This window comes from Lynx rufus, unplaced genomic scaffold, assembly GCF_022079265.1.
Source record: "Lynx rufus isolate CCGP_SWC_20201006 ecotype Redwood Valley unplaced genomic scaffold, mLynRuf1.p SCAF_13, whole genome shotgun sequence".
Classification (NCBI taxonomy): Eukaryota; Metazoa; Chordata; class Mammalia; order Carnivora; family Felidae; genus Lynx; species Lynx rufus.
Window position 1 is genome coordinate 4,588,904 of NW_025814827.1, and position 276,525 is coordinate 4,865,428.

General features: G+C 39.0%; 3 protein-coding genes and 2 non-coding genes across 7 annotated transcripts; 3 read left to right on the plus strand and 2 right to left on the minus strand.

The window, feature by feature from the left end:
• Positions 1-263: 263 nt before the first annotated feature.
• Positions 264-408, plus strand: LOC124509061 (U4 spliceosomal RNA). Its single transcript, XR_006961404.1, has one exon. It is a non-coding gene; the product is annotated as a U4 spliceosomal RNA (small nuclear RNA).
• A 1,319-nt stretch (positions 409-1,727) lies between these two features.
• Positions 1,728-30,629, plus strand: ADPGK (ADP dependent glucokinase). 2 transcript variants are annotated; one of them, XM_047074836.1, is made up of 7 exons: positions 1,728-1,998; positions 8,805-9,030; positions 10,321-10,383; positions 21,020-21,140; positions 25,502-25,698; positions 26,307-26,405; positions 29,107-30,629. In XM_047074836.1, the coding sequence occupies exons 1-7, from the start codon at positions 1,772-1,774 to the stop codon at positions 29,659-29,661; spliced, it is 1,488 nt and encodes a 495-aa protein (XP_046930792.1). In that variant the 5' UTR covers positions 1,728-1,771; the 3' UTR covers positions 29,662-30,629. The 2 variants fall into 2 exon arrangements, with proteins under 2 accessions (XP_046930792.1, XP_046930793.1); XM_047074837.1 differs by having other exon boundaries at positions 29,110-30,629.
• A 7,123-nt stretch (positions 30,630-37,752) lies between these two features.
• On the minus strand, positions 37,753-92,954 carry BBS4 (Bardet-Biedl syndrome 4). Its single transcript, XM_047075671.1, has 16 exons — positions 92,878-92,954; positions 85,688-85,755; positions 59,095-59,174; positions 56,588-56,651; positions 55,091-55,202; positions 54,035-54,107; positions 49,094-49,147; positions 47,662-47,789; positions 44,801-44,855; positions 43,785-43,853; positions 42,664-42,816; positions 42,390-42,561; positions 40,730-40,799; positions 39,975-40,116; positions 39,251-39,452; positions 37,753-38,743 (listed from the first exon to the last, which is right to left on the minus strand). Exons 1-16 carry the CDS (start codon positions 92,952-92,954, stop codon positions 38,634-38,636), a joined length of 1,629 nt encoding a protein of 542 aa, XP_046931627.1. The 3' UTR covers positions 37,753-38,633.
• Positions 92,955-106,722: 13,768 nt separating this feature from the next.
• ARIH1 (ariadne RBR E3 ubiquitin protein ligase 1) lies at positions 106,723-226,524 on the minus strand. Of its 2 annotated transcripts, none has more exons than XM_047074839.1 (14): positions 225,854-226,524; positions 177,246-177,313; positions 151,523-151,667; positions 144,248-144,340; positions 143,708-143,763; positions 130,966-131,032; positions 129,080-129,186; positions 127,035-127,077; positions 126,445-126,516; positions 122,232-122,362; positions 118,616-118,673; positions 114,134-114,280; positions 111,670-111,782; positions 106,723-110,112 (listed from the first exon to the last, which is right to left on the minus strand). In XM_047074839.1, the coding sequence occupies exons 1-14, from the start codon at positions 226,220-226,222 to the stop codon at positions 110,028-110,030; spliced, it is 1,554 nt and encodes a 517-aa protein (XP_046930795.1). In that variant the 5' UTR covers positions 226,223-226,524; the 3' UTR covers positions 106,723-110,027. The 2 variants fall into 2 exon arrangements, with proteins under 2 accessions (XP_046930795.1, XP_046930794.1); XM_047074838.1 differs by having other exon boundaries at positions 114,020-114,280.
• On the plus strand, positions 191,676-191,779 carry LOC124508995 (U6 spliceosomal RNA). Its single transcript, XR_006961361.1, has one exon. It is a non-coding gene; the product is annotated as a U6 spliceosomal RNA (small nuclear RNA).
• Positions 226,525-276,525: the final 50,001 nt, after the last annotated feature.

Here is a 276,525-nt window from a genome sequence, read left to right on the forward strand (position 1 = left end):
AGGCCCCAGGCAGCTTTGTTTCCACATGACTCTGGTGTGGAGCATTTCCCTGTATCTCTAGGACTGTCTGCTCCATGGTCCTCCCACAGTTTCCTGAGCGCCCCCAAAACTTCATCTTGGAAATATATTTAACTAACTCTATCTGACCATCAAGCCTATGTGACCTTGCGGGTCCAGAAAAGGAAAAGAAAAACAAACAAACACACCTAGCCACGGACTCTTGACTCTTGGTCCAAATTCTCAGTAGAGAGAAGTGTTCTGTGAGCTTTGTGCAGGGGCAGTATCATAGCCAATGAGGTTTATCTGAGGCAAAATTATTGCTAATTGAGAAGTGTTCTCTGCCATTGGTGGATTCCCTGCTTTTGAGTTAGGTGCTGGTTCAGTCATCTCTGGGATGGTAGGGAAACATGACCACTGTGGGCCATGAGAGGGAATAGTTTCTCTAGGAACTGATTTGACACATCTCAGGAGAGAGAAGAGACAGGCAACTCTAGAGAAGGCAGTTTCGTGGCTCCACGCAAATCTTACTGGCTCCTTGGCTTCTTTCTTTTCCTATAGCAGCCCAAATCTTTTCCTGTGTGAACATCTCCTTTGAAAAGGCTGCTACGATCAGGGATCAGGTGGGCTGGATGGGGTGAGCTAGGAGAAGGTAGATGGCCAGGAGGGGTAAGAGCAGGTGATGTGGGGGTTGGGGAGTGTGGGAGGTGGGGGAATAAACCCTATAGCCCAAGATCAAAGCTAGGGAAATTAAGTTTCGTTGCCAAGTCCAAAGGTCAGAGGCAGAGTGGAAAGTCCAAAGCCAGTCAGGAGAAAAAATGGCAACAAGCCAGGGAAGAAGACTAGGAGGTGCATGGTAGCCACTGAGAAGGAACTGGCAACAAGCCTAGCTTCACTGGTTTCAATGTGGGCTCGTAGAAAGAGGGCCCCAACGAGGAAGACAGGGCCTACCTGGGTTGAAGCCCTACCACCAAGGGAAAAGAAGAGAAACCAGTCTTTCTTAACCCAAGTCCATAACCTCCCTAACACAAGATTGTGTGCCTGTGTGCGTTTTTCTGATATTGTTAAAGGGAACAGCGCCCCCCCCCCCCAGAGGGTTATCTTAAGGCTTGAATGTGATCATCCCTAGAGGAGGAACACTGCTGGCTCTCCTGTCTTGGAATAGGCCTCGAGTGGCCGAAGGCCTCGGCTACCCTCTAAAGGAGCAGAATCCCCTGCCAAGCGCGCCCCAGGGGCTCGCTGCGGCGCTGCTGCCCTCTGAGCTAATTCCCCCCGGGAGGAAGAGGAATTGTTAAATCAGCGGTGGAGGATGGACACACGCGGAGGGATGGCTTAAAAGACGGGGAGTGTAACTGGTGTCCTTCCCGGCAAACGCAGGCGCTGCTCAAGCGGGGACACTGACCGGCTCAAAGATTAACGTGAGGTTGGCCCGCTTCTTCATAATCCGTCTGTTCCCTCGTATTGGAAAAACAAACGTGCCCTCGCCCCTCTGGTTTGGGGTCCGGGATGGAGCTGGGAGGTGGGGAGACGCGCGGGACTTGCCTCCCGGCTCCGCGTTCGGACCTTTGTCCAACCTTCTGCAGGGCCTCGCAACCGCGCCCCCCAGCGCCAGAGTTGGCGCCTGCGGAGAGGCGCGGAGCCCCGCCCCCAGCCCTTCCCCGGGGGCCGCGGCGCACTGGCGTGACGTGGCGCGTGTGGACGTCGGCGCACGCAGAGACGGAAGAGGCGCGGGCCGGGAAAGAAGCTGTCTGGACGCTGCGGCGCCTCGGTCCCCATGGCGCTGTGGCGCGGCTCTGCGTACGCCGGCTTCCTGGCGCTGGCGGTGGGCTGTGTCCTCCTGCTGGAGCCGCAGCTGCCCGGTTCGGCGCTGCGCTCGCTGTGGAGCTCGCTACAGCTGGCGCCCGCGCCCCCGGGACCCGGCTCCCCTGAGGGCCGCTTGGCGGCCGCCTGGGACGCGCTCATTGTACGGCCGGCCCGGCGTTGGCGCCGCGTGGCCGTGGGGTGAGTGCCTGCGGGGCCTGAGTCTCAGGGTCTCTCCAAGGAGGTGCGGGCGCTCCGGGCCTCTTAGGGCCACATTGGCGGAGTTCGGGCGGCTGGGGAGCTGGGAGGTAGAGCCGCGCGGAAACAGGGGTTCCCAGATGTCCCCGGGAGGCCCCTCGGCGCTGGTGTCCACGCTGCCTCCTTGACGAGAAGCGTCAGACGTCTAGGACGAGCCCCGTTCGTCGCTGCTGCAAGGACTCACCAGACTGCTTTTTGCTCTCGGCTAGCCTCTGCATCCTTGTCTCGTCTTGGTAGGACCAGCCTAATAGCTTCTTGCAAATCCCGCGCAGCCTGACACCCTCATGTTCCAGTCTCCTTCATTCCTGTTTCGGCTCGTCTGCCTTTTTGCGGTCAAAGACACCTGGTCTTACGACGCTCATCCTCTTGCTTCTGAACTTCTTGAGTGGCGTGGTCGCTGCCTTTAACTGCTGACTTTATTTCCCTTGTTTTCGCTTCCTGAACGTCCGGGAGACCCCCACTCTACTGAAACTACTCTCTCAAAACTCACTGGTGACTTGTTGATTTTCCAGTTCAACTGCCTTTTTTTTTTTTTAAAGTCTTCACTGCCAACTGTCTGCAGTCTTGCACGCGCTAAAGAGTTTCCCTTTTTGAAACTCTTTTCTTCCCCTGACTTCAGTGACATGGCATATATAAGGTTCTCCCAGCTCACAGCGCCTCCTTTCTTTGTGTTCCTCTCCAAAAAATGTATTTGTTCTCCTCACACAAACTTTAAACCCTGTTTCAGTTCGACTTAAATATCTTGTCTTCACCTTTAAAGCACCATACAAAAGCAGGCCATCTATGAAATTTCTGCTGGTTTTTGTGAGTGCTGGGGGAAGGCTAAGGTAGAGAGCCAAGTTATCCTGAAGGTTAGACAAAATAATCGTGTAATCTAGCATGCCTTCTGCTGTAAAGAGCACTCAAACGTTAGCTAGTTTTTTCGTTTTGTTTTGTTCTTTTAATACCAGTGTATTGTTTCTTCAGATATCCCCTTTTATCTCTTCTTTCAAGTTCAGGCCCTTTCACCAACTTCCTTATCAGCTTCTTAATTGTCCTCCCTGGTTTTATGCACATTCAACAAAAATCATCAACTGCATGGTATGTGTCAGGTCTGTGCTAGGTTCTCATACAGAAATGGGTGAAGCAAGATCCCCGCCTCATTTGTTGAAAAGAGATATATTTATTATTAGTGCTCATGCTGCCATAACAGTATACCACAGACTGAGTGGCTTAAACAACAGAAATTTATTTTCTCAACAGTTCTAGATGCTGATAGTCTCAGATCAAGGTGAGGTGCTGGCAAGATTGGTTTCTAGTGAGTCCTCTCTTTCTGACTTGCAGATGCCCCCTTCTCACCGTGTACCCATGTGGCCTTTTCTCTGTGCATGCACACTCCTGGTGTCTCTTCCTCTTATATGGACTTTAGCCCTGTTAGATTAAATAGTCCCTATCTCCAAAAACAGTCACATTTGTGGTAAATGCTTCAGCATACGAATTGGTGGGGGACAGGGGCACACAGTGCTCTCTGTAACAGTTATCAGAAGTGCTTTGCAGAACTAGGGCTAAAAACCAGGTAGCCTTGTGTCTCAAAGGATTACTAATTCTTCCCAGGATGAGGCTTTGGAAAATGCTCTGAGAAGGTGACGTTACATTTACTAAATCACAAATCACCCCAAAACTTGGTAGCTTAACACATGGTCATTTTATTATCTTTTCTGATTCTCAGGTTCAGTTAGGCTCTGCTAGGCAGTTCTCACTGGAGGGGCAGCTTCAGTCAGATGGTGTCTGGGACTGGAATCCTCTTTAAAGGTTGATTGTGGTTGTCAGCTACAGCCTCAGCTACATCCTGAGCACCTACCTACAGGCGTTCTGTGCAGCTAGCTATGTAGGTTTCTCATAGCAGAGTAAATAGAATGTTCCAAGACGACCAGGCAGAAGCCTTAATGCCTTTTACGACCTAATCTTAAAAGCACAGTGTTACTTCTACCACAGTCCTAGGTCCAGCTGGTTTCAAATGGATGGGACTTAGAGCACATCTTGATGGAAGGAGTGTCAACATCACATTGTAAAAAGGATGGAACATCTTGTGACCATCTTGGACAATATAATCTGCTATAGTGACTGCATGGGATAGGCCCTGGAGAAAAAATGGGATTTCTTCACAGAAGTGGGGTGGGGTGGGGGGATAAGACCACCTAAGCAGAGAGAACCAAATGTGAAGTACACAGTTTAGGAACAGCAAGTTGGCCCTGTTTTGAGAGCAAGGACCTTATGGTAGAGAGAGGTGAGTAAATGATGCTGAGAAGGGCCTTTCATATCAGGGTAGGTGGTAGGAGAGCAGTAACGGTTTATAAGCAGGTAAATAAGACTAAGTTCTTTGCTGAGAATAACTGGTAGGAACGTAAAGGGTGGGTTTTGAGCCATGGCTGTAACCTGATTGACAGTTTCATATCACTTTTGTGGGTAACAGACATCCGTTGGTAACATTTTTCATTACCCAAAGGGATTTTAGCCCTAAAGATGGTGATGTGCAAGGAGTAGGTGAGAGAAGTTGCAGTACTTGTACTAGAATTTCATTTGGGGGAGGGGATGTTGTAGTTTGACTTCTCAGGAGAACACACACTTTCACTTGCACTCTGGATGCACAATGTAGTGTGGTTGATAAGGAGTCAAGTCTTGACATCCTGACCTTACTTAAGAGGCCGTTGTAGGGTCTGGGTGAAGGGAGAGAAGAGCCTTTTTTCATTCGCAGTGTACTAAATGTGAAATTTGTTAACAGGTTGAGTGTGGTGAAGAAAGGCAATCCAGAATGACAAGTTTTTAGCATCGGGCATTTTATAACCTTATGTACATAGATACAAATAATGTCTTCCAGTTTTCATAGATAAGTAAACCAAAGCTTTAGAAATATTGATTGGCCCAAGATTACACAGCTGTGAACTACCAGAGTCACAAGGTAAGCCGGTTTCTGGCTCCGATCTTGTTCATGCCACATTATTGCTATGAGACTAAGAAAAGAGATCGAGTTTGTGTTGAAAAGTAACAGGTTGGATTTCAGAGGAGGGGGCACTGTGCCTGCTTGTGGGATTTCAAATGAAACTGAGCCTTCAGCTGACAGTGAGGCTGAAGTTTAGGAGCATATTGAGGAGCAGGCTTGCAGGCTTTGGAGATGCCAATGGTTAAGTTGAGGTCAGAGACTGGATAGGATTGCCCCGGAAGAGAGCAAGAAAGGAAAGTAAATGGCAAGGGTGGAATTCTGGGAGGCACCAGCATGTAGGGGGCTGGTGGAAAGGACCCAGAGAAAAAACGGATAGGACATGTTTCAAGAAAGATGGTCAGCGGTGGGCACGCTACCACACCTTTCTAGAATGTGCCACCTCCTCTGCTCCAAAATCGGACTCTGGTGCCTGAGACCCATTGAGTGAATCATGAACCTAGTGTTCATTCCCCAATACCTGGCTTTTCCCTGGCCTTTGAAGCCTGTCATACTCCACTCCTCTCTTCAGCTCTCCATTCTAACTAGATCCACATTCTTACTGTATCCACACGTAAAGTTAATCTCTTCATCTGCACCTGTGCTTGTGCACACTGCATGCAAGGGCTTCAGTATCGGATAAATCTGGGTTTGAATTTAGCCTCCTCCATTTGTGGCCTTTGGAATGTCAGTCAGCCTCCAGCCTCAGCTTTTCTCAGCTGAAAGCAGTGAGAACTACTTGCCTATCTTACCGTGTTTTGCAAACTGGTGTGATCTCTCTGAAAACACCTGCCTCACATGCATTGCTTCAGAAATACCAGCCTTCTCTCTCTGACCAGAGCACCATCCAGAGTTCAGCGCAGGGACCACTGCCCCTGCACCTTTGGATCTCTCTTCTCTACAGTTCTGCATCTTCTGGTGATTATGATTACCCATTGTAAATATCTCAGGTATAGGGTTAAAGCTAGGAAGAACTTGAAACATTTTACAGATAATGAAACAGAAGGGAGGTGATTAGAACCACCATCCTTGCCTTTAAAGAATTTACAGTCTAGAAGGGGAACTGTGCCCCCTTCCCCAGCCCCCCAACAAACCTCTGGCAGTAGGGCACGGAAGCCCAGGCTTCCCTGTCCTTCTAGTCCTTCCTCTTGTTTGGACATTCAGTATCTGTTGCCTTGCTTTAGTTTCCAGTTATTGCATCTGTGTCTTCCTTTTCTCCAAACTCACATTACAATCTTTTATACCTTTTGTACTCAACTGTGAAATTCTGCCTGAAGTCAAATGAGCATAATTTTGTCTTCTGGTTCTTTTGCTCCCTCCCTCTCTCTAATTCCGCTGGTAATAAAGCAACGTAGGTAATGTGCTTGTTTACATTTTCAGATGCTGTTGAATTAAGGTAAGTGCAGAGGAAGATTCTTGCTCTGGTTAAAGGGTGACTAGAAAGCACATGGAGAAGTACTTAGTTTGGTGTCTGGCACAGAGATGTTCAATGATCCCTTTTTACTAAAAGCTACTGAATAAAATGTTTTCCTTTTATAAGATTTTTTCCCCTTTGTATTCATGGCATGATTAAGTTGGGGGGTGGAAAATGTTCCTATGGTAGTTACATTTTTTTAAATCAAAATTCTGTTGAGTTTTGTCTTGTATTGCAAAGTATGCTGAACATTGTTCCTTTTGGTTTTTTTGTAACTTTTGCAAACTTCCCCCATTCCCATCTTTAAAGAATCAAACTCTATTCAAGGTCTCAGCACACCACTGGATATGAAGGCGATGTGTTAAGAGTCTACCCTTTAGATATATAATGTTGCATCCAGTAGAAATAAAGAACACCCTGTATGAGGTGGAATTGAGACTGGTTTATAAGGTTTGCTTGGTTTATGATCATGCAGGGCTGTGAAAGGGATGTTTTTTAAACACTGTTAAGCTCCTGCCACATGAATGTCAGTGTGTTTTATGCACTGAAGGGCATAGTAACTCTTAGATTATGCCTTTCCAGTTGACCAGAGTATGTATGTATCTTTAATTTTAAAAGAATAAGTAAATTTGAATATTTAAATGCTGATTGGTAGGCAGAAATCTTTTTTATTATTTTTTTTTAATTTTTTTTTCAACGTTTATTTATTTTGGGGACAGAGAGAGACAGAGCATGAACAGGGGAGGGGCAGAGAGAGAGAGGGAGACACAGAATTGGAAACAGGCTCCAGGCTCCGAGCCATCAGCCCAGAGCCTGATGCGGGGCTCGAACTCCCGGACCGCGAGATCGTGACCTGGCTGAAGTCGGACGCTTAACCGACTGCGCCACCCAGGCGCCCTCAGAAATCTTTTTTAAAGCATGGGATCCATAGGGGAAAAATAAAGCATCCTTATGAAGAGGGTGTAGTCAGTTTGTATCACTAGGAGAGATGTGTCTCTTCTTTGCCATTGTAAACCTTATATCTAGTCTACATATGAACCTTTTAAAAATTATAGTGCTTTTCAATTATAAACATAATACATGCTTATAAAAATTAGAAATCTAATGAAAAACGAAATTCCTCTCTCTTACCCAATCTCATTCCTCTTAGGGTTTACCACCATTAATGACTTTGTTAATTTCCAGATCCAGAGATTTTTTTTTTTTTTTTTAAGAGACTAGAAGGGAAACATTATAGCTATATTCCACACTAGAATCCAGTCCTTCGGTCCTTCTTTATTGATGATTATACTTTCTGGTTTGAAGCTGCTTGGATTTCACCTGCAAGCCCAGCCCCCTTCTCACCAGGAGCTATTTATTGGCCTTCTGTGGGCCTACGTTCTCTCAGAGGCTTACAAGCTGTGTGGTCATCTAGCCCCATTGGCAAGAATGACATCCCCAATAGAAGCAAAAATAAAGGTGACTATGGGTTGAGGGGCAGAAGGTCCTCATCTAGCTACCCAAATTATTTGACCCTTCTCTTTTAAGGGGTGGCTTTTTAACATTAAAAATATAAGCCAGAACTTTTCTGTGCACACATAGGAGAGAGGCCATGCCAGACAGCCATAACTCTTTATAATTTGATTCCACAGAGCCAACCAGGTGATGCAGCATTGATTTCTTAGGAGCCCTTTAAGGTCATGGATTGGTCCAGTGAACACCTGCCAAGTGATGAGTCGTTACAAGACTGCAGGTGTGCCTGAGTCTTTAAGATACCACTTAACTCTTAAGAGTTTCAGCTGGGAGTATTTACACATTTAGGTATTTAGTGTTTTACCACCTTCCACATGTGTCTTTGGAGGTAGGCTATCAGATACTTGACTTCTAACCAACACTTACATTTTGCTTACTTTGCACCAGTGTTCCTAAGCATATATTAACTTAATCTTTGAAACAGTTCTGTAAGTTAAATACCCATATTATGCCATTTTATAAATAAGGAAACTGAGACACAGAAATTTGACTTGCCCAAGTCACAAAGCCAGTGTGAATCCAGACAGTTTGGCTCTGCCAGCATTTTCTCAGAAATGCTGTATTTGTGTTATCATGATATCTTCATTCTAAAATGCTGAGCACTTGTCTTCTCTTTGTAGCTCGCAAAGGTTTGCCAACCTATTGAAAAGAATCCTGTGTTCCAATCCTCAGAAATATTCTGGCATACGTCCAGATAAAAGACTCTTCCTTCTGCCATATGCTGTGTACTTCCCAGTTAAGGTTTCAGATCCACTTCGTCTGTTTTTCTGTTTGAATATGTTCCTGGAAACACTTCTCTGTTGTTAAATGCAGAATAGGTACTTCTGGTTTTTTCTTTCACACTGCCTCTTCCTTCCTTCCTTCCAGAGTCAATGCCTGTGTGGATGTAGTGCTCTCAGGAGTGAAGCTCTTGGAGGCGCTTGGTCTGAGTCCTGGGAATGGGAAAGATCACACCATTCTGCATTCAAGGAATGATCTGGAAGAAGCTTTCATTCATTTCATGGGGAAGGGAGTGGCAGCTGAGCGCTTCTTCAGTGATAAGGAAGCTTTCCATGACATTGCCCAAATTGCATCAGAGCTCCCAGGAGCCCAGGTCTGTTTGGTTCACCAGCAGTAAATTAAGAGAAGGTGGGGAAAGATACCTTTTTGTATGCTTTCTAGAAGCAACTGATAAACTTTGTCTTCATTCTCTCCCAAATGTGATTGTTGGGAATCCAGTTCTGCAGTGTTTTCCCTTTTTGTAGGACTGTATATCTGAACTTCCATTAACTCCACTGTTTCCAGTCAGTTAAATTCAGCCAGTATTTATGAAGCATAGTTACTAAGAGTTTGGTTCTGGTTCATCCCTTAAATTGCTCTTTTTTCATTTTACCCAACTTTAAGGTGGGAAAGATACCTACCTCTTAACTTGTTTGGGTATTGCTTGTGGCTGATAACATGGAATAATTGTAGTATGACTGAGTCCTTCCTGAGCAGAATAAGGCCAGATACACAGAGAACTAGTTGTAGCTTTTGCATGGCAAGGGAGAGCTGGATCTTCACCTCTGCTCTAGTGTTCCAGAGCCAGGCTCCTTACCTCAGCATTACTGACACTTAGGATTGGTTAATACTTTGTTGTAGGGGCTGTCCTGCCCATTGTGAGATGTTCAGCAGCATCTCTGGCATCTACTCATTGGATGACAGTAGCACTCCCTTCCCTCCCTGGGTGTGACAGTTAAAAATGTCTCCAGACATGGTCAGTTTCCAGGGTTAGGGAGAGGAGAGAAGCAGACTGGTTGAGAATTGCTGGTTTAGATTAGTGGTTCTCAGACATGAAACACAGAATCACTCGGAGGGGGTATTGAAACAGTTTCCTGGGCTCCACTCCTAGAGTTTCTGATTCAGTAGATGTATGGGACTCAAGAATTTACTTCCCTTCTGGGAAGTTTCCTGGTTACATGATGCTGTTGTTTTGAAGACATTGTTTTGAGAATCCCCAGTCTACGGGGTAGAACCTGTCAGAGATGGAGAGAGCTTAGAGGGCCCACATGGTCCAGATACTTTCTTGAGGTTCGCATGGAGTAAGAGGCAGTGGTGGGCCCAGAGACCTCAGACTATCACCCCAGCATACCAAAGGCCAGATTTGATCTACAGTTACGACAGTTATATTGATTTTCATGGTTGGCATATTTGTTTTTTTTTTTTTTCACCTTTGCTTGTAACTCATTGTTAACCTGTGAGGTTAATGATCTTATGAACCTCATCTGTGTGGCATTGTTATAAGGTAGCCTCAAAATGTTTTGGGAAAAAAATGGACTATAAATTCAATAAATTAAAAAATTATTAAGCTTGGGTAACATAGTTGTGCTAAAATATTGTCTGATAACTTTGAACTATCTTACAGCACTATGTAGGAGGAAATGCAGCTTTAATTGGACAGAAATTTGCAGCCAACTCAGATTTAAAGGTAGGTCAAATTCCCAGTTTAAAACTTCTATCTTTCACTAGTGTTTTCAATAAATTTAGGGGTAGGAATGAATATTCAATTTATGGGCCACCTAGTATGTGCCAGACCCTAGGTATCTTGTTAGGAGGCAATATAGTAATGCTAGTGTAATAGCTAATGTTTTTTCAGTGCTTACTGAGTGCCTGACAGAGCTTTACATAGGTTAGTTCAGTCCTGGTAACAGCTGAGGCCAGTTGGTACTCTTGTTGGTACTTTAATTGTCTTGCTTTCCACATAAAGCTTGAGGCATAGAGAAGACACAGCTAATCAGAAATGGAACTATTCTAACCTAGGACCCTACAGCCCACATTCTTAAATACTATATCTTGTGATGGTTAAGAGCCTGTGGGCTCTGGAATCAGGACCTACGACTGGGGAATACTCAGTGATGAGAGAAAATGTAGATGACTATATTGATAAGCCTGGATCCAGAGTGTTGGGAAATGAAGTCCTCAGGTGAAGGTCAGTAAGGAGGTGTCTTCAAGTCTTAAAACATTTGGTTTAAATAGAATTCAAAATTACTGCTCTGTTCGAAATAATGTGTCAGTGAGTTCTCTGTTATGAGTGGAATAGGTCTGGTGGGAGGGGGAGGCCAGCAAGGTTATCGCTGTTGTCCTACTGTAAAATGATTAAGGTTTGGATTAGAGCACCCAGAAGGGGAGAAACGACATACCTAAAGCTTACTGAAATGGAATCTCTTCTATGTGAGGACACAGAAGATAGACTTAACAATGATGATTCTGGAGTAAACAAACTTGAGAAGTGCAAAATAGATATGGCTACTGATGATGGGGGGACTGTAAACAGTCCTCAAGTTTGGGAGAACCAGCCTGAAAATAGAAATATGGGTCAGGGGCACAGAATCAAGACCCCAGGGATATATTCAGAAATACAGATAATCAGCTATTTGAGGGGAAAAATTTCATCTGGAGCCACACTGTACACCAAGAGATGGATGTGCAAAGATGTGGAGAGCATGTTAAAGTGTGAACATTGGCATTTAAAATTTTTTTTAACGTTTATTCATTTTTTGATAGAGATAAAGCCTGAGTGGGGGAGGGGCAGAGAGAGAAGGGGACACAGAATCCGAAGCAAGCTCCAGGCTCCGAACTGACAGCACAGAGCCCGACACGGGGCTCGAACTCACGGACCGTGAGATCATGACCCAAGCTGAAGTCGGACGCTTAACCGACTGAGCTACTCAGGTGCCCCGAACATTGGCATTTTAATAAGAATTAAAGTTCTCATGAAATATGAGGGTGAAAATACAGATTTTTTTGCAGCTACTTGTCTTTGTGGGTAGTAATTAACTCTCAAATAGAGATGACAAATTCCAAAGCTGACTTACAGAAACATCACCAGTTAATAGATAGAAGAAAAGATCAGTTATAAGCTCATTAGGGCCCAGGCTCTTCCCATCAGAATCTTGGTTCCTAAAAGGCCACCCTCCTGACCCTGAGATGTCATTCTGGCCTCTGGGAGGACAACACCCTAGAAGTCCTGGGTGAATACAAGATTGACCTTTCAACATTGACCTCTTCAGAGAAGAGCATTTACTGTTGGTTTCTGGAAAACCTGGGCCTGAGCCCAGTCCAGCTGGAAGGCATCCTGGTAAAATAAGCCTGGCCTTAGTAGGAGATTGAGGCCAGAAAAGAGACATCTACATAATCATCACAACAATCTGAAGAAATAATTTACACATGACAAAAGAGGTCCAGAGGGGTTAAGCAGTGTGCCCCAGGACACCTAGCCAGTAAATGATTGAGCCAGGATTCACATTCTAGCTCTGCCATGACCTCACCGCTCACACTGCACTCTCAGATTTACTTTAAACTGCTGAAATGCTTCTCAGCATGGACAGAGTGATCATCTGAGAACAACCAGAGATTAAGTGCTAGGTATTTTCCAAAGGTAACAATAATAGCTAACACTTACATAGTTCTTGCTAAATGCCATTCACTGTTGTGCTTTGGATATATATTAACTCATTTAATCTCATAACTCCCTATAAGGGAAGTCTTACTATTATCTTCATTTTGTGTATAGGAAAAATGAGGCATGGAGAAATTACAGCTGTTCCGGGTCACACACCTGGTAAGGGACAGAGCTGGGATTTGAACCCAAGTAGTATAGCTCCAGAGTCCACACTCTTTAATCACCATGCTATATTGTGTTTCAGAAGTAGACCCTGGTGAATTTAGCAAAGGCATATTTAGTGGAATGGTGGAATAGAAACCAGACTGCAAGGAGAAAGAGTGCGTTTAGTAAGTGTATTTATGTTATTTAGCCAAGAATTAGGAATAGATGTTGGATTTTTTCAAATGCTGCTTCTGCATTTATTGAGATGATTGTATGGTTTTCTTTTTCTAGTTTGGTATGTGGTAATTACACTGGTTTTCAAATGTTAAACTGACCTGTGTCCTTAGGATAAACTGCACCTGGTTCTGATGTATTTTCCTTTTTATATATTGCTAGATTCAGTTTACTAAAATTTTGCTTAAAAATTTTACGTCAATTTTCATGAGGGATATTGGTCTGTATTTTTCTTGTGTATCTGCCTGGTTTTGGTATTTGGGTAGTACTGAATGAGATGGGAGATACTTCAATATTTTTTAAAAAGACTTTAAGTAGATTTGGTATGATAACCTTCCTTAAGTGTTTGTAGAATTCACCAGTGAAACTCTCTGAGCCTGGAGTTTTTGATGTGGAAAGGTTTTTCACAACACATTTGATTTCTTTAATAGATACCGAGAAATTCAGAATTTGTATTTCTGGTATTGTCTTTGATAGTTTTATCTTTGAAGGAATTTATGTCATCTAAATTGTTGAATTTATTGGCATAAGATTATCTCTTATCCTTTTAAGGTCTGTAGAATCTGTAGTGATCTTATCTCTCTCATTCTCCATATTGGTAATTTATGTTGTCTTTTTTGGGGAGAAGTTCATCTTTTTTTTTTTTAATTTATTTATATATTTTGAAAGAGAGAGGAAGATAGAGCACGTGCATGAGTGGGGGAGAGGCAGAGAGAGGGAGAGAGAATCCGAAGCAGGCTCCATGCCCAACACAGCCTGACACGGGGCTCAATTCCACGACTGTGAGATCATGACATGAGCTGAAATCAAGTCACTTGCTTAACAGACTGAGCCACCCAGGCATCCCATCTCGGTTTGTTTTTTTTGTGTTTTTTGTTTTTTTTTGTTTTTTTTTTAATTTTTTTTTTCAACGTTTATTTATTTTTGGGACAGAGAGAGACAGAGCATGAACGGGGGAGGGGCAGAGAGAGAGGGAGACACAGAATCGGAAACAGGCTCCAGGCTCTGAGCCATCAGCCCAGAGCCCGATGCGGGGCTCGAACCCACAGACCGCGAGATCGTGACCTGGCTGAAGTCGGACGCCCAACCGACTGCGCCACCCAGGCGCCCTTGTTTTTTTTTTTTTAATTAAAGTATAGTTGACAGAAAATAATACTGCAGCAAACATTGAATTAGTGTTTTCATTTTCTTTGGGTCAGTACCAAGAAATAGAATTACTGGATCATGTGGTATTTCTGTTTTTAATTTTTTAAGGAATCTCTGTACTGTTTTCCACAGTAGCTGCACCTGCCTGTTTACATTCCTATCAGTGGTGCCCAAGTTCCTTTATCTCCATATCCTCGTCAGTACTTTTTATTTCTTATCTTTTTGATCCTGGCCATTCTGAGATGCATGAGATGATCTCATGTGATTTTGATTTATGTTGCATTTCCCTGATGTTTAGTGATGTAGAGCACCTTTTCATGTGTCTGTTCCAGTCCTCTGCCCATTTTTTATTTATTTATTTATTTATTTATTTATTTATTTATTTATAACGTTTATTTATTTTTGAGACAGAGAGAGACAGAACATGAACGGGGGAGGGTCAGAGAGGGAGACACAGAATCCAAAACAGGCTCCAGGCTCTGAGCTGTCAGCACACAGCCCGACGCGGGGCTCGAACTCACGAACCAGGAGATCATGACCTGAGCCGAAGTTGGCCGCTTAACTGACTGAGCCACCCAGGCGCCCCCCTCTGCCCATTTTTTAAATCAGAATTTTTTTTTTTGGTGTGTGTTGTAGGAGGTTTTTTTTTTTTCATTTTTCTTTTTTTTTTTTTTTTTTTAACATTTATTCATTTTTGAGAGAAAGAGCATGAGCAGGGAAGGGGCAGAGAGAGGGAGACACAGATTCCAAAGCAGGCTCCATGCTCTGAGCTGTCAGCACAGAGCCTGATGCGTGGCTTGAACTCACAAACTGAGATCATGACCTAAGCCGAAGTCAGAACGCTCAACCGAATGAGCCACCCAGGTGCCCCTGAGTTCTTTATATATTTTGGATATTAACCTTTTATCAGATAATCACTTGCAGATATCTTCTCCCATTCAGTAGGTTGCCTTTTCATTCTTTTGATTTCCTTTACTATGCAAAATTTTTTTTTATTTATTAGTTTTTTTTAAAAAATGGTTTTTGTTTTTGTTTTTTTTTTTTACATTTATTCATTTTTAAGAGACAGAGCTTGCACAAGTGGGGGAGGGGCAGAGAGAGAGGGAGACACAGAATCTGAAGCAGGCTCCAGGCTCTGAGCTGTCAGCACAGAGCCTGACACGGGGCTCGAACCCACAAACCAGGGGTTTGATAGTTGATCTTACTACTTTACTATTATTGTCTTTTGCATTTACACTAGCTTTATAAGTGGCTGATCGACTACCTTTACTGTATGTTTGTTTTTACCAGTGAGGTTTTTTTCTTTCATAATTTTCTTCTAGTTACGGCCTTTTCTTTTCCACTTAAAGAAGTCCTTTAACGTTTCTTGGAAGGTCAGTTTAGTGGTAGTGAACTCCTTCTGTTTGGGAAACTATCTTCTTCAGTTCTGAATGATAATTCTCCTGAGTAGAATATCCTTGGTTGTAGGTTTTTTCCTTTTAGCTCTTCAAATATATCATGTCACTCCCTTTTGGCCTGCAGTTCTGCTGAAAAAATCAGCTGATATTCTTATAGATGTTCCTTTGTGCTTAACTTGTTGCTTTTCTCCTGCTGCTTCTAAGATTCTCTCTTTATCTTTAATTTTTGGCATTTTAATTATTATGCTTCTTGGTGTGGACCTCCTTGGCTTCTTCATCTTGTCTGAGGATGTCTGTGCTTTCTGAACCTGCATGTCTGTTTCCTCTCCCAGGTTGGGGAAGTTTTCAGCTGTTATTTCTTCAAATAGGTTTTCTGCCCCTTTGTCTCTTCTGAGATTGATCAGTTTTGTGACCTCCAAGCTGCTGTTGATTCCCTCTAGTGTATGTTTCATCACAGTTGTTGTTGAGTTCTGATTAGTTCTTTTTTCTATTTTCTGTCTCTTTGTTGAAATTTGCACTGAGTTCATCTACTCTTCTCTCAAGTTCAGTGAACATCTGTATGACCATTACATTGAACTCTTTTATCAGGTAGATTGCTTGTTTCTGTTTCACTTAGTTTTTTTCTGAAGTCTTGACTTCTTTCTTCGGAACATATTTCTCTGTCTCATTTTCTGTCTCTCTGTATTTGTTCCTATATATTAGGTAGTTCAGCCACATCTTATGCTCTTGAAGGTGGTGGCCTTATGTAGAAGGTATCCTTTGGGGCCCACAAGTACAGTCACCCCTGGTCAAGCAGAGGCACTCCGGAGCGTTGCCTTGTGGGCTGCACGCATCCACCCATTGTGTCTGGGATGCAACTGCTGTAGGCACCCTGGTGGGTGGGCTTTGCCTAGCTATTTCAGAGGCCTAGCCTATGAGGGGTACTGGTGGTTGGGGTGGCCTGCCCCTACCTGGGGCAGGAGTCGCTTTGGAGGGTTGCAGATCCCAGCTGAGGCTGCCTACCAGGTGTGGTGGGCAAGAGCCACTTCAGACAGGTGCCTGCCAGGGTGGGCAGGCTGGGCAGAAGAGGTCTGCAGGAGAATGTGGGAACAGGGTGAGCAGTTGTAGTAAAGTAGATAGATAGTGTTAGAACTTTTGCTCCTTAGCGTCAGGCCAGCTAGGCTGTCCTTAGTGTCAGGCCAGCTAGGCTGAAGGAGGGCAAAAAAATGGTACCTGCTAAGCTTCTGTTCCCAGAGAAAGTTCCTGCAGATCCCTGTCCTTCCAGCACATGTCCTAAAATTAGTAAGTGTCTTCCATGGCTCAGGTGCTTCTCAAACCGCTGCCTCTGCACTGGGTCTTGGAGTGGTTGAGATTGTGTGCAGGCCCTTTAATAGTGAAGTCTCCATTTACTATAACCTTCCTGCTCCCCCAGAGTTAAGCCCCTCTGATTTTCAAAGCCAGATACTACGGAGGCTTCTCTTTCCCATGCAGATCCATAGGGCAAGGAGTGCCCAGTGTAGGGTTTGAACCCCTCACTCCTCAGGGAAGACCGCCACATCTGTGATATCCCTCCCACTTGCGGGTTAGCACATCGATGATTTGGTTCACGACCAGGCTGTGTCTCTTTCCCTTCTGCTCTTCTCAGTATGTCTTTTTCTTTATGTCTTTAATGTGGAAGAGTTGTTCCTGCTGCTCTTCAGGTCATTCTCAGGAAGAGTTGTTCTATATGCAGTTGCAGCCTCGGTGTATCTGTGGGAGGAGGTGAGCTCAGGATCTTTATACTTTGCAAGTTCCCCTCATGATCCTTTTTTTTTTTTTCCCGTTGATCAGTTTGCTTAGAGGTTTATCAGTTTTATTGATCTTTTTAATCAATAATGAGCTTTAGGTTTTATCAGTTTTTCTCTATTATTTTTTTCTTTTGTATTTCATTAGTTTTTATGTTGTTTAACTTGCTCTTCTCTTTCTACTTTAAGGTAGAAGCCCAGGTCATTGATCTGAGACTTTTCCTGTTGTCTGATATAGGGATTTAGTGCTATAAATTTCCCCTTAAATACTTCTTTAACTGCATCCTCAGATGTCCATACAGTGTGTTTTTCTTTTCATTCAGTTCATAGTGCTTTCTAATACCCCTGTGATTTCTTGAGATGGGCTGTTTGATAGCCCATCCATGAACTATTAAAAGTGTGTGATTTCATTTCTAAACATTTTGGGGTGTTTCCAGATATCTTTCTTTTATTGATTTCTATTTTCATTACATTCTGGTCAGAGAATGTGCTTCTCTGACTCCTGTTAAATTTATTGAGACTTTTGCATGGCCTAGAAAATGGTCTATCTTGGTGAAGTCTCATGTGCACTTAAAAGCATGTATATTCTGCCATTCGTTGAATGGAATGTTCTATAAATGTCAGACCAAGTTGGTTGGGAATGTTGTTCAGGTCTTCTCCATTTTTATTTATTTTGTGTCTATTTGATTTATTAATTATTGTGGGGCAGGTATTGACATCTACATGTGTACTTGTAGACTTTTTTCCTTCGCAGTTCTATACCTTTTTGCTCTGTATTTTTAAGCTCTGTTGTTAAGTGTATAACTATTTATGATTGTTATATCCTCTTCATGAATTGACCCCCTTTATCATTGCCAAGCATAAGGAAAGTCATTTTATGTTCTTTGAAATATTCTTTGAAATCCATTTTGATTAAAATTTGCTATCATAGCTTTCTTTTGATTAGTGTTAGTGTGATATATCTTTTCCCATTTTTCTCTTTTTTCCCTATTGATGTCTTTATTTCAAATGTATTGCTTGGGCAGTGAGAGGATGGGCAAAATGGGTGAAGTGGAGTGGTAGGTGCAGGCCTCCAGTTATGGAATGAAAAAGTCATGGGGATGAAAGGTATAGCATAGGGAATCTAGTTGATGGCATTGTTATAGCGTCGTCTGGATGAGGTATGGTAGCTAGCTACACTTGTGGTGAGCATAGCAAAACACATAGACTTGTTGAATCACTATATTGTACACTTGAAGCTAATGTAACATTGTATGTCAACCAAACTTCAATAAAAAATAATAGTAATAATGTAACCAGATAAAAACAACATACTGGTAGTTGCAAAGTAAATAAAATGGTGACTTAGATTTCATAGTTTAGTTAATAAATAATATATTTCTTGGGGCGCCTGGGTGGCGCAGTCGGTTAAGCGTCCGACTTCAGCCAGGTCACGATCTCACGGTCTGTGAGTTCGAACCCCGCGTCAGGCTCTGGGCTGATGGCTCGGAGCCTGGAGCCTGTTTCCGATTCTGTGTCTCCCTCTCTCTCTGCCCCTCCCCCGTTCATGCTCTGTCTCTGTCTGTCCCAAAAATAAATAAAAACGTTGAAAAAAAAATTAAAAAAAATAATAATATATTTCTTGTAGGCAACATATATTTGGGGCTTGCTTTTTAATTTTTTTTTTTAATGTTTATTTACTTTTGAGAGACTTGAGTGTGAGCAGGGGAGGGAGCAGAGAGAGAGGAAGACACAGAATCTGAAGTAGGCTCCAGGCTCTAAGCTATTAGCACAGAGCCCAACATAGGGCTTGAAACTATGGACCATGAGATCAAGACCTGAGCCAAAGTCGGCTACTTATTAACCAACTGAGCCACCCAGGCACCACATGGGGCTTGGTTTTTAATCCACTTTGACAGTCTCTCTTAATTGGACTGTTTAGGCCATTTGCATTTAATGTATTTCTTAATAGATTAGATAACTTTAAATCTGACATCTTGCTATTATTCTCTGTCCAAGCTCTTTATCTTCCCTTTTTCCTCTTTTTCTGCACTCTTTTGAATTATTTTCTAGCTTTCATATTATCTTCTTTGGCTTATTAGTTATAATTCCTTGTTATTATAGTGGTTGCCTTAAGATTTATAGTGTATGTTTTTAGCTGTCACAGTCTGTTGTCAGTGATATCATACTTCATGTATAATGTAAATACTTTATAGTAGATAGGTGCTTCCATTTCTCCCCTCCGGTCTTTATAGTGCTATTGTCATATGGTTTACTTCTGTGTATATTGTAAACCTCATTCTGTGTTGTTAGTATTGCTCTTTAAGCAGTTGATTATCTTTTGAAGAGGTTTAAATAATAAGAAAAAGGTCTTATGTGCTTATCCAGAGTCACCATTTCTGGTGCTCTTCATTCCTTTGTTTAGGTCTTTATTTCCATCTGGTATCATTTTCCTTCTGTGTGAAGGATTTCCTTTAACATTTCTTGTAGTGCAGGTCTGCTGGTAATGAATTCTTTCAGATTGTGTATATCTGGAAAATCTTTTAAGGTTATTGATGGGGCATTTGTACATTTTACTCTGTTTTGGGTTTATTTTTCTTTCCTGTTATGGCTCATTGTCCTTTGTTGCTAAATGTTTAAGTGTTTTTGAAAACCATTGTTTCCAAGTATTTTGTCTGTTTTTTGTGGTTGTTTTGGGCGGGAGGGTAAATTTGGCCCTTGTTGCCTCATCTTGGAGGCTGAAGCTCTGGCCAGGAATTAGAGAAAAGAAGTAAAGCGGTAGTTGTACCAACAGGCAGTTAATTAGCAAGTAAATGCCTTTTGAAGCTTCTGGGTGGAGCATATTAAATCTGAAGTGGTGTTGATCATCTCTGAGGGCATTCCTTTACATCCCTGTGCAAGCCCTCATTGTTTGGTGGTTTTGAGCCTGTTGGTCTGGCTGGGAGTGGGGTCCAGACCTGTCAGGGCAAGAGCAGCAGCTTATGGGAACTGAGGAAGAGCAGCAGATGTGAAATGACTTCTTGAAGGAATAGCCAGGGAGAGGCCCAGGTTAGAGTTGAAGAAAAGGTTTGGGGAATGTTGCAGAGCACCTTCCCCCCAGCTTGCTGAATTGAGGTGTGCTCTTTAATTCCCATCTCTGGAAGGCTAGCCCGCTCACATAACAGCTGAGTGCAATAAAGAGCCCGATTCCACAAATTGGGTCCTGTGATTAGGGAGGCTCTTTTCTATATTGTGTAAAAGTCAAACAATTGCTTTTATCTGGCAGCTTTGAGCAGACAACATCCCGTATCAGTTTGCTGATACAGGACGTGAGTGAGTAAAGAAAGTGGAGGTGGGATGGGTCTTAGGTTGCTTGGACAGCCATAGCAACAAAATGGCATTGACTGGGCAGCTTAAACAACAGAAATTTATTTTGTCACAGTTCTGAGGCTGGAAAGTCCAAGATCAAGGTTCCAACAGGATCCAGTTTCTGAGGGCTGCTTTCTTGGCTTGTGGCCACCTTCTTGCTGTGTCCTCACATGGCCTTTCTTCAGTGGGTATGCTGGAAAGAGAGCTCTATCTCCCCCTTCCCATTCTTAGGAGGCCACCAATCTACTGGAGTAGGACCCCACCCATATGACCTCATTTGACCTTACTTACCTCTTAAAAGCTCTGTCTCCAAGTACTATCACATTGGCATTTATGCTTCAACATAGGAATTTGGGGGAGGACACAAATATTCAGTCCCTAGCAGGGTGTAGGAGATTCAGCAGCTACATAGGTACCTAACCTGTATTACTTGGGTCTTTTTTCAGCCCCTCATTTCTGGTGGCCATTCCTTCCAGAGGCCTAAGTCCTGGTAATAGCCCCTCCAGACCAAAAACTTTGGAATTTAGATTTGGATTCTAGTTTTTTGTTGAAATGAATAGAAGTGGTCTGGATGTACCTTTTCTGTTACTGTATAGATTCCATGGGAACAGGGACAGGTCTTCTGATAGGTTTCCTATTTCTTGTCTCCAGGTTCTTCTTTGCGGTCCAGTTGGCCCAAAGCTACATGAACTTCTTGATGATAATGTATTTGTTCCACCAGAGTCATTGCAGGAAGTGGATGAGTTCCACCTTATTTTAGAGTATCAAGCAGGTAAGAGAAATGACTAAGTAATGGTGTGAGACTGGACAGGGAACCGTGTGTTGTCAGATTGGGGTGTGACTATGCTGGAAATTTATCTTTGTAAATTGGTGGGACCCTTTCTTGCTTTACCGAAAGTTTCCTGACCTCTTGCTTCTGCTGAGCTGATACTGGCCATTGTCTCAAGAATGATGGAGTATTCCAGTATTGAAGAAAATTCTCAGATCTACAAACAACTGATCTAAACCCAAGAGAAATCAGGCTATAGGAAAGCAGGCATCTTGAGCGAAAATGTGTTAAACATAAATATACAAAGTTTTTCTTTATTACTAAGGAAAGAGAAGGGCAGGTAACATCTGTTCAACACTGTGCTGGATTGTGCCCTAGGCTTTTCTGGCCAACTGTTCCAAGCTGCTTAGGATTGATTGATTCCAAGCCTCTGGCAAACATCTTTTGAAGCATTTTATTTTCCCTTGGGTGTGTAAGTGGAAGTGTTTGTATTTCACAACACTTATATTATTTCCCATTATATAATATTCCAGTGTTTTATCAGTCCAAATCCAGCTCATCTGGTGTCATTCCCAGTAGATTTTGCATATTACATAAACTACAGATCAGATTCTCAGAGAATCCTAAATACCTAAACATATTTTAACTGTATTTAATTCTGTGTATTTGCTGTTGGATCTTTTCTCTGCTCGGTATTCAGACTCTTGAATTTCTGATTCAACACATTATTAAGTTAAAGACTCAAGCATACAAACAGACTAATTGGTCCCTGAAAGCAGTACTTAATAAGCTTCAGTGAACTGCTTCCAAGTCAATTAAGAGAACCTCACCTTCTAGAGTAATTAACTTTAAGATATGAAATAGAGTGTTTCTTAAAAATTGGTTTTTTCTCCATGTATGAAAAAAGGAATTGTTTCTGGTTCTCTCTTGGGTGCTTATTGGGAGCAGGAAGCTTCCTAACTTTAGGAAGGGTAAGATCTGAACATTATGGACAAGGTGTTGCAGTGGGCAGTTCACATTTAATCATATACAAGTTTTGAGTTTCTCAGAAACTCAGAATGATCATTCTTACTGCCTGAAGATTGTGGTAAAGATTAAGAGGTTACTGTGTACTGTGAGCTCCTTCAGTGGAAGGCACGAACAGGACTGTTGACTTGGAAGGGTCTAGAAGAGCTAACAATGCCTTTGAGGTGCTGCTGCTGCTGCTGCCAGTTCCGGGGTCCTGTCACTTGCACCCTGCTGGCGCTCACATGGTGAACTGGGGACCTTTCTAGTTCCTGGTTTCTGTCATGTTCCCTGTTGACCACAGGGTGGGGAGACTGCTCTCTTCAGTATGATTTTGCTGTTGGATTTGACAGCTATGCCTCGTGTGGAGGTAAGAAGATGGCACAGCTTGTCTTGAAAGGAGACTATCTCCATCCTTGGGTTTATGAACCCCACACTTCAGTTTTTCTTTTCTGGGTCTTATTTTCTTAGAACAAAGCAGGGCTTCCCATTGAACTTCATATGAAGTTACAGTCTACTGGCCCTGGAGGGAACCTAGTCTGGTGGCAGAAGCCCTCGGGTCACTTCTCTTAAAGAAGTCCGTCCCCAGCTTCTCTCAAATTTCGATGAATAAATTCCCAGAGAGGATTTGTCACCTTTCATTTCCTCCTCCTCCTCTGCCAGACTTGCCCAGAGAAGCTTGTTTCCAGGCTTTGGCCCTGGACCCACTGAGTCACTGCACAGGTTTTGCTGACTTCGTGGCCGAAGGGCAGGATGGTAAATTGAGTGAAGGGCTCCCTTAGAGAAACACGTTCGGAGCTCTGTGAGAACAGGGGGGCATGGAGGTTCCCGGCTCACCCTGTCTGCGTTCCAGTCGTTCTGTCGCTCTCGGGCCACTCCATCAGTCCTGTGTCCTGTGGGAACAGCCAGGGAGCAGCTCTCCACTTCCCTCCTTGTCTTTGCCTTGCAGAGGCCTGTGTGTTTTGCCTCTCTCCCTTTTTCCCTGGGGAAATTACTTTGAATGCTAAGTTGCTTTTTCTCTGGGGGTAAGTTAGGCAGTGCCTCTCAGAAGCCTCACTCCTTAAGGGTCAGTTCCAGGTCTTGCCCTCTGCAGGATGCTGGCGTGGATTTCTCCCCTTGTGCAGAGTCTTGTCAGTTGGGGGATGGTGGTTGGGATTTGGAGTCATATCCATATTTTTTGTTGTCATGGGCATTGAAGTCCTCAGTCTTTCCTCTCATTCGCTTGTTCCTTTGCTCATTCATTTGTTCACAAGCTGCATGTGGGGCAGTGTGAGGCCGGAGGGGCTGGTGACAGACATGGGCCCTGTGCTCAGCTCACAGCTCATGACAGCGCATGGGCTCCTGAGCAGATGATTACAAAATCATGTGCCACATCCTGAAGCAGTTACAGCAGTGGCCGGGGCCGAAGCAGCCGAGTCTACTGGGATCGGCAGAGTTAAGACAGACTTTGCAGGGGAGGCCGCGCTTGCTCTGGGTCTTTGAAGATGAGGCAGGATGACAGTGTTGCACTCAGCTGTGTGGACCATTATTGGGTATGTTCTTTGGACAACTAGTAGGCTGGGGGCCAGGAATTGAAAGCATGTGGCATTTTAACGGACATAACCGTTGTGTTGGGGTTTAGTAAATAGGAAATGTCTTTTTCTGCTTTCGTAGATTTTTATACACCTAGAATATGTTTTTCAGAGGAATGGATTCAGTAAAGCTGTACTCAAAGCAAAGGAAGGATGGGCTCTCCCCACCTTGGCACCTGCCCCAGAGTCAGCCCTGCACACTCATGCACACTCCCCATGGAGAGGCAAGGCTTCTGTTTGGGGAGGCCTGTTGTAGAAAGGAGGAAGCAGTTTGCTGACTGGAGTCCGTTAATCAGCCTGCAGTAGGAGGAAACCCTCTGCTGGGTCTGCCTGCCTTGGGGAAGAACTTTCTAAAGGAACATCCAGGAAATATGTTAGAACCAGTATGAAACCAGGCTTCAGCGTATGGACTCTAATTTTGTAAATGGGATGAATCCTTCATTTGGAGGAAAAGCTGTATAAGCCTAGATAATAAATCCTTGCCCCTGGAGTCTCTAGAAGTACCTCCATGCTGGCAGGGGCTCATTTAGGAATTGCCCTAAGCAGTAGCAAGCCTAGTAGCAGTGGCCCTTGGCTTGACTGAGTTTCCAGATTTTCTGTCAAGTCTTGAGAGAAGAAAGAGCACTGTGCTCCAGTTGTGAGGCTTCACAGGTGAGCCTGAGGAGGGCCCCTGTCGCCTGTCCTGCTTCAGGACTCCCAGCCATAGCGCACTCCTCAAATGCTTGGCAACTGTGGAGTCCTAATAGGTAGCTCTCCACTCACCTACACGTCAGGATCTCCAGCGGTGGGCCTCACCACCTGACATTTAAAACTCAGCTCCCCAGGAGATTCTGATGTGTGGCAGGTGCTGAGAGCCACTCCCGTGGGTAGACCCAGATCCTAAGCTCCTTCCCCCCACCAGAAGACCCAGCCAACTGTGGATCTGGCCTCCCTCTGCTGGCGTCAGTTCAACAGATGCTGAGTGGCACTCTCCGCAGGGGCCTGTGACAAGTACTGCGAGAATCAGAGGCGTACAGTCTGGCATTCCATTTGGGGAGATGTGGCACAAATGTGTAAGAAGTTAAGGGATGGTATAAGTTTGAGTACTAGTTCAGAACAGTAGAAGTAGAAGAGATAGCTCAAAGCAAAATGCTATTCAAACCATGTGGAGGGAAATCTCTGTGGATACACCTCAGGCTGGAGCAGTCAGCAGCCACTTAGGGAGGAAGTAGCATTTAACCTTGGTCTGGAGCAGGCATTATTCCAAAGCAGCTCACTCACAGGAAGCTAGAGCAGCCAGATACTCTTGCCTTCTGGATCAAGTGCGGGGAAACCACCCGTGACAGCAGGGAGGAAAGGCTGCAGTCAGCCTGACTCTTGGAATTTCAGCCTCTGTAGGTCCTGGCTAACTGAAAGGTGGTCGGGGCACAGCTGCAAGTCGGCAGGTGCTTCAAGAAAGACAGCATGTCCTGTAGGCAGAGACACAGGTATCCTGTATGTGAGAGCTCAGCGGGCAGTGGAGCTTTCCCGGGACTACCTGCCAGCCCCTTGCCAAAGGCATAGAGCACCCAGGACACGTGTGTTGTTTTCTGGGGTTGGGGTTGGGGTTTGGTTTGTTTGTTTCGTTACTGGCCACGGTCCTCCTGGATGCAGCGCCGTGCTTGGCTGGGCCCTTGTAGCTGGGCTGCACTCAGCCAGCGGCCAGCATGCCCAGAGCCAGGGCTCCAGTGAGGCCTCTGCTAGCCCCCCACAGCTAGGAGACTTAAAGCCTCTTCCTTTTCTTCCCATTGTGTTGACTGGGCTTTCTAGGGGAGGAGTGGGGCCAGTTAAAAGCTCCCCATGCCAACCGCTTCATCTTCTCCCACGACCTTTCCAACGGGGCCATGAATATGCTGGAGGTGTTTGTGTCTAGCCTGGAGGAGTTTCAGCCAGACCTGGTGGTCCTCTCTGGATTGCACATGATGGAGGGACAAAGCAAGGAGCTCCAGAGGAAGAGGCTCTTGGAGGTAATAGCACTGTCACAGAATCTCACGGATCTCAGCTGGCGTTTTTCCTCAGGTTCCTGCCTCTCTCCGCCTCTGCAGCTTGCGCTGCCTGGTCCTCGGTCCTGGCCTCCACAGGACCCTTCGTGGCAGCCGGCTCTGAGGCCTGCCTCCTGGTGCTCTTTTCAGGCACACGGACGGCAGCGTGAGTAGGACAGGGCAGGACCTCTTGCCTGAGCCTCTGCACCCTGCGCTACGCTGGACGTGGCTGCCGCGGTGTTTGTGGTCTGCGTCCTCCGTGTCGTGTGTGTCATCTGTTCACATCAGCTGTGCCGCGGCTCCTGCAGGCTCTGCAGCGGTTGGAGCCAGCCGCTCCATGTAGGCCCCCAGGAATAGGCTGGCTCTGTGAGCAGACAGGGGCGGTTCTCAGTGCCCTGAGTCTGTGACCCCAGCGCCTCCCTGTTGGGAACAGTGTCCCCTGTCTGGAGGCTGTGGTGACTCCCGAGGCTTAGAGCTTTCATGATGAGGCAAAGAAGGCAGTGACCCGAGGCACTGCCTCTCGGCCTTGACCCTTTCTTCCCTCTTGCGTGACTTCTGTCTTTAATGGCACCGCTGCCCTCTTCTGTTCGCAGGTTGTGACCTCCATTTCTGACATCCCCACTGGTATTCCAGTTCACCTAGAGCTGGCCAGTATGACCAACAGGGAGCTCATGAGGAGCATTGTGCATCAGGTAACCACATGGGCAGCACGTGAGGCCCTCTGGCGCCCTCACCCTCGTGGGCCTTGCTGAGAAGTGCCGTTGTCCAGTGGGGCCAGCTCTTTGGGCTCAGGGGCCGGCTTACTGAGGTGTGGATATTCTGTCATGCAGTCCTGGGGCCATGGAGATCCAGATAAGGAGTCATGGCCATTCTGGAACAGGATCTCTTACTAGGTTAGAAGTATGGCAGCGTAACTGATGGATTTTGTGGGTCCTGTTTCTCCCGGAGTGGGGAAGTTGAAAGTGAATGGTTTTTGCGGTAGAACTCCAAGGAGAAAACCACAGGTCCAGCTCAGCTGCTTTCAGTTGAAACTCCAGAAGCTCAGAGGAAAATTTTAGGGGAGCTTCACTCCCTTACCACCAGGCACCAAGGTATTCAACTCCTGCCTCTGGACAACAGCAGTGCTTAGGTAGATCTGGGAGTGTGGTGCTTGAACACAGACTTCGGAAGCCGGGGTTGGGATGCCAGTTTGCCGCTCTCTAGCTTTATCAACTTAGGCAAGTTACTTAACCTTTCATTGTTTTAGTATTTAACCTATTTAATGGGTAATATATTCATGTGGTTCAAAACCCAAAAAATACTAAGATACAGTGAAGTCTCCCTGCCACTGTTAGTAACGTTCTTGGTTTTATCTGTATACTACCAGAGTCACTGTGTACAAGTATAAGCAAATGTGGGAATATATCCTTATTTTTTTGTCCTTTTTTTACCCCAAAAGATAGCACAGCACACCGAACACAGACCATTATGCATTTTGCTTTTTCTCACTGATGGGACTTTGGAGACCTTTTCTCCACCATCCCCTGGGAAGCATCCTGTCTTTTCACAGCCAGGCAGTGAAAGGGAGCCCAGGTTGCTTAGCCTGCACCATCTTGGGCATCTTGGTTTCTGTCCTTTGCTGGCCCATCAGGAGGTGCAGGGGAGAAACTTGTACAGGATTTTCATTTCCCCGAGAGCAAGTAGGTACATATGTTGAATTCTCAGAAGAGCTGTTAGGTGGAGCAAAGAAGGTCTTTGTAAATTTAATGCTGCCAAGACACCCTTCATGAGAGCTGTGCCCATTTCCTGCTGCTAGAAATCTTTACAAGTGTTTATTCCCTCTTTTCCTTGCCACGAGAATGTGATTAGAAACTTGTATTCTTTACCAATCTGATAGGTGAAAAATTCTTGAATATTTGTGTCTTCTTTTAATAGACTTTACTTTTTAGGGCAGTTTTAGTTCATAGCAACAGTGAGTAGCACATGGTGCATTCCCATATACCTGCCACACACAAGCCCACCACCTCCCCCGTCGGCACCTCGCTGCCCTGCAGTGTCACAGCTGTGAGTGCCTGACCCTACACTCAGGTCGCCACAGCCCACGGTTTACGTTGGGTTTCACACTTGCTATTTCTCAGTAGAGTTTTTAATTTGCATTTCTCTTTTGAGGTTATCTTTTCACTTAAAAAAAAGCCATTTTCATTTCATTTTCTGTGTGTCTGTTTAACCTTTCTGAGCCTCAGTTCCCTTATCTGTAAAACAGAGGCGATCCCTCCTTTGAGAGGGTTACAGTAAGAATGGAACGAAATAAAGCCATCCACTCAGGGCCCGGCACACAACATGCCATAAATGGAGGTGCTATTACATTGGCAAAGGTACAGACCATTGTTTTTTTGTTTCTTTTTGTTGTTTTGTGTTTTTTTTAATTTTTTTTTTTTTTAATGTTTGAGAGAGAGAAACCGACAGAGTGTGAGCAGGGGAGGGGCAGAGAGAGAGGGAAACACAGAATCCGAAACAGGCTCCAGGCTCTGAGCTGTCAGCACAGAGCCCTACATGGGGCCTGAACTCACAGACTGTGAGATCATGACCAGAGCTGAAGTCAGACGCTCAACCGACTGAACCACCCAGGCGCCCCTAGACCATTGGTTTTTAAATAATAAATATATTCACATGCACCCACACATACCCCTCCCCCTCCCGCCCTCCCTCCAGGGGCTCCTTTCTCTTGCACAACCTTATGTGCAGTTCTCTGGCTCTAAGGAGAGAAGTGCTGAGTAAGAGATAGTGAGTTAGACACAGTGGTTCCCCTTGAGACAGAAACAGGCTTAGTGGCTTCCATTCAGTACCCTTTTGCACACGGTTATTACTGAATACAGTCTTCCCTACCCCACACCTGCTTAAAAAGCTTAGCTCTAACCTGAAACGTTTCTCCTCGCTTCTTGGTGTTGTGTACACGGAACCATGTGACCCTGACTGTGTTGGTAGGGCCCTCATTTTACTGGTACAGCACCTGCTGGTGTTCAGGAACCAGGAACCCCGTCCCACCAGTAGGAAGAGGGTCTGCTGTGTATGCAGAGGCAAAAGCGAGGCCCATGGAAAGCAACACGAAATATGTGTTCCCTCTGCCCTTTGTCTTAGATGAATATAACAGAAGACTGAGTCTAAAACGGTGTGACTGCAACTTTCTGGTCAAATCCCAAGTGATAATGAGGGTGTAGTTAGAGGTGCAGTAGCCAGAGCAGCAACCTGTGGTCCGTCACTTCCCCAGCGTGTGCATCAGGGGTGGGGAGTCCTGTGGTAGGAAGAAAGATGCCATACTGCCTGCTTTCCCTGACTTCGGTCATTGGCTGTGTCCTGAGGCATCTTGGGAGTTGGATGTTCATCAGGAAGAAACCTCCGTTTTGTTTCTGTTAGCAGGTCTTCCCCGCGGTGACTTCCCTTGGGCTGAACGAACAGGAGCTGTTATTTCTCAGCCAGGCGGCATCTGGACCTCACTCGTCCCTCTCTTCCTGGAATGGTGTCCCTGATGTGGGTATGGTCAGCGACATCCTCTTTTGGATCTTGAAGGAACATGGGAGGAGTAAAAGCAGAGCTTCAGACCTCACCAGGATCCATTTCCACACGCTGGTCTACCACATCCTGGCAACCGTAGATGGACACTGGGCCAACCAGCTGGCAGCTGTGGCTGCGGGAGCTCGCGTAGCCGGGACACAGGCCTGCGCGACAGAAACCATAGATGCCAGCCGAGTGTCCCTGAGGGCGCCCCGCGAGTTCATGACTTCCCACTCAGAGGCCGGCTCCAGGATCGTGATAGACCCCAGCAGGCCGGTCGCAGAGTGGCACAGGGAGGGGGTATCCTTCCACTTCACACCAGTACTGGTGTGTAAAGATCCCGTTCGAACCGTGGGCCTCGGAGATGCCATTTCTGCCGAAGGCCTCTTCTATTCAGAGGCCCGCCCTCACTATTAGGGAGGTGGCTACGGGTCACTTCCCTGAGGAGAGCTAGCCGATGTAAGAACTACAGGCAAAATAGGATGGAGGGTGTCAGAACAGTTTCTAGATCTAATTGAAAGATAGCCAAAGAGACAACAGATTAAACTGTATCAGATACATTCCAGCCTGTTGAAGATTTCACAAAAACATTTCAGGTTTTAATCAAAATTTAGCTGTCTACTAATGAGACTGGATTTTTGGTTTTTTATGTTGCGTGTTACAGGGGTAAAACTTGATTCCCATATTCCCATTTTACGCAGCCTTGCCAAGTATCTTAGGCCAGACTTTGCCCTGGAGAGCATGTCAGCTGGAGAAAGCACTTCCCCTATTGCCCCCAAGGAAGCGCATGCTCGCTCACCCGAACTCCCGGTCTCCAGTAAAGCCCAGCGTGAGGGTCCCGTGTTTTCTGGGCTCCGCGCTCATGGGCAGGATCTTGATTTCCATTCAGTGTTACAATGAAAAAATTTAATGAGCACACCTTCTGAGTCTTCTCTCAACCTTAAGACAGAGCCACAAATGAGGACAAAACAGTCACTCCCGTGCATCACAGTCACAGCAGAGGCCGGGAGCCCTGTGCAGCCTTTGTGGGGGCCCGAGTTCGTCATTTGTTCAGAAGCCTGGCTGACCTGCAGAGCGGCCATGGGAGCTGCTGGGCCCTGTCTCCGTGCCCTGGCTCTGGAGGTTGTAGGCTGGCTGGTCAGAGGACCGAGGACCCCAGCCTGGGCCCGGTCCCCTCCCCCAGCTCTGGACACACTTTCCACAGTGGAGGACTGATCTTTGTTCGGATCCTTGAAGGAATTTGCTTTTACAACTGGAATATGCTTCTCTGTGTATAACAGATGTTTGTTTTACATCGACGCACCACATCCATTAAAAAGTTTTACCTCATAAGAGCCCCAAGATCATGAATAAATCTGTCATGTATTTATTTTTTTATAAATCAAGGAGACTTCTGTGTGCTTTTAAATATATTAAAAATAATTTACATTTCAGGAATCCTAAGTCTGTGATTTTGTTTCTTTCCCCACCACTCTGGAGCCAGGTAAAGTATGAATCATTCTGACTTTGACTAAGGTGTGAGCTGTACGTTACTCTGCTCTTCAGGTGTTTGGTTATCTTGTCTTCCTTTCACTGGGCAGGCAGCCCCACACACTGAGCCTGAGCTATATATAGGTCTGTCCTCTGTTGGTTTAAGGCAACAGAAGACAGTAGTTTCAAGCAGCAAAGCCGCTGTGAAACAGTTTGAAAGTGGTGAGTCTTCTCAGTTGTTCAAAGAACAGTATAAATATGGCAGCGGGTGGCAGGCCCACTTAGGTCAGGGGTGACCATTTCATACCTGGCTCATAGCAGCTTCTAGAACTGCAAAGCTACCTCAGATTCTTCATTTATGACCTCTCCTTTCCCGCTTTGGATAAGAAGGAAAGGCTTGATTACTCCTTCAAAGAAAATGTAAGCCTAGAGCTTGAAACTCAAAGCAAATAGCTTATTAAGGAAATCTCTGGCTGCTATTTCATCAGTCTCTGCTTCCAACTTAGGTTAAAAATAAACACCTGCTTTCTAGCCTATTTGTATTAGAAAGGCTTGAGAAGAGATTTCTGTTTTCCCAAGAATTGGAATAACTCCTTGTTTACGTTATAAACCTAAAACTTGGAGAGCACTGAGATGTTTTCCATGTGACTTTTTCTTACCATCTGTCTCTATAGAAGTTGTGTCTACTGGCCCCTGCCCTTGGTCTATGCGAGTTCTCCAGTTTGCTCTGGTGTTGTCAATAAAGTGTAATCAGCGTGTACCTTAGAGCAATATTTTTCAAAAGATGGGTCTTGAAGTATTGATAGTCACGAAATCAATTTGGTGGTTAACACAAAAGGTATCAAGATGCATCCTACTCAGGGGCAAGTACTCTTTTTGTGAATCTTTACATGTGCCTGAATGCGTGTAGTCGGGAACGTACATGCGCCCCTCTGAACGTCCATCCTTTAGAGGAGTCAGCTAATCTTTGGAAGGAAGACTGGACTCATGACCTAGGACAGGCTTTGTGGAAGTGAGCTGGCAGGGCAGGATACAGGTAGGCCTCAGGCCTCTCAACCCTTCGCTCCAAACTGTATTTTACAAAAGTTTCCACATATGACTTGATATGAAGAAGGGTGAAGATCCACCGGACTAGGAAAGGGTGCCTGGTGAGAAATGAGCCTTCCTAAAAATGTTCTAACACTCTTACGTTTGCTTGAAATTGACTTAAAGCCAGGGAATAGCGCCAGCACACAAAACACTACTGAGATCAGAATCTGGCCAAAAATCGGTAATCTCTACCTTGCAGATTGAGTTTGCATTTTATTGTCAAGTTTAGTGGGGAAAGGTGAGTCATCAGAAGAAATCCAAATTCTATGCGGGGTGTTGAGATGACGTGTGTGACGGCATGTTACCTGCGCTGAGCCTTACTTTCCTCATCTGTAAAACGGGGTGTAGTCTGTATCCTTAGGGTTCTTGATTAAAGGAGAATGCTGTGCAAAATAGCATGGTACATGGTGCATATTTAAAAGTTTAAGAATTGTCACTGTTACTAAACTGAACAGGTGATTTCCTGGGTCTCTTTAGAACTGTTTTTAAAACATTGAGAAGTTACCACAATGATTTAACATTTCACTTTGGAGTCTTGTCATAGGTAAAGATTTGCATACAGTGTAGCTACACAAATTTCAAGGGTACCATTGAGTAGGTTTGACAAATGTATGTGCCCATCTAACCTACATGCCTATCCAGGTATATAATGTTCCCATCACCCCAAAGTGGCTACACCATTTTACTCCCACTAATGATGTAGGACAGCTCTGGTGGCTTCTCAACGTCCCCAAGATTTGGAATTGTCAGTTTAATTGTAGCCATTTTGGAGGGTACAGAGTGGCATTTCATTGCAGTTTTATTTTGCATCTATAACATTCTTTGTGTTTATTGGGGGGCTGTTGATTGGGTGGTTCATTTTGAGTTGTAGGAGTTCTTTATATATCCTGGATATAAACTCTTTGTCAGATATATTTTGTGACTGTTTTCCCAGAATATACTCCCAGTCTGTAGTCGGATACTCGTTTTCTTCATGGCTTATTAGTCTGAAGCACTGGACTATTCCTGTCCTACCTGTAGTCTCATTATTTTCTTCTAGGAACTGTAAAATTTTAGGTTTTACATTTAGGTCCATCATCTATTTTGAGTTACTTTTGTGGATGGTAACAGATTAGGATCAGATCCACTTTTTTCTACACCGCTGTCCAGTCATTCTGGCACTGTTGAAAAGACCTACTGATCCATTTGCACCCTCACCTCCCCATGCCGGCACCATGTAATTGCTATTTTGGTCAAGTCTGGAAGTGAGGTAAGTCCTCCAACTTTGTTCAAGATTGCCTTGGATGTGCTGAGTCCTTTGTATTTCCCTCACATTGGAGAACCAGCTCTCAATTTCTACCCCAAAACCTGTTGGGCTTCTAGGAATCCACGAACCTATTTGGAAAGAATTTTGATCTCAACAAGAGTTAGTTTCCCAGTGTGTGAACATGGCCTATTTTGGTCTTTTTCACTACAGTGCTTTGTAGTTTTCAGGGTACAGGCCTTACATGTATTTTGTTAAATTCATCCCTAAGTATTTCATGTCAGTAGTATCTGACAGTATTGTAAACGGATTTTTTTTGAATTTCATTTTCAAACAGTTCCTTGGTGGAAAACAATCGATTTTTGAACACTGACCTTGCCAAATCCAGTTATCACTGGTGGCACCCTCATTTACTTGCTTTTAGGATTCCTTAGGTTTTTCTATATAAATAACCATGCCCTTTTCTACCTATGCCTTTTTATTTCTTGCCTTTAGAACACTGACCAGAACCTCTAAGTATAATGTTGAACAAAAGTCGTAAAAGCGGACATCCTTACCTTGGTCCTCTTCTTAGGGGCAAAGTATTCAATATTTTACTGTTAAATGTGATACTCACTTGCACCTTTTTCCACAGATGCCATTTGTCAAGTTGTTGATGCCACCTTCTAGTCCTGATTTGCTGGGGTTTTATGATGGCTTTTTAAAAGTTGCTTTTTCTGTATCTACTGAAATTGTGTGACTTTTCTATTTTGTTAACACATGAAACTACTTTTTCAAATATTAAACCAAGAGTTTAACTTCCTGGGATAACCCCAGCTCAGTCGTGATGTACGTAGTTACCTTTTTATATATTGCTGGATTTGATGCACTAGTACTGATTTGCTAATATATTAAGGACTTTTGTACCTATGTTCATGCAGAATGGCCTGCAGTTTCCTTATTCTGTAATGTCTTTGTCCAGTTTTGATATCAGGGTTATACTGGCCTCATAAACAAGTTGGGAAGTTTTTGCTCCTATTTCCTAAAAATTTTTGTCAAGTTGGATTTAATACAATTTACCAGCTAAATCATCTGGGCCAAGAGTTTGCTTCAGGTAAGTTTTGATTTATAAATTCAGTTTCTTGAATAGGACTTTAAAAAAATTTTTTTTTAATGTTTATTTTTGAGACAGAGACAGAGCATGAACGGAGGAGGGGCAGAGAGAGGGAGACACAGAATCTGAAACAGGCTCCAGGCTCTGAGCTGTCAGCACAGAGCCCGATGCGAGGCTCGAACCCATGAACCGTGAGATCATGACCTGAGCTGAAGTTGGATGCTTAACTGACAGAGCCACCCAGGTGCCCCTTGAATAGGACTTCTAAGGTTTTACATTTCCTCATTTCAATTTCGGTAAGTTATTTTTCAGATTTTGTCTGTTGCATACAAGTTGTCCGTTTTGTTCTAAAATTGTTCATATTCCTTGATCTTTCTCTCATCCATACTATCTGTAATGCTGTTCCCTCTTATTGGTGATTTGTCTTTCTTCCTTCATTAGTTTAGCTGCGGTTTTGTTGTTGTTGCTTTCTTATTTTTTGAGAGGGAGAGAGGGAGAGACAAAATCCGAAGCAGGCTCCACACTGTCATCACAGAGCCTGACATGGGCTTGATCTCACAAACCATGAGATCATGAACTGAGCAGAGATCAAGTGTCTGTCACTTAACCGACTGAGCCACCCCAAGTGCCCCTTGTCATTTTTTTTCCCCACAAACTTTCGGCTTTTTAGATTTTTAATATTTGTCTACTCTTATTTCAGGTATATTTTGCTCTTTTCCTAGCTTAAGGTAGGAACCTCTACCACTGATTTTCTACCTTTCTCTTCCGATAGAAGCATTTACAACTATAAGATTCCCTGTAAGCACTGCTTTTAGCTGAATCCCACAAATTGTGATTTGTTTTCATTGTAAAAGTATTTTCTCTTTTGATTTCTTTCTTGGCTTGTGAGTTATTAGTGTGTTTAGCTTCAAAATATTTAGGGGTTTTCTAAACATCTTGTTAATTTCTAATAGAATCTCACTGTGGTCAACATATTGTGTAAATTTCAGTCTCTCGACTCTGAGACCTGTCATGTGGCCCAGCACATGCTCTGTCCTGCTGAATGTACTATGTGCAGGGCCTAGTGTTCTCCAAATGTCAGTTAGGTCAAGGTGGTTCATGTGTACTTTTACACTTCCTAATTGTAACAACTGCAGAAAGAGGGAGTGCCAGCATATCCAACTATGGGGATTTAATTCTGTCGGTTTTTACTTCATGTATTTTGAAGCAATGCTGTTAAGTGCATATACTATATATGTTTCTTCTACTGAATTGAGCGGTTTTATGAAATGTCCCTCTTTATTTTTGGTAATGCTCCTGGTTTTGAAATCTACTTTATCTGGCATCAATATAGCACTCTGGACTCGGGCCTGTAGCTTGAGATATGACGTTCTCCATCCTTTCGCTTTCAGTGGCAGATAGCTGGGTTTATCCTTTCTTTACTCTTCAATTGGAATGTTTAGTCCAAGTACTTTTTTTAGTCTAATTACATTTTAATGTAATTGTGGACATGATTGGATTTACATTTAACATTTTGCTACTTATTTTTTTCTTTGTTCCCTTTTTTGTTCCTCTATTCTTCCTTTCCTGCCCGTTAGTGGTGAGGAGGGTGTTAATTGAATATTTTTTTAAATATTTTTTTCTCTCACCTTTTTAGCTATAATTCTTTGCATCTTTTTACCGGTTGCTCTAGGCATCCTTAACGTTTCACAAACTATTAGGAATAACTTTGTACCACATCATGGAAGATATAAAAACCTTTTTCACTCATTGAGTTCCATGTACCCGCCCTTCCTTTAGTTACATTTATTTATGTTAAACCTCACAATTTTTTGCTTAGAACAGTCACAGTATTTTTTTTTTTAATGTTTACTTATTTAAGCAAGAGAGAGGGAGAGAGAGAATCCCAAGCAGGCTCCTGGCTGTCAGTGTGGAACCCGATGTGGGGCTTGATCTCATGATCCGTGAGATCATGACCTGAGCCGAAATCAAGAGTCGGATGCTTAACTGAGCCACTCAGCTGCCCCAGTCACAGTATTTTTAAAAAAATTAAACCAAGATAGTGCTTTATATTTACCCACTTGTTTACACTTGTTATCTGTGGAGGACTGATCAACATGAGCTACTCTGCCATTATCGGATAATGATTCTTCCTTAAAAACAAAATGACTGTAATCTTATATTCCAAAGTTTTGTACTAATACTATTCAGTAAAAAGGGCACTTTTCCCATTGCTAGTTCATACCTATACTTTCAAGCCATCTAAAACCACGTCTGTATTTTGTGACCATGTACTTTGCCTCATTTTCCTAATTCTGTGAAAAATTATGACAAGAGCAACTCCCACAACTAGAGATCGGAAAAGCTCCTTTCTCACAGAGAGAGAAACTGCAAACCCACATGCACAAAAGGTTGGGCAGGTGTAACCTAGTACAGCTGAACCCTGAACAACTTGGGTTTAAACTGCACAGGTCCACTTACATGTGGATTTTTTTTTTTCAGTAAATACATTGGAAAGGGTTTTTTTTGAGGTTTGTGGCAATTTGAGAAAACTCAGATGAACCATGTAGCCTAGAAATATCAAAAAAAAATAAAAAGGTATGCCACAAAGGCATGGATACCGCTTAAAAAAGCAGGAGCTTTGCATCGGAGTTCAAATCCTGATCCTGCCACTTACCTTGGAAAATTCATTTTGCATCTCCCAACCTCACCTTCCTCCTTTATGGAGTGGGGATGACAGTATCTTGGAAGGGTTCCATGTGACCATTCCCTTCCTGAACCTTTTCTTACTTGGCCTTCCCCAAAACCACTCTCCTGGCTTTGTCTCTTCTATCACTGTCACAATACGGTTTCCCATCTTGGGTCCCCCATCCTCGCTTTCCCTGGGGCTCCTTTCAAATCTGTGCTTTCAGCTAGAGCCCAAATTAAATTACTCCTGCACCTTGATCTTCAAGCCAGATTTCACATCTGAAATCTATTCCAGTGTCTAGTGTCACCATCTGGAGGTCTCAAAGATAAACACGTCTAAAACTAGACCCCATAAGCCTCCACTGGTGTGCCCCGTATTCCTCTTCCCTGGTTTATGGAACTCTCCCAGCAGTGGATGCCCTTCTGACAGTCCTCTTAACCTGCTACATCCAGTTCCCAATAGTATTCTACTGATCTCACTTCCTAAACTCTAAGCCCCCTCACCTCTACTCCATCTCTCAGTTCATACCCTAATCATTTCTCACCAAGACCTTTTCATTCATGGGCACAAGAGACTACACACTGATATAAAAGTGAGCTTTCTCAGCTGCTCAGGGTATAAATCCTGGTTCTTCCACATACCAGCTGCGTGGGCCAGGGCATTGCTTCTGACACCTTGGTGTTTACTTCTGAGATACGAGAACTGAAGAGTTTCCCCGCTCACTTAGCCGCTGCTTCAATGTCAAAACAGACAGAGTCATAACATAAAAAACTCCATAGTTTGGTTTGGCAATAGGTGTCCTCACCTTTAAATTATGGTAATTATAGGACACTTCAAGTGCAAAATGGGGACTGGCCCTCAAGCAAATTGCTGGCGTACCATCCGTCGGGGCTGCTGCAGCAGAAGCTATGTTCGTACTACACAGGAACTTGGCCTTGAGGTTCCTTCTCTAGTTTCAAACTAGTTTTGGAAGTAAGACTGTGATCATAGGTTCTTTTAAGAAGTTTTTATTGTGATCTCTTATTTTTATACCTAAGTTAACAACTTCTCCCAAAGGGATGATGATACATAATCTTGATTCTAAAAAGGACATATAATGAATTGATAGCATCTGGCCAGTAGTATCATTGATGGTCTTAAATAAAAATTAGTTAAGAAGCTCTTCCTTTCCTTTTAATCGCTGGTGCTGATACCAGACCAGCCCTTCACTCCTACTTCTTATCACACTGACATGATCTGACTCCACACTCTGACCTCTCTCAAGAACAAGCCACAGGGCCTTGTTCTGGATTCCCCTGGACAAGCATAGCTGGAATATTCAACCTCAATATACAGAGGTTTTTTTCATCATTTCTCCCCTTAAATTTAGAGTGTTAGAGCTGGATTATTAATCCAAGATTTGTTTGCCTTGGAGGCTGCCATGCCCCCCAGTCTGAGGACCATCTCAGCTAAGCCAAGGCTTCATCATAACAGAGCTAATGAGTAGAGGTCTGTCTCAGACTTTCCTTCCGCAAAGGAAGGAGGAAGTCATCCAGGAGATGACAGTCATTTCAGAAGCAAACAGCATCACGTGCCCTGCTGGCTCTTGAAGCTACAAACACAGAGCCGTGAGCCCTGCTCTTAATTCTGAAAGGACCTGTCTGGTCCCGGCTGACGGGGCTGATGAGAGGCTGCTAGGCCTCAGGCTCCTTGGGGTCATCACAACACATCCTGCGGTCCTTGGTGCCCAGGGAACACACTGGCGTCCGTGCTGCCTGTGTTGCGTGACCTTTCCTAATCTGCTACATCCTCACCAGAGAAACCTATAGTCCGGGGTCATCCTACTCCTATTTTTCTCTTATTTGTGCATATGCTTCATTTGGATGTGCTTCCACAGTGGGCTGTGGCTCCAGAGGCAGAGATGGTGGCTTTGTGAGATGGGATGTTCCTCCAGCACCTAGCAACAAAACAAACAGCTTGAATTCTCAGTTCCACGGTTCTTGAAGAAATCACATTGTCAAATTTCAAAAAGAAACCCTGTATCTTTGAGGACCAGCGGGGACTGTGACGTATCTTTGCAGCTATGAAGTTAGACCATCGCTAAGAAAGCAACGGTCAAGTTTGCCTTCAATGACTCACTGAAAAAATCTTTAATTACCTGCGCAATGCTGACTTATGCGATCTTGCTTTAATTGTCACTGCTTTAGCAGAACAGAAGGTGCTGTCATGTATTTCTAAACTTGAATACTGTACACCTCTGACTAAGCCTGTTCCCTCCGACACAACTTGCCTTAAGGAAGCAAGTGCCAATTTGGCCAGCATATGGCTTCTTCCCCTTCTAGGAATACTACTTGGACGTGTTCTGAGTCTGAGAAGTGTCAGCCTCACTTAAAGCTGTCATCTCTCGCTGGCACATGCAGCTTGTACCCACGAGGATTCCATGGAGCTGTGCGCAGCCTCCTACCTGAGGGGAGCTTCCCGTATGCAGCTGCTGAAGACATTGCCTGTCCTAGGGCTTGATTAGAGCCCAGAGGCTGCTGGAGACTGGCAGCTTTGCTAGTTGAAGTGGTCCGGTGCTTTGACTTGGTGTCTTTAACTGGTTTCGTCCAGACCAGTGCCTCCCCGACCTGGAGGGCAGCTCCCAGCTTCTGGGCCATGTCCACCATCTTGTCCCCACATGGGAAGAAAAAAAGCGTCACAGAGAGGACCGGCAGAGTGAAGCCTACCCACCTCTTCCACCAGGGAGTGCAGGTGAAATCATGTCTAACGGTACTAGTATTTGAGAGAGAAAGTATTTATTGCAAGGAAATCATTCTCAAACAGCAGAGAATACAGACTGCCCTTAGTGGACGGCAAGGGAGCACATATAGGATCTCAAAACCTAACAATTCAAGTTTGGTGCCTTACAGAGCTCAACTCCTGCCTTTCCCACATGAGAAGAAGTGAGGAGAAGCTGCAAAGAGACAGAGACCTCACATCAGTTGTATTATCAATAACATAACTCGGTAAGCCTGAACTTCCTCTTACTATTTTCTTCTAGGGAAGTTTTTTCTCAGGATGTTCCTAATTGGAGATTTCATGCTGCCAGGAACATCAGAGCCAAAATGGCCATAAACCTATAGAATACCTGGTATCTGGATTATTTGCGCTTTATTCAGAAGCCTCCCAGGAGCTAATAAAAGACATACCTCGGCGTCAAATTCCAGAGAGCTGCTGTCCTGCAGCAGGTGGACCTTCTTCTCCATCTCCTGATACTGAGCCAGGGCACCCTGCTTCTCGCCCTGGTTGTACAGCAGCACAGCATAGTTGAGGTTTACTAACGGGTTACACCTGTGGCAAACGGATTCCGTGGGGCTCAGGCTCTGCAACCAGTGGTCATTCAGAGATCCCTCTCGTTACACAAAAAACAAAAACTGGTTACGTAGACATTTCTCTATTCCACAGCAAGGTAAGAACACACGTGCCGCGTGGACCTTTGGAGAAGCATCAAGGAAGTAACTGCCCAACCAGCAGAGCAAGAGGTATTGGGACCAAGTGTGATGTCTCAGCCCTCAACGGAGGCCACCAGGTCAGGTTTGAAAAGGGGATCCCTACCCTGCTGCCTGGCAGATGCCAGCAGAATAAATCCCAGGAGAGTTAAGTTGATCTTAAACTAAGTCCAGAGTCCTATCTGATATTCCAGCTAGCCCATGGCTATCAGCACCCGAAGCCCACTGCCAGCTCCTGGAAACATTTTCTCAGAAAGAGCCAGTGTCTGTTCCCGCTGAGCCACTGTGTGCTTAAGGACCACATCCTTCTGCAGTCAGGCCCCCCCACTGACCCCCAGAGCAGGCATCTGGGCCGCTGCTCAACCGCCCCGCACGCCCCAACTGGGCTGTGGCGCCACCTGGTGGCTTCTGAGAGTCCGACCCGCCCCAGTACCACTCCTGACGGAGCAGCTTACTTATCCAGGCGGACGGCTTCCGCGTAGGCTTTCTTGGCGTTCTCTGGGTCTTCCAGATTGGTCAGAGCCACTGCAACAAAGAAAGTGGGCACTGTGACTGGGGAGCCCCGTGTGGAAAACAAAAGGAATGTTTCAAGACCACAGTTCATTCAACCCCCAAACTGAACTCCTCCTTTGCCGCCTCGGCTCCTGGCACGACCGCCTTCGGTCACTCAGCTTAGATGCCCGGTGTCACCTGCTTCGATGGTGTCTCTCCACAGTCAGTAGCCAAGTCCTGCGAATCCTGTTTTTTGTACTTTTCTTTACTGACACTGCCCTTGTTCAGATGCAAATTGTTTCAGGCTTTCCATTTCTTCCCCACAGCAATGTCCCCACCTGCCTCCATCCACTTTGCCACCAAGCTGCCAGGAGTCTTCCTGACTTACAAACAAATCTGACTGTGTCACACCACCCTACTTAAGAATCCATTACCCACAACCATGATCTTTATAAAAGTTTGTATAGCAACAGAACACACTCTCCTTTGTAATCAGCATTTTCTGGAAACCTGATGTATAAAACAAAGAAAAACAGAGCTGTTTTGAAAGCCAGGCCCACCCGACCTCCCCACCAAGCTACACACTCAGCTCTCCTAGACACTTAAGAGAAGATCTAGGAATACGGTTGGAAAACCTTGGCCTCTAGGATAAAAGGCCAGAGTCCCAGCATTCTTCTCCTGCCCGCCCCCCACTTCATGTGGCCCTAGACCAGCTTTCCTGACTCCTCCCCCACTACACCACACAACACGACCGCCCACTCGCCGCAGGACACATGGTGCGGCCATGGCTGCACGCCTTTGTTCCCATGACAGCCGAGCCAGTGAGTTCCAGCTTAGCCTTCAAACTGCAGTGTGAAGGCCAGCTCTAGTTTGGGAGTTAGAAGTGTGGCTCATGCCTTACAGTAGGGCTGTCTGTTCACAGAACTGAGCTTGCTTTGTATTCAGGCAACCCCCAATTAACCACCATTCAATTTGCTTTTGCAACCGTTCTCAAATAAGTTCCCCGCAATAATAATAACAACCACCACCACCTGTCAACGGGAATAAGGAAACTGCTTTTGGGCTTACACTTAGTAAGTCCAGTGGAGAAATACCCCCAGAAAGAATATTATCAGTACTTCAACGTTATAGTAACACTCACATTAATAATAGGCCAATGATATAGTGACAACAAAACCAATAGCTACTAGTCACTGGTTATTTATTACATAATCTTCCCTCTCTACTAGAAATAATCCAGTAAGTAGTGGAAACGGGACCCTTCCTAAAGCCCAAGCTCTTAACACTAGATGGTATCTGGAATTTATAGCTAGACTCTCACTCTTTTTCTCCACCCCTCCTCTTTATATAAATGAATTGTCAGCCAAGGGAAAACCACTGGTAACAGATGAACTAGGGATGATCTTGATTTAACCTGTTGGTCTCTGAGTGAAATTCCTGCAGGCTAGAAGCAACTAGCTATTCTGTCATCTTTTTCAGGCTTTAGGACACTAATCTAAATTCCTGTGGGATCTGTGAGGCAGTGGCTTCTATGGGACATTTAACCACTGGCCTCTTATGATTCTAAGTCATTTTCCCTCCTCACAAACCACGGAGGGGGTTTTCCACCTAAGTGTCTCTTACCAGCCAAAAGCATGTAGAGCTCCCCCATCTTTGGCTGGAAGTTGATGGCCGCACTGAGGAAATGGAAAGCTGACGCATACTGCTGCATTGTCAAGTGGACAAGGCCCAAGTTATACAGAATCTTCCAATCAAAGGGTGCCAAGTAGTTGGCTCGTTTCAGGCAGCTGATAGCCTGCAGGAGAGATGGGACACGAGATGAGAGGCCAGGGTAGGCCCGGCAGACCCAGTAACTTGCGTGTATGAACATGAACAAGGAAGGTGGGGAGACACTCACTGCCACATATTTCTTCTTGCCAAAGAAACACATTCCGATGTTGTTCCAGAGTGGAGGACTTTCTGGAACGGCACAAGCTACAACTCTGTACTTGGTGAGGGCAACATCAAAGTCCCCGTGGGTCTGCATCATGCTGCCTGCTGCCAAAATGGCCTGCAAACACAGGACATGGACAACTTGTAATTCAGCCGTTCCCAAAAGGCTATAGTGGTGAAGCAGACATTCTGGGTGTAGGTACTCAACAGGGTACTTCTTCCAGGGACACAAAAGGTATATTTAAGCTACTGGGATAAATGCTGATGAGGAATGTCCCTGCACCTCACCGTGGCTTTCTCCAGCACAGTCCAGAAAAAGAAAAGAGAAAATGTCAGTGACCCTACTTGGCTCATTTGTTTCCTACTTCCGGTCAAGGAAGTCAACATTTCAGAGTCAAGGCCCTTTGAGGAAAAACAGCCTTTAATCTGCCCCCTGAACTCCCTACGTGGTACCCCAAGTGCTCTAGACAATTCAGAAACTCCCGTCTTTGACCACTGAAGGTACAGCTCCTTTGGCCACCGGACAGGGTGAGCAAGCTTCAGGCGTCATCAGGCTGGCCCTTGCATTTGTCCAAGGAAAGGTGTCAAGGTGGGGAGCTGACGGAGTTAACACGCCTTCTATGACTTCTCAGACAGGACGAGTCTGTGTCTGACATCAAACCCATTCGGCTGCATCTCCCTCCATCATGTTCATCTTCTACACGATCTTCTCAGCTCCAGAGTCGTACCTGGACGAGAGTTGTCATCGCCAGTCCATTAAGAATCCAGAAGTTATGTCACCAGAATGACCTCTGACGGCAGTCGTGGAGGCTTTGCTCACTCCCTAAGCAGCACACAAACCTCACCAGCACTACGACCTCATTCTCTGCAGAAGTTACAGGCCTGTTATAACACGTGCTCTTTTAGAAAACAAAAGCAGAGCGCTAACGTTTTACATCTTCCGATAAGAAGGGCCATGTCTATTTAAAACTTTTCTAAGAAAAAGGTAATTTCTCAGGTATCCAAAATGCTCTCTAGGGCCAGATCGCCCCTGGCAGCAGTGGGAGCATCTGAGTAAAGGCTCTGGGGTTTGACGGCCTGCAATACCTTGTAGTTGGTAGGGTCATAGGTCAGTGCATTTCCAAGATGTTCGAATGCCTTCTGGTAAATGCCGAGCTTGGAGAAAAAGCAAACCAGAGAATTACATCAGGGGGAGATGGCAGTTAAGGAGTCTGGCCAACCACACCCTGAACAGAAACACACTGACGTTCTGAGTTCTCATGATTAAAAAAAAAAAAAAAAGCAGCTACAGATACCAGATAAAAAAAGAAAACTAAAAATCCCCTTATTTGTTGATTTGTCTCCTGATAAGGTCAAAGTATCTATCTGCCAGGAACCACCTCTGCCACGCTTTGCACACTAATGCCTCTTGGCAGGAAAGGGGCTTGTTAGCCTCATTCCCCTGGGGCCAACCTCCCAAGCCAAAGCCAGGAAGGCCTAGGATTAAGCTCCTGATTCCTTTTAAAGAAAAACAAAACAGCCAGAAAGGCCACCACAGAGGCATAGCTGGAGGAGCAGCTGAGCAGGGAACTTGGGGAGTTCATGGGGGCAGGACAGGGACAGACTCTCAGGGATCCCTGGGCCTCGGATCCGCAGGCTGATACAGAGAAGTGGAGGTGCTAAAAAGATGCCATTTGTGCTCAGGAAAACACGGAGGGGACAGGAGACTTCTTATTCGAGACAGTGTTTTGCCTTCTCGTTCCTGTAAGATCTGGCTGGGAAGGAGGGGTGGAAACGAACTCTGCCCCAAAGCCCGTTGGCCAGCGCCAACCTGCATCAGGCTTTCTCCCCCCAGCAACACCATGCCGGCCCCACTGACCGGTCATTTCTCATAAATGCTCTTTCCTTAAATGGGTAAGTAGCCTCAAGCAGGCTTATTTGCTTCTGATTTGAATGCAGAAAATTACTTCCTTTAGCAGATAAAAAATATCAGATGCAGAGAGTAAGGTTCACATGACCGTTAGGAAGATGCATTAAAGTAAAATCAAAATTCAGGGAAACCACAATCCACACACATCCAAAAGCATTTCTAACACTAGTGCACGAATGAGGGTTCTCATTACCTGTAAGTAGAGTAATCCCAAAGTCGTAAGAAGTTCTGTATTCTCTGGTGAGAACCTGCAACACAGATCGGTGCTCAGAGGGAAACTAGATGCGTACAAGACACACCAGGACACCTGCACAGTGACGTGCCCTCACGAGCAGTGGCGGACACTTTTTGCCTCCTCCTCCCCATGACCATTCCCAAAGTCCTTTGGGAATTTCCTTCTAAAGTAGGTTATCTCAACCCTGGCTACAGGGTGGACTGCTCAGCAAGAAAGAAATGGGACTTAGCATCCAGACTCCTTTCAGGATCTTTCTCCTTAGGGCCATAGTCCTAAGAAGAACTTATAGAATATTCTCTGTGACGGTCCTGATTATACCGATATAATTAAAGACCGATTCTCGATAAATCAAGTCAGTCTAGAAAACAACACAGCAACACCCAATTCCCTCTTGTAAGATTTTTTTTCTTTTTTTTCTGGTCTCACTGTACTGACAATGCCAGCCAGCAGGGTTCTCTGTGTAATTTAGGATCCCAACGGCCCTAATGCTCTGCTCTCCATATTAAACAAAAACACATACTAAAGAGCCAAACTAAACAGAAGAAGGAAGATACTCACCAGCCCTAGGAAAGAATTAGCCATTGGCTTTGGGGACTAAACACTGACTTAAGTAAAAGATTATTTGCTTTCCCAATCCCTCACTGACACTTGCCTTTATCGCAAAAGTTAAGCAACACTGAGCTGAGATGTTCTGTCTATAGGACCATCAGCAGCTTCAACAGTGAAAATGGCAAAAGGCAAGGAACTGTCTCCAGCACTGGTCCCATGGAGAGACCAGAACAAGAGGGGCCAAATCCCCAACTAGAGGAAGGTTGAGCTGAACAGAGCTTACTCAGTTCAAATGGATATTTGCCCTTCACTTTCTGCCATAATAAATATCCATTTTGATCACCTCCCTCCCACAAACCAACTATGTAACTTTCATGATTCTGGTGGCATCTCCCCCTGAACTCCCCACCAAAACATGACTACCATCTCCAAAGCTATGAGTCACAGACAATGGTCTCCATTCTCAGGTTCCAAATTCTCAAGCTATCCCCTTATTCCCTTGGGAATTTTGGTGACTTCAGTCCTTGACGAGCCACTGGAAGAATATCACCCTTAAGATTTATGTGAGCTAATCTCAAAGAGCCAACTTTAAAAGGCAGAAGTCAGCGGGGCACCTTGGTGGTTCAGTTAAGCATCAACTTTTGTTCAGATCATGATCTCGTAGTTTTTGAGTTCGAGTCCCGAGTCGGGCTCTCTGCTAAAAGCTCAGAGCCTGGAGCCTGCTTTAGATTCTGTGTCTCCCTTTCTCTCTGCCCCTCCTCAACTCTCTCTCTTGAAAATAAATAAATATTTAAACAAAAAAAAATTTTTTTAAGGCAGAAGTCAGGGATCAAGGCTTCCACCCTGCCCCACAGAAGCTTAAAATATGCTACATGGATTAGGGGGAGGGGTGCCTGGCTGGCTTAGTTGAATGTTGACTCTTGATTTTGGTCTAGGTCATGATCCTAAGGGTCATGGGATTGAGACCTGCAACGTGCTCTGCGCGGAGCATGGAGCCTGCTTGAGATTTTCTCTCTCCCACTCTGCCCCTCTCCCCTGCTGGCGCTCTCTCTTAAAAATAAAAAATAAAAAAAGCTACGTGGGCTCCTTCCTCTAATCCCTGTAAACTTAGCTTCTTGGTGACAAAAGTCTTTTGTAGCTTAAAAAACCAAGGGACTTTTATGTCTTTGTAGATATAAAATGTGGTTGAAGACAATTCAGAGAGTGTTTAACTGATACAACCAGAAAAGTGACTATCATGGTAGAAGGCAAAGGTAATTAATAGAAATCTAAGTTCAGAGACTAATTATCAGGAATAATAGACTTTGTGGCCATGCTTCCTGTTAAGTGACGAAACAAATATGACATTTTGCTACATTTATCCTACTTAAAACAAACAAGACCCTATACAAAAAAGACAAGATAGTACATGTCCCTAGAGAAGAAATATGGAACAGCATCCTGAGAAAGCCAGTCAGTTCCATTATCAACAGGGGTTTGGCCTACCCTACTCATGTTTTAAGAACACAAGATATTGGGGAAGGGGTAGGGAGAACGCCTGGGTGGCTCAGTTGGTTAAGCGTCTGACTCCTGGTTTTGGCTCAGGTCATGATCTCGGTTTATGGGGCCAAACCCCGTGTTGGGAGAACAGAGCCTGCTTGGGATTCTCTCCTTTTCCCTCTCCCCTATTCACTCTCTCTCTTTAACAAACTTAAAAAAAAAAAAAACCACAAGAAACACCACAAAACATATTGGTTTCATGCTAATAAAGGCCAGATATTTATTAGTGAGTCAGATTTCTGACCCCAATGTCCCCGGAAAAAGATCTGCTATAGAAGTGAAAACCACAATGGCAGAATAGCAGCTGACTCCAAAATCTATGTGCTCCTTCCTCCTGAGCACATGTGTACCCACTTCCCTTGCAGCTAGTGGCCACCTCACCCTCACAAACCACCACCCCTCACCATAGCCTGAAACATGGATGCTACATTAAGTCAGCTTCACCACGCAGGTGAAGACAACAATGTAAGAAATGGTGGGTTAATAAAGAACCTGGATCCCTGACTGACCTTGGGGAGCAGAGCTGTCCATCTAGGCTAGGCTGGCCATACTGACGGGGGAGAAGCACAAGTCTTTTTATGTAAGCAAGCCACAGGGAGCTTTTAACCTTGGCCTGAACTGTACTCTAACTCACACAACTAATAGTCACAGGAATCCATCTTAGGCTTGGGGGTTCATATGTCTGCTCCCATTTGTCTTCTCATTGCCTTAAAGAAAACAAACATACTTACTCCACTGCTTTCTTGTAGATTTCAATGGCCTTGTCCAAGTCTCCCTCCAGCAGGTGGATCTTCCCCAGCATTATGTAAGTCAAATCATGCCTGTTAAGATGTAGGGCATTGTGCAGCTGCTCTTGTGCCTAACAAGATTGATGGAGTAAAAAGAACCAAATCACTATAGGAAAGGACAATGTCTTCGTATGGCTAATGTAAAGACAGAGCTCCCCCTTTCTAACGCAGACACATCACATCTCAGCAAACAGCCCCCACTACCCAAAAAACTAAAACATACCAAAACTGCTTGCTGACAGGACAGCTGGCAACATGAGGTGTCTACCTCTGGAGCCACTTGGGAGAGTTTATACAAGATGATTAACCTTTTTGAGTGTTTTCTCCATCTTGGTATTCATACCCATGACTCATGCCTTCATAAGTCAAAGGGATGTCTTAGTACAGAAGACAGCACTGCCCTGAACTCAGTCCCAGCTGCACCACTGACCAATTGCATTACCTTCCCCAGGGTGGACTGCATTTTCCTCACCAATATTTTGATAAATGAATGAATGGACTGTTCTCATTTATTCACTCAACATGTATCCACCAAGTATCTATTGTTCTAAGTACTAGGGATACCAGAGCTAACAAAACAAACCCCTTGCTCTGGAAGAGTTTATATCCTAACAGATATAAAGGGCTTCATTTAAGACATTCATTGATTCAACAAGTATTTATAGAAATGTCAAGTATTATGTTTGCTCTGTTAGCTTTATAGTAAAATCTAAATATAATTCTCCTTCTCCTAAGTACAGGTCTGACCCAAGAACAATCTTATCTCTCCCTTGGCTCAGAATAATCTGATGAATAGAAATGTACTTGCTTGGAATATTCTCTGAGGAGAAAGCTCTCCTAACCAAGCATATAACACTGTAGCTCTGCCCAGGAAACCTGAAGAAACCCACTAAAAATAAAAGTTCTCACACGGAAAATAACATTAAAGACAGAAACTCAAAATCAGATCCACTTGAAACTAAAATTCATTTCCAATGACCTCAAAAACTAAAATCAGTTGCTGTCAGAGCATAAGACTTTTAACACTTTTAACACTTCCAGACTTAAGGGTTCACTTTTTGATATCTAAGTTTTATTGAACATTTGTTTCTATACTAGTAAATTAAACTGGGGTGGAGAAGAAGAGAGAAAAGCAATTAGATTGCCATTCCCTCGTAACAGTTCTAGAGTTTGTCATTTTGTTGCTAAAATATGGGGGAAAAACAGATGGATGAAAAATAAGAATAAATATGGGGATAAATGTACATGGCACTTTGGATTTTTACTTCTCCAAATCTCTACAAGCACTTCCTAGAAATAATACAAAACCCTCAGCGAACCCTCAGTGAAGCCCCCAGCCGAGAACTCAACTACCACCACCATTTCCATCAATTACCTTTTTGAACTGTTTCAGATAAATGTAGCAAACTCCTAGGTTATGACAGATCTCCTACACATGAAAGAAAGTAAAATAGCATAGGTGTAAATTCCACAGTTACCAGCAGAATGAAACATCAGGCATCTGGGGATTGTACTGTTCAGCAAAACTTACATTTTAAATGACACAACAGGTATTTCATACCTAAATACATTTAAAAACCATTTTTTACATTTATGAGAAAGAGAGTGTGTGCATGAGCAGGGGAGGGACAGAGACAGGGAGAGAGAGAATCTCAAGCAGGCTCCATGCTGTCAGCACAGAGCCTGACATGGCGCTCAATCTCACAAACCTTGAGATCATGACCTGAGCTGAAATCTAGAGTCAGACACTTAACCGACTGAGCCACCCAGGCATCCCCATACTTAAATACACTTAAATACACAAAATGGACTCTTTAAAAACTCAGATTATAGGAGATAAAAGCAGAATAAACAGGTGATCTTCCTGGGTGTTTGACATACATACCCAGGCCACTCACCCCAAGCTTTTCTTCTCAGAAGAGACTTGCCACAGCCCCTGCTCCACCCGAAGGAAATTTGTGTGTATGTATACATAAATAAATATATGCGTGTGTCAGAGTCCCTTTCCTCGTAATCCAGAATTGACTACATGATGTGGACTTGAGGACCAACAGCACCATCTGGAGGCCACTAAGACGGAATATATGTAATTGGAGCCTGACAGCTGTAGTCTACAAACCCTGGCCCACAGACCAAATGCATCCTCTGCCTTTTCTTATAGATAAAGTTTGATTAGAACACAGCCACAATCACTTGTTACACATTGTCTACAGAACTTTCACACTACAACTTCAGAGTTAAGTAGTTCAAAAGAGACTATATGAAGCCACAAAGCTTAAAATATTCACTAGGCCTTTTACAGAAACAGTCTGCCAACTGCTGATCTACAGAAAGAGAAAATGAAGCAGAAATGCAGAGTAGCCACCTTGGTCACTAAAAGTTTTCCAGTTCTAGTTCACTGTAAGACAAGCCTGTGTTTCCCTGACCTTGAGTTTCATAAAATCGCTGAAGTTCCCTTATGCTGAATCCCCCTTTATTTACAGTAGCTTGAGAGAAAGGAGAAAGCAAAGGTGAGGACCTTCCTGTTAGTAGTGGAGAGATGCGGAAGCACATCCAGGCCCAGAAGCATCCCTGTCTGAAGAACCATGGACCCCAGAGCTCAGAGACAAATGGTTTAATAGGTTCCAAGTCTCTTAAAATAACAACAAGTTAGGGAAAACTGATTGAGTACCTACTTCACATCAGGCTCTATGCCAGATGGTTTTCATATATGCATTACTATAATTTTCCCAGCAAATCTGAAATACAGGTGTAACGATTCTGATTTGAGAGATAAGAAAATTGAAGCTCAGAGAGGTTAAATAGTTTGCCTAACTTAAGCCAGGAGGTGTCAGCACTAGGATTTTTCTTTCTTTTTTTAGGTCTCTCTCTCAAAAATAAAATAAAACATTAAAAAAAATTAAAAAACAAAACAAAACATAGAATCACCATGGACTCCTCATTCTGTCCCAACAACCATCCAACCCATTCTCCCATCTACCCCACTAGTTTATAAAATATCAGATAGCATAACATTTCATCTACAACCTTTCAGTATGTATTTCTTTTTTTTCTTTTTAATTTTATTTCTTTTGAGAGAGAGAAAGTGAGCGAGCAAGCAGGGAAGGAGCAGAGAGGAAGAGAGAGGGAGAAACAGAATACCAAGCAGGCTCTGCACTATCAGCACAGAGCCTGACACAGGGCTCGAACTCATGAACTGTGAGATCATGACCTGTGCTGAAACCAAGAGTCAGATGCTTAACTGACAGAGCCACCTAGGAGCCCCTCAATATGTATCTCTAAAGGATAAGGTTGTGGTTTTTTTTTGACTACCCACAATACCACTATCATACTTGGAAAATAATAACTGCTCATATCAGATACTGATTTATGTTTAATAAACATAAAACCCATAAATGTCTCACAAACACACAATTTTTTCCCTTAAATCACAATCCAAATAACGTCCACACACGGCAAAGCACTGGGAACCGAACTCAGGCTTGCCTACAAAACTTGCGTACTTTCCCCTTTATCACGTAACAGTGTACACACAGAGCTAGAAAAAGAAGAAATGCAACTGTGCTTGTCTTTTAAATGTCCTGAAAGCTAACTAACCCCCAACTCTTTAAAATAATTTTCAGGGTGCCTGGGTGCTCAGTTGGTTAAGCATCTGACTCTTGATTTTGGCTCAGATCATTATCTTGTGGTTCAAGAGTTCGAGCCCCCCACCGGGGCTGTACAGAGCCTGCTGGGATTCTCTCTCTCTCCCTCTCTCTCTCTGTCCCTCCCATGCTCTCTCTCAAAATAAGTAAAATGAACTTAAACGAAAGTAGAAAATCATTTGCCATAGATATTACTTGAGAAGGCAGCAGCAAAAGGCCTTAAACTGACAACAAAGGAAATTTGAGAAGGAAAACAGAACAAATAAGAGTTAAATCATGTGTTTCACAGAATGAGGGAATCCAGCAGACATCCTGCAAAAGGCACCTGGTACAGTGGAAAAATGATAGGCCTAAAGCGAGGAATCTCAGAGTCCAGGCCTGAATTCTAGCTCTGGTTCTGCCACCACCTCACTGTGCCCCCTTGAACAAGTCACTCCATCTAGCCAAAGCCTCAGCTTCTCACCTCCCTCAGCCCAATTGGGTAAATTCTCCCTACTTAACAAAGCTGTTCCAGAAGTCAAAGGAGGTAACAGCAGGAGGAACTATTATCCCCCTGTTGCAGCTGGACTGTGGTATAAAGTAGGGCCACAGGAACTCACATAGCAAGTAGGACACAGAGGAGCAGCTCGGGGCATGACTACCTCTACTGGTGCCAATGGAATGGTCATCCCAAGTGGTCAGTAATACCAAATGAGCTCTTTCAACCAACTGGAAGGATTCGCAGATACTCTCCATTCCTCCTGTGTGACTCTGAGCTCTCGTTTCACTTCGTCCCGATCTTCCTCTATCGGTTCTTTTCCTCTTCAGCTCAGCCCTTCAACACTTTTCCCTGGGTTCCGCCCTCAGCTCTCCGAAGAGTGATCTCATCCAATTTCATGCTTGTAGTCATTACCTTTACACTCTTGACTCTAAAATGTACATCTCTAGCCCAGAACACTGGAGCTTCAGACTTCTATATCCAGCCATGCACTGGACATGTCTCCATTTAGATGCCCTACCGGAAGCAAAAACTCATCAAGTCTACAATGTTAAAGACAGGATTTAGCTCTGTTTGGTTATCATCCTCCTCTCTTCCTTCCTGTATTTCCTATTCTAGCTGATTGTTCCATAACCCACCAATCTACCTTTGCGTCTCTGAGACCCAGCCCAGTGCCTGGCACGTAGCAAACATTCGTGTGTTGAAAGAATGACTAAATGAAGGAGTAAATGAATTATCCTTCATCTGCAGCTTCACTTTGGCGTTTAGCTATAAAATACTTGGTGGCATTTGTCTTCAGACCTATGGAAGTGACCAAGAAACTGGAATTTTTTGAAAATAATGGTGTCATAAGAACTGCAGAGGAAATCTATGCTAACTCTCCGTACGAATCAATCTAATCCTTCACACATACATATTTCTTTCCAAGAATCATCACTATTGGGGAAAAAACCAACAGCACAAGAAAGAAGAACCAAAATAAGGAGAGGAAGCAAAAGGTAATTCTGGAAAGCAGAACAAAACTTCAAGAGTCAGAGACATGGAGAGGCTATTGCAAGAAGACAAAAGACAAAGTTCTTAGAAATTAAAAATATAATTACTGACATAAAAAATAACTGAATGGATAAGATAATAACAGAATGTGAATAGCTAACAACAAAAATGATCTGGAGAACAGGATTCAGGAAATATCTCTGAATGTACAGCAAAATGACAAAAAGCGGGACTATGTGAGATGCAAGTGAAGAGACACAGAGAACAAGTACAGAACACCTTTAATACAGTGGAAAACAGTGTGGCAGATGCCACTCGTTAATACCCACTCTCCTCATTTTCGTTACTAACAGACCCTAATTTTGTTCAGAGTGTCAATGTGTCCAACGAAAAACTACATTTCCCAGTCTTCCTTAAAAGGGGGATAGTTGATATGACACAAGTGGCAGTCTTTTGGGGATTTTTGGGAAAGCTGTGCTTTCCTAATACAGGCTATATCTTTTTCTCTTCGTTGCTTGTTTTTTCTCTCTGCCTGGAATGATGACGTGATGTTGGAGCTGCAGTAGACGTCTTATGACCATGAAGAAAAAACCTCAGCTTTGACGTCCTTGGACCACCCAGTCAATGTTGGCAACTACTTACCTGGTATATGTTTCATGACAAAAAATAAACCCCTAATTGGCAAAGCCAATGTTCAATCAAAATTTCTGTTGCAGTTACAATCCCTAACAAAGAGACAATGGAGGAGAAGAAAATCAAAGAACTACTCAAAGAAAATGTCCCTGACCCAAAACAGGGCAAGGATCTTCAGAGTGAAAGCCAACTTAGTGTCCACAGATGGGGATGGGGGCGGGGGGGGGGGGGGGGGTGTAACACTTCTACACAAGTATTATTGCTATTTCAGAACTCCAATGATAAAGAGAAAATCCTCGAAGCTTCTAGAGAGGAAAGTGGAGTTAATCAACAAGTAGCAGACTGGTAACAGACTGCCAGAAAACCATGCAGCAATGTCTGCTAAGTTATGAGGAAACATGGTTTGGTTTTTGATCTTATACTTAGCTAAATCATCAATCAAGTGTGAGGATAAAATAAAGACATTTGGGGCATGTAGGAATTCACTAACAGTAACAAGACAGCCATATGACAAATGGAACCATCAGCAGGTCACTAATAACAAAGAACTTTAAAGTTCTCTACTTACCCAATCTGTCTGGTTAAGTTTAGCTGCTTCATTATATACTTCAATGGCAGCTTTATGTTTTCCCAAAAGAAATCTATGGGAGAAATACATTTTCTGTAATTGTTAACTAAAAGTTTTACAGGACTAACTCCACTAGTCCCCCATTTGACTCATATTCCATCCAGCAGAGAAATCTGGAAGCCCCTGCCTTATTAGCTGGCTGTGCTGTTTTGGCCGGTGAGGCTGGTCTCTATCAGTCACAGAAGCTCTTTTGGTAGGGACTGCACTGATAGCTATTCCAGGGTCTTGGCCTCATTCTACACCACTTTTAGTGAAAGTCTTCTGTAATTTATTTTCCACAATGTACCACACATGTAGAACAAAAAAGAAACAAACTGGTATATATACCAGTTAAACAGGAGCTGCCATCATTTATTATCACCGTCTATTATAGGGACATGCCCTTCCCTTCCAAGACTAAATCTCTTTCCTCAACCTTGATTCTGGAGGGAGGCAAAGGCAAACCGGGCTCTATACAAAGGAAGTGCAAGTATGAATGACAATGTAGGTAAGAAAGTGGGGGTAGAAACCCCATGGGACACTTTACAGCTCCAGAGTAGAAAAACAGTGTACCCATCAGCTTAGAAAAACTTTGGAGGTTGCCTGCATGGAGGCACCATTAGGGCATTCACTCAACAAACACTTACTGAAACTTACTATGTCAAGTATTATACCAAGTGTTGGAACAGTACATGAAAAACATTCCATGGGTTGCCAATAAGATTAGGGGACTGAGGGCACAAGATGTCCCTATTTATATGATAAACAGTATCAGTGTTCCCCCCATCAAACTAGACTATACAATGTTTAAAATACTCAACTCCTTTATACTTGTTGACTTATTTTCTCAAGTTTCAAAATTAATCCACTCTTCAAAGGGGATCCCCATATATCTACTAAGGCACTCTCCCTCTACGTATCAGGTTGATCAGGCTGTCAGAAGCAGGCTCGGACTGAGAACGCATTTTACATCGTTCTCTGTGAGTGCCCAGGACTTCTGAGGCAACAAATACTCACAAAGATCTGGCCACCTGCTTGAGGTTATCAGCACACTGAGGGCTGAGAACAGCGCACGTCTGAAAGAGTTCTAGGGATTCTTGGATATTTCCTTCTAGGCGAAATATTAATGCTGCCAAGGATAGAAAACACAGAAAAAACTCATCACATTCTAGGAAGAACAGAGTCTGGTATCAGAAAAACTGAAGAAGGAGGAGTAAGAAATCATACCAAAGAAATCCTTTGGATAATTGTATCTTTAATACAATCAGCTCAGACCTCAGGTAGGCTGAAACAAGTAGCAGAGTTGCTGACAATCTAAAACCTTTTTAAATAAGGTATCTCAGGGGTGCCTGGGTGGCTCAGTTGGTTGAGCGGCCGACTTCGGCTCAGGTCATGATCTCGCAGTCCGTGAGTTCGAGCCCCGCGTCGGGCTCTGTGCTGACAGCTCAGAGCCTGGAGCCTGTTTCGGATTCTGTGTCTCCCTCTCTCTGACCCTCCCCCATTCATGCTCTGTCTCTCTCTGTCTCAAAAAATAAATAAACATTAAAAAAAAAAAATTTTTTTTAAAGTAAAAAAAAAAAATAAGGTATCTCAAACCTACCTGCCCCTCTACCCAGTACCCACCATGCAGATAGTCAGGTGCCTTGAAAGTTATCCCACAAATTCTTCATAATAAGAACATTCCTGGTCTTCCCTGTCAAACACTCTATTTATCATAATTCAGACTTCCATCTAGTAGTTTCCAGAGTACACCCAAACAGGACAAGTGAAATCAAAAAGATTCTGGCCAAGAATGCACTAATATTTCAGACTTGATTTTCAGTAACGCAACCTATTGGAATCAGTAATTTTTCCCAGGCCTGAGTTTTCAGAAGAGTTTTCGTGTTTAAGTATTATGAGGCACTGCGAGTCTGGCACCTGTAATACTGGGAATAAAAGAGCACTTTTCTTGCCATGATGTCCTAGATGTGTCAAGTATCCTGCAAATGTCATAAAATTACATATTAATCTGAAGACTACCAATCCACTGAGTGGTAAACAAAACTGTTCATTTATACCAAAGAGTCAGTGGTTCCTGTATTTGGTTTCTGATGAATTTCATCTACTTTCCACCTCATCCTGTATACCTCTAGGCTTCTTCTCTTCATCCTAACGCCCTTATAAAAAATCCTCAAGGCTTCCGTCATCTTCTGTAGCCTGACTACAAAGGACAGTTCCAAAAGCCCTTCTGGGCTTGAAGCTGCTGCCTGAGGCAGGGGCCCTAACATCCATTCTGAAAACATTAGCCAGACACTGGAAAAGGGGGAAAGAACGGCAGCAAATTTTTTCTAACAGAACTAGTCATTTCTGAGGTCAAATCCAGCATAAGAATTATGTTCTGATTTCAAAAAACATAATACTGAATAAGATCTTTGTAGAACATTTGAATTTAAAGTGTTTCATAAGTTGTTTGCTCTTCTTTTGAAACCTAGGCCAAGAATGCATTTTTCTAGCAAGAAGAGAACTATGTCTTACCTTGGACATAGATAGCATATTCACATAACCCCTGAGTCTCCTGAAGCTGCTCTTTGATAACAGCCTGGAAGAGGAAGAAAAATACTTGTAAGTCATGGTTAGGTGTCCTGAAGTGGATTTTTTGTTTTAATTTTTTTTTAATGTTTATTTATTTTTGAGAGAGAAAGAGTGCAAGTTGGGGACGGGCAGAGAGAGAGGGAGACACAGAATGAATCCAAAGCAGGCTCCAGGCTCTGAGCTAATAGCACAGAGCCTGACGCGGGGCTCAAACCCACAAACTGTGAGATCATGACCTGAGCTGAAGTCAGACGCTTAACCAACAGAGCCACCCAGGCGCCCCAGTGTCCTAAAGTGTTTTTAAGAAAAGTAGAGGTGGACAAGGAGCATATATAAGAAATCTAGTATATAAATAATTACTAATAATGTTCACTTGGAATTTTTTTAAATCTCAACTCTTTTATGGTTACTTACTATAGAACAGGGGTCAGCAAACTATGGCCCACAGGCCAAATCTGAGCCAAACGGGCTATTTTTGTACAGCTCTCAAGCTAAGAGTATTTTCCTATTTTAAAGGGTTATAAAAAAAAAGAGAGAGAGAGAGAGAGAAGATGAAGAATATGAAAGAGACTGTGGCCGACAAAGTCCAAAATATTTACTATCTGGCCCCTACAGAAAAAGTCTGTCAACCCCTGTCTAGAATCTTACTAGGCAAGCTAAGGGGAATAGGAAGATTTCCAGGCACCATTAGAGATGCTAGGGGCTCTCTGATGAGCAAAACACAGGTTCTTCCTTGCTCCCGTGACAGGCTAAGCTTGGGATGCTATAGGAGCACCTGAGTCTAACTTAGAGAATCAAAGAAGGCTTTCTGGAGTAAACAGTTTCAAATCCTGTGTTGGCAGCGGGTGGAGGAGAAGCCAAGATGACTAAGAGAGTCCGAGAGAGAAGGGCCTCAAACACCAGGCTAAAAATGTTGAGAGCAATGAGAGAATCTTGGTAAGTTTTAAACAGGAGGTAACCTGATTCAATTTGCTCTATAGAAAAGTCATTTTGGAAGCACTGATGAAAACAGATGGAAAGGAGGCAAGATCGGTATAAGAATTCCTGTGATAATTTAAACAAAAATTATGGGAATTAACTAAGGCATGGAGAGGGAATGAAGTGGACAATTTCAAGAGATAGTAAACAAGGATCACCAAAACTTAATGATTATCTATATTATATTAGGAAAAATGGGTCAGGGGAGCCTGACAGACAGATGAGTGAATGATGGTACCTAGCCCCGAGACAGGGTACAAGAGAAGGAATAGGTTTGGAGGAAAGCAGATAAATTCAGCTACAGAAGAGTTGAATTTGAAATACTTGTGAAGCATTAGTAGGTATCAGATTAGTTTGAAGATCAGGAAGAGGTGTGTGAAATGAGCTGAGAAAGGGGCCAAGGATAGGACCTAGGAACATCTCCAATGCTTAAGAAATAAACAAGGAAGAGATGCCAAAAACAGGAAACAGAGAAAGTTGTCAAAAAAGGAAAAGGGGCAGTGCCTAGGTAGCTCAGTGGATTAAGCATCTGACTCTTGATTTCAGCTCAGGTCAGGATATCACAGTTCATGAGATTGAGCCCCAGGTCAGGCTCTGCACTGTAATCTACAAGGGATTGTCCTTCCCTCTCTCTCTCCCCCTCCTCTCCTGTCTCTCTCAAAATGGTTTCTCCTCTCTCTCTCAAAATAAATAAATAAACTTAAAAAAAAAAACAACAGGAAAAGGGAAAAAAGAAAAGGATAGTAGTATCACAAAAGGAAAGAAAGAACCCTTTTAAGATTCATACTGGTACTAACCATTTCTAGTTCTGTACATTGCCATAGGTACAAATCCCACGGGTAAAACTTTGAAACTATAACCTTAGAAGCATGACAAAGTTCCAAATGCCATAAGACAGTTTCAAGGATATATTTTGCATGTTAATACTATTGTCTGCCAGCAAGTATATAACATGTATAGTATGTTTCCAAAGATATAGTTTAGAGAAAAAGGAAATACAAATCGTTTTTAAATACACAAATGATGATCAAGTTCATCAAAATAAGAGAATTATAAAACTCAATGAAATACCATTTTTCACCTATCCAGAGATGAGAAAGTTAAATACTACGCTGTGTTGAACACTGGCCATTCACCATGAGACCAACAAGTCCCAGAGAGCGGCTGCTCCTTTACCCTGGTCTTGAAATGAGAAGACACATGGAGCACACATGAATCTGACCCCCAGCCTGTAGTCAGACCCAACCAACCCACAGCCAATCTGGAGGCCCATGAGCAATAATTAAATGTCTGCTGTTAGAAGCCACTGAAATTTTGAGGTTGTTAACAGCATTATCCTAGCAAAAGCTAACCAATATACACAGTGTGGGGAAACAGGAATTCATACGTTATTAGTGGGATTTAAGAGCCACAATTGTTAGCTATCTAACCAAAGCCTGCCTCTCATGGTCTCTGTCATTACAATCTCTCACCTTGCACGCTTCATAATCCTTCCGTATATAGTGAAGATGTATCAACCAGTTCTGCTTCTCCAAAATAGGAAACTCTTGAGCTGGTGAGCATATTTTGACAAAACAAACATAATAGCCATTGTTAGATTTTCTCCTTTAGCATCGTGCTCACATTTAACCATAAGCCTATGGCAGTATTGCATTAAATTCTTCATGCTGTTGACCACAAGAATGTACAGGTTTTTAAACTAATAGATATTTGTCCTACTATTACACATTGAATATAGGCTTCTCAGTTTTTTGTGGCTCATAGTGTCAGTTTCTCAAATGGTAACTTGGCCTGAAAAAAATAAAATAATTCTTTTGTTACTTCTCTCTCTCTCCCTGGTTACTGAAGGTGAATACAAAGAATTTCTAAGAAATATTTCAGGAATGTTACCAACAAAAAAATACATAACACAGTTAACATCCCATCTGACAGATCAGAGGACCAAAAAGAGTTAAATATGGTCCTAGCAATAACAAGGTAAAACATTATACTGTTGTCCAGGAATGAGAAGGCAACTATGACCAAAAAAATCTATTTGAGCCACTGAAAATGATTCATGATAAACCATAAAATGAGTTACTATCCTTCGAATTCAAAGGATTAAAAATATGGGTAAAAATTCATTAAGAAATTATTTTTCTATGAAAGAAAGAGAAGAGTTCACACCAACCTCAGAATAGTTGTGAGGAAGGGGGTGGGAGGGAAGTTAAAAAGGAGGGACTTCAGCTCATTAATGCTTTCATTTCTCAAAAAAGAATAAAAATCTCTAAAGTATACATAACTACATTTTTTTAATTTGTTAAATCTGGCCAGTGAGTACACAGATGTTTGTATTTTTTAATGCACTTTAATATATACTTGAGATATGCCCTTTTAAAAACATAAAAGAAAGGGAATAGCAGGAAACAAGATGGAAATGATTTCTAATTATTTGTAATCATTCTGTTCCAGAATCTTAGGAGATACATCAAGGCAAAAGCTAACACTTATAGGTCCATAATATAACAGGAAGGAAAAGAAGTTTCCTGTGACCCCGAGTTAATGGTGTCAGAACACAATAACAAACTATTGCTGCTTAGTCCTTCCCAAGAACAGGGATTGTCAATGGAATTTATAAGGTAAAATTGTGACAGAAAGAATGGGTATGGTTTCATATGCCAAAAGGAAAAGAAGGTAAAGTGTTCAACAGCACTATACTCTTCACCTTCCAAAAACCCACACTCTGAGTGGGACTGCCCTTCTTCCTAGTTGAGATTCTGATGACTTCTGTTTCCTTCCTCCTTTCCTTAAGCTCCCTCAACTGTCAGATCTTAGCCTTTCATGTTCTGCCTAACCACTTCCAGAATTAAATTTCCTACAAAAGGCCATACTGATCACCAAGTTTAGAGATGGGTGTGGGTGCTCGTGCACACATGTCAAGTGGGTAAAGAAATACACCATGATGAATAGTTCTGGGGCAAGTGGATTACTGAGTAATCTTGGGCCAAGTCTCATTTGTATGGCCTATTCCTCTGTCACATGCCCCCTGAAGGGAAAGAGTGAAAGGAGACACTGAACCCTTTGAGTTTAAAATATGACTAAGAATCATTGCTTCTACAGCTTCAGGCTATAGACAAAATTCATAAAATGTAAATCAGAGTTTTGCTATTTTTAAAATTTCACAATAAAAGATGAGTAATTTTTTGTTTTTCCTGGATAAAGAATGGAGGAAAAAAATATTCAATCTGTAAGATAATTTAAGAGCCCAGAGGCCCATGAAATGCAAACCTAGGGATTAAAAGAAGGGAAGCCATCGCCAAATCTGGCTTAAAGGTCATTTCACACTCCTGGAGATATAATTTGTCTAAAAGCTAAGAGAATTCTAGCTTCATCAAAGACTGGAATTTCACTGTCCTATTTCTAACTGTGTGATCTTGGGAAATATAGTTTCCTCATCTATAAAATAGAGACTCATTCATTCATTCATTCAACAAATATTCACTGAGCACCTACCATGTGCCAGGTCCTATTCTAGGCATTGACAATACAAAAGTGAACCAAACTGACCTCCTGCCTTAAATCAGTGCGGACAGGATTGGGGGTAAGTCAGAGAGTGCTAACAGAAGGGGCAGATGATAATAAAGGAAGTTTTATAGGAGTGATATTTTTCTACAAAAGCAGAGAAGGACAAGGAGTACAGGTAAGGGGTTACACATTTAAATAGGAAGGTCAAGGAATAAAATATCCTCAGAGTTGTGAGGACTGAATAACAATATATATAAAGAGGTTCAAATTCTGGCATATAGTTAAGCTCTACAGAAGTGTTAGCTGTCGCTGCTATTATTTTTATTATCTGCATTATTATTTATTTTCTAAGATGAGGGAATTCTGGATGCCTTAGAAATCCCTAGAGTCTGTAAGTCTTAAGTCTATGTTAGAATTTTACCTGTAAATGTGTAAGTTGAATTTCTTGTATCCCAAATCATTGCTCACTCCAATTCCCGCTACAAACAGGGGTACTCGTTCTTACATGCTTTCACCAAGTATTATGACAATTACCTATGTGAAAGATCCTCTAAAAAAAGATAGACATGTAAAGGCAAAGCACAGCCTCCTCTATTTTACAGCAGAGCAGGGCAGTCATCTCTGATGCTACACTTCAGGAGCCTCTATTATCACAGAGGTCAGGTGGCCGGCTGATGAGATGAAGACAAGGTAATGCCTTTCAGCCGCTGCACCTCATTCCTATCTCCAGTTCCCACCCTGCCCCTCCACCATCACTGAGGCAGTAGGGGTGGAAAGCTGGCAACCTGGCAACCATACTCCCTTGGCCCTTCTATTCTCCTGACCCCATTCTACTCTTTTGTGACATCTCTCCTCTTTCTTTCCCCTCTAAGGATACACCAGACTTCTATCTTAAACAATTACACAACCAAATAAACATAACAGTACAAGAATTCTTCTCCCTTATAATTTGTCCTGGGGGCCAAAGTCTCTTAGTAATGGCCCTAACTCAAATTTTTATCTTAAACTTTGATCAGTGCTAAGGAATAACATACCAGAAAAATGAAAGTTGAGCAGAAAATTATTGTGCCTTGAATTCTTAGCTGAAAAATCTTCTAAAATAACTAAGACTTTTAGAAGTACATTATAAATGAACACTTCTTTGGTAAAGGATCTCTTCCCCGATAAGCAGACACATCACGCATGGTTTTTATATGTAGAATTCCCATCCTGATTCAATACCAGCCTTCTCTGTGACCTACAGCAAGTTATTTAACTTCTCTGGGCCTCCATTTTTCCCTCTATAATTTTCACTGGAAAACTACGAAAAATCTGAAAGTGGCCATTCAATAAATGTTAATTTCTTCATGTTATAACAGGACTTCTAACACTTTACTATCTCAATTTGGGACATGAAAAGATACAACAAGTCTTCTCCTGAGATAAAGAAAACAAAAGTAAAAAAGAAACTACTGGGACTACATCAAAATAAAAAAGCTTCTGGACAGCAAAGGAAATTAACAAAACTAAAAGACAATCTACTGAAATGGAGACGATATTTGCAAATGATATATCCAATAAGGGGTTAGTATCCAAAATACATAAAGAACTTATACAACTCAACACCAAAGAAATAATCCAATTTAAAAAATGGGCAAAAGACATGAACAGTCATTTCTCCAAGAAAGACATACATGTGGCCAACCAACACATGAAAAAATGTTTAACTTCACTCATCATCAGGGAGATGCAAATCAAAACCACAATGAGATATCACCTCACACCTGTCAGAATCAACAACACAAAAAACAACAAAACAAGTGCTGATGAGGATGTAGAGAAAATGGAACCCTCATGCACTGTTCATGGGAATAAAAACTGGTGCAGCCACTGTAGGAGACACTACGGAGGTTCCTCCAAAAATTAAAAATAGAACTACCATATGATTCAGTAACTGTACTACTGGGTATTTACCCAAAGAATACAAAAAAGACTAATTTGAAGAGATATGCATCCCTATGTTTATGGCAGCATTATTTACAATAGCCAAGATATGGAAGCAGCCCAAGTGTCCATCAATGGATAAAGAAGATGTGGTACATATATGCAATGAAATATTACTCAGCCATAAAAAAGATGAAATTTTACCATTTGTAACAACACGGATGGATATAGAAAGTATAATGCTAAGTGAAATAAGTCAGTCAGAAAAAGACAAACATCATATGATTTCACTCATATGTGGAATTTAAGAAACAAAACAAAGGGAAGAAAAGAGAAACCAAAAAACAGCCTCTTAACAGAGAGCAAATGGATAGACCAAAGGGGAGGGGGTGGGGGAATAGGGAAATAGGTAAAGAGTATTAAGAGTACATTTATCTTGGGATGCCTGGGTGACCTAGCTGGTTAAGCATCTGACTCCTGATTTTGGCTCAGGTTATGATCTTTTGTGAAACAGAGCCCCACGTCAGGCTCTGAGCCCACTTGGGATTCTCTCTCTCCCTCTCTCTGACCCTCCCTGCTGACACTAACGCTCTCTCTCTAAATAAATAAATACTTTTAATTTTTGAAATGTCTATTTTTGAGAGCCAGGCAGTGAGAGTGGGAGAGGGGCAGAGAGAAAATGGGACAGAGGATCCAAAGCAGGCTCCACGCTGACAGCAGAGAGCCCAATGCCAGGCTCAAACCCACAAACTGCAAGATCATGACCTGAGCCAAAGTCAGACACAAGCGACTGAGCCACCCTGGTACACCAAGACTACACTTGTTTTGTTGAGCACTGAGTAATATATGGAATTGTCCAATCGCTATATTGTACACCTGAAATTAACATTAACACTGTACATGTACACTGGAATTAAAAGAAAAGAAAGATGACACATCTTGAAACAAATGTAAATGTAAGATATTTTTTTTACTATCAACTTGAGCTCTGTGATTATCAGTCAGGGTCTAACAAGGGACCATAAAAACCACCTGAGAATTTACAACAGAGGGACTTCAATGCAGTGAACAGGTTAAGGGGCACCTGGGTGGATCAGTCAGTTAAGCGTCCAACTTCAGCTCAGGTCATGATTTTGCGGTCCATGAGTTCAAGCCCCACGTAAGGCTCTACGCTATCATAACAGCTCAGAGCCTGGAGCCTGCTTCAGATTCTGTGTCTCCCTCTCTCTCTGCCCCATGCTCGCTCAGGCTCTCTCTCTCTCAAAAAATACAGAACCATTAAAATACAAATTTTAAAAAAATTAAAAATTGGGGCGCCTGGGTGGCTCAGTCGGTTGAGCGGCCAACTTCGGCTCAGGTCATGATCTCGCGGTCCGTGAGTTCGAGCCCTGCGTCGGGCTCTGTGCTGACAGCTCAGAGCCTGGAGCCTGTTTCAGATTCTGTGTCTCCCTCTCTCTGACCCTCCCCCGTTCATGCTCTGTCTCTCTCCGTCTCAAAAATAAGTAAACGTTAAAAAAAATTTTTTTTAATTAAAAATAAAAACAAGCAAAAACCTTAATATTTCTTTCACAAAAGAAATGACAAGTATATGAAAAAGCATTCAACTCACTTAGTCATAGGGACAATGCAAATTAAAGTCATAATAAGATACTACAACATATCTACCAGCATGTCTAATATGAAAAAGACTGAGAGTAACAAATATTAGTAAAAATTCAGGGCAATCAGAAATCTCATAATTGCTGGTGGGACAGTACAATTACACAACCACTTTGGCAGTCTCTCATAAAATTAAAATATACACTTTATATATGGCCCAGCAATTCCATTCCCTAGGTACTTACTGTAGAGAAATGAAAACACCGACCACACACACACACACACACACACACACACACAAAGATGTGTAAATGAATGTTCATAGAAGCTTTTACATGATAGTCAAAATCTGGAAACAACACAAATGTTCACCAGTAGGAGAATGGATAAAATGGTATATTCATTTATACAATGACACATTATACAGTACTTTAAAAAAATAAACTACTGATACATTATTGCAACATGGATGAATCTCAAAAACACTATGTTGAGGAAAAGATACCAAAAGCTACACAGTACATATCATATGATTCCCTCTGTATGAAGTTCAAGCACACACAAAATTAATTTACAGGGACAGAAATCAGAATAGCCCCCTCTAGAGAACTGAAGGGAGGACTAACTGTAAAGGGGCACGAGGAAACTTTCTGGGTGATGAAAATGATCTGAGTGATGATTACATGAGTATATGTATGTGTCAAAATTCAATGGGATGCCTGGCTGGCTCAGTTGGTTAAGCATCCAATTCTTGATTTCGGCTCAGGTCATTATCTCACAGGTTTGTTGAGTTTGAGCCCCATATCAGGCTCTGTGCACTGATAGTGCAGAGCCTGCTTGGGATTCTCTCTCTCCCTCTCTCTCTCTCAAAATAAATAAATAAACTTTCAAAAAAAATTCAAAATCTGGGCACTTAAGATTGGTAGATCTTATTAGCACTTCCATTTAAAACTTAGCATTGTTCCTCAAAAAAATCAAACAATAGGGGTGCCTGGGTGGCGCAGTCCGTTAAGCGTCTGACTTCAGCCAGGTCACGATCTCGCGGTCCGTGAGTTCGAGCCCCACGTCAGGCTCTGGGCTGATGGCTCAGAGCCTGGAGCCTGTTTCCGATTCTGTGTCTCCCTCTCTCTCTGCCCCTCCCCCGTTCATGCTCTGTCTCTCTCTGTCCCAAAAATAAATAAACGTTGAAAAAAAAAATTAAAAAAAAAAATCAAACAATAGTATATGGTCCAGCACCTCCACTCTGAGTAGATACCCAAAAGAAATGAAAGAAGGGAGCCTGTTTCTGCATTTGCTGCTAGGGTGCTTGGTCCTTCCAAGGAAGCTAAGGCCATGTTGGGGTAAAGCCCTCACTTCATCCTGTGAATAGCCTGGCCGCCAGCTGCCAGCCCAACACTTTCACCTGCATCTACTGGCCCCTCATCCTGCATAATGATGAGGTAACAGTTACAGAGATAAGATGAATGTTCTCAATGCAGCCAAAGTAAGTGCTGGACCTTTCTGACCAGGCTTGTGTGCAGAGGCTCTCGCCATCGTCAACATGGAAGCCTCATCTGCAGTGAAAGGGTGGTGGACCTGCCCCAGCAGGAAACCCTGCCCCCTCCACTACTGCTGCCTCAGCTGAGGAGTAGTGAAGGAGGAGGGAAGAACCTGAGGAGTCTGATAACATGGGCTTTGGTCTATTTGACTAAACCTTTTTGTAACATATTCAATAAAAAGCTGGACTAAGGAAGGAAGGAAGAGAAGGAAGGAAGGAAGGAAGGAAGAGAAAGAAGCAAGGAAGGAAAAGAAAGAAAGAGAAAGAAAGAAAGAAAGAAAGAAAGAAAGAAAGAAAGAAAGAAAGAAAGAAAAGGAAGGAAAAGAGAAAGAAAAGAAAGAAAGAAAGAAAGAAAGAAAGAAAGAAAGAAAGAAAGAAAAAAATAATTAAGAAAGATGAAATTAAAACAGGGATTCAGACAGACACTTGTACACCATGTTCATAGCAGTGTTACTGACAATAGCCAGAAAGTGGAAGCAACTCAAATATCAACAGCTGAATGGATAAACCAAATGTGGTATATACATACAATGGAATATTATTCAGCCTTAAAAAGGAATACAATTCCAACACCTGCTACAACATGGATGAACCTTGAAGGTATACATTGCTAAATATAATAAGCCAGACACAAAGGACAAATATTACATGATTCCACTTATATGAGGTATACCTAAGCAAATTCATAGAGACAGTAAATAGAATGGTGTTGAATAAAGAAAATGTGATACACACACACAAACACACACACACACACACACCAGGAATATTATTCAGCCATAAAAAAGAAGGAAAGTTCTTCCATTTGTGAAATAGATTGACCTTGTGCGCGTTAAGTCAAATAAAGTCATTGAGAAAGATAAACACTGCATGATCACATTGATATGTGGAATCTAAAAAAAAAAAAAAAAAATTGAACTCATAGAGTACAGATTGGTGGTTACCAGAGGTAGGAGTGGAGGGTGGGCAAAACGCATAAAGAGAGTCAAAAGGTGTAAATGTTCAGTTATATGACAAATAAGTTCTGGGATGTAATGTACAGCATAGTGACTCAAGTAACTGAACTGAAAGTTGGTAAGAGATGAGATCTTAAAAGCTCTCATCACACACAAATATACACAAAAATTCTGCAATTATACGAGGTGACAGATTTTAACTAAACACTGAGGTATCATTTTGCAATATACGTATCTATCAAATCATCATATTGTATACCTAAAATCAATACAATGTTGTATGTCAATTATAAGTCAATAAAACTGGAAGGGGTACCTTGGTGGCTCAATCAGTTAAACATCTGACTTGCTTTTTTTTTTTTTTAATGTTTATTTTTGAGAGAGAGAGAGAGACAGAGCTGGGGAGGGGCAGAGAGAGAGGGAGACACAGACTCTGAAGCAGGCTCCAGGCTCTGAGCTGTCAGCACAGAGTCTGATGTGGGGCTTGAACTCACGAACTGTGAGATCATGACCTGAGCTGAAGTCAGCCGCTTAATCAAATAAGCCACCCAGGCGCCCCGAGCATCTGACTCTTAATTTTGGCTCGGGTTGTGATCCCAGGGTCGTGGGATAGAGCACTGTGCCAGGCTCCGCGCTGAGCATGGAGCCTGTTTGAGATATCCTTTCTCTCTCTCCCTCTGCCCCTCTCCCCTACTAGTGCTCTTGCTCTCTCTAAAATAAAAGAAAAAATTAAAAATTAAAAATAAAATAAAATAAAATAAAATAAAATAAAACTGGAAAAAAAGAAAAAGAAAGTAGAATGGTGGTTACCAGGTGTTGAGGGAAGGGAGTAATGGAGAGTTATTGTTTAATGGGTACAAAGTTCCAGTTGGAGAAGATGGAAAAGTTTGGAGATGGATGGTGGTGACAGTTGCAGAACAATGTGAACGTACTTAATGCCACAGAACTGTATATTTAAAAATGGTTAAAATGATAAATTTTATGTTCTATATATTTTACCACAATAATAAAAGATGCCAATGCTCAGCTCAATTTAATCAGTGCAGTGGTAGCGCAAAAGCCAGATTACAATAGACTAGGAAAACAGGGTTGAATACATGGAGACAAGAGAACTATCCCTTCAAAAAGCAAAAAGCAAATCAATAAAAGTCATTCACTGTTACACTAGAAACAGTAAAGTGAGAGAACTGTCAATGAAAGATGCTGTGAGAGCAATTTCATGCGGATTGTAAACTAAATTAGACAACATCGAAATAACCTTCTAACTCTACAACTCTCTATACACAAGAACTAAAACACAGAAAAAGGGAAATGTATTAATGAAGTCAAAAGCATGTATCTATATGGAGCACTTGGGTGGCTCAGTCGGTGTCCAACTTTGGCTCAGGTCATGATCTCATGGTTTGTGGGTTCAAGCCTTGCATTGGCCTCTGTGCTGACAATTCAGAGCCTGGAGCCTGCTTCAGATTCTGTGTCTCCCTCTCTCTCTACCTCTCCCCCACTTGCACTCTGACTCTCTCTCTCAAAAAAATAAATATTAATAAAAAAAATTTTTTAAGCATGTCCATAAAATCATTACTGAGAACCAAATATACAGATAGTAATTAGTCCGTAAAAGAAATTGTTACACATAGTATAGGAAATGACCTATTTCCAGAATATCTGTAACATTCCCAACCTCCACAACCTTTAAATTCCTTAAGGTTTTAAGAATTACTGACAACTTAAAAATACTCTATGGAAGCAACCCAAATATCCATCAACAAATAAACTGATAAACAAAATGTGGTATATACACACAATGGAATATTATTCAGCCTTAAAAGGGAATGAAATTCTGTACAACATGGATGAACCCTGAGAACATAAAAAAGACACAAATAGACAAATATTGTATGATTTTGCTTATATGAAACATCTAGAAGGGGCAAATTCAGAGACAGAAAGTAGAACAGAGGTTAGCAGGGGTTAGAGGTAAGGGGGAAATGGAAAGTTATTATTTAACGGGTACATAGTTTCTGTTTGGGGTGATGAAAAAGGTTTTGAAATAGAAGGTGATGGTTGTACAACATAGTGAATATAATTAATGCCACCAAACTGTACACTTAAAAATGGTTACATATATCTTTTGCCACAATAAAAAATTTTTTTTCTTCTATTAAAAAAATACTCTGAAAGCAAACCTCAAGCTGAGTTAAGTTTCTCACAAGTAAATATATTGCCTCAGGTTGTAGACAAAACTCATCCTGGGCTATAGCCACCCCAAAATGGAAAAGGTCTCCAATGGAGATTCCTCTAAGAAAGGAAATATACCCATGAAGGAAATCAATTCACTGACCTCAATGATGGATAAGGTCCTCAACTGAAAGCCAGAAGAAAGTCACCTGAGGTCATTCATAAGGAGAAATGAAGAGGACTTAAGTAGCCCCATGTAGGATATTATTTTCTCAGAACCATCAAGTAATTCTGATAAACAATTCCAAATAAGAAGTTGCTTGTTCTTGAAAAAGTCCAGATATATTTGGACAAAAATCCCAAATAGGAAGTTGTTTACCCTTTCCACAGTTGGCACTCACTACCCTCAAGACTAGAGTCAAACCAGGATATGAGCCTCTCAGGCTGAGGGGTGTGGTTGGGGGACAACATCCAAATCCAGACACAGAGCTTCTCAGTCAAAATGCCTTCAATTGGGGCGCCTGGGTGGCGCAGTCGGTTAAGCGTCCGACTTCAGCCAGGTCACGATCTCGCGGTCCGTGGGTTCGAGCCCCGCGTCGGGCTCTGGGCTGATGGCTCAGAGCCTGGAGCCTGTTTCCGATGCTGTGTCTCCCTCTCTCTCTGCCCCTCCCCCGTTCATGCTCTGTCTCTCTCTGTCCCAAAAATAAATAAACGTTGAAAAAAAAAAATTAAAAAAAAAAATGCCTTCAATTACTGCTTGGTCAGATGAAGTCTTTCTGCCTGTTAATCCAACTTCTGTGTGAATTCCTTATGTTAAAGCTATTAACTTCCTACCTTCTATTTTCAAGTGTCATACTATTTATTTAACCAGAGCAATGGTTTTCAACTAGGAACAATTTTGCACCCTAGAGACATACGGCAATACCTGGAGATGTTCAGTTGTCACAACTGGGCACTGCTAACCTGCATTAGGTAGAGGACACGGATGCTGTTAACATCCTACAATATATAGGACCTCTCCCACAGGAAAGAACTCATCATGTCCAAAATGTCAATACTGCCAAGGTTGAGAATATCTGAACTACAGGTTAATAAGACATCTAAAGACTTCACAGTGAAATGTGAAAGCTTTTTGTTCAAAGTACTACTTTAATTTTTAATTTGCCAACTAAAGTTCATTAAATCTTAAGGTTGACATTTTTCCTGTTTTCTTTATACCTCCTTATATTTCCCAAATTTCTATGATGAAGTTATACTGATTTTCTCATCAGAAAACCATAAACTTATATTTTAAAATAAAAATCAGGGTCCTTTCCTTTTTCTTTCATAGTCTATTTGCCTAAAAATAATTTTCCTTCAGGTGGGCTTTGTATATTCTTGCTACTTACATTTTATTCTTTATTGCTCTGTATCTGGAGTAGGAGTGAACAAAACTTGAGTTTACTGTACCATCCTTACTGGCAGCCCAATCTGACATCAGAATTCAAGAGAAATTACTGAGTAATATTAAACCAAGTTTTATACAAAACAATTTTCTGATATCCTATTCTTCACAATCATTTCTCAAACCTGTACAATGTAAAATGTGTGATTCAGATATTTACACTATATAAAATGTTATCATAAAAGGCAAAGGAAAGTAAAAGAGAAGTAATCAGTAGCAGCACTACAAGCAGAGAGTCAGAACAGACCCAAAGAGAAAAACAGAGACAGAGCAGATGATGACAGAAACAGAAGCAAGAAATCATAGCAGCTGATTTCTAAAAACACTGTGTTGGAGGGAGGAGTCTGACGGCTTCCTGTGCATTCGTATTTGCTCCTGTATCCATACACCACTTATCTGAGTGTCTGTGCTCTGCAACCAGCATTGATTACCCCTGGACTCCTCAAAATTCACTCCCTATCAGCTGATTAGATTAAACTAATCAATGGTAATCCTATCTCCCTTGTCCAAGACTGGCGGGCCTATCAATCTGATCCAATGAAAAGAGTATTCCTAAGAGGTTCTGGGGAAAGAAGGCCTTTCTTATTTTTAAAAGAGAACAATGGGAAGCCAGACCATATCTCTGGCATTGGGAAAATGGATCCGGAATGCCACTGGCAGCTTTAACTTCAGGAAAATACAGGCACGAGAGGCAGAAAGAACTCAGGGCTTCATATGTCACTGAACTGCTTGACCAGCCCTAGAGCCCATTCTAATTCTGGACTTACTCTTATGTTAACCGAAAAAATTCCTTATTGTTTAAGCCACTGAGTTGGATTTTCTCTTATTTACTGCTAAAAGCAACTCAGGTAAAACAAGGTCTGAAAAAGATGAGCACATCCCTCTTACAATCCTGTATTACATATTTCTTACTGCTATTATTTTGTAGACATCATAAAAATAATATGGAGAGATATGCTGTAGATACTCATGTTAATAGTAAAAATAGAAATGGTAATTTTGTACAGCAACTTGGCGGAATTATTAAAATTTTAAGTGTGCATACTTTTCCCAGATGGCCATTATACCAAATAGTGAAAAATTAAAAACAATTTAACTTTTTAATTTTTTTTAATGTTTATTTGTTCTTGAGAGAGAGACAGAGCACGAGTGGGAGAGGGGCACAGAAAGAGACTGAGAGATACAGAATCTGAAGCAGGCTCCAGGCTCTGAGCAGTCAGCACAAAGCCCGACGTGGGGCTCGAACTCACAAACTGCGAGATCATGACCTGAGCTGAAGCCGGATGCTCAACCGACTGAGCCACCCAGGCGCCCCAGAAACAATTTAAGTGCTATGAAAAGGAAAAGAAACTGTAATATATCTGTACTATGAACCAGTATAGTTAAGAATAATGAAGTGATCTTGACCTACTGACATGGAAAGCCCTCCAAGATATATCAACCTAGAAAAATACATGATAGTTACCATTTATATAAAACACTTACACAACAGTAAACTGTATACTTATATTGCTATACACATATACACATACACTGTATAAAAGTCTAAATAAAGCACATTAACTGAAAATAATGATTACCACTGGACTGGATGGTGATTTAAGGAGTATTTAGCTTTCTTGAAGTTGTTCAAACTTTTTACATTAAGAATAGATTCGGGGCACCTGGGTGGTTCAGTCACACATCCAACTCTTGATTTTGGCTCAAGTCATGATCTCACGGTTCATGAGTTTGAGTACCATATCAGAATCTGGCTTGAGATTCTCTCTCTCGTTCTCTCTCTGCCCCTCCCCCAATCACACATGCTATCTCTCTCTCAAAATAATAAACCTTAAAAAATAAAAAAAAACCTTAAATAAAATCTTGGGGGTACATGGCTGGCTCAGTTGGCAGAGACGCAACTGCTGATTTGGGGGCCATGAGTTGAAGCCCCATGTTGAGTGTAGAGCTTCTTAAAAAAAAAAATCAAAATACTGAAACTTAGAAAAATTACATGCTCACTACAGAAGTTTTGAAAATACAGAAAGGAACAACAACAAAAAACCTCACATGTTCACATACTTACAGATAATCATGGTTATTAATTTACCATATTTCTTCCTAATCTTTTTATATGTGCATTTTAAGAGAGATATTTATCTACAGACAATTTTAAATCTTTTTTTTAATGTTTTTTTATTTTTGATAGATAGGGGGAGGGGGAGAGATCTGAAGCAGGCTCTGGACTGACAGCAGAGATCCCAATGCGGGGCTCTTAGTTAAGTCAGACACTTAACTAACTGAGCCACTTAGGAGCCCCTCAATGCTGCTTTTTAAAAATAAACATTAATTTAAATAGCTGGTTCGTATTTATTTGCATGAATAAATAATTACTTAGCTTTGTTTTATTGCTGAATGTGTAAGTTGTTTACAATAAATCACTGCTATAGTGTAATGAATACTTCTGTAATGAATATCTTTGCTTTATAAAAATCAAAAAATGTTGAGAATACTTTATTTGAACAGATTCTTACAATACAAAGTACTAAGTTAAATAATATAAACTTTTATTTTTAAGTGTATGCATTTTGAGAGACAGAGAATGAGAGAGAGCTTGCAAAGCAGGGCAGGAGCAGAGAGAGAGGGAGAGACAGAATCCCAGGCAAGTTCTGCTCAGCACGAAGCCTAACAAGGAGCTCAGTCTCACAAAGGCAAGATCATGACCTGAGCTGATATCAACAGACATTCAACTGACTGAGCCACCCAGGCGCCCCTGAGCTTTTAAAGCTCCTGATATTTACTGACAAACTTTTACTCAAAAGCATTTGTGTCAATTCATACTTGCATATTTCTCTGCATACAAGAGTGCCCAGATGATTTTTAAGTATAAATAACTTACTCATCACTCTAGTTCTCTAAACCCTACAGAGGAAAAAGAGGATGATACCTAGCTAAAACTTTACCTCCAAAATTAAATCAATACCAGATTCTTGATTCCTTTAAATCTGTCTTCCTTTTCAGACTAAAGACAGAGAAAAGAATGTTGAAAAAGTCTTGACTTTTTTTAAACTAAGTGCTGCTGAATAAGGTTCTCTGAATCAAATTTTTGAATAAAATCCTGAAATAACTGAAGCAAACATCTCTTAAAGGAAAAAAAAAAAAAGATAAGAATCAATCACTATTAAAACAGGCTTAACCTCAGGGTACCTGGGGGGCTCAGTTGGTTGAGAGTCCAACCTGATTATGCTCAAGTCATAATCTCACAGTTCATGAGTTCAAGCCCCACAGAAGCCCTGCTGCTGTCAGCCTGTCAGCACAGACCCCACATAGGATCGTCTGTCCCCCTCTCTCTCTGCCCCTCCTCTGCTTATGCGCTCGTGTTCTCTCTCTCTCTCAAAAAATAAACAAAACATTTAAAAAATATTTATAGGGGCACTTGAGTGGCTCAGTTGGTTAAACAGTGTACTCTTGATTTCAGCTCAGGTCATGATCTTGCAATTCATGAGATCAAGCCCTGCGTTGGGCTCTGTGCTGACAGTGCAAGAAGCCTACCTCTGATTCTCGCTCTCTGCCCCTCCCCGCTCACACTTGCTCTCTCTCAAACTTAAAAAAAAGTTCTTAAAAAAAAATAACACAAAATTTATAAAATAGGCCTAACCTCAACAAAGAAAGACAATCCAATGTAGAAATGGGCAGAGCATTTGAATAGACAGTTCTACAAAGAACATGTACAAATGACTAGTAAGAACATGAAAAGAGATGGCCAACAGCCCTCATCATTACAGAAATAGAAATCACAACTACAATGAGATACTACTTCATACCCACTAGGATAGCTATTTTTAAAAGAATAAAAAAGCAACAGCAGAAAATAACGGTGTTAGCAACGATGTGGAGAAACCGGAGCCCTGCATATGCAGCTGCTATAGAAGACAGTGTGGCATTTCCTCAAAAAACTAAACATAGAATTACCATATGATGCAGTAATTCCATTCCTAGATATATATGCAAAAGGAACGAAAGCAGGGACTCAAACAGGAATTTGTGCCCAATGTTCATTACGGCATTATTCACAAAGGCCAAAAGTTGGAAATGACCTGTGTCCATTAACAGAAAGAATGGATAAACAAAACGTGAGATACACATACAATGGCATGTTATTCAGTCTTAAAAAAATAATGAAATTCTGGGGGTGCCTGGGTAGCTCAGTCGGTTGAGCATCTGACTTCGGCTCAGGTCATGATCTCACATCTCGTGAGTTCGAGCCCCACATCAGACTCTGTGCTGACAGCTCAGAGCCTGGAGCCCGCTTCAGATTCTGTGTCTCCCTCTCTCTCTACCCCTCCCCCACTCAGTCCCTCTCTCAAAATAAACATTAAAAAAATGTTTTTTAATAATAATGAAATTCTGTATAACATGTTATAGCATAGATGAACCTTTAAAACATTAGGCTAAATGTAGTAAGCTAGACACAAAAGGACAAATATTGTATGATTCTGAGCATATAAAATATCTAGAATACACAAATTACATTGGGATAGAAAGTAGAAGAGAAGGTACTAGGGACTGGTAGGGGAAAGGAGCAATTATCGCTTAATGGGTACAGAGTTTCTGTTTGGGGTGACGAAAGTTTTGGAGATAGTCGTGATGGTTGCACATTGTAAATGTAATTAACGCCACTGGATTGTACATTTAAAAATAGACCTGGCCAGCCAGATGCCCCTGAATTGTATACTTTAACTGGGTGAACTGTATAGTTAAAAAAATAAAAGAGGCCAATTATATGTGAATGAAAATAAACAATCTGTTATATGCTTGTGGAGTTTTTTTGGAAATGTCATCTCCCATGAGAACTCCTTCCCCCCCCCACCCGCCACCACATCCCGAATTCATTTATTCTTTCAGTAAAGATATGTCAGATATTATAATGGATGCCAGAGATTAAACAAACAAGATTTAATCCCTGCCCTCAAGATGTTCTCAGTCTTGGTGGCTCAGTCAGTTAAGCGTCCGACTTCAGCTCAGGTCACAATCTCATGGTTTGTGGGTTCCAGCCCCCCATTGGGCTCTGTGCTGACAAGTCAGAGCCTGGAGCCTGTGTCAGATTCTGTGTCTCCCTCTCTCTCTGCCCCTCTCCTGCTCATACTTTCTCTCTCAAAAAAAAAAAAAAAAAAAAAAAAAAAAAAAAAAAAAAAAGTTCTGTCTTGTAAGGAAAACAAAGAAGCAACCAGAAGAGAGAGCATCTGGATGGCTCAGTTGGTTAAGAGTCTGAATTCGGCTCAGGTCACAATCTCATAGTTTATGAGTTCAAGCCCTGTGCTGGGCTCTGCGCGAGCCTGGAGCTTGCTTCAGAGTCTGTGTCTCCCTCTCTCTCTTCCCCCTCCCCCACTTGTGCTCTTTCAAAAATAAATAAGCAAACAAACAAAAAAGAAGCAACCAAAAGAGTCATAAGGAAGGGTCTGCACAGCCAGAAACCCAGGACACACCTTTGACTCCCCATGTAATCAAAACACCCTATCAATAAGTTATCTCCCAGCCACTCTTCCTCTGTGCCTGGCGGACACTGAACATCCACTATCCAGGACTCATTCAAAGCCCCCCCATCCTCTGAGTGCCATCCTTGACTCTCCTGACCCAATGAAAGTCTGTGATAGTATCCTGGGTTTCCTTTTTTAATTCCAGTTGGTTAACATACAGTGTTATGTTAGTTTCAGGTGAACAATATAGTGATTCAACAATGCCATACATCACCTGGGTACTCATCACAACACAGGCATTCCTAATCCCCATCACCTATTTAACCCATCCCCCAACCACCTCCCCTTAGGTAACCATCTGTTTGTTCTGTGTACTTAAGAGTTTGTTTCTTGGTTTGTCTCTTTCTCTTTTTGCTTTCTTCATTTGTTTTGTTTCTTAAATTCCACGAGTGAAATCATATGGTATTTTTCTTTCTCTGACTTATTTCACTTAGCGTTATACCCTCTGGCTCCATCCATGTTGTTGTAAATGGCAGGATTTCATTCTTTTCTGTAGCTGAATAATATTCCATTGCATATACATATCACATCTTTATCCATTCATAAATCGATGGATACTTGGGCTGCTTCCATATCATGGTTATTATAAATATTGCTGCTATAAACATAGGGGTACATGCATCCCTTTGAATTCGTGTTTTTGTATTCCTTGGGTAAATACTAGGTTTCTCTTTTATAACAACTCTCAATGCTTGAGATTTACTTGTCCAACATCTACCTTCCTACTGGATGGTAACTACCTTGTCTCTTGTTTACTGCTATGTCCCTAGCACCCTCGTTCTGTGCCTGATATAAAGCACACAGAGGGGCTCTCTCATGTTCTTTTTTCAGCTGATCTGGGGCAGGCTGGGGGTGAGGTGACAACTGACATTCTGCAGTGACAAGGTATGGATGGCTGACGGGCTGATGATATGAGGAATCTGCTCATCTGCTGGGGGACATCTGCCACATGTGATATTCGGTGATACTCTGTTCTTTCTCCCAGTGCTGGTCACAGCCTTCTGTGTTCAGTGACCTGACAGTGAGTTGCTACCCACAATTTGAAAAAATATAATTAGGAGGATTCATGATGAGAAGAAAAGAGGGTCCAAAATAGAGCCCTGTGAGATTAAGGTTCAAGTAGAGGAGGTGGTGCCTACAAAGATAGAAAGGATCCAGTGGAGAAAGGAAAGGTGGAGAGGACCTAGAGGCCAGGGAGAGCTCTTGTTAACATTTGTGAGATGAACACAGCAGCTCTAAGAATCACATCCTGACCAGGTAATGTTCAGATCCAGGAAGTGGCAGGTCTCTACCTTGGGCTGCTTCATCAGAGTGAGAAAGCTCTTTCTCCATGGGAACTCCTTTTAAAAAACTTAGTTTAAATATGTTCAAGGCTGGAGAAAAGCTGAAAAAAAAACCTGGAAAGAATTCCTACAAAACCTTCACCCAGAGTCCCCAAATATGAAGATTTTACCCCAGTTTATCATTCTTTCTATATATTTGTTCTGAAATATTTTTCAGAAAGTTTCAGACATGAGGGACACCTGGGTGGCTCAGTTGATTAAGCATTCAACTCTTGATTTTGGCTCAGGTCATGGGATCGAGCCCCGTGTCACACTCCACGCTCAATGCAGAGATTTTCTTTCCCTTTTTCTCCCTTTGCCCTCTCCCCCACTCACACACACTCTCTCTCTTTCTCTAAAATTAAAAAAAAGCAAAAAGCAAAAAAAATCTAAAAAAAGAAAGTTGCAGGCATGATACCCCTTTACTCCTCAGTAAAATGATCAAAACTAACATCGATACAATACTATTATCTACCTTACCATCCTATTCAAATTTTAACAAATGTCTTAATAACTTCCTTCATAGCAAGGGTCTTTCATTTTAAAACATATAAAATTTTTTATTTAAAAGAATTTTTTTAATGTTTATTCATTTTTGAGAGACAGAGAGAGACAAAGCATGAGCGGGCAGAAAGAGAGGGAGACAAAGAATCCAAAGCAGGCTCCAGGCTCTGAGCTGTCAGCACAGAGCCTGACGTGGGGCTCCAACCCACGGACTGCAAGATCATGACCTGAGCTGAAGTCAGACACTCAACCGACTAAGCCACCCACGTGCCCCAGGGTTTATCACATTTTTAATATGCCCAAAGGTCGGGGTGCCTGGGTGGCTCGGTTGGTTAAGCATCCGACTTCAGCTCAGGTCATAATCTCACATTCCATGAGTTCGAACCCTGCGTCAGGCTCTGTGCTGACAGCTCAGAGCCTGGAGCCTGCTTCGGATTCTGTGTCTCCCCCACTCTCTGCCCTGCTCATGCTCTGTCTCTCTCTGTCTCAAACATAAATAAAAACATTAAAAAAAATATGCCCAAAGGTCATCCTTATATTGTGTGTGTGTTTTGTGTGTGTGTGTATAAACTGTGATTATGTTTTATCAATTTTTCTATTAAGTGTTTGGTCTTTTATCCCCCACACTAAGTTTTAAGAGTTCTTGGGGCACCTGGATGGCTCAGTTGGTTAAGCGTCTGACTTCGGCTCAGGTCATGATCTCACAGTTCGTGGGTTCAAGCCCCGCATCAGGCTCTGTGCTGACCGCTTGCTCAGAGCCCTTCAAATTCTGTGTCACCTTCTCTCTCTGCCCCTCCCCCGCTCACACTTTGTCTGTTTCTCAAAAATAAATAAACATAAAAAAAATTTTTTAAAAAGAGTTCTTTATATATTAGGGATATTAGCCATCTCTGTGATATATGTTGCAAATATATTCACCCGGTATATTATTTCTCTTTGTCTTTCTTTATTGTGCCTTTTGCCATGCAAAAAAAAAAATTTGTGAGTTAATATTTTTATGAGATAATATTTTTTTTTTTTTTTTTTTTAAATTTTTTTTTTCAATGTTTATTTATTTTTGGGACAGAGAGAGATAGAGCATGAACGGGGGAGGGGCAGAGAGAGAGGGAGACACAGAATCGGAAACAGGCTCCAGGCTCCGAGCCATCAGCCCAGAGCCTGATGCGGGGCTCGAACTCACGGACCGCGAGATCGTGACCTGGCTGAAGTCGGACGCTTAACCGACTGCGCCACCCAGGCGCCCCTATGAGATAATATTTATCAATTTTTATTGCCTCTGGCAATATCTTCTTTTAGCACTTACATGGTTATGTATTTTACATTTAGATTAGATCTCTGACCCATTCGAAGTTTATTCTTGTGTATGATGTGAAGTATAAATCTAATTTTTTTCTTTATCAAAATGGTTATCCAGTTGTCCCAGAACCGTTTATTTAAAAAGTACATCTTTGGGGCGCCTGGGTGGCGCAGTCGGTTGAGCGTCCGACTTCAGCCAGGTCACGATCTCGCGGTCCGTGAGTTCGAGCCCCGCGTCGGGCTCTGGGCTGATGGCTCGGAGCCTGGAGCCTGTTTCCGATTCTGTGTCTCCCTCTCTCTCTGCCCCTCCCCCGTTCATGCTCTGTCTCTCTCTGTCCCAAAAATAAATAAACGTTGAAAAAAATTAATTAAAAAAAAAAAAAAAGTACATCTTTACTCCAGTAATTTGAGACACCATATATTTTATCATATACTAAATTGACAAATGTATTTGAGTCTCTTTCTGGACTTTCTCTGTTCTTTCCATTGGTTTCGCTTCTAATCGTGTACAAGTACTGTACTGTTTTAATTATAGAGGTTTCACAGTATTTTTAATATTTCTTTTCTTTTCTTTTTTAAAATTTACATCCAAAGTAGTTACCATATAGTGCAACAATGATTTCAGGAGTAGATTCCTTAGTGCCCCTTACCCATTTAGCCCATCCCCCCTCCTACAACCACTCTAGTAACCCTCTGTTTGTTCTCCATATTCATGAGTCTCTTCTGTTTTGTCCCCCTCCCTGTTTTTAGATTATTTTTGTTTCCCTTTCCTTATGTTCATCTGTTTTGTCTCTTAAAGTCCTCATATGAGTGAAGTCATATGATTTTTGTCTTTCTCTGACTAATTTCACTTAGCATAATACCCTCCAGTTCCATCCACGTAGTTGCAAATGGCAAAATTTCATTCTTTTTGATAGCCGAGTAATACTCCATTGTATATATATATACCACATTTTCTTTATCCATTCATCCATCGATGGACATTTGGGCTCTTTCCATACTTTGGATATTGTTGATAGTGCTGCTATAAACATGGGGGTGCATGTGTCCCTTCGAAACAGCACACCTGTATCCCGTGGATAAATACCTAGTAGTGCAATTGCTGGGTCGTAGGGTAGTTCTATTTTAGTTTTTTGAGGAACCTCCATACTGTTTTCCAGAGTGGCTGCACCAGCTCGCATTCCCAGTATTTTTAATATTTCTTAGGATAAATAGTGAACTTCAAAATTTGACAATTTAGATGAAGTGAAACAAATTCCTTGAAAGACATAACCAGCAAAGCTCAATTAAGAACTAGGTAACCTATTTAGCTTTATCTCTATTGAAGAAATTGAATTTGTTGTTGAAAAAATTTCTACAAAGAAAACTCCAGACCCAGGTGGCTTCACAGAAACATTCCAACAAACGTTTAAGGATGAAATTAGTCCATTCTCCAGAAACCCTTCCAGAAAATAAAAAAGGAGAGACTATTTCCCCAAATCATTTATGATGTATAAGAAACACTCATACTTTGTAGAAGGAAATACAAAATGGTTCAACTACTTTGGAAAACAGTTTGGCAATTTCTAATAAAACTAAACATATACTTATTAATACTACCCAGAAATGCCACTCCAAAGCACTTGATAAGTGAAATAAAAACATGTTTACACAAAACCCTCTAGGAAAATGTTTATAGCAGCTGTATTTGTTTTTTTGATTTTGGGGTTGTTTTTTTGTCCCCCCGCCCCACTCCTCACAGCTGTATCTGTATTAGCCAAAAACTCATAAGTCCTTCAATTGGTAAATGGATGAATAAACTACAGTATAAACATACAATTGAATACTACTCAATAAAAGAAATTCAGACACACGACAACATGGATAAATCTTAAAAACATTATACTAGGTGAAAAAAGCCATTCAAAAGGTTACATAATGTATGATTAATTTAAATGACATTCTGGAAGAGACAGAACTATAAGAAGAAAACAATCAATGACTGCTAGCAATTGGAAGTAGAAGTTGGAATATTCACCAACATAGACCACATTCTTTACTACAAAGTCAAGGTGAATTTTTGAGGGTGATTAAGCTGTTCTACACCTTTTTTCCCCTTTTCTTTCTTCAAATGTTTATTAATTTAGAGAGAGCACAAGCAGGGGAGGACAAAGAGAGAATCCCAAGCAGGCTCTGCACCATCAGCGCAGAACCCCATGTGGGGCTTGATCCCACAAAATATGAGATCATGACCTGAGCTGAAATCAAGAGTAGGATGTTAAACTGACTGAGCCACTCAGACACCCCTAGCTGTTCTATATCTTGATTGTGATGGTGGTGGTGGCTAATTTGACTAATTTCATTTTATCAAAAGTCCCAGAACTTTATACTTAAATACAAGCTCTATTATCCTCAAAAACATTAGTCAAAGTTGACGTCAAAGAAAGAATATTATCAGGAATAAAAGAGGGACATTACATACTGATAAAAGAGTCACTTCACTCTTCTGAATTGAGTGAATTTTTAATAAATCCTAAATGTATACACATCCAACAACAGACCTTCAACAAAATATACAAAGTAAAGGTCTTGGACTAGAAAGAGACAAACCCATAATTACAGGTGCATAATTCAATATTTTTCTTCCATTACGAATATCAGTATCTTCTTTGTAAGGATATTAATATTTATATCAATAAGTACACAGAAGAACAATATTATCAAACTTGACCTGACATTTCTAGACTATTCCATCCAATAAGAGAATACACATTCTTTTCAAGGCACATGGAATATTCATCAACATAGACCACATTCTGGGCCTTAAACCAAACCATATAAAGTATGGTCTCTAACCATAATTAGAATTAAACTAGAAACCAGTAAGAAAAAAAAAATCTGGAAAAATCCTCAAATATATGGAAATTAATCAATACCTTTCTTAATTGTGCATGGGAAAGGAGAACACAAAGAAAATCTGAAAATATTTAGAATTGTATAAAAGTTAAAATATAACATTTGAAATGTGTATGAACCAGTTAAACACTGCTTAGAGGGAAATGTAAAGTACTAAATGCTTCTAACAGAAAAGGAGAAAAATCTCAAATGGATGATCTAAGTTTCTACCTTAAGAAACTGCAAAAAGAAACAAGAAACTTCAAATTAAACACAGTATTAGATAAGAGCAGAAATCAACAAAATTGAAACAGAAAAGTAATAGAGAAGAGAAAATACAATCAAAATCTGGTTTTTTGAAAAGATAATAAAATGGATAAGTTTCTAGTCAACCTGATCAAGAAAAAAAGATATTGAAAAAATCAATAAAATAGATAAATTTCTAGCCAAACTGAACAAGAAAAAAATGATAGACATGAATCAGCAAAATCAGGAACAGAGGGAATATCACTACATACTCTACAGACATTAAAAGGAAACTATAGAAGTATTATGACTTTTATGCCAATAAATTTGATAACTGAGATGAAATGGATACATTTCTTTGAAAGAAAAACAATACCTAAAACTCTCCCTAAAGAAGTATGTATAGCCTGAATAGCCCAGATCTGTTAAAGAAATTGAGTTTGTAGTTAAAAATCTTCCAACAAAGAAAAACCCAGACCTAGATTACTTCACTGTCACAATCTAGCAAACATTTAAGAAAGACATAACACCAATTCTATACAAAATCTCCAGGAAATAGAAGAGGGAAGAGCCCCAACTTGTTTTGAGACCAGCACAACCCTGATACCAAAAAACAAAACAAAACAAAAACCTATAGATCAACATCCTCATGAACAAAAGTAAAAATTCTTTTATTTTTTTTTTTGTAAAATTTTTTAAAATATTTATTTGCTTTTGAGAGAGACAGACAGAGTGCAAGTGGAGGAGGGGTAGAGAGAGGGAGGCACAGAATCCAAAGCAGGCTCCAGGCTCCGAGCTGTCAACACAAAGCCTGACGCAGAGCTTGAACTCAAAAACTGAGATCATGACCTGAGCTGAAGTCGGACACTTAACTGACTGAGCCACCCAGGCACCCCTAAATGTAAAACCTCGTAACAAAAACTAGCAAGTTGAATCCAGCAACATAAAAAGGTTAATACATCATAACCATGTGGGGTCTATCCCAGGAATTCAAAGGTTGGTAACAACATTCCAAAATTCATCGATGGAATTCACCGTATTGACAAAATAAAATTTGGGGTTGTGGAAGCTGGAAATTAAGGGCAGGTTAAGAATTATACCCTTAATATTATTTTAGGTCCCTGTGTCACCACTTTGCACAACTCCAAAGGTATCATTTATATTGTAGTCATTGTATTCTACATGAATGATACTCCTGAAATTGTAAAATATAGTAGTATTGCAAACGTGTAAAATAGTTGCCCAAAAGGCAATGCGACTTTGAGCTGGACTAAAAGAAATAAAAGATCTAGGTGAACAGATTTTTATTTTCCAGATGTTTCACTTGGCCCTGTTCACACCTGATATATTCTATTTAGTCCTGAACTTCATATTTCCAAGGGGCCAATGAATTTCACCAGAGAACAAAAGCAATAATGGAAAAGGAATTCTAGATATTTCACATAAAAAGAGTTGAAGAAACTGGAATGCATATACTATATTTCAATAATTTGCTTATATTCAGGGCGCCTGGGTGGCTCAGTTGGTTAAGCGTCCGACGTTGGCTCAGGTCATGATCTTGCAGTTCATGGGTTCAAGCCCCACATCGGGCTCGGTGCTGACAGCAGGTGGAGCCTGCTTCGGATTCTGTGTCTCCCTGTCTCTTTCAGTCCCTCCCTGCTCGTGTTTTGAGTCTCTCAAAAAAAAAATAAACATTAAAAAAAATTTTTTTAATAATTTGCTTATATTCTATATGCCCTGAAGACTGTCAATTCCTAAGGGCAGAATCTATGCCCTGTCTATCTTTGTATCCCAGATACCTATCACTGGTCCTGGAACTGAGTAAGTACTCACCTATGAGGCGTTCAAGAACAGGAAAAACTAAACTTTAGTAATAGGAACCAGAAAATGGGGAGAAAGGATTGCAAGGGACCCTATAGCACTGTCAAATGTGACACTCTGCCCCACAGTTATCAACTCATTAGCCTGAATTGGTTATGTGCCAATTTTTGATTGGTATATACTAATTACAGCTCTCCTGGACTGGAAGTCAGTCAAACCATGGAATTTGACTCTGGAGGAAGCATGGAAAGAACACTGGAGAGACCATCACAATACGTACTAGCCCCACCTAACCAGCCAAATCACCCCTGCGATTAATCAAAGTGACAGACATCACAGCAATATGATTCTCATGTCCAGAAATGATGTAAAAAAATTAGCAACTATGTTAGAAATTAGAATAAACACCTAAATTTCACAAATAATCTAAATTACAGATGTACTGCCCTTTCAATGAAAGATGTATCCCTGAAAAACTCTTTGAAAACCAATTCTGAAGGCAATCACATTTTCCAACAATTTATATTATAATTTCAAAGAGGAACAGAAATGCCCCAAGTAAACTAAACAATATTGTGGTAAAATGAACTTTAAAATTCTTAGCAGACAAAAGGAAAACACTTTTTGCAAAAGGATGTATTGCCTGGTAACCATAACTCATAATGCAGATAAGAACTATACCCATGACCCTGGGAAAGTCATGTCCCTTCCACTCAGCCTTGGTTTCCTCATCTAGAAAATAATAAATAAATGAGTAAATAATAAAATAGATGGTCTCTTCCGCTAAAAAAAAAGATTGGGTATTTTCTAATGCCTGATGAGTTTGTTAGGCATTAGATATGTTTATTAAACATGAGAGAATATCCAATATAGTTAACTACAATCTGATGCAAACCTTCCTAAGACTGTAAGTTAATATATAAAGGAATTCTGTTCCTCTAAATAACATATAACATATCTCTATCAGATTTTTAAATGCAGCTCTTTACAGTATATATACCCTTACTTCATCTTCATAGACTCAATTTTTATAAAACCTCATACTTATTTAACATATACATGAGATTATGTGAGGCCTGATAGGTACTCTGGGAACTTGAGAATGGTTTTTCCACAAGCAGAAAATTAATACACACTTACATAATAATAAGGCACCATTTAACACATTTTACAGGCAAAATCAATCCCATAATATCTAACAACTCCATAAAATAAAAGCTATATATGGCAGAATAGTTAAGACTATTACTGCTTTCCCCCAAAACTCATTTTTAAAAGCTCTAAGCACATAGAAGAATCAATAGAAAATCTGTGCAAATATACACACACAGTGAAACTGCACACCAACCTTTTTTCAGTCGAGGTTTCTGAGATTCAGCAGATGCAGGAAACTGAGTTCTCTGAAAAGAAAGAAATCTATGTTAAAGCACCACCATAAATCTTGCTAACTTAAAAAAGCATTCAAATAACCATAATCAGTAGCTCTCCAATCATGCAATTAATCCATTAACTACATACAGGTACAAAGAATTTTTAACGCAGTTTAAAAAACAAATGTCAAGTCATAACTTTTGCTATCCAAACTATAAATAACACATATGGATATTTATAATGCATATTTAATGTGTAATGTATAATTATAATGCATAAAATGTGCACAAATAAATGTACTAAGCTCTGGACACTACACATTAGGATTATACTTAATGTCATATAGCTTAGCAACCAAAACAAAATAGTAGTAACTTTGACAAAAGGAAGTTTATGCAGTTATCTATACAGAAATTGCCTAGCACCCGATTCTAGGAGGAAGATTTTTTTTTCTTTTTAAGCGACATTATTGAACATAATAAATACCGTCTTATACCATAACTTTGCAGAAAATATTCAGATGGATTTTTCTTCTATCTACCTCCTATATTATATATGATATAGTAAGATATAAGCAAAAACAATGGCTGAGAAAATTTCCAGAAGTAATGTTAGATACTAATCTTTAGATTCAGAATGCTCAACCAATCTTGACCAGGTTGAATGAAAATAAATCCACGCTTGTATACATCACAAGGACCTGCACTAGAGATAATAAGAAGTTTTTAAAAGCAACCAAAGGAAAAAAGTATCATGAGCTAACCTACACAGAAAGGACAATTAGATTGACAGCTGATGTCTCAACAATTAAAAATGGGAAATAATATCACATAAAGACATTATAAGAAAAATCACTCCCATGCTAAGTAAAATGAATGTTAATCTAAATACAAGGTCAGCAAACTATGGCCCACAGGGCAAACAAATCCAGCCCATTTTTATATGGCCCACAAACTAAGAATTTTTTTTACATTTTTAATAGTTTTTAAATTTTAAAATATTTTGTAACACCTGAAAATTACATAAAATTCAAATTCAAGTGTCTATAAGCAAAATTTTATCAGAATACAGCCACACACACATGTTTATATATGGTCTATGGTTGCTTCCACACTATAAATGCATAACTGAGTTAACTTGTGACAGAACCTCGCCCACAAGCCCAAAATATTTATTACTGGCCCTTTACAAAAACAGTTTGCCAACTCAGATCTAAACTCTTACACCTCAAAACTAATTTTGGGGGTTCCTGTTTGGCTCAGTCGGAAGAGCATGTGGCTCTGGATCTCGGGGTCATGAGTTTGAGCCCCATGTTGGGTGTAGAGATTACTACATAAATAAACTTAAAAAAAAAAAAACTCTCAAGAACAATGGCAAATAAAGACTTACAGACAAATAAAATTTGAGAGTTTTAGACTCATTAAATAAACTTTAAGGGGTGCCTGGCTGGCTCAGTCGGTACAGCATGAGACTCTTGATCTTGGGGTTGTAAGTTTGAGCCCCATACTGGGTGTAGAGATTACTTAAAAAAAAAACAAAATTTAAAAAAACTTTATAATTTTAGGAAAAAGGGAAATAACCCCATAATGAAAAGGTGGAAGGAGCAAAGGAATTGGTAAAATACATAAGTATTCTAAACATCTACTGACTGAATAAAGCAAACAAAAGTATAATCTGTGAACAACAATATCATGAACTGGCAGAAGGCAATGGGTAATAACGCATTTGATAATCCCTACATATTCAGTTTTGAGTTTGAACTTTCAGTTAAATATGTATTAAAAAATGGGTACTCACTAAAGGAAGACTAAAGAATAGAGTATGTAACCTACAAGTAATGAAATGAGAGAGACAAAAAGAAACTCAGCCAAAAAAAAAACAAACAAAAGAAAATGAAGGGAAAAAAATGAAATTCTCCAATTAAATGATCAGGATGGATGTTTTCTAAAATCTTGATGAATGCTACTTCTATAAAGACACATCTAAAACATAAAGGCAAAGAAGGGGCGTGTGTGTGTCTCAGTCGGTTAGGCATCCAACTCACAGTTCGTGACTTCAAGCCCTCTGTTGGGCTCTACATTGACAGTGCGGAGCCTCTCTCTCTGCCCCTCCCCTGATCTCTCTCAAAATAAATAAACTTTAAAAAAAAATTAAAAAATAAAACATAAAGGCAAAGAAAAAGCAAAAAGATACATTAGGAAAATAGAAACGAAAATAAAGCTTAAGTAGCAATATTAACATTAAACAAAACAGACTTCAAGAGAAAAAGTTGTAGGGGTGCTTGGATGGTTCAGTTAGTTAAGTGTCCGACTCTTGACTTTGGCTCAGGTCATGATCTCGTGGTTGTGAGACCACACTGGGTCCACACTGGGTGTGGAGCCTGCTTGGGATTCTCTGTCTTCCTCTGTTCATCCCCCCCCCCCACCCAGAAAAGAGGAAAAGAATTCGCAGGAAAATGAAAATGAATTAAAATAGATAGAAGAATGGACAAGGCAAGGGGTGCCTAGGTATTGCAGTGTTGGTTAAGCATTTGACTCTTGATCTCGGCTCAGTTCATGATCTCACGATTTGTGAGATCAATCCCCACATCGGGCTCTGCACTGATGGTGTGGAGCCTACTTGAGATTCTGTCTCTTCTTCTCTCTGCCCCTCTCCGGCTTGTGCTCTCTCTCAAAATAAATTAAAACAAACAAACATAAAATGGACAAGGCAAATTTAAAAACCTTTAGGAAAAAACCTCTAGAAAAAATTATAGGATAGGGAAGGATTATTTCAATAAGATATAAAAGCACAACCCAATTGAAAAAAGATCTAAATATTCACTACATTAAAATTAAGAAATCCTGTTTCAAAAAGGAAGTGATAATAGAAAACTAAGAGAAGGGGCGCCTGGGTGGCGCAGTCGGTTAAGCGTCCGACTTCAGCCAGGTCACGATCTCGCGGTCCGTGGGTTCGAGCCCCGCGTCAGGCTCTGGGCTGATGGCTCAGAGCCTGGAGCCTGTTTCCGATTCTGTGTCTCCCTCTCTCTCTCTGCCCCTTCCCCGTTCATGCTCTGTCTCTCTCTGTCCCAAAAATAAATAAACGTTGAAAAAAAAAAAAAAAAAAAAAGAAAAGAAAACTAAGAGAAGATATATGCAATACAAAACCAAAAAAAAAAAAAAATGACAAAGGATTAACAGCCAGAAACTACAAAAACTACCAAAAATAAATACATAAATAAAAGAGTAAAAAAAAAAAATGAGAAAAACAGTGAAGTAGAAAAACAAGTAAAATATTTGAAAGAGGCACTGCAGAGAAAAGGAAAAGAGACAACCAATGATGTTCCACCTCATTAACAATCAGGTAAATGTCAGTTAAAATCACATTACGAGGCACCTGTGTAGCTCAGTCAGCTAAGCATCTGACTTTGGCTCAGGTCATGATCTTACAATTTGTGAATTTGAGCCCCACATTGGGCTCTCTGCTGTCATGCAGGGCCTACTTCGGATTCTCTCTCTCTCTGCCACTCTCCCACTCATGCTCTCCCTCTCTCTCAAAAATAAACAAACATTAAAATAAATAAACAGGGGCGCCTGGGTGGCTCAGTCGGTTAAGCAGCTGACTTCGGCTCAGATCATGATGTCGCGGCTCGTGAGTTCAAGCCCCACGTCGGGCTCTGTGCTGACAGCTCAGAGCGTGGAGCCTGCTTCGGATTCTGTGTCTCCCTCTCTCTGACCCTCCCCCGTTCATGCTCTGTCTCCCTCTGTCTCAAAAATAAATAAACGTTAAAAATTTTTTTAAATAAATAAATAAATCCTTTAAATAAAATAAAAAATAAAATAAAATCACATTAAGATTTAATTTCATATCCACTATACTGACAGAATTTAAAGCTATAACAATATCAAGGATGTAAGCAACAGGAACTAATGGTAGAAGCATAAATTGTTATAACCACCTGCGAGTTTCCCACAAGTAATGAAGTTGAAGATGTCCAATATACAATGTACAATTGCAACATACAATATAAATGAGCCTCAAAAGCACGCTAAGTGGGGGCGTCCTAAGTGGTTCAGTCAGTTAAGCATCCGACTTCAGCTCAGGTCATGATCTCACAACTCATGGGTTGAAGCCCCACATCAGGCTCTGGACAGACAGCTCAGAGCCTGGAGCCTGCTTCAAATTCTGTGTCTCCCTCTCTCTCTCTCTGCCCCTCCCCTGCTTGTGTTCTCTTCCAAAAATAAATAAACTCAAAAAAAAAAAACATGCTAAGTGAAACTCAGATACATTAAGACTACATAGTGTGTGATTACATGAAATTGCAGAAAAGGCAAAACGTTGGAGACAGAAAGCAGATCAGCGGTCAGCTGGGGTGAAGAGTAGAAAGTGGTTGCAAATGGACACAAGGGAATTTTTTGGAGTGATGGAGGTCAGTGAATTGTGGTGACAGTTGTACAAGTATATCAATTTACCAAAATTGATCAAACTGTACACTTAAAATGGGTAGATTTTATGGTATGTGTACTATACCTCAACAAAGCTTTTTTTTTTTTTTCAACAAAGCTATGTTTACTTTTTGTTTTATTTTAAAGTTTATTTCTTTTGAGAGAGTGCTCGCTTCGGCAGCACATATACTAAAATTGGAACGATATTTCTTTTGAGAGAGAACATGCACGTGCAAGTAGGGGAGGGACAGAGAGAGGGAGAGAATCCCAAGCAGGCTCTGTGCTGTCCGTGCTCAATCCCACTAACAGTGAGATCATGACCTGAGCAGAAATCAAGAGTTGGAGGCTCAACTGACTGAGCCACCGAGGCACCCCTGATCTTAAATAAAATACAAATGCCAGTCCCCAGTTTTCCTAAGGAACTAGTAATAATCTTTGGTAGTTTAGGTAGCATATTCGAAATTCTGTGTGTCCCACACTGGCCTAGTTTTACTCCATTTTAGTGGGATGTCTCCTGGCCTCAAGGCCTTTACAACAGCATTCTTAGATTTTTACTTATGCATTTGTTCAAACTTCTGTTAAGTCTTTCAGTCTTCTCTCCCTCACATCTATATATCTGTGTCTACAGATCTATGTAGTTTTTCTTTGTGTCACAAAATTAAGATCACACACTATACACCTGTTAAAAAAAAAAAAAGGCCCCAAATGGAGTTGTTTACATTAAGTCCCATGTCAACAAACCAAGACTTAATTATTCTTTCTGCCTCTCCCAGGAACAGAATCCTAAACCAGTCAATCAGAAATCGCCCAATCAGTACTGGTGAGGTAATATGCCTGATAGACAACCCCCCCCCCCACCGCCCCTGCCATCACCTAAAGGAAAGTGATCTTGCAATAACCAACCTTCTTGTCTAGTATAACCTCCTTATTCCCACTCCTTTCTACCTATGAAAACCTTTCATTTTGTACAGCTCTTCGGAGTTCCTGTCTGCTAGAATGAATGCCGCCTGATTCATGAATCATTGAATAAAGCCAATAGGAGGACCTTTGAAGTCTACTCAGTTAAATTTTGTTAACACTGCACTCTGCATCTAGCTTTTGAAAAATGTATAGCATCCATGTCAACATATATAGTTCTTTTTTTAAGTTTTATTTATTTAAGTAATCTCTACACCCAACATGGGACTCAAACTTGGGACCCTGAGATCAAGATCTCATGGTTTGTGAGATTGAGCCCTTAATCAGGCTCCAAGCTGACAGCACAGAGCCTGCTTGGGATTCTCTCTCTCCCTCTTTCTCTCCGTCCCTCCCCCACTCACACTCTCTCTCAAAAATAAATAAATAAACTTAAAAAAAAAAAAAGAGCTGCACTCTCCTTTGAGTCAGCCAGGCACCCTTATGGTTCTGACACTTTTTAATGCCTGCATAATATTCCTCAGGGGGCTGGGTGGCTCAGTCTGTTAAGCCTTGGACTCCTGGTTTCAACTTAGGTCATTATCTCACTGTTCCTGAGATGGAGTCCCACGTTGGGCTCCTCGCTGATGGTGCAGAGCCTGCTTGGGATTCTCTCTCTGCCCTCCCCCACTTGCACACTCACGCTCTGTCTCTCAAAATAAATAAACTTTAAAAACGTATATTCCTCAGAATGGAAGTATCAGAAGTCATCTATTACCCTATTAATGGGCATTCACCTTGTTTTCAGTATTTTGCCACTGTAAACAATACTGCAATGAATACCCTTATAGTTTATACTTATGTTTTGCTTTTATTTCAATGGGTTGACTGAGTGAATGAGACTGTTGGGCCCTTTTAATTTTATTACAACATATCAGATCACTTCCAAAAAGGCCAGGAATTCAAATTTCCATGCAGTGGTAACATGAAAAGATGAAATTAGTACAAATATAACACTGCTAGCAATAAACTTGACAATAATGAAAATAATCAGTTAACTTCAGGCTCAAGTGCTACAGTCATGTTGAAACAGCCATTCTCTTTAAAACACTAATAGACTCTAAAATTCTAAATTCTAAAATCACAGAAATCAAGTTCATATTCTGTTTATGAACACCAATCTCTCTGCCTGCAACAAACACTGGAGAATAAACTCTATTTGTAGCAGTGTCGTGTTACCATTACACCTTACATTTAAGATTATGTAGGTGAAGTATTTCCTTTGATGTTTCTAATATCTAAAACCTAGTAACACTAATCATGCTATTGAATTTTTTTTCTTTTTAACTTGAGGCTTAACAAAAGTCTTTGCCTTGGGCCTCCTTCTCTGTACTGAGTTGTACGATTACACTAAAAATAATTTGACTTCTCTAGAAATGAGAACAGAAAACAAGTCCCCCTGACAGACAACATTGGTCTTGCTCTTCAAAAGCCAAAACCAAATCGTAAAACATTCAGCCAAAACCTGCTATGTTTGTCTCCCACGTTTTGTCTCCCATGTCTCCCAGGGCGTTCTTCAAAGGGCAGTAAATTCCAAAATAAATAAATAAAGTCATTCTAACAAATGCGAGGACCATGCTTTGAAACCCAACGCTAAAACAAAGTAGACAAAGTTTCACGCTAACTTTACAGAAATCAGATCCAATTATAAATATATACACCTCACAAACAACTACCACTGGGTGATCCCGCATTCATCTGGGTTACTTTGTAAGAGCAGCTCTGCGGAGTTTAATCAATGCCTTAACTCAAGCCTCAGCTGAATCCCCAAACAGCACTATTCCTAAACTTAATCACAACAGAGAAAACATGGTCCCGACCCACCGGCAGAAGGCAGTGACGCCGAAAGCTTCGAAGCTTGGTCATATTCAATCCCTAATCCAAAGGATTAACAAAATTGTCTCTGCACAAATGGTAGTGCTTCCTTTCCAAACCTCGTGAGACAGAGAAGATGGGACTAGCAAAAGAGCCATTTCTGATGAATATCTCCCTTCTCCATCCGGCGCACCCCAAGGACTACAATCCTAGCCCAGGCCCAGCACTGCAAAGAATTCAGCCTTGCCCCAGGCGGACCAGCTCCCTTGAGGGAGTCGGTATCGCCCCGCGCACCCCGAGCAGCTCCAGAGCCGGCTCCGCAATTCCCCAGGGGCAGCTGCGTGGGACACGGGTCGCCCGCAAACCTAACTCGCCACTCTGCTCCGCCCGTCCCGGCCCTGCCCCGCCTAGCGGCCGGGACCCTAAGGAGAATCTCTACGCTCACCGTCGCGAGTCTCTCCTCAGCCATCTTGGCTCCGCCCACCACTTCCCGGCCGGAAATTGGCCATCTCCCAGACAACCAGGCAAACGGAAATGGTAGGAGGGGCCTGAGCGGGGAAGGAAATAGATCGGGGGGCTGAACGTCTCGTTTGAGAGGGTTTTCGGGGAACCTGGAAAGGGTTGGGTCCCGCTCCACTGAAGTGGCGGTGATGGACCCGGTGAAGGAATGCCTAGGCAGTTCTCTTCATCCGGGGCAACCTCATCACCACTCCCACGCCGTTGTCTTGGAAACTGCTGGAGAAACCCGGGGCAACCCCATCACCACTCCCACGCCGTTGTCTTGGAAACTGCTGGAGAAACCCGGGGCCTCGCTGGCTGGAACTGCCGGACACAGCTGGGAAGGCCGCGCAGTCCTCCCGGCGCCTAGCCCTGCCCAGTACCGACGCCACTTTGCGTTTATTTCAAGCCTTCCGGGAATTCCGGTCCCCAAACACTAGGGCAGAGAGCCCCATTCTAGACATTCATAAAAATCTCCTTTCTTAGCTGTCACTGTCCAACTGAGGTATTCGCCTCATCAGGCTCCCCCTCTTGTTTACGCCAGAATTTGCAAACCCGCTGCCGGTAGGCTGTGATGGAGCAAGTCTTGTTTTGACGGGAAATAATTTTTTTAAAAAGGAGATTTCGCAGGAAAGCCAGAAACCCGGCCTCGGGGGCATATAAACATCCGACAATGGGCTTCCATTCCTAAATGGCAATAAAACGGATCTGAAAAACGATGCAACTGAAGATAGGTTCGCCATGTTGCCACAGTCCATGTCCTGGCACACTTCAGCCGTTTGACATTACCCATCTGGCCCCTGGTATGGTGAACTAAATGATTAGCCTTTCTTGTGAGTGATCGTGGAAATAGATGTGGGCTTTAGAGTCAAACATAGCTGTGAACTTGACTACTGCCTGACATGAGCCAATCATTTTGGGTTTCATTCATCCTAGTACCGGGAACTATGTAATGAACACAACTATAACAGGATCCCGGCACCCACAGCACCAACCTTAAAGTAGAGAGAGGAAGTCAGACACTAATAATACAAGCAAAATTTATGAACAAACAGTTCACTAAATAAGAAATACAAATGGCTGTTAAACATGAAAATACAACTTTGCAAGGAAGAAAGAACATGCGAATTAAAGTTTCCAAGAGATACTTTACACCTCTTACATTGGCAAAGAAAAAAATTTCACTAACATAGTTGTGAGGAAACATGCATTCTTCATCTGTGGCTAGTGAGAATGTGAATTGATACAACCTCCACTGAGAGCAGTTTGGAAATAACTACCAAAATTTAAAATGCACATAAACTTTAATTCCCTTATTTCAATTCTAGGATTTTATTCTATAGGTATATTTGTGGGAAATGACTTTACATACAAAATTATTCAATGCAGCATTGTTTGTAGTAACCAAAGCCTGAAAACAACCTCAATGCCTAATGATTGAGGTTAAAAATTTATGGTAAGTCCATATTATCTAGCACATGAAAAAGAGGCAACTATTTACATATTGTCATAAAAGAATTGCCAAGATACATTATTAACAGATAAAACCAAAGTGCAAAAAATGTATATAATATCTGTTAAATGAGGAGAAGGAAAAAATCAAGAGGAATATTATGTATATAATTGCTTGTGTACTCAGAAAATATCTCTGGAAGTATATTCAAAATGCTAAACTTGTAAGGAGAACAACTGGATAGCAAAGGGACAGGGAAGAGAAGAGACTTATTGTTCTTTACCTTGTGTACAATTTGAATTTTGTATCAAATGGATGTATTACCTATTCCAATTAGAGAAAAATAAAATTAAATGAAAAGAACTACATAACTATGTAATTAGAATCATGGTAAGTGCTAATAAGAAATATAGAATAGAAAAAGTGAATAACAGGGAGATCCAATATAGACTTGCTTGGACAGAGAAGTTTCCCTGGGTAAGAGATTTTAAAATGAAATCTAGGAGATAAGGCATTAGCTTGGGGAGGGGGCTGAGGAAGTGGGCAGGCCTGGGAAGAATCCTAAGGCAAAAGAAGAGTTTGTGCAAAGGCCCTGAGGATGGAAGAAGTTTGGCCAATTTGTAGCACAAAAAGACCAGTGTGGCTAGAAAGAAGAAAGGGGAAGGGAGTTGTTTACAAGAGGTGGAGAGGTAGGAGAGACTAGTGGTGTAGATCCACAGAGCTCACATGAGGGATTTTATTCTAAGGGGATTGGGAAGGCACTAGAGAGTTCTGAGCAAAGAGTGACATGGTCAGAATTAACATTTAAAGAGTTCCTGTTAGGGGCGCCTGGGTAGCTCAGTCTGTGGAGAATGTGACTCTTGATCTCGGGGTTGTGAGTTTGAGCCCCATGTTAGATGCAGAGATACTAGAAATAATAATAAAGTTTAAAAAAATAAAGAGTTCATGTTAGCTAATGAGTGGAAAATGAATCAAGAGGAGGGACAAGAATTGATCATCTAGGAGAGACAAAAGGATATTGCAAACAAGGTTTGATAAAATCATTCACTTGGACTAGAGTGATGACAAAAGAAAAGGAGAAAAAGTAAGTGGATGGTAGGAGGTAAAACAAATTTCCCATGGTGTAGAATTGGATATGGGAGAATGAGAGAAACGGGGATAGATATCACAGGAAAATCACTAGGTTTCTAAATTTAAAAGCAACTAGATGAATAGTACTACCAATTACTGAGATGGAGAGTCTTTGGGAAGCAGATGTTTTTGAGAAGCTCATGAACACACTTCCCAGTATATAAAATCTCCCTGAAAGGGGTCCTGTCAGGACTACCTGACATTCTTTATGCCTGTGTTACTAAGTAAACAGACGTTGTTATTGTCGTACGTTTTTATCTCTCTCCTTTGATCCCTTTCTCATAGGAGAAAGATGGAGCACTTTCTGTCCAATGGCCTTTTTCATAAGAAAGCATGTTGGTTTCTCAAATTGCAATAACTAAGCATAATGTGCTTTATTACATAGGTAATTAGAAACAAATTCCTCAAAAAACATAACATCTTCCCAGGAAGATCCCAGAATCACATAGACACTGTTTCTTGTATAACAAATCATGCTTCATTTCCCTTAGAAACCCTCCTTGGATGTAATTTTGCTTATCAGGATCATTTCAGTCATATAGCTGGTTAAAGCATTCCAAACAAAATGACATTCATCTTTTTCTCCCCCATGGTGGGGCCTGGGGAGGCAGGACAGGAATCCCCAATATATGTATAAGGAGTTATACCCCCCCCCAAAAAAAAAGGAAAAGGAAAAGAGGAGGGAAGAAAGGACGGAAGAGAGGGAGGGAAGAAGGAAGACTGATAGGGTCTAACAGCAAGCTTTGTTCTGATGCCACCTACTAGGCAACCCTCTAGCACCTTATGCCTCTTGTATGATACTGGTCCTCCCAAAACTCATACCACCAACTCGTAAGGGCCCAGCCAACACCTGGGGAAACGCTATAAAATAATATGAAGTTCCAGGAGCCTTCATGAAGCACTTTTTTAAATGTTTATTTTTGAGAGAGAGAGAGAGAGAGAGAGAGGGAGAGAGAGAGAAACAAAGGAGGGGGCAGAGACAGCGGGGGAGGCAGAGAATCCAACCTGTCAGCACAGAGCCCAACACGGGGCTTGAACCCACCAACTGTAAAACCACGACCTGAGCCAAAGTCCAACACTTAACCAACTGAGCCACCCAGGCACTCCATGAAGCACTTTAAATATACCCATTCCTATACATATACTCAACATCAAAAGAATATATACTGCATTGTGAGAAAAAATACTGGCAACAACTCAAATGTCCATCACCAGGGATTGTTTAAATAAACCAAAGTACATCCATGCTAACACATATTATAGCCTGTAGAAGGCTTTAAGATGGTGAAATAGTTATATGGAAAACAAAAAGTGTAAAAAATATAGTATGCTTCTATTTCTTCAAAATAAGGTGGCAAGTGAATAGAATTTTGAGAAGAAATCACAAGAAACTGGTAATGATGTTTGTCTCTGTAACATCTGTAACAGAGAGGGTGGAGGGGGAAATAGAATGGGAAGATGACTGTTTTTCATTGTTTACCATTCTATAAAATTCGAGTTTTTATTATCCATTTATTTTTAATTTTAGAAACCAGTTAATGAAATATGTAAATGAAACCATTTTGAAAACTCTCATTCCTGGAATTCACTTCTGATTTGGATGTTGAAAAACACAAGAGGATATAGCTCCCATCCTAGCAAACAAAAGGACAGTTTAGCTAGAAGACCAAAAAACTTTTAAACTCATCAGAAAGATAAGGACATAAACATAAATGAACCAACCTCCAGAAAGTGCTAAGTCCTTCAGAAGAGAGAAGAGCCTTATAGCAGCTCATATTCCTGGCTGAACTATGCTGGGAAGAGGAATCCACAATAGGGGAATAAAGAGAAACCAGTTGATATTTAACAAAATTTGAACAGACCCATAGAGACTAGCATGACATAAGCATATAGAGGACCCAAATCTACAGAGAAAGCCTACATCTATTCACCAATCTTAGCTTTTGGATCTTAACCAACTACAGGGAGGTAAGAGACTGAAAAGTGGGAGTAGGGTAGATAATAGGAATTGAGACAGATCAGTCCTGTGTTTGAGGTGAGTAGAGCCTCTCACAAGTGCAAGATACCCTTTTCAAAATGAATGAGCAAGGCAGGAGCACTGAGAAACCCTTCAGAGGCACTCTTGAAGGCTAAGAGTGGGGCAGGGATGCTGAGAGACCCATCCCTGAAGCACTGTGGACATTATTCTTCAAAAGACTAAGGGTAGGGCATGTATAGGAACTGACAGAAATACCTTCCCATGACCCATCCCAGTGACCAAAAAAACCTGGCAGCTACGTCAGTTTGTCCACAGTTTCCACGGGAAAGGGGAGATCTCTCACATTTCCAAAGATTGATAACTTGGCTGTGAAGCAAAGTTAGATCTCTGCAATTTTGCCAATGCCCCAAACTCAGAGCTTATTGAAGGGAAATTTCTGACTCTGTCTTTAAAATATTTGAAGCTAGTGGTGAACCAAATCAAACTAAAGCCACAATAAAGCCCAGATCTAGGTCAGATATACATTAGATTTACTGAGCCACTACTCAAGTAGGCTGAAAGAAAAATAGGCATGCCTCATCTTGAAGGTAAGAATATTTTCTTCAGTTTCTTCTGTTTTTTACACAAAATGTCCAGTATACAATCAAATCAAAGACATGTGCAAAAGCAAGAAAATGAGATCTACCATAACAGAAGAAAGGTTCAATAGAAGCAGCACTAGAGACAACCTAGATATTGAATTATCAGGATCTTTAAAAATAACTGTGATTAGGGGCACCTGGTGGCTCAGTCAGTTAGGTGTCCAACTTCGGCTCAGGTCATGATCTCACAGTTTGTGGGTTCAAGCACCACGTCAGGCTCTGTGCTGACAGCTCGAAGCCTGGAGCTTGCTTCGGATTCTGTGTCTCCTTCTCTCTCTCCCCCTCCCCTGCTCATGCTCTGTCTCCCCCTATCTCAAAACTAAATAAACACTAAAACAAAACAAAACAAACAAAAAAAGACCTGTGATTAAAACGCTAAAAAAAAATCTGGTGGGAGCCAAATACTGGAATTAATAGAGTTTTTTAAATAGTTGTGATGAAAATTCTAAAAAAAAAAAAATCTAGTGGGAATGTGGGCAACATCCATGAAGAAATGGGGGAAATTTTAACAGAAACATGTAACTGTACAAACATAATGAAATGCCAGAAACGAAAAATACAACATCAGGGGTGCCTGGCTGGCTCATGGAGTATGCAACTCTTGATCTGAGGGTCATGAGTTCAAGCCCCACACTGGGGGTAGAGTTTACTTAAAAAAAAAAAAGTTTATTAAAGAAAGAAAAGTATATCAGAAATAAAGAATTCCTTAGATGGAGTTAGCCAGAAAGCATTAGGGAATTTGCTAATGGAAAAGCTAAATGGAAAGTATCCAAACTGAGAACAAAAAGAGAAAAAAATGGGAGGATTATCATCTGAGATCTGTAGGATAATATGAAATCATCTAGTATATATATATATATATATATATATATATATATATATATATATATATGGAGTTCGAGTCCCAGAAGGAGAAAAGAGGCAAGAGAGTATGGAACAAAAGAAATATTTGAAGATAATGGCCAAGAAATATCCAATATTAGTAAAAAACATCAACACAGACCCAAGAGATTCAGTAAACTCCATACAAGGATAAACATACCTACTCAATCTGCTAATGACCAAAGATAAAGAACAGATATAATCATTGAGGGAGGGCAAACCACATTATGCAAAGGTAAAGAAATAAAAATGATGACTTCTGACCAGAAACAAATGAGACCTGAGGACAAATAAATGACTTCTTTAAAGTACTGAAAGAAGAAAGAAAAGGTAAACATAAAATACTATATCCAACTAAAATACCCCTCAAAAATAAAAGTAAAATAAAAATATCCTCTGACAGATAAGTGTTGAGATAATTGATCTCTAGAGAAACTACAATATAAGAAATGCTGAAAGAAGTTCCTCAGACTAAAGAATAGTCTAGAATAAACACACACACACACACACACACACACACACACACACACACACAGTCCATTGATTTTGAACCAAGATGCCAAGTCAACCTAATGGGTGAAGAAAAACCTTTTTAAAAAATGTTGCTGGAACTGGATATCCATGTTGAAATAAACCTCATTTTGAACACAAAAATTAATTTGAGATGGATCATATACCTAAATGTAAAACTCCAAACCATAGATGTAAAGCTTAAAACTACTGAGATGGATCATTGACAATCTGTGATCCATTGCAGACATAAAACCCCAAATGATAAAACTTTTAGAAGAAAATATGTTCTTTGTGACCTGGAGATCATAAAACCATAAAAGAAAAAAAATGATAGACTTTATCAAAATAAAAATTCCTGCTCATCAGAATATCCCAATAAGAAAGTGGATAACCTTTGTCTACAAACCAAACAAAAAAATCACAGCACATATATCTGTTAAAGGACTTGTATCCAGAATTCACAGAATAAGAATCACAATAAAAAGACAATCCAATTTTAAAATGGGAAAAGACATGATTTTGCGAAAGATATACAAATGTAAGATAAGCATATGAAAGTGCTCAACATCATTAATTACCAGGGAAATGTAATGCAAATTAAAATCACAGAATTATTTCATACCCACTAAATTGGCTAATAAAAAACACTAACAGCAGCAAATGCTGACAAAGGTATGGAGCAACTAGAACTCTCATACATCATTGATGGGAGTACAAAATGGTAAATCACTTTGGAAAACAGGAAGGCAGTTTCTTAAAAAGTTAAATACACACTTACCATATGACTCAGTAAGTTTCTACTCTTAGGCATTTATCCAAGAGAAATGAAAACATGTATCCACAAAACAAAATTTTAAAATTTACATAAGAATATACATAGCAGCCTTATTCATAATTGCCCCAAACTGGAAACAACCTAAAAGTCCATCAATAGGAGAATGAATAAACAAATTGTGGTATATTTATAGAATGAAATACTACTTAGCAATAAAGAATGATTTACCAATACATACAACAATGTTGTTGAATCTTTAAAGCACTGTTAAGTGAAAGAAGAAGCCGGATGCAAAAGAATACGTATTATATGATTCCATTTATATAAACTCCAAAAGCAAGCAATATAAATCTTTAATGATAAAAATCAGCAAAAAGTTATTAGAGATGGGAATGGAGATTATTTGAAAGATGCACAAGAGAACCTTCTGGGTTGATGGTAATGTTTTATATCTTCTTTTGGGTTATCACACAGGTGTATACAACTGTCAAAACATCAAACTTAACATGTGTGCATTTTATGATATATTGATTTCTACATATCAATTTAAAACAAAGGTAGTGGAGGATTCCTATTCCAAGATCACCTGTCTCCAAACCTTTACTGACCTATCTGATCTGTTCTCCTCAGTGTCTTTTCAGGGCTAGGCCCTTGATTATAGAATTTATCTTAAAGGACACACAATTGAGTGTCCCAAAGAAATAGCATTTAGAATCTGTGACACAATTTTGTTGAAACAGTAGTTTATTTCCATTGGTTAGTGAGCAACCATTTGACCATCGTAAGGCACTGACTTGTACTAATGTGATTTTAACATGAATAGATGGTACAAGAATTAACCTATTCTATTACAAGCTAGTAAAAAAAAAAAAGTAAAAATCAATTCTTCAAAGGCATGTAGAACACTATCACTCTTCATTATGCCCATTCCCTGATATTTGCAGCCATGACTTTTACAATGCTCCAAACCAGTTGCAGGATTTTTAGATACAAACTCATTTCCTATCCAAAGTAGACATCTTTGTTGGACACTCAGGTCATGCCTCCTTCTTTATTAGAAAACTTTAGTATTTGCTCTAGTAATGTAGAAATGAACCACAAGGCAGGGTCATATGGTAGGAATTTATTAATGAGCAAACAACTTTGTTCATACCAGTAAGACTAGCAAACAGGTTTTAAATGACTTGAGAGCATGTGCAAGAGCTTACAATTTTAGAGCATTCCATCAGAATGTCCACTGCCCCAGTAGGCCCACAAAAGGTGCTCCATGTATGCCATCATTTTATGCTGGACTCCCTCTGAACAAATGATGTGATCTGCAGAAGGAGAGTACACATAGGAGTCTCCCTTGCAAGGACAAGCTGGGAAATTCAATAGGTGGTGTTTTTAGGTTGGTTCCCTCAGGTAATTTAGGATGAAACCCTATCCTGTGTGTTCGCTCACTCCTCAGGAATCCTACCATGGCCTATTGATTCCAGAGAGCCAACTCCTCACTGCACGATCCCTAGATTCACAATTCTAAGAAATAGCCGTTTAACGTGCACTGAAGTGGCTTCCAGAAAACAGCTTTATTATTATACACACAGAAACCAACTTCAGCTATCAGAAGGCAATCTAAAATCTACAAAGCAAGTTTTCAGCCTACAGAGCTCTCTGGAGAATTAACTGTCTACTGTACAGAATTAGTTTTATATTCCTATGATCACCTTCAGAATTCCTACCCTGAAAGAAACTTAAATACTCCATGGCAAAAAGCAGGCAGCTTGAAAAGCAAATATTGCTGTTACACAGGTGTCAAATAAGACCCCAAGCCAAGAAATGTTACTTTGTGCACAGGAAACCAAATCATCAGCTCAGAATAGATAACATTGGCCTTCCAAAGAGGGTTTGAAAATATGGTGCTTGCTTTGCAACTCTCAATAAAACACTAGGTTGGCTCTCAAAAGTGAGGGAGAAAAGGCATACTTTGGGTCCTTCTCAGAGTATGAGGTTAATAACAAAATAAACATGTTTTGAATAGATAATAGCCCAAAATAGCAACTGGTCATTGAGTCTCCAGGGCAATCTAAGACTTGAAATCCCTTAACCAGTCTATGTAATTTTAGCAGGTACTTTTGGCAAGGCTCAGAAGCGACTAGTGTGATGAAATTACAGTGTAGTGGTCAAAATATGCTTCCAGCTCTGCCACCATCTTGGTGATGGTCGGCAATCCATCGAGTCTTTATGTAGAATCAGGATTAAGAGTTTAGGACCAACCAGCAGACCCTTTGTTCACTGCTGGGCCTCCAGTGCCTGGAACAGTGCTTGACACTGTGGGTGTTGACTGAAGGATCCTAGGTTAGAATTTTCTTTCTGCCATATACAAAAGGATTACTTTAGGAAAGTTCCCTGCCTTTTTTGAGCTTCTGTTTTCTTATTTAAAAAATGGGGATGGTAACTATTTCATAGGGTTGTATTTTATTTTTAAAGTACTTTCTACACCTAGCATGGGGCTTGCACTCATGACCCTCAGACCAAGAGTCACATGCTCTACGAACTGAGTCAGCCAGGCTTGTGAGTTTAAAAAGATGGACCTGAAGCAATTAGTAAACACTAAAAAAGTTAGCCATAATGGTCTATTATATACTACTTCCTTACATTTATTTGCAAAAGAAAAAATTCAGGGCATTTTGGTTGTGTTGAAGATGCCTTTTGTGATGTGCAGCTAGCAACCCATCATCTCCCAAGATCTGCCTCCTAATCCACAGGGGTAAGCTCTCAAGAGCCACATTTGTACCAATGATCCTGTTCCATGGTTGTTTGGTTCTGTTGCATGTGTCTGGCACAGTTAATATGTAACACCTGGGGTTACCGGGGAACTGCCTGGAAAAGCAGGAGCTGTTCGAATGACGTGGAGGTACAGGGGATAAACAATGCCAGTTTAGTTCCTGCATCCAATCTCATCCTGCCTTTGGGTGTCTAGGAGATAGCTGATTTTTTTTTTCCTAAATTAGTACTAGTATCCTTATTATTTATAACTAGGCTTTGTTTTCCAACTAATTTTCTTTGATCCTCATAATATCCCTGTACAACAGACAAAAGAACATGATAGAATGAACACATGGAATTAGACAAGCATGACCCTGCCATAAACTCTCTAATTTTGGGGTTAATTATGTATGAACCTATTTTCTCATTTATAAGATAGGAATGCCTACTCTGTTTTAGGGCTGCTTATAAGATACAGATAACATAAGGCATCCGGCAAGAAGCATTCAACAAGTTATAGCTCCTCTTTGTATCCCCATTTTACAAAAGAAAAGCCCACAGAAAACTATGGCTGAGAAATATTGGTATTTTTTCCCACAATACTACACTGGGACTAAGAAACAGGAAAATCCACTGTTTTAACACCCAAGAATGACATCAACAGTGAGAAGCTTGAGAGTCTAAGGGCTCTGAATTGAACTCTCAGTGGTTAAGTGGAATTGTACATTGACCTGACACAAATAGCTTAATGACAGCTTTGCTTAGAACCACTCAACTACCTTTGCTCAAACCCTACGCTAATCTACTTCCCAGATAGATTTCTCCCCCTTGGGAAGAGAATAAATATACTGCCAATTGATGTGAACATTTTACTCTGCTCAGCAGTTCTACAGTTCTTTTGGTTTTGTGAAATGAATTATTTTTTCCAAGGCAGACCAAATACCAGAAAACTGACAAAAAACAAAAATTGGGCTCTTCACACTAGACTCTTAAAAGGCAGCAATCCACAAAACCCCACTCAGCCATGGCCTCCAGTATAGCCCTTTCCTGAGCTTGTGAATTTGCCACAAATCCATTGTCCCTTATGACCTACAGTGCTCACCTATACTCCTCTCTTGCAACCACACAAATGTCTAGACCAACTGTCCCCACCTTGTCTGCGGGTCTCAAACTGTGTTGTACAATCAGCAGGGATGGGGGTGGGAATAGGACTTTAAAAACTGACACCCATGATGCAACCCCCAATTAAATCATCATCTCTGGGGTGGGACCTAGGCATTAGGTTTTGTTCTTCTGAAGCTACTTGGTGACTCCAGTATGTCAGATGGTCAGTGGCATCAAGTTGCAACCCAAGATTAACACAAACTGAGAAATAATATGGCCCAAGTGTAATTTTTCTTTGACCTATACGTAAGAATATTGTAAATTACCAACATCTCAAAATTGAGAATTCACATGTGTATTTCACATGCTCCGCTCAGAGCCCACTTAACCCACTGTAATCTTTTATTAAAATATTCACCTGGCTCTTGCAGATACGAGTTCCTTGGGACCCCTTGATTTTTACTGTAATAAAGTTGTGCTTTTGACATTTTCAGAGCTGCTACATATCAATGTGTGATTGATTTATACTAATTGGCTCCTACTCTGAAAATGGCCCTACCTAAACAAGCATATCTATGGTTTAATCATAGTCTAAAAACTCCCTTTCAAATGAATCTCATAGTATTTTTCCCACCCTGCCACTGCCTAGAGAAAGACCAACAGTTGCCTTAAAGATTTATTTAATTCCACAAAAAGCAAAAAATTAAAACTCAGAAGTTGTCTGTTTACTCCTATAATAGCCACTATTTATTTCCAGTTGAGCATTTCCAAGTTAGTGATTTCATCTTGGGTTATTAAGAAGCAAATTCCTTAAAAAGAACCAGAAATACACCAGCTTTATCGCCGAAGAAACCTGACAAAATCTGACAGTCCCATGCTTTTTCCTGTTCCCGAAGTCAAGATTTCCCCATAATGCTCACTACTTATCTTCTTAAAGCTCCATACATCATCCAGCTCTAAGAGATGCTGAGAACAAATAGATATCAGCTGTTTTGTACATTTTCAGTTGTTATAAAACAAATTCTGTAACAAGTTCCAGTAGACTATCCAAAATTCATTTGAGCAAATAACCAGACCAATAACTGTAAATCCCTTGGCCATTATATCAAACCAAATAAATGCTGAACCATTTACTCTCAACTATCTTATGTGAGTCTTCCCATGAGGATAGTCCTAATCAGCAAGGTGGGAAGGGCTATTCTTTCCTCATGGCTGGTTTCCTTTGATTGGGCAAAACACAGAGCCACATTAGTTGCATACTCTGCCTCAACAAATTAAAGATCAGGAAGAGTACATAACATTCCTCAAACAGGAGCAGTGACAGGCATTCATATGGTCTTTTATGCGGTTTAAAAGCACAATGCCATAGTTAAGAACCACCTTTCCTGGTACTGAATGCTATGTCATACTGAGACCAAACTAATAAACAAGGAGGTAGTACAATGTTGACTGAGTGACAGAAGAAATTGTGAAATCCTGGGCAAGTTACTTAAATTTTGTCAAGCCTTATTTTCTTTTGTAAAACAGAGCAATTTCTACACCTCTGTAGACAGCAATAGAAGTTAAAGTGCTTTGAAGATAAAGTGATACATGAGCTCTCATTAAGTATAGATCTGAATAAAACCAAATCAAATTGTCCTAAAATTAGGACTTGGCTAGAATTGATCAGTGATGGAGATCTCCGACTTATGGGGACCTTCTTTAAGAAAGCTCTCCCTCCATCCCTACAGGAGATACTAGCTTTTAAGAGTGAACTAAATGGAAGCAATGTGAGGGAGTTTCAATGACTTTTAAAATATTTCATGCTTACAAAACTGACAAACTGTACTGAGCATCTAATATCACTGTTACAACACAAAAAGCAATTTAAATTCAATGTTCAAGACAGAAATTGGAAAGCTTTCAGAAAATGCTCTAAAGGCTTCATTAACCAAGGTAATTGTTGGGGATGGTCTCATTCACAGTTCCCTGCAAAGAAACTGAACCAAATCTCAACATTTTATATTAAGTAGGAACAGTGAATAAGGCACATAAAATAGGTGACTTGGGCCACCAATATGTCTTTTTTTTTAACTATAAAAATAAACATAAGTAACTAATGGAATAACAAAATAAAAGTTTATTTTATTAGAATTAGGAATGTTCTTTCCCTCTGGGCAACCTGAACAGTCCAGTTACAATGAAAATCTAAGAACAGTTATTTCCACAGCACAGGGTGCTCTATGCACAAAATTACAGGGTTAGGAGCATTTAATCAATTTACCGATCTGATTGTCTCACCAACCCGCCCCCTCCCTTCCCCCAAGTGCTCTATACCGGGATCTGTAGCTGAAAGATTTTGTTACATCAAGTCCTTTTCTCTCTTGTACTAAATTTCAGTTCCTAATCATGGCTGAATCACATTTTACACTGCAGATTCAACCATTTCAAATCAAGTCAGTTGTCTTGGATCTGTTATATATGTGTGTATGTATACACATGTGTATTTAATATATTTATTTAAACACACATAAAACACATACAATCTGGGTTGCAATTTACACAGAATTTAGGGTCTGATGATATTATATGCTACTCAATTTTACCACTGTGTGTATCCTGAGCTTTGGATCAAAATTTTATTGAAAATCATTTAAAGTCCATCTACTGCTCAATGAATTGTTCAAATGAAGCATCATGCACTTTCAAAAGACAATGTTAACTGCCCTCAAGAAGACAAGGAGACCCTGGTGCTTACCGTGAATAGAGCCCTCTGACTAAAAGACTTAGGTAGAAATAGGGAAGCTGTCATTCAATACGGCTTGCCTATCTCAGCTGGGGTCACTGAAGCTACTAACAATGAAAGCAATGAACTCAGGGAATTCTGTCAAACATGGAGATAGCTGTTAAAAGCTTGGAAGTTCAGAAAAGGCCAGTTCACCTTGATCCATACAAATTAGGGAATGCACCCACAACTGCAATACCCTTAGGTAATATGCCAACACTGAAACTAAAAAGCATCTCTAAAAAGCACTGTTCCTCCATGGGTAGGGGCTGATATTATGAAGTGCACACACTGTTTCTGGATACCTGTTGCAAGGGGAGCATGTAAAGAGGATTTATGACACTGAAACCTAGATACTGCAGTTAACTGGTAAGAGTTTTTAAAACACCACACATACACAAAACGTTTTAAGGGAAGCCACATATATCTAGATAGCAACTCTGGCTGCTTTTCAAAGTTACCAGGGAAAGGAACTCATTCAAGCTTTCTATTAAAAAAAAAAAAAAGTCTCCTTAGTTTCAATAAATGTATTTTAAGATTGATGCAGTCATTTAAAATAAAGTCAAATGAATGATGGGGGCGGAGGGGAGGAGAAGAGACTGGAAGCAGACACTGAGTTCAGATTTGCACCTGAGGTGGCAAGGGAGGGGAGGATGAGAGGTATGGGTAAAGTTGATCCTAAAGCGACAAGTGGTTTAAGGAAGCAGCATAATATATTCAGCAAACATTCACTGATTTTTGATGGGAAAAGAACAGTTGCAAGTACATCTCATGTAACAACCTTTTTCTAAAAGGAAAAGTAGGGTTGATTCAGCAAAGCCTAACTTAGGCAAAAGGCCAGAGGAAAGTGAACCTACTTCCCAATGGAGTAATAAGATGTACAATGCAAGAGCAGACAAAGCTGCCTCACAAATGGTAAACACTCCCTAGGCGCAAGACATTTAAAGGAAGACAAAGAGGTCACCAAAACTGGTATTTAATATGAAGACCTCTTGATCTAGTTGCCTAATTCACTCTGCACTCCTGTAGAAAACTGACAGATTTAGGGATGCTGACCTGTTGAAAAATACCACAGCCAGAATGGCCTAAACAGGTATATAGTTAATAAAACCACCACCATCCTTTACTTTTAACATAGCTCTTAGTAGAAATTTCATAAAAATGGACATCACAGCTAAAATGCATTATTAATTCTCCTATCTGCTGACAATAGAAAAGAAGCAAACTCATTGATTTCTATTTAAATGCACTAGATGGGAATATTATGTTCTAGGGGTGTTCTCCTTCAAACTGAACCCACAGCAACACACACAAGCAATTTCAGTATCTGCCGTTTTAAATTCACAATCTGAAACTAAGTGAATGGCTATTTATTTATATTTATATTTAAAGCAAAAACATTCTATCTGACACCCTAATGTAAAGAAGGGGTGAGAGAAGAGCCAGAACTAAAATCTTAAAAGGCTCAAAGCAGCAATTAAGGGGGGAAAAAAGTTGAAATGTTTCCTCTGGATGTGATAGGGAGCATAGGAAGCCTTCAGGTGTGTGCATGACAGGGGCGCACAAAGGCTTACGTAGATGGATGAGGCCATGGAAGAGGAGGAGGCTGGGACTGGGTCATTCTTGAAATACGGCAAAAACCTCCCTGTTGCAGCCCTTATCAGGCCATGGCATTTAGTCAGAGCTTGACTTCCCTGTCCCTGATCAAGAGCTGGAATTCAAGGCATGAGGCCCCTGGCCAGCAATGGGCATACCAAACGAGAAAGGGCAAAGCAATCTCAGGAAAGGGAAATCAAAGAGCTCATTAGGTCTTCCAGAGGTGCTAAACCAACACACCTTTATCCCAACCCTCAACCCTGGAAAGATAAAGCAAACTGAAAGAAAATGCACAGCAAATAGACATAATCTTGAAGATTTTTAAAGAATAAATATTTTTTGTAATTAAACATTATGCAAACACGTGCCACGCTTGCTTTGTCCATGCATATGCGCTATATACAATTTTGAAAAATACTGTGTTGTCCTCTTGTTTTAAAAGTCATATACAAAGTTTTTTTGTGTTTTTTTTTTGTTTAATTCCTCCTGCTGCCTACCCCCTTCCCCGCCCCAAGAATTTTCTTTACAAGGAACTAATTCACTAATTCACTCATGACCTTGGGGTATGAGAGAGAGAGAGTCAGTCTGTGTGTGTGGGTGTATTCGTATGTGTAAGGGCGGAAGGGGAAGAGGTCCTTTACCAAAGTACAACAAAATGGCTGGTTTGGACATGAAAAGCAGTGTCAAGGAGCTGTTTTAAATTTTAACTGTACTATACTCAGGAAAAAGAAAAAGAAAAAAAAAGGAGTCAGCTTTGAGAATGAAGCTACGTTACAAGTTAAAGTTGGAGGGCTTTTTAGTGTGTCTGTCACACTTTTGTTGGCGGCCTAGAATACTGTTGTACAATGGTTTATCTACCTTTTTTTATTACAATATAATTTACTTAAACTTTCCGTTAACAAAACAGAATTCTGGTACTATAGACCAGAGGCGTCAGAACAGGCTTAGTGCCTCCTTGTTTGTGTTTGTTTTGTTTTGTTTTAATTGCATGAGCACTCTAGATGGTAAAGTTTTCAGAGTTCATTTTATGCAGGGCCATTCTCAGTCCTCAATGTACTCCCACAGATCTTTTTCATAGCCTTCATGCACATGCTGTAACAAAACCCTTCGTCGACTCTCACAGTATCTGTAATCAAAGAAAAAAAAAATTTGTCAGCCCCCAATAATAAGAAAGAGGCATTTACTTATTTTTTAAAAATGTTTATTAATAATTCTTAATGTTTATTTATTTTTGAGAGAGAGAGAGAGAGAGAGAGCGAGCGCGCACATGAGCTGGGGAGGAGTAGAAAGAGAGGGAGACACAGAACCTGAAACAGACTCCAGGCTCTGAGCTGTCAGCACAGAGCGCGAAATGGGACTTGAACTCATGAATCATGAGATCACGACCTGAGCCGAAGCTGGACACCTGACCGACTGAGCCACCCAGGTGCCTCAATTTTACGAATATTTTAAGGTACTCCAGTTTATCCAGAATTGGAACAAGTTTGTTTTGTTTTGTTTTCTAATAGGCACATTTTCAGGTCTAGGTGTACACAACAAACTGTTTTCTAATTTTAAAAAGGTATTCTCCAAAAGTTGTGAATCCTAGTTTTGGAAATTAATTTCAGAGTAATAGAATGTTAGAAATTCCTAAGGGCTTTAGAAATAATTTGATTCAACCCTGTCACTGTACAGATAAGTAACAGTTTCAGAAAGAAGAAATTTCAAGGGTTACTGATTCACATCTGTAAAATCTTTGTTAACTGTAAAAATGACTGTTAACACAATGTAGTAGCTAAAGATGACTAAGGGAAGTGAAAATATTACTTGCACCTAAGTCTTCCAAATGCCCAAAGGTTTCTGCTACTATTAAAAAGGTATCTGTCAGGAAACAACTTGGGGGGAAATAGCTCCATGTTAAGAAAGCAAACATTTGCACCTTTAGCTTGAAAGGCGGCATATTTTGAAATATCACCTACCCCTGGAAAAAGTAAACCTCTCTTCAGAAAAAAACCAAAACTTGGGGCGCCTGGGTGGCTCAGCCGGTTGAGTTTCCTACTTCAGCTCAGGTCACGATCTCACGGTTCATGAGTTAGAGCCCCACATTGGGTTCTCTGCTGTCAGCGCAGAGCCTGCCTGCTTCAGATCCTCTGTCTCCCTCCCTCTCTGCCCCTCCCCTGCTCATGCTCTCACTCTCAAAAATGAATGAATGAATGAATGAATGAATGAGAGAGAGAGAGAGAGAAGGAAGGGGGTGGAGGGAGGGAGGAAGGAAGGGAGGAAGAAAGAAAGGAAGGAAGGAAAGGAGAAAAATAAAATCTAATAAAAACTCTAAAAAAAGTTTGGGTAGCTCACCTGTCAATAGCCATGATCCCCAGGATCCCCAGGCTAGAACCAGCACCCGAATCTCACCCCTCATCCTAACAACCACTTGCCCCTTTTTAGGTTTTCTTCCTTACAATGCAGCAACTAAGTAGATAAAGCTGAATGGAAGTAGAATCAGCCAGTGTGATAAATGTTTGACTAACACTACTGCCTGCAATTTGTTCCCCAAAAGACAGAAGCAATCTGTGGGAAACATGGCAGCAGCTGAGTTACTGGATATGCTAAACCCAAGTTTCACTATCATCTAACTTCTCCACTAAAGCACACCAGACCACCACAGGCAGAAACTTTTGCTTAACAACTGTTAAAGAAGTCTCACCTGTACTTATCTTGTACTTTCTGCTTTATATCCTGCAGAGAATCTTGGGAAATATCTCTTTCGAGGTAGCCCGAAAGCACCTCTGTGGCATTCTCTAGATCTGCTTGGTTATTCTGCAAGAGAGGAGGAAGAATACATAGTAAATTCGGGCTTAGAAGACAGATGAAACATAAGCCTTCATGGCTGCTTCCTTGCCTATCGACTGTTCTCAACACTGATTTTGTAATTTTCATAGATGGTTTCTGCACCTGTAAAGTTCCTTATCACTTTCCCCTCTAACAACTTGTACTCTCTTTTCCAGGACAGTTTTTTATATATTAACTAAAGATGTACCCATTACCTCTGGAAGAAAATGAAGAACAAAGCCCTGAAAAGGACTTAAGAAGTCTTTTGGAATATTCTAGTTCTGCAAACTACTATTGGCTAAAACTCAAAAAAAAAAAAAAAAAAAAGGAAAGCTTGACAAAAAATATAAACCCATTCTTGTTTACAACTGGCTTCACCTACTTCATATAAGAGAACACATGGAAAATTAATATTGTTAACCTTTACTACTATGGCTAGTTCTGTACATGTAACCAATTTTATTTTGTTTTTTATAAAACTAAACTATAATAAACATACAGTGTCACATTAGTTTCAGGTGTACAATAAAATGATTCAGCAATTCTGTACATGACTCAGTGCTCATCATAATAAGTCACCATCTGTCACCAAAAAATGTTAATACCATCTTACTGACTATATTCCCTCTGCTATACTTTTCATCTCTGAGATTTACTTACTATTTAGTGGAAGTTTGTACCTCTTAACCCCCTTATCCACTTCATTCATCCTTCCATCTACCTCTCCCCTCTGGCAACCACCAGTTTGTTTTCTGTATTTAGGAGTGTTTCTTTGTCTCTGTTTTCGTTTGATCATTTATTTTGTTTCTTAAATTCCACACAGGAGTGAAATCATATGGTATTTTTTGTCTTCTCTGACTTAATTTACTTAGAATTATACTCTCTAGGTCCATCCATATTGAATGAATGGCAAGATCTCATTCTTTTTTATTATGCATCAATTTTAAATGATCAGCTCTACTTGAAAAACATTTACTGCTAAAAGACCCCTTTCATCACTTTTCCACCAAAGGTAACCACCACATTAACTTCTAATACCATACATTAGTCTTGCCTGACTTAAAACTTGTAATATCCTTGAAAAGTATTATCTCTATTTTAAAAGAAAGATATAGATGACATTGAGTAATCTGCTCCAAGTCAAGAGAGCTAAAAAGTGGTTGAGTCGAATTTCAAATTCAGGCTGACTTTAAAGCCTCCACACTTAATTGCTAGCTGGCTAAACCACATCAATTTGAATGCAGTTTAGGACAAGAAGTCTAAACTTCTGAGCAAATAAGGAACCTTTATTATTTTTTTCTTTTTCTAATTTTTAAATTCTAGTTAGTTAACATATAGTGTAATATTGGTTTCAGGAAGAGAATTCAGTGATTCATCACTTATATATAACACCCAGTGATCATCATAACAAGTACCCTCCTTAATATCCATCACCCATTTGCTCCCCCCACCCACCCACCTCCTTCCATCAATCCATAGTTTGTTCTCTGTCGTTAAGAGTCTCTTTTGGTTTGTTTTCCTCTCTTTTTTCCCTTCCCATATGTTCATCTGTTTTGTTTCTCACATTCCACATGAGTGAAATCATGTAGCATTTGTCTTTCTGATTGACTTATTTTGCTTAGCATAATACACTCTACAGCTCCATCCATGTCATTCCAAATGGCAAGATTTCATTCTTTTTGATGGCTGAGTAACATTTCATTGTGTGTGTACACTACATCTTCTTTATCCATTCATCAGTCGATGGACATTTGGGGTCTTTCCACAGTTTGGCTATTGTTGATAATGCTGCTATAAACATTGGGGTGCATGTACCCCTATGAACCTGTATTTTTTTTTTTATTTATCCTTTGGGTAAAAACCTAGTAATGCAATTGCTGGATCATAGGGTAGTTCTATTTTAACTTTTTGAGGAACCTCCATACTGTTTTCCAGAGTGGCTGCACCAGTTTGCATTCCCAAACAATGTAAGAGGGTTTCCCTTTCTCTGCATCCTGGCCAACATCTGTTGTTTCCCGTGTTGTTAATTTTAGTCATTCTGACAGGTGAGAGGTGGTATCTCATTGTGGTTTCGATTTATGTTTCTCTGATGATGAGTGATGACGAGCATCTTTTCGTGTGCCTGTTAGCCCAGATAGGAAACTTTAAAACTCTACATATCTATGGCAGACCAAGTAGTCCTGTGACACAGCTGGGGTTTTTCCCCACTCAGTAACTATTCCTACCTCAAAGATAATGGACTGGTTATTCTTTTTGAGGTAGAAAGCGAAGACATAAGTGTACATGAGTGTGGCACGACACTGGCAGAGGACATCAACTGCCTTCTTCAGGAACTGCACCTCAATCCAGGACATGTTGTGCTGTTGCATCTCCTCCATTTTCTGCTTCACCTGAGCATATAGTTTGTGCTCAAAGCGTAGACTCTGCATGTGGTTCATATAGCGATTACAGTAGAACAGGTACCTCTGCAGGGCTGCCCTAGATCGCTGTCCCATTAAGAAAAATTAAGGAAACGTAATTGTAACAAACGTATCAAACATACACAAAAGCTCGTATCATATTTACTGATGAAACAGTATAGGAATTTAGGCTAAAATCAGGAACAAACAGACATCTCTTGCTACCTTTTGTTATTTAATACTGCTATGAATGTCCTACAGCCGCACTTCCCAATATGGTAGCCACTGGCCACGGGCGGCTATTTAAATTAAAATAAAAAATTTAGGGGTGCCTGGGTGGCTCAGTAGGTTAAGCGGACAACTTCGGCTCAGGTCATGATCTCGCAGTCCGTGAGTTCGAGCCCCGCGTCGGGCTCTGTGCTGACAGCTCAGAGCCTGGAGCCTGTTTCGGATTCTGTGTCTCCCTCTCTCTGACCCTCCCCTGTTCATGCTCTCTCTCTCCCTGTCTCAAAAAAAGTTAAAAAAAAATTTATAAAAAAAAATAAAAAATTTAGTTTCCCTGTGCTCAGCGGCTACCAAACTGGACAGTGGTGATAAAGAACATTTCCATCACAGGATGTTCTACTATTCTGCAGTATGCAATAAGTAAACAAGAAGCATCAAAATTTTAAAGTAGAAAACAACAGAGAGGCAACCAGACATCATACAACTCTTCATATAATACAAAAGAAAATATCCAGCATCATCAGGTAGGTGCCCCCACCTCACTCCTCAATTGAATCTAAATTCAAGTTGTCTAGAATTAACCACCAGTTTCAGGAAATACAGGAATAAAAGAACCTATTAATAGTTAACCTATTAAATGATATCAGGGAGTTACAATCAGCAAAATCCAGAATGTGAAAATTTTTACAGGACAAAAATGGCTTCGTTTCCTTAACAAATAAATAGTAATGGGCAGGGAGGGGGGCAGGGGTGAAGAAGAAGGAATGAAATACACAGAGATTAGACAATACTCAAAAGATATCAACCAAATCCAAGTTGGGAACCTATATGGATCCTGATCTGAACTATAAAAGAAAATTTATGAGATAAATAAAGACATGTGAACACTGGATAGTTAATACTATTTAAAAAGTAGTGCTTTAAAAAACATATAATAAATATATACACAAACACAACAATGGTATTGCAGTTATATTAAAAGTGTTTTAAAGGGGAGTCTGGGTGGCTCAATCAGTTAAGCGTCTGACTTTGGCTCAGGTCATGATTTCCCTGTGCTGACTACTCCAACCCTAGAGCTTGCTTCAGATTCTGTGTCTCCCAATCTCTGTCTCTCTCTCTCTGCCCTTCCCTTGCTCCCTCCCTCCCTCCCTCCTCCCTCTTCCTCTCTCAAAAATAAAACATTAAGGGGCACCTAGGTGGTTCAACTGGTTAAGCATCTGACTTCAGCTCAGGTCATGATCAGATAGTTTGGTGAATTCGAGTCCCACATTAGGCTTTATGCTGACAGCTCTGAGCCTAGAGCCTGCTTCGGATTTTGTGTCTCCCTTTCTCTGCTCCTCCAGAACTTGTGCTCTCTCTCAAAAATAAATAAACATTTAAAAAAGTAAAAAATAAAAAATAAATAAAACATTTTTAAAAATAGTTTTAAAGATACATAAAGTATTACCAAAGAAACAATATCATATCTGGTCTAGATTTGTTTTATGTTATTTATCAGACTGCAAAAACAATTCAGCTTGGTCTCTCCCATTATACTGTAAATCTCTAGAGACAGACTTTTTAAAAAGTAATACTGTTATCTCTAGTGCCTAACATGCAGAAAATGATTAATAAATGCTTGTTAACTGCAACCACTATGAAAAAGTTTTTTTTTTTAACCACACATATATTATTTCTTTTCTTTTACTATCACTTCCTCTTTCTCTCCTTATGCCTTAGTGACTACAAAGGGCACAGATGCTACAAGGCCTTATGGTTGCTCTCCTGCTTAGAAATACTAACTCTGGGGCCACCTGGATGGCTCAGTCGATTAAGTGTCCGACTTCGGCTCAGGCCGTGATCTCACGGTTTGTGAGTTTAAGCCCCACGTCAGGCTCTGTGCTGACAGCTTAGAGCCTGGAGCCTGCTTCGGATTCTGTGTTTCCCCCTCTCTCTGCCCCTCCCATACTGATGCTCTGTCTCTCTCTGTCTCTTGATAATAAATAAACGTTAAAAAAAATTTTAAAGAAATACTAACTCTGAACTACTTAATTGGCCAATCACATGATCCAGTATCATACAACACTGAAACATCTCAAAAAATCTACTCTTACTATTCAAGAGTCAGGTAAGTACCAAATCAATGCTTACACACTGGAAAATTATGCCAATTATATTTAATCATTATTAGATTAAAAGCAATATTAACGTTGGGGCGACTGGGTGGCTCAGTCTTGGTTAAGCTTCTAACTCTTGGTTTCAGCTCAGGTCATGATCAGATAGTTTGGTGAGTTCGAGCCCTACATCATCAGGCTTTGCGCTGACAGTGCAGAACCTGCTTGGGATCCTACCCGCCCCCTCTCTAAATAAACTTTAATCTGCTTGGCATTTTATCCCACCCTCCAAAACCAACCACTAATATTTCAAGCCTGTCAAATTTCCAAAATTAAATGGAAAACCTAAACTACCACATTAAAATATATAATGTTATAGGACTTGACTTAAAATCTAATTTAATACTTCAATTAATTCTAAAACAGCTTCCTACTAAAATATCTCTAAAATATAGCATGAAAGAAAACTCATACCACCACTACAAATAAGACCAACTTTTAATCAAATTCCAGATTGAGAAAATGCAATGAGTGACCTTAAACACTTTGGGAAAAAGTCCAAAACAACAAACCTGACTACCTAGAACAGGGGTTGGCACACTGTCCTGTGAGCCAAATCCAGCTGCTGCCTGGTTCTGTAAATAACTTGGAACTCTGTCATGCCTACTCATTTGAGTTTGTGGCTGATTTAGCATTACAAGAGCAGAAGCAGAGTTCAACACGTGTAAGAGAGACCATACAGTCTGCAAAGCTGAAAACATTTACCATCTGCTTCTTCACAGAAAAAGTGTACTGACTCCCCTGGTCTAGAAAATAAGAAAATCCAAATATCCACCACAATCAGCACCATGGCATAGTATGTTAAGTCAACAACTTTCTACAATGCAGGTACACGTTTCCAAGGCACTCAACTACCATCTGTGTTCTTTCTGGACTATGTGCCAACCTTCTAGCACTTTTTAAAGCTACAACTCCCAGTGAACACTATATCAGAGTACTGGAGCAGGGAAAAGCAAAGAAAAGGCCAGATGCGTGTGCAATGGTATACTCCATTTTGGGGGACACGGCTCCCACTAAATAAACAAAGCCACTTGTATAAAGTCTTTCTCTGTACACCCATAGGATCAGAAGATTCTAGTTTTTTTTTTTTAAGTTTATCTATTTATCTTGAAAGAGAGAGAAAAGTGTGAGTGGGAGGGGGCAGAGAGAAAGAGAGAGAATCTCAAGCAGACCCCTACTGTCAGCACAGAGCCTGATGGGGGCTCGAACCCACAAACCATGAAGTCATGATCTGACCCGAAGTCAGACACTTAACTGACTGAGCCACCCAGGCTCCCTTAATTAGAAATAAATTTTAAAGGAACATTTAGGAAGGAAGGAAGGAAGGAAGGAAGGAAGGAAGGAAGGAAGGAAGGAAGGAAGGAAGAAAAAACATGTTTTGGGTGACATCTTAAGCAAGGAAAACCATTTGAAAAGAATATTTTTGGGACAACAGGGGAATTTCAATATGGAATAGATGAAAATAAGTAAGGAATAATTAAATTCCAGGATTCTACAATTCTGACAGAATTACCAAGCTGAAAGAAGCTCAAAATGTTGATGAACTTAATTCACACCTAGTGATTGAATCCTTCTCTACAATGGTGAGTTATATATCCCTAACCAGTAAAAGGGAACTCCCCCTGAGGCAGTCCATTCTAAATCAGCTCACCTATGATCTTACTGGCTTCTTGATGAATAAGTTAAAAAAAAAAAAAAAAAAAGAATTAAATAGAAATGAGAATGCACATAAACAGCAGGAAGGCTTTTTAACAAATACTGTTCTCTAGACTCCTTGCTGGGGTGAAAAAACCTTAACAGCAAAACTAATGAAACCTGGAATTGCACAACATGACTAGATTAATCTTTTAAAAGAAAGAAACAAACCTATAAACAGGAATGTTTCCTGATAGGCATTTTGTTCTCAATGTACACAGATACGCAGTATTTACTGGGGTGTGTTTCCACAACTCTTTCAGAATTGAAAATTTCTGCTAAATTATTCCCTAATAAACACGTGATACACATTCCCATTCAACTGTTGCCTGAAAATAAATGTACTTACCTCCTGTGCATCTCTTGCTGCCTTTGCATCATCTTCATTATAGCGGTTACAGTTGTACCTTAAAGTGAAGTAAGAGGATTCCATAAAGCCAAAAATCAATGAGAAGGAACAAATAACAGAATTTTAGCCTGGATTCAGAGATTATCTAGAACCAAAATTCTCCTTTATATAGATAAACTGAGGTGTTTAAAATGCCCAGAGTTCTAGAATTCCAAGACAGAAAAGAATTCCAAGTGTTGTTGGATTGAACGAACCCCCATCTAGTGTTGGAATCCTCTAAAGCTGTATCAGTTCTCTACTTCCTGAACTAGTCCATTCCAAATCGGCTCACCTGTAATCATTAGAAAGCGCTGTCATTCTAATATTCCATTTCCTGACTGCAGTCTGAACTTCTAACTTAATTTCTGAAGAGGTCATCTTATTTCCTAGGTTGTCTGTTATTTAGGCTAAGTATTCCCAATTTTTCCAGTTACTTACCTTCTTATTTTAATAAACCAAAGAGAACCAATAGTTCATGGAATACTATGTAACAGATGCTGTGCTATGTCCTTTACATGGTATTATAACTTACAAGAATCATTGAAAACTGAATGATACACAAAATGAGAAGCAGGGGAAATGTGCCCAGAAGACAGCTCAGAGTGAAGATGGACAACAACGGCAGTTCCCTTGTCCTGATTACTCTACCTTTGCTTTTCTGGGAGTCTACACTATGGGAACAGCTGATAGCTACCTATCACCCACTTACAAAGGACTTCAAATGTACTGTCATATTCAATTCCTTGAACCACTTTATGAAATATGGATTATTACCCACATTGAACAGATGAAGAATTAGGCTTTGAGAAGGTAAGTAACACACTTAAGGTAAAATAGCTAGAGTTTCAGAGTTAAGAATTAAACATATGCCTGTCTGCCAATTGAGGGCCATGCTCTGAACTGGTGACTATATTGTTCACATGCTGTAGTTCTTGTCTTCAGAATCTTAACAGTAATCCTTTTAGGTCTAAAGGAAGAATTTTGAATTTACTTTAAATCTTGTTAAACTGGATTCACTGTTCTAGCTTGCCAAGTTTCCCAGGATTTTAATGGTCTATATATTTAATATCTTTCTGTGATGTTACCCTGAAATGTAGGCAAGATTCTCTTATTAGTTTAAGAAAGTCATCAGTAAAACTGACCAGAAAAGTAGTACACAGTTTACATGAATAAAAAAGGTAAGGACAAAGCCTTTCATTCAACACATCTTGGGGAAGTATTTCATTAGGAAGAAGGAAATCCATTACCTGTAACTGCAAGAAACAGTCACTCAATTAATCCCAAATATCCTTGTGTGTGTTCATAGCCTAGGCCACAAACTTCTCAGCTCACACCAAAATACCTTGTTGAGATTCACAAAACGTTCCCTAATCATCATCCTAATAATACCATTTGATTCTGGGATTTCATGTAAGAGAAAAGTTATGTGGTTCATATGTATTTCATGGAATCAATCACAAATTTTGGAAATTTGGGATTACATTTTGTCTGCTTTCAGTTTTTGGTAGCTCTCTATTTTCCATAGCTACTCAGAAATAACCAACAATGGCTCACTGATCTCATCTTTAAGTTTTTAAAGTAACCCAGACCATAATTCACTCAAGTCAGGAGATACATTAATTTCCTACCAGCTTGGGTTATAATCCTCTTAGAAAAAATTACTTAATTTAGCCCAAATATTGGCTCTCCTTGCCCTCTACTGGTCAACTGTTAATACCTCTTCTTCTTATCTAATGTAATATCCTTAAAAACTTTCCTTTGGATATTTTTTGGATATTTTTAAGCCTCAACTCATTTTGTAATCTGCCAAAATTATTAAGGACTTGAAGGCCAGGAAAGCAAACAATTCACCTCTACTTCTAATTCAGATGATGGACAGCGCTACTTGGAATGCTATTTTGAGGATTCTGAGGCATTTTCAGATTTAAATAAGGAAGCACAGTATGACTCATTTGCAATGTTAGCTATGGGTAAAGGCAAGACACAGGAAACATTTCTGACAACTTCGGTCCAGGCCGTTCCTCATCCTCCTGCACCCAACATTTGTTCTGTACTCTTTTCAGTTTTCAAAACAGCTTCTTTAAAATTTGAGTTATGATCCAAGATTTCCTTACACACAGAAAAAGTAACTTAAAAAACGTATTTTTAGTAACTCTTCTCCATTTATTAGGCTTTGTTTGTTTAAATATACTAGAGTGGATTTAGTTTCTGAGACAGTCTAATTCTCCAGTTTGCCTTCTTAAAATCTAGAGTATCTGTCAGGCTAAACCCCAAATACCTTTCTTGGATTTGACAGTGGCAAAATCACATTCTTTACTTCTACATAACCAATTAGTTTTTACCTAATTCAGAATTAATTTCAGACAAGTAATCCCTCTCACTATTCCTCTAACTAATGAAACTAATGAAAGTTTCAGTGAAACTAATGTAAGTACCAATGAAAATAAAGAGAGACTTGCCATTGTCTTCACGAGACCCTCCTCCAAACCTAAGAGATTTCTTCCCCTCTCATTCACTCTTTACAAAGCAGCCACGATTCTGACGTAATGTATGTAAAGCACATTAATACAAAGCCCTCTCATCTAAATTACAGATCTAATCAGGCCACTCCCCACTTAAAAGCCTTCTGATAATGTCCAAACTACTTTAGGTCTCAGTCTACTTTCTCTTTTCCTATGCCCTACAACGTGTAAGGGGCCACAAACTGAACTGCCAATAAGTAACATAAATTAGTGAAACGGGCCCATTTGTGTATTATAACAATCAGAAATACTTTCATTTTTACCAGGTGTGCTAGCTCCCTTCTCTCAAAACTCAAGGCATCATGATTCTAACTTGCATTTTCCTGAACTGGTAAGATATATGCACAGAACAAAGATATGTATCTACTAAATGTGATACCACCTTCTAAATATGGTGCCATCATGCTACATACAAATGCCCTGAAGATTCAGTCTTGGGGAAATAAATGTATCAAACTGGCAAGTTAAGACATCATCTAAGGGGCTATTAATCAATTCCAGATGACTGCTGCCAAGCAGGAATACAGGCCTGTTCTTATATTTCCAAAAGAGGCTTATAATATGGATTGCACTGGGCAATTTTCCAATTCTTAAAGTTTGGGACACATTTTTTGTCTAATAGTATACAAGAGTAAGTAAAACACAACTGCAGGTTAGGTTCTACCAACAGTCTCTTAGTTTTCAACTACTGCCTAGACAGACATATTAGACAATGCAACTCTTCTCTAAATTAGTCATATACTTTCATATCATTCTACCTTTATTCATGCCACTCCTTTTGCCCTGAACGTCTTCTCTACCAACTTCCAACTAATGAACTTTTACTCTCCCTTAAAATTCACATCAATTGGTACCTTCTCTGTGAAATATGCCTAATTTAGACTTCTCTCCAGACATCTTGCCTGTCTGTACTTTTAACGATGATCACACACTGCATTCATTTACTTAGCTCCCAAGTTAGATGGTGACTTCCATGAGGTAAAACCTTAGTCACAGTATACGCATATATTACATACTTATGTGAACATTTTCTCCCCTTCGTTTCCCCAACCTACCAGGCAGATCCATGTGGTTCCCAAGGGCCAAGACACACCCAGCAAAACTCTGCTTTACAGTTCTGGTTACGACACACCATGTGATTACAACCGCCATCCTTTTCAATTGTGACATGGCATTTGGGACATTCCTATGAAGAGAAACTATAAAGTTGGTGTCAATGCTACACTAGGCTGTATTACTATCACCGAAGAGAAGCCAATTCTGGATTCGGTTTATTTTTAAATACCACATTTATTGTTATTAATACATGTAAAGCACTCAGAAAAGTGTGGAATACAATAAGTACTACTGGAAATGAGCTATTATCATTACTGGCTTTGAAGATGTATTATACAAGAGGGGTGCCTGGGTGGCTCAGCTGGTTGGGCGTCTGACTCGGCTCAGGTCATGATCTCACAGTTTGTGAGTTCGAGCCCCGTGTCGGGCTTTGTGCTGACAGCTCGGAGCCTGGAGCCTGCTTTGGATTCTGTGTCTTCCCCTCTCTCTGCCCCTCCTCTGCTCATGCTGTCTGTCTATCTCTCTCTCTCTCTCTCTCACTCAAACATTAAAAAAAGTATTAAAAAAAAAAAAGGGATAAGGAGTATTTAAACGATGGAGGCCAACACACAATTTTATACCATTAGTACCCTGCTCTACCCAAAATGGTTAAAACATATTTTTACCTCCCAGAAAGCATTAGTAATGAAACAATAAGTCTTGTCACTTAAAACAGATGCCCACACCTTTGAGAAATGTATGGTTGAAATCAATATTTTTGTGCTCTCTAAAATTATGGTAAAGATAACTCATGTCACTTAAGAAAAACCTTTCTGTGTTGTTAGGGAACAACTTTAATGTGTTCATTAAAGTCCCTGAATCTTTGAATATGCTCTATAAAACTAGTAGTTCAGAATAGGGCAGTTGTATTTTCACTAAGTGGTTCATTTAAACTATAGGCCTCTTTTTGCATCTAGAGAAATCCCCAAACCTCTAAACCTCCAAGATGCTTAAACCTCCAAGATGTTTAAAGTAGGGAGTATAGGCTTGAATATGTTTGGCTTTGTTTAGAGAGATTTTTGAGGAAGAATGACAATTAGTAATAACAAAATTATCTGCTTGATAATTTTGAGATAAAACTGGAGTTTTTTTCTCTTGAGTGATTTCAGAAGCTTTTATTATTGTTATTAGCTCCTTGAACAAATTTGCAGATTATTGGGGGACCTCGGTGTCTCGGGTGAGCGTCCGACTCTTGATTTCGGTTCAGGTCATGATCTCATGGTTCATGACTTTGAGCCCCATGTTAGGCTCCATACCGACAGTTTGGAGCCTGCTTGGGATTTTCTCACTCCCTGTCTCTCTATCTGTCTCTCTCTCTCTCTTTCAAAAATAAGTAAACTTAAAAAAAAAAATTGCAGATTATCAGTGGTATCCTAACATATTGAGAGCTTGGTTAATTGTGACCAAGAAATATAGAAAGAAACATTTTATTTTATTTTTTTAAGAAATGTTATGTTTTAATGTTTTTTATTTATTTTTGAGAGAGAGCGTAAATGGGACAGGTGTGAAAGAAGGGGTGTGTAGGGGGACAGAGGCTTGAATTCAGGAACTGTGAGATCATGACCTAAGCCAAAGTTGAATGCTCACCCAACTGAGCTATCCAGGCACCCCAGATACAGATATTCTAGACCTGGAATTTGCTTCTTGAGAAAATGTGAAATATATTAATTGATTTCAAAGATTTGATTTAAAATGTATAATTAGAAGTTACCATATTGACCTATTTAAAATTACTATAGCTTATGGGCAGGGTAGTGTTATTTCACAAAGGTCAAATTGTGAATCACTATAAGGATTATCAGTAATATAATGGGTGATACTCCCCCCTTATGGGAGTTACAGGCATCAAACTAATGCAGGGAAATAGAACCTTTATATCTTATTCATAGTTTTATTAAAATTAATGTTTGATTCTGTGGATTTTCCAAAAGGAAAAAAGCAGTAGACCTGCTGTAGGGTAATAACTTTAGCTCACTGGCAACCAAGAATATGACACAGACTTGGAAAAAGCCATGATCTCTGTAGCACAGTTGTAAATGGACTACAGTGAAAAGAATTTAAAACAAGGGTATTTGAGGGGCATTCGACTGGCTCAGTCAGTGGAGCATGAAACTCTTGATCTCTGGGTTGTGATTTCAAGCTCCCTATTGGGGGTAGAGTGTACTTAAAAATAACAACAACAAATAAATAAGTAAAACAAGTGTATCTGACAGAAGAAAGTTGGGAGACTCAGTAGCCACAAAAAGAATTTATCAGTCTTACCAATCCCACTGACCTTATTCTTAAGGCCAAATTGCTTGGGTTTGAATTCTGACTCTACCATTGCTACCTGTGTGATCTCAGACTAGTGTTTTTATTATTTTTCTCTTCCTTAGTTATTCATCTGACAAAGGAAAATAGGAATAGGATCACTATAACGATTATGAGTTAATGCATATAAAACAATGAGAGCAAACAGTATACAGGAGTACTCAATAATTATTTCTAGATGATATTGGAGAGTGTATTTACATGAACAAATGTTTTACCTCCTGTAAAACTAGTATTACTACGTGTATGGTTAAAAGTGCTTAATGTTTTAGTCCCCCATCCCCAATAAAACAAATCTTTTAATTGCATGATACATCTTTTTTTTAATCTTTTTTTTTTTAACATTTATTTATTTTTGAGAGACAGAGAGAGACAGAGCATGAGCAGGGGAGGGAGAAAGGGAGAGAGAAAGGGAGACACAAAATCCAAAGTAGGCTCCAGGCTCTGAGCTGTCAGTACAGAGCCAGATGTGGGGCCTGAAGCCATGAACCACAAGATCATGACCTGAGACAAAGACCCTAAACAACTGAGCCACCCAGGGGCACCTAAACACTCCTTATTCTTCTAATTGTCCTGTGATTGAGTGATGGAAAGCTCTAACGCTGGTCAAACAACTCAGTATTCATTAAGCATCATCTAAGACAATACTAAAAATGAATAGCCCATGAATAACCCTATAATCAAGGGCAAGCCACTTCCAATATAGATAGGCTATAAGGCTGAATTAAATAAAGACTGGCTATTTATACAATTTCTACTAAGAGATTGCTGGGTACACAGCTGGGATTCAAATGTATGCTTATTATTTAGTGCTAAAAAAGAAGGGTGTTCAAAACAACTTCCATTTGCAAGACAAAACATCTGTCTAGGGTTAAAGAACTGGTCCATGGTCATAAAGACATGAACAATCTTGAAACTAGTATCCTGAAACTAATATCATGAGCAATAATGTACCTTAAAAATAAAAACAAAAAACCAAGGGATACCCATATTATCTCCAAAATCTCTATTTCTCAGGAGTCAAGTCTCTTAAATCATATTTTAGCAATTTAACATGTTAAAGATGTCAAACATGTGAAGTCCAGTGCAGCTACATAAAAAAAAGTTATTAGTCAGTTACTCTCAATACTGCTCTAAAGAATGACTCCGTAAGGAGGGGCACCTGGCTGGCTCAGTCAGTACAGCATGTGACTCTTGAACACAGGGTTTTGAGTTCAAGCTCCACATTTGGTGTAAAGATTACTTAAAAATAAAATCTTAAAAAGAAAGAAAAAAAAAAAAAGACTCCTTAAAAGTTAAACCCTGGAATTTTTTTAAGGTTTATTTTATTTTTAGTAACCTCTAAACTCAACATGGGGCTTGAACTCACGACCCCAAGATCAAGAGTTGTGTGTTCTACTGACAGCCAGCCAAGCACACCAAACCCTGGGAGTTTTTAAAGGCAGAAATGTAAATTTGCCTAATAAAACCAAGCTAGGTGGAATAAACTCTATATACTAAAAGGCAGGTAATAACAATATAAAAAAGCATCATCAAACTCTCAGGTAGAAAAACTGTCAAGCTTCTTCTTCTATAGGAAACTGTGTCCTAATGGACAAAAATTTCCAAAGAAGAGTACTATACTGCAGTATAGTGCTCAATAAAATAAACTCAAACACTAAAAATAGGCAATCATTCTGGAAAAACACAAACAACCAAAACCCAAATCCCCAAAACAACCAAAAAACCTCCAAATCTGAACTGAGGAAAAGGTAAAACAAGTTCCCGTCCCTAATTAGGAAACTTACTTGTTTTTGCTAATGCCAAGGCTCCTATGCTTATCACAGTTTCATTACCAAGAGTTTACTGAAGGGAAATACCAACCTTTGTGTTGGCTGCAATCCAGTTAGAGGTCTCACTGTCATCATCACACTTTTTAATCCATTTCTTTAACCACTGTTTGAAAACAACAACTGTTAGGGTACAACAAAAGACTTAAGAGAAAGGATAGCAAATTACTTCAACATTTAAATACAGTCAAGCTTACATTTAAAAGGCAAAGGACAAGATTATCACTGGATTTAATTCCTCTTAAACCAAGGGACTCTGGTAGTTCTCATATCCAGTGTATATAAAATCAACCAAAGGAGGATTTTCTGTGGCTGAAGCCAAGTGAGGAACCTAGAGCTTGATGAGAAGCCCGGCTCCAAGATGTATTATTCCCCTTCGTAAATTACAAAGTCTGCTCAGGGAGGTGCCTTAACCACTGTTAATCCTGATAATTATCAGGAGCTGACTTATTTGTAAGGAATGCTTTATGAATACTTGTGACAATCATTTGAAATAAAAAGGAAAAAAATACAATTTTCTATCTACAAATGGATAACAAAGTTGTGGGCCCCAGTTTTCAGTCATCAAGTCTTAGAACTGCTCTATTGTATTATTTAAAAAATGAAAATGCCAGACAAACTCACCTTACATTTAACAGGATCGTGCCAATTTTCTCCACAGTTAAAGCTGTTAAGTGATAGAAGAGTTAAAAGAATTAAGTCCTACCTACTGTTAAGTCAGTACACAAACAAACCCATTTCATGCTTTATAGTTCCTCAGTGGTTTCACTGTTTTTAAAGACTAGCAAATACAAGAGCATGAGGCAAGTTCATATTATTCTACAGATTATTTAGAATTTAGCATTAGAACAGCATGTATTGTGGTATGTGCGAGAAATGAAGAAATGATTATAGCCGTGAAGACATGCTATGATGACAACTTCCTAAGAAAGGACTCTCTAGCCACCAAACTGTTAAGACAAAAAATTGAGTTTAGCGAGATCTGTATTTTTCTGATAGTTTTGAAAATGTATAGTTCCATGCTGTAAACATTCTTCAATTGAAACCAAATAATTTTCACTAATTTAAACTTAAATTTCAACCAATGCTTCATCAGTGTATATTAAATCTCTTACTTAACACCCCAAATGAAGAATTATATAATTTAATCCTAATGCACAGTGAGCAAACAGGTCACATCTTTGCATGACACAAACAAATGAACCTCAGTCTTGTAGAGAGAAAGTTTACCAAGCAAGGTGTAAAACAAGAGTGTGGCTAAACACTCTCTAAGAACACATGAATTGTTCATGCCTTTCTGTTTTCTAGGCAAATGTGGTGTATACATTTGCTAAAATAAAGTATAAATTAAGAATAAATTCAAATGCTTATTAAAAAAAACCCCCCCCGCTGAATGGCTGATTTTTTCCAGGAATGCCAAAAATCCTTTGTAAATGAGAGGAACAAAGTGCTATCAATTTAAATGAAGTCAAATATAATGGTTACTTCTGGAAAAGAAGATGGTGAATGGGATGGAGAAGGGAACAAAGGAGTGTCAAATGAATCTGTCATTCATTTGACAGATTTCTTAACAAAAACAAAATACTTTGCTTAAAACTGGGTTAGTAGCTACTAAGTATTCACTGCTGTTATTCTCTATATTTTGGTCTGTATACAAGATACTTCATACTAAAAATATGTTTTAAAATACATATGAAATCAGACTCCACGTCTTATTTATAGGGTAAATTCTACATTAGAATGTATATTTAATTTTTTTACCAAAATAGCATGTATTTCACACATATTTAATCTCTGTGAGGTTGTTACCTGCTCTTTTTGAAAATATTTAGTATTAACGACGTGTAAGTCTAACTCTATAGTTGCTTGCAGAGAAAAAAAAAAAGAATGGTATGGAATACCAATATAATGTCTATCTGCTAGCTCTTAGAGCTACTTGGTTTGATGGGTTTCTTGTTCCTAAAAGATCCACCAAGGAAATGGAAAATTATCTTAACTTTCTAACATGAATATGCTGTATTGGAAATTCTCTGTTAAGTCAAATCTAGAATTCAAAGACCAAAAGAGCATGCTATACACTCCAAGAACCAAGGTTACCAGGAAAGGTGGGGCCAGAGAAGCCACAGGAAAACTTTTGGTGAAAACGCACATGTAATCAAACATGTTTTATCTTTCCAAATTTATCAAGGCATATTTTCTTTCTAGAAGTAAGATTTAACTTGTCAGAGTAAAGGAAAAATAATCCTGTTTATTTTATTTCCTAAGAGATAACTAGAAAACAGAGCAAGAGCCATAAAGGAACCAAATATACCCTGACAAAATAAATAGTCCATCAGAAATGAGACGAACTAAGTTCTTACCCCAGATCTACAAGTTTGCTCATATACTAGTTCCAGCAGAGCACACAAGAAAATGTGATTATAGCTGCTTCTTTTCCCATAAGAAAAAAGAGCAACTAGGAAAGAAAAAATTACTGAAGATGCGACCTTTTAATCTAATTCTTATTTAAAAGAAATATACACTATCTTAAATCAACATCACCCACCTCCCTCCCTGAGGTAAAAAAAAAAAAAAAAAAAAAAAAAAAAAAAAAAATTCTATTATTTTTCTACCAAGAATAAACAGAACAGCTATGTGTACTATTTCAATTTAGTAAGTCACTTGCTTACCAAAACTGGCGCCCACATTTGCAGCGAACAGGTTTAGCATCAGGATATTGGACTTTAACAACATGGTGGCAATCTGGGGCAGGACACCACTTCAACAGTCGATTGCACTGAAACCCAAGTTAGAAAATAAAAAACGATGGCAAATTAAATCACGATGTAAGATTTCCTAGCACAACAAGCAATTATTTACAATGCTTCCCTAGTGTGGCGGCCAAAGACAGGGATGATGACAGAAGCATATAAAAGCCTGCCTCCAATATTTAGTAGTCTTCTACAGTAATGCTCTCAGATGCACAGTTTTTCCAAGATCTCTCAGAGACTTGGTTTTACAAAATATGCATAAAATATGGTTCTATCTTCAAAATCCTACCCACAAACTTTAAAATAATTACCCATTTGGGGCACCTGGGTGGCTCAGTCGGTTGAGCATCTGACTTCAGCTCAGGTCATGATCTCACGGTTCGTGAGTTCAAGCCCTGCATCAAGCTTTGTGCTGACAGCTCAGAGCCTAGAGCCTGCTTCGGATTCTCTGTCTCCTCCTCCCTCTGCCCCTCCCCTGCTCATGCTCTGTCTCTGCCTCTCAATAATAAATAAACGTTAAAAAATTTTTTTTTTAAATAATTACCCATTTTATTAAGAAACATTGATTTGTTTATGGTTCTACTTCAGGGTAATTTTCAAAGATGTAAGGAAACAAGATGAACTCCTACTCAGGGAAGGAGGGAAGGTATTTAAAGATTTTATTATTTTTTTAAGTAATCTCTACATCCAACATGGGGACTTGAACTCACAACCCCAAGATCAAGAGTTGCATATGCTTGCATGACTGAGCCAGCCAGGGGCCTCTCCCCCTTTTTACTTATTATTTTTTTTTAAGTAATCTCCATGCCCTTCATGGGGTTCAAACTCACAACCCCGAGATCAAGAGTCGCATGCTCTATTGACAGGACCAGCAAAGTGCCCCAGGGAAGGTGTTCAGATGTTACAGAATATACATGTAATTTCTTTCTTTGACCATAAAAAAAGTCTTCTAAGAACAAAAGTCAGTTCCTAAACCATGGTAGATTGCATTTTAGTTCTTAAAAAAAAAGTAAAACCTTTGGGTATTTTTTTTTATCAGGAAACAAAACAGGGTTCAACTAACACTCCACACCGGAATTCAAGTTTACTATTTAAAAAATATGTTATTCCTAAAATATGCTGTTTTCTAGAAGATCTGACCTTCAGTTTAATCCCTAAGTGAAATAAATATTACTATGTAGAACTAAAATACCAATTTACACTGATGATCTTATACAGAGGCTGGCAAACGTCTTCCACAAAGAGCCGGAGAGTAAAAATTTTTGTCTGGGAGGGTCAAAAAGGGCCTCTGTGCAACTACTCTATCTGCCACTGTGGCACTAAAGGAGTCATAGAACAAATGGGCTCATCCAAATAAATATTTACCAAAACAGGCAGGCCATAGTTTGCTGACCTGTTTCTGATAAAAGAAAGACATTTGATAAAAACAAGTAACTATAGCTCTCTTTATTAAAGTTTACTGGTAACAGGAGCTAAAACAAGCAGAGATATAGCAAGGTTAAACTGCCAGACATGATTAAACAAGTCATTAACAGTCAGCTACAATTTTTTGCTAGGGATAAAGGAAGAATACTGTAAAAATAATTTGATCACCACAGCTCTAGATCTATGAAGAGACACCCACTTATTGGTCTGTCACACTCCTTTGAGAATACAGGTTAGGTATGCTTCATGAATGAAGTCCATAATCTAAATTTATGGTAAAGGTCTTTCTTACTATCAAGAGAATTTCATACAAGAAAAAATATTTTATTAATAAATAATTCCGCTTATTTAAAAAGGTAACCTGAAGAGAAATCACTTACCTCTACAAAGCTATTTGTTATTAAATGTTGATACTTTAATTTAACTTTCGAATCTGTGATCAGGCGCCTGAGAACAAGAATAAAAATAGTTTATTAGGATGTTTTCAGCCAAGAGTATTTTTCCACATTTACAAAATAAAATTTCAATGCTGCAGCTCTAAAAACTACCCTAAACTGACTATACTCAAATGCATATAGACTATCAACAAATGTAACTGTAGAAATCAAGACAACAATCTCCAAGTTTCTGTAGTTTTATTTTGGTAGACCCCCGATTCCCATGTTTCCTATACACGAAAGTCCATTTTTACCCACTTTATTACAGTCTGATGACAGAGTAACTATTGCCAACTTTAGGCCCTTTTCAGAGTATTCTTACTCTGATATCTTGCCTTAGGACAGCAATTCTCAGCTAGCTTCCTTCAGACCCCTCCCAAAAATCAGTGTGTGAAATAAGAGATGCTGACAGGAGTGTTAAGAAATGGATCCAGGTTTTGCTATATATAAATTTAAGGGCCTTCTTCTGAGAGCTGTTAGTAATTTACCAGAAATGTTTACTGACTGCAACGTGGCTTCCATTATGCACCTAGAACACTTTATATATTCGTAACAATTTCTAGAACTCATAGTAACCCATCCTGAAACTTAAGTTTTATTAGTCTTAATGGTAAACATTCCCGTGTTTAAAGAAAATAGTTAAAACAGAAAGAGTTAACCACTGACAAAACCAGTAAAAACTATCAAACACAAACACAGTCTAACCTCATTAAATATTTTAAACAAACAAAAAGGTTTTGTATAATCTGGCCCCATCAAATTCTTGAGCTTCTATGGCACTGCTTGCCTTCCACAAGACCCCACCCTGTACTGTTCCTCTTTCAGCATACTCCTGTCACATCTGTATTCTTTCAACAGAATTTGGTGAGTATTGGAACAGAATTCTGGTGAGTATTGCCCTTCTTCAGGGGCTTTTGCATACAGCTACCTCTCTTTAAAAGGAAAGAAGAATATCGTGGTGGGCTCTGAATTGGAACAGCCTAGCTTTGAATACTGTTTTACAACTTACTAGCTATGAAATGAGGGTAAGCTCTTTGACCTCTCCATTTCTCAGTTTACTCATCTGTGAAATGGATAGCAGAAATGAGGAGTTGTGAACTAGAACAGTGCCTGGCAAATAGTAAACACTCAATAAATATTAGATGCTATATTATTATTATTTTTTAACTCAGCTAAGAAATATCGTTACTCACAGAAAAAGGAGGCTTTTTCTGACAATTACCCACACCGGTTCCCTCTCAGCTCTCATGGCACCTAACACATACCCCCTTATTAAATCTGTCATAATTTTTATTAAAAAGTTATCTGTATAATGTGTTTAATATCTGCCTTTATGCTCTCTTATCCCCAATCAAATAATAAACTCCATAAAAGGATCCCTTGTGTCTAGTACACTGCTTGGCCTACAGTAAGTGTTCAAGAAATTTTTTTTTAAGTTTATTTTAAGAGAGAGAGAGAGAGAGAGAAAGTACGAGTGGGGGAGAGGCAGAGAGAGAGGGAGAGAGAATCCCAAGCAGGCTCTGCACCATCAGCGCACAGCCCAACATGGGGCTTGAACTCACAAACCAAGAGATCATGACCTGAGCCAAAACCAAGAGTTAGACGCTTAAGCGATTGAGCCACCCAGGTACCCCAATAAATATTTTCTAAATGAGTAAACCTCCACATTTCAGAGATGCTAGAACTGAGGTCTAAAAATACTTAGTGTATTTGGTGATTCCTCAAAAGGCTAAACACAGAATTACCAAAGGACCCAGCAATTCTATTCCTAGGTATCCAAGAAAATTAAAAATGGGTGTTCAAATAAAAAACTTGCACACAAATCTCCAAATAAAAACACAAATGTTTTGAGGCACCTGGGTGGCTCAGTCAGTTGAGTGTCAAACTCTTGATTTCAGCTCAGGTCACAATCCCACACTCAGTGTGGACCCTGACTGAGATTCTGTTTCTCTCCCTCTGCCCCTTTACCCTATTTGCACATGCACTTTCTCTATCTCAAATTAAAAAACAAAAAAACAAATGTTTCCACAAAAAATGGAAATAACCCGAATGTCCAAGAACTGATGAATGAAGAAACAAAATATGGAATATCCATACAATGGAATACTATTTAGCCATACAAAGGAATCAAGTACTAACACATTCTCCAACATGGGTGACATGGATGAACCTTGAAAACATTATGTTAAGTGCAAGAAGCCAGAAACAAAAGATCATATGCATTATGACATTTAAATGAAATCTCCAGAATAAGCAAATCCGTACAGACAGAAAACAGATATGTGATTGTCAGGTTCTAAGGGAAGGAGGGAATGAGGAGTGACTGTTTAATGAATATGGGAATTCTTTTAGGGGTGATGAAAATGTTCTAGAATTAGATAGTGATGATGGTTGCATGACATTATGAAAAGTATACTTTATTACTATTTAATGTTTATATTTATTTTCTGAGAGAGACAGAGACACACACACACACACACACACACACACACACACACACACACACACAATCTGAAGCAGGCTTCAGGTTCCGAGCTGTCAGCACAGACCCCAACGCAGGGCTCGATCTCTCCCAACCACGAGGTCATGACCTGAGTCTGACACTTAACTGCCTAAGTCACCCAAATGCTCCCCCTTTTTTTTAATGTTTACTAAATTGTATACTTTAAATAGTTAAAATGGTAAATATGTTATGTGAAATTTACATCAATTTAAAAAAAATAAGAATGAGATCCAAAGTCAGATGCCCTGATTTACCATTTTTAATTTCTATTATACCACAATGCTTCTCTGATGTGACAAACCCCAACAATTTTTTTTAAGTTTATTAATTTAGGGGGGAGCAGAGAGAGAGGGGGAGAGAGAGAATCCCAAGCAGGCTCTGATTTCAAGAACTGTGAGATCAGGACCTGAGCCAAAATCAAGAGTTAAGATGCTTAGCGGACTGAGCCACCTGGGCACCCCCAGTGATTTCTTATAACTGATCTAGCTTACCTGGTTAGAACAAAGGTCAGCCATAGTTACTAGGGCAAGGTTATTAGTTAGGTCTGTTATTAGGTTATAGTTTATCTTGTGATAAAGAAAAGTAAGAAAGTGATCTTGAGAAAGCACTCTCAAGAAAACAAGCATTATCCTGGCTATTAATAAGCTAACTCTCTTGGCAAAGACCTACTGCCATCACTTATGTTGGAAATAGTTATTATGCCAACTCTCATGGTGGAAGGCAACTCTTTATGAAGGTAAACATAATGACTTCCACTGATAGCCTATTATACATTCTAAGCACAGTGTCAGATGCTTTTAAGTACCCTTAAGTTTTGGGATAATTCTGTTTTTACAAAAGAGATAAGTGGACAGCTATCCACAAGAATTTTTTTTTTTTTTTTAGTGTGCCAAGTAGTAAACCATGCCTTCTGCTTATATAGCACGATGAGTAAATCAACATTATGCTTCAATTCAGGATTAGTGATAAAATATTTTTCTATAATATGGGTTTTTTCTCCTGACAGACATACCAATTATAGACAAGTATAAAGAAGGAAATAAAAATCACCTGTAACTCTATCACTCAAGAGGAATAACCACTTGACATTTTAATAATCTGGACTTTTTACTCTTTTTTTGGTAAATGTATGATATGTAATTTTAAACAGAATGTACTACATATAATAATTTTATACCTTTGTTTCTTCACTAAGATTATTATAGGCATTTTCCAAAACATTAAAATAATCCACAAATCATTTTTTTTATAAAAACTTGAAGTTAGGTACTCCCCCCACCCAAACCTTTTTTAATGACTATATTACATTCCATCTTCCTCTACTGTTGGACATTTGGATTGGTAGGGTTATGATAATGTGACTAACATCTTTACAATAAATCTGTTCAATTTCTGGTCATTAAAAATAAATATAAGATTTACTATAATCTCTGGCTCATCTCTTCCTCTTATACTCCAGTATCTGACTTTACCTTTAAAATACATTTAAAATCCAACTATTTCTCATTACTTCCTCTGCTCCCATTGTGGATCAAACTCTCACCCAGACTGCTACATCATCTCTCACCCAGACTGCTACAAGAGTCTCCCAATTTCTCTGCTCCTAGTCTCTTTTTCATGCCAACAGTAGGAACAACCCTCTCTGACCACATCACTCCTCTGCTCAGAATCCTCTCATGGCTCTATCTCAGAATAAAAGCCAACGATCTTATAATGATCTATAAAGCCCTACACAATCAGCCTCATGCACCCGTCCCACACTCTTCTGTGCCTCCTTTCAATCTATTAAGTTTACATTTACAGTTCAAAAATATTTTCAAAAGTTTAAATAATAATCAGTAATTTACTGTCTATATACTTTGCCTTTTGAACTACCAAAATTTGATAACTTATTTCATTTTGCATTTCAATGAGACTAGGAAATTATTTCAGTACGAACTTGAGCTCTGATCCCTTAAGCATGTATTTTAAAATAGATAGTATTCTATAGCTTTTGTATGAAATTTCCTACTTTAGAATACTAAAATGCTTTTCTCTTTCACTGTAGGGAAATAATGGGAGGCATTAAATTTATTCAACTATGAGACACACGACTCTAAAGCCATGTTATCAAAGCATTTTCCATAATGTCTCTGTGGACTATCTTAAAAACAGATACAACTTTGGGGTTAAAAAAAGATTTAAGTAGCAATAATTATAAATGAGGGAAAATGATGAGTTAGATGCCATTAAAATGGAAACTTTGTTCACCAAAAATCATTGAGAGAAAAGAGAAGCTACACATAAGGGAAAGTAGGTATAATACATATATATCTAACAACAGACCCATATCAGAAGATTTAAAGAATTCTTACAAAGGAACAAACAAAGTAACAAAATTTGAGGTTACTTGAATGGGCACTTTATTAAAAAAAAAAAAAAAAGATATACAAATACTTTGGAAAACTACCTGGAAGTTACATATTAAAGTTAAAACCTTACTCCTGAGTATATACTCAAGAGAAATCAGTGCAGGTGCACCTAGGTGGCTCAGTCGGTTGAGCATCCGACTCTGGGTTTCAGCTCAGGTCATGATCTCACAATTTTGTGAGTTCAAGCCCCACACTGGGCTCCATGCTGATGGCACAGAGCCTGCTTGGGATTCGGTCTCTCTCCCTTCCTCTCTGCCCCTCTCCTGCTCACACTGTCTGTCTCTCTCAAAATAAATAAATTAATTTAAAAAATCAGTGCATGTTCACCAAAACACACATGTAAGAATACTCTTTGTAACCTTTTCACAACAGTCAAAACCAAGCAAACAAACCAAAAAACTCCAAATGTCTATCATCATCCTAAGAATGAAATTACTATCTTTAGTAATAACAAAAAAAAAAACAAACAAACCTAAAAATATATAGATATGTTGAATACATATCTGAAAGACATTATGTTAAATGAAACAGATACACACTCACAAGAACAATATATGCTAAATGATCCCATTTAAAAGAGGCTCAAGGGGCACCTAGGTGGCTCAGTCGGTTAAACATCCAACTTTGGCACAGGTCACGATCTCATGGCTTGTGCGCTGGAGCCCCTTGTCAGGCTCTGTGCTGACAACTCAGAGCCTGGAGCCTGCTTCAGATTCCCTGTCTCCCTCTCTCTCTGCCCCTCTCCCCTACCCCTCCCCCACTCACTCTCTCTCTCTCTCTCTTTCAAAAATAAATTAAACATTATAAAAATTTTTTTAAAGAGGCTCAAGAACAGGAAAAACTGATGGTCACAAAAATCATGACCGGGAACAAGGCTGAGATAGATACTGTCTGGTAAGGGGCACAAGAATGAACATTCTGGGTACCTCTATCTTGTTTGGGTAGTTAATAAAACACACATACTTTTAAAGTTAATGTACTTTACATATTTTAGTCAATATACTTTAGAACTTACTAAAGTAAAATAGAAAGCAACATATAGCAAACTCAGCCTACTGTACTTTTCCTCTGTAAAAGATGAGATGCTTATTGTACTAAGATTAACACATATCATTGTTTAGTTTTTCTCCTTCCTCAGGCAGTTCAAACTGTATGGCCTCACTTAAGGGTGTAGACAGGTTCACAACTGTATTTGTGACCTTTAAGAAACTATTAGAATATAAAAATTAACCATCTGACTTTGATGTCTGGATATTCTTCCCGGAGAAGCATGACTTAGAGGATTACATTTACTTCTTTCTGGATCCATTCAACTACTTGGTTTTAAGTAATATTTACATAGCTGTAATATTAGAAAAGTACTGGTTTATTTTCAGAATAAACTTGTTGGCAAAATATGAAAGAATCTGTCTCAGAAAAGAAAAAATAACTATAAAGTTGGCAATATAAAGTAATTACATGTCTAACAGAAATTAGGAGGTGAAAGAGATAAAGGCGAAAGTGCAGAGGCATCAATTTCCTAACCTTATGTAATATGGAGTTAAGATCTAGTGCTTACAGTTGATGGAACAGGAAATAATTGCAAAACAGCATTTAAATTATACTATCTAATTTAAAACAACTCATTTCCCAAAAGAAAATTTTCTGCCCTTTTCAGACAGATGGGAAATTAGCCAATAGAGGTAGGCATTATCTATACCGTGATCCTAAAATTCATTTTTAAAAAAATCTTATGTATCAGTTAAAGCTTAAAGTAAAAGCATTTGGCATTATTTTGCTAGAAGTGAATAGCAATGAGTTCCTGTCACCACCTCTGCTTGTCTGTTTCTAAAACCTCCATATATGAAAATAAATCATAAAATTTTTTTAGTGATATCTTAGGATGTTGAATTAGAACATCACATTCCAGATGTGTGTTGGCACTATTAATTATTACTCAAGATGAGACTAAATAGTATTACTTAAAGGTGTTTTTTTTTTTTTAAGTTTATTTATTTTGAGAGAAAGTGTGCATGCGAGTAGGGGAAGGGTAGAGAGAGAGAGAGAGAGAGAGCGCGAATCCCAAGCAGCTCCTAGAGTCTGAACCGGGCCAAAATCAAGAGTCGGATGCTTACTTGACTGAGCCACCCAGGTGCCCCTACTTGAAGGTATTTAAAGACTTAATAGATACAAGTTTACCTTTACCACCCCTAAGATGAATAGAGAAACTGCACACAGAAAAGAAACTTAGGCCCTAAACAACTATATTAAAAAACAACAACAACAAAAAAACCCCACAAGTGCTAAGATGAATAGAAACAGATGAGTATTTATTTGGTCTCAAGTGGTAAATAATTTAGAGAAGTAACTTACATTAATCTCATGAAAACATCAAGGACAAATCCTGGGACAAAGAAAAATTCTCAGAGTATACTGTTACCCTCCTGACTGTGGAAGTATAACTATATGAGGCCATTGTATAACAGACACCCACTTAGCCAAACAGCCTTGGTGGTATCCTATCACAAATCCATGACTAAAGGCTAAAATGATGACACGTGCTTATAAGTGCAAGAGAGAAAAATACACCTCCAGTTACGGATTCAAAGATACATGCCTAGGGGCGCCTGGGTGGCTCAGTCGGTTAGGCGGCCGACTTCGGCTCAGGTCACGATCTCACGGTCTGTGAGTTCGAACCCCGCGTCGGGCTCTGTGCTGACAGCTCAGAGCCTGGAGCCTGTTTCGGATTCTGTGTCTCCCTCTCTCTGACCCTCCCCCATTCATGCTCTGTCTCTCTCTGTCTCAAAAATAAATAAACGTTAAAAAAAAAAAAAACACAAAGATACATGCCTATTATATACACACTGCTGTGGAATAAAAAATTGAATCTACTAAGTAACTAGTTTTAATTATTAATTTAAGATCACCTCCTGAATGGAAACAAGCATTTAGTGAACACAAATAGTGGACCTGGAATCATACAGTTTATAGTCTAAGAAAGAATATAGATATGAACATAGGCAATCACAAAAATGTATATTAAGGAAAATATGGGGGAGTTAAGGAACACGTAGGATACTTGCCCAAACCAAAATGCAAATCAGTAAGCTGAGACCTGAAGGAGACTAAGAGGATGAACGGATTAACAGAACTAAAGAGCAAAACAGTAAAGAGTACTGCATATCAGTCAAGAGACATTAGAGAAAAACTAAAAGTCAAACTAAACCAAATGCAAATAAAATGCACAGTACTTTCAAGACGCCAAGTTCCACACCACTAGAAAAGAGAATGTGAGAGAAGGCAAGGCAAGGATGAAGTTGCACAGGTAAGCAATACAGAATGGAAATAACGAATTGAAAAGTGATGATATAGTATAAGAGAATCACTGAGGAACCAGTCACAGATTCCCAGCTAAGAGAAGATGATAGCCTGTATCAGGTCAATGTCAGTAGGAACTGAGGGAAATGGATGGATTTAAGACTAACTGCGATGTAGGAATGAATTTGGTGTAAGGAACACTCTAGGAAATGTGGAAGAAAAATGAATCAGGGATATGATCAGGATTCTAATTTAGGCAAGTCTTTTACACCTAGTGGTACCATTCTTTGATACTAAGCAGCCAGAAGAATGAGTTTGGTGGCGGTGGCGGTGGCGGTGGTGGTGGTGGTAGGGGAGTTGGAGAAGGTAAAGCCTGAGGAATATACATATGAACATGCCTGATAGGTAGTGGAATATGTGCGTCCTCAAAAGATAGAGCTGACCTGGACATATAAATCTGGGAATTTCCAATGTATGACCAAGGAGAGTGTATAAAGTATGAAGAAACCCAGAAACCCAAAGAGCAATATTTTAGAAGAGGCAGAAAAAGATGATTTTGCCAAGTCAATTAGAGTAGATGTGGAGTAGGCCTAGGTTGGTAGCCTTAGGAGTTGGTGCTGGAGTAAAGGGGATTTTACTGGAAATGAGTACAACAGGAAAATGAGAGGCTATGGCAGTATGCTGATGTATGCTTAAGTTCTCAAACTACACTAGGAGAGCTTGTTCAGATTGCGGGGGCCCCATCCCCAGAGGTAAGTCTGGATCTGGGCCTGAGAATGTGCATTTTTAGCAAGTTCCTAGGTGATGCTGATGCTGCTGGTTGGGGGGATTACACTATGAGAACCACAGGGTCAGGGTATAGAATAACGGACTATATAGAGAGACACTGAAATCACACTGATGACAGCAAACGTTGGGAGAAAGACAGTAAGTTGTGAATACTGTGAATAATTAAGTGGGTGCGACCAAGAAGTCAAGCAAATAAAAGTAGAAAGGACTACAACATAGCTGAGTAACACAAGACTCAAGGTCTATATGGATTTTAAACTGAAGTAGAGACCAATCTGAATATAACATCTGAAGCTAAGGGGGACAATAACTTCACTTCCTGACCATGAGACACACATGGGGGGGGAGGGAGGCGGAATGCTAGCTTCAACTTGAGAAGTTTATATGAGAATGTGTCTTCAAGAAAGAATCCAGTTTCAGGTTCAATTCAAGTTCCAAATGAGATGAATTCAGATTAAACTATTTTTTTAACCTATCAAATTGGAAATTTAAAAATGATAATACCATGACTGTGAAGGATTCTATTTCTTTCATACTAAGAGAAAAATTATTAAGCATATTTCATTTATTATTTAAGATTAAACACTTAAACACGTTCTCTCATTTAATTAAAATAATCTTAAATTCTACAATATTTATTTCTAAGAAAGAAAATGGAATTATACACCAACAGTATACAACTGTATAAGGTGAACAATAAAAATCCCTCTTCCTAATCCCCAAACCCCTAGCTGATATCGCTATTAACATGCTCTTCTAAGTATTCTCCAAGCTGTCCTTTTTTTATAGTTTATTTTGAGAGGGGAAGGACAAAGAGATAGGGAGAGAATCCCAAACAGGCTTTATGTTATCAGGAGCCTGACGCAGGAATTCATTGCTGAATTCCCTTAAGCTAAAGACACAGCAAATCTTAAAAAGTAGCAAATAGGGAACAATATGATTAACAGCTGACTTATTAGAAACAATGGAGGCAAGAAGGCAGTAGAATGACATATTCAAAATGATACTATTGCATGAAAGGGCAAAGAGTATATACATTTGTAGAAATTGCCAAATTGCATTACAAAAAGGTTGCAACAGTTTACATTCTCTACTGTAGTATATTCTCACTCACATTACGTATTACCAAATTCTTTAATCCTTACCAATCCGAAATGTAAAAACAAAAACCACAATTTTTAAAACTAGGGCATCAAATTTTGATTTACATTTATGTAACTAGGCATGATGATAGCTATTATTTATTAGCATTAAAATTTCTTTCATTGTGAACTGTTTTCCATAGGATTATCATCTTCTTTATTTATAAGAGCCCTTGTGATATTAGCCACATTGTTTTATGTGTTGAAAATATTTATTCCGGGGCGCCTGGGTGGCGCAGTCGGCTAAGCGTCCGACTTCAGCCAGGTCATGATCTCGCGGTCCGTGAGTTGGAGCCCCGTGTCGGGCTCTGGGCTGATGGCCCAGAGCCTGGAGCCTGTTTCCGATTCTGTGTCTCCCTCTCTCTCTGCCCCTCCCCCGTTCATGCTCTCTCTCTCTCTGTCCCAAAAATAAATAAACGTTGAAAAAAAAATTAAAAAAAAAAAAAAGAAAATATTTATTCCATTCCCCTCTAAAAAAAAAATGTCACAAAATTTCATAAATTCATGGTCACATCTCCCTGCCCAAATGCCTCCCCACTCTAAACCATCCTTCACTATACTAAAATTGTATTTCTTTTTTTTTTTTTCCCTAAGTTTATTTATTTTTAGTAACCTCTATACCCAACCTGGGCCTCGAACTCACCCCCCATTCCAACTGAGCCAGCCAGGTGCTTCCTCAATACATTTCTAAAAATGTAAATCTTGTTATCAGAGTCTTAACAATCTTCTATGACAAAACTCATCAACTGTCAAGGTCTCTTATCCTCATCTCTAACAATCTACTACTCTCTAGCCACCACAGAATACTTAATAGAGAAGTTCATGAACTATTTTTTAAAATACTGGTATTTTTTCTTTAACCCCCATTACCCTCCACTCCCTCAATCCACATTTTTACCCCATTTATATTACTTCTTAAGTCTTCCTAATCTCTTCAGGTGGAATAATTTGCTTCTAACTGTACTTTATACATGCCTTTATATATAAAACTTAAACTCTGCATTTTATCACTATGATCCTACTGGGCAAAGGAAATGCACCTTAAAAAAAAGTTTTAAGTTATTTATTTGAGACAGGGAGCAAGCGAGCAGGGGAGAGGCAGAGAGAGAGACAATCCCAAGCAGGCTCCATGCACAGGGGTCCGATGTGGGGCTCGATCTCACAACCATGAGATCATGATCTGAGCCAAAAACCAAGAGTCAGATGGACGCTTAACCAACTAAGCCACCCAGGTGATCCGGGAAGGAAATGTATCTTAATGCTCCCAGTAATTGTTTGTGGAAGAGATAAGAGATACAGTGACCTATACTGATGAAATGTATTGCTGAAGCTGATGTATTGATGAAAAATTACAAATCAGAAAGTATCAGGGGACAAGATAAAAACAACTGGAAGGATGGTGATACCTCAAGATGATACATAACTGATTTTTGCTAGCTTAAAACAGTAAGGTAAAAATTCAATTCAAGATAGAGGCAGTATTAACACAGAGCTGACAACAAGCAACAGTACATATGTTTTAGTAAACCAAAGTAGGTTGAGGTTAATAAAGTAGAACCAGTCAGTGAGCTTTATAAACTGCTGGCTAAGTCAATTTAAGGCTTTATTAGACAGGTTAAGAAATTTGCTCATTAAAGTCCATGGCTGCTTTTACTTTTATTACCTTCAAATCCCAAAGTTTAAACACAAACCTACCTTTCTATATAGGCAGTTATCCACTACTAACTACACAATTTTTTGCAAGACAGTTCAGGCCCTCAATCTGTTTATCTTCCTAAAGTGAAGTCAATTAAGTAGCCTCAGGCTATGTAATAACACAGACTCAGGATTCTACCCCAGGTTCAGGACTAAAAACTATACTTGTTTCTTTAAGTTTATTTCTCCCTTCAAAAAGAGAACCTTTCACAAGAAGAGTTAGCCAACAACCTCCAAATGCAGCACCTTTGGGAGCAGTGTTCCAAATGAGGCCACATTCTCCTTGGGTAGCTCCCAGTGAATGACAGAGCCTGGAAGGGGACCGGGGCTCAGCCATTTCTGCTTCCTGAAGTGTTCATGTATGGGCAATCTATGTGGTAGAATTCCCCACAGGGCTGCTACAGACTCTCACACCTGCCCCACAGTCTGAGTCTCTTCCTACCAAATCCTTCTTCCTTCTTTTTCTCTTTTAATAAGTGTCATACCAACATTAAAGTGTGTCCACTCCTGTTCCTCTTTAACCTGCACTAATACTATATCACAACAAATCCCCTTCCCTGTTACCTCCATCTTGGCAGAGGACCTCAATGGACATATCCTATTTTCCAACTCCAAGGTTTACTGAAACGCAGCTATCACATATTGCCTAGTATTTTGCCATATATTTACAAGAATAGTGTCTGGGCATTTACCCAAGTTAGAAATGAGCTTTTCTACTACGAAGGAATGTGGATTAGAAAGTCTCTTCAGACTAAAAATTTCACCTCCTTTGAGGTTTGAGCAAAAAAATAATTTGGTTTAACCAACTAACCAATATTCAACATGCAATATCTATCAGAAATACTTACATAACTGTGTTGTCATCCACTAAGATATCACAACCATGAGCAGGGCACGAAATAGTCTGAAAAAGATTGAAATTTAAACTATGTCTTCATTCAACAAATATTTACTGAATGCTTACCATCGCCAGGCACTAGGTTGAGAATACCTTAACATTTATAGGATCTTAATTGTTCCCTTTCCATTAAAGGAAATGTATGTGTGTATTTATCACCATAATGTAACTAGAACTGCTGACCTGAATAATTGGTTTTTCAATATACAACTTGAAAGGCACAAGCAAGAGACCTGACAAAATTGCTCAACAAGTTCAGCCTGACATATACACATATTAATGCCGCGGAGAAAACATACCTGGACTGTACCTTTAAATGGATTGCCACATTATAAATAGGAAAAAAAAGCCTCAATTATCTTTTATCTCAATATAGAAAGTAGTTCCTCATGCAATTCATAATCCAGAATGCTTCACCTGTTCATATTTGTGCAAGAGTCTAAACACTAGAAAATTCAACAAAAAATGAAAATCAAATTGACATCTTTACCTGTCCCATGCCTTCCTCCATTATTTTGGTAGTTAAATATTCGCTCCAGCACTGCATACAAAACTTATGTCCACATTCAAGGCCAGTGAAATACTGCAACAAAAATAATACATGCACTTTTAAAAGATATTGCCAGAAAAATCACTATACATAGTGACCCAATAAGGCTCTATTAGGTCACATTTCTCATACTGGCTAAAATTTTCCATTTGACAAGACTAGATGGACTCCTAAAATAAACTTGGTGGTAAAATCTAGACATGCAAATACATTTAACACAAAATAATTAATGAGAAATGCATCTATAGTCGATAATTGTAATTTTTAGGAAAGGCAGACAAGTTTGTACTAAATATAAGAATATATCATGTACCAATAAGCATATGAAAACATGCTCAAAATCCACAGCCATCAGACACTACTTAACACCCACTAAAACAGCTGTATTCAAGAAGACACATAATAACAAGTGTTGGCAAGGATGTGGAGAAATCAGAATCTTCATACACTGCTGGTGAGAATGTAAAATGGTGCAGGAACTTTGGAAAACACTGTGGCAGTTTCTCAAATAATTAAACACAGAGTTACTCATGACCCAGCAATTCCACCCCTAGGTATATAGCCAGAAGAACTGAAAACATAGCTCCACACAAAACTTGTATACAAATATTCAGAGCAGGATTTTCCACAGTAGCCCCAAGATGACACAACCCTAATGTCCATCAATTGCCGAATGGATAAACAAAATGTGGAATATCCATTTGAAAGAATATTATCCAAGCATAAAAAGGACTGAAGTACTGATATATGGTATAATGCACATGAGACTGAAAACATTATGCTGAATAAAAAGAAGCTAGCCACTAAAGACCACATACTGTTTGATTCGCATGTATACAAAAGGTCCAGAATAGGCAAATTCACAGACAGAGTAGATTAGTGGTTGCCCAGGGTCGGGTGGCAGGCGGCAGGGAGGGAAGTGACTGTAAAAGTTTATGAGATTTCTTTTCAGGGTGATGAAAATATTCTAAAGTTTACTGTGATAGTGACTGCAACAACTCTGCAACTATACTAAAAAGCACTTAAAAATTTTTTTTTCTTTACTGTTTGTTTATTTTTGAGACAGAGAGAGACAGAGCATGAGTGGGGAGGGGCAGAGAGAGAGGGAGACCCAGAATCGGAAGCAGGCTCCAGGCTCTGAGCTGTCAGCACAGAGCCTGATGCGGGGCTTGAAGTCGTCTACTGCAAAATCATGACCTGAGCCACCCAGGCACCCCTAAAAATCACTTTAAGTAAGTGAACTGTATCGTATGTGAGTTATTATCTCAAAACTGTTACCAAAAATTTCACACAAATATAGGACTTCATAGAGTTGCATGGAATGTTGCTTACCAAGATAATCAAAATCTTATGGAAACCAGAAAGATTATTCAGATAGCTAAGAATAATAGTAACATTTTGGTCTAATCTTGTATTACTTACATGAGTTGAAATACTATTAATTTGAGGGATGGTTATAAGAAGTATATTATTTTCTATAATGCAATATTAAGCAAGTACTTTAGTAAGTGTCTTGAGGACAGTATTGTAAAAAGACAAATGGTCACTAAGAATATGTTATAATATTTACTTGAAACTATTTTTAAGTGAATAGGTAATATAGGCTCATGGTCAAAAACAATTATTTAACAGTATGAATTTATGTTGAAAATAAGTCTCCTTTATTCTTACACTTTTCCTCTACTTCTCTACCTAAAAGTAATGACTATTACCATTATTTTACATATTCTTTCAGAGATGTTCTAATGTACACAGGTATACACACACACACAAAGAGTAACACACACAAAGAGTAACACACACTCTCTTCTGCATCTTGGTTTATTATTATTTAATAGGTTTCTTATGTGGTTCTACATTAGTACACGTGGGTCCACCTCTTTCTACATTCTGTATGAAGGTACCATAATTTATTTAAACAGTCCACAATTAAAGGACATTTAGACCTTCTTTTTTTTTTTTGCCGCCATGCTACCGCATTGGCTATGTATATATACATATATATATATATATATATATATATATACACACACACACACACACATATATATATATACACACACACATACATACACACACACACACATACACACATTGTGATCGTGCAAATTCACCTTGGGACAAATTTTTACAAGTGACATTATAAAAGGTACACATTTACACTTTAATCGATTATTACCACACTTCATTCAAAGAGGTTGTAGCAATTTATACTGTTCAAGAAAACCTGGTTTTACAATACCCATGTCAACATAGTATCAAATTCCCTGATCTCTGCAAATCTGACAGGTGAAAATGAATTATCTTCATCAATTTTGATTTTATTTTATTATGAGTGAAGTTTAAGCATTTGAAAAAAGATTTAAGGCTCTACATTTCTTTTACTGTGCACTCTCTTCACCTATTTTTCCCATTTTTCCACTGGGTTCCCCCCCTCCTTTAATGATTTAGTGGGGATTTTCACCTACTTAGAAAATTGACCATTTATAGGTGTGGCAAATATTTTTCAGTTTCGAATCTGAATGTTCCCGTTTTGTCATGCAGAAGCTCTCTACTTATTGATATGTAGCAAAGTGTATTACTTTTACAATTTCTGGCTTCTACATCAATTAACTTTAATATAAGGAGTTAGGAAGAAATTTAAGATTCTACTCCAGATACCAACCAAGTTGTTCCAATGCCATTTTCTGAACCCACCTGATTTGAAATGCCCCCTTTTATAATACACCAAATTCTCACACATATTTGACTCTATCTTGTTCCACTGCACTGACTATTCTTATATTAGGTAGGACTAGTTCCTCCCTGTCCCCATCAATCTAGTTGTTATTTTTTTCTCAATATTTTACTATTATTCTATTTTTCCAGACACTCAAGTCATCTTTTTATCTCTGTTAGTATTTCAAGTTTTCTTCATAATAGAGCTTTCACATTTCTTGCCAAGTTTACTTCTAGCTCTTTTATTCTTTTTGTGGCTCACATAATATTTTGAATTCCATTCCATTTTCTAATTAGCTGTTATTTGAAAAGTGCTCATGAAATTTCTGATGTTGCTTATGACATAAGATACCAATAGTCAGGATGCAAAATTCTACACTACAGCATATCAACTATATAAAGAATGCCCAGAAGCAGACATGGGGGAAAAAAAAATCTATCAGTGTCCTAAAAGACAGAAAATATTTACCCAGTTTAAAATACAGTGCTATTCTGACTGACAATTATTCTGACTCATTCACAGAGGAAGTGAAGGTAAATATTTTGGAAATCAGTATTCTCATACATTAAAAAAAAAAAAATCTGGAAACAAACAAAAGAATCTATTCTCATTACTCCCCACTGCTAAAGGAGATCTGGCACTAATTTGTTGCCTGATCACTAATGGAGAGCATATGATTTTCAAGGCTACAATGAGAAGGAGCATTCTATAAAGGACAAATATAGCAGAGTAAAAGATCAACAATTCTAAAATGTTATATTCGTAACTTAAAAACACATATGCATCCTCATATGTTTTCTTTTTTCAAATAAGAATCCTTGAGAATGAGAGACTGAAGGTCACAATGGTTACTAAGTGATCACTGCAAGTAACATCTCTACCTTTGAAACTTCTGGACCAGGGATCATTATAAGATATAAAGAAAGCTTTTTATTCTTTAAAGGCTTCTTTTCAATATATTTTTTTATTAGATACTAAACATTTTAATTAGATGCTAAACAATGCTAAACAAGATAAATTAGAAAATAAATCACACACACGTCTAAAGATAAAACAAAAACTAACCTGTGGTATAAACGCATTTATTGTGCTCAAGAGCAGTGTCATCATTATGGATATATCTGAGTATCATCATTCTGTTGCATTTCCCTTTCCCTCCTCCTACTTTCACGTATCTCTATTCCTTTACTATCTCGTGCTTATTATCTACTTGGGTCCCTCAACCTTTCCCTGACTCAAGGGATCTTATCAAACTTATCCCTGTGTATATCATAAATAAATCTGACTCAGAATACACTACATACACATGAAATATTATGTAAAACAAATTAATGGTCCCTTAAAAAAGAACTGAAAGATTAAACACTCTTAAAGGGTTTATTTATCCCTGCCATTTTACATACTTGGCAACTAATGTCAAACAGCAGTAAGTACATTAAGAATTATCTTCCCTCCATCAGAAGTTGGACAAATAATCTCTAAAGTTAAAGCCATTATGTTTACAAAAACTGAATAATCAGGGCATCAGTTCCCTCATCTATAAAATGGAATCAGTTAAAAAGGAATACAGGGTTGGACTTAGATCAGATGTTTTCAGTGTTCCCAGCACAAAGATTCAGAGTGAGGGGGTAAGGGATGAGAGAGTGGACTATCCTTATAATCTTCAAAATTACCTTTAACATATCTGATTCTTAGAATATACAAATTATTTACTTAAAAATGAGATATCATAGCTCAAAGTATACTTCCTAGTAGAGTGGGAGAGTTAATAAAGATAGATCTTACGCTCTAATTCAAAGCAACATTATTATAAAGTGAATGTTGCCAGGGCTAAGAAACCCCTGAATTGGCCGCACACAAGGGGTTGGGGGATGGGGGAATTTATGAATTTTAAAGTGCCTGTGAGTCTCTGGAAACCGTTTTTAAAGGAGAGATCACCCACGATAGTTACTCCAAAGTGCTATAACCTACGCAACCAAAGCATTTGTTTAAAAAATTTGTTTGCACATGGCACTATAAAGCTAAAGTTGCTTTCTGGAAGGATAAAGGTATTGAAGAAATATACTAAATAAAAGGCAAGTATCAGTGTTTGAAGACAGCAGTGGAAATTGAAACATGGGAGTTGTACAACAGAGGTAAAAAAAAAAAATCATCCAATTAAAGCTTTAATGGAGTCTCAGGTGACATTTACTTGCAAAACTGAAAAGGTTAAAATTATCTTTATATATTAGTCTAAATATTACGAAAAAAAAGTCCTAGTTTTATTACACTGTATTTTTCATAATGCTTGGCACAGTTTCCATAACAATATTTAACTTACTTTCCAAACCATGTTGTGGTTTGTTTTTTTGCCTATCACTTCCGTAGCCAGACTTCCTTTAAAGAGCAATTTGTTCATATTTATTGCCTCTACTTCCTTTCCCACCTTCAAATCAATGACTCTTCAGGTCATGCAGTATGGTTTTCCATCCTACCACAACACTTAAATTTAACTTTCCAGTATCATCAGTAAACTTCATGTTGTTAATTCCAAAGTCACTCTTCAATTCTTTTCTCTGAAGATCTTAGCAATGTTTCTTAGAATGTTTCTTACAAGTACATTCTCTTCCTTTGGCTTCTGTATTGCCACATTTTGATGGCTCACCTAACTATCACACTTCCAGAGGTTATTTCAGAGGTCAATTTCAGTGGGCAATTCTCCCTTATCTAAAACTGGGTTAGGTGTCTCTCTCCAACATGTTCCCACAGTATCATGTCCTACTAAAGTGCTTACCATTCTTTCTGAATATGTCATTTTACTTTTCCATCTAGCTAACCTATAAATTACATGAGGCAGGCATTATGCCTTGATTCTCCATTGTGTTTCTATCACTTAGAATAGTGCCTCGTGTGTTGAAAAAAATGAGTAAGTAAATAGCAGGCCTTCTAGTTACAAGTGTAAGCAAAATTTACTATGCACATCTCCAGTCATGGTTTTTATTCTAATTTGTTGAGACAGTTAGACAATACCAAGGGCACTAAGAAAGTTATAGGGGATATTTGTAAGCAGCTAGTTTCAGTACTCAAATTACATTTAAGATTTAAACTACAGAAGATCTGGTTATACAGAGCAGGAAGAGAAATGCCAGGAAATAAGGAAACCCTGAATGATCTGGGACAAATTCCTTGGGTTTCAGTATTATTTCACAGAAACTTTTATGAACCATACAAATGTCAACTGGTAAAGAGAATCTGTTAGAGACCAATAATAAAATGGTCAAAACATGAATTTAATGTATTTTTAATATTAATGTTGTTTGTTTTTTTAAATGCTCAAATTAAGATTGTGATTTAAAGAAGGAAATTATACCATCCTCAGAATAGTAGAGACTTGAAAAAATATCTTATCCAACTCATTTGAAAGATAAAAAGAACTCCAACCCAGTGAGATTTAATAATTTACTATGTAAAGTCAAAAAGTTAGCATTAGAGCTATGATCTAACTTGAGAACTTGGAAATTCAACTCAACACCTTACCTACGAAATTATTTCCATTCTGTTCTATTTCTCTAAGAGTACTTAATTACTTTCTTTTAAAACCTCTTTTCTAAGCACTTTTACATGTGCACAAATTAGTTCCCTTCAAATGGGCCTCTACAGAGATACATAGAAACCTCAGAGAAAAACAATGAAAAACCTTCAATATGTTAAAATATGTAATACTGTTGACAAAGACTTTGTATATAGTAATTATTAGGAAGAGTTTGAATAAGGTAGTTATTTTTATAGAATTAAATTATTTCTTAGATATCTTAAAACATCTTAGAGGTGAATTCCAAGAGACTAACTACATTTATGCCACAAATATTATTTTTCTATGGTTACTAATAAAGTAAGGACTTCATACAAAGATTATGTTTAAGCCTAAAATTCTTTACTAGACATGCCAAAGTAAATCACCTAAATTCAACAGGTTTTAAGAGGGATACTTTTACTGAAGAGAAACATCAATTAATTGGTCCTAGTGTCTGCTCCAACTCTGTTACCACTTGCTATATTTAAGAACCTCCATTAGAATGGATCTGCATAAGTGAAAATCTTTGGTTATGAAAAATCCTGAAAGCTCCATAGTAAAATGCTGTTAAAGATATTTTATAAGTGTTTTGGATATTTTTAAATGTTAGTTTTAAATCTGTTTTATTTTGGATGAAAAATTATTCTATTCACTGCCCACCTATTGAACAATTCTCCCATGATAGTAAAATGAACTCAGAATAGATTTAGGTATGTAATGACAACCTGGACAAGTTGCTGCTTAAAAAGCAAACAGGGAAGGAAGGGGAAAGAACAAGCTCTATTCTTCCTCTTCCTTTCCTTTATCCTTAATATTCTGATAGGTTACTGTTTTACTACAATACAATCCCAAACTCCCAGATCTCCCTTTGTTTAAATAATGAAAGTTGATTTACCCTCTGAAACTAAGAGTCAGTGCTGGCCTTAAACTACCAGATACTCACCGAGTTAGGGTAGTTCAAGTAGCAGATCTGACAAGGCATATCCTGTGCTGATGACCTTGTATTCATCTGGCGTGTTCGAGACTTTTTACTTGGATTAATTACATGACACTCAGCAAAGAGCTTCTCCAGGTTTCCATCAAAGTACCTGCATTATTTAAACAGAAAGGATGAGAGCCCAGCAATAGCACACTGTTAGAGCTCTCCAAAAACCTGATTTTCTATAGGGAACAGAAATGAACTGAATTAAAATAAACCCAAATCATAACCTTTTTTTGCTCAGAGGAAATGAGGTATATGGCTACAAACTGTAGCAAAAAAAAAAAAAAAAAAAAAAAAATTCACATATATATATATATATATATATATATATATATATATATATATATGAAAGCAGTTTGAGCTTTTGTTGCTGTTTTGGTCTTTGTTATTATCCTGGAAGGTTAGGCTATTACTATTTTAATAGTACTACAAGTAAAACTTAAGAATGAAAGTTGTTACTATCTCTGATGGTACCTTATAAAGAGTAGTGGTATTTTTAAAAGGCTAGGTTGTATTTTATACAAGTAATTTTATTAATAATTTTAGTTACACCAACTTAAATATATTAGCAAGTAAACTATCTGCAAAGCATATCTTACCCCACAAATCATTTACATGTGTCTCATTCTACAAAATATATTTGCTTTCTAATTATTCTCTTAAAGTAATTTTTAACTAACTAGGCAAAGGGGTGGAAGGAGGAAACAAAAAACTATACCTTAAAATGTTTTTATATCAAATAATCTATATATTAGCCTTTCATACAGGTTTCAACAGGTTTCTAAATATACCTAAGTAGCTCACCATCTAGTATCAAGAGCACAGAATGCCAAGTATGATTTATAGAGCTTCAAGTGAACTGCAGATTTCTTTCTTTTTTTTTTTTTAATGTTTATTTATTTTTGAGACAGAGAGAGACAGAGCATGAGCAGGGGAGGGGCAGGGAGAGAGGGAGACACAGAATCCGAAGCAGGCTCCAGGCTCTGAGCTGTCAGCACAGAGCCTGACGCGGGGCTCGAACCCACGAACTGTGAGATCATGACCTGAGCCGAAGTCGGACGCTTAACTGACTGAGCCACCCAGGCGCCCCTGCAGATTTCTTAACAGAAGACAGTGGCAAATACTTAGCACAGTATTTCCCATTAATCCAGATGAGACATGGTTGCTGGCCTCCCCAAATATCTTAATATTCTAAAGGGACAAGCAATAAATACAAAAAAATTGCAATCTGTAAATCAATATAACTAATGAAAAATCTGGTCAATTACTTTTTAGCTTGTAAAGCCTAGGTGTCAATAACTACAGTGTTCTTTACATACAAACAGGAGTCTCTCAAGTTAAAAAATAAGTGATACTCAAAAGAGATTTCCATTTTTTTAAATGCAGGTCTTGTTCAAGCTTTGTGTCAAAGCACTTGCTATGGAAAGTAAATCCAGGAAATCACTCAAATGAGAACAAATCACTCTCCTTAGACTAATAAATATCTTTTTATAAATACTTTGACTACAGTATGTTTCAGTAAAATGATCAAATTATTAATCAAAATGTCCATACATTATAAAAGGGGAACTCATATAAAGTTAAAGCTGTTAATGATGATTTAGCTAATCAAAATATATAGAGCAGAAAATAAAATGCTTTCCTACTAATTACTTCTGAGAAAACCTAAGATATCAAGTTTTATCTCAAAAGCAGAAAGCATATGAAGCTAACACTAAATATGAACAGGTAAACCAATTAAACACATTGTCAGAAAAAATATTCATGCTCACATTAAGAGACAAACTTCTGCCATCCAAACTTGACTACATGAAACGACTAACTCCTAACACTTTGGTGATCATTCTAAACAGCAATCTCTGCATACACAGACATGTCTGTAATTTCATATAAATAAAATCTACTCCAGATTTATAACCTTCAGTAAACAATATGTTAAGACATCTTTGTCAATGAACATTGTTTTTCATTGTTGCATAATATTCCACTGTAGCTATAACTATAATTTACCTAACCAGCCTTATACTAGGGGACAGTTAGATGTTCCACATAAGTAATTCTACTTTAAAACCTTGGCCCATCTGATAGGGAGAGAAATATCTAGACTTAACTTACATTTCTTTATCAGTGAGGCTGAACATATTTTATTTTTCTATGAAGATCTTACCATTAATTTATGAGTTCAGTGTATCAACAGGAAGAACAACCCTTTGTCTCCTGCATTGCTTTCTTCCTCCAGTTTCTAACTTGCCCTCAACTTGTTTAATGGTGTTTAATTGCCACTTTTAATTTTTATGTAGGCATACTGACCATACAATCTTGTTGTGGGTTCTGGATTTCATATCAAGCTTTGCAAGATCCCTAAACCTAAAGATTATAAAAATTCATCCATGACTTATTTAGGCTTAAACTGTTTCCATTAAAACTGTTGATTCACAAGGAAATTTTTTGTAGTAAGGAATCAAGCAGGGATTCCATTTCATTTAAATTAAAATGGCTATTTACTGAAGGGTGTTTCAACTACCCTAAACACTTCCTCCTACCTGTAGGTCTCAACTTAACCCTCAGTTTCTCCCCACTGCAAACCCCCAAATTAGGTAAGGTTCCCTGTATAACATCCTCACAGAACTCTGTACTCCTGCACAACACTTATCACATGACCAACTCCATAATCATTTATGCTTTCTCTGCCAAGATGTAAATCCCATCAGTACTATTTTATTACTACTGTAGCACCTGTGTCTAGAAGAATATTATAATCACTCGATTGCTTTTTAAAGAGTAACTGACTTAGAGTAACTTCTTAAAGATAATCCATATAACAAATTTGAATTTCTTTGCTTTAGGCATTACTTTTTTTTAATTTAAGTTTATTTATTTTGAGAGAGTGAGCAAGCGGGGGAAGGGGCACAGACAGAGGGAGAGAGAGAATCCAGCAGGCTCCATGCTGCAGCACAGAGCCCAAGGTGGGGCTTGAACTTATGAACTCTAAGATCATGACCTGAGCCAAAACCAAGAGTTGGATGCTTAACCAACTAAGCCACCCAGGTGCCCCTGCTTTAAATGTATTTCTTAAAGAAAGACTATAAGCTTTTTGATACATTGTAGAAGCCTTCAGAGAATTTTCAAATACTGCCCAGGTAAGCAGAATGGAAAGGTGAAGAATCCATTTATACTGTTGGACATAGTGGTTCTAGAAATCTTTTTCTTTTATTTAAGTTCCATTTTATACGAAATGTAACATTTTAAAAATTGGCTTCTTTTTGTTTCTATTTTTACTGATTACATGGTCTACAACGACTCTGTAATGGTTATCTGGAAAATACTGAAATCTAATTTATTTTCACTAAATGTAACTTAAAATCTGCACTTAGGCCTATTTTTAAAAAATTTCTTTCTTTTTTCTTTTTAAGAGAGCGAGGTGTGTGTGTGTGTGCAAGCAGGGGAGGTGCAGAGGGAGAGGGAGAAATTCCCAAGTGGGCTGCACACTGCCAGCACGGAACCCAACGCGGAGCCCAATCCCACAAACCTGGGATTATGACCTAAGCCAAAATCAAGAGTCGGGATGCTCAATCGACTGAGCCATCTAGGGGCACACCAAGCCTAGTTCTTCAGTTGTCAACTTTAATATATTGAGTGTCGTTAATATGACCTGACACGTAACCCTCTGGGGTTTTGTTTGGAAATTCCTGGAGCTTTTCCTAGTTGATTATCATTTTATGTAATTGTTTCACTAATTACATTATTTTTATATTATATAACTTTTCTTTCAAGATAATAAAAACTGTTTTTTGTTCCTTAACCTGATCGTTAACCTGATTACCTAATTACTTACACATAACTCAAATGCTCACTTTGGCCAAAATCTGCCCCCCATCTCCCAATATTCTTTATATTGACAATATCCATTTCCCTCTGATACCTGCTGTTATCAAAGTCTGTGGTCAAAATAATTTTTCTCATTTTATAACTCAAATCCTTTTTCACCTAGCATATATGTAATTTTGTTTTCTTTCTTCTTTCTTGAAATCTATTCGTTCTATGGGCTTTATCTTAGCTTTCAGGTTTGTTTTTTTTTTTTTTTTTATGAAATGCCATTTAGGCCTCAATTACTTCAAGATTCTTTTTAGTTATTAAGACTGTGTCCTGGTGGATTTGTACCCAGTCTTTGTTAATTTGTCCTCCTGTCTACCATCTGCTAATTCCTTCTTTGTCCTTTTCCTGTCGTATGTAGCTCTATTTGCCATAGTGTCTGCTCTGTTTCTTGCTGTTCCCAATGTGATTTCAAGTTCTGCGGGATTATTACGTGTCCTTTTTTTCTTACTTTCCTCAGCTTCCTTTTTATCTTGTTCTGTTGTTTTATCAATTCATCTTTGATCCTTCATCTCACAGAGTCTATGTGTATTTTAATTTCCTTAAGAGAACAGAGAAGCTTCTTTTTTTTTAAATTAAAAAAAAATGTTTAAATCTTTATTTATTTTTAACACAGACAGATCATGAATGGGGGAAGGGCAGAGAGAGAGAGAGAGAGAGAGAGAGAGAGAGAGAGAGAGAGAAAGAAACACAGAATGTGAATCAACCTCCAGGCTCTGAGCTGTCAGCACAGATCCCAATGTGGGGCCTGAACTCACCAATAGTAAGTTCATGATCTGAGCCAAAGTCAGATGCTCAACCAACTGAGCCACCCAGGCGCCCCTTAAATTTTTTTAATGTTTATTTATTTTTGAGAGCGAGAGATAGAGCGCAAGTGGGGAAGGGGCAGAGAGAGAGAGGGAGACACAGAATCTGAAGCAGGCTCCAGGCTCTGGGCTGTCAGTATGGACACCTGATGTGGGGCTCGAACTCACGAACCGTGAGATCATGACCTGAGCCAAAGTCACACGTTTAACCGACTGAGCCACCGAGGCATCGTGCTTCTTCTTTCTAATTTTGATTGTTTTATTGTTTTATTAAGGACTACGTGCTCAAGAGTATGGGTGGATTCTTAACTCCCATTTACCTGGTCACTATTGCTAGTATGCCAGCTTTTACACACATCTTCCCTCATGTAAAACAGGCCAAAATGAAAAGAGACTGACTGATTCAGGGTGAAGTACTGCAGCTCAGGTATCTTGTTTAATCAGTTAACACGTATTTCTGTCTGCTTCAATGACTTTACCAAACAGCTGCAAAGCTTATCCTAGGACATTGCTTCCCTCTTTTCCTGCAACTCCTGCCACCCACCCTTTTGAGAAAACCATTCATGTGATAAAAATAAGAATTGAAGTGAAAATAAAAATAAGAATAGCCGTGTGGTTTTTCCTCTGGTGCAGGCCCTCCTCGGTCAGGAAGAGCACAATTAAGAGTATCCCCACCTTCTCTCTCACATGGCCTAGATTTCTCCAGATTAAGATTGTTAGAAGGGCAACTGGAGAGGTTTCTCAGCAGAGATTTTTAAATCCTCTTTTCTCTCTAGGATTCTTTCTGTTCATTCAGTGTTTTTACAGAAATATAGTTAAGCAAATTGGTACTTAATTAGCCAACTTTCCAGACAGAATACCTAGATCTTAAATTTTTCATCTTACTTGACTTCTAGACAGAAATATAGCAAACAATTTGAATTAAATTTCAAGGTGCTAACAGTTACAGCCTAACAACTATGTCTGATTGTGGGGAGAGGAGACATGCTGATAGGGTACATAGCTGGAAATTGTTGCTTTTTGAATTTTCAATGATGGTGGCATCATTGTTTACCATTTCAATATTTAATTTTGCCATTAGGGGTTTATCTTAAAAGCCCCTACAGCTACACATTTCATAAATAGACCACTGTTGAAGAAGAACTTATTTTCACAACAGAATCAGAAAAGCAAAAAGGTTAAGTTAATTTAAAGTTATACAGTGGGCTTTTCTATTGCATATTTTTAGGCTGTTAAAGTTCAATCCTCCTTACAGGTTTTTTAATGCTTCCAATACATATTTATAACAAGTCAATTATCTTATTGCTGTTAAGTCTGAGAGGGAACGAAAGTACACACATATATGATAATGTACACAAATACATTATATATATATATATCCATGTATAAATATGCATATACACACACTTTTACTTCTAAATAACCAAATCATTTTGCTTCAATATTTTCATGTGGCATTTTATGGGTACCAGACTTCAATTTCAAAAGGCGACAGAACAGTCACAATTACTCTGTACCTTAATTAACTATAGTTCTCATAAAGCAAAAAAGGTCTGTGACACCAACATCTCTTCTAGGAATTACAATTTCAACTATTCTTTGGGTCCCATTAACCTGCTTCTGATGGTGTCAGTTTTCCAATTTTAGAAAAAGTATACTTAGACAAAAGGTCAAAGGAGCAAAGGAATAGCTTAAGTTTGTTTAAATCATATGGATGGATAAGAACTGTTATCATATTAATGAAAAGCAAAAATAATCGCTGAGCATGGAAAGGAGTCTTAGAACAGTAAAACTGAACCACAGTAAATAGACTAGGAGAGGCGGCTTTCCCACATATAGACATTAGTTTCAGAAACTCATATTCCATAGAAAGAAACCAGTAGATGCAATACAGTATGGTACTATAGACATGCTATTAAGAAATATTTTTTTTTTATTAAGAAATATTGAAGCAAACAGTTCTCACTTAACTGTAGATGTGTTACTTTGATAAAAATTTAAATTTAAAAAAGGGCTCTTAAAGTAGAATGTGGTTTTTAAAGGTATTCTTTCAAAAGAAGGACTAAAATCGGAACATAAGATGACTGGCACACATTATGAACCTCTACTAGGTAAAAAACTAAAACTTAGATGGGGCGCCTGGGTGGCGCAGTCGGTTAAGCATCCAACTTCAGCCAGGTCACGATCTCGTGGTCTGTGGGTTCGAGCCCCGCGTCAGGCTGTGGGCTGATGGCTCGGAGCCTGGAGCCTGTTTCCGATTCTGTGTCTCCCTCTCTCTCTGCCCCTCCCCCGTTCATGCTCTGTCTCTCTCTGTCCCAAAAATAAATAAACGTTGAAAAAAAAAATTTAAAAAAAACTAAAACTTAGGGATAGAAAGGGATGGACTGAAGAATAGAAAATCTTTTCTTCTAAGGAAGACTTTTGGCCCTCATAAGAAAACAAATCTAATGAGGACTTATACATGTCTATAAGAACTTGCTTTAACAGTTTTGTCATTTGGGGTGCCTGGGTGGCTCAGTTGATTAAGTGTCCAACTTCAGCTCAGGTCACGATCTCATGGCTCATGAGTTTGAGCCCCCGCATCAGGCTCTGCGCTGACAACTCAGAGCCTGAAGCCTCCTTCAGATTCTGTGTCTCCCTCTCTCTCTGCCCCTCCCCTACTTGTTCCTGCACTCTTTCTCTCAAAAAAAAATAAACATTAAAAAAAAAAAAGTTTTGTGATTTGGGGTGCATGGGTGGCTCAGTCAGTTAAGCATCCGACTTTGGCTCAGTTCATGATCTCACAGTTCATGAGTCTCATGGTTCTGTCAGCACAGAGACCATTTCAGATCCTCTGTCATACCATGCCCCAGCCCCTCCCCTGCTCACATGCATGCATATGCGTGCTCACTCTCTCTCAAAAATAAACATTAATTAAAATTCTTTTTCAGTTTTGTGGGTTTTTTTCTGCTAATCTAAAAATAAGTTTAGTTCTCATTGTAATATTAATGTGTTACATGTGGTTTAAAGCTGAATAAACATACTGGTCATGTATTTTTTTAAAATACTTTTTGAGACTTCTAAGACTGTTCTCCCACTGGGGAAAAACACCCTAACCAAAAAAAAAACAAAAAAAACAAAACAGCATGATCCTGAGCTTGCTTACTGCTCAACAAAAAAACCACTCTGACAAAGAAGCTACTAAATAAGTTGCAGTACAAAAATCTCATTTTTTATTTAAATTCCAGTTAGTCAACATACAGTGTAGTATTAGTTTCAGGTGTACAGTATAGTGATTCAACAATTCCAAACATCACTTGGTGTTCATCACAAGCGAACTCCTTAATCCCCATCTCCTATTTAACCCGTACCTGCCTCACCTCCCCTCTGGAAACCACCAGTTTGTTCTATGTAGTTAAGTCATTTTGCGGTTTGCCTCTCTTTTTTTCCCTTTGCTTGTTTGTTTTATTTCTTAATTCCTTAGATGAGTAAAATCATACGTTAATTGTCTTTCTCTGACTGACTTACTTTGCTTAGCATAATACTCTCTAGAGCTCTAACCATATTGTTGCAAATGGCAAGGTTTCATTCTTCTTTATATTACTGCATAATTTTTGAGAAACTTTCTGCCATTTGTTCCCTCATCCTTTATGCTTTCTGGTTCTGACCCATGATGAAAGCAAGTATATTAAGAAACGAACTTCAGTGAAACAGATGTACGATAACTCTAGTCTTAAATTCGCACAACTGTAACAGAAACACAATAATCTATGCCATTTTCCCCAAAGGCTCCCATCTCCACTTATTACAGAAAAATTTAAATATACAAAAGTCAAAAAAGAAGAGTAAATTGAACTCCCACATACCCATCATCCAGCTTTAACTATCAACAACATTTTGCTAATCTAAAGACTGTTATGAAGAATAAAATTTTGTTCTCACTGATTTATTTTTTTCTTAGATTTTATTTTTAAGTAAAATCTAAATTCGGTGAGGGGCTTAAACTCATAACCCAAAGATCAAGAGTCACATGCTCTACTAAGCCTGCCATATGCCTCACTCTCATATGAACTTTTAAGGTAGATCTGAAACTATGCCTGACATTTTAAGAAGGTAATGATTATTCCCTTCACAGGTAGCTGTCCACATTCTCTGGCTCAATTAGGAGTATTTCAATTTACCAAATTCTTCTAACCTAAAGCCTCTGGAACTTCAAGAATGTTACAGTATCCAAAACTTTATAACTGATTTACACGTTTATTCGCTGTACCCCTCCACCAGAGGAAAAGCTGCAAAGCTTTTATTATTTTCTCAAAAGAGACTATGGCCCCCAAAATGACAAGAACCAGTATCATTATTTTTTTTTAACTATTTTTTACTTCTGAGAAAACAAAGACAGTGGCTTCTGTGCCCTCTGTCCAAATATGTGCATGCAAGGGAAGTGTCTACAGCCTCTTCTCTACTCAGTGGTGCTTTCCTCCTGCTACACATGAGCAGCACAACTTAGATAAAATGAAATAAATTACTTGTGATTCATGCAATAGTGGATCTGATTCCAATTAAAGAGAAATATAAAAAATATATACAAAACATTTTGAATGATATCATTTTATGATTTTGCTCACAATGTTTCAATATATTTAATGCGAAGTCCTCAGGCTGTAAATGTTGAGAGCCTCTAGAACAAAAAAGTATATTTAAAATCCAACTATGCAGGGCGCCTGACTGGCTCAGTCAGAAGAGCATGCAACTCTTAATCTCAGGGTTGTGAGTTTGAGCCCCACACTGGGTGTAGAGATTACTTAAAAATAAAATCTTTAGGGGTGCCTGGGTGGCTCAGTCGGTTAAGCGTTCAACTTTGGCTCAGTCATGATCTCACGGTTCATGGGTTCAAGCCCTGTGTTGGGGCCCTGGGCTGGGCCCTGTGCTGATTAGGTCAGAGCCTGGAGCCAGCTTAGGATTCTGTGTCGTCTTCTCTCTCTCCTCCTCCTCCCCTGCTTGTTTGCTTGCTCGCTCGCTCTCAAAAATAAACATACATTAAAAAAATAAAATCTTTAAGGGGAGCCTAGGTGGCTCAGTCAGTTAAGCATCCGAATTTGGCTCTGGTCATGATCTCATGGTTTGTGAGTTTAAGCCCCAATTCAGGCTCTCTGCTGTCAGCGCAGGGCCCGCTTTGGATCCTCTGTCTCCCTCTCTCTCTACTCCTGCCCACTAGCTCTCTCAAAAATAAAAACATTTATAAAAAATAAAACCTTTAAAAACAAATAGAAAATAAATATAAGATCTAGCTATGCTAACACTAAAAGTAAGTCATCCAAATACAAAACAACAGGGTGCCTGGGTGGCTCAGTAGGTTACATGTGCTTTGGCTCAAGTCATGATCTGGCAGTTTGTGAGTTCAAGCCCCATGTTGGGCTCTGTGCTGCCAGTTCAGAGCCTGGAGCCTGCTTCGGATTCTGTGTTTCCTGCTCTCTCTCTGCCCCTCCTCTGCTCACGCTGTGTTCTCTCCCAAAAATAAACATTAAAAAAAAGGAAAAACAATATACAAGACAGTATATATGTAATATCCATTGTTACATAGTTCCTTTACATACTAAGCAACTATATTAGGAACTGTGCTGGTTTGTGGCAGTGTTAATGGCTCTGAAGGAAAAACATAGATAGTTACTTCAATCTGATATGCTAAGTATACAAGAGGTGGGAGGAGAATGCTAGGAAAGTATAGAAAATAGCAACTAACTTCAAGAAGTTAAAATGACTTAACAGTAAATGTGTTAAGAATTCAGAGATTAAGGGGATCCTAAGGGCATCATATAAATTGTATGTGATGTACAGAATTATACACAATGCCTGTGAGCACAACCTCAGAATGAAATATTATTGATGCTCTCTGAATCTGTATATAATATAGCTCTTGAGGAGACTGGGTCCTGAACAGTCAAAGGCAACCTAACACAGTGTAGACGAATAAGTACAGACATATAGAATAGAGTGAGGGGCGCCTGGGTGGCTCAGTCGGTTAAGCATCTGACTTCAGCTCAGGTCATGATATCACGGTCCATGAGTTCAAGCCCCGCATCGGGCTCTGTGCTGACAGTTCAGAGCCTGGAGCCTGCTTCAGATTCTGTGTCTCCCTCTCTCTGACCCTCCCCATTCATGCTCTGTCTCTCTCGGTCTCAAAAATAAATAAACATTGGGGCGCCTGGGTGGCGCAGTCGGTTAAGCGTCCGACTTCAGCCAGGTCACGATCTCGCGGTCCGGGAGTTCGAGCCCCGCGTCAGGCTCTGGGCTGATGGCTCGGAGCCTGGAGCCTGTTTCCGATTCTGTGTCTCCCTCTCTCTCTGCCCCTCCCCCGTTCATGCTCTGTCTCTCTCTGTCCCAAAAATAAATAAAAAACGTTGAAAAAAAAATTTAAAAAAAAAAAAAAATAAATAAACATTAAAAAAAAAATTAGAATAGAGTGAAAAGTATGGAAGGTTTTTAAAAGTCAGTATAGCTTTGATGTGGTAAGAACCACAAAGGTAGTGGAGGTTGATAAAGTAAGTTCACATGGTCAAAGTTAAGTTTAGGACAGACATGACAGTAGAGCCTAGGAAAGCAGTTGAGAAAACTGTCTTGGAAATATGTTGATTTACTTGTAGGTAACCAAAGGTACTATTAATCCTAAAACAATCCAAAAACAAACTGGACCTTCCCTTTTAAGGTTGTTCTTTTTCCTATGTGCGTGTGTTTTAAAATTATTTTTATTGTGAGATAACACAATTCTAGAAAAGTGCATAAATATCCATGAGCAGCTTACAAACTTATAATGCAAAGACCACAACCCAGGACAAGAACTAGAATAATGCAAATACTTCATAAACACTCCAAACATTCCTTCTCATTAACAAACTCCTCTTCACCGAGAGGTAATCATTATCCTGTTTTTCTTTATAGTTTTACTGCCTAAATATACATCCTTAAACAACATGGCCTAGATTTGCTGGTTTTTGAATTGCATATAAACAAATTCATATAGGAGGTAAGTATTTAGAGGTTTTCCTTTCACTTAATATGATAGTTTTGTGTTATATATATTTTTAATTTTAGAGAGAAAGAGTGAGAGAGAGAATCTTAAGAAGGCTCCACTCTCAGTATAGAGCCTGATGCAGGGCTTGATCCCACAACCCTGGGATCATGGCCTGAGAGCCAAAATCAGCCGAAATCATTCAACTGACTGAGCCACCCAGGCACCCTTCAAGATGATGGTTTTTAAGATTCATCTATACAGTCACTTGTAGCTCTAATTCATTTATTTTTGAATTCATTGTTGAATAGTTATTATATAAATATACCATAATTATCCATGTATCTATAGGCATTTGCGTTGTTTGTAGGTAGGAGTTGTTATGAATAATGCTGCTATGAGCACAGTTATGACTTTCAATTTAGATGTGCATATTTCTTTCTATTGGGTATATACCTGGGAGTGGAATTACTGGGTCAAAGATATGTGTGTAAATACTAAGAGAAAAAAAATAATAAAATTTATTTTTACCATCTTTCTAAAATCATTTAACAACTTTTCCCTTAAGATTCCTTTGGATTTGCTATATATGCAACTCATATCATCAGTGAATATGAACTGTTTATCATCTCCTTTACAACTGTGATACTTTTTTTATACTACTGGCTAGAATCTTCTTCAGTATTATGTAGAACAGAAGTGAAAATAATACATATTCATGTCTTGAACTCTATCTGAAAGGGAAATCTTTTCAACATTTCAGCATGAACTATGATATCTCAACAGGTATGTTTACAGATTTACTACATTAAGAAAGTTCTCTTTTGTGCCTAGTTTGCTAATGGCTTCTTTTTTTAAATCAAGAATGAGGGGTGCCTGGGTGGCTCAGTCAGTTAAGTGTCTGACTCTTGATTTCAGCTCAGTTCATGATCTCATGGTTTGTGAGATCAAGCCTGGTGCTGGGCTCTGAGCTGACAGCACCAAGCCTGCTTGGGATTCTCTCCCTCTCTCTCTGCCCCCTCTCTCAAAATAAATGAGCTTTAAAAATAAATAAATAAGATCATGAATGATTACACTGATTTTTAGCAACTGCTCCTTTGCATCTATTGAGACTGTTTTTTTCCCATTAAAATTTGTTCAAGTGACCATATTGAATTGTTCCAGGTTAAACCAACCTAGGATTCCTGGCATCAACTGGAGTTGGCAACGCTGGGTTATTATCCTTTTTATGTACTGCTGAATTCAATTTGCAAATATTTGGGGTTTTATTTTTTGCATCTATGTAAATGAGAGAAACTGGCAAGTAATATTTCTTTGGGTTTTGGAATCAAGGTTGTGACAGCCTTAAGAAGGTGGGTAATCCTCATTTTGTTTTCTAGAAGAGTACAAGGTTAGAGAATATAAAGTTGGAGTTACTATTTCATTTAATGTTGGCAGAACTTCCAAATGTATCTATCTGGACTTACTTTTCTTCACAGAAAATTTCAGTTTATAGTGATAGCCCATATAGGTTTTCTATTTATTTCTTATGTCAATTTCAGTAAACTGACATTTCTAAGCATTTATCCCTTTCAGTAAAATTTCAAATATTGACACAGTTATCTTATGAGGTTATAATTACTTTTAAATATCTGCAGGATTCAAAGTGACATTTTTTTAATGTTTACTTTTGAGAGAGAGAGAGAGAGAGAGAGAGAGAGAGAGAGCGCGCGCTAGCGAGAGCAAGCATGCAAATGGGGTAAGGGCAGAGAGAGAGGGAGACAGAGGATCCGAAGTGAGCTCTGCACTGATAGCAGAGAGCCTAACACGGGGCTCAAGCTCATGAACCAGGAGATCATGACCTGAGCCGAAGTTGGACTCTTAACCAACTGAACCACCCAGGCACACCCTAAAGGGACATTCTTTTTCATTTCTGATATTAGTTATTTGTGCCTTTTTCTTCATTAATCTCAACAAGGTGTCAATGTTGTCAATTTTTTTTTTTAATCTTTTGGTTTGATCCCCTTTACTATAGGTTTCTTTTCTATTTTATTAAATTCTGCTCTCTGTTATTTCTTCTTGTAATTTCTCTAAATTTATTATGTTGCTTGTTTTCTATCTTGATACATCTAGCTCATTACTTGAGACTCGATATGAAAGCTTAGTTCACTGCTTTCCTTATATATGCATTTAAGGTTATACACTCTACTCTTGAGCACAACTTAGGCTGCATTCCCCAATTTTTTCCCTTAATATTCAAACAGTTGATTAAATAACAATTATTAATATTCAAAACTTCAACATTGACAGAACTTAAAATGTTGACTTAAAAAAAAAACAAAGGCTAGTTACAACATAAAGGTGTTTATATTAATTAAAAGATAGTACTGTTTATGAAAATATTTTCCATGAACACAGTATTCTAAATTGGCATTTACTATCTTTCAACATACTGAGGTATCCATCTTACTATCACTTCCACTGTTGCTGTTAAGAAGTCAGCTGTCCTCTAAAAGAATACATAATAGGGGCGCCTGGGTGGCTCAGTCTGTTGAGCGGCTGCCTTCGGCTCAGGTCATGATCTCGCGGTCCATGAGTTCGAGCCCCGCGTCGGGCTCTGGGCTGATGGCTCGGAGCCTGGAGCCTGCTTCCGATTCTGTGTCTCCCTCTCTCTCTGCCCCTCCCCTGCTTGCTCTCTGTCTCTGTCTCTCTCAAAAATAATAAACATTAAAAAAAAAATTAAAAAAAAAAAAACATAATGTATGCTTTCTATATTTTTTCTCTATATACATTATATATACACAAATCTTTGCTTTTTGAAAGTAATCTGCCTTGTATCTTATTGCTTTTATGATTATCTATTTTTGCTGTTGTTTCTATAGTTGTACTATGATGTTTTAAAACGTGCATTTCCCCCCACCCAAAATATGGATTTTTTTACCATATTTCATGAAATCTAAAATGTTTTGGTGCTGAAATTTTGTGATCTTACCAGAAAGTGATGAGGGGAAAATTTTCACATAAGTCAATATTTCAATATTGTTGGACTGTAAAGTGCCATCAATTGAAAGATGTATTCAAATTTCAAACACATTAAAATATCTTAGAATCAATTAAATATTATTTATTATGCATGGGAACTGTTAGGTTTCTTAAATTCTGTGGCATGTTTTTCTTTTACCAATCTGGAAAATTATCAGCCATTATATCTTCATATATTGCCTCTGGGCCATTCTCTCCTAAAACTAAATGAGATCTTCTCATTATATCCTCTATGTTTCTTAACTTTCCTTCTGTATTTTCCATCTTTTAGTGTATGTACTTAATTTAGATAGTGGTTTGATCTTTTAGCAAACTAAACCTCTCGTTAGCTTTGTCCAATGTACTGTTAAAAAAATTCTCTGAGTGAATTTTGCTTATTTTGTTATAGCTTGAGAGCTTAATGTTCTTTCCCCAGAAAAGATTTATATTTGCTTCTGTCAAGTGCCTGGATACATTAATAGTCTAGGACCAACTTAATCCATATTCAAGGCTTAAAGTTGTCTGGACCACCCAGATGACATGAATATTATCTTCAATCTTCAGAAGAGCTGGTTTATCTAATCCTCATTCTTCCAGAAATTCTTTTTTTTTTTTTGTTTTCAGTTTACTTATTTATTTTGAGAGACAGAGAGACAGAGAGACAGAGAGAGAGAGAGACAGAGAGAGAGAGAGAGAGAGAAAACACACGCAGGGGAGGGGCAGAGACAAAGAATCTCAAGCAAGCTCTGCACTGTCAGTACAGAGCCTCTCACGGGGCTCAAACCCACAAACTGCGAGAGCATGACCTAAGGAGATCAAGAGTCAGATGCTCAACCGAATGAGCCACCCAAGTGCCCCTACCTTATCCTCATGCCTAAGTGGGCCTAAGACTCTAACATTTTCCCCACTTCCCCCCTCTCCCCAAGCAAAGGGTCAACAAAAATCACAGCTCAGTCTCTCAGCTACCTCTTCTAGATCAGAACATACTTCCAGGGCAAAGCAGACTGGAACGCTTGGCTCATCTCTCTAGATTTCCATATTATCTTATTCCTATTTTACTAATTTTTTGATTTTTGTTTTTTAAATTTATTTTTTGATTTTCTTCACTTTTAAGATGTTCCAATATCATACAGATTTCTCTATTGTATTTAGTAGATAGAATGGTCCAAATTACCAGAAGTTTCCTAGAGCCTTGTATATTCTCTGTCACAGTTAAAACTCCCCCTGAACATCTCTTCCATCTATACTTTGCATTCAATTAACCATCACCATCCTAAGTCAAGCCAACATTTCCCTTTTACTTAGAATATTAAAATAGTTTTCCAATGGGTCATCCTGCTGATGGATAATCAGCTCATATTACCACCAATTTTTTTCCTGCACTAATGCCCTTTTATCACATTTCTCCATAAAACAACCTTCAAAGCTTTCCACTTAATAGGAATAAAAGGCCAAATTCATGCCCAGGTTCCCATGTCACCTGCCCTCCCAAGTCCAATCAAATGACATCTCATCAATAAATCCTTTCCTACCTGAGCGAGAAATAACCTTTTATGTATTCCCTTAAAACGTTATCTCTAATTACCTTAAGGGTAAAAAATGGTGTATGACACACTGCTCTTTGATGTTCTTCATCACTCAATGTCTCCTACTCAACTGATGTTCAAAAACATTCTTGAAATGTATGAAGTAGTAAGATAAGTAGCAAGACAGGGACAACACAGTAACTTCAGGTGAAGTCACTAATGGAGGAAATTGCTCCAAGTTCATTCAGCTAGGAGATGGTAGAGCAGAGATCCCATTAACCACTATAGTATATAGCAAGATGGTACATTTGCCTCTTTCCATACATGCTCCGCAATAACACTTAAACTGTTTAAATAGTAAAAAATCACTATAATATAGAAGAGTGAAGAATGCCATCACAAAAGCCTGCTTTCTGATAAACCAAATTTATTTTCACATCCCAAAAGTTAACTGTGAAACAATGTATCATTAGTGACGCAGCTAATAAGGAAAGTTCCATACCATCATAATAAACATACAAGTGCTGGTTCTAGTACCTATTCACTAAATGGTGTTAATCCTTCAGAATGAAAACCAGAAAGTTATTTGCTACGTAGTCTGCACTGAAATCAGTCTTCACGATTCTTTGATTACACCTGCCCATTAAAAGTAGTAAGTCAAAGACCACCTGTATTTCCCCTCTCCTCAAAAATGCCAGTTAACTCATTAACACACACCTTATAGAGGAGATCCTGATTTTGTATTTGTTATCAACTCTAAAGGAGTTTGACTTGGGGGTTATGTCTCTAGCTCCTGACATACTAATATCTGATTTACATGCATGTCATAATTTTCAGAAATTACATACATATTACAAAAAATAAAACCTACAAATGGTTGAACTACAATATTTACTAAATACTGACTACAGATTAGGAGTTCTGTTATGCACTAGCAATGAAAGACGAATAAGATATTTTTTATGCCCAAACAACTCTAATGGAAGTGTTGAAATATTAAATCAAATACATTTAAAAATGCAACAGAAGAAGTGATTAATTTTTTGAGAAAAAAAGTCATCTTAGAAGTAAAGTTTAAGTTGGGTTTTAAAGAACAATTAGGAAAAAGGATAAAGAGAAAGGCATGTCAGGCATGGGCCAACGACAGTACAATTCCCAAAGTGCTCCCTAGGGCTTTACAGCTAAAAGCCTACGTAGACATCCACAGAAGCCCCATGTCAAAGGAAACAGATGCAAGGTTGAGTCAACACAAAAATGAATTTGGTGACATTTTAAAAGTTGTGTACTGGGGGCGCCTGGGTGGCGCAGTCGGTTAAGCGTCCGACTTCAGCCAGGTCACGATCTCATGGTCCATGAGTTCGAGCCCCGCGTCAGGCTCTGGGCTGATGGCTCAGAGCCTGGAGCCTGTTTCCGATTCTGTGTCTCCCTCTCTATCTGCCCCTCCCCCGTTCATGCTCTGTCTCTCTCTGTCCCCAAAATAAATAAACGTTGAAAAAAAAAAAATTTTAAAAGTTGTGTACTACTAAAGTGTAATATGAAAATAGAAATAAAGACACAGAAATAAAGAGAAAATAACAAAGGCAAACAGAAGCTGGCTTTTTAAATGTCTTGTCAGGGGAGGCAGGTGGGGAGAATGGGCAAAATAGGTGAAGGGGATTAAGAGGTACAAACTTCTAGTTATAGAACAAGTAAATCACAGAGATAAAAAGTACAGCAAAAGGGAATACAGTCAACAATATGGTAATAACATTATATGGTGACATTATCATAATAAGCACTGAGTAATGTATACAATTATTGAATCACTATGCTATACACCTGAAACTAACATAACATTGTATTTAAATTATATTTCAAAAGTAACAATAATTTTAAAAATCTAAAACAAAAAAAGCCTTGTCATAAAAAGAAAGGGAAAAAAACCAACTCATTTTCATAGTCTCTCCTGCTAAAGGATTCATGCCTACCAGGAGCTGGGTAACCTATAGTTTACAAAAAGCATAGTGCCTGAAGAAGACTCAATGAAGAATTCATTCTTTCAAAAGGGTAAGGATATATCCAGCTTTCAGAGACTGTAAGAGCAGAAATATGAATTGCGATATCACATGCCCAATATGATGATATGAGCTGTGACGCCTGTGTCCAATGGCAACAGCATGTTCACTAAAACAGTTTGATGCTGTGATTTGGACACTTCCTGGATGCACAGCCTTCATGGAGGATTCGCAATCTTTAATGTTGTTTTCACTTATTCTCTTCAAGTTTGTTGACAACTAAAAACCCTCAATGATAACAGGAATGGAAAAGGCTCAAGATATGACAGATGAAATAATGGAAGCAACATCCCACAAAAATTATGATAAAATCAAAGCCCAGATGGAAAGGTTAGCCTTCTAAAGAAGTAGAAGGGCAGATATAGTTGTTGCTGCACTTCTGATTCTCTGATTTGCTGTTCTGCTTTATCTGGAGAAGCATAGGAAAAAATCTAGTGAACAGAAAAAATTCTATTTATGTAACAGAAGAGAAATTAATCTACAGAGTAAAAATGCAGAAGGCTGGGTAAGAAAGAAAACGGCAAAGGTCTGGAAAGCTGCTATGAGAGATAAAAGATGACACCAAAAAATATAAATCGTCCCTTCTCTATTAGCCCTTCCTCACCTTTACCAAAATGTATTTTTAAAAGGAATAAATTACTTGTTTTTAGGGTCAGGACAAATTTGTTTAAACCATGGACTAGACATCTGGGAGCAAAGTAAGAAGAATTATTGGCAACCATCTATTTATACATCTATGGCTCTCACTAGACCATAAGATCCTCCTCCAGGGCAAGGACTAGGGCTCCCTAATGAATAAACAAACAAAAAATTGGTATGTTTGGTATATGGAAATGAAGAATGACAACAGAGAGGACAGAATTTAAAGTACTTCACAATTTCGACTAGGATAAGATTTATCTTTAAGTATGTCAAAATGAATAGAAAAGATACTTGAGTATATTCTGTGTTACTAAGCGGGAAGCAAGTTTTTTTTAATGCTATGTAACAAAATTATCGGCCATATTGTCTAACCTATGATTCTGGGGAACCTAAATTGTTACAAGATTGACATACAGGTCATCTTCATTTTTACACTCAAAGACAGGAAGGTGCACAGTGTCACTGAAACTGTATTTCCTTACATTCTGGGTTTCTTTTCACTTTCCAAGGGTATTAAGGGAAGGTGAAGGAGAAGGCATGGAAAGGGGCCTAGGCATTGGTGTTTTTTAAAGTTCTCAGGGATTCTAATGTGCAACCACTTTAATAGTTTATAAGTTGATTCTTTGGGATTTCATAAATAGATGATTATACTGTCGACAAAAATTTCTCTTCCTTTTTTTTTTTTTAACGTTTATTTATTTTTGAGACAGAGAGAGACAGAGCATGAACGGGGGAGGGGCAGAGAGAGAGGGAGACACAGAATCGGAAGCAGGCTCCAGGCTCTGAGCCATCAGCCCAGAGCCCGACGCGGGGCTCGAACTCACGGGCCGCGAGATCGTGACCTGGCTGAAGTCGGACGCTTAACCGACTGCGCCACCCAGGCGCCCCTCTCTTCCTTTTTTTAAATAAATGTTTTCATACAAATGAGCGTTGGGGCATCTGGGTGGCTCAGTCAGTTGAGCATCTAACTCTTGATTTTGGCTCAGGTCACGATCTCACAGTTTATGGGTTCGAGCCCCGCACTGGGCTCTGCACTGACCGTGTAGAAACTTGGGATTCTCTCTCTCTGCCCCTCTTCTGATTGCCGCTGTCTGCTGTCTCCCTCTCAAAATAAATAAGCTTAAAAAAAAAAAAAAAAGAGTGCTTATTTTCTGAATCAGTTATCTTGTTATTATAAAAAATTTTTTTAACGTTTATTTTTGAGACAGAGAGAAACAGAGCATGAGTGGGGGAGGGTCAGAGAGAGGGAGACACAGAATCTGAAACAGGCTCCAGGCTCTGCACTGTCAGCACAGAGCCCGACGCAGGGCTCGAACTCACGGACCACGAGATCATGACCTGAGCCAAAGTCGGACGCTTAACCTACTGAGCCACCCAGGCGCCCCGGTTATCTTATTATAATGCTTTTCTGTGGTTATTGAAGAAAGTTCACAGCATACATAAAAGTATAAAGAAGAATCTAAAAATAACCCATAATCCTCCCATTCCCCAATCTTTATACCACTTATTTAATTTTCCATATATTATTTTACTTATCAGAACTTCCAGTTCATTTAAATGCTGGTAACAGCCAGTAACCTTGTTTGGTTTTAATGGACATCCTTCCAATGTTTCAAAATTAAGGATAATTCTGCTATTGATGATTAGTTGATGTTCTTTATTAATACCTTCCTAGTTTGCTAGAAATTGTTTTTCTTTTTCTTTCTCTTTTTTTCTTCCTTCCTTTCTCTCTCTCTCTCTCTCTCTCTCTTTTAATTTCAAGCTCGACATGGGGCTTGAACTCATGACTCTGAGATTTAAAAAAGTCAAATGCTCTACCGACTGAGCTAGCCGAGCGCCCCTACAAATTGTTTTCTTCTAACTCATGGGTAAATGCACAATGTATTAAATGCATTCCTAACATTTATTATAATTTCCTTTTGGTTTCCCTTTGCTAACCTGTTTTTTTTTTTTTTAATTTTTTTTCAACGTTTATTTATTTTTGGGACAGAGAGAGACAGAGCATGAACGGGGGAGGGGCAGAGAGAGAGGGAGACACAGAATCGGAAACAGGCTCCAAGCCATCAGCCCAGAGCCCGACACGGGGCTCGAACTCACGTACCACGAGATCATGACCTGGCTGAAGTCGGACGCTTAACCGACTGCGCCACCCAGGCGCCCCTAACCTGTTTTAAATTAAATTAGTAAGTGCTATAGATGAGTTTTCTCCCCAATGGTGACCTGTTTTTGCATTCCTAAGAGAAATCCTACTAGACCATTAACTCTTCCAATTTAACTGTTATTTTATTTATGAATTCAACAGCTATGTTCATAATAAAGACAGCTTTCCTATGCTGTCTTTGTCAAATTTTGTAACAAGGGTTATTCTGATTTGGCTAACAGGAATTAATAATGTCCTATCTTTTTCTATGTTCTGAAATAATTTTCAATAGAAACTGGCAGTTCCTTGATGGTTTATTAGATAGAACTTGACCATAAAATCATGTAGTGATTTTTGGAGAAGTAGAGGGATCTTTTGGTATATTTACTACATTCTTCCGTGGTTATTTTTCTACCTTATGGAGCAATTTAAGTAATTTCCATTTCTAAGCTTTCAAATATATTGGTAAAAGTAGCATACAGTATTCAGTTATAACTTTGAAATATTTTTCCCATCTGTAATTATGAATTATTCCCAATGTTTATTTGTGCCCTCTTCCTAGTCCCCATCACATTCACCAATAGTTTATTTCCTAACCCTTTTCAAAATAGCTTTAACTTTTTAAGAGCAGTTTTAACTCACAGCAAAACTGAGGATTAAGTACAAAGCATTCCCATATACCCTTTACCCCCACACACGCACAACCTGGTCCACTAGCAACATCTCACATTGGAGTGGCACATCTGATAGAATCAATGTACCTACATCAACACATCATTATCAAAGTCCATAGATTACATTAGGGTTCACTTTTGTGTTGTATGTACATCTTATGGGTTTGGAAAAATGTACAATGACATGTACCCACCTTACCAGTTTCATACAGAGTAGTTTCGTTGCCCTAAAAATCCTTTTTGCTCCACATATCCATCCTTCCCTTCCCCATCTCCTGGCAAGCACTGATCTTACTGGTCTCCACAGTTTTGCCTTTTCCAAAACGTCATATGGTTGGAATCATACAGTATGTAGCCTTTTCAGATTGGTTTCTTGCATTTAAGGTTTCTCCATGTCTTTTCATGACTTCATGGCTTATTTCTCTTTAGCATTAAATAATATTCAATTGTCTGGATGTATACCACAGTTTATTCATCCACCCACCAACTGAAGGGCATCTGATTGCTTCCAAGTTTTTGCAATTATGAATATTCAAGTGCAGGTTTTTGTGTGGAAGCAAGTTTTCAACTCATTTGGGTAAACACAAAAAGTGTGACTACTGGATCGTATGGTAAGAACATGCTTAGTTTTGTAAGAAACTGCCAAACAGGAAGCAGAGGGGCTATGTCATTTTGTATCCCCACCAGCAATGAGAGTTCTCGTTGCTCCACAACCTCATCAGTATTTAGTAGTGTCAGTGTTGTGGATTTTAGCCATTCTAATAGGTATGCAGTGGTATCTCATTTTAATTGGCAATGCCCTAATGATATATGATGTTGAGTATCTCTTCATATTAGCTTATTTAACATCTATATCCTCCTTACTGTGATGTCTATTCAGATTTTTGCCCATTTCAAACTTTTTTTTTAAATTATTACTGAGTTTTAAGAGTTCTTTGTATATTTTGGTTAACAGTCTTTATCAGAGGTCTTTCACAAATATTTTCTTCAAGTCTGTGGTTTGCTTCTCATACTCTTGATATGTCCCTTTTAAAAAATCCATTTCAAAAAATATTTTTGAATAAACGTTGAGAAAAAAATTTAAAAAAAAAAAAAATAAAAAAAAAAAATATTTTTGTTTTATGTATTTTTGTTCCCTATTTCATTTATGTTGCTTTTATCTCTATCTATGCTGCTCTCTTTTTGTGGTTTTCTAAGTTCCTATTTCAAATGCTTAGTTTGTTTTCTACCTCTTTTTCTCTTATAAAGATACAAAGCCTATAAATTCCCCTGTATCTCTTCGGCCATATCCTCCTGTATTTGTACTTTCACTGTGTAGTTACAATCATTTTTGGATAATAAGAATTATTTGAAAGTATGAAAATAAAACGCATATCAATTTTTACTGGAATTCATTATAGCCTAAATTTGATCAATTTGAAAATAATATACTCTGAAATGTACCAAATACCAATACATATTTTAAATCCTCTCTGTTTACTGATGAACAGTCTAGAAGAAAACACATTATTTTAAGACAAGTTATGTGCCAAGGGAGATATGGGAAACTGAGGCGCCTCAAAACAAGAATAAAGTTATTAAATAAGTTGGATACTGTTGAAATAAACAATTTAAGATGGCTAAATAGCAGAATGGGTACAAAAAGAAAAGCAAGTTAGTGAAATAAATAAAGATAAACCTGAGGAACTTCACACACCAGAGTAGAAAGACAAAGATGACAAGCACAGAAGAAACATTTTGAAAAAAGTTAAACTTCAAACGAAGATCCAGAAATTTCAACATGTGACTAACAGGAATTCCAGAAAGCATCAGGAGAATATAAAAAAGATAATACTAAAGAAATAATAGCCAGGAATTTCCCCAAACCAAAAAAATTAGTTCTCAGACTTAAAGGTCCCAACTGGACATGCTTTCAAAATCTACAAAATTTCAGAATATTAAAAGATTCTCTTAGAGCCCTTAAAAATTTAGCACATATGAAATGATTTAAATGACTAAAGATATATTCTGGAGAGAAAAAGGATAAATTTGGAGAAAATAGTAGGATGCAAGAAACTAATCAGCCAAAACAAACAAACAAACAAACAAACACCAGTTAAATATATGAGAGCAAAATTGCCTGTAAAGGTGGCCACTAGAAAAACTGAAATAAAATGAGTAACTCTGAAACTATGGGGGGAGAGGGGGGGCGGGGGACTTGATCAAACCAATAAAATAAACAAATAGAAAACATAATAAATATAAAGCACATCTTACATGGGAGTAATTATATCTAAAAGTGTGTCAGTGCTAATATCAAACGTAGAGTATAATGTGAAACTCATTAAATGAGAAAAAGATACTGGATATTCATTTTAAAACACTATTTAAAGATATTATAAATATCCAATAACATATCTTCAGAATATATAAAAAACTGAAATTACAAAAAGGAACTGAAGAGTTCACACACACAGAAGTTTCCAAGAAGCTGCCTACTTTTTAATTCATACTTACCACATGTAAGTACAGTATTTAATTGAAAAATGCTTTCAGCAGTATCAGTAGTGTTACAGGAGAAAATTCAGAATGTCTTTGGAGAAATAAGAAACTGTAAGTCTCATTCACTAGAAGATCAGATGTAAATAATGAAAACTCCTTTTCCAAATAGAAGTGTCATAAAATAAGTCAGAAAACAAATGTTACCAAAGTTAAAAAATACCACTGACTTCAAAAAGGGTAGTCAGACCCAGCAGGGACAGTGCAGGCAATCACACTGAGGAGGCATTTTATTCTTCATGAACCCTGGGAAAGCTATATAGCATATGTTGAAGAACATAAGCAATTCTGGAGTCCAATAAACCTGAGGTGGGAGTGCTAACTCCTTGTGTTACAAAACTGAGATAAATATATTAAGCCCTAAACCTTAGTTTTTGTATCAGTTAAGTGGAGATAATAGTTTCTAGCCCCTTAATAAAGCTATAAGAAGGATTAAATGAAATAATGCCTGGCACAAAGGGCTCAATAATTGATAACTATTATTTGTTACCATTAAATTGTAGTTGGGGCACAAGATGTGAGAAAGTGAGTAATGTTCTTATTTATTATCTGTTTTGCAAAATTCTTTCAATTTTAAAATCAAATGGGAAATACTTTCCATTTATTTATCATAATATCTGGGTTCTCAATTCCCAACAACTAGTTGTAATTTTTTATTAAAATTAGGATTGTTAATTTTAAACCGAAGAATATGGCTGACAGAATAAATACAAGCTTTCACCCTACCACCTTAACAAGTGCTAATTTACAATCCAAGGAAGAAAAAAAGATTAAGAATGGCATTAATATTGTCCTTCTCTAGTCCCTGCAATTTCCTCCCTTCTAGAACCAGAAACATTTTCAGAGAGAAAATATAAAAAATACTCACTGGAATATAATCTTGCCTGAAACCAGAGAAAGAGTCCAAACAGCTATTTTGAGCAACTTCTTCATTTTTACTGAATAAAGGTCATTAATATGCTTAACACAGATATAAAGTTTTATGGACAAGAAATTTTTAATTAATGGAAGATATAAATTATGTTTGAAGGCTGTATCAAGGGCTTTTTTAAATGTGTTTTCTTTTCTTTTATTATTTTAAATAGGCTCCATACCCAACGTGAGGTTTGAACTCAGGAACCTGAGATCAAGAGCCACAAGCTCCACTGAATGAGCCAGCCAGGTGCCCCCTAAGAGGTTTTTTAAAACTCATTTTTAGTTCTCAGTACTCAAGAGGATGTAATTTAGAAGATACTGAAGGAGAGCCCCCTCACCTCCATAATAAAAGAAGGAACAATGAGCCTGAGTTCCCTAACACTAAGTTTACTGTAAAATTTACACAAGGAATGCAAGAAATTAAAGCACATACTGGTATATAAATCAATTCCTTATCTGCTTCTTATAAATTCAGTTCGACAGGCTTTCTGTGTTATTTGTAAGTACAAAGCTGACAGTATAGTTCCTTACCTTTCCATTAGCTTCTCTTTATCCCAATTGAAGTGGCTAAGGAGTATTCTTGTGATAGTTGCTGGATTCTAAAGAAGGGGGGAAAAAAAGTTATTTTAAGGTAATAGTACTTAAGTGAATTTTTAGGTTGAATTTAAATTTCATCCCACCCAAATTTCCTTTCCTAAGATTTTTCTTTATTCTACAAAGAAAATATAAAATTTAATTGTAAGATCAAAGCAATTTAAAAATAGTTTGCCATACTAATTTGTCAGGTTTCTATGGGATTCTAAAGCAGAATTCAAAATAAGCCAAAAAGAAATTGAAAATTTACTGTATTAAATCAAGCACTAATTAAAATTCACTGATTTCTGCAATTAAGATTTAGCAGACTGTCACACTGTTAATTGACAAAATTTCTATTCAATAAAATTTCTAACACCTTGAGTAGAAACCATTTATAAGTCAGAAAGTCCTTCAGAGATATTTAATGAAAAAGACAAAATATCTGTACTGTGTAATAATTTAGAGAATATAATCCGAGGATGCTGTTTCATTTCTGAAAAGAAAGGCTAACACCATGAAATAAACCCAAAATTTACTGTCCTACTGTTTAATGCTGTCATTTATTTTTATTAACATTTATTTCCATTTCTCATGAAATTAGTCAGGTTACTATTTGGGTACAGAATTTTAACTTAAAACTCTAGTTACAATGTCAGAGGTGTAACTCAAACCTCAATCTGTTTGTTTGTAGGTCACAGTACAATTTTATTACATCAAGTATCATTTCAAAAAGAATCTCTGTATAAAATTATTTTGTGTCACCATAGTTAGACCAGAGTTTTAGTTAGCCACTAATTTAATTAAAAAGTAATCTTGTATAAAAATATTGTCATGAAAGAAATCTGTATCAATTATTCTCAACAATACCATTTGTCACAGAGAAATTCACGTAACATTCAATAGCCTCCAAAAAAGCCAAAGATGCAGACATGTTAACTCTCTCATTCACCCACTCTAGGCACATGTTGCTAATCCATTTAGGTACTCCTTGCTTCTTGGGTCCAGACTCCTCCAGAATCCTCCTTTAACACAGCATTTAACAGACTCCACCACTTTACAAGAGTTAATATGTGGGGGGGTGGGGGGGGGACCTATTAACTGATACTATGTTATGTTTGTTTGTACAGAATATACATTGTTGTGTCCAGCTCTCTCAGAAATGTGATCCAACAATTTATTAACTTCCCCCCCCCCTCCAAAAAAAACCCAACTCAACTCTTGTTTGGAAACAGGTTTCCACAATAGGATTTGCCTACAATTAGAACAGTTATTCATTTAGGTTTAGACATATGAAAAATAAAAGTGGTAATCCTATCAATTGGGAGAATGAAGTCTAGAAGTGCCGATGAGAACTGTGTGACTGTAATTTTGTGGCACCCAATATACTGTATTTTCTGCCACTAGACAGAATGCTTAGAGAAAAATGTTTCAGGAGGTGTTGAGTCTCAACTTGCAAACAGAAAAAAGGGAGAGGGGAACAAATGCCATCTCTGACTTGATGCTGCAATAGTGTCTTTTCTGTGCTTGAGTTTCAATATCAGAAACTTCTATCCAGAGGTTCCCAAACCTGTTACTGATTCATCCAAAATTACTATGGAAAGTTCTGTTAAAATACAGATCCCCAGGTTCCACCACCATAGTTCTATTTAATAGGTTTGGGGCAGGACAGGACCAAATGTGCTCATGATCCAAGGGACTCAGAAAATTAGACCAGCAGTTCCCCAGGGAAGAAAACATGACAACTTTTCTATTTTTTTAGTTCATCCTTCAAAAATTCCTGTGTAGGTGTGTATGTGTTTGTTTAATAATGTGTGTATTATATTAAAGGTACATGCTCAAAAGTTTTTCCCAAAAGGACAGACTAAAAAAATTCATCTAAACCACAGTGGCATGATAACGCCAAAATACCTATATTCTGCGAGGGTCTATGCTATGGGACAGGAAATATTTCACAATACTAACTAATAATTTTTGGTTCACTATTTCAGTGTAGGTGGCTCAGATCATTTATGTGCATGCACTACATATAAGGAAAGGTAATGGGGGAATAACATATAATGTGAATCTACTGTATGTGAGGCCCTGTAGAAGGTACTTTATATACCTCATTTAATTCTCAAAGCTCTAAGGTAAATATACTTATCTGCCATTTTAAATATGCAAAAACTATGATTAGAATCTTTGGAGATTATAAAAATTACCCAATATTATCCAGTTAAGTGGAATAGTTGTGACTTCTAGCCTAAGACAATCTGAATCTAATATTCTTTCAGTTATTCCATGTAATAGAACCCAAAAGGAACATTAAAGATATCATTTACTAGTCATATGTCTATGACTATCTGTGCTGACAGTGCAGAACCCGGAGCCTGCTTCAGATTCTGTGTCTCACTCCCTCTCTGCCCTTCCTCCCTTGCTCACGCTCTGTCTCTGTCTCAAAAATAAACATTTAAAAGTTTTTTTTTTTAATGGGTATATTTAGTCATATAGTTATACATCAGTAGTGTTAATTTATTTAAAAACAAAACAGTCTGACTTCTGGTTCTAGCCAAGATGGAATAATAAGCTCACTATAGCGTCTCTCCCCCCCCCCACTGATTACAACTAAAAATTGGACAAAATACTCTTAAAATTAAACAACAGCAAGCAGATTGGGGAGGGAAGTGAAGAACAAATAAAGTGGTGGTGAATATCCTGTTTGTTTTTTAACCTTTACTTCCTGGCTTTGACCCATGGGTGGGCCAAATAGAGAAACTGTATAGCAGGCATGAGCATCTAACACTAAGAGGATTGCATCATTTTGGCTAGAGGGTTATGGCAAAAGGCTACTACTAAGGTAGGGAGAATACTTTTTTTTTTTTCCTTCTTTTGTTTCTCTAGGTCCTGCCCTGAGCCCTGCTGCAACCATGAGACTCCACTGCTCCAGAATGACAAGAGAAACCTACTGCTCTGAACAGAAGAATAAGGAAGAGGGCCCTGAAAGGGGGGAGGGGGAGTGGAAATCCCTATTCTTTTCTTTTTTCTCTTGCCACTTCATCTCAAGGCACAGGTAAGAAACTAAAAGCTAGAGAACTCCAAGCTTCAGGCTAGAGGAATGAAGGGCCTCTGGGAGTCAACAGTGTAGGGGAAATCACTGAGAAGAGAAAGATGGAGAAGTGATCCTTAAATCTGCAAATGAACGAAGTCCTGGGCTCAATTACAAGCTATGTATATGTGGAACATGGCAATTGCAGGAGAGGCTTTTAGAATAGAGCTATGGTGCATTATGGTATATATAACTGCCCAAGTCCTAGATCAACCTATGTGGGAAAGGGAGGGGCAAACTCAACACAGCAAGGGCTTTGAAAACTGAACAGATAATGGAAAAACTGCCCATATAAACTGAGAAAGAATATGCAGTCATAACCCAATTGGACTTACCTCTTTACTAGAATAAAAAATCCTCACCTCCCTAAAGGATTTTAACAGGATGCAGAATCTCACAACAAAATATTCAAAATACCAAGGATAGAATCCAAAAGTTAACAGACATAGCAAGAACAACAAAAATGTGACCAAAGCCTTTAAATTTTTTTCTTATGTTTATGTATTTATTTAGAAAAAGAGGGGCGCCTGGGTGGCGCAGTCGGTTAAGCGTCCGACTTCAGCCAGGTCACGATCTCACGGTCCGTGAGTTCGAGCCCCGCGTCGGGCTCTGGGCTGATGGCTCAGAGCCTGGAGCCTGTTTCCGATTCTGTGTCTCCCTCTCTCTGCCCCTCCCCCGTTCATACTCTGTCTCTCTCTGTCCCAAAAATAAATAAACGTGGAAAAAAAAAATTTTTTTTTAAATAAAAAAAATAAAAAAAAAAAGAAAAAGAGAGCAAAAGCAGGGGAGGGGCACAGAGAGAAGGGGAGAGAGAGAATCCCAAGCAGGTTCCATGTTCCATACCAAGCCCGATGTGGGGCTCAATCCCATGACCTTGAGATGATGGTCGGAGCCGAAATTAAGAGTTGGGTGGTCAACCGAGTGAGTCACCCAGGCACCCCAGAAATACCAAAGACTTTTAAAGCAGCTATTAAAAACATGATCCATTAGGTAAGAATGGACACCTTAAAATGATGAACCAAATTCTTAGGAAAGAAATGTAAGTTATAAAAAAAGAACCAAATGGAAAGTTTAGAACTAAAAAACAAAAGTTTACTGGATAGGCTCAAAAGCAGAAAGGAGATGACAGAGAAATCACTGAAACTGATATATCAGTAAGAGTTATCGAAATTTAACAACAGAAAAACTAATTAAAAAAAAAAAAAAGAATAGTCTCCAGGTACCTGGGCGGCTCAGTTGGCTGAGTGTCCGACTCTTAATTTCAGCTCAGGTTCTGGTCCCAAGGTCATGGGATTGAACCTTGTATGGCGCTTCAGGCTGAGCATGAAGCATTTTTTTAAAAGAACAGTCTCTCAGGGTCCTGTGGGGTAATATCAAAAGTTGTCAGCCTAGAATTCTATATTCAGGGAAAGTCAAGTTCAGGATTGAAGACAAAGATATTCTCAGACAAAAGAAAACTGAGAACTCACTGACAGGAGACCTGTTCTAAATGAAATGCTAAAGTTCCTCAGGTGCAAGGGAAATGTTACACTGTGTTAACTGGAATTTAAATAAAAACCTGAAAATAAAGTGTTATTATTAAGAAGAGAGGAGGGGAGGGAAGGAAAGAATACCACCTGATCTCAAAACATACTATAAAGCTCCAGTACTGGCAAAAGGATAGACACAACAATCAAAGGAACAGAAGCCAGAAATAGATCCATACAAATATGGCAAAATGAGCTTTTGCAAAGGTGCTAAAACAATTCAAAGGGTCGGGGGTTGGGGGGGGAACCTTTTCAAAATAACCAATCCTACACTGATTAAGACATCCTATAGGGGCATCTGGGTGGCTCAGTCAGTTAAGCTTCCAACTTCAGCTCAGGTCATGATCTCACAGTTCATTCAGGCTCTGTGCTGACAGCTCAAAGCCTGGAGCCTGTTTCGGTTTCTGCGTCTCCCTCTCTTTCTCTGCCCCTCCCTCACTCACACTCTGTCTCTCTCAAAAATAAACATTAAGACATCTATTTTTTTTTAATCAACTGTAACCTATACCTTAAAGACTTTACACAAAATTAATAATGGATCAGACCCAAATGTAAATCATAAGACTATGTAACTTCTAGGCGAAAATCTTTGTGGTCTTGGTTTGGGCAAATAGTTCTTAGATAACAAAAGCACAATCCATAAGAAAAACTAATAAACTGGGGGTGCATGGGTGGCCTGTTAAGTGTCTGACTTTGGCTCAGGTCATGATTACGGCTCGTGGGTTCAAACCCCACGTCAGGCTCTGTGCTGACAGCTCAGAGCCTGGAGCCTGCATCTGATTCTGTCTCCCTCTCTCTCAAAAAGAATAAACGATAAAAAAAATTAAAAAAAGAAAAACTGATAAACTGGAATTCACTAACATGGAAAGAACACTGTTAATAAAATGGAAAGACAGGCCAGAGGCTAGGTGAAAATATATGCAAATCATATTTAACAAAAAACTTGTATTTAGAACACACATATTTTAAAAATCTCCCGAAACCTAATAAAACAAAAACACAATTTTAAAAGTAGGTAAAAGATTTGAACACTTTACCAAAGAAAATCTACATAGAGACACGAAAAAGAGTAAGAAAAGATGCTGAACATTATTAGTTATTTGGAACACAGGAATTGAAGCCACAATGTCACCACCATAAGCCTACTAGAGTATGTGTGGGGAGAGAAGGAACCTATCAGACAATACAAAGTACTGCAGAGGATGTGGTACAACTGGAACTTTCATACACTGCTGATGGGAATGCATAATAATACAGCCAACAAGAAAATATTTAACAATTTCTTATAAGGTTAAACACATATTTACTACAACCTCAAAATCTCATTAGGAATTTATCCTAAAACTTATGTTCACCCAAAATCCTATATAAGGAGGTTTACAACGCTTCATTAGTACCTGGCAAAAACTGGAAACAGTCCAAATGTTCCACATTGGGGAATGGATCCAACAAACTGGTATGTCCACAATGGAATATTACTCAGCAATAAAAAGAACTATGGCTGTATATATAACAACATGAAAGAATCTCAAATGCAAATTCTAGGTGAAAGAAGCCATATTCAAGAGGCTACATACTGTATGATTCCACTTATATGACACCATGGAAAAAGTAAAACTACAGGATTGCATATAAATCCCTGGCTGCCAGGAATTAAGTGTGGGGGAGGGTTTGAACGAACAGGGTAGAAGGAAGGAATTTTTTAGAGGGCCACTATGGAACTGTTCTGTGTGTAGGTTGTAGTAGTGGATACACAACTCCAGACACTGGTCAAAATTCATGGAACTGTACACCAAAAGTATAAATTTTATGTAAATTAAAATATAATTTTTAAATATTAAGTGTAAAAGTTTTTAACCTACACTGGAGCACCTATAATGGAGTTGTGACTGTTTAAGGTACAATATGTGTCGGGGTACCTGGGTGGCTCGGTAGGTAAAAAGTTTGACTCTGAATCTTGGCTCAGATCTTGGATCTTAGGGGTGGGTTGTTAATTTAAGGCCTGTGTTGGGTTCTGTACTGGGTGTGAAGCCTATGTAAAAAAATGAGGCGGGGGTAGGGGGAAGAATGGGGCACCTACATGGCTCAGTTAGTTAAAGCATCTGACTCTTGATTTTGGCTCAGGTCATGATCTCAACAGTTCATGAGATCAAGCCCTACTATCAGTGCAGAGCCTGCTTGGGATTTTCTCTCTCCCTCTGCTTTTTCCCCACTCTCCCTCAAAATAAAATAAACATTTAAAAAGAAAATGGGCAGCCACTCTGGAAAACAGTATGGAGGTTCCTCAAAAAATTAAAAATAAAACTACCCTACGACCCAGCAATTGCACTAGGCATTTATCCAAGGGATACAGGTGTGCTGTTTCGAAGGGACACATGCACCCCCATGTTTATAGCAGCACTATCGACAATAGCCAAAGTATGGAAAGAGCCCAAATGTCCCTCGATGGATGAATGGATAAAGAATATGTATATATATGTATGTATATATATATACATACACACACACACACAATGGAGTATCACTCGGCAATCAGAAAGAATGAAATCTTGCCATTTGCAACTACGTAAATGGAACTGGAGGGTATTATGCTAAGTGAAATTAGTCAGAGAAAGATAAAAAATCATGTGACTTCACTCATATGAGGACTTTAAGAGACAGAACAGATGAACATTAAGGGAAGGGAAACAAAAATAATATAAAAACGGCGGGGGGTGGGGGACAAAAACAGAAGAGACTCATAAATATGGAGAACAAACTGAGGGTTACTGAAGGGGTTGTGGGAGGGGGGATGGGCTAAATGGGTAAGGGGCACTAAGGGATCTACTCCTGAAATCATTGTCGCACTATATGCTAACTAATTTGGATGTAAATTTAAGAAAATAAAAAATAAAATAAGTTAATAAATAAAAAAAGAAAGAAAGTACAAGTGTCAAAAGAACAATGCTGAATAGAACACAGACATGAAATTATTCAATGCCAGGCACTTTATATACATTATTATTTGATTTAGTCATCACATCGATACTTTATATAAGGTAGGCATTATTCACATTTTACAGATAAGGTTAGAGAGTTTAAGTGACTTGACCCAAGATGAAACAGATTAATAGGATCTGAATATTCGGAAAAATTTATAAAAATGTATGCTTATAGTACCACCCTTAAAAGATTCTGATTTAAATGCTTTAGGCTGGGGACTAATAAAAGGAGAGAAATCACCTATGCATGCTACCAAAATTCTTGATTAGTTGTGTAGAACATCAATTCAAGCTCTTGGTTGAAATAACTCTTCATCCTATTCTTACTGGTGTTCCTTTTTTTTTTTTTTAAAGATATAAACAAAGCAAGAAAAGACCTAACACAATCTGAAATCTCATATATTCTCTAGCTGTAAACTCTAAAACAATGGTCCCTCATTTGAGCTATGTATTAAAATCTCACTAGGAACTCTAAAAATATCAATACTTAAACTTCACCAGAGCAATTCTGATTCAATTATCTAGAGTGGACATGGGTATGTGAATTTCTTACTCAAATTTTTTTTACCTAAAATTCCCCAGATGATAGTAATATGCAGACAGAATTAGGAACTACTGCTCTAAATAGTTTCCAACTGTGAGAGCTCTGAAAGAGTATACATTTAGAACTCTAATATGAATACAGAAGTGTAATACTGTAGTAATTTGAAGAAAATTACATTCTAAGGTGATAGCAAGTGTTTGCTTTGAAAGTATCTACAAAGTTCTGCTTTTGCACTTTTTTAAAGTTTACTTATTTTTTGAGAGAGAGAGAGCATGCAAAATCAGGGGAGGGGCAGACAGAGAGAGGGAGAGAAAGAATTTCAAGTAGGCTCCGTGCCATCAGTGCAGAGCCTGACTCGGAGCTCAATCTCACGGATCTGTGAGATCATGACCTGAGCCAAAATCAAGAGTAGGACGCTTACAGGACAGAGCCACCCAGGCACCCCCTGCTTTTGCCCTGAAAAGTAAATCTGAACATGCCAACTGTCCCAGCTGAGGCCTTAATATCAATGCATTATCATCCTCCATTCTTTGATCAAGTGGTTCTCAATGTGGGTAGCATTTTAGAATCATCTGAGGAACTTTCAAACACCTGTATTGGGCCACGCCCCACAACAAATACATCATTGGACGAGTGTAAGGAAAGAACCCGTGCATTACCATTTTTTGAAAGCTCATTGGCAATTCCATTACACAGCCAAGATGAAGAACCACAATTCTAGTTGTACACATGAATGCAGAGCCTACGTTTAAAAGAATGTGACAGATCTCCTAGTAGACCCAATCAAGTTACTGAGTAACATTCCAATGATTAGTATTGTGGGGAGGCAACTATTTTTTGACATTAGACGTTGGACTTCGGCTCAGGTCATGATCTTGCAGTTTGTGAGTTCGAGCCCCACATCGGGCTCTGTGCTGACAGCTCAGAACCTGGAGCCTGCTTTGGATCCTTTGTCTCCTTCTCTCTCTGCCCCTCCCCCACTTGTGCTCCATCTCTGTCTCAAAAATAAATAAATGTAATCAAAAAAAATTTTTTTAAAAAGGGAAAGCTCAATATTAAATGAATGGGTTTTATAATATAATAGTCTAGGATGAAGCAGCAAGAAGACACTTTTTTAGCCCAATTAACATACACAGAAAGGCCTCAAAGTATAGCTTGTCATCTATCTCATAATTTGATCTGAAATGAAATTAAACAGGTTATACACTCCATCTCAAAACACAGTTTGACAATTTTCCTACAAAAGAATGGGCTCATAAAAAAGAATGAAATCTTGCTGTTTGCAACAACATGGATGGATCTAGAGAGTACCATCCTAAGTGAAATTAAGTCCCTCAGAGAAAGACAAATATCATATGATTTCACTCATATGTGGAATTTAAGAAACAAAACAAATGAGCGAAGGGGGAAAAAAAGACAGGCAAACCAAAAACAAACTCTTAACTAGAGGGAACTAATGGTTGCCAAAGGGAAGGTGGGAGGGAGATGGGTAAATAGGTGTTAGAGATGAAGGAGTGCACTTGTGATGAGCACCAGGTGTTGTATGAAAGTGCTGAATCACTATCTTGTACACCTGAAACTGCATGTTAACATTGTATGTTAACTGAAATTTAAATAAAAACTTCTTTTAAAAAGGCCTTGTTTTTATAGTATGTTTCCACATAGCTTAATCTAGATGCTCCTTAAGAGAGCTGCTGCTGATCCAAATTTTATAGACTATTGCTTCGTAATGCCTTACTTAATATTAGGAACCCAAAAGCCATATTTTATAAAAAGTTCTACATAGAAATATTTGCAACACCTAAAATAAACAGTAAATAAGCAAACACAAGTCCATAAAAAGACAATACAACACAAATGGATGGTTTATGAATTCTAAGAATACAATTAGCTGAAAAACAAGAAAATATTCAACCTCCTTAATACAGTGGTTTGTTTTTTTTAATGTTTTATTTATTTTTGAGACAGGGAGAGACAGAGCATGAACAGGGGAGGGTCAGAGAGAGAGGGAGACACAGAATCTGAAACAGGCTCCAGGCTCTGAGCTGTCAGCACAGAGCCGGACGCGGGGCTCGAACTCACGGACCGCGAGATCATGACCTGAGCCGAAGTCGGCCGCTTAACTGACTGAGCCACCCAGGCGCCCCTTTAATATGGTGTTTTTAATTTACCACAACGGCTAAAATCTTAAAAATTTATAATATGCAGGGACAGAGGAGGGGAAATGTCCCATGTTAGCGAAATGGCAACTTTGGTAAAATTTTTGTGAGAGTAGTTTGGCAGAACTCAACAAAATTTAAAACACACATGACCATAGAGCGCCTGGGTGGCTCAGTCAGTTGGGCATCTGACCAGCTCAGGTCATGATCTCGCGGTCTGTGAGTTCGAGCCCCACATCAGGCTCTGTGCTGACAGCTGGGAGCCTGGAGCCTGCTTCGGATTCTGTGTCTCCCTCTCTCTCTGTTCTCCCCTGCTTGTGCTCTGTTACTCTGTCTCTCAAAAATAAATAAAGATTAAAGAAACCAATTTTTAAATGCACATGACCTAAGATAGGATCTAGAGATTCCACTTCCAGGAACTTACTCTGCAGAAATATGTAAGTGTAGAAGGGGAAGGAGAAGAAATTTTACATGCACATTATTTGGAAAAGCAATAAGGCAAAGATAACCTACATTCTTCCAAGGGGGGGCGGAATGCCTACAAATTATGCCATATCCATACTTAGAACATTATGCAGCAATTAATAAACAAAAAGAAAATAGGTCTGTACGCATGCACATGGAAGGATATCCATGACACATCACTAAGTGAAAAAAAAAAAAGCAAGTTACTGAGCAATGTATAATATTTCATTTTTGAGTTTAAAAAAAGGTAAAGTTCTAGGATATATTCAATATGTAATAAAATGTTTAAAAGGATTTATATGAAAGTTGCTCTGAAAAAGAAAAAAATAAATAAAGCACCTCTGGAGAGTTACCATCCTTGAGGGAGGCGCTTATTTGGGAATGAGGTGAAAATGTGTTTTTTTCTGTACTGTATTACTTTTGTAACAATCAACTATAAACAGTATAAGTCTTGCTTCTCAAACTGTAGTTCACAAAATCAATCACCTGAGAATCTGTTAGAAATTCAGAATCCTAAATCTCAATCCACATCTACTGAATCATTTCAACCAGACTCTCAAAGGTTCCTCCCACAGGTTCCTGAAGTGATACATATGCATAGTGAAGTTTGACAAGCACTGATACAAGCTACAGGAAGTTCTGAGAGTTCGTTATACTAACTCTAAAAGGTTTCATTTCCATTTCTCCTTAATTTTAATTAAATACTTGACTTCTTTTTAAGAAATTATCATGTAAAGGTGGTTGAGCATCTGACTTCAGCTCAGGTCATGACTTCATGGTTCGTGAGTTCGAGTCCCGCATCAGGCCTCTGCTGTCAGCGGGGTCTCCTTAAGATCCCCTGTCCCCGTCTGCCCCTCCCCCACTCATGCTCGCTCTCAAAAATGAATAAACATTTTGAAAAAAAGAAATTATTATATGTAATTCAGGTATAATTTTTCTTCTCTTAAAAGATATAGAAGTATGTTGAGAGCTTTATACTAAGAATCACTAAAAAGCTGCAATATAATTAATGCTTAATAAATGACATTCAACAGAATAAATTATTTATGTATCCAAAGTTCACACAGTACCATATACAAAATGGAAGAGTAGTATCTGTCACCAAAAGATGCTCTGGATTTTGATTATTCAGGATTTGATGAAGGGTGTAAAAACCACTAAATAGATATTCTGGGCAAAGGGGGAATTAATAAAAGGAATTGAGTGCTTGATTTGTAGATGGACTGGAGGAGTGGGCAGTACAAGAACAAGACCAGAATACTACACAATTGAGTCACAAGGAGCTCTTCCTGCACAAGCCACCAATGGAACCACTAAATTCAAGAATGGGAGATGATCCAAGGATTAGAAAGCTAGAATCAGGAAGTCATCATTACCACTGCCACGACTGACTCTAGATACCCAAGAAGCCAGGTGATGTACAAAGCAAAACAGAGTCTATCTGCTGCCTTTGCCACAAATGCCTCTGGATAATGGCCAATGCAATGCTACATTTCTGCTACTGCAAAAAAAATCTCATATCCTTACAATTGCAGGGAAAAAAAAAAAAAAGGAAAGAGGAACAGCAGAAAAAAGAAATAGTTTTTGGCTTTCTAGCCCAACAGAGCACAAAAAGGTTACTTCACAGAACTGAGGAAGACCATCACAGAATTCCCAAATGGCTTAAAAGCTGTATGCATTTAAAACAAATGTACAACTAAACAACACTAATCCTCAAAGTTTCCAGTTTCGAATATTTACTTTTAAGCTATCCTCCAAGAAGGAAGGTAAAAGACAAGAGTAAAATGTTGAAGGTCATGTTGTTAGGAGACTTTCCCATTGAAGATGCTGCTTGGAGAGTACTTCAGCAAAAAGTTCACAATTTCACTCACTACCCTTGGACATTAATTAAAATAAAAATTTAACACTGACAAGTTTTGACCAACTACATAGAATTCTGTAGATCCATGACACTTAACTTGAAATTGTGCTGAGGTATGCATTTGAACTCCACATGTAATCCTGTTGCACCCAAACTTGCTAATGAATACATTTAGCCAACTACCATCAATAACATCTCAAATTTGGCTTTGCTGTTCTTCACCTGCCCTTGTACATGCATATTATGAAGGCAATTACTTCCTTCTATGTCATCTTAAATTTGGAGAGCCAAGACTTCACCTCTAGAGAATGTCAAGAGTTTAATCAAAATTTAGTAAAAGAAATAAAATGTTTCTATTAATAAAAGAAAGGATACTATCACTGTGTGTATCATTTGATTTATTCTGTATTCAACCCCAAACCAAAGTGGGGCATGTGATGGAAGGGATATATCTTATGTAAACAGTATAAACAATGTTAGGTAAAACTTGTATTTTACATCAGAAAAACAAACTGAAGGCTTTACATAGCACTATATGCTTTTAGCATCTAGTTGATGAACAGCCAAGTCACTTCCAACAAATATAACCCTAGTTTTAAACGTTTACCATTACATGAAGCCCCATTCAAGGCAAGATTTTCTTGGGTCTCAGTCTCCTAACTGAAGGGGAAAAAATCCCCATACTCTTTGAGAGGAAGAAAAATTCCTACAGATAAAAGGGTAAGAATTTAAAGGAAAGTCCAAGAACCAGGTAACTCCCAATTCCAAACTACCCTGGCATAGCAGCTAATTTAAACCACAAATGAAAATTCTATATAGTCCACTTTATGTTACTTGACTATTTTTGCAGTAATTCAGAATTGTTAGAGAATTATTTAAGAATCCTCTTAGTTATCTATTCACACGTTCACCTCTGGGTTCCAATTGTCAAGCCCAAAGTATTAGCATTCTATACATAGCTACTGTGGCACCACTGAAAATGTTCCACAAACACACAACCAAAACGTTTTGAGTGACTTCAATGTACCGCACTTAACACAACCACTAGCCATCTCCAAACTACCTGAAGATGACATACAAAATTGAATTCGTTCTGTTAAGTGAACTGAATATTGTTAAGAAGTGTTGTATATAGTTTTATCTTCCTTTGGAGGCACTTCAAAAAAAAAAAAAAAGATACACATTCCCAACTACTTCTTAAGAACAAATTTTAACAGTACATAATTTGAACTAGTACTTCCTCCTTTCTTATCATAGCAACTCAAAATACCTATTGATAAGTGGTAGGATTCTAACAATTCACAGTTTCTTAATGACACTCCATGTATGTATAGATGGCATACAAAAATTTGTACAATATAAACACAAGTGAGATTCTCTGAAAACCATAGTGCTTATTTAAAAAGTATGGGGGTTTTAATTTTTATCTCAGAAAGATCTTACTTAAAAAAAGCCACTGTAAATTTCTTTAAAGCTCAAGAAGTAGCCATAAATTCAAGTGATCTTGAAATAGACACATACATACTCCTGTATCATTTAAAGAAAGTTTTATAACCAAGCTATAACAGGCCATGTACATCTCCAGTACATTTTCTTGCCAATTATTATCAAAAAACACAGGCTCAATGATTAACAATCATGACAAAAGGAACACATGGCATATACAACCGGAATCATCCTCTTTTCGTGAAGCTTATAATGAATACCTAGCCTAAGAACACTTCTACATATACTTGCTGAAAGGATTTTAGAGAATGAAGATCAGCGCTCACTGTGGCAGCACATATGTTAAAACTAAAACACTACAGAAATTAGCACGGCCCCTGTGCAAGGATGCCATGCAAATTCAGGAAGTGTTCCACATTTTTGTGTCAAAGAGTTGGGAGATCAATTAAGGAAAAATTTTCCTGATTGATTAAAAATAACTTGGTTATGCTCACCTACTCCTGCTAGAAGTTTACCCAGTATATTAACACAGTGCACAATAAAAACAAAAAAGCCAAATAAGTAATTAAATAATGACAGTATCACTAAATGTGGATCTTTAATAATGGGGTTGAACTGAATCACTGTTTAAGCATTTTTTAAATTTAGTGTATGTGCATAGTTTTAAAAGTTAATTATAACCTCAAGGTTTAACAATCCTCTCTGCCACATCTCAGTCAATACTGATTTCCAATCCTTTGAGGCAAGTATTTTAAATTCTTTTCACTGTTCCTTCTAGTACTTTTATCCCAAATAATATGCTTTCTCAGATAGTTACTATCTTTCTATTTTAGATATCATCTATCACAATGTTCACTGATGATGATTTTGCACTCTTACATGCACCTTCCCTCCAGTCTTTCTTGTGTAGTTTTATCATCATTTTTATTTAAGCCACTATCCATTGTTTTTAACAATCACCTAACAGGAATTCCAGAAAGAGAGGAGAGGGAAGAAAATTACCAAAGCAGTATTATAAGTTCATTTCTCAAAGCTTTAAAAGGACACAAATCTGAGGGTGCTTGAGTGGCTTGGTCAGTTAAGTGTCCAGCTCTTGATTTCGGCTCAGGTCATGCATGATCTCATGTGGGTGAATTCGGGCAACTAGCCCATTTGGGATTCTCTCTCTGCCTCTCTCTGCCCCTCCTCCCACCCATGTGCATGCATTCTCTCTCAAAAAAAGTAAACATTAAAATAAATAAAGGACACAAATCTTCCAGTTAAAAGGGTCCACTAAGGCCCAACACAATGAAGAGACTTGAAACAACCAAGAATAAAGAGAAGAGGCTGAAACTTAAAAAAAAAAAAAAAAAAAAAGTCATCAAGAAACGAGAACCAGACTGGTATTGGACTTATTAGCAACAGTAAGTGCAGAAGGCAGTTATCTTTCATCAACATTCAATCCAGACTTTTCCAGCTAGCCCATCTAGCAACCAAATTTGAAGACAAATTAAAGACACTATCAGGGCCACAATGAGTAACATCATAAAGTTACATGGGAGTTAAATTAAGGATGTAGCCCAGCAAAATGAGATTAAATCAAGAAAAGACACAAGTCTAAGAAAAAGGGTCCAATTCAAGAGTTAGTGGGAAGAGTTAGTGATTACAACAGCAGGACGGAGGGCTCCAGAAGTGTAAATACAATCCAAATGACCTTGATATCAGAAGCATTGTTCTCAGGGAAGGTCCAGAGTATTTGGCATTAAGCCTGTTTAAAAAAAAAAAAAAAAAAAAAAAAAAGGCATAATAATCGTAATACACTATTTGGGCTGTCATAAAAACAAACACTGTTCAATAGTGTCATTTTTTTTTTAAATTTTGAGAGAGAGCAAGAGCAGGGGGGAGGGGCAGAGAGAGAGAGAGAGAGAGAGAGAGAGAGAGAAAATCCCAAGCAGGCTCTGCACTGACAGCGCAAGGCTCAATCTCATGACCCTGGGATCATGGTCTGAATGGAAACCAAGAGTGGGACCCAACTGAGCCACCCAGGCACCCCTCATCACAAGTTCTTAATATACGATTGTTACCTTGGCTCTTTTCTCCAACTTGTGATTTAAAAAAAGTCATTTTGTTTTGTGATCATAGTCAAGTCTTAATTTGCTCATAGCTTGATTTATTTTTTCTTGAAGTGACACTTGATGGGGCGCTTGGGTGGCTCAGTCAGTTAAGCGTCCAACTCTTGGTTTTGGCTTAGGTCATTATCCCAGGGTCAGGGGATTGAGCCCTGCATCAGGCTCTGTCTGCACTGACAGCATGAAGCCTGCTTGGGATTCTCTCTCTGCCCATCCCTCACTTGCACTCTCTCTCAAAATAAATAAACATTAAATTAAAAAGTTCAGAGAAATGTTAAATTAAAACCAATAATATTTTATCAGACTAATGAAAAGTTTAAAGATTCTTAATATACTGTGTCAGCAAAAGAGCAAAGAAAATGACAGTTCACACACTACTGGTTAAAAGATAAACTCAAGGGGCGCCTGGGTGGCGCAGTCGGTTAAGTATCCGACTTCAGCCAGGTCACGATCTCGCGGTCCGTGAGTTCGAGCCCCGCGTCGGGCTCTGTGCTGACGGCTCAGAGCCTGGAGCCTGTTTCCGATTCTGTGTCTCCCTCTCTCTCTGCCCCTCCCCCGTTCATGCTCTCTCTCTGTCCCAAAAATAAATAAACGTTGAAAAAAAAAAATTAAAAAAAAAAAAGATAAACTCAATAACCTTTGAAAACATTCCATCTTATTTATAAAAACTATGAATGTCTATACCCAAAGTCCAACAAACCCACTTTGAAGGTTAGGTTAGGTCAAGAAAGTAAAAGGAAGGGAATGATAGGAAGAAGACACACAATACGAGTGAACAAAATGCCCAACAATAAGAAAAAAGATAAACTGATATGTCCCTATTAGAAAATACTGTACAATTTTTAAATCCACAGTAATACTGAAGGAAAAAATAGCAACTTGCAGAATAAACTAAACTGGAGCAGGAAGCAGGAAAGAACACCAATATAACATTATTTTTCTTCTAAAATAAAATACATTTCAACTTTGGATTTGTGTTTATTGACATAAGAACACTACTTAAATTTTTTTTAATGTTTTTATTTTTTTATTTTTATTTGTTTGAGAGCGAGCGAGAGAGAGTGTGAGCAGGGGGGCAGAGAGAGAAGTGGACACAGAATTCGAAGCAGGCTCCAGGCTCTGAGCTGTCAGCACAGAGCCCAATGCGGGGCTTGAACTCGTGAACTGCAAGATCAGACCTGAGCCGAAGTCAGAGCCCAAAACGCTATTAAAAAAAAAAACAAAAAAAATCAAATCTTAGCAATGATCTAGATCCAGTTAAATAGTTCCCATCTTCACACCCTTACTAACAATCCCTTTCAAAGAAGACATTAATAACCAACATGCATCTTAAAAGGAGAAAAGCAATCCCTATCAAAATAACACCAGCATTCTTCACAGAGCTAGAGCAAACAATCCTAAAATTTGTATGGAACCAGAAAAGACCCCGAATAGCCAAAGCAATCTTGAAAAAGAAAACCGAAGCTGAAGGCATCACAATCCCAGACTTCAAGACGTATTACAAAGCTGTAATGATCAACACAGTATGGTACCGGCATAAAAACAGACACTCAATAGAACCCAGAAATAGACCCACAAACATGTAGCCAATTAATCTCTGACAAAGCAGGAAAGAATATCCAGTGGAATAAAGACAGTCTCTTCAGCAAACGGTGCTGGGAAAACTGGACAGCAACATGCAGAAAAATGAACCTGGACCACTTTCTTACACCATACACAAAAACTCAAAATGGATGAGAGACCTAAATGTAAGAAAGGATGGGGCACCTGGGTGGCAAAGTCGGCTGGGCATTTGACTTTGGCTCAGGTCATGATTTCATGGTTCATGAGTTGGAGCCCCGCATCAGCCTCTGTGCTGATAGCTCAGAGCCTGGAGCCTGCTTGGGATTCTGTGTCTCCCTCTCTTTCTCTGCCCTTCCTTGCTTGTGCTCTCTTTCTCTCTCTCTCTCTCTCTCTCTCTCTCTCTCTAAAAATAAATAAACATTTAAAAAATTAAAAAAACAAAAACAAAGTAGGAAAGGAAGCCATCAAAATCCTAGAGGAGAAAGCAGGCAAAAACCTCTTTGACCGTGGTCTCAGCAACTTCTTACTCAACATATCTCCAGAGGCAAGGGAAACAGGAGCAAAAATAAACTATTGGGGCCTCCTCAAAATAAAAACCTTCTGCACAGTGAAGGAAATGATCAGTAAACCTAAAAGGCAACCGACGGAATGGGAGAAGATATTTGCAAACAACATATCAGACGAGGGTTAGTATCCAAAATCTATAAAGAACTTATCAAACTCACCCAAAAAACAAATAATCCAGTGAAGAAATGGGCAAAAGACATGAATAGACACTTCTCAAAAGAAGACATCCAGATGGCTACTGACACGTGAAAAAATGCTCAACATCGCTCATAAGGGAAATACAGATCAAAACCATGATGAGATACCACCTCACACCTGTCAGAATGGCTAACATTAACAACTCAGGCAACAACAGATGTTGGTGAGGATGCGGAGAAAGTGGATCTCTTTTGCACTGCTGGTGGGAATGCAACTGGTACAACCACTCTGGAAAACAGTATGGAGGTTCCTCAAAAAATTAAAAATAGAACTACCCTATGACCCAGCAATTGCACTAGCAGATATTTATCCAAGGGATACAGGTATGCTGTTTTGAAGGGGCACATGCAACCCAACATTTATAGCAATGCTATCGACAATAGCCAAAGTATGGAAAGAGCCCAAATGCCCATTGACTGATGAATGGATAAAGAAGATGTGGTATATATATACAATAGAGTATTACTCATCAATCAAACAGAATGAAATCTTGCCATTTGCAACTATGTGGATGGAACTAGAGGGTATTATGCTAAGCAAAATTAGAGAAAGACAAATATTATATGACTTCACTCATACGAGGAATTTAAGATACTAAACAGACGAACCTAAGGGAAGAGAAGCAAAAATAATATAAAAACAGGGAGGGGGACAAAAACGTAAGAGACTCTTAAACACAGAGAACAAACAGAGGGTTGGTGGAGGGGTTGTGGGAGGGGGGATGGGCTAAATTGGTAAGGGCATTAAGGAATCTACTCCTGAAATCACTGTTGCACTATATGCTAACTTGGATGTAAATTTAAAAATTAATTAATTAAAGAAATAAATAAAAGGGGAAAAAAACTAAAAACTAGAAATTACTTTTGAAATGTCAACAGTGGCAAAGCCAGAATTAGAATGACCCTAGTTTGCTTTACATTAGTTTGCTTTATATTAATCCAGATTTGACAGTTTTAAAGAAATTATAGGCTCGTGACAAATATTCATTTTAATATTGCCATACAAGGTAAGCAATGATTTATGCTCTTTAGACTGTGACATACATAAAATACATTTGGAAGAAAGGGCTAAGTATGGAATAAGAGAGTAAAAAAGTTAACTAAAAAGGATTCCAAGACCAAAAAAAGAGCCATCTTAAATACCAAAACATCTTGTTTCAACACAATTGATTCAAAAAAACCTCTACTATGGTATTACCATGAAACTTTGAAATACATTTCCACATTTAAGAGAATGCAGACTAGTTCTCCTCAATATAATATATAGTTTATTAAGTATTAACTACTAACCTCAGCCTTTTGGGCCAGAATTTAGGCAGCAGATACTTAAGATCTTAGGTTTTATAGTCATTTTGAAAATCCAGCAATCTTCATTGAAAACCAGATACAAACCTGTATCTGCCTTTTCATTCGGGAAGCCTTAAAAAGCACTGTATTAACCTATTTAGAAAAACAGAGCCCCTTCCTTTTAGAAGTATATCCACAAAGAAAATGATGCACATATCTGTATCATGCAGCTAACCCTACAATCTTACTTTGTCAGCCAATACTAGAGTAATATAAAGAAGCAACCTAATACTTTACCTTCGATGTAAGCTTTCCATTTCTCTTTCTTCAAACATTTGCATTATATTGCCTGAGTTCTTAAAATTTGCCTGTGATTTTGTCTTGGAATTCAGTATAAAAAACACTGTTGCTCTCTCATTCTAATATAGCATTTAAAAAAAGAAAGCCAGGTACTGGTATTGTAATTGCTATCATTTTACAAGCAAATGGATACAAATATCTAAGCAAATGGTACAAACATTTAAATAGAAATGTTTAAACTTCCTTCCAGAAGTTAAGCCTGGAAGATTCAAATTATTTCCATCAAAATATTCCAGAATCAGATATATAAATATTAATGTATATTTTATACATATACACACATGGCCAGATCAATCTAGCTTTCCTCCTTTTCCTTCCAGTTTTACAAATGGGTCCTCTGTCATCATAGTTTCTGAAAATTAACCAACCAGGCCATGAATCAAGCAAACAGCATGAATACCCTCCATGTAATCATTTCTTCTATTATTTAGCATTAAAAAAAAAAAAAAAAAAAAGAAGAAGACAACGGCACACACCAATTTACTATTGCCTAAGTGCCGAGTAAGCTTCTGGTTTAAAAAACACAAAACTGTACCCTTTATAAATGGATATATCAAGTCTGTCATGTCAGAACAGGCTTGTCCTCAAGAGGCTTGTCCTCAAGATTTACAGGATAAATGGTAGGCCCTTAAAATAATGAGGTACTGTACTTGCTGCCAAGTGTGCTTGCACATATGTGTATTTAATGGTCCTTTAATGACTTGTCTTTGGAATGATTCTGTCCTACCTTTGCTGCTGCAGCCCGCCTGTCCTTTGCATCACTGAATTCATACTTCTGGAAGTACCCAATATGCACTGTAACAGACAGATGGACAGATCAATGGGCCACAGCGGCAAAGGCCAGATAGACAGACTTGATAAAAATTAAAATCAAGGTGTATAAAGGGAAGGGGGAAACCAGAAGAAAATATATCTTATCTATATTCTATAAGCAAAATGCCTGAACTTCAGGTCTACAGTCCTCCCAAACACATACCCAAATAAACTAAATTTTGATTTCTTTTCTTTCAAGTAGAAATAGTACCACTGCAGTAATCAGTATTTTTAATACCATTAACAGTTACAGATATGGCAAGCACTTCTGTAACCATGCCACACAATTTCTTCACAGGCTACTCTTTAATACACAAATTATCACATCCAAAGACATTTTATACCAAAATTAATATGGCAATTATTACATGTAGAAAATTTCTCTAATACCAAAGTCTACTAGAATCACAAAATAAAACTAATATTTCAGCATTTTACCATTCTACCTTTCCCTGTCTTCCTATGTAAAAATGGTTGCTAACACCACATCTAGATAACTTTGGGTGCTTAAAAGAATATATGATAGTGTCACTTAGGCCAATTACCAAGATTTGGTAAAACATTTATATACAAAACTACCATCAGTATCTTTAAAATCTATGTAGAGTCCTCCGGTTACTTCAAATCCATTCAAACAAGTATTCACACTTCAAGAAGTTTCTAAAAGTTATTTTTTAAAACACACCTTAATATCCCAAAATGCTAGCTTGCTTAAGTAACCTTCATTAAAAGCTTAGATCCAGAGGTGCCTGGGTGGCTGTTAGTTAGGTGTCCAACTTGATTTTGGCTCAGGTCATGATCTCACAGTTTCTTCATAAGTTCGAGCCCCACGATGGGCTCTGTGCTGACAATGTGGAGCCTGCTTGGGATTCTCCCTCTCTTTGTGCCCCTCCCCTGCTCGTGCTCTCTCTGTCTCTCTCAAAATAAATCAATATACTTGAAAATAAAATAAAATAAAAGTTTAGAGATCCATGTAAAAAGCCATTTTAATTTAATCAGACATTTTATTTTGTATACATCTAAAATAACATGGATCTATTCTCCATGTTTAACAAAGACTGAAGAAAAACACTTCCCATTTTCAATGGGTCTAACCATTTATACAATTCTTACTGTAACCTCTCAAAAAAATAAGCAGGTAATTAAACATGATAATCAAATGTAATGCATGATCCTATACTGGAAGAAGAGAAGTTATAAAATGACATACTGGACAACTGCAGAAATGTCAAAGTGGTGTGTGTATTATTAATATTTTCTAGGGTAACATTATTCAGATATAATTCACACATCACTTTGAAAATTTACTTTCAAAGTGTATAATTCAGTAGTTTTGATTATATTCAGAGTTGTGACACACAGTTCTATCAGCCATTAATTTTAGAACATTTCATCAGCTCAAAAAGAAACGTCATACCTGGTAGCAGCCACTCCCCATACCTCACTCCCTTCCCCAACACAGCCTCTGACAACCACTCATCTTTTTGTCTCTGTGGATTTACCTATTTGGGACGTTTTATAAAAATGGCATCATAAAGTATGAGGCCTGTTGTGACGTTAATTTTTTTTATTTTGGGGCTCATGGGTGGCTCAGACGATTAAGTGTCCAATTTTGGCTCAGGTCATGATCTCGCAGTCTGAGTTCAAGCCACGCACTGAGCTGACAGGATGGAGCCTGGAGTCTGCTTCAGATTCTGTGTCTCCCTCTCTCTCTGCGCCTCCCCCACCCCTGCTCAAAAATAAACATTAAAAAAAAAAAAGGGTTTTAAATGTTTTTTTTCCATTTACTTTGCTTATCTAGGAAAGTCAACAAGCTGAGAGCTTACCATGGACATCAAATAAGTCTGTTTTATTGAGGGAATGGAGAGGAACAATTAATCTGGAAGTCAGTTAAATGAAGGCTGCTTAAACCTTCAACTACACTATTTTTCAACTCCTCATTTTACAGATAAGGAAAGAGCATCTATTAAAATAAATGACACCAAGTTATACAACTGATAAAAAGCAAAGCTGGACCTGAACGTAGTTCTATATATGATGCCAAGACTTTGTCCATCATAGGGGGGCAGAGAGAGAGGGAGACACAATCTGAAGCAGGCTCCAGGCTCTGAGCTGTCAGCACAGAGCCTGACATGGGGCTGGAACTCACAAACCGCAAGATCTTGACCTGAGCTGAAGTCGACCTGAGCTGAAGTGGTCGCTCAACCAACTGAGCGACCCAGGCACCCCTCTTGCACAAATTATTGAAATAGACTTCTCACTGCTCTCCTTGCTTCCTAATCTCATCCTGTTCTCATTTATTCCCTATACTGCCAAAGTGGTCTTTCTACACACTAATCCCACATTCATTTGTTTTGCCAGGTCCTAGGGGATAAATGCATCTCATTTAGAACTATGCTAAAGCCCTTCATAAATTGCCTACCTGTCTAGCCCAGCTCCTACCACACTACTTCCCATACCATACCATTAACAGCTTCTGCCTTTGCACATTCTACTCCTTCTATTCCTCTGGCTGGAATGCCTTCTCCAATCCCATCCACCTAGTGAGCTACTACTATTCATTTTGCAAAATCTAGCTTTAGATCATTTTCCACCAGCATTAGTCCTTACCAGGACTTAACCAGAAAAAAGCATTAAACAAACATTCCTTCTCTGACCTTGTATGTCAGTGATATGCTGCACACATCACTGTATTGTAACTTATTTATACATGCCTCTTTAAAAAGCTGCCCAGGGGCACCTGGGTGGCTCAGTCAGTTAAGCATCCGACTTCGGCTCAGGTCATGATCTCATGGTCCGTGAATTCAAGCCCCGCATCGGGCTCTGTGCTGACAGCTCAGAGCCTGGAGCCCGCTTTGGATTCTGTGTCCCTGCCTCCCTCTGCCACTCCCCCCAGTCATGCTCTGTCTCTCAGAAGTAAATAAATGTTAAAAAAAAAAAAAAAATTTTTTTAATAAAATAAAATAAAAAGTTGCCCAGTATTTGTATTCCCCCAGCACAGCTTAGCAGCTAAAGAAATATCAGTTGGTAAAAAATCAAGTACTCAATTTATATAATGTTCTAAATTAACTGAAGCATTATTTTGAAGAACCCATTAACCTCAGAGAATATGCAATGGGAAAAAGACAGCCTCTTCAACAAATGGTGTTGGGAGAGCTGGAAGGCTACATTCAAAATACTGACCACTGGCTTACATCATACACAACAAAGATAAATTTATAATGGATTAAGGACCTAAATGTGAGATCTGGAACCATAAAAATCCTACAAGAGAACACAGGCAGTAATTTCTCTAATCTGGGATGTAGCAACTTTATTCTAGATATGTCTCCTAAAGCAAGAGAAATAAAAGCAAAAATAAACTATTGGGACTACATCAAAATATAAAGTTTCTGTACAGCAAAAGAAGGAAACAAAACTAAAAGACAACCTACTGAATGGGAGAAAATATCTGCAAAGGACGTATCCTATAAAGGGTTAACATCCAAACTATGTAAAGAACTTATATAACTCAACACTCAGAAACCAAATAATCCAATTAAAAATAGGCAGAAGACATGAACAGACATTTCTCTAAAAGAATCTAGATGGCCAACAGACACAGGAAAAGATGTTCAACCCAATTCACTATCAGGGAAATGCAAATCAAAATATAATGAGATATCACCTCACACTTGTCAAAATGGCTAAAATCAAAACCACAACAACTGGTGTTGGAGAGGATGTGGAGAAATAGGAACCCTCATGCACTACTGGTAGGAGTGCAAACTGGTGCAGCCACTCTGGAGAACAGTACGGAGGTTCCTAAAAAGTTAAAAATAGAACGACCTTATGGTCCAGTAATCACACTACTGGATATATATCCCCAAAATACAAAAATACTCAAAGAGATACACGCAATCCCTATGTTTACTGCAGCATTATTTACAACAGCCAGATTACGGAAGCAGTCCAAGTGTCCTCTGATAGATGAACGAATAAAGATGTGGTATATAATACACAATGGAATATTATTCGGCCATAAAAAAGAATGAAATCTTGCCATTTGCAACATGGATGGAGCTAGAGAGTATAAAGCTAAGTGAGATAAGCCAGTCAGAGAAAGAAAAATAACATATGGTTTCACTCACGCATAATTTAAGAAACAAAACAAAAAAGGAAAAGCAAAGGAAAAAAATTTTAAAAAGGAGAGCGAGATAAACCAAAAAATAAACCCTTAACTACAGAGAACAGACTGATGATACCAGAGGGGAAGCGGAGACATGGGCAAAATAGGTGATGGAGATTGAGTACACTTGTCATGATGAGCACTGAGTAACGTATAGAATTGTTGAATCACTATATTGTACACCTGAAACTAACATCACACTGTACGTTAACTATACTGAAATTAAAATAAAAAACTTAATAAAAAAAATTTTAAAGTACATGTGTGAGGCCGTTAGCAGGCAAGAAACAAGTAGGCATTCCTGAAAAATTTGTTCTCAGCACCCAGAATTCCTTCCTACCCACTCCAATCCCATAATTTAGAAAAACAACTGCCCCTACTCCCAAATATCCTAGGGTTCTGAAGGCATTTTAATTGAGCAATGACCTTAAAAGACACAGTGGCAAAAACGTGAAGGTCCAATCCCAGACTGGATGAACTTTTTCCTTAGCTTATGGCTGTGTCCACATCCTTATCATACCTGAACTGTGGTTCTTCAACTTTTATCACAATACAGTAATTTGGAACAACAGTTTCATCTACATGGCTGATATCACACTATAGAAATGAGTAGTTCTGACCAAAAGCCTTGCTTCTGGTGGTGCTAATTCTTTCTTAAAGCAATTGTAGGCAGCCCTCCCCCAATCAACATGGGGTAGCTAGAGCACAGAAAGCCTCCCTAGGAAGTAAGGCAGACCTAGAGAGACTCCTTTTTTATCTCTCTTCAAAGATTTGTTAGTATACACTGCAATTGTTCCGCTCTGACACACAAACAAGTGAGCTAGGAAAAAAAAAAAAAGGTGTCAAATCTTTGACATTCTGGTTTAATAAAAATTAAACTGATTAGATTCACTCATTAAACAAATAACTATACAATCACAATCAAAAGTACTCTACAATTGTAGGAATTTAAACATTTATACATGTGCTTCGTTTTCATACATTACATTTTCCTCAAAAGTATAGTTGAATTAGAATGCAAAGAACTGGAACACAAGAAGCCCTGGCTAGTTGGGTGGCTGCAGAACACGAACAGGAACACACACACACACACACACACACACACACACACACCTTAAAAGAAAAAGAAAAAAAAGAATGTGGACTTGTTCCAACCTGGAGACAGAGAAAGTGAATATTCAGGAGGAAAGCATTGTATCCTCCTAGTTCATTTTATTACCAAAAAAGATGGGCAGGAGATGAGCTTTTACCCTGTTTCAGTTTTCACAGGCTTTTGCAGATCTAAATATTCCAAAGTGCTTACTACAAGAGATGCCATAGAATACACAGTGCATTTTTATGTTCCTAAATTAATAAAACAACTTTGTAGACAGGGAAAAAAAAAAAAAACAACATTTAGGGTCTCAAAAGGAGGATAAAAATCAAGTTAGGAGAAGGGTGGAGGTTCTACTTTTAAGAGAAAAGTATTAGTAAGAATGAAGATATTAATTAAAGTGATCGCTTCTGAGGGAGGGAATCAGGTAGTGAATACATTAAGGTAGGAGAGTTTTTACTTTTTGAATTTTGAGCCAAGAAAATACATGCATAGTCAAACAATTTTTTTTAATCCTAAAAAATGTCTTATCAACAGTCTTAGAATACTGAGGTTTAAATCTTTTTTATTTTTATTTTTTTAAGGTTTATTTATTTTTGAGAGAGAGACAGAGTATGAGCGGGGGAGATGCAGAAAGAGAGGGAGACACAGAATCTGAAGCAGGCTCCAGGTTCTGAGCTGCCAGCACAGAACCCAACGTGGGGCTTGAACCCCTGAGCTGTGAGATCATGACCTGAGCCAAAACTGGATGCTTAACCGATTGAGCCACCCGGGTGCCCCTAAATTTTTTTTAAATCAAAGGTTATAAGAGGAGAGTTCAATTATATTGACCTCAGCATGCAACTTATTTCTATATTATGTGTTGGTTACACAGAATGAAGAAAATCTGGATTCACAGTAAGTTTGCATTGCAGTTTCAGGATACTCTTCATTTTAACAGACCCAGAAGCTTAAAAAAGGTAGTTGAAAACATTTTATTCAGAGCTAACTAGTTAACACTGTCTAGCAACTGCCTTTATTTTTATAAATGCAGAGTCCAAGGAAATATATAGAACATAAAACTATTAGTAACATCGTAACATGAAGATAAATTACCTATTGTTACTGCAAAACCTTCCAATGCCTGCAATGAGGATGTAAATAAACAGACCTGCCTTTGCCTTCTCTGGCATTTATTTAACTGAACAGGGTGCACATGTGCTGCTGTAGTGTTCTGCCTTATGTAACTTTGCTTGAGCAGACACCCACAAATCTGAATCCAAAATACCAGTGAATAATTTTCCTAATCAACAATCCATAAGAAGTAAAGCAAAAGCCTTATATCTGGATTCTACATCCCTCCAAAAAAATGTCAGCCTGGATATAGTTTAATGCATTGGTAGTCTCCGATGTTAAATCAGTCTTTAATAAAACGGCCATCAGGAAGAAGAGTTAGAAGCAGGTAGGTTCAAGCAAAAAAAAAAAAAAAAAAAAAAAAAGCTACAGACAGATATTAATATATGGAAAAAGTCAAGAGACACGTGGGTAGCTGACACGGTTGGGTGTCCAACTCTTGATTTCAGGTCAGGTCATGATCTCGCGCTTCATGGGATGGAGCCTGGTGTTGGGCTCTGCACTGACATATGGAGCCTGCTTCAGATTCTCTCTCTCCCTCGTTTCAGGCCATCCCCTGCTAGCGCACATGCACACTCTCGCTCTCAAAATAAATGAACTTAAAAAAATATATATATATACGGAAAAAGTTGAAAACACAGCTGTTCAAATATGAAATGCACTTACTTCTAGAAGTGGTTGTGAGGGTTTTAAGTCACTGTAAGAATAGTCTCAGGGACTATTTAACAGGGAGCTAGTACTTAATAAGTGGTTGGCCAAAACAACCTTTAAGATCCCTTTTTATCTTTGTTAATCTGACTCTGTGTGAATCAAAAACAGTGATTAGGAAAGTTTACTGCCACCCTTAATTCTTTAGCTGTTGTTTATTTGTCCTAATTTCATTCCTAAGGATGAGTAGATCTTTGTGAATTTTAAAGTCCTATTTTCACCCTTTTATCTTCACAGTAGGATGGAACGCAACATTATAAATCAATCTCCAGGCACTGCCATATATTCCAAGGACCCAGCTCTAACTATATTAATGCAATATGAGTTGAGATGATTACAAAAAAGATAAAATATTTAGCTCCAATGGAATTGAATTACTACATTTAAAAAGCTAAGCTGGTGAATAAAATTATATACATACCTTTCTTCCCACATTAATTAACAATCTGAGGCCTACTTAAGTTTTCATTTCATAAGAACTGAAGTGATGAACAGTAAGTTGAAAGATAAAGACATTTCCTTACATAGCAGTTTAAATGGGGTCAGTAATAAGCTCCTCTGAGAACTTCACAAAAGAACTATCTTATTATTCATCAAAATGAGTCGAGTCAGCTATTTTCCGGTTAAACATATCAAGCACTTGTTATCTTGTGAATCAATAACAATTTCACAATATTATTCTTCCAAAATTTCTTGGTGCTTCTATCACAAGGAGAATGTTGTTAGGCTTTGCAGACCACTGGTCTCAGTTTGTAATTTCATACATAAATCATGAATACAATTTTGCACAGTATAAATGCATTCTATAACATAGGTCAAGTAGTGGAATTATTATTCAATGTTAAAACTTCGTGTTTCTAAATGCTTACACTGGGCTACAAGATAGTAAATATTGTAATAGCGATTCTGACTTGAAATTTTCTTGAGGATGGTACATTTGTAGGTTGTAAAGTTTAAAGGGAGAATGTGGTATACTTCTGACTCTGTCTGACTCTTGTTTATTATTTATTTGGATTCATAGGCCATAGCAATGAAGCCTTAAGCCAGAGCCCACTGATTCAGTCTGTACAAGTCAGTCTCCTGGGGCACAGAGCTAGATGGAGAAAAGTATAGTGGATCTAGAAAGACAAACAGAAAATATCCAGCACACAAGACAGTAACATTCACATGTTTTACATTTATACATGTTTTACATTTAATCATACAAAATTCTTAAATAGTAAGTTCCAACCCCAACTATGAAGACCTTGGCAAGTTATTAAATTCCTCTAAAGTCTCAATTTCCTTATCCATAAAATAGTAAAAATACCATCTACTTCAGAGAACAGTTGTGATGACTAACATTCTCTAAACCAGTAAAGAACAAAAATTGGAAAGCATATTAGAGAATGAGAAAAGAGCTAATTCAGTGATGTCAAGAGGAATGTGAACTGACAAACAAAAAAAACAGGTATAGTACCAAGACTAATTTTTATCAATAATAAAACCAGTAAGAAAACTCATTCATATTTAATTTTGACTTTTCAATCAATGTTTATCAGCTATGTTCCAGGATCTGTGCTGGTCAATGGCAATGTCAAAATTAATACACTGATCCTACCCTCAAGGATTGCAGATGTATTTAATACAAGGACAAATCAGAGATAAGACCTTTTTAAAAAACAGTATGTACAAAATTTTGAGACCCACTCACAGGTAAGGATTCATAGAAGAAAGGACATTTAAAGTGGGTCTTAAATGGGGCGCCTGGGTGGCTCAGTCGGTTTAGCATCCGATTTCAGCTCAGGTCATGATCTCATGGTTCATGAGTTCGAGTTCCACCATCAGGCTCTGTGCTGACAGCTCAGAGTCTGGAGCCTGCTTCGGATCTGTGGTCTCCCTCTCTCTCTGCCCTTCCCCCATTCATGCTCGCACTCTCGCTCTCGCTCGCTCTCTCTCTCTCTCTCTCTCAAAAATAAATAAACATTTAAAAATAAATAAATAAGTAATAAAGTGGGTCTTAATGTATGAAAGAATTTATCAGGGAAAAGCAATAGAAGCAAAGAAAAAAGCCTTACCAAGGCAAAGAGACAAACTTCACAGGAAATATCATTACTTTGCTATGCCAAGATGAGTGTGAAGAAATGGCAGATAAGGTACATGGGGGCTGAATTATGAAAAGCATGATCTACCATGCCAAAGAATCTCGTATCATCATAATATGTGTCCTCTTCTAACCTAGTCATTGCGACCTGTCAGCTAAGAAGGGCTAAGCATTATTTCCTATCCCATTTCCACCCCGTTGCTTATCACAAATAATAAAGATTTAGTATACTTTCTCAGGCTATAAACTTAGGACAAGTATGAACATTTTTGACACTGTCATAAACTGAAAAGAATGAACACCCTATAAAAAAAGGAAACATGCAGCATTCCTGGAGGAATCTGTAGGGACCATAAAATTATCACAAGGCCACACTTTCCATCAATATCACCCTTTTCATGTTCTTTTGATTTTTTTAATTTTGCCAATGAGAGAGGCTTCTAATAACTTCTAATAGCTATAACAAGACTCTACATGTCCACAGAGAAGTCAATATTTTGCTTCTTTCCTAAAAACCAACAAATCTCTTTGGAAGGCAGGGCTTTCCTTCACCAAGCAGCAAAGATGGGGCAACACACAACAGAAGTGAAACACAGCAGGGTTCACCGGTATAAAAACAATACTTCGAAAGACAAACTGGTAAATTGTGGCATTTCTGGGTAATGGCAATACACTAAGATCCTCAACTTTGAAAACAAGGCCAGGGCAAGTCCAGAAACAGAAAATAATTAGGATCAGGCTACAGATGGATAAAAGTGAACATGAAGAGTCCTGAGTTATTATCTTTACAATCAAGTACGTATTTACCTGTCTGCCCTTCCTAGATTAGGAACCCTGGAAAGGAATGTTCTCCACTCATCTTTATATACCTACTGCCAAGCACACGTACTGAAGGAGGCATATAGATGTAAAAGGTAAGTACAGATTTGGCAGAACATGGTGACAGGAAGCTGTATAGTAGTTTCAGGAATAGTAAAATCTAAGAACAAGTTCAAGATAGTGGCATCGGAGCAGATGGAAAGGAGGCTTTGGTCTTTTAGCTTCCTATCTTGAAAGAATTCACACTAATGATGTTTTGCCACTTGTACCTGCATTTCGTAACTGGAAAAGAACTTTGGAAATCATCAAATCCAAATCTTTTCTTTTACAGGGGCAGATTCAGAGTAGGGCCTGATTTAGTCTAAGGCCACACAGTAGTATATACAGGATGAGACTCTAGTCCTAGATTATAAAGTAGAAGAGTTTTATGAAATGTGAGTTAAACAGACAAAATGATTGTTATGTACTTAAGAGTTTTATAAATACTTGTTGTCTCACATATGGAAGAAGATTTTAAATACTGATTTTGGTAAATCTACCGTATTATACAAAAGAAGGCTGGCTGCTCTATACCCAGTTTGGAGGGCTTTCAAGTCTACTTTTAATTACTTATTAAATGTAACTTTTTTTTTTCTTAATTCTCATGATCCTGGAACTAAAATCTAGCCTTATAGCCATATCCCTATATCTTACCCTTCCTGTCTTCCACATGGTATCTGTGGTAACTAGCCTCCAAGATGGCCTCAAATGATCTTTATGTCCTGCTATTTGTTCAGACCCCTCCCACACTGGGTTCTAAGGCTAGATCATAGAAGACTTACAGTATCTGTCTTGCTACTTTGATTACTTGTTCTGAAAGAGTGATCATAAGTAGCCCTATAGAGAAGCCCGTGTATAAAGAACTGAGACCTCCTACCAATAGTCAGTGAATAAGCCATCTTGAAAGCACTTCAGCACAAACCAAGCCTGAAGCCTCAGCTGACAAGATGATTACAACCTCATTAGAGACCCTGAGCCAGACCATCCAGTTAAGCAACTCAAAACTATCAGATAATAAATGTTTGGGGTAATTTGTTATACAGCAATTGATAACTAATATAAGTGACTCATCTAAAATCAATTAGCTATAATGAAAAATCATTAAAATTTTTTTAATGTTGGGGCGCCTGGGTGGCGCAGTCGGTTAAGCGTCCGACTTCAGCCAGGTCACGATCTCGCGGTCCGTGAGTTCGAGCCCCGCGTCAGGCTCTGGGCTGATGGCTCGGAGCCTGGAGCCTGTTTCCGATTCTGTGTCTCCCTCTCTCTCTGCCCCTCCCCCGTTCATGCTCTGTCTCTCTCTGTCCCAAAAATAAATAAACGTTGAAAAAAAAAAATTTAAAAAAAAAATTTTTTTAATGTTTATTTTTGAGAGAGAGAGAGAGAGAGACAGAGAGAGACAGAATGGGGGAGGGGCAGAGAGTGCAAGAAAGAGACACAGAATCTGAAGCAGGCTCCAGGCTCTGAGCTATCAGCACAGAGCCCGACGACGCAGGGCTCAAACTCAGGAACCGTGAGATCATAACCTGAGCCGAAATCAGATGCTTAACCGACTGAGCCACCCAGGTGCCCCTGAAAAATCATTTTAGTATTGTAAAGTTTTACTACACAAAACAAAGAAAAGAGACTACAAGAATTTGGCTCGAAATATCCAACTAAAATCTGAAAAAAGTTTAGTAGAGCAGAAAGTTAAGACCCAGTTTCAACGGCCTCTACCAGTCTGACAGAAACCCATTTCTCAGCTTAACTTCGAACTACTCATCTGTATAATGGAAATAATACCATTTCCCTGGGATTTGTAACAAATTAATACAGGTGAAAACACCTAATATATTCTACAAATATCAGCTGTTACCACTTTTGTCTGTGAGTCTCCTCTTACATAAAAACTAGTAAGTTAGATCTTTTTTCCATCCCATTCTGTTACTTTCCCAAATCTCAGATTCCTTACTCTAATCTTTAAGCTGTCATACTTTCTGGCTGGAATCCAAATTCAAAGTGCATTCTGCAGTCCACAAAGTGGCTGCTTGCTCCCATGGAATGCATGCTTCAAAAATCCTCAAGACAGGGGCACCTGGGTGGCTCAGTCAGTTAAGCGTCTGACGTCAGCTCAGGCCATGATGTACCCATGAGTTCAAGCCCCACGTCAGGCTCTGTGCTGACAGCTCAGAGCCTGAAGCCTACTCTGATTCTGTGTCTTCCTCTTTCTCTGTCAATCTCCTGCTCGTGATCGGTTTGCCTCTCAAAAATAAATAAACGTTAAAAAAAAATTTTTTTTTAAAGAATATTCATTGAGTTTTAAAATACTTATTGTTCCCCTTCTAGGGAGGAGAGAGTAGCTAAGAGGTAAACCAGTATTGCCATCTGAACTGGAAAACCCAGACAATGTTCAGAAATCATTCATCTGAAAGCAGTAGAGAGCTAATGAGACAACTAGAGAAACTAGGGATCTTACAAATGCAGTGGGTTTTACCTGGGAGCGCCTATCAATTCTGAAAGCAAGACCAATAATCTACCACAAAGGGCTACTAATGGGAGGCCGAATAGTGCTTCACCCTGCCAAGATGTTCATATCCTAATACCTGGCAACCTATGAATGTTAAATTACATGGCGAGGGGAAATTAATTAATGTTGCAGATGGAACTAAAATTGATAATCAGCTGACCTAAAAATAAAGAGATTATCCTAGATTATTCAGGTCAACCCAAAATAATCAAAGAGTCACATTCAAACTGAAAGAAGTGTAGGGAGCCTGAGCATGCAACTCTCGTTCTCAGATCCTAAGTTCAAGCCCCATGTTGGGTGTACAGCTTAGTTAAAATAAATAAAAATAAAATAAAAATAAAGTGAAAGAAGGAGGCAAAGCAGAAGTGTCAGAGAGATTTGAAGATGCTATGCTGCTGGCTTTGTAGATCAAGTAAGGGGCCACAAGCTAAGGAATGCAGGTAGCCTCCAGAAGTGACAAAGTGGGTGAGAAAGCCCAGTGAGATTCACTTTGGACTTCTGACTCTCAGAACTACAGAATAATGAATTTATGTTTTAATGCATTAAGTTTGTGGTAAATTATAGCAAAAAAAGGAAACTAACACTGAGACTTGAGGCGGTTGTCTCAAGAAATGGAGGAATGGTTGGTCTTTCCCTTAAGGCATCTGCTCAATCGTTGGACTAAAAATGGGGCCAAGACTAAAAATCTAATGTTAAAGTCTCTGAAAACCAAAGTGGTGCTTCCAGCAGTCTAGGGAGCCGATGATTAAAGTCTGAGATCCCTAGGAGAGGGACTGCTGAGAATACAGCAGGTTCTTAGTTGAAGGGCCAGAGGCAGATCAGAGAGAGACTGAAACTGAACAGGGCTAAAACTCAGCCTGACTGGATTAAGGAGACCATTCACTCTACCCACTGAACAGAAGAAAGAATGAAAATCCTCTGTGGAGAATCTATCATCATCCAGAATCCCTAAAATACTTTATACACAACATACAGCATGAAATCAAAAGTATGTCAAATGACATGAACACATGATAGAAAACTAAGAGAAAAAAAATATATATGAAGAAACTAACAGTTACAGGAGTTGGCTGACAAAACTTGTAAGAATAAATGATTAATATGCTAGAGAAAACAGATGAAAAGAAGTCACCATAAAATTAGCATCTACAGAAAAGAATCAAATGGAAACTCTAGAATTAAAAAATACATCAGAGGGGTACCTGGGTGGATCAGTCAGTTGAGTATCCATCCGGCTCTTGGTTTCAGCTCAGGTCATGATGCCAGGGTCGTGGGATCATGCCCCACATCTGGCTCCATGCTGAGCGTGGAGCCTGCTTAAGATACATTCTCATTCCCTCCCTCTCTCTCTCTTGGTATTCACCTTCAAATGCCCTCTCTGCAAGGAGAGCTTTCACACCATTCTTACTTTCTTACACTCTAATAAACCTTTACCTGCTGCTTAAAAAAATTATGTCTCTTTCTCTCCCCCCCCTTTTCTGCTCATGCTCTCTCTCTAAAATAAAATAAATTTAAAAAAATACAAACAAATTAAGAATTGGATCAAGAAGGCGTGTGGGTGGCTTAGCCCGTAAAGTGTCATAGTCTCATGATTCATGGGTTCGAGTCCCGCATTGAGCTCTCTACTGTCAGCTCAGAGCCTGCTTCGAATCTTCTGTCTCCCTCTCTCTCTGCCCCTCCCCGACTCACGTGCACCCTCACTCTCTCTCTCAAAAATAAATAAACATTAAAAAAAAAATCAGATCAGGAAAAGACAGATTTAGAGACCCAGAAGATAAATCAATAGAAACTACCTAATCTGAAACAGAGAAAAGAGGATGTAAGATACACAAAAGAGCACTAAACACATATGGCACATAACAAAAAGCTCTAAGCTAAGTGTAACTGAAGTTTCAGAAGGAAAGGGGATGAAGGCAGAGCTGAGAATTTCCAGAACTGATAAAAGACATCACCTCCACAGATCTGAAAGGATCTGAAAACCCAAAGTGAGATAATAACAAAGAAAACCACTAGACAAAGTAAAAAGTCCCTCAAACACTCAGATTAAAGACTTCATTAAGCCTTCTCCCACCACAAACAATGGAAGCCAGAAAACAACAGATACTGAAAGAAAACAACTACAACCTAAAATTATATACATAACAAAATATTCTTTGAAATAGAATTGAAATAAAAGTACATAAAAAAATATTTACTAAGTATCTAATATGTGTCAGGTACTGTTGTGGGCATGGGGACTGCAACAATGAATAAAGCAAAGTCCTGCTCTCACATGGCTTTCATTCTAATGTAAAAAATCAGAATATAAACAAACTAACAATTGGGATGTGTCAAGTGGTATCTCTACTACCTCTTCCTTGAAAAAATTAAGCCTCTCATCCCATTTCCAACATCTTTCCCCTACTAGTCATATCTTATGGTTCATATTTCCTAGATTTTATTTAACTATAGAGGCTAATATTTCTGTTAATACCACTCAGAGCATCTACCATAGCTTATAAATAAAAGTTTCAGATCAGTAATAACTTGTAATTTATAAACTACTGCTAATTAATAATAAATTCAAGTAGCGTGGTTAGTCATAGTTCTGTTTGAAGGCCAACATGACTTTTTCTTAACAACTCAGAAATATTTCATAATATCAGAGCAACAATTCTCAATCTGTTTGGTCTCAGAACTCCCTCTCACCTTAAAAATTATTGAGGATGCCAAAGAGTTTTGTTTATGTGGGTTATAACTATCAATATTTACCACACTAGCTACTAAAACAAAATTTTAAAAATATTTACTAACTCATTAAGATAACAGAAATAGATCCCAGTATAGATTAACACAAAAAAACACTTTTATGAAAATAAATATATGCTCTGACACAAAAAAGCTGGGGTGAGAAGAGTGCACTATTTCACAAGTTTGAAAGTGTTCAATATCTGGCTAAATAGAAAATAGCTGGGTTCTCATATCTGCTACTGCATTGTCTCTTGGATATGCTGTTTTATTTGAAGAATAAAAAAGATGTGGCTTCATAAAGTAAGTATTTTGAAAAAAAAAGAGGAGCACTTGGGGCTCCTGGCTGGCTCAGTTGGTACAGCACGTGACTCTTGATTTCGGGGTTGTAAGTTCGAACCCCACATTGAGTGTACAGATTACTCAAAAAAATAAAATAAAAAGGAGCACTTTCATAGGCTTCAGTTAATTATGGATATTCTTTTTGATATTAAGCCAAAATTCAAAAAGTAGCTTTTTTTTTTAAGTTTATTTATTTATTTTGAGAGAGTGTGAGGGGGCAGGCAGAGAGAGAGAGAGGGAGAGAGAGAATTCCAAGCAGGCGTCACACTCTCAGAGCAAAGCCCAATGCGGGCTCAATCCCATGAACCATGAGATCATGACCTGAGCCAAAATCAAGAGCCAGACACTTAACCAACAGAGCCACCCAGGCACCCCCAAAACATGGTTGTTTCTTAAAGGCTGGTCACAAGGTAGAATCTGAAACCATGTCAAAGAACTTTTCATACTCTTATATTAAAATCTGGTGGTCTATCTTGTACTCTTAATGGACCACTTACCAAGGCATGGTTGTGAAGTATTGTAATTGGTCATTTGGAAAATATTGATTATGTTAATTACATGGATCTTCCAAATATTGATATATTTTATCACACAGTATTTCATCAGAACTTTTTAAGTATTAGAAAGCTGTCAGTCTCACAGTGGCAAACATAAGTGTTCCAAAATTCTAATTTTCACTTACAAACTTAAAAAATGTTATCATTGGCAATATAATGTAAGCAGTCTTCCTTTAAATAACAGGTGTACTTCATTCATTTGGAGAAACATTTACCATATGTTTGCCATTTGTCTAAATAACTAGTCATTATTTCAAGAAAAAAATGGTGTTCCATCAAACACGCGACTTGTACAGCTCACAAAACCGCACAAAAGTGTATCTTCAAGACAACTTCTGTAACTTTAGTATGCTCAAGTGCTTCATGCGTATCCAATTTTGCCACCTAAGCTATAAAAAAGATGTGTACTTAAAGGATAAAATATAAAACTAATAACTTTTACTACTTCATCCAGAACAAATGAAAAACTTTTTTTTACTGTGTGTACAGGTGAAGATACAATAACTACTAGTATTTTGGGGTGCCACTTATTTTATGTGCTAGCATTCCCAAGGTTTTTACCTACCCACTGCTTTCTGCACCATCAGTACAGAAGTCAACACATTAAACAAGGCAAAAGTCTTAGTATTATCATACAATGGTTTTGCTCTCATGGACCATACTTTGAGAACTACAGCATTAGTGGCTCAATTTTTTTAAATCATTGTCAGTTCATATAAAGTGGCAGGGAACAACATGCAAATAATAAACTTTAAAAGTGTTGCTATATATTCAGAGGCCTTAAAAAGTTTGTCCTCTTGGAATTTAAACATTTTTTTCTTACTTCTTACACTATCACTGTGGCATTATCTACAAATCATAAAGTAATTTATTAGTGCCAAAAGAAATCTTATCTGGCTCCCTTTGGTTTACAGATAAGGAAACTGAGGAAGCGAGCGTTTACTAGGTAGGGACAAACCAAGTATTTACTGAGTTTCTACGATGGCAAAGACTGCTGGTGTGCCACACGCTACGGATGAAGAAGATTCAGCTCTCACACTCAAAACCCTCATACCTAGCTAGCTGAAGAGACTTAAGTATTGGGATGGCTATATTACAACCTCACATAGGCTGTAGCAACATCCCCATGAAATGCTATGCAAACATAGACAAGGAAGCACTAGAAAGGTATCGAAGGAGGACATGGTAAGAAATCTGGTAATATCTGAGCAGGGTCTGAATAGCAGCACAACAAGCAGTTAAGAGAAGAAAGAGTATCAGAAGAGGGAGGAGAATGAGCAAATTTAAGAAAACATAAATATGTATTATGTATTAAGAAATTATAACCTCAACAAAGAGCAGTAAGAAGAAAGAGAAATTATAAATAGTGCAGTTGGGGGTGGTAGAAGAATCAGGAACAATAGCAGCTGACACTGAGAGAAATCAGCTGACATCAAGATGGGGAAGCCGTGAATGCCATATTAAGGAATCTGGACTAGACTTATAATAGTAGGGGAGGGAAGGGGTGGATGAGGAAGTTTTTTTTAAGCAAGAAAATGACTACTATATTTGTATTTGGTAATATGACATAAACTAGAAGCCTGGAGACAGTGAGGCAAAAAGAGGCCCTAGATTAGGATTAGTTAGTATAACAATTAGGAATAACTTAAAACAAATTTCAGGGACGCCTGGGTGGCTCAGTCGGTTAAGCATCCAACTTTGGTTCAGGTCATGATCTTGCGGTTCGTGGGTTCAAGCCCCGCATTGGGCTCTGTGCTGCCGGCTCAGAGCCTGGAGCCTGTTTCAGAGTCTGCCTCTCCCTCTCTCTCTACTCCTCCCCTGCTTGCACTCTGTCTCTCTCTCTCAAAATAAATACACATTAAAAAAACATACTACAACAAATTTTTAGAGGTAACTTGATTAGGTTACTTAATTGGATATGTGAAACGCAGAAAAAAAAAATTAAGGGTGACTCTCAAATTTCAAGAACGGTTCATTTGTAAATCAGTCAAAGAAAGAAGAGCCTTAAGGAGAGAATGCAGTAAATTTGGGTTTCAAATGGGTTTCAGAGAAATACCTGTTCAAAATGTCACAAATGTCAACTCAAGTGCCCACGTTACAGATTTTGACTTGTAAATACTTGCTAAGAATCAGAAAATACTTCTCAGTCTCTAGCTTATACTCAATCCCTAAAAAAATGTACAATTTTGATTAAGAGGAAGGATATATTACCAAGTAATTAGAGCCTGTTAATATTTGAATTAGAAGTATGACAGTTTCAAAGGAGATAGCAGAACAAGCCTGGGGAGAAGTGTCTGAGATTATAGCTATTCTTAGCTTTGTCTAAACAAATGTCTTAGTTATAAGGAAATGTTACCTAATACTTCATTATCTGCTGTACTTTTTGCCAAAATGTATTAAGTATCAGGTCACTCGTGACACTTCCTTTAAATGGAACACAGCAAAAATGAAAAATGGTATTGAACAATGTTTACATTAAGAAAAAAAAATTTACACAAGTGCCTGGGTGACTCACTTGGTTAAGCCTCTGACTCTTGGTTTTGGCTCAAGTCATGATCTCACCATTTGTGGGTTCAAGCCCGGCATTAGGCTCCAAACTGACAGTGCAAAGCCTGCTTCAGATTCTCTCTCTCCTCTGCTCTCAGTCCCTCCCCCAATCGTGTTGTCTCTCTCAAAATAAATAAATAAACTTAAACACACACACACACACACACACACACACACACACACACACACACACACACACACACAATTCCTAGTACAGTATTTGGCATTTCTCATTCAAATCCTTACAACCTTTTGATCTTAATACTAGCATTCTCATTTTTAGAAATGAAAAAAGTAGAGCTCTGAAAAGTTAATCTACCAGAGCAGCTAACTCAGTAAGAATTTCTTAAACTGCCTTTTGAGATACAAACTACCCATCTGTTTAATGCAAATGCCAATTGGGCACCTTATACGCACCAAGATACATCAGAAATGAGACATTACTCAATATAAAGCTAGATGACCCCCTATTGCTGAGTAAATGAAAATTTAGGAATAAAGCAAAAATTTAGAATCTCACATATGATTGTAGAAACCTACTGACTCTATGATGTGCTATTTTTTTTTAGAATTGAAGACACAACAGTGGCCCACATTTTAACTCATTTGGGGAGTTTTGTTTTGCTGTTTTAAATATATTAAGTTTTTTAAAACACGGGGGACAAAAAAAGGCAAAAACTGTCACTACTATCTCTATAGGCCCCAAAGGATACAGCTATCCCAAATTAGGAGCCTCTGATTATAAATCATTCTCTCACAAGTGATCATCAAACGTCAGCCCAAATAAATTCTCATTCTTGTATTTATTCCATCATTTAATGGGAATAATTAAACTATTTAACAAAGCTATACAGTAACAGTATGATAACATACAAAGGATGACCTATATATTGTTAAGGTCTTAGCAAAATTATGGCCTGCGACACTACCTATTAGAAGAAAGAGTCTAGGGGTGTCTCGGTGGCTCAGTTAAGTGTTTGACTTCGGCTCAGGTCATGATCTCGTGGTTCGTGGGTTCGTGCCCCACATCAGGCTCTGTGCTGACAGCTCAGAGCCTGGAGCCTGCTTTGGATTCTGTGTCTCCCTCTCTCTCTGCCCTCCCCCTGCTAGCACTCTATCTCCCTCTCACTCAAAAATAAACATTAAAAAAACAAAGAAAATAGATAAATAAGAGTCTAAAGAAAATAGAAAAGCAGGCAATGTACATTATCAAAAATATAGGTTCATTGTTGTACTAGGAACAACGAAAGAGGGACAGATTAACTTCAGGAAGAAAAGTTGTTCCTTCAAGGAAGAAAAGCTTCCAAAACAATAATTACATTAAGAAAAAAAAATTTATCCAAAGGGTGATCCTAGGAATCATAGGTAAAAGTTACAACAGCAGCAAGCAGACTTTAATTTCATTTAAAAACAAAATCAAGAGTTAAATTTGGAATAGGCTACATCACAAAACAGTTCACTGTCACTTAATTTGTAGCTAAGCAGAGATCGGAATATTACAGAGATGAAATGGACACGAACAGGGGCTCTCAACCCTGGGTGTGCATTAAAGTAAATCCAGGGAGGGGGGTGGGAGGGTGGGTGATGGGTATTGAAGAGGGCACCTTTAGGTATGAGCACTGGGTGTTGTATGGAAACCAATTTGACAATAAATTTCATATATTGAAAAAAAAAAGTAAAAGAAACATTAAAAAAAAAAAAAAAGTAATCCAGGGAATATTAATCACAGTGTCTGGTCCAAACTCCCAGAGACCCATCTGCTTAGTCTGGGGTGGGGCCTGAGTGCCTGCATTTAAAAAAAATCTCAGGGAGAGACCCCTGGGTGGCTCAGTTGGTTAAACATCAGACTTAGGCTCAGGTCATGATCTCTAGGTTTGTGAGCTAGAGCTAGAGCCCTGTGTCAGGCTCTTTGCTGACACCTAGGAGCCTGGAGCTTGCTTCAGATTTTGTGTCTCCCTCTCACTGCCCCTCCCTCGCTCAATCTGTGTATCTCTCTTTCTCTCTCTCAAATAATAAATAAATTTTTAAAAGTCTCAGGGAAAGAAATCTGAATACTGTGTCAATGTCAATCTACTGGTTGTAACATTATGATATAGTTTTGCAAGATGTTACTGCAAAAAATCAATAAAGTGTACATGGGATCGCTCTGTATTATTTCTTGCAACTGAAATTAAAAGTGTGAAAAAATCCCCAGATGATCCCACTATGTAGGTAAAGCCAAAAAAAAAAAAAAAAAAATTTGGTGGACTGAAGAATCTCAAATTCCTGCTAATTCTAAGAGACTGGAAACTATTCTTTTAAATCTTAGCCATTGAAAAGTAATTAGGAATGTTTATCATTTACAGATACAATACTGCTCTCTAAAGAGCCAAATACAAACAATTTCTAGTTAATCCAAAATAAAAAATCCAAACTACTATGCCCTCCCATTTGTATATAAATTGACCGGACAGATAAGCATTATACATGGTTGTCATTCACCTCTTGACTAAGCCAAATATAGATACACAAGATGGTAGAACCTCTAAGATGGCCCCAGAGATACCCACCTCTTGGTCTTCACACTTTTGTGTAATCCCCTCCTGAACATGTGGATACAGTTATTCACTTACAAGTAAAATATAACAAAGTGATGAGATATCAATTCTAAGATGAAGTTATAAAAAGATTGTGGCTTCCATCTTGGAGGCTCTCAGTCAGACTCTTCATTCTGAGGGAAGGAAACTGTGTTATAGCCCCTTTCTGGAGAAGACCACATGGCAAGGAACTTAGGTCTCTGGCCAACAACCAGCCAGTGAAAACCTGAGGCCTGACAATAGCCACATGAGTGAGCATCGAAGGGGATCCTCCCCAAGTCAAGCCTTGAGAACTGCAATTCAGCTGATACCTTGGTTGCAGCCCTTAACAGAGACCCTGAGCCAGAGGCACCCAGCTCAGCTGTACCCAGAATCATGACTCACAGAAACTGTGAGATAACAAGCGTTGTTCTCAAGCTACTAAGTTTTGGGAAAATACAGGGTTAAAGATAACTAATACATACAGCTACCACAGGTGAAACCCAAAATAAAGGAATCTAACCTGATGGCTTCTGCCTACCTTTCTTCAGATTATCAAACCTCCCAGCTTCTGCAACATTATCACCCACAGTTGTTAAACTCTGTTCCACGTTAGCAGACCTCACCATTATCCTGACACCCTCCTCCTTCTCACTTCATTCAATTTCTTAAAATGGCTTCCTATCCCTCTTTCCTAGCTATCCAAATCCTAGCCATCTTCCAGATAACACCCACAGATGTCTCTTCCATGAATATCTATTACTACCCAGTTAGCACAACTTACTGACCTAACACTTGATTAAACAACTTACTGACCTAATAGCTTTGAGTGTCTAAATTCAAAGAGATCATCAACTCCTTGAGAATGTCTTCTCATATTTTCAACATTTAGTACAGTATTAAACAGGAGCATTTACAGTATTCAAAACCTTAAATCCTTTCCAACGTATTAAATAAAGAATCTCAGTTATGTTTGAAAGAAAGAAAGAAAGAAAGAAAGAAAGAAAGAAAGAAAGAAAGAAAGAAAGAAAGAAAAAAAGAAAGAAAGAAAGAAAGAAAAAAGAATAAAACCCAGGGGGTAAGGAAAGGTGGAAGGAAAACCAAGGGTTCTAATCTAGAATGTTAAGAGGCCACTAGTTTGGTATGCATGTTTGAAATAACTGAGTAAAGACCACTTCAGGGGCGCCTGGGTGGCTCAGTCAGTTAAGTGTCTGACTTCAGCTCAGGTGATGATCTCGCGATTTGAGAGTTTGAGCCCCACATCCCAGGCTCTGTGCTGACAGCTCAGAGCCTGGAGCCTGCTTCAGATTCTGTGTCTCCCTCTCTCTCCGCACCTCCCCTGGCTTGTGCTCTTTCTGTCTCTCTCTCTCTCTCAAAAAAAAAAAAAAGAAAAAAAAAAAGACCACTTTATCTGAAGGATAGCAGTAACGATGACAAATCCCCTCCCACTTGATTAGCCCAGTAAGTGTTGTCCATGCTCTTGAAATTTTCCTTTTATTAGTTTCTTAAACAATTTGCCTTCCATCATTAATTCACTTCTGTAGTATATTCCAACTAGATCAGTGGTTCTCAAACTTTGGCTTGCATCGGCATCACCTGAAATGTTCATTTAAACAGACTGCTGGACACCACCCCTCCCGCCAGTTTCATTCACAGGACTACTGCCATAAGTGACTTAGTAAGAATTAATGTAATTTAAAACCTACAGCTCAAGTAAGTTCAAGGAGATTAGCTGGGAAAAAATAGTTCAAGTTCAAGAGAAATAAACCAAACACCTTAATAGCTTCAAGATACACACAGTCGCCCCTTCCTCTCCCTCTTCCACCATTCAAATAGTTAAACAATTTAAGTTCATCTCGATAATATGCACACTTGAATTCATTTCTTGGAAACAATGAGCATCTCCAATTAACTGAGGTTTTACGAGGATTTTAGATAAACAAAACACCAATGTAAAAAAAAAAGGGCAATCTAATATTTCAACTCCCTTAATTTCCCAGATTAAAAAAAAAAAAAAAAAAAGGAAACAAAAACTGAAGGTTCTGATATGTAAACAAAACTTACCATCTGGAGGAAAAGTCAAGGCTAGAACTGACTCCTGAGCCAGTAAACTGAAATACACTGCTTCTCAATTTATGCTTGAAACCACACCTTAGAAGTTAATTAAGTCTTTTAATTAGATAAATATATAAATAGGTGAAATAGAATTAAAGACTTAAAATCAATAACAAAAGAAAGTTCCCCCTGAAAGGATGATGTATCTGTTGTCTTTAAAACAGGTCACTTAGCATAATCTTATAATAGCAAGACACCCACCCACCCACATCTTTATACCTTCTCTGTGACCACTCACATCCGTCAGCCCATGCTCCTCTTCTGCAGCACACTCTTTAAAAGTGGTATTCCTAAGGGTACTGCCCTTCTCACTCTACTCATTCTCCCTGAATGAGTCAAAATCATGACAGTAGATGAACTATGACTATTCCAGTAGCTGAGAACTATCACTGGAGCAGCTAAAAATATATAAATGCTCAGGCTCCAACTCAGACTTAACTAATGAACAACAATCTCTGGGAATGAAGCCCAAGGACCTCTATGTTCCCCATTTCTTTTTTTTTTCAACGTTTATTTTTTTTTTTATTTTTGGGACAGAGAGAGACAAAGCATGAACGGGGGAGGGGCAGAGAGAGAGGGAGACACAGAATCGGAAACAGGCTCCAGGCTCTGAGCCATCAGCCCAGAGCCTGACGCGGGGCTCGAACTCCCGGACCGCGAGATCGTGACCTGGCTGAAGTCGGACGCTTAACCGACTGCGCCACCCAGGCGCCCCATATGTTCCCCATTTCTATATGCTCCTTAGGCAAGAACCATGTCCTCTATCTACTCAACAGTGACTAGCATACATACACAAGCACAACCAACATTTGTTGAATAATGTTGTGGAAACACAAAACAGCAAGTATAAACACCTTCAATTGCAGAACTGTGTAGTGTTTAATAAATTATCAAGCTACTAGTAATTACATTAGAAAGCCACTGTTTAACTATACTAGTTAAGTAAATACAGTTGGGTAGTTAAGGGCTTTAAGTACTTCTCTATCACTGGTATAGGTTTAAAAAAATCCCTGATCTTTTCTTGAAGTCCACAAGATAATGTAGGTAGCCACAAAGGATTTAAATATAACAAGGCCAAATTAAACTATAACAAGAGAGTTACAGAAAGCTAGAAAACCAAGAGTATTCTAAAAGAAAAACTGTTAAGCTAAAACTACACTGCAGATATCTACAAATAACAGTATTAATCTCCTGTTGCCCAGAACTACTCTCCCAGAAGTAGTAATCAAATTCCCAAGGAAAAATTAAATTTGGCAATCTTTTCAAATTTCAATCTTTTTCTCCTGCAAATTCATTTTCAAATTCAATAATAACATACTTGATTTCATATTGAAAAGTAGCATTAGAGAGCAGAGGATTTAAGTTTTTTAGAATTAACAGTAAGCTCTCTAATGTGAACTAAGTAAAACAATGGTTTTTAACTTGATAAACTTAAAACTTATGGCCACATTAAACATTTTTTTAATTGAAAAACCTAGACAACTGATATTTAAAACTTCAGGAAATATAAAGGGATCTTATAAATCAATAAAAGAAACAAATCCCCCAAAAGGGAGCAAAATGAGCAAAAGCAAAGGGCAATTTACAAAAGAAAAACCAACACCTAATAAACATGTTAAAAGTTCTACTTCGTGTTCTGTTTTTTTAAAGAAGGAAATTTTTTAAATGATGATTGTTTTATCCCAATCAAGCACCGACTGGTCGGGGGAAACTAATAGAACCTTTCTGAAAACAATGTGATAGGTAGTACGTATCAAATGCCTTGAAAATAACCACATCATTTGACTCAGAAATTCAATTTATCCTAAGAAAATAAAACATTCAAAGATTTATCTAGGAGGATATTACCAATGAAGTTTATAAAAGCCACAAACTGGAAAATAAAGGAAGGCCAATAATAATAGATGGATTAGATAAATTACTTTAGATCTGCAATCATGTAAACACTGGAAAAAGTTATTAACAAGAGAAGTTGAGATTCCTTCTGTTTTTGTAACCTGCTTTTTTCTACTGAAAACATAGAGCATATGGTATGATTCTGTTGCTATTAAAAAATATGTATAGCTCACCCAGAGGTCTGGAGAGATAACTACAGTTTAAATTTTGGTGCATCTCTCTTGGTGTAGATCTAATCTTTTTTTTTCCCCCTTGCCTAGTCAGTTTTTTCTTACAGTGTGCATGCATTACCAGTATAACTTTTTAAACCTATTAACATAAAAAACCCATACTATAACCAAAGCCTGGTTCAGAAGTATACCATTTGGAGAAAAAATGGTCTGAGATAAATCTTATTCTTTGATTTACTGATATTGTGAAACAGAAACCTAACAAGGAATAGATATTTGTATATTCTGGAATTCCATTTAAGAGCATCCTTAAATTCCATTTAAGAGCATCCATGAAGTTGACTAGAGAAAAGACAGTTTTCAAAAATCAGGCATGGAAACACGGTATAAGAAGAACGCCTAAAAAAAAACCCTAGTATTTTATAGTCCCTATTAGCTTAGTTCATCTGCGTTTATTCTCTCCTCCCTAAACTAACAAAGAAAGAATGATGTCATATGCATTAGCTACATCTCTGTTCCAGAAGTCCTATAAAGAACTTGCATGGTTTGGCCTTAGTGATTAAGACACACCTAAGAGCTGAGAAAGTTGGATGAGATTTACTACATGAAAACAAACAAGTTAAAAGGTTAAACAATAAATATCCATTATCCATGAGTTTTTTTAAGCTAATTAAAATGCCAATAAACTAGATAAGTTTGAAAATTTTAGATTTTATATAATGCAGTTGTAAATAAAAAGAGAGTCAATTTAGTGGCATAAGCTGTCATATTTTTAGAATCAGAAAAAGAGCAATAAAGCTTATCTTCCTTCTACATCCCTTCAATTTCCTCCTTAGACTGCAATATCTATATGAAAGTTTGAGATTTCCACAGTTCAATACTAACATTATAGATCAGATATTTTTTACTATTCCTCAAAATACGGTCTTCAAATGAGCCTGAAGACATGGTTCAATTGGAAGTGCTGCTTACTAGACAATACTGTAAAAATCTGTTAATCATGCAAACTGAACAAGCAGGCAGTGACATACTACTGCCAATTTGTCAGTGAATATTAGCCAACCAATTCTAAGGGAGAAAAAAAAAAAAGTAATGACTGACATACAAGGCAACAGTAACTTGCTCGTATGTATAGTCCCCTTACTTGTAACTAATGTTTTCCAAAAGTTGCGCTGAATCAAGACTTCATTTTTATTCTTCGGTCATATCCCTGACCTCTCATCATAACTGGTTTTTTTTCCCCCAAACAAATGTAAACTTTTGATTTCCTAAAGCTCAAAAATACAAAATCTGACCCACGAGGCTAAATGGGTTGTGGTTATCAACTTAAACCAAGCCTACTCACCACGAAATAAAAATTATCAGAGAGTCCAGAAGCAGAAAGTCTCTACTTTCTAACTCACAATAGAGTCTTGTCTAATATTAGACAGTAACACTGCGTTTTGTTGTTTTAGCTGCAAAGCTGGGTATGCAATCTGCAGTAACCATTCCATCAGCTTCAAGTAAATCCTACGCTACCTCTGAAAAAGTAGCAGTTAGGTCCCAAGCAAACAGCAAAGACTAATAAAGAGATATAGGCAGAAGCCTCAACATCAGAAAAGAAGGCCCATCAGCACCTCTTCCGAGAAACAGTTCCCTTCCCCCACCTTTAAGTAGGCACTTAAGACTGCCAAGCAGATCCATTTCTTTATTAACTGGTGCCCACTTGGGGCAACCGTACACCAAACTGCTCTTAGGCCTACTCCAACCCCTTCCAAAAGTGCTCAAGCGAGCCTGAAAGCCGGGGTAACCCTCTTAGGGGCCCCGTTCTTCCTGCTCTTCTCCACCCGTCCTCCGCCCCGCCCCGCCCCTGTAAGCGCTCCTCCGGCCAGAGGAAGGACACCGGGCCCAGGGACCGGCAGGAATTGCCCGCAAGAGAAGTCTCAGGCGGCCGGAGGCCTCCGCCATAGCAGGACCTGGAAAGCACCGCCCCCAGCGCACCTCCCCACACCCGGCTAACCGGCGAATGTCTGCTTTCGACACCCTCTATCCCCAGCAGAGGCAGCGGAGGAGACAGGGCCGGGAGGCAGCGGGCAAGGCTACGCAGCAGGCCCGAGCCTGCCCCTCAGGCCGCCGAATCTGCTCCCCAGTCCGGCCGGGTCAAGTCAGCGCGGCGGCCACCCTCACCTGGATGACCTCGTTGACCTCCCGGATACATTCCACCATGTGTTGCAGAATCTGCTCGGCCGTGAGCACCTCGTAGCGGTAATCCTCCTCCTGCTCGTGCCCTGGCCCGCCGCCGCCGCCACCGCCGCCACCGCCGCCGCCGGGCCCCAGAGCGCTGCCGCCGCCGCCGCCCGTCTCCCCGCACAGCAGTCCGTCCCGCTCCCCGCCGACGCCCAGCCCGGGCTCCACCAGCTCCACCTCGCCCAGATCCAGGTTATCATCGTCCGGCTCATCCTCGTCCTCGTCTTCCTCCTCCTCGGCGCCGCTGTCCTCCTCGCTGCACTCTTCGTCCTCGTCGAACTCGTAGTTGTAGCCCTCGTCCGAGTCCATGGCGCGACACGCGAGGGCCCGGCGGACGCTGGCCCTGAGGCGGGGAGAGGGCGGGGACGCCGAGGCCCCGGCTCTCGCTCCGGCTCCGGCTGATGTCCGGACGCAGGCCTGGCTCCGGCCCCGCGGGCCGCGGCTCCTCCCCGGGCGCGGCGGTTGGCGGTTGGCGGCTGGCGGCGGCGGGGAGGGCGCGGAGGAGGGAGGGAGGGAGCGAGGGGGCCGCTTGCCGCCCGCCTCAGTCAGACGCGGCTCCGCTCCGGCCTCCGAGAGAAAACAGTCCCCAGCGCCACCTCCACGGCCGCTGCTACCGCTACTGAGCCAACAAAGGGGCGTGCGTCACCGCGTCGCGCTGCGTCGTCGCGTCACTCCTCTTGGCGTCACCGCGCCCCGCCCCGCCGCCCCTGCGTGGAGTGTGGGGAGACCCCACGGCCCGGCCTGGCTATGGGAGCGCGGCGCCGCGGGAATCGCCTTCTCGGTTCCGGCTGCGGTCCCTCTGTGGACCGACACTGGTGGACCCTGTTCCGGAGGAGGCCGTGGCCTCGTCGTCACCGAGAGAAGGGCCCCTGGACACGATGGTGGTTGTCGCCGCAGGCCATAGGGATCCAGCCCCTTCACTGAATCCAGCGAAGGCGGCCTTCCCACCCGGCGGTAGAGACACTTCCCGCTCGCCCTGGAGTAATATTCTGGGAAGACCTCGGTTGTTGGGCTAAAATTCCTGTTGCCCGGGCTACTAAATGGATATCTGTTTCATGCGGAACCTCTAAACCATGTGACAGGTGAACCTCGTTTTAAGTGCTTTTGCTGCTGCTGTACGCTGGTACAGACGTGCAGTGGTTTTTAAGTCGCCGATAGTGACGTCATTTTACAGGAGCGTTTCCTGAACTCAGCTCAGCAAGCAGCTACCAATTGAGGGCCCTAAGCAATGTAAACAGTCATGGCTTTCCTTGATTGAGCACTATGTAAGGGCTTTGCATACATTCTCTCTCATCTTCACGGAGCCACAGTACCCATTTTGTATCTGAGGCTCAAAGGGAAAGGAACTTGACCAAAACCACAGAAAACGCCCTGTTCCAGCGGCCGGGTGCCCTAAAACATCAATCATAAAAATGCTTTACGATGCATAATATGGGTTATGTACGACAAAATATATAACATGCATTGTAATGTAACACAATACAAGCTGTAATAGAAATACCTACAAGGACCAAATATAGCAGAGAGACAGTACTTGTCTCTTATCTAGAAATGTGCTGTGTGAGCTGCGTGGTGATTGGTGGCTAGGAGTTCAACAGAGAAGGTAGGTCTAGCCTGAGACCAACAGAAGATGATTTAGCCTGAGAGAGTAATAGAAGCAAAAGCACGGAGGTGTAAACTAGTTTCGTTTCAGCAGCTTCCAGTGAAAGAAGGGTAAATGGGAAATTATTAGGCAAGTTAGGGGCCAGGACAGTAAGAGCATTTTATACCATTATAAGAGTGGGTTTAAATTTTTGTAAGTAGGACAGGAGAACCAGAGAAGTGTCCTGAAGGTGGAAGAGGCCTGAGAAAGCACCCTCTGGGGGTACCCTGAAGGATTGGCCAGTTATTTTTAAAAATCTGAATTCCTATCTTACTGATAAATCTTACTGTTCAAACTACAGGTTCCCTTTGGAAAGTTATTGTTTTTAAGTGAAAAATACTGTGGGGCGCCTGGGTGGCTCAGTCAGTTGAGCATCCGACTCGTGATTTCAGCTCAGGTCATGATCCCAGGGTCATGGGAACCCAAGTGCAGCTCCAGAGGAGCTTGCTTAAGATTCTCTTTCTCTCCCTCTGCCCCTCTCCCCTGCTTGCTCTCTCTCTATATATTTTTAAAATGAAAAGTTCCTTTATGATGTGAATAAGCTACTAGTTTGTCCATTTTATATATGTTTAAATAATCAGATTTCCTGAAATAATCAGGATTTGTAAATTAAAGTGTTTAACATCAGTGCTGGTAAGTCTTGGTCCTTTGATTCTCTTTCTACTTAGTAGTTCTAGGTTGTTGCCACAGCTGGCTAAGGACACTAGCAACCCTTCTCTCTACCCGAGCCCCATTTCTATATACATGTGAGAAAAATTAAGTAACACTTGTCAGTACCCTCATATCCTTTGCCCCATTTTTTTTCAATCTACCCCTACCTTGTATGAATCCTACTATCCTTATCCTCCCCTTTGGTACTGGAGCAGCTGACCATCACTGGAATCTGTGCATAATCACATGCATTCTATTATTAAATTCTAGTCACCAAGCACAACTGAACCATCAACACCATTCAGAAATCCTGTTAAATTTTTCCGAATTGTCCTCCCTCTGTAGACAACTCTTGAAACCTTCACCAGTTTTCTCAAACCCTCACCATTGCCCTTCCAAATCCTCTCAAAGTATATAACTTTACATCACAAAGAAAATTGAAATCGTAGGAACTAATGTGACTGAAGCATGCTGAGCAAAGAAGAGTGTTAAGGGATAAAGTCAGAGAAGGGCTATCAAGGCAAAAGCAGGGGGACAGCAGGGCCTTGTAGGCTATCTTAAGAAGTTTACATTATTGCAAAGGGAAGCATTTTTAACAAGAATGAAACAATATAATATGCATTTAAAAAAATAAATGGCTAAAAGGAAATAACTATGGCTGCTTTGTAGAGAATGGGCTGAAAGGAGAGATTATGAGGCTATCTCAGTAGTTTGGGTGAATGATGATAATGGCTTGGGCTAGAGATGTGACAGTGGAGATGATAGAAATACTTTCAGGTATAGTTTGAAAGTAGAGCTAATAGATTTGCTGATGGCTTGACTGTGGGGTTGATAGAGGAAACAAGGATGCCTATTAGATTTGGGGCTTGAGGAACTGGGTCAATGGATGTACCATTTCCTGAAACGTGTTAAATTTCAGATGCTTGTTAGACATCCAGGTAGGGATGTTAAATAGGCAGTTATATTAACTAATGTGCAAGACAGAAGGTATGGGGACGTAGGGCTGAAGATACAATTTTCAGAGTTTATGTCAGCATTGTTGAGAAGGAGCACAGACTAAAGGTCAAGAGCTTAGGCTTTGGAGGAAAGAGACCTGAATTTGCCTGTGCCCCTCCAGTTGCTGTCTATAACCTTGACCAAATTACTGAACCTTTCTGAGTTTGCCTTTGGAGGATAATTCCTATTCTCATGGGATTATCTGTGAGTATCAAATGAATAATGCATCTAAAGCTCTTGACGTAGTACCTGACACATAGTTAAATGCTCAAATTTAGAACTTTAAAAAAGTGTCATAAGTCACCTTGCATCTTGTGGGGAAAATTGTAACCAGTTGGATTTATAACCCTTTAATTGATTTTATTTGAATTATGCAAGTATGCACATGACCTCAGTCATCCCCATTTTCTAAGGAAGAATATTAGTCTCCTTTTTTCTCAGAAACCTTTTCCATAATCTCATAACTTCTTTTTTGGTCAATATCCTGGGCAACATCATAATGCTTTTGAATTTTGAGGCCTCTTATTCTATGGATAAACCTTTTTTTTTTTAATGTTTATTATTTTGAGAGAGCGAGAGAGAGACAAAGTGTGAGCAGGAGAGGGGTAGAGAGAGAGAGAGAGGGAGACGTAGAATCTGAAGCAGGTTCCAGGCTCTGAGCCATCAGCACAGAGCCCGATGAGGGGCTGGAACCCTCTGATGATGAGATCATGACCTGAGCCGAAGTTGACTGCTTAACCGACTGAGCCGCTCAGGCTCCCCCATAGATAAACCCTTCTTAACCAGATTTTCAGCAACACTCATTCCATTGATATTTTGGAAATTATCTTGGAATCAGGTTAGGTTATAGAGCTATTTAAGGAAACCAGTATAACAACTTCTCTCTGGCCCCAAATTGTCCAAGTGATGACCCACATACAATGTTTTTTTTAATGACTTGATCTTAAAGGTATTGCCGGTGTACTGCTTTCTCAGCTGTGATGATTACCAGGTAGAAGTACAGTAATCTGTAAACAACATGACAAGGTCCTTGAAAAAAGAATAGGCAAGTTAATATTTTCTTGGTGCCAAAAGAATCATTATTGGTAATTAGGTACTCCCCTTATCCCCATGTTCTAATAAGGTCAAAAGATATTAGTATACATTTATTAAATATCTACTCACAGAGGAAAACTCTATAAATATTTATATGCTCACCAAGTGGCACTGAATGAAATCCCAATAGGAAGGATATGCAAATGCTTTTCAAATATGTAGAAATTAAAATACTCATGGAATTTTTCTAAGGGCACATGTTCAGAGCTGTAAGCTATGGAAAAGCCTCTAGTAATTAATGGCAGGGCACTAAGGTGACTAAGCCTAGCTGGTACAGAACGGGTTTCCAAGGTTGTGGAGTTTTTAGTGCTAAAACTGGGAAATCCAAGGCAAACTGCCTTGGTTGGTCACCTTACTTGGCACCTCACCAAAAATTTTTGTATAATATAATTAAAACACTCTTTCCAAAAATAAATGGAAAGAAATTATCTTTTGTCATTTTGTTTATAAAGTTTATTTTATTGCAGCATTTATTGCTTTTTAAAAAATGTTTTAGTTGTTCTTGTGTTTTACGAGGCAAGATGTAAAAAAGTTACATTTTAATTTTAAAATAAATTTAAGGTTACATTTTACCAAAAGGGCAGAGAGAGACTAATAAGCTAATTGAGTACTTTGCATTTGTTTAAAAACATCTGTCTGCTTACTTACAAACAACAATTGAGTGTTATATCATTGTTGGGAGATAGATCTTATGACACCACTTTTGTGTGGAAAAAATAAAGCTTAGGGAAACTGAGGTTATATGCTTCATTAGAAGTCTGGGCACCTGGGTGGCTCAGTTGGTTAAGGTCCTACTCTTGATTTGGGCTCAGGTCACCATCTCATGGTTCATGGGTTTGAGCCTGGGTCAGGCTCTGCACTGACAGCACAGAGCTTGCTTGGGAGTCTCTCTTTCTCTGCCCCTCCCCTGCTCTCATGCATGTGCATGCACACTCTGTCTCAAAATAAGTAAATAAACTTTAAAGAAAAAAAAGTCTGGTAGAGATATTAATAACCAAGACAGAACTGAGATTCCTGACTACAACCCTTCCCTGTCTTTCTTCCAGAATACAGAGTCTAAAGACTCCATTATTGAACTTAAGATTTCATGAAAGTAATTATCTACAATGGGTGGTAAGATAATTCTGGCACTAGAAGTAGAGTGCCCCTCATGCAATTAGACAAGTGTACAAAGTGTACCATAATGTCTGTGTTCTCTGCAACTGCAACACACATTAATTTGGCCTAAATGTGTGCTCATATTATACTCCTGCAAAAAATAGCAAATGATCATACCCCTGAAAGGAAATGTGTTTGTCCTAATGATTTAACCACTTGAAGAAAAAAGTAGTTTTATAACAAAAGTTTTCAAAAGAAATGCTTCTCTGTGGTTCACGGTATTTCTAGTTTGTTGTGTTGCCTTGTGGATGTATTTGAATGAATGGATGAATGAATGGGCAAAAAGTGAACAAATATATGATTGAGTCTCTATGCGAGAGTAGATGTGTGTATGTTTTTAATTTACTCCTTGTGATCTTGTGAAGTTGGAATTCTTAACTTCATTCAATACATAAGGAAAAAGGCTCAAAGACGAAAAATAATCTGCCAAAGTTCGCAATGGATGCAGAGCTTTGATTCCAGGTTTTAAGAGTTCAAGTCCACTGTTTTTACCATGCAATTCTCAGTAATTTTAATAAGATCTTATTCCTGTACTAAATTGTGCCTTCCGGGGCACCAGGGTGGCTCAGTCAGTTAGTCCGTTATGCATCCAACTCTTGATTTCGGTTCAGGTCATGATTTCATGGTTGGTGAGGTAGAGCTCTTGTCCAGCCCCTTGGTCCAGCTCTGCATTGATAGCATGGAGCCTGCTTGGAATTCTCTCTCTCCTATCTCTCTGCCCCCTCCCCCCACTTGCACGTGCACTTTCTCTCTCTCTCTCTCTCAAAATAAATAAAATTAAAAAATAAAAAATAAAATGTGTGTTTATATTTGTTGTAAATTTGTTAAAATTTGTTTGCTATCAAACCTACTGTTGTAACTGATTGGCAACATAAACATTGACTATATGCAATGTTTGTTCCTACTTAGAAATAGGTCATAAAAATAGAATAGTGAATAAATAAACGTGTTATCCTCTATTTACATAGTCCTGCTTTATTTTTTGTAGCTGCAATCTTAGCATTTTATTTATTTATTTAATTTTTTTTTAACGTTTATTTTTGAGACAGAGACAGAGCATGAACGGGGGAGGGTCAGAGAGGGGGAGACACAGAATCTGAAACAGGCTCCAGGCTCTGAGCTGTCAGCACAGAGCCCGACTCGGGGCTCGAACTCACGGACCGCGAGATCATGACCTGAGTCGAAGTCGGCCGCTTAACTGACTGAGTCACCCAGGCGCCCCTGCAATCTTAGCATTTTTAAAAAATATTTATTAATTTTAAGAGAGAGAGAGCACATGGCACATGAGTGGGGGAGACACAGAGAAAGAGGGAGAGAGAGAGAATCCCAAGCTGGCTTCTCAATATGGGTGCAGAACCAGTTGCGGGGCTTGATCCCACAGTGAGATCATGACCTGAGCCAAAATCAAGGGTCCAACACTTAACTGACTGAGCTGCGCAGGTGCCCCAAATTGTAGCATTTTTAATGAAAACTTAAGATATGTAAGTTGTGTATGTGTGTGTGTGTGTGTGTGTGTGTGTGTGTGTGTGGTCAATCAATCAATAGTTCTTTATTAGTGTTTATCCAGTTCAATTCACCTTTCAATGGCATTCCGGAGAGATTTTTTAAAAATAACACTACCACCTAAGAAATCAAATTACTTAAGGGGAAGTGTAAATGTAAAGGTTAGTTACAGAAATGGTAACTGTAGGGGCGCCTGGGTGGCTCAGTCGGTTAAGCGGCTGACTTCAGCTCAGGTCACGATCTCGCAGTCCGTGAGTTCGAGCCCCGCGTCAGGCTCTGGGCTGATGGCTCAGAGCCTGGAGCCTGCTTCCGATTCTGTGTCTCCCTCTCTCTCTGCCCCTCCCCCATTCATGCTCTGTCTCTCTCTGTCTCAAAAATAAATAAAACGTTAAAAAAATTAAAAAAAAAAGAAATGGTAACTGTACATCAAAGAGAGATAACAAGCAAGAAGAATGGTACAGGTGGTAAATGCTAAAGGAGTTTAAAGGAGACAGAAGTTACTAAACTGAGGTGTTCTAAGAAAGCATTGTAAGCTGGACTTTCTCAGACCTTTATACCTTTGCATCTGCTGTTCCCTCTGCCTTACATCCTTCCAAGCCACTCGTAACCAGCACCTAATCCGCATGCTTAGAGACTACTGTTTTTCCAAGCCATTTTAAACCCGGCACTTGATGCCTAGAATGTGAGTAGTTTATGCATCTCGCATTTCTAACATACTTCCAAGTTTTTGATAATGTTGAAATGAATTAACATAAACCAAAAACAGTAGGCCAATAGATATTTATTGTCTTCTTACTGCAAATGTGTTGCATCTTGTCGACATTATATCATTGTTGGTGCTCTTACCTGTTAATTCTTTTAGGTCTCCATGACTTGCAGGTTGTGTGGAGGAGGAGAAGGGGGCCCAATGTGCATGTCCTCCACAGCTCTCCTGATGTAAGGTTTCTCTAGGGCTAATGCCCACATCACCTCTTACATCCCCAACGGTACCTCAGCTTCTCACACTTTGTAGCAAGAGAGGATTGATGTTGGAATTCAGCAGATTGGACACACCTGATACAATGCAGTCCGGTTATGAGTGAGTAAAGGACTGCAGCAGGGAGCAAAAGAGAAATGTGTCAGGGACTTGAAGACTGGAGTAACCGAGGGAATCCTGGAACATCGGCACCTGGAAGGTGCACCTGTCCCCAGAGTCTCATTTTTAAAAGTTTTCCTTTGGCTGTCTTTTGGTTTAGGGGGTCTTTTCATCTGTCTTGTCTGAGACAATAACCATGATTCAAAAGGCATAGTCACCTCTTCCAGCTCCAGGAACCAGATGCCACTCCTTATGGTGATTTGGCAATGTGGCTAGAACTGGTTTTTCAATTCTGTGGTTCCAACTATACCCTCACAGACATTGTCAGTGAGGTAGTAATGGAGGGCTTGTGATACATGACTTCTCGCCCAAAAGTCTTAATGAGCTGCTTCACATTGGCTTTCTTGAAAAGAGAATTTAACATGCTGGATATGTGGTTTAACACACTCAAATGCAAAAGCACCGAACAGAGCTTCCATTTTAAAGAATTTGAAAGGTCAATAAAATTAAATCATTACCTTCTATATAAATGTTATTAGAATAGTCCCAAAGGGTTATTTCATAGTTATTGATAGATATTTTTACATCAAGCAAAGCTATGCGTATTCAGACACATTTTTTGGCTGAACAATAACAAACTGCATGCATGAGCCTTTGTTTCTTTCTAGGTGAGTGTGTGTAGGAGGTTGCAGGTGAAGAGGGTCAGACAGAAGTACATTGTACTGAAGCGGATATTCTCACTCAACTAACTTTGGCAGGTGCTACAGTGTAGCAGCACCATAAACTCCAGAGTAAGAAGCCTCACTTGGTAAGAATGACCTCAGCAAGTTATATCCACTTAAGAGCCTGTTTTCCCATCTAAAAAAATAGGAACAACAATAGGATTTTCCTCATTGGACTGTAACAATTAACTGACAATGTGAAAGTACTCATTATGTTCATCGTTATTGGACACAGAAAATGTACAGTGTTTTGTTTTAGGCTTGAGAACGTATACAAAGATGATTATTAGTCAATTGTAAAGCAATGGCTCTTTGAAGAGTACACACCCTCTGTCATATTGTTGAAAAATGTTGCTGTGCTCCTCTTGCATGCTTGTGTTTTTATTAGTTAATTCAACAAGCCCATTGTTTGTTCACCAATAGTATGTTAGGCACTATGCTAAGATGTTGAGAGGAAGCAGATAAAAGCATTTCAGGGGCACCTGAGTGGCTCAGTCGGTTAAGCATCCGACTTCAGCTCAGGTCATGATCTCACGGTTCAAGTCCTACATTGAGCTCTGTGCTGACAGCTCCGAGCCTGGAGCCTGCTTCGGGTTCTCTGTCTCCCTCTCTCTCCGCCCCTACCCCACTCATGCTCTGTTTCTCTCTCTCTCTCCCTCCCTCTGTCTCTCTCTCTCTCCCTCTGTCTCTGTCTCTGTCTCTCTCAGAAAATGAATAAACATTAAAAATTTTTTATACCATTTCAGTTCTCAAAATGCTCACAGACTAGTGAGGGCAACAGACATGCAAACCATTAATTACATTACAATATCGTAAGTACTATAATAAAGTATGGTCTGAATGTTAGGGGAGCAAGAAGACAGGCATCTCAGTGTGGGAGGCAGACAAGGGCAGACAAGGATGTTATGGAGGGCTTCCTGGGAGGGTGTGGCTTGAGCTGAATAGTGGTGGAAAAATAATGTTCTGGAAATAAGGGAGTATGTATGTGCATGTAAGTGTGAAAGAATATGGCATATTTGAGCCATGACCTGTTTGGGGAACTGCCAGTAGGTCCACATACCTGAAATTTCGGGTATACATAAGATTTAGAAATACCCTTGTCTCTTCTCTGTACCTTTTTTATATTCCTTTCCCTTTTCCCATTCTTTTTTTATTCTCTTTTTCCTTCCTCCTTGGGTAACTTGACTAAAGATTCCACGGCTTGAGTGATAGAGCTAGAAATCAAAGCCCTGATTCATCTTTCAGTTTCCAGAGTCGGTGCTTCTCTTACTATGCTACTTTGAAGATTTTTCACTCTTTTAATAAAGCTTCTCATTATTTTCCTAGGATTTTTGTGAAGGAAACTATGTCAGGTTGCTTGCTTTACTAAACTAATTTTGATCATTTCATTTAGGTTATATGGGACAGTAGGATGAATACAAGGAGGGTAAGCTGTGTTCCATATTAATTCAATGAAATATGCATTTACTGAATGCAGGTGAGCGTAAACCATTGTAGTGGGTGTTATTGAAAAAATACAAAACAGGTTACACTTCCTATCCTTAAGAAGCTGACAGTGTAATACAGGAAATGATACAGGAAATAATCTAGTGCAAGACAGCTCATTTAACAGCTGTCTTTTAAGCTTAGCACAAGGGCAGTATTTCTCAACTTTTTTTTTCATTATCAGTCCCTAAGGAACCTTTTTAAACCTTTCCATCTTAATCACTTCCCCCCAATGAAATTTTACTACCACAGATAGACTGTGTATCTATGTACTGTATGTATACCTGTGCTTTATACAGAAAAAGAGGACTTTTTTTTGACACACACCCCCAGAACCAATTTTAGCCCCCTTAGGGGCAAATATTGACTCTGTTGAGGATATATGCACTAGGCTAACACTATCACTTTCAAAGTCTAAGATTGGACAGTCAGATTCTAGTTTCAGAATTTTTGTAAATATCTACCAATGATTAAATCACATTTAAAAATTAAATTTCCTGAGTTTAAAAATAAAACCCACAGCATTAGATCAAAAAAATAAAATAATCTGGGGCGCCTGGGTGGCGCAGTCGGTTAAGCGTCCGACTTCAGCCAGGTCACGATCTCGCGGTCCGTGAGTTCGAGCCCCGCGTCGGGCTCTGTGCTGACGGCTCAGAGCCTGGAGCCTGTTTCCGATTCTGTGTCTCCCTCTCTCTCTGCCCCTCCCCCGTTCATGCTCTGTCTCTCTCTGTCCCAAAAATAAATAAACGTTGAAAAAAAAAATTAAAAAAAATAAAATAAAATAAAATAATCGAATATATTCATGCTTCTGTGGCTGAGTTCAGGGCTGCCACACTGCATAACTCCGGGGGAGTATAGTCACAGTATATGGTCTGTAATGGTAATAGAGGGAGAGAATGAAAAATAATTTGAAGCTATAGCCATGATGTGGTTGAAAGAGAAACTCAAGTTCATAAGTCATTTCAACTACTTCCCGTTCTAATCATCTTAAACTTTTCCTGACATTCCTCTCCTATACAGAATTATTTGTTTGTCCTCTTCAACATGCAATTAATTCTTTGTAAATGCTTAATTCACTCACAAATTAATTTATATACAGGCCTGGAGTGTGTACCAACCGGAAAATTCAGAGTGTTCACACATTCGCTTTAGTCCTCGGTCAGGAACTGGGAATACAAATGCCGTGCTAATTTTTACTCCACATTGATACTCTTTACAAATTAATGTGTCCAAGCTGAAGTGCCCACCCCAGGACAAAATTGAATTCTCCTAGACTTATATGCCAGGGAACTGAGGGGGTCCCCAGCCAACAGTAAGGAACTGTGAAGAACTGAATCCTTAGCGAGGAACTGAAAGCCTTGGTTCAAAAGTACCATGAGGAGCTAAATCCTGCCAGCAACCACGTATGCACACTTGAACGTGAATCTTCCTGCAATCAAGCATTCCTGTGAGACTGAAGCCCTGGCTAACACCTTGCTTTGTCCTTGTGAGAGATCCTGAGACCAGACCCAGCTAAGCCACACCCAGATTCTGACCTACAGATACTCTGAGATAAGTGTTTGTTGTTACTGGTTTGTTTTTGTTTTTGTTCTTGTTTTTTAATTGAATTCTCCTTCATCTCCAAAAGGTCTCCTTTTAGTTGTTCAATAGGTACCAGAATAACCGATTAGATTCCACCTACTGTACCCCACCATAGAATTTAGCACCTCTTCATAGCACTCCCCACACTTGTATAATGTCTGTCTTCTCTGAGTTGATAAGTTATGTGAGGTCAGAGACTGTTCCTATCACGTTTATGTCTATAGACTACATATACAACTTAGTTTTTAATGGTTAGAAGACATACAGTAAAAAAGGTAAAGATCTAACTTGTTTTGCCCATTTGTTCTTTCTACCAAGTTAGACCTTAACCCGATGTCATATATCAAAATAAAATCCAGATATATATTTAAATAAAGGAAAGAAAATATAAAATTGGTTCAAGAAATATTGGTGAATATTTAATCATCTGGGAGTGGGAAAAGCATTATCAAGGATAGCACCAAAGGCAAATCTCTAAAGCAAAAGACGAATAGATGTGACTAATTTGAAGCTTCCTTCTGTTAAAAAAAAAAAATCATAAATAAAAGACAAAATGGGGAAAATATTCACAACGTGTATGACAAAAGGTTATTTATCTTTAATGTATTCTAAAATCTCATGAATTAATAATACACATACTTTGTGTGTTTGGGGGGTAGAGAGAGACGTAAACTAATATGCAAATGTCCAATAAATAACAAAAAAGTGCAACTTTATTAGTAAATGAAATGGAAATTAATAACAATATACAACTTTCACCTGTCAAAATGGTATATGGATTTTATAAAACTCTGAGTTTTGAGAGGAGCAGCAGGAACAGAATGATGACTCATAAGAGTACAAATTAGTACAGCTTTTCCAGAGGGCAGTTTATAAGCAAGAAAAAAAAAAACCTTAAAATGGTCAAATTTGTTTTTTTTTAATTATTTTAATTTTTATTTATTTTTGAGAGAAAGAGAAAGACAGAACGTGAGCAGGGGAGGGGCAGAGAGACAGGGAGACACAGAATCCAAAGCAGACTCCAGGCTCTACGCTGTCCACACAGAGCCCACCGCGGGGCTCCGACACACACAGACAGTGAGATCACGACCTGAGCTGAAGTCGGATGTTTGTTCTAGCTTTGAGAAGAATGCTGGTGCAATTTTGATTGGGATTGCATTGAATGTGTAGATTGCTTTGGGTAGTATTGACATTTTAACAATATTTATTCTTCCAGTCCATGAGCATGGAATGTTTTTCCATTTCTTTGTATCTTCTTCAATTTCTTTCATAAGCTTTCTATAGTTTTTCAGTATAGCGATCTTTTACATCTTTGGTTAGGTTTATTCCTAGGTATTTCATGATTCTTGGTGCAGTTGTCAATGGGATCACTTTCTTTATTTCTCTTTCTGTTGCTTCATTACTGGTGTATAAAAATGCAACCAATTTCTGTACATTAATTTTGTACCCTGCGACTTTGCTGAATTCATGTATCAGTTCTAGCTGACTTTTGGTGGAGTCTGTCGGGTTTTCCACGTAGAGTGTCATGTCGTCTGCAAAAAGTGAAAGTTTGACTTCAGTGATCATATCCTTTGATCCAGCAACATTTTTTTCTAGTAAATTAACCTAAGGAAATTAGTATCAAAGTCTAGCTCCAAAAGTGTTCAGGGAATTAGTTGGTAAAACGAATTATAATAAAATCAAAAACTATGCTAAATACTTAAAATGATACTATAGAGAAATATTTGATCTGGAAAGATGGTCATGATATCTGAATAAACAGGGAAAAAAGGAAGTTAAAACCAGTATGAGACGATAGTTATACAGTGTATGTACATTTGTATGGGCAGAAAGAAGGCTAAGAGGATTTTTCATTCACATATTGTAAAATTTTATTCACATACTATAAAATTCACCCATTTTAAGTGTATGACTCAATTATTTTTAATAGATTTACAGAGTTCTATAACCATCACATTTCAGTTAAAATAATTTTTCTTTTCTTAATTAAGCCAATTTTTTTATACTCCCGCAATAAGTTTATATAACAGGTCATTTTAAAAGTTAAATTCCTCCTTTACTACTGACTTCTCCAAAAAAAAAAGAGGAGGCAAAATACGCAATGTCAAAATAATTATAACAGTAGTTAAAATGTTTTCCAAAGAATAAAAAAGGTAATGAACAAACACACTTTAATTCTTACAGAGGGACTGAAGACCTACTGAGATTGAAAGACCTGCTTTCAGCTTGTGGAAGTGTGCCTATTTGCAAAAGGGCTTTACTCTTTTATCCCCACCTGCCCTCTCTCCTTGACCTTGCTGATCTTCTCAACATATTTCAGCTTAAAAGAATAAGGAGTTCTACTTCTGGAGCCATTAAAATTGCTAATTCAATCTTAATTATTCTGATTTTTTTTTTTTTAAGTAAGCTCTATGCCTTACGTGGGACTTGAACCTACTACCCCGAGATCAAGAGTTCACATGTTCTACCAACTGAGCCAACCAGGCGCCCCTAATTCAATCTTAATTCTTAAAATTAAACTGGATTTAGACTTGATAAACGTAAAGAAAAATGAATTCAAGAAATAAATAAGAACATGGAATCAGAAAAAGATAACAAGATAGATTGATGTTTCAAAGATGAACATGTAATAACCAATTGTTATAGCTGTGGAAACTATATGATATGTACCAAATAAACACTGATTTCATGGGCAAAGCCACAATGATTTTCCACCTGTAAATATCTAATGCCACCATGGAGAGATCAGATCTTAAAATGCCAGATAAATAGGGATGAGATTTAAAATTTTCTAAAATTTTATCCTACCCAAATAACATTCTGTTTTATAGAAATAGAGATAGAACACACACCTGTGTTTTACTGTTGTTATGTGAGTTAGTTCTGGAATAAATATGAAAATATGGGAGAATGGCAAAATTCCAAAACCTTTCCATGCAATGGCAAGAAAAAATAAAATCCAAAAATACATTTTTCACACAACAGGATCACAGAATATTACGAAATGAGAGTCTCGTTATCTCTACTTCAATCTCTCTTTTTTTTTTTATGAATGAGAAAATCAGAAAGATCGTGATCTGTCCAAAGTGATATTAGCTCAGTGTCAAAAAAACTGAAAACCCTCATCTCTTTCTTCTTAATCTCCTGCTTTTTACCTTAATCCATGTTTCTATGGGAAACAATATAGTAGAGGCTCCAGAATCAAAGTGTTTGGTTTCACAAACAAAAAAAAGAGACAAAAACAGATTCTTAATTATAGAGAACAGAGATGATTAGCAGAGGGGAGGTGGGGGGGGAGGGAAATGGGTGAAACAGGTGAAGGGGATTAAGAGCACACTCATGATGAGCACAGAGTCGTGTATAAGATTGTTAGATCACTGTATTGTACACCTGCAACTAATATAACATTATGTGTTAATTATACGGAATTTAAAAAAATGTTTTAAGTGTCTGGTTTCAAATCCTGGGTCACCACCTAACGAGCTCTGTACTTTGGTAGGTCACTTGATCTTTCTGGCTCTCATCTGGAAAGTGGAGGAACTGATAGAATTTATCTCACAGGAGTGTGTAAGATTGACATATTATATGTAAAATGCTTAATAGAGCTGCTAGCACATAGTAAGCACTCAATAAACAGTGGTTGTTATTCAATGTATATGAGATTTTTTAAATAGTAACATGATAGATAGGAATGTCACTAAAACAGTGTAGAAGCAGGGGTGAAAGAAGTTGAATTTGGGTGTGGAGGTGGGGGAGAGAGAAAAGGGTATGGGGTGCAGAGGGAAACTATGGATTAGGAAATACTCTAGGATTGAGTTAATTAGAGAAAGACAATCAGAACAAAACTGGATCATATGAGAATTTTAAATAATGGACCAAAATCTCTGTGGAAATCTGAGCTTTGGTGAAATTGTGAGCCTTTGAGTCATAGTAGGAACAGGCTTCCAAGACCGTGTTCCCTGAGCCAAGCGAGAGAACAAGCCAGTGTTAGATACTTGTCCACCCAGAGCAACTGAAGGAAGGAGCTGAATTCGGAAGTGGGTAGAAATAGTACAGGATTAGAGAAATGTATTAGGCTTCTTTTGGGAAACCTAGGCACAGGAGAGATTGACAGTTGCATGGAAGGAATGAGGTCAAGACATTGGAGAGTAAATGCACAAAACTAAAAAACACGAGGGGCGCCTGGGTGGCTCAGTCAGTTAAGTGTCCAATTCTTGATTTTGGCTCATGATCTCACAGTTTGTGAGACTGAACTGTCATATACTTATGTCATATGCATATTTATTTTTTTAGTTATAAAAAGGTAATTATTTATACTCTTAAAAAGCTGGCATGGGGCGCCTGGGTGGCGCAGTCGGCTAAGCGTCCGACTTCAGCCAGGTCACGATCTCGCGGTCTGTGAGTTCGAGCCCCGCGTCAGGCTCTGGGCTGATGGCTCGGAGCCTGGAGCCTGTTTCAGATTCTGTGTCTCCCTCTCTCTCTGCCCCTCCCCCGTTCATGCTCTGTCTCTCTCTGTCCCAAAAATAAATAAACGTTGAAAAAAAAAAAAATTTAAAAAAAAAAAAAAGCTGGCATAAGTACGATGTAGTTTGCAATATCCTACCAAACCTAGAGTCAGAGCCAAAACAGTTTTTTGGGGTGGCTACCAGCATACCTATTTATGACTAGTAAACAAAGAGGCTTTATGGCTTTTTGTCACTACTTTCTCCAGAGAGGTTTTTTCAAAGTTGCCATTACAGTGATAGCACACGAGTTCTATGGACACCATGTAGAACCTTTCTTCTGAGATGACAGAGCTCCACATGCATAATCTCTCTCTTTTTTTTTTAAAAGAACTTTTTAATGTTTATTTGAGAGAGGGAGAGAGAGAGTGAGCCAGAGAGGGCATGCGCGTGCACACACACACACACACACACACACACACACACACACACAGAATCCAAAGCAGGCTCCAGGCTCTGAGATGTCCAAGCAGAGTCCAACGCAGGGCTTGAACTCACGAACAGTGAGATCATGACCTGAGCCGAAGTCAGATACTTAACCAACTGAACTACCCAGGAGCCTGCATAATCTCTCTTAAACTGCAAAAGCATTAGAAATTAGAATCTGTATAATATGTACTTGGTTCCTCTGAATGTTCAAACAAGTAGAATTGACTAGGTTTAGAGCTGGCAGGGACTTTAAGAAGTCCTTCATTTTATAAAAGGAGAACCTGGGGGCGCCTGGGTGGCTCAGTCGGTTGAGCGTCCGACTTCGGCTCAGGTCATGATCTCGCGGTCCGTGAGTTCGAGCCCCGCGTCGGACTCTGTGCTGACAGCTCAGAGCCTGGAGCCTGTTTCAGATTCTGTGTCTCCCTCTCTCTCTGACCCTCCCCTGTTCATGCTCTGTCTCTCTCTGTCTCAAAAATAAACGTTAAAAAAAAAAAAAAAGGAGAACCTGAAGCTCAACAGGGTAAACTCACTTGCCTGTTCCCTAAGTGACCAACAGCAGAGTTGGCACTAGAATTGCAATTGCCTAACTTTTAAGGCAATGCTCTTTCCACTATAATGGATCATTAACTTGAATTTAAAAAAATTTTTTAATGTTTATTTTTATTTTTGAGAGAAAGTGAGAGAGTGCGAGCGGGGGGAGGGGCAGAAAGAGAAGGAGACACAGAATCCGCAGCAGGCTCCAGGCTCTGAGCTGTCAGCACAGAGCCCGATGCAGGGCTTGAACTCACCAACCATGAGATCATGAGCCAAAGTCGGACGCTTAAACCGACTGAGCCACCCAGGTGCCCCTGTTAACTTGAATTTTTAAACTGATCTGTAAAAACAAAGTCTGGGGCGCCTGGATGGCTCAGTTGGTTGTGTCCAATTCTTGGTTTTGGCTCAGTTCATGATCTCATGGTCTGTGAGACTGAACTGTCATATCAATAGTTTGTTCCTTTTTACTGCTAAGTAATATTCCATGGTATTTATAGACCACAGCTTAACCATTCACATTTACGTTTGTTGCTTCTAGTTTGGGGCTATTATAAAAAAAAAACTGCCATAGCCATTCCTGTATATGTTTTTTGTGTGAATATAAGTTTTTGTATCTTTAGAATAAATGCCCTAGAACACAATTCCTGGGTCATACGGTAATTGTATGTTTAATTTTATGAGATGCTACCAGACTCTTTTCCAGAATGATTGCACCACTTTACCTTCTCACCAGCAATATATGTGTGATCTGATTTCTCAACATTCTCAGTAGCATTTGGGAGTATTACTCTTTTATTTTAGCCATTCTAAATAGATGTGCGGTGATATAGCACAGTGTTTTTAAAAAAAAATTTAATATTAAAAAATTATTTTATTTATTTATTTTTTTAATGTTTATTTTTAAAGGAGAGAGAGGCCATGAGAAGAGAAGGAGCAGAATGAGAAGGAGACACAGAATCCGAAGCAGGCTCCAGGCTCTGAGCTGTCAGTAAAGAGCCCGATGTGGGGCTTGAACTCACAAGCTGTGAGATCATGACCTGAGCCAAAGTCAGATGCTTAACCAACTAAGCCACCCAGGTGCCCCACCCCACTTTTTTTAGAGAGACAGAGAGAGCTCAAGCAGGGGAGAGGGAGAGAGAGAGAGAGAGAGAGAGAGAGAGAGAGAGAGAGAGAGAATCTCAAGCAGGCTTCATGCTCAGTGTGGAGCATGGAGCATTGTGCAGGGCTCAATACCATGATCTTGTGATTATGACCTGAGCCAAAATCAAGAGTTGGACACTTGACTGAGCCACCCAGGCACCCCATCACAATGGTTTTTTAACTTACTTTCTTCTAATGTCTAATGATGCTTGATATCTTTTCATGTGCTTATTTGCCTTCTGTATATCCTCAATGGTAAAATATATGTTCATGCATCTTGCACATTTGCTAATTGAATGGTTCCATTTGTGTGTCTTTTTTAATTATTGAATTTTAAGCGTTCTATATTCTAGATACTAGTCCTTTGTGAGATACATGGCTTGAAAATATGTTCTCTCAGTCATCTAGGAGATTTTTTCTTCTTAACGGGGTCTTCCATAGAGCCAAAGTTTTTAATTTTCATGAGTTCCAATTTATCAACTTTTCCCTTTCATTGATTCCTTTGGTGTCATATCCACGAATTCTTTACCTAGACCTAGGTCCGGAAAATTTTCTCCTCGTGTCTATCCTAAAAGTTTCATAAGTCTGGTTTGCATTTAAGTCCATGATCTATCTATCTTGAGTTAATTTTTGGACCAGGTGTGTGGTTTAGGTTGGCATTCATATTTATAGCTATGGGGTGTCCAATTGCTCCTGCACCATTTGCTGAAAAGGTTATCCTTCCTCCACTATGTTGTCTTTGTGTTTCAGTTGAGCATATTTGCGTGATATCTATTCTGTCTCACTGATCTGTGTATCTATTCCTTCACCAATACATTGTCTTTATTATGCAGCTCTATAGCAAGCCTTAGTATTGGGTACAGTGATTCCTCCCAGTTTTTCTTTTTACAGGTTTTAGGTTTTTAGGGCCTGTGACTTTCCATATAAATTTCAGAATAAGTTTATCTATGTCACCAAAAATCCTTGCTGGGGTTTTGATAGGAATTGCCTTAAACCTATGGCTCGGGGCGCCTGGGTGGCGCAGTCGGTTAAGCGTCCGACTTCAGCCAGGTCACGATCTCGCGGTCTGTGAGTTCGAGCCCCGCGTCAGGCTCTGGGCTGATGGCTCAGAGCCTGGAGCCTGTTTCTGATTCTGTGTCTCCCTCTCTCTCTGCCCCTCCCCTGTTCATGCTCTGTCTCTCTCTGTCCCAAAAATAAATAAACGTTGAAAAAAAAAAAAAAAACCTATGGCTCAATCTGGGGAGAATGACCACCATCTTTATTCTGTTGAGTCTCCTAATCTACAAACAAGGTATGTCTCCCATTCATTTAGACTTTCATGGATTTTTTTTCATCAGTGTTTCATAATTTTCAGCATACAGATCATGTTTTGTTAGGTTTATACCTATGTATTTCATTTTTCTTTGAGCAATTACTGTAAATGATGTTATTTTCTGAATTTTTTTCTACATGTTCATTGTTCATCCTTCTATTTCAAAATCCTCTGAATCACTTTGCTTGGGGTATACATTTTGTATATAACACTCAGATTTTGTTTTGTGGTTCAATCTGAAACACATAGTTCTTTTATTAGTTAAATATTAAGTATTCACACTCATTAATGAGTTATTTGGTTTTTGAGCATATCATTATTTTCAGATACACTTCTTTTATAGATTTAATTTTCTTCAAAATGTGGTCTGTGCTTCCTTCATTTTTTGTGTTTGTATTTCTTAAAGTAAGTTGGAAAGTTTGCATTTTTTCTGTTGAATGCACTTATAATGATAACTTTATACCTTTAATTCTCTCTTTCTACAGATGGGTCCAATGACTTCCTATTATGAGAATAATTAAATCAGCACTAGAGTATTTCTCCTCACTTTTCTTCTCTTCCACCACCTGATTTTATATTTATGTTTTGTAGTATTTATACTTTGTATTTGCTAGAAAAGTATGTAGCTGCCTATAATAGAAAACTAACGCTGTCTTTAAAATTAAGGCTTTATTTTTTTCATATAACAAGAATTCTGGAAGGAGGTCATTCTTGGCATTGTTTCACCAGCTCAACAATGTCATTAAGGACTTAAGCTTTTTTCTACATTTCTGCTATGCCATCCTCAGATGCTGGCTTCTGACTTCATGCTTGTCTCTTCGTGTTTCTAATATGACCTGCTGCAGCTCTAGCCATCACACTATATCATTTAAGGCAAAATGAAAAAACTGGGAGAAGCGCCAGGAGTGTTTGTAAAGCAAATACATATTCTCTGTAACTCCACAACATATTTCCTCTGATGTCTCATCAGCCACAAATATGTAATATGATCATCTCTAGCTATATAGGATGCTGGAATGTGACTAATTAGGTGGTATGTTACTATTTAAATAAGTTTTCTGTTCTTATAAGAAAACTCTAGTTTTCTTCACATAGACCCTTCACATTTGCGTTTATTCTTATGTATTTTCTTTATTGTTATAAGCTTTATTGCTACATTTTTCTACTGGTTAGATGGCTAATTTTTAATTTAGATGTTGATTTTTGAATGTTGACTATATTGTTTTTATTCATGACACTAAAATTTTTAATTTAGTTCTGTTAGTAAATTGGGACAGTGAGGGGGAAGAGAAGGATGGAACCACTGATACTCTGGAATGAGGCATCAGGACTGTCTCTGCCTTAGACCCTACTGCAAATGCAGGCCCTTTGAGCTAGCTTAGCCACTCAGGAGGGTCCAAAGAAGAGAGTGGTGGAGCAAATACCTTCTCTAGGGGTAAAAGAACTATAGCACTTTCCCACAACAGAAGGATGAGAAAGAAAAGCATCACAGGTTAATACTGTGTTTAATACTGTTGTTTTCATCTACTCTCAGAAGAAGAACTTACAGAACAGCTTTTCAAAATACTCCAAAGAGCAAATGTAACAGAAAAGGAAATAAACCCTTCCTTTAAAGGTAGATGATGGACCTTTTCTAAAGCCTAGAGTTTTATACAAGGTTTTCAAATAATTAGCTGAGCCCTTAAGAAAACCCAGAGGTGATATTGGTTATAAAGTTTGAAAAAAGGTGAAATTTCCATGTGTAAGAAAATGTGGAAAGGAATGGTTATTACTCAAAAAAAGAATGGAGTAGCAAAAAGTAAAAGAGGACAGAGGCAAGAAAGGAGAAAGGAAAGCCAAGCATTTATGACAAGAGGCTAGAGTCCCACGAACAAAAATGGCTGATTAAATTTTGTTTTTCCTTTCTACCTTTTAATAACAGGCTGCTGTAATATTACTCGGTTTACAGAACCTTTGGGAAAGTCAGCTTTACACTAAAGACTTGTTCAGGGATTCTTCTCCTAGATCAAGTTCTAGTTATCATTTTTCTTTTTCCAGATTGAGCTCGTTCATGTTTTACCAATTCCAGGGGCTTTCCTTTAAGCCCCTAGACTGAATTGGGCTGAGACTTCTGTGTGCTATGAGAATTCCAGAAACCTGTTTTTTACCCTTTACTCTTATTGTCTCTATCCCCCTCTACACAGTGAACTACTTATTAATGTTCAATAACTCTTTTATAATTTTTTGATGGATGGATGATGCATGGGAAGACAGGTATGAATACAAGAAAATGCAGGTTACAGGCTTCCAAACCAGTCAAACGTTGGATACTTTCACGGTTGTAGACAAAATTGTAATGGAGATGAAGTTTGTCTTTACCAGTGTCCCACATTTCTTCTTACTGTTTCAGTATGCCTGCCCCCCCAGGTAATCAGCCCCTTCATCCTGACGGAAAGCTCACAAAATTCTCCCCCCCCCCACTACACCTTCCCTTTGCAAAGTTTCTTCTTTCTCCTCTGTCATCTATCAAAGCATCTGCTTAGTCACATTTGGCTATGTAATTATCCAGTTGATTTAAGTAACACACATTAAAGTATGGCCAAAATTTTAACTATCCTCTTAGAGAATTTGTACTTTAAGGCAGGCATCTGTTAATTCATTATGCTGGGAGGAATATCTTTTAATGCTTCCTGCCCTGTTCATCTTCTTCTCTCTCCTGGTTCCTTATCTAATGTTCCAGAAAGTGAAATATGTGGAATGGAGATGGTATCATTTATTGAAGCCACTTTTAAAGATGACAAAATTAAGGGTCATAAAATTTGACTGACTAGCTAAAGGTGCAAGCAGCCAGCAATAGTGACTATTTAAGGAGTTAAGAGTGGATTTTCATGGTGAACTACTAATATTTCCAACCAAAAAACTAGCTGCCAGTTTCAAAGGCCACAATCTCTTGTGAAACTGTTTAAGGCCTCACTGAAATTCCCTGAGTCTATGTGGTAGACTCTGTCAGAGAGTCTCAGGCCTTTTGCCTTTGTCTTTTTTTCTTCCTTTCTAGTTCTTCCAAATAGTTAAAAACAGTGGGATTCAGCTACATTTTTAAATGAGGTATCTAAATAAAAAAATAAGGAGTTGCCAAAAGTAGCCTTGGAGGTAGAGAACTGAATTTAGTTCCTCTGACTAGACTAAGTTACTTGCTAAAATAATCTGGGGTCATATGAGCCAATGGCCAAAGGAATAATTTCTCCATTGTTTATCATTCATGGCCATAAAGAGCACTAGAGGAAATCTCAGAGTCTAGCTGGTCAATGAAGGATGTTAGGCCAGAGAAAGTTAAATGCTTGCCAAAAGTCAGCCTAATGAATTAGAGAAGTAAGGACCAAAAATGAGAGTTTGAATTTCCAAACTGAAAGTTCTCTCAGTCCCACTGAGATGTGCCATTGTGTGGTCATGGAAATCTGGAAAGGTTTGGTGGCCTGGGCATCTCATCTCCTGCCAACCTTTCCCAGTCACAGCACACAACACTAACATGGAAACTTCCTTTAATAAGCTTTGCATTTCTTTCCTTGTGAGCCTTACGATATTGGTGCCTTTGCCCTAACCCATACAGATGGCTTGCTTTCATCCATAATACCACTTGCTCCGTGAAGGAGGTGTAATCCAGGGTGAGGGGGTGGGGGGTGGGGCGGTTCAAAAGAATAGTCATACTATTATATCAGAATTACTTCTGATACTCCTACCACACTTCTTACAGACCCAACAAAACATCTTTAAGCCTTCTAGGGTTTGTTTGTTTGTTTATTTGTTTGTTTGTTTTTAATATCTCTGCTCTCACTACCTTGTATCTAAGATTAATTTTTTGTTTTGTCATCCTCATTTTTCTCAGCTGAATCTCTGTCCTCATAATTCCAGTTTTTGGTAATTTTGTTTTCATTACCCTGAAGGCTATTGCTTGACATATCATCAGCCACACTCCCAATTATCTCTGCCTCAGGCCTTGGCTCTACTGTGTCAATTGGTTCTATCTCAGTAGCTAACCTTGTAATTATTAACCCATCTTTTATTGCTGATTCACTTCCTATCTGTGGCTCTGTGTGGGTCCCTGACTCAGCCTGGACCTCTGGTTCAACCTGACTTTCTAGCACTTTTTGGGTTACTGTCTTTGTCTGGGTCCCTTTCTCTGTGTAGACACTTGATTGTGCCACTGAACCTGACTGCCTTTCTGGTGCCTGATTCATCCACGTAGAAACACCTACATTTGTTTCAGTTAGTCCCCGGTCTACTCTGGCCGTATATCCTATTCTTGTCCTTGTTATAGGAATCACAAGGAGATTTTGATCTGGAGAAGTAGCCCGAGAACTTATGTGATTGAGTCCAGAGAGGAACCCTAGAGAAAAAGAAAAGGTCAGGGTCAGTGTTGTGGATTAGTAATAGATAAAATCTTAAGTCATCAAACACCCCTGAGGCACTGGCTTAATTATAATAGAATTTGCTTTACAATACATTTCTGAATATCCTGTTCATTATCTTTAAGGAGCTGAGATTCAAAACATTGATCCCAGCTTTTCTGTAGTACAGTATTTCCCAAGGGGTATGCAAGCCAATTCATTGGGGCACAGGCAGAAAATAGTAGTTTATTTTTGTATTTTTAGCAAATTTTGTTTTCAGTTCCATTTTTGAGTATATTTTACACTGTGATAAATATATGAATGATATAATACATGTACATATTTTATAAATAAATGTGTCTTTTCAGAATGCTTGCTGAAAAGTGTTTTACTAATAGGGTGTGTGATGCAATGGTTTGAAGACCATTGTTAATTAATGAATAAAAATAAGTATGTGGCTTAGCAGGATTAAAGGTGAAATGTTACACAGGCAAAACTCCTATATTATATCTCTGCTTTATATTAGTAATATTACAGAGGAACTTATGTCATATGTTGAAGCTTTATTTTGGAGATCCATTAAGGTGGAGAGGTTATTTAATATAATAAAAGGAGAGGGGAATTTAAGAGATGTCTTCCAGAAGGACAGAAGAACTATTCATAGCTCAGTTAATGTCTTTTCCTTCTTTACTTCCTGAATCTTACTCCTACCTGTATAGGGACAAGTATCATTTTAGAAAAAAAAAATTTTTCAATTGGAGGGACTTGCTATTAAGAATTGTTCACTAACATAGAAATAACTCTTGTAGAGCCCTTCCAAATTATGAGATTCTAATATGTCAAACATACAACCAAAAGAAAGCAAAAGAGAGGGGACCAACCATGTAGAAATTTCTTTTCTGTGCCTTCACTGTTTAACAGGAGGATTGACTCACCAACTGTCATGTAGAAGATACTGCCCCACCAATTGAGGCGGTAGGCTAATAGGAAATGGGGCTCCAAGACATTCCTACTGTACAATTTCACTTGCATCAGGTACAAAATGAGGCAGAGGAGTAGGCAGGTGCCTGGGATCAGAATGAAAGCTATCACTACCCATCATAACCCTCCTTCTGCCATCCCTCCCATTCCACCCTCTTCTCTCTCTTTGCACTTCCTTGTCACCCTCAACCATCTCAATTATGCCATGGAGGCCTATTACATGGCAGTGTCATGGGAAGACCCATTTGGCAATTAACTAGAATGAGAGAACGAAGAACTTCTGCTTTGGCTGGAATAAGGTTATTAAGGTGGAGCCTATAAATAAGACCACTAGAACAGGTACTAGCTAGCTACATTGAAATTTGTCTTAGTGCCACAAGGGCCTCCAGCCTATGATATCTCCTCTACTAGTCCATCAGATAACAACTTCTAGAGATGTTTCCATTGGATTAGGCATAGTTTCTTCAGGGTCCCCTTTTTAAAGGCAATAGCCCCATAAGGAGTAAAAGTTTACCAAAAGCTTTCTTCCCTATGGGAAGAGACACTGTCCTATGGTGGCAGTGTTCACGTGAGGTAGGGAATGACTTGGTAAAATAAGGAGAAATGGCCCAGAAGGGGAAGACGTACAGGGACTCCAGGGACAAACTTTTCCAACCTCATCATTTTGTACCTGAGATGAAAGAGAAGATGGACATGCCCAGATCTATGTGGGTTTTGTCTCCTGGCCCTTTGGTGAGAAAGGTGCTGAGCCATATAATGATAATGAGGATGATGAAGGCAGAGATGAGGAAGAAGGCCCTGGAGTATTGGAGGTAGTCTGCCAGGAGAAGTGGAAAAGGAGAGGCTTGGCTGGAGAAGAGGTGACCTGCCCTCTAATAAGGCTAGACAGGGTCTAGGGAAGGGACTGAAGGGCAGAGGAGGACAGAATTAGCACTTGTCTTACATCTAATGGAGTCAGAGTAAGGAGCCACCAAGTGGGTGGCCTCACAGGCACCAGTAAGGACACCCTCTTTCCATCTCCTCATTGACATGTGGAATTCCTTTAACAAGGAAAGAAATAATTTATTCCACAATGAGAGAAAAGTTGAAATTATAACCTTGAGAGGCATATTATGAGGTAACTTTCATATTAAGGTGCAAATTACTACTATTTTTCCCCCCTGGGAAGTTGTGAGTGCAGAGGAAGGAAAAAGAACAAAGTCACTAGGCATTAGCTTCCAATAATTAAGGAGCTGTGGCTTTGAAGTCATTGGAGAAGTCTAGTGAAGACAAACTGGGATAAATTTACCCTGTTTGGAGGAGCTGTCCTTACATGCTTGTGAATCGGGAGAAAAGAAAGGGTAGAGTTGTGGGAAGGAGAAAGGGAGAGAGGCAAGCTGTAGGGGATCTGAGCAGATCTACCAAAGGAGGGGGCTCTAGGCTCTGGAAGGCACTCACAGGGTGCTTTTGGCATGTGGCTCCAGCAGAGATCATGGTGGCACACAGTCCAGAGCCCCACAAAGAGTTTCTTCTTGTCTTTCATTACCATGAACCGCACCCAATGTAAAGGGGACAAGCACATCAGCAGGACAAAGATAAAGCCCATGAGGCCAGCACAGAACATGCGAATGTAGCTTTGGGTCCTCTCCAGAAGCTGTCGCTGGTGTGGTGACATAGAAGAGAAGTGGCACATGCGGTAGGGGAGAATTGGCTGTGGTGGGGAAGGGAGGAGGACATCATGAAAGGAATGTCATCTCAGGCATCTCCATCTCCACTCACAGAAAAGACAAACCCTGGGTCCTCTACTGGATGGGAACTCCTCCTCCCTCCACACTTCAGGGTCTTTTGCTCCAGAGCCTCCCACAACTTGTAAATATATTCCTTTTTAACTGTCCCCCATTAAAAAAAAGGTTGGAGTGATCTTTGCCTCTCCTGCCTTGACATTTCCCCCATGCCATACACAAGCTGCTTCCTACAAAAGGACCCCACCACTACCTAGCTTACAAAGGCTCCCTCACCCTATATGTTGGGTAACCCAGGATGCTGGAATTGTAAACCCTGTGTAAGGGCATGGCATTTCCTTCCCTTCTCTCCATACTAGTTTCTGGCTCATTGCTCTTCTCAACTGCCATAGAACCTAACCCACTCTGACCTAACACACTTTCCTGCCCCTCCCCCACCCCAGGAAACAGAACTAACAGGAAGTGTACAGTGTCTCTGCCTCATTTGCCAGATCTAGTCCAATCCCTTCCTCCAATCCAGATATCTGTTGAGTTTCAAACACCTAGCAAACTGCCTGACAAATCCAGGTTTCTTATAGACACACCAAACCCAAGAGGTCTTCGAGAGCTCTTTTCTTTTCATCCTACACCCCCTTCCTATGTCCTTTTCTTGTTTCCCACCATTCAATCATGCCATATCCTGCCAATCCCAACTCTTTGATGCTTTCAAGTCCATTTTGTTTTTCTGTTTCCTTTTTCTTAGAACATCTTGTTGTCATCTCTGTCCTAGATTGCTATAACAGCCTTTTACCTGTCACTTCTGCTACAAGGCTTCAGTTTATTCTTGACAAATTTGCCTCTAAGATGCAAATCTGATGTGTCTCTCCTCTGTTCTGATTGCACTCCACTGCTATGAGGTAAAGTCCTAATTTCTTGGCATGAATTAGTTAAAACAGCAAGATTAGGCTTCTGCTTCCTATATGACCTCATTCAACCATTCAATACCTCCTCTGTGCCAGGTGTTGTGTTAGGTACTGAGGGTGTAGTGATGTGTTGGATATCTTTCATATGTCCCTTTGGATCCAACTCTTCATCCTTGTCCTTGTTCAAGAAGGCTGACTGATATGGACTACATCAATGGGTTCCCTTGCCATCCAGTCTCTGATTAGGTTTAACCAATGGTAGATATGGGCAGAAGATCAGAGGTCCAGAGATCTGTGTGTTTATTCCCTGGTTCTCTCCTTACCAGATTACAGAGAGTTGTCTGTGTTCTTTTACCTAAAGTAGAGCTCCTCACAGGCAGCCTTCTCTATAGAGCCACCCTTTCTGTTCTGTTAACTGCTCCTTTCACTTATGTGATCAGGCTTAGGAGTCATAACGACTTTTCACTGATGGTTTCCCCAAATCCTTTTCAGTTCAAAGGGGACTTTATAAATAGTTCCTTAACTCTCCCTATTAACTAGTTTGAGCAAGCCATCTGTTTCCTGCTGAACATGGTCCTTATTGTCATGAAGTAGAAAGCCGAGTAACATTTAGGCTCATTCTCTCCCTCCATGTTATCTTGTGCTGCAGACAACTTTATTTTTCTTGCAGTTTCTTAAACCCCTCTTGGTCCTTCCTTTGCACATGGTGCAAATGGTATTTACCTTGCACATGGTATCTATCACACTTCCCACTTTATCTTTCTGAGTTAATATTAGTCAAGATTCACTTTAATCTAACCCTTTTGGGGAAGCCTTCTCTGAATTCAACCCTCAGTCCCAGACTTTGTGATCCTGCAGCAGCTTGTGCTTACTTCTTTCATAACCTTTATACATAGTATTGCAATTTGTCTATACTTCCTTTTGGTCTGTGAACTTCAGCAGCAAGGACTTATCCTTGTATACTCAATGTCTAGCAGAGTGCTTGGAATATAATGATTCAGGAAATGCTTATTGATTGAGTGAAACTAAAAAAGGTAAAAAAAAAAAAAGAGTGCACTTCTAGTTTCTAGTGTGGCATGCAAGGAACTTGGAGGTGGCCACTCCATTATAACAACAAGCAAAAAGCTAAGCAAACTGAAAAATCAACAACTCTTCTTAGGTTCGTCAGAGAAATGAGATCATAAGGCAAACTGTGGCTCTCAAAATTGGAGAGATAGAAAAACAAATACAGAGAATCACAACTTACTAGTATATAAACCCCTGCAAGAACCAATATGAGGATAGGAAATTTGAACTGTAGTTGATGAATTGCTGGAGGTTCAGGGTGGACAAATCTGAGAGATTACAAACTCTGGGGGTATCCAATCTTAGGGACATCCTTACAATTTAGTGAGTTTTACCTCCAGCCCACCTTGATCAGGATTTCACAGTGAATATCAGAGAAAAGTCCCCTTACACTTCTGGAAGAAGGAGGAGAAAAGGAACCATTTTGAAACATGTCAGAACATTCTGTTCATCTTAACAAGGCCTTCCCTAAAGAGAAACTGTCTTACCAGAACCTAAACTATTGGAGTTTTATCAGAGCTTAACCAATCTGGGGAGAAGGAAATACTCAACTCCAGCATGCCGTAACATTTCATGGTATACTCACTCCCCCATCCTGTCCCACCTAAGGAGGGGAAACTCAGAGGTACTTGTGAATTTCACAGAAGCTCAGATCAGGAACAAGCTAAGAATGTCCTTTCTCGCCACTCATTTTCAACGTCATACTGGAATGTAATAAGACAAGAAAAGGAAATAAAATGTATAAAAATTGAGAAGGAAGAAATAAGACTGTCTTTGTTTACAAATGGCATGATTGTGTAGAGAGTCCAAATGAACTGACAACAACAGCAAAAATTCTTGAAACAATAAGTGATTATAGAAAGGTTAATATACAAAAGTCAGTCATTTTATGTGGTGCCTCACTGGCTTAGTGAGTAGAGCATGCACCTCTTGATCTCAGGGTTGTGAGTTTGAGTCCCACAATGGGTGTAGAGATTACTTTAAAAAAAAAAGTCAATCATTTTCCTATATGCCAGTAATGAATGAGTAGAATTTGAAATTAAAAACACAATATAATTTCCCCAAAATGAAACATTTGAGTATAAAGCTGACAAAATATGTACAAGATCTATATAAGGAAAAATACAAAACTCTAATAAAAAAACCCAAAGGGTTAAATAAATGGAAAGATATTCCTTGTTCTTGCGTAGCAAGACTCAGTATTGTCAAGATGTCAGTTCTTCCCAACTTGATTTATAGATTCAACACAATCCCAATCAAAATCCCAGCGAGTTATTTTGTGGACACCAACAAACTGATTTTAGTGTATATTAGGCAAAAAAAAAAAAAAAAAAAAGACAAAAAAACCCCCGCCTAGAATAGCCAACACAATATCGAAAGAAAAGAACAAGGTCAAAGGACTGACACTACCCAACTTCAGGACTTACTATATAGCTATGGTAATCAGGACAGTTGGTACTGGAGAAAGAATAGACAAATAGATCAACAGAAAAGAACAGAGAACCCAGAAATAGACTCACATAAATATGGTCATCTGATCTTTGATACAGGACAAAGACAATACAATGGAGCAAAGATAGTTTTTTTCAACAAATGATGCTGGAACACCTGGACATCCACATACAAAACAATGAATCTAGATGCAGACCTAACACCCTTCCCAAAAGTTAACTCAAAATGGGTTATAGACCTAAACAAAACACAAAACTATAAAACTCATAGAAGAAAACATAGGAGAAAATAGGTAACACTGGAGTATGGCAATCACTTTTTAAATACAACACCAAAAACACAAGCCATAAAAGAAATAATTGATAAACTGACTTCATTAAAATTAAAAACTTCTGCTCTGCAAAGACATGGTCAAAAAATATGTGAAGACAAGCCTCAGACTGGGAGAATATACTTGCAAATGACACATCTGATAAAGGACTGTTATCCAAAATATACAAAGAACTCTTACAACTAAGAAATAAGAAAACAAATAACTTGATTTAAAAATGGAGGAAAGACCTGAAAATCACTCTCCAGAGGAATGTACTAGAGATCAGAGGTGCTACAATGTATCAAGCATAATGTCTAGCAGTCAACAAAAAAATGACTAAACCTGTGAAGAAACAGGAAAATATAATCCAGATTCAAGAAAAAAGGCAGTCAAGAGTAACTGACCTCAAGATGATCCAGATGTTGTAATGATCACAAAAGGACTTTAAAACAGCCATTATAAATTTTTATAAGGACTGAAGAGAAGATAAATGCATAATGAATGAGTAGATATGGGATCTCAACAAAGATAGAGAAAATATTAAGAGAAAAACTAAATGAAATTCTGGAACTGAAAAATACAATAACTAAAATTAAAAATTCACTGTATGGATTTAATAGTAAATTGGAGAAAGTGGGGAAAAAAGAGTCAGTGAACTTGAATGTAAGTTAACGGAAATTGGCCAATCCGGAGAACAGAGAGAAAAAAAATGGAAGAAAAATAAAGTCTCAAATTCCAATTGGACCATAAAAAGGTGAAATTAGAGTCCTGGAATAAATTGAGAATGGGGCAGAAAAATAGCAGCTGCAAACTTACCAAATTTTATGAAAGATATTGATGTATGGGTCCAAAAGCTGAAAGAAACCAAAAAGGATAAATACAAAAATCACATCTAAACATATCATAAATTGCTGAATCCAAAGATAAAATCTTAAAAGCAGCCAGAGTAAAGCTACATGTGACAGAAGATCAATGATGTATATCTGATTTCTCATCAGAAATAATGATAGCCCAGAAGGCAATGGAATGACTTTTTCAAATATATATAATTGACATATAACACTGTGTTAGTTTTAGGTATACAACATAATTATTTGATACATGAATATATTGTAAATGATTACCACATTAAGTTTAGTTAACATCCATTGCCATACATAGTTATACTTCTTTTCTTGTGATGAAAACTTTTGAGATTTATCCCCTTAGCAATCTTGAAATACAGAATACAGTATTGTTAACTATAGTCACCATGCTGTACATTACATCCCACAACTTATTTATTTTATGACTAAAAGTTTGTGCCTTTTGACCACTTTCAGCCATTTCACTGATCCTCCACCTCCCACCAATCTGTTCCTGTGTCTGTAAGTTGAGTTTTTTAAAAAAATCCACATATAAGTGGGAGAAAAGATTTGCAAAATATAGCTGACAAAGAACTTGCATCCAAAATATACAAAGCACTCGTACAGCTAATAATGAGATAAACAGCTTAGTTTTAAAAATGAACAGAAGAGGGGCGCCTGGGTGGCGCAGTCGGTTAAGCGTCCGACTTCAGCCAGGTCACGATCTCGCGGTCCGTGAGTTCGAGCCCCGCGTCAGGCTCTGGGCTGATGGCTCGGAGCCTGGAGCCTGTTTCCGATTCTGTGTCTCCCTCTCTCTGCCCCTCCCCCGTTCATGCTCTGTCTCTCTCTGTCCCAAAAATAAATAAACGTTGAAAAAAAAATTAAAAAAAAAATGAACAGAAGAATAACCATACTTTACAAAGGTAGATATGCAAAGGGAAAATGTAAATGGCATCAAAGAAATGCAAATTAAAACAACAGTGAGATACTGTTTTATGCCCACTTAGAATGGCTGAATTTAAAAGGATTGACAATAAATGTTGGCAAAGATGTGGAACAACAAACTCTCATATATTGCTGGTGGAAGTGTAAAATGGTACAACTGTGGAGAACAATTTGGCAATTTTAGAGTTATAGGCCTATACCCTATGACCTGTGATTCCTCTCTTAGGTATTTAAGAGATTTGTAAACTTATGTACACAAGAGACCTTTACAGGAATGTTCACAGCAGCTTCATTCACAATAGCCCAAACTGGAAACAACCTAAATGTCCCTCAATAGGAAAATGGATAAAGAACCCTGGCATATTCATATAATTGCATAACTAATCTGCAATAAAAAAGGAATAAACTGTACATACAACATAAATGACTCTCATAGATGTTATGTTGAGTGAAAGAGACTGGACACAAAAAAGCATATATTTCCATTTATATATATTTCTAGAACAGGAAAAATTGATCTTGATCTTCCTCCACTCTGACACTCAAAACTTTTCTTCTCTTTGGGGCGCCTGGGTGGCTCAGTCCGTTAAGCATCCAACTTCAGTTCAGGCATGATCTCACTGTTTGTGGGTTTGAGTCCTGCGTCAGGCTCTGCGTTGACAGCTCAGATCCTGGAGCCTGCTTCGGATTCTGTGTCTCCCTCTCTCTCTCTGCCCCGTCCCTGCTTGTGCTCTCTCTCAAAAATAAATAACAAATAAATAGAAAGACACTTTTTTTTCCTCTTTGTCTACATGAACTTGCTCTTCCCATCTGTCTGGCCTTTTCCTCCACTATGCTTCTCTGTGACTACTGCTCTGCAGCTATATTGGCCATCTTTCTCAGGAATGTCCTAAACTCCTTCTTCTAAATGCAGTTTTTCAGATGTTCTTTCTTCTTCTGGCCAAACTCTATTCTTCAAGTCTTAGATTAAATATTACTTCCTTAGTGAAGGCTTCCCTGACACTCCACTTCAGCCTGGATTGACTAATCCCTCAATTATACACTCACAATCTTTCTATACCTTTCTTCCTTAGCGTTTAACACAATTGTAATTAGGTAATTATTTGTTTTATGATGCACCTCCTCCACTAAATTATAAGCTTCAGAGAACAAGGTATGCATTTATCTTGTTTAGCTGCCAGACCTATTGTAGATACTCAATAATATTGTTAAATGAAAGGGAAATGAGATAAAAGGAAAATAATCTGGACCACGTTCTGAGTGGTGAACCTGATGTGGACATCATATCTAGATGGGTAGATCTGTCTCCGTAGCCCAAGAATGAGATAGGCTTCCTCCTCCTTGTATGAAATAGCAAAACTTTCCTAGCTTTGCCTGGTAGAATTTTCTCAATGGTTTTTGAGGTACAAGGCAAGTTCTTATTTTTCTGGCTCATCTTATTCCCATTATCATTGATGGAATCTGAACATAATGCCCCAAATGGCATCAATACTTTCATTTCACATCTTTTCATCTTAGGATGTTAGGGCTGAACACAAGATGGCAAAGAGGAGTGTTTGGGGCCAGATATTGTATAATGTGGTAGAAAATAGGGTGAATCTTTATGTGTGGAGTGGTTGCAGATGGAATGTCAATGCCCTAAGTAGTGGTATTCTATTTCAACCAAAGTAGATAGTGTCTATTTGTCAAAAGGAAAACTACACATTATCTTGGTGTCTATTTGTCAAGAGAAGAGCTATATAGCACCTTTAATTTGGATTGCCTTTCTGGGACCTAGTGCTAGTCAGTTCCTTGGCTCACTAGTAGGTATTCTACAGACATTCTTAGGTCTAGTAGCAGGTGCTGTCAGTGCCCTGCCTGTATCTCTTGGGCCTTAACACTTGAGTGTTTTCTGGAAGCCTTCCAGTACCCAACACCTGCACCTCTTTTCCTAACAGCTTCTCTCCTAACCTGACCCTGATATTCTGGGGAATTAACTAGTTCTCTACCACTGTGTGTGGTAAGTATAATTTTGAAGTACGAGTTTTATATTGTTTCCTAGTCTCTCTGCATGAATAAGTCCCAGTTGACCATAGTGGTAGGTGGCTTAAAAATACATTATTTATTGATTGCCATCTCTACCTTTTCTCACTTCTCTTTCCCACATTATGTATAGCCTAACATTCTGACATAGAGAACAAAGTATGAAAGGGAAGAAGTAATGATGCCATTGGGAGCATCTGCTCCTCCCAGCATTCCATTTGCACCTTCCAAATAACCTACTTATACTTAAACCTTTGTCTAAGATTGTTTTCTGGAGGAACTCAAACTAAGACAGGTGGTACATTGGGCTGACTCAGCTAAAGAGGCAGAATCTATTGCTTGCTCAAAACTGTAACAGTTCTCAATCTCAACACACTTGAGGAAGATGATAAACGTGCAAGAGAAACAGTATGACAACCCAAGATAATCCCAGGTATGGCAAGAGACAGTATAAGAAACATATGAACAGCAGACACAAGAGAAAGTCATTCCATTGGGAGGCAACATGCATCTGACCATTCTGACAACGTATGTTTCACTGACCCAAGTGAAACAAAGACAATTGCTAGCTGTCTAAGTCATTTGAGACCATAAAAGTTGTTCTATTCAGGATAAGCCATATTCTGTTTCTCACTGGATATACTGGAACAACACTTTCTTCCATGTTAAAAAAAAAAAAATTGGAGGACGCCTGGGTGGCTCAGTCAGTTAAGTGTCTGCCTTTGGCTCAGGTCATGATCTTGTGATTTGTGGGTTCAAGCCCCATGTCAGGCTGTCTGCTGTCAGGGTAGAGCCTGCTCTGGATCCTCTGTCAACCCTCCCTCTCTTCCCCTTACCCACTCACTCTCTCTCTCTCCCTCTCTCTCTCAAAAATAAATAAACTTAAAAAAAATAAAAGTTGGAAGTAAACTATAAACTTAGAGAAAAAGTGTAAGAATAGTAAAGGAATACCCCATACCCTTTACGTAAATTCACTTATTAACATCTGCTCCATTCACTTTAATATTTGTTCTTGTATCTATATAAATACATAGGATCTTTCATAAGGCCTATTTGACTTCTATTTCTCTTTAATGTTTTATTTGTTTGAGAGAGAGCGTGAATGGGGGAGGGGCAGAGACAGAGGATCCGAATTGGGCTCTGCACTGACAGGCTGACACCAGTGAGCCAATGCAAGGCCTGAACTCACGAACTAGGCCCGAACTTACAAACCATGAGATAATGACCTGAGCTGAAGTCAGAGGCTCAACTGAATGAGCCACCAAGGCACCCCTTGACTTCTGTTTTTACCACCAGCCAGCTCATAGATGATGATAGCTCATTTCATTTTTTCTGTGGGACAGGTGCTGGTGACATTTCCTGAAAAGTCTCCAAATCAGAGGTGATGGTAATGTTTGAGTAAATATTTATATTTACTCAAAAGTAAATATACTCAAATTTACTCAAAAGGAAATACTGAAGTCCTTCCAGGACATTTTTCCTTCTGATCCTTTTATTAACTGTCCTTTGGTTTTATATGGATCTATTGTCAATTTAAGAAGCTGCTTGTTTATCTGATTGGAGGTGGCATTCATACATTGGTGTCAGCTTCTGACTGACTACATTTTTAACAGAGCCAATTATAATTATTTCTTTGCACACTTGAACTCTTGCTTTGCTCTTTGGGATCACCAACAGTTTTATAGCTTTAGTACAAATACATTAATTAATGCCTTCAACAAATATTTATTAAGCATTTATGTGTGCAAGGCACTGTTTTAGTCACTGACTATGTACACTGGTGAACAAAACTGGCAAAATCCCTGCTGTGCTACAGTTTATATTCTAGAGGGGTATATCAGTCAGCTATCATTGCAACAATGCTGCATAATAAATACTCCCAATGTTCTCAGTAGCTTACAATAGCAGATACTTATTTTTCGCACTCACAGGTCTGCGTATCAGATAAAATTTGGCTGATCTTGACTGGGTTTGCCAATGTTTGGCTGGACTTGGCTGAATACCAGGTTTCAGGTCAAGTTCAGGTCTGCATCACAGTCTTCAAACTGCTTACCTGAGGCACATTATTCCCATGGTGGATGACAGAAATGCAAAAAAGGTGAGTAGAAATATATAATGGCCTTTTAAGTCCTCACGCCCCCCTCCCTGCTTACATCCCATTAGCCAAAACATGCGACATGAGATGTCCTACTACGTTGCACTGTAGTAGGAGGCTTTGCAGAGTCACATGGTGACAGCTTGGGCAGTAAAGACCTGAAAACAATGACCCAATGACCATGATGAAGGGTGGGAGACGGAAAGCAAATAAATATATATCAATATACAAAGCAAGTTAATGACATAGAACATGAAGAGAAGGAGTAATCTTTTAGATAGGATGGTCAGGGAATGCTTTTCTGAAAAGGTGGAATTTGAGCAGAGTCCTGAAGGAAGTGAAGGAGCAAGATGAGTGGATTTCTGGGGTAAGAACATTGTAGGAAGAGAGTAAATGAAAAGGCCCCAAGGTGGGAACTTGCTTGAAGGGATCAAGGAACTTCAAGGAAGTCTGTGTAACTGGAGTAGAATTAGCAAGAGGGAAAGCAGTACAAAATGAATCCAATTCTTTTGTCAATAGATATTTAAGTTGTTTCTAATTTTTCACTGTAACAAAAGTGTTAGACTGATTGACTATCCTTACATAATGCGTCTTTACCTATGTGATAAAATCTTTCTCTAGGGTTAATATCTAGAGATACAATTACTAAGTCATAGGGCATACATATATTCAAGTTTACTATTAAAAAATTGCTTTCCAAAGAATTTTTTAACCAATTTACACTCCTACTAGCAGTGCATAAAATTCCAATGTGCAGTTGATAATGTCAAACTTTTCAATACAAAAATAATCTCATTATGGTATTTAATTATACATTTTACTCTAATGTTATATTAATAATGCTATCATAATATGACTATTATAACATTTTATCATTGCTGTTTTATTTTATATTTCCCTAATTACTGGTGAAGTTGAACATTTTTTTTTTATATTGTTGCCACTTGGATTTCCTTTTGGAAACTGCTTATGCAGATCCTTTGCCAATTTTTCTCTTGGGTTATTTGACCCTAACTCCTTTTTCTTTTTTTTTTTTTTAATTTTTTTTAACGTTTATTTATTTTTGGGACAGAGAGAGACAGAGCATGAACGGGGGAGGGGCAGAGAGAGAGGGAGACACAGAATCGGAAACAGGCTCCAGGCTCCGAGCCATCAGCCCAGAGCCCGACACGGGGCTCGAACTCACGGACCGCGAGATCGTGACCTGGCTGAAGTCGGACGCCCAACCGACTGCGCCACCCAGGTGCCCCGCTAACTCCTTTTTCTTTACACAGAATTTCTTTAAGTATTCTGGATATTGACCCTTTGTTGGATATATATACATATATATATATGTATATACATACATATATATGTACATATATACATGTATATATGTACATATATACATGTATATATGTACATATATATGTATGTATATATATGTATATATATGTACATATATATATATGTGTGTATATACATAACATCTTCCTATAGGTGGGCTTATTTCATTCACTGCTTCTATTATATTTTGTAGTACAGAAGTTTTTTTTTTCTTTTTTTTTTTAACGTTTATTTATTTTTGAGACAGAGAGAGACAGAGCACGAACGGGGGAGGGTCAGAGAGAGAGGGAGACACAGAATCTGAAACAGGCTCCAGGCTCTGAGCTGTCAGCCCACAGCCCGATGTGGGGCTCGAACTCACGGACCGCGAGATCACGACCTGAGCCGCAGTCAGTCGTTTTACCGACTGAGCCACCCAGGCGCCCCGTAGTACAGAAGTTTTAAATTAGTCAAATTTATGAAGATTTTTCATTGTGCCTTATAAAATCTCATTGTGGCTTATAAACTTCGAGGAGCACCTGGGTGCTTCAGTCCATTAAGCATAGGACGCTTGATTTCGGCTCAGGTCATACTCCTAGGGTTGTGGGATCGAGCCCCCGGCTGGGCTCCATACTGACCATGGAGCCTGCTTGAGATTTTCTCTCTTCCCCTCTACCCATCTCCCCCCACTTACATGTGCTATCTCTCTCTCTCTCGCTCCCCCAAATAAATAAATAAATAAATAAATAAAATTAAAACTCCTAGAGGTGCTTGGGTGGCTCAGTCGGTTAACCCTCTGACTCTTGATTTAGGCTCAGGTCATGATCTCGAGGTTGGTGAATTTGACCCCTGTGTCAGGCTCTGTACTGATAGCACAGAGCCTACTTGGGATTCTCTCTCTCTCCCTCTCTCTCTGTCCCTCCCCCCCTCAAAATAAATAAATAAACTTAAAAAAAATCACCTTTTTGTATTTTGCAAAATCTCAAACACAGAGAAGAGTTGAAAAACAGTAAAATGAATACCTTTATACCCCTTGCCTATATATACCAACTATTAATACATTTGACAACTTAACACATTGGCTTTATATTTCTATCTTTATATATACATTTTCCTTTTTGCTTAATCATCTGAGAGTATAGAAATCATGACACTTCACCTCAAAATATTTCAGCATATCTCCTTAGAAACAAGTGTATTTCATATATATCCACAGCATCATTAATAACCCTGAGAAAAACCAAATGATTTCAATACAATCCCCAACATACTCTCTACACTCAAATTTCCCCATTTGTCAAAAAATGTTTATACATCTAAAAAAGAAATCCAGTAGATGGGAAGCCATCAAAATCCTTGAGGAGAAAGCAGGCAAAAACCTCTTTGACCTTGGCCTCAGCAACTTCTTACTCAACACATCTCCAGAGGCAAGGGAAACAAAAGCAAAGATGAACTACTGGGACCTCATGAAAATAAAAAGCTTCTGCACAACGAAGGAAACAATCAGCAAATCTAAAAGGCAACCGACAGAATGGGAGAAGATATTTGTAAATGACATATCCGATAAAGGGTTAGTATCAAAAATCTATAAAGAACTTATCAAACTCAACTCCCCAAAAAACAAATAATCCAGTGAAGAAATGGGCAAAAGACATGAATAGACACTTCTCCAAGGAAGACATCCAGATGGCCAACTGACACATGAAAAACTGCTCAACATCACTCGTCATCAGGGAAATACAAATCAAAACCACAATGAGATACCACCTCACACCTGTCAGAATGGCTAACATTAACAACTCCGGTGACAACAGATGTTGGCAAGGATGCGGAGAAAGAGGATCTCTTTTGCATTGTTGGTGGGAATGCAAGCTGGTGCAGCCACTCTGGAAAACAGTATGGAGGTTCCTCAAAAAACTAAAAATAGAACTACCCTACAACCCAGCAATTGCACTACTAGGCATTTATCCACGGGATACAGGTGTGCTGTTTCGAAGGGACACGTGAACGCCCATGTTTATAGCAGCACTATCAACAATATCCAAAGTATGGAAAGAGCCCAAATGTCCAATGTCCATCGATGGATGAATGGATAAAGAAAATGTGGTATATATATATATATATATATATATATATATATACACACACATACACACACACACAATGGAGTATTACTCGGCAATCAAAAAGAATGAAATCTTGCCATTTGCAACTACGTGGATGGAACTGGAGGGTATTATGCTAAGTGAAATTAGTCAGAGAAAGACAAAAATCATATGACTTCACTCATATGAGGACTTTAAGAGACAAAACAGATGAACATAAGGGAAGGGAAACAAAAATAATATAAAAACAGGGAGGGGGACAAAACAGAAGAGACTCATAAATATGGAGAGCAAACTGAGGGTTACTGGAGGGGTTGTGGGAGGGGGGGATGGGCTAAATGGGTAAGGGGCATTAAGGAATCTACTCCTGGAATCATCGTTGCACTCTATGCTAACTAATTTGGATGTAAATTTAAAAAAATAGGGGCGCCTGGGTGGCGCAGTCGGTTAAGTGTCCGACTTCAGCCAGGTCACGATCTCACGGTCCGTGAGTTTGAGCCCCGCGTCGGGCTCTGGGCTGATGGCTCAGAGCCTGGAGCCTGTTTCCGATTCTGTGTCTCCCTCTCTCTCTGCCCCTCCCCCGTTCATGCTCTGTCTCTCTCTGTCCCAAAAATAAATAAACGTTGAAAAAAAAAATTAAAAAAAAAAATAAATAAAATAAAAAAAATAAAAAAATAAAAAATAAAATTTAAAAAAATGCTCAACATCACTCATCACCAGGGAAATACACATCAAAACCACAATGAGATACCACCTCACACCTGTCAGAATGGCTAACATTAACAACTCAGGCAACAACAGATGTTGGTGAGGATGCAGAGAAAGAGGATCTCCTTTGCACTGCTGATGGGAATGCAAACTGATGCAGCCACTATGGAAAACAATATGCAGGTTCCTCAAAAAATTAAAAATAGAATTACCCTACGACCCAGCAATTGCACTAGTAGGTATTTATCCAAGGGATACAGGTATGCTGTTTTGAAGGGGCACATGCACTCCAATGTTTATAGTAGCACTACCAACAATAGCCAAAGTATGGAAAGAGCCCAAATGTCCATCGATGGATGAATGGATAAAGAAGATGTGGTATATATATACAATGGAGTATTACTCAGCCATCAAAAAGAATGAAATCTTGCCATTTGCAACTACATGGATGAAACTAGGGGACATTATGCTAAGCAAAATTAGTTAGACAAAAATCATATGACTTCACTCATATGAGGACTTTAAGACACAGGACAGATGAACATAAGGGAAGGGAAGCAAAAATAATATAAAAACAGGGAGGGGGACAAAATATAAGAGGCTTTTAAATATGGAGGGGTTGTGGGAGGAGGGGTGATCTAAATGGGTAAGGGGCATTAAGGAATTTACTCCTGAAATCATTGTTGCACTATATGCTAGCTAACTTGGCTGTAAATTTTAAAAAGAAAATAAAATTAAAAAAAAAAAAAGAAATCCAGAATCAGTGAATTTCATCTGTTTTATGTCTGTAGTCTCCTTCAGCTAGAACAATCCTATCACCTCCCTCTGTTCTTCATGATATTAAATCCTTGAATAGTTTGGGTCAGTTGTCTTATAGAAGGCCATGCACTCTGAATTTGTGTGACTATCATTGTATTCAAGTCAAACATTTCTAGCAAAACCCCCACACAGGTGGTGGTGTATACCTCCCACTGTTTCACATCATGAAGCACGTGCTGTTAACTCATCCTTCTCTCGATGATGCCAAACTTGACCACTTAGTTAAGATTGTGATTGCCAAATCTTCCCATTGTACATTTCCCCTTTGGAATTAATAAGTATTCAGTGGAGGGATAACATGATATACTATTCTCCAGTAACTTTTTACTTAATGATGATATACTATGATTCTTGCCTGAATTATATTGGGGATTATAAAATGGTTTTCAACATCTATCATTCCTTCTATGTTTATTGGCTGGCATATTTCTGTAAAGAAAATCTGCCTCCTCTTTTCCTTCTCCTTTCACCATTTCTCTCTTTTGTTGAATGTCACTACAAACTCATGGATTTCTTAAAAAATTCAAAGTGTTAAAATCTATTAATGTCATTATTCTTTTTGAGGCTCACATTTCCTCCAGATGGGTATGGAGGTCTTTAAAGTTTTGCTTTTCACATTAGGTCCTTACTCTCTGGACTTCCTTTTTTAAAAAAAAACTATGATCATGGGTCAAAGCTCTAGTTTTATGTTTTTCCCCCTGTTTAACCAGTTGCACCAACCCTACTACTTGAATAGTTCATAATTTCCTCATTTATGAATAGTTCATAGTTTCTTCATTTATTTTTTTTAATGCTACCACTATCATATATCACATTTCCACATCTCTAGATTTTCTATTCTGTTCCATTTGTTTGTTTATATCTGTGCCAATAGCACACTGTCTTGACTACAATAGATTAATAAGTCACCTCCATATAGGTTAGAGTAATTGTTTCCATCTTCTTATTTTTCAAAATTATCTTGGCTCTTTTTGATTCTTTGCAAGCATAAGAGAATGAACTGCCCTAAATTTTAGGACCTACCTGACATTCTTCACAAAAGAACCCTACAAAAGTGTCAGACTTCCTTTGGAATTTCACTGAATCCACAGATTAATTTACATATTCGATAACTTAATGGTTCAAATAAAGAGTAGTAAGAAAGAAAAAAATTTAAATTTCTATTTAAATTCCAGTTACTTAACATGCAGTATAATATTCATTTCAGGTGTACAATATAGTGTGATTCAACACTTCCATACACCTGGTGCTCATCGCAACAAGTTCACTCCATTTAACCCATCCCCCCCCCCCATAACCATCAGTTTATTCTCTTCAGTTAAGAGTCTCTTGGGACACCTGGGTGGCTTAGTTGAGCATCTGACTGATTCTTTTTTTTTTTTTAAACGTTTATTTATTTTTGGGACAGAGAGAGACAGAGCATGAACGGGGGAGGGGCAGAGAGAGAGGGAGACACAGAATCGGAAACAGGCTCAGGCTCTGAGCCATCAGCCCAGAGCTCCACGCAGGGCTCGGACTCACGGACCGCGAGATCGTGACCTGGCTGAAGTCGGACGCTTAACCGACTGCACCACCCAGGTGCCCCATGCATATGACTGATTCTTGATCTCAGCTCAGGTCTCGATTTCAGGATCATGAGTTCAAGCCCAACATTGAGCTCCATGCTAGGTGTGGAGCCTACTAATTTTTTTTAAAAAAGAGTCTTTCTTGGGGCGCCTGGGTGGCTCAGTCGGTTGGGCGTCCGACTTCGGCTCAGATCATGATCTCGTGGTCTGTGAGTTCGAGCCCCGCGTTGGGCTCTGTGCTGACAGCTCAGAGCCTGGAGCCTGTTTCAGATTCTGTGTCTCCCTCTCTCTCTGACCTTCCCCCATTCATGCTCTGTCTCTCTCTGTCTCAAAAATGAATAAACGTTAAAAAAATAAAATAAATAAAAATAAAAAGAGTCTTTCTTGGTTTGTCTTTTTTTTCCACTTTGTTTTGTTTCTTAAATTCCACATATGATTTAAATCATATGGTATTTGTATTTTTCTGACTGACTTATTTCGCTTAGCATAATACTCTCTAGCTCCATCCATGTCATTGCAAATGGCAAGATTTCATTCTTTTTTTTTTATGGCTGAGTGCATTATAAATATATATCATATCTTCTTTATCCGTTCTTCAGTTGATGGACACTTGAGCTGTTTCCATAATTTGGCTGTTGTTGATAATGCTGCTATAAACATCGGGGTGCATGTATCCCTTTGAATCAGTATTTTTGTATCCTTTGGGTAAATACCTAGTAGGCAATTGCTGGATGGTAAGGTAGTTCTATTTTTAGAACCTTTGAGTAATCTTCATACTGTTTTCCACAATGGTTGCATCAGGTTGCATTCTTATCAACAGTGCAAGAGGGTTCCCCTTTCGCTACATCCTTGCCAACACCAGTTGTTTTTTGTGTTGTTGATTTTATCCATTCTGACAGGTGTGAGGTGTGACTTTGTAGTTTTGATTTGCATTTCCCTGATGATCAGTGATGTCGAGTATCTTCTCATGTGTTTGTTGGCCATCTGCACAGTCTTCTTTGGTAAAATGTCTATTCATGTATTCTGTCCATTTTCAATTGGATTATTCATTTTTGGGGTGTTGAGTTTTATAATATTTTGGATACTAACCCTTTATCAAATATGTCATTTGTTAATATCTTCCACCATTCTGTAGGTTGCCTTTTAGTTTTGTTGTTTCCTTAACCGTGCAGAAACTTTTCATTTTGATGAAGTCCCAATAGTTTATTTTTGCTTTTGTTTTGCTTGCCTTGAGAGGCATATCTAGAAAGAAGTTGCTATGGCGGATGTCAAATAAACTACTGTATTCTATTCTAGGATTTTTATGGTTTCAGGTTTCATATTTAGGTCTTTAATATATTTTGAATATTGTGTGTGTGTGTGGTATAAGAAAGTGGTCCAGTTTCATTCTTTTGCATGTTTCTGTCCAGTTTTTCCAACAATGTTTGTTGAAAAGACTGTCATTTTCCCATTGCTACTCTTGCCTCCTTTGTTGAAGATTAATTGACTATATAATCATGGATTTATTTTTGTACTGTCTATTCTGTTTCATTGATCTATGTGTCTGTTTTTGTGTCAGTACCATACTGTTTTAATTACTACAGCTTGGTGGTATACCTTGAAATATGGAATTATAATACCTCCAGTTTTGTTCTTCATTTTCAATGTGGCTTTGGCTATTCAGGGTCTTTTCTGGTTCCATACAAATTCTAGAATTGTTTGTTTTAGCTCTGTGAAGAATGCTGATATTATTTTGATAGAGATTGCATTAAAAGTGTAGATTGCTTTGGGTTGCATAGACATTTTAACAAATTTTTTTTCTTCCAATCCATGAGTATGGAATGTCTTTCCACTTCTTTGCTTCATCTTCAATTCTTCAGTGTTTTATATTTTTATATATATTTATATATATATATATTTTACATATTTTTATATATATATTTTATATTTTCATTCTTCAGTGTTTTATATTTTTTCAGAGTATAGGTCCTTCACCTCTTTTTAGATTTATTTCTAGGCATCTTGTTTTTGGTGCAATTGGAGTGATTCCTTAATTTATCTTTCTGCTGCTTCATTATTGGTGTATAGAAATGCAACAGATTTCTACACATTGATTTTGTATCCTACAATTTTACTGAATTCATGTATCAGTTCTAGCAGTTTTTTGGTGTAATCTTTCAAGTTTTCTCTCTATATAGTATCATGTCATCTGCGAATCGTGAAGGTTTTACTTCTTCCTTGACTATTTAGACACCTTTTATTTCTTTTCATTGTCTGATTGTTGTGGCTAGGACTTCTATTGTTCCTGACCATAGAGTAAAAGCTCTCAGTTTTTTTCCCATTTAGGATGATATTAGCTGTAGTTTTTTTTCATATATGGTCTTTGTTATGTTGAGGTATGCTCCCCCTAAGCCTACTTTGTTGAAGGTTTTTATCATGAATGGATATTGTACTTTGTCAAATTATTTTTCTGCATTTATTGAAATGATCATAGGGTTTTCTTTTTTCTTTTTTAAATGTTTACTTACTTATTTTGAGAGAGAGAGAGAGTGTGTGTGGGAGAGGGGCAGAGAGAGAGAATCCCAAGCAGCTTTGCATGGACAGTGCAGAGCTCAATGTGTGGTTCAAATTCACCAACTGTGAGATCACAACCTGCACCAAAATCAAGATTCGGATGCTTAACTGACTGATCATATGGTTCTTAGTCCCATGATCATATGGTTCTTAGCCTTTCTTTTATTAATCTGGTGTATCATGTTGATTGATTTGTGAATATTGAACCATGCTTGCAATCCAGGAATAAATTCCATTTTAATATTCTACTTATGTCAATGGACAGATCATCTAAACAGAAAATAAACAAGGAAACAATAGCTTTGAATGATATATTGGACCAGATGGACGGACTTAGCAGATCTATTCAAAATATTTCATCCTAAAAAGGCAGAATACACTCTCTTTTCAAGTCCACATGGAGTATTCCCTAGAATAGATCACACATTATGTCACCAAACAGGTCTCAACAAATACAGAAAGATTGAAGTCATAACATGCAACTTTTCTGGCCACAGTGCTATGGAACTAGAAATAAACCACCAGAAAAAAATTTGGAAAAATCACATATATATGGTAGTTAAAGAACATCCTATTAAGAATGAATGGGTCAACCAGGAAATCAGAGAAGAAATTAAAAAAACACACGGAAACAAATGAAAATGAAAACACAATGGTCCAAAACCTTTGGGACGCAGCAAAAGCAGTCTTAGTACATCCAGGTAGGTCTGTATTGCTACATAGAAGCAAGAAAAATCTCAAATAAACAATCTAAACTTAAACCTAAAGGATCTAGATAATGAACAACAAATGAAGCCTAAAGCCAGCAGAAAGAAGGAAATAATAAAGATTAGAGCAGAGAAAAATGGTATAGAAACTAAAAAAAAAAATAGAACAGGGGCGCCTGGGTGGCTCAGTCGGTTAAGCGTCTGACTTCAGCTGGGGTTATGATCTCATGGTTTGTGAGTTTGAGCCCCACATTGGGCTCTGTGCTGACAGCTCAGAGCCTGGAGACTGCTTTGGACTCTGTGTCTTCCTCTCTCTTGGCCTCTCCCCCATGCGCACTCTATCTCTCTTTCAAAAATAAATAAACATTTAAAAAATTAAAAAAAATAGATTGATGATACCAGGAGCTAGTTCTTTGAAAGAATTAATAAGATAGACAAACCTCTAGCCAGACTTATCAAAAAGAAAAGAGAAGGGACCCAAATAAAATCAGAAATGAGAGAAGACAACAACCAACACCAAAGAAACATTTTAAACAACAAAATATGCTTGAGTAACATATCTATAATATGTTATATTATATATAAATATATAAAAATATATAATACGCAAACCAATTATATAATCTATAATGTACAGAAGACTACTTTAGCAGTTCTCTTTTTCATTCCTGATAGTATTTATTTATAGTTTTTCTTTTTTTTCTTAATTAGATTTGCTTGTAGTTTGTCCTTTGTTTTATTGTTTTCCAAAGAGCTAGGTTTTAGGTTGTTTGAACTTAAAAACTTTTTCATATTTTACTGTTTACTTAAAAAATTGTTTCTTTCTTCTCCTTTCAGTTTATTTAGTTATTCTTTTCCAGGTTCATGAGTTGACTGCATAGTTATTTATTTTAAACTATTTTTCATTTTTTATTTTACATAAATGCACCTGTGGGGTTTTATGCTAGCCATTCTTTTATTGTTGTTTAGTTCTAGATATTTTGTCATTTCCACTGTGATTGCCTTTTTACTCATGAATTTTTTAGGGAGCATTTTTTAGTTCTCAAAAGCATATAGAATTTTTAAAAAATTATTATTTTTATTGAATTCTAATTTGATGTCATTGTGTTCAAGAAACACAGACTGATTTATAGCCTTTTAAATTTGTTGAAACTTAACAAACGAAAATGAAAATACAACAATCCAAATGCTTTGGGACGCAGCGAAGGCAGTCCTGAGAGGAAAATACATTGCAATCCAGGCCTATCTCAAGAAACATCCCAAATACAAAATCTAACAGCACACCTAAAGGAAATAGAAGCAGAACAGCAAAGGCAGCCTAAACCCAGCAGAAGAAGAGAAATAATAAAGATCAGAGCAGAAATAAACAATATAGAATCTAAAAAAACTGTAGAGCAGATCAACGAAACCAAGAGTTGGTTTTTTGAAAAAATAAACAAAATTGACAAACCTCTAGCCAAGCTTCTCAAAAAGAAAAGGGAGATGACCCAAATAGATTAAATCATGAATGAAAATGGAATTATTACAACCAATCCCTCAGAGATACAAACAATTATCAGGAAATACTATGAAAAATTATATGCCAACAAATTGGACAACCTGGAAGAAATGGACAAATTCCTAAACACCCACACTCTTCCAAAACTCAATCAGGAGGAAATAGAAAGTTTGAACAGACCCATAACCAGCAAAGAAATTGAATCGGTTATCAAAAATCTCCCAACAAATAAGAGTCCAGGACCAGATGGCTTCCCAGGGGAGTTCTACCAGACGTTTAAAGCAGAGATAATACCTATCCTTCTCAAGCTATTCCAAGAAATAGAAAGGGAAGGAAAACTTCCAGACTCATTCTATGAAGCCAGTATTACTTTGATTCCTAAACCAGACAGAGACCCAGTAAAAAAAAGAGAACTACAGGCCAATATCCCTGATGAATATGGATGCAAAAATTCTCAATAAGATACTAGCAAATCGAATTCAACGGCATATAAAAAGAATTATTCACCATGATCAAGTGGGATTCATTCCTGGGATGCAGGGCTGGTTCAACATTCGCAAATCAATCAACGTGATACATCACATGAACAAAAAAAAAGAGAAGAAACATATGATCCTGTCAATCGATGCAGAAAAGGCCTTTGACAAAATCCAGCACCCTTTCTTAATAAAAACCCTTGAGAAAGTCGGGATAGAAGGAACATACTTAAAGATCATAAAAGCCATTTATGAAAAGCCCACAGCTAACATCATCCTCAACGGGGAAAAACTGAGAGCTTTTTCCCTGAGATCAGGAACACGACAGGGATGCCCACTCTCACCGCTGTTGTTTAACATAGTGCTGGAAGTTCTAGCATCAGCAATCAGACAACAAAAGGAAATCAAAGGCATCAAAATTGGCAAAGATGAAGTCAAGCTTTCGCTTTTTGCAGATGACATGATATTATACATGGAAAATCCGATAGACTCCACCAAAAGTCTGCTAGAACTGATACATGAATTCAGCAAAGTTGCAGGATACAAAATCAATGTACAGAAATCAGTTGCATTCTTATACACTAACAATGAAGCAACAGAAAGACAAATAAAGAAACTGATCCCATTCACAATTGCACCAAGAAGCATAAAATACCTAGGGATAAATCTAACCAAAGAGGTAAAAGATCTGTATGCTGAAAACTATAGAAAGCTTATGAAGGTAATTGAAGAAGATTTAAAGAAATGGAAAGACATTCCCTGCTCATGGATTGGAAGAATAAATATTGTCAAAATGTCAATACTACCCAAAGCTATCTACACATTCAATGCAATCCCAATCAAAATTGCACCAGCATTCTTCTCGAAACTAGAACAAGCAATCCTAAAATTCATATGGAACCACAAAAGGCCCCGAATAGCCAAAGGAATTTTGAAGAAGAAAACCAAAGCAGGAGGCATCACAATCCCAGACTTTAGCCTCTACTACAAAGCTGTAATCATCAAGACAGCATGGTATTGGCACAAAAACAGACACATAGACCAATGGAATAGAATAGAAACCCCAGAACTAGACCCACAAACGTATGGCCAACTCATCTTTGACAAAGCAGGAAAGAACATCCAATGGAAAAAAGACAGTCTCTTTAACAAATGGTGCTGGGAGAACTGGACAGCAACATGCAGAAGGTTAAAACTAGACCACTTTCTCACACCATTCACAAAAATAAACTCAAAATGGATAAAGGACCTGAATGTGAGACAGGAAACCATCAAAACCTTAGAGGAGAAAGCAGGAAAAGACCTCTCTGACCTCAGCCGTAGCAATCTCTTACTCGACACATCCCCAAAGGCAAGGGAATTAAAAGCAAAAGTGAATTACTGGGACCTTATGAAGATAAAAAGCTTCTGCACAGCAAAGGAAACAACCAACAAAACTAAAAGACAACCAATGGAATGGGAAAAGATATTTGCAAATGACATATCGGACAAAGGGCTAGTATCCAAAATCTATAAAGAGCTCACCAAACTCCACACCCGAAAAACAAATAACCCAGTGAAGAAATGGGCAGAAAACATGAATAGACACTTCTCTAAAGAAGACATCCGGATGGCCAACAGGCACATGAAAAGATGTTCAACGTCGCTCCTTATCAGGGAAATACAAATCAAAACCACACTCAGATATCACCTCACGCCAGTCAGAGTGGCCAAAATGAACAAATCAGGAGACTATAGATGCTGGAGAGGATGTGGAGAAACGGGAACCCTCTTGCACTGTTGGTGGGAATGCAAATTGGTGCAGCCACTCTGGAAAACAGTGTGGAGGTTCCTCAGAAAATTAAAAATAGACCTACCCTATGACCCAGCAATAGCACTGCTAGGAATTTATCCAAGGGATACAGGAGTACTGATGCATAGGGGCACTTGTACCCCAATGTTCATAGCAGCACTCTCAACAATAGCCAAATTATGGAAAGAGCCTAAATGTCCATCAACTGATGAATGGATAAAGAAATTGTGGTTTATATACACAATGGAATACTACGTGGCAATGGGAAAAAATGAAATATGGCCTTTTGTAGCAACGTGGATGGAACTGGAGAGTGTGATGCTAAGTGAAATAAGCCATACAGAGAAAGACAGATACCATATGGTTTCACTCTTATGTGGATCCTGAGAAACTTAACAGAAACCCATGGGGGAGGGGAAGAAAAAAAAAAAAGAGGTTAGAGTGGGAGAGAGCCAAAGCATAAGAGACTGTTAAAAACTGAGAACAAACTGAGGGTTGATGGGGGGTGGAAGGGAGGGGGGGGTGGGTGATGGGTAATGAGGAGGGCACCTTTT

What these genes read in the sequence shown, in the direction of transcription:
- ADPGK (XM_047074836.1), top strand. Translation starts at nt 1,772, where the DNA reads ATGGCGCTGTGGCGCGGCTCTGCGTACGCCGGCTTCCTGGCGCTGGCG. An exon ending in CAGAGCTCCCAGGAGCCCAG is followed by an intron (nt 9,031 to 10,320) that starts GTCTGTTTGGTT and finishes ACTATCTTACAG; the next exon opens with CACTATGTAGGAGGAAATGC. An exon ending in TATTTTAGAGTATCAAGCAG is followed by an intron (nt 21,141 to 25,501) that starts GTAAGAGAAATG and finishes TGGGCTTTCTAG; the next exon opens with GGGAGGAGTGGGGCCAGTTA.
- BBS4 (XM_047075671.1), bottom strand. Translation starts at nt 92,954, where the DNA reads ATGACCAAGCTTCGAAGCTTTCGGCGTCACTGCCTTCTGCCGGTGGGT. An exon ending in TGGGATTACTCTACTTACAG is followed by an intron (nt 43,854 to 44,800) that starts GTAATGAGAACC and finishes TTTTTCTCCAAG; the next exon opens with CTCGGCATTTACCAGAAGGC. An exon ending in CTCTGGAATTTGACGCCGAG is followed by an intron (nt 39,453 to 39,974) that starts GTATGTCTTTTA and finishes TGTGGGGACAAG; the next exon opens with ATGGTGGACATGGCCCAGAA.
- ARIH1 (XM_047074838.1), bottom strand. Translation starts at nt 226,222, where the DNA reads ATGGACTCGGACGAGGGCTACAACTACGAGTTCGACGAGGACGAAGAG. An exon ending in AAATGTGGGCGCCAGTTTTG is followed by an intron (nt 127,078 to 129,079) that starts GTAAGCAAGTGA and finishes ATCACTTAACAG; the next exon opens with CTTTAACTGTGGAGAAAATT. An exon ending in GAACCACATGGATCTGCCTG is followed by an intron (nt 118,674 to 122,231) that starts GTAGGTTGGGGA and finishes CTTCACTTTAAG; the next exon opens with GTACAACTGTAACCGCTATA.